Below are 225,445 nucleotides of genomic sequence, written 5' to 3'. Positions count from 1 at the left end.
TTCAGAATCGAGGTCGAGAACTTGTATTCTTGCTTCGGTATACCCGAGATGCAAAACATTTTAACCACCGTTCATCACTTCAATTCAATGTTTTATAACTAGCCGAGTCCCTTGACACGTAAGTGTAAATATTAATAGAGTTCTACTTCGGCATTATGTTCCTACGTTCATCATTAATCATAGGAAGAAAGTATTAATTTTATTCTCCAGCAGATGCCGCTAGCCCAGAGACCTCTTTCCAATGAACGCTTTTATATTGGTTTAACGCAGGCGCAAAGCAAGCTGTTTGTCCAGTTCCTCTGGTCGAGTTACCTGTGAGAGTCACAATCGGTTTCGGTGGAGAGAGAGAGGGGAAAAAGAGGAAGGGAGAGAGAGCGAGGTTAAGTGACTGAGGCTGCGGAGTTCCCAGTGGCTTGGGCTTTCTCACTGTGAGGAGAGGCGGTCGGGGTAACTAGGTCCGCCACTCTGGAACTATCAATCACTGCAGCAGCAGCAGTAGCAGCAGGTGACGAGAACTTGCGACAAGTAGCTGCTAAGGAAAATATAAACGGGTTACACATTTTTGGGGGCATTGTTTTCCAGGTCAAGCAGGAGGAATATAAATTAACAGGAGACTGATTTGTTACGTCGTTGTACGTTTGGATTGCATTATTATTTACATCTGCATGGGAGTATCGCAACTATTGCATTCGGTTTAGGAAGTATCCGGATTTAAAAGAAGTAGTACTACCAACAGTCTTTTTTTTTCTTACTGTCGGTGGTGTACTTACAGTACGTTGTATTTGGAATTAAGCCATTGTACGTGTTTAAAATATACTAGTCTGGGGTTGGTTTGGTTGTCACAGTAACGCGGACCTTGGTCCTTGGAGAAGGAAAGGAAAGAAACGAAGATGATGGGTTTTCTGCGTCGGACCTTCGGCAGACGGTCATTGAGAAGGTACCAAACGCCGGATGAGCGAGACGGAAGGAGCAGAGTGGCCGGTGGAGGAGGAGGTGGTGGTATCGCCGCACTTCAAGCTCATCAACAGCAATTCATTCACACCCCGGTTGTGGTGAGCGGGGGAGCAGTCGTTCATATCCCCGCTGCGGGAAACAGCAAGTCGGTGATAACGTGCAGAGTCCTGCTTCTGGATGGGACAGATGTGAACGTGGATCTGCCGGTGAGTTCCCTGTGGCTAACTATGAGTAGTACCATGCTGCATTCAGGAAGGTTGATGCAGAGTTTGAGTATTGATACGGTCCCCTGCCCCACCTCCAAAAACTTTGTAATATGTATTTCATTAACTGCATGATCTCACACTTTTATGATTAACCCATACAGTACTTATGCATGCATGGTTTTATAGACCTTATCTCTACGGGCAAATCCAAGCTTAATAACGAATTTCTGAACACATCTCGCATTTTTTTTAATCTGTTTTTGTGTACCAAGAAGCCATGAGCTTATTTGAGACACTTAAGATAAATGCACACAGGTGGCAATAAGATTAAGTAAATGTTCATTTTGTTTTCTTTCGGATTATATTTTAACTTTAAAATGTTCATTTTTCGACGGCTGAGGAGAAGCGGCCAAGATCGAGTGTTGCTTTGAGCGACGTAGTCAACCGTGTGGTAATTCTTTAAAAGCAGGTTTAGTAATGACGTTTTATTGAGGAAGACGTGAGAGACAAATAAAAGCTATTGTATTGCTGTCATTTATCTATTCGTACACATTGCATTATGCTGCAACAGTGTAACTTCTCGAAAACACGTTGCTTGTTACGTCGTGCTTAGACTCGAGTCCAGCATAGATCGTTCTCATAGAAAGGCTTTTCTGGTTGCAGTTGAATCATTGTTACAAAGGACTGTGGGGGCAGCATAAGGTGTTTGAGCTATGTAACTTCTGGTTCGATTATTGGACTTTGGAGTTTCAGTATTATGAACAAATATGTGTATTACTTCTGTCTTAAATAATAAGGATTCTTCTTTTGTATAGAATGCATATGTCAATCGTTACCCCAAGAGTGAAAAGAATGCGATTTAACCTTGTGGTGTATACTGTATATGTATTGTACGCCCTGTGAGTTTACTGTCTCTATACGCCTTGCAAAGAATCTGCACTTGTTCGCGTTGCTGCTCATGTATGGGTCTCCCAAATGTATAGCAGTTAATATACAAATAGCTGTATGATGGTATTCTGCAGTGCCACAGCTGTTGGAAACAACTTCATTTCTGTATGTATTCTAAATGATCGTAATTATTAAATGACCCAAGATTTTAAAGCAACTGCGGAGCCCAGTAATGGAAGGATCGTGTAAGAAACTATCAACACTAGCTGGCATTATACAGACGTCTCGGTTTGAGCAACATAACGTTTCAGTTTTATTAATGTATTAGCTGACTGAATCACTAATTGAAAATGGTAAATGACAGTATAGACTGCGTTGTTCATGTAAATACATTCCGCAACTTTCTGGGGGTAGGTCTGGACAGTAAATTGCTTTCTGCAGGTTGTCAGTGTCTCATTTGTGCTAGAATAACATTGACAAGTAGAGGTTTTTAATTTTGATTTACATATATTCATAATTCCACCCTGACTGGCATTACTTCATTTCTGGTGCTGTTTGAATGCAACTGAAACTGTCAGGAGTAATTCAAGAAGATACGAAAGTTCGAGTTTAATTTCTTCTTACGCTGAAGGCCAGTGTCGTTTTGCCGTTTACTGTTTACAAATGTCAGTGTGACACAAAAACTTCTATCGCGGAGTCCTTGAACAGATATTGGGTCATTCCTTACCAGTAAGATACTGTTTAAAGGCATGCGTAATGTGTAGAAACTATAAAGATTCATTCCTTAGGGAAGTTACAATCAGTAATTCCAACTTTTTAAAGAAATCAGCCTTTTTTTAAAAGAAATTTACTTACAAGCCAGTGGTAGTCAATTCCTAGACAATAGAGTTTGAACATAAGAGATTAAGTGTACAAGTTGCTTAGTTAAGAAGTCAAATCAGTCAACATGTACGTGTTAATCAGTCACTTATATAAAGTACTTCTAAAATCTACTAGACTCCAGACATTCAGGACTACAATTGGTTGCCCCTGATCCTGATACAGTTTAAAGATCTGTGCGTCCTTGTTAGCAAGAAACTGGAGGAAAATTCCCTCAGCTTTAACCTTCAGTATAGCTCTTTATTGTGTTTGGAAAAGCAGTTTTGAAATTCTGAAGCTTTCTGAAGGTAGCGCAACTGGCAAAATCCTTTATAGCTACCATCAGACATCCCAAAGGGTTTTCATTTTCTGAACTTGCAAAAGATTCTGTTTCAATTTGTAGTTTCTAACAGTCTCATTAGTTTCCATGCGTAATGCTTCAACCGTGTTGTCTGTAGCTTTGTTTTGAAGGCTTGATGTCATTGGTGTGTGTTGCCGACATGGCAGATTAAGACTCTCGGTATGATGTACAGAACCATCGCGACCAATGGCAAGCGCTGCCATCAGTTAGCATGAGCTGTCTGATACAGTCACATCGCATTATCTATCAAGTTGCTTTTCACTGCGAAACCAGTTGCACTCTTCTCTTGGTGTATTTTGACGAAAGTGGGGAATGAACGATGAGTCCACAGTGACGTGTGCTTGAGCAGGGCCTTCTGTAGGGTGCACTATGAGCTTTTTCCATCTTCTCACTGGGTGTAGCTGTGGTGGTACTTATGCATAGGATGAGGCAAGAGAATAGCATGGAAGCTATTGGTGTGGAATTATCTCATATAATAATAATAATTGCTTACACTTATATAGCGCTTTTCTGGACACTCCACTCAAAGCGCTTTACAGGTAATGGGGTCTCCCCTCCACCACCACCAATGTGCAGCATCCACCTGGATGATGCGACGGCAGCCATAGTGCGCCAGAACGCTCACCACACATCAGCTATCAGTGGGGAGGAGAGCAGAGTAATGAAGCCAATTCATAGATGGGGATTATTAAGAGGCCATGATTGGTAAGGACCAATGGGAAATTTGGCCAGGACACCGGGGTTACACCCCTACTCTTTTCGAGAAACGCCCTGGGATTTTTAATGACCACAGAGAGTCAGGACCTCGGTTTTACGTCTCATCCGAAGGACGGCACCTGTTTACAGTATAGTGTCCCCATCACTATACTGGGGCATTAGGACCCACATGGACCGCAGGGTGAGCGCCCCCTGCTGGCCCCACTAACACCTCTTCCAGCAGCAACCTTAGTTTTTCCCAGGAGGTCTCCCATCCAGGTACTGACCAGGCTCATATGAACCCCTAATGCATTGCAATTAAACCCACGAGAGAAAACAGAAGTGTCTCACAACTAACTTAAAGCGTAAAAGATGCTGATTTGAATGTTTCTTGTTTACAGCGTGTCCTTACTGTAAACAGAAATGAAGGAGTACAAGGCTTGCTTTTGAAAACAAAATACTGTACCATAAGGAATGAGGGTGGAATTATAAAAATCAGCAGTAAGCTATCCAAGTCTCATGTTTCATGTGTCTCTTGTCATTTTGTTCCTTATGTATTTTAAGGACATGCACCAATAAACTTGGAATCTCTCTCTCAATCCAGTGTGTGTGGGTGTAAATGCTATATGGAGCCATGGCCATTGTTAAATACAACGTTTTCCTTGAAATATGCAGTATTACCCAGAAAATACTCCATCCTTCATTTGTATCTAGATGTTTAAAAAAACAAATAGAGCTTGTGTGTGTTGTGTGCTTTGTAATCATGAGAAAACGATATTGAAGACCTGGAGGAAAAATATTGTGGCTTCCGAAAAATGTTTTACTTCTGCCATTTAAGAATACGCTGACTTTGAGACGCTACAGACATGAAGCACAGACGTGCAGGCAGTTGTTATAAGACAGATTGTTATTCAAGTTGCATTTAGGAAATTGACTGTGTCTTGGAATGTAAAATCTTTGGTTGACCCTGTCTCTGTGTGCTGAACTGTATGTATAAACATGTCACAAAGTGGATTAGAGTCAGATCATAATGCTGAATACAGCGTGACTGAGGTTGGGGAGAGCATTGATTCTTCAGATCATTTACATTCTGGCAAGCGCTCTTCTCTCACTGTTGGACTTGATTCAGCAGTCTGGGATTGTGCTGTGGGTAGGTTTGGATTGTAGATCAGGAATAGAAATGAGAGTTGCAAGCATAAGCATTTAAGACACTGCAGGTTTCATTACAGAGCTTCAAAAAACATCAGAATATCAGAAAATGATTATGGCGTACTAGATTTTCTACACAATAAAAAACCCTGAGAATGTAAGAGAGCTGTTTCTCACAAGCCGTGTCACATGGCCTTACTTGGTTTGTTCTACATGTGTATTGTTTAGGGGATCGCGTTATTTTTAAGGGGAGTTTAATTCATGCATGTTTATTGAATTGTTCAGCTAGGCGTTTTAGTGATTGCAGATGGCATACGGTTTTATTAAGGACTAAATTAAAGCAAATCTTCAGTCTTCTTGCCAATCTGTTGAAAATACAAAGAGTACTGGTAGTTGTAGTTTTATTGGTAAAAAGTGTTGACATTAATGCATAAACAGATTCTGATGTGGTCATGAAAATCCAGGAACAAGTAATAGGTTTATTCCATGCTGAAAAGAGAAGAAAGAAAAGACAACGTTTCGGCCATGGAGCCTTCTTTGGGGTGTGGACACCTGAAGCACCTGACACCTGAGGAAGGCTCTACGGCCGAAATGTTGTTTTCTTTTTTCTCTTTCAGCATGGAATAAACCTATTACTTGTTCCATTGCAGCCTAGGCATGCTGACACAGCTACCCACCTGAACTATTAAAATCCAGGTACTATTGTTGTACTGTCTTTGTACAATGTGTTTTTAAGGTTTTCATGTACATTTTCCAATGATGCAATGTGGTTCATCAAATAATTGCAAATACTGCATGTGTAAGTGACATTAAAAAAAAGAAAAAACAACAGTTTTAAATATTACTTGAGGGAATATGACCAACTAACATACACTTAATTTTCCCTTTTATCAGCTGTGCAAAATGTGTCATCCTTATTGCATCATCAGTATTGTTCATACTTAAATTTATATGACTGAAATTCATTCATGCAGAATTTTTTTTAAACGAAAATAAAAGCCTAAGTATTTTCCTTCTAGTTTCACAATTAAGTGGATAGCTCAGAAGAATCCGAGAAGAAGGATGGATTTTGATAGCTTGAACAGATACCATCAACCAATAGTTGGTTTTGAAAGGAATCTTATATAAAGAGGGTGTGTAATGTTTATCTTTGAAAAGAAAGTATAGTATATACATTTGTCATTTGTACAATGTCTGACTATGAGATTGCTGTAATAAGTGCTTCTGCTTCCACTGTGTACTGGAATACTCATAAAAAAGAGGTTTTGCATTTTTTAATATTATAAGAGTCAATTTTAAAACCCACCAGTCAATAAATCATCTCTCCAGTTTTTAGTTTTATGTTAGGCCCAGTGTATCAAAAGAGAACAATAACGGAAAAAGACTAATAGAATTGCACTTGACTGTTTACATGCACAGAATGAACCTTGTTCTGCTGTACACTGCGTTCAATTCATTGCCCTACTCCCCTTGCAGCTTGTAAATTCTGTTAGAAAAATCTTAATGGTGAAAATTGGTTAGTAGCAATTGTTGACAGCAGCAATTACATATGAAAGTTGTCTCCTCACATGGCCTAGGACTTGAGGAGAGAAGGAGGCATAGTGGTAGGGGGGACCTGTTCGCTGTTAGAAAATGGACTGCTTGCGTCATGCAGCATGAATACAATTGCTTTTTACAGCAACAGCTTTCGTCCTTTGAGGCTTTAAAGGGCAACCATACTTATATTATTTCACCTGTATTTGAAGAGGCACGGATTGTTGCCAGCATTGTTCAGTAATTTGTTTTCATCTTTCAAATCGACCTCCAAGATGGAACGTGTGTTTTAATGAAAATCGCTGTGCGTTTTCAAAACTTAAGCTGTATTTAGTAAGTGACACATGCACGTTTCACATGCGCCCAGTCTTGTTATCAGGCTTCTTTAAAGGAAGTGACTCATAATAAGTATATGAAATAATATTAACACTTGGCCATTTTAAGTCCTTTTGAGAAGGGTTTTTGATACAATAGTTCTACGTTATTTGTTCTTCTGCTGCAATCTGCTGCATTTGTACAATGAATTAATCCACAGCAGCATGATGGAGTATACTGTGTTATGTCTCCTAAATTCTGAACCAGGTCAGGTCTCAAGTGACTTGTATCTCAGGCACAATTATGACATGTTCCTGAGAGAACAATGCTCTGTGTCATCTTGAAAATCATGTGGTCTTTTAACACATTGGTCAGTCGTAAAAGGATTTATTTTCAGTGCTTGCCTGGTTCTTATTCAGGCATATAAGAGCAAAGTAGTGTCAGACCAGATGACAACTTCCTGGTTTTTAAACTGTCACCTCTCAGGTTGTCTCCTACTAACAAGTCAAATGACCAAGGATGACAGGTCAGTCCCCACAGCTTTCTGGGAAGTGTAGTTCAGACAAGAACATTTATTGTTTAAAATGAAATACTAAATATAGTACTAAAATACTACAATTATTTTGTCTGAAATGCAGTCAGCGCATTAGCAGGAATAATCTAAAATGTGTTTGCAATGGGATAGAACTGCTACAGGTCAGAAGTAGTGGCCAGGGTGTCAGTAGCTGGGAAGGGTGAAATGACAAGGAACTGCATTCTGTACACAGACTATGGGGTCATGGCTTTAATAGTTCTTTGGAGCACCTTCCCCAGTCTTTCATTTCCTGAAGTCTGAACTTCAGTCCAAAACAGGTCAGGAGTAAAATAGATTCTCCAATCTAGATTGAAACCTTTTGTTCCTGGCAGGGACTACTAGAAACTCATTGAAGATTTCTGCATGCTGAAGTTTAGCCTAGTTCTACAGCCTGTCCCGATTACTCTTTTGGAAGAAGGTTCAGCGGTCAGGGCTGTGGTAATAATTTGTGAGTTACAACTAAAAAATGTGGTCTTATTGTGCTAGCTTGTGCTGTGGTTTGTATTGCTGTCCTTCCCTTTTTCCAACAACGTAGTTCATACTGTACACGGGTTCTAAAAGGAAGGGGAAACAAGCAGGGTCATTTTAAGGCCTCTCTGATGCTGACAATTAAGAAGGCTTTTGTTTGCTGTAATATGGTATGTTGGTGTCTGGATTGATTATTACATAAAGGCAACAAACGTTTCTTTTTTTTTAGGCTACGAGTTTGACCGTTGCCTGAGTTAGTAATGAAGACTGACTGTACTGTTGAACTTCGTTGAGATCATGGTGTTAGGCTCATTAAGGCATTGAGCCTGTTACAACACATGGGTAGCTGTTCCTGTGTTAAAATGAAGTTCCAGACACATGAGGTCTTCATATACAGCAGGAGTCTCAAACTCAATTTCTGGAGGACCTGGTGACTTCTGGTTTTTATCTACCCTACAGTCTCAGTTATAATTGGTCTAATTGTTTAATTATCTGCATAATTGTCATACATTTGACCAGGCACTGTGGTGATTTATAGGTTACTGAACCATTAATGAAGTGAATATATTAGATAATCAACTGTAAAAGACCTTAAGAAAATTTGTGTATATATTTAATTTAGAAAATAATTAGATTAATTGTTTAAATGCCTAATTAGCTTGGAACAATATACATGAGAACCTAAAGGAACAGAGTTTGAGCTCACTGATATACAGTATACTTTGCGCTTCTAAAATCTTAGCAACATATAGATTTAAAGGCATGGTGTACAGTGTAGCATTTTTATCTAGGCTTTGTATCTTGACAGCATTATTTCACACCCTTACATATGTTTCTGATATATATATATATTTACTCACATCAGTATATGTCATGCTGTTTACTTTCTGTTTCATGGGAGAGATGCAAATTGTTTATATTTGTGCTTGTTAACTTTGTCAAAATTGCATTTATGAATAACTTGAGCCCTGATTTCCCAAAATCACTAAGGACTAAACTAAATGACTAACTAATGAGTCATTGATCATCAATCTTTAAAAATCAGATCTTTGAGGTATAAAAAAAGATGTATTCTTAAATATAGATTAAAATATTGAATAATGTAAAAGTAAACTACAAATATGGTTTTATCTTGTTTTGGAATATAGTAGGGGGAATATAGTGTAGGGGAATTTGCTCAAAACTGATTTTAATTTTTCAAACAAATAGCTTACTGGCCTGTGTACAGTATATTGTACTGGGTACTAAAATTAATTAAATCATTTATCTCAGTTAGTCTTACTATTGTATGTTTTATAAAGTTTATTTATATTTAGATATAAAGGAATTAGATTCACTTTTTACCATGCTTAGTTTTAGCTTGAACCTGAAAGCTTTATATTTTTGTAACATTGTGTAAGCAACATTCGATCATTTCAAGTTTTTGACTGCTATGCTAATTTTTCAAAAATGTGATTTTCAAAAAAGGATTTTTTCCTAGCCTGCTTTGTAAGTACAACCCCTTCCTAAACTACAACTTCTACATTGCATAGTTTTAAAATCTGTTTTTGTGCTTTTTGAAGCCATCCCTAAGAAAGTAGGAAAGTACAAAAAAAGCATACTGTACACGAAAAAGCAAAAACAGAGAAAAGCAAACATTTCAATGTATTGAATATACGTGTACATATTGATTTATATTCCAGCCTTTGTATTTGAAAGTTACTTTATATTGATTAAATATGTACTAAGTGTTTATGATTTTATAATGCAATAGTAACTCTCAAAGCTTGGTCACTTCTCAGCTATTTAACATTACATACCAGTTTCCTTAAGGGATGTGATTTAATTGTTATGCACTTGCTAATAAAACGCTCTACAGGCTTATTGAACCTAGTTTCCCAGAGGAGCCAGGATGCACCTCACAAGAAAATGTGCAGTGGATTTCCAACACCATCTGAGATTTTATTATTCTAGAGAGGAGGAATCGGCAGAATACCGCTGAATATGATTATGGCTCCCTTTAATCTCCCTGTCAGCAGGGGTGAAGGAAAGAAGTTGCAGGACTTCTTGTGTCAAAGACCTGGAGTGAAGACTGGCAGCAACATGGTAATATCCCACTGTTATTTGACACTCAGTCTTTCTGCGAGAATATTAAATGAGGCAGTTGCTGGCTTTGCCCAGGCTTTATCCACTTACAGTTCATCAGTTACAATGATAAAACTCTTACCAATTATATTAAAAGGTCTGATTCTACTTACAAGCTGTACTCCTCACCACAACTCTTAAATGTGTGCCCAGGTTCTAAATTGACCCAGTGACCATAGATGTGGTCAGACAGCTCTGGATTTCTCTCTCACATTGTCGCGGCATTCCCCCTGACAGGCTGCTTTCAGACTGGGAGACTGTGGAAGCACACACACACACATCTGTGAAAGAAAGTGCAACGCTTCTTTAAGCAATGAACTCTGATAAAAAGTGGCTTCCTCCAGATTCTCTTTGTTCCCCACTTTGGGTGCTCTGTGGAGGGATGTCTGTAGTGAGACCCTTCCTTTGAAGACCACAAGGTGTGGCAAACGAGGCTCCTGGTTTTCATCCTGAAACTTTAGCGAGTGAGCTGACTATTATGAGTGGCTGTGTAAGGAATCCTTCCTCTTGGAGTAAGCTTGGAGCTTTGAAGTAACGAGATCAAGTAAAAAGCACAGACTCTGTACCAACACTGCAACCCAAACCTTCTGTGTAACTTCATTCCAAGCTACATTGTGAATAGAGTTTGACAGTCTGTCTTCCAGTCGATTAGCCAGTTGTTTATAATTTTCTGTACATTTCCTGTGTTGTGCAGTCACCCTGATTAGACAGCTGCTGTGTGTGTGGACTTGCTGTGTGTGTGTGTGAACTTGCTGAAAACTTCGCTCCCAAAACAGGTGTATAAGGAAAGAACTCCTGAAAGCTTACAGTGACAGTTTACACAGCCAGTGGCACTAAAAAAGACAGTATCCAAATCTCTATCCACATGTTATAATAAGAAATGAGCTCTGTGGAGAACTGCAGAACCTCGCGGTGATTATAATGCTGCATTCTGGGAACTGCCATTGTTACAATTGTGATCCAGTCTGTCAGCACCTACTGTACATTTCAGGTGTTATGTAATTGATCCTGCGAATGAAAGTAATGTATGTAGTTAGCATTTAAAGTAAATTTAAAAACAGATTTTGACATTTGCAATAATCACCCATTTTATTCACTTCTGCTCTTAATGGCCTATAGAGCAGATCAGTTATTTAACTGGGTTAATTTAATGGTTTGCAAAGTTGTTCAGCTGTTAGTTGATCTAGAAAATCTGCCTGTTCCTGACCTTTGAGGATTGGAGTTGCACCCATGGTTTAATATTACACTCAGCTGCACTACTGCATAGGGACTCCTGGTCACAGTCCACCAGTCAGGAATGGCCAGCTGTGACTCTTGAGAGTGACAGGGATGGTATTTTAATTCTAATTTAGAATGATCTCTCACCTATGTAAGTGATAAACACTTGCATCAATCTAGTTTTTTTTTTAAAAAAGTGATGATTTAAGGATGACCCATAAAAGACTTTTGGATTGTAGGTTTTCAGGACCAGGGTTGGCCACGCCTGGACTAAAGATATGAGCCAGTCCTAATCCTGAAATATCTGCATCAAGGAGTTCAACCTGTGACGTTAACCCTTAGGACACTTGAGAGCTCATTCATTATTCATGAATGATTGTAACACAACTACAGGAGGTCTGCAAACCGCAACAAAAATCTTTGAAATCTGTTTTTACTCTTGCAATCCATCAAGTTATTAATTGATGGCTATAGTGTATTTTGTTTTAAAAAATTCAAAGCATACTTAATTACTTAAATACTTAAAGTCTGTCAGGTTCAGATGATGTTACTATGGCTAATATAATATCTGATAATTCCTTACTGTTCTAAGTAATAAACAAGTCCTTTAAATTCTCCAATAAGATGCCCATCGTTTTAAAGAGGCTAACCATTTCCTAATAGAATAAATCAGACATACTCAACAAATATAGTTATTGGCCATGTGGAGTCTTTTATAAAGACTACAAGAAAAGTATCAAGTCCTTTTTATCATTGAGCCCATTAGGTGGTAAAATCTTTTTTAAAAATCCATAATGATTCTCTATGGATAAGCTTCAGTTGTTAAGACACCACTTATTTCCTCTTATTGCTATTTTATTTATATTGCCACATTTTATTATAACATTGTTATTCTAAGTTGAAACCTAGTGATATCCATCTGAAAAAAATGCCTTACAGCTGGTGAAGTTAATTAACCTGACTAGAGCTTCTGTGTTTACTTATTCTAGCCTTTACTTGGTGGATGGTTTTACCCACAATGCTCCACATGGAGAAATAAATTACATGACTAGTGTCGCATGATATAGAGGAAAGGAATTTATATTTGTTTCTGGGGGATAGAACAAGCAAAGCAGTTTGATTTGGCAAGATGTTTATAAGAAGCAAGCTGTTTTATTATGTTAGCAAATTCATATTATGTGTTGATCTTTTACATACAGCATAACAGCGTTGTAGTCATTTTGAGGTTAATGAGTTTGGTGGAGTGTATAAAAATGTTTCAGTTGTCTTCTCCTTATAATCAGGACTTTCACCTTTTTGCAGCTGTTAGAATCATTTATGCATAAAAAAGTTATTTAAATAAACTTGATTTACGACACTGCTAATTTAACAGACTCCTGCAATTTGAAATGTCCTAGATGTTGATTGATTAGTGTAATTTCAGGAATCTTAATGTCATTTAAGGCAGAACATTTTTGTATTTAAGTTGTAGATGTGACCTGAGCTAAACTGCTCTGACGAAGGCATGAAATATGTCTGTTACTGCTAGAAAAGTTTAATCATCAAAGAAAGCAAATAACAAACAGCAGTTATTAGAAAAAGTTATTGTGTAGACTAATCTGATTGTGTGTGTTGGGGAGGGGAGGGTGGGTTATTGCACCAAGATGCTTGAAGGGACTAAAACTGAGCATGATTGTAAACACTAAGTCTATGTATCACATCATAACATTGAAGAAAAGTCAGACAGTTTATCGTTCTCTGACTTCTTTTAGTTTAGTGTGCATGACTTTAAATATAGCATGGTAAACATACAGTGCTATCCAAAAGTATTGGGACAGAAAAGTTTGAATTTATGGCTGTCTGTGAACTGGCTCACTTGTCTTTATTAATGGTGTAATGAATGATGGCAGCATTTGAATGAATTCTGACGTTAATGGAAAAATCCATTCATCCATTTCCTAACGGTTTCTTCAAATTTAGGGTTGCAGTGGAGCAGGAACCTATTTTGGTAAGCACTAGGTGCAAAGCAGGGTACACCCTAGATGGGACACCAGTTCATTATAATTCAAACAAAGATACGCAAACACAGAGACGCACACACTCACACTAAGATGAATTTTCCCAGAGGCCAATTAACCTACCGGTATGTTATTGGACTATGGGAGGAAACCAGAGCTGGAGGAAACCCATGGGAACATACAAACTCCACACAGGTAGCACCCCAGGTCTGGAGTTGAACCCAGGACCCCAGCACTGCGAGGCCGCAAGGCTAACCACTTTGCCTCCATGCTGTCCTTACAGCAATAAGTCTGAATATGTAGAAGACAAAAAGGTTTTCAGGCATTTATCAGGCAGTGCCTCACCATGCAACATGCCAGTGACCTAAAAACATACATCCAAAGAAAGCAAGGAGTTCATTAACAGGAGAAAAAAGTGGAAGTTCTTATACTTGTCAAATCAATGTCCAGATTTGAATGCAGGTGATCATGCATTTTGCATACTGAAGAAAGAATTAAGATGGAACGCCCCACGAAGGCAAGAAGGCGGAGTGGCTTCATGATTTCCAAACAGTTTATGATTTCAAGTGGTTGCAGATCAAAGGGATTTGCAAGCAAATACTTACTCTGACACATTCACTTTCCATTAATGTCTTTTGAAATAAATTAATTCTAATATGATCAAAGATATGCATGGAATTAACCAAAATAAAGCATATGTTAGGTGCTTATTCATATTCATCTCATGATCACAAAGAGAAATACTTTTTGTTTAGAAGTTTTGTGTAGATTCTTTGCAGTCCCAGTACTTTTAGAGGGTATTGTAACATGTAGCCCCGACTAAACATAGCTTATGTTTTTTTTTCTTTTACTTTTTGGTCTGTTTTGTATTAGCCATTTGGTGCAATTGTAAAGTGTTTTCATTTTTTGGGGGAAAGTGTTGATAAGATTCTAAAATTTTAATAATAATAATCTAGATTGGGAATTTGCAGGTTCCAGTCAATAGCCAACAATCACTTGTACTCAGAGCAGTAATCCATAACTGAATCAGTGTGATAAGCGTTGGAAGGGCTTGGGCTGTCCTGGGTATCCAATACTTTAATACAGCCGAAATCCTTGTGGCTTTCCAGGCACCCCTGATAATGGTGTCACTTACTCCTGTATCACTCTATGCTTAGGAGTTTAGCAGATTACTTTGATGATGCATTTTGGAGGAAAGAGTGCATGGTCCTCATATCTCCTGTGTTGGTGAAGGGTTAGGATTCCCTTAGTGGTAAGGCTGCGATTGTAAGCGATTCCAGGTTGAACGGGGAGGGTGTGGGGCAGTACTTTTAAAAATAAGAACAGGAGGCATGATTTCACCAAAAGAGTCACAGGAGTTTGTAACAAGCTGCCTGGCCATGTTGTAGTAGCTGATACCCTGGCTTCTTTATGCTTTTTGAGATTCTCCAAACTATCAGTAGCTAGCAATCAAAGAAGCTGTATGGGTCAAATTACCTCCTCGGGTTTGTAACCTTTCTTATATGTTGCCCAAAAGTAATTGGTGATTAAAAGTGTCTGAAAAGATGAGCAAAAAAAAACATCTACTTGGGCTCTAAAGCTTTTCAAAAGCTTACAGCCCTCTTTGTTGTACTGAATCAAATACTTCTAAAGGTTCTGATCAAACAATATTGAACTTGCATATTAGATAAGTCTATTTGGACTTACTGTATGGTGCTTGTCTGATGTCTGGTAGCTAAATGAACTCTTCAGGCAGACTTGTAATAACAGCTGCTTTGCAGTGAATCAAGCCGATGGCAGTCATTTGTTGTAAGAGTAAGCTGTAAGTATTATTTCAGAATTTGTTTTGCACTTGTATTATTCAGAACCGATGCCAGGGCAGTGCTGTACGCTTAATGTCTTCGGCACTTTTCTGTCACAGAAGCCCTTCTTTCCGTGACAAATATTATTTTGGTTGTTCATTTAATCTGGCCTATAAAAGCTGGTTTCAGGATCATTTGAGCAAATAATAGACACAAAGCTTTCAAATAAAGATGTGGGTCCTAAGTGATTTCTTCAGTCCAAATCAAGGGCTCTTGTATATTACTGTATTAAGTAGCAAGAAGAATGAATAAATGTTAAAGATGAAGAGATCTGAGAGGGGGAAAAGCAGTGAGGCCCAGGTGGAGTTTGTGTAATGTGGTCCAAAGAAGCTCCCTGTGCACAGCTGGTCTGCACATTGAGGCCACAGTGGGATGAGAGGAAGCTTTAAGGCCTCACATGAGTGGTCTCTCCCTGGATACCTCCAGTTAAATAAACAGCTGTCATCCAGGGACAGTCTTTGTCGCCATGCTTTCCCTGGAGGAAAGGTTTATATTATTATACAATTAATATTTTAAAATCTTGTATGAGAAGTCGGCAGCTGGAAGAGGGAAATTCCAGCCTTTATTTCTGAGAGTAAAGCTCTGCATTATTGCGTTGTTACTTTTGCTTTGAGTTCTGCAGAGTTTATGTACCATTCTTTAAGACTGGTTTTATTGTGGTTTTACTGGGATTGCAGAAAGTGGCACAAAATCTGCGCAGAGATTGAGTGTTTTGAGATTGAGACTGATTTCTCTCGGCACTGCAGAAGTTGCATGTGGTTTTGTTTTTCTAACAGCCTTGCTTTCAAATTGACCTCCTGTTCCATATAATTCAGAATTATGTCCAAATTGTGCTCTTCTTGGGACTAAACTCAAAAGGCAAACACCAGAGTTTTTTTATAATGTGAAGTACTTAGTAAAACAGTACAGAAAGTAATCAAGATTGTTAGCTATTTACTCTCAAAATGGAAACAATAGAGTCTACCAGAGTGTGTGACCCACAGTTTTACTGAGATGTCATTGCCAGTGGACAGCATCATTATTAAGCAGGGGAGGGTACATTCAGTCTTCCTGAGTTCACTAGATTACTTTTCCCATCATGCTTTCACTGTCGAGCTTACAATATGTTCTATTTGTTTGTTGTGGCTTGTAGTCTGTAGTGCATAAAGATTGGCCTACTGGCTAGCATGATCATTGGTTTTGAGTTTTATTGCTGAATTTGTGTGAATACAAATATATTCACTGCAAATGTGTGTTCTATAACAAGTGTATATATGAGCAGTGAAAAGAGAAGATGTTTTATTTTCTACAGTGTTCGCTCCTCTGTACCAGTGGAGTCCAAGAGCCATAAACGTATTATTTCATTTAACTAAATTATTATCCGTCTTTACTCATGACTGAGCTGAACAAATTGCTTTCACCTTTGCAGGCTGTTGTAGTCTGTCATTGCCATCTGCAGATTGTGGTTTCATGTGCTTTTTAGATTGGTGAAAATAGAGCATCTACAACTAATAATGTAGAATGTGTTTGACAACACCTCATATTGAAAATACTGCCCTCCGTCCTGCTCAAGACTTATTTTGAGGTCAGAACATTTTCTTTTTAAGTTCTTACCCATTTGAGTTGTACTGCTATCTTTCAGGGTTAACAGAACAGAGGAGGATGAATGCATGTGACTTTCACAATGTGTGCAACAAAATCCAGCTTTTGCTGTCTAATGGTCGAATTCTTATTCTTAATGGGTCCTTTGGGTTGACTTTGTCATTGTCTTTAACAATTTTGAATGCTTTGAATCAGGTTCCCTTGTAATCTTGTAAAAGTGCGCAATATTCTAAAGTCATTAAAGTTGTCTTTATTAAAACTGCATTATGCATTATTAACACATAATATCCCTAGATATTATCCCTACACTTTTAAATTAATATTTTAACACTCTCTGATCTTTTTTTATTTTTTCCACAATGCGTATAAGATGTCAACATAATCACTTAAGCCTTTTACATAACCAGTTTCTTCAAGCTCAGTGTTTCCCATTTTTTAATCTTTGCATTTGTGTTTTACTACCTGCACGTACTACTCTGCACTCATCTACATTTAAGTCATTTGTCAGGTGTTTTCCCAGTCTTGAATTTTATCTGAATTGTTTTGAGTTTAAGTATCTTCTACAAGTGAATAAGTGGAAAACTTAACTAATTTACTAATTATACCAGTTTAAAATTATACCATAATTTTAACCATGTTCTTGTGTATGAACATCTTTGTTAGCTTCATGTAACAAGGTCACAGCTGGCCATCCATGCTAAATGGAGGATCCACTGAGATACAGTGTCTGTGGTCATACTGTAGACGTAGTACTTGGCACAGCTAAGTATGTTTGTCAACCAGCTAACCTAGAAAGATAGGGAAGCTCTAAAACCTTTGGGACTGGGTCTTTAAAGACCCCACTTCACCTTTAGCAAAGCTGAGTATTATATTAGGGGAAAGAGAATGAGAGAGATAAGGACTGTTGTGTAATTATGAGATATTGAAAATGTCCTCTTGATTTATGAGTTTGTCTTTTGCACATGCCATTGCATTTTCATGAAATATTAATTTAAAAGACCTTAAAAGCTCTTCAGCAAATTCAAAAGTTTTATTATTATAAAGGAAAAAACAACATTGAGCTTAAGACAAATTAGCCCAAATATCTTTTTAATGACTTTCATTGAGTTTTGCACATTCAGCTCTTCGATTATTTTCCACTTGGACCAGTCTGACTGTTATTATCCTGCCAGAACAAGAACAAAAGTGATGCATTGAAATTCTGCATCTACTTTCCTGTGACTTTTCCATTTAAGAGTGTTGAAAGGATGGTTTTCAGAGCTACTCTGATTAAATAATCTTCAAGCACAGTTTAAAAATTGCAGTACTCTGTTGTTCCAGTCCATGCTGCAGTGAAACCTGCAAGGAGCATTATTAACTAGTGAATTATTTTCCCTATGCAAATAAGAACCAAATATCTAGGTGGTGGTACGGTCTATAAACTCATTGCAGTGGTTGAGATGTTTTGGGAATTCAGATTACAAAAAATCATGTGTTCAGAAATCTGTCCCTTCAGTTCTTGAACCTGCTAGCAATTTGAGAGGGTGGGCCTGTATCAAATTATTGTGTCTTTAGTTGACAGACTTTGCTTCAGACAAAGTTATTGGAACCCAGTGGCTGAGACAAGATTGCTCACTAGTTTATTAAGAAAAATATCATCAGGGTGAGCTGAGCCTGTTCGTTGGTAATCCTTTGAATAATTTTTCATCTGTGTAAATAGCAGTCAAGATATTTTAGAGAAGTCAGGTGATTACTTACCTCTGATTATCAGCAGTAATCAACAAAACGAAAACATTGGAAAGGCCTTGCATTGTGTTTATATCCTGAAAGTGAAGAATGATTATGAAGCATTCAGCTTTTTCATGCTTTTGAAGAAATTTGTTCCCTGCCTGTTTTGAGTTTTATGTGTTGACTTCCTGTTGAAGGAAATATAAAACTGTTTTTCTCTCACAGTGCTCTGTGCACATCTACCCTGTGCATGGGTTACAGGCCCATGTAACCTAGCCTTCTGTTAGTTAAGCTGCTGCACATACTGATTTCTGACAGTTCTCTGGAGGAAAATCAGCTATAACTTTAGTACTATATGAATGTACTGTATAGTTCATTTGTGTAAATGCATAAAAAGTTCTGCTTTTTATCATTTTTATTTTCTGGATGAAGAGCATAGTAAGAGACAGGTCACAGGTCTTAGTATAACATTAAAGGATGTGAGGATAATCATCAAGATGTTCCTATAGAACAGCATAAACACTGACTTCACTAGGTAAGGTCTTTGGTTTTAATATTCTTCCAGAGTCCTGTGCAAACAGCCTCATGGGTCCTAATGCATGTTCTTTTCAAATTAGCCAAGTAACACATGTTTCATGAAAACTTTTGTTTCTTTTTATGATGGGAATCTGATTTCAGAAAGCAAACTGAAAGTTATTCGGACAATATATTAATGCTGTCTTTTTGCTCTTTGTGATGTTCATTTGTGGGTTTTACCTGCTTCTAGCCAGCTCGCACATGTTTTTTCATTAACACTCTTCTGCCCTGTCTCAGCCTTGGGATTCAACTGTGAGAGATGTTTCATTTCAGAATGTCACAGTGCGCTCCAGGTGAATGTATTTGATAAACCTGCAGTTTAAGCACAGGATAGTCTGTATTGACACTTTTAAAGAAAGACACCCTTGTGGGCTGTTGTTCATTAAAGATTACATTTTGTTAGCATTTTAACTGAATTTATTCCCAAATTTATAGTTAGGTGTTTTAGCAAAAAACATATTTGCAGTCTGGTAGACTGTTTTGTTTGAGATGTTGTGTGGGTTTCTGTTCCAAGTTATGGCATTTTGCAATAACTGAGATTTCCTGGGCAAAAGCATCATGAGAGTGTGTTTTACTGAACAGCTTGCTGAAAGAGAGGTTAAACTGGTTTTGTAAGTTTTAGTTCTGTATTAGTGTTAAAGCTGCACACACTGACAAGATTATTTATAAAGACTTAAGCATTCATGTATACATATAATGAATAATTAACATGATAATTATCTTTTGCAAGTATTGCTTTACCGAATTACCTACTGAAATATATTTAATAAATCTAAACATATGAAATGTAATTAGCTACTGAAAGTGTTTGCTCTACATAATAACAATTCTGTATTGGTTGGCCAAAGCCTTGATCACTTCACCAGAATGGTCATTGTCTGTAATTAGGGCCTTTTGTGACCATTTCTCGTAATACCATGTTGCCCTTGAGTGTATTATGCTTAACTGTTTAAGAGAGCTGTGACAATACAGACTTGCTCTGTCACCACCATGTTGAATATCAATTTGTGTTGTGGACTCTGGTGTCGCATTTTTGCCTACGTTATTAATGAACAGCTTTAACTTCATCATCCCGCATTAGCTGGGCATTTGCTTTTCATTATTCACTTTGTGCTGCGGAACACTCTCTTCGCATTATGAAAACAGTCTGACTTCAGGAATGAAAAAGTATTTCCACGATACACCAGGGTAGGAAGTAAGTTCAGAACAATTTAAACCAGGTCAGGTTCTCATTACATTCCACTGATTAAATGCTGAAATAGTACAAATTGGATATTTTAATTTAAATTTTAATTTGTACTGTGTATTTGTAAGAAATACAAAATTAGAAAGCTAAAACAACATCTTGCTAAGCTTTCTTGAAAGAAGCCAAGGTATTGGCTTCAGCAACACAACTGAATAGCTTGTTCTACTGCTAAAAAACATAGAAGAGAATATACTGAGATGCAGTAAGATAAGATCACTTTATTGGCCATATACAATTTCTTGTATTAGGTATTTGTCTTTTCACATACCCCAGCTTACTCTCCATGAGACACACAGACAGGGAGAGAAGCTGGGGGTCAGAGCGCAGGGTCAGCCATTTATATGGCGCCCGTGAAGCGGTTGGGGTTAAGGGCCTAACAGTTAAGGGTTAAGAGTAGGATTCCTCTGCCAGCCACAGGATTCGAACCAGTAACCTTCCAGCCACAGGCACAAGATCCTTAGGCACAGAGCCACCGCACCGACTTTGTTTATGGTATTGTGAAATCAGGCTTATCTAAGTAAAATAGAGGCTTTATGTTTGTGATGATAATTTTGTGATTCCATAATTTTAGTAGGGGGTTTGGGAACTTGGGTATACCTGACCAGAATACCCTGGTAATAAATTAAATAATAAAAAATGGTCACAGGTTGTACTACATTGTTGAGGGATGATAGAATGATGTTATAGAGCTGCTGTCTCACAGCTCTTGGGTCCTGAGTTGAGCTCTAGATGGGGACATGGTCACTTGGCGTTCATGTGGGCTTTCTGTGGGTCCCCCGATTTCCTCCCATTTCCAAAGACGTGCTAACTCAGCTAATAGATCTCTGGATTGTCCGGCCTTGTCCTGGCTTGTTTCAAAGCCAGGCATAAGCATCTTTCTGATAATCAATGGGCAGATTACTGAGGAGCAGTGTCCTGTTCCACAGTATCAAGGACTACTGTGTGTTTCTTTAGATTTCATTATAGGGTTCACTGTGAATTATTTGACTCCAGAATATCACACTTAAATTCCTGTTATTAGTGAGTGTTATCTACAAATCATTTTTTTAAATACACTTAAGTATCCAAGTTAGTACTCAGGCAGAATGCAGCCTTGTGTTCTTAAACAATGTGTCCTTTATACCTGGCTCCTGTGAGCCCACATGTAACAGTTAACACACTTTGCAACACAGGTGCTGAACAGCATTAACCTTTGAACTACACTGTATAGGACCACAGAGAGAGAGCCAGCTCTTGATCTGGGCTTCCTCTACTGGGATAATAAAAAAAAATATCATAAAAATAATCCAGATATATTTAAGTGTTTCATTAATCATTCTAAGATGTTTAGGCACATGAACTGATGTGTTGGAAGAGTGTAATAAAAGACAAAGAGGCAGGAGATGTCAAACAGAAGACAGACCCTATACAGTTGTGTACATTATACCATGATCATACGTTGCTTGCCGTTGGAGATTCTGAGGTCAAATAAAAAGCTGTATCTCTGCGGTCTGCAAACTGTGTTCATGATCTGAGTTTGTAAACATGTACTTTGACTTTATTTGCACTCTGAAGATATTGCCACATACAGTATACAAAGAAATCTAAATGACACTCCAGTTTACAGCGCATAAAAAAGACATTTGATATCAGTAAAGCATATAAGGAAGTCTATAATTTAATTCATGCAACACCAAGAAAGACCTTGAAAAGAAAGAATGCTTTGGAAGGTAAAGTCAGAGATGTAACAAGAATGATCAAGTGACGTCAATCATTTACTGTACTAAATTCTGTGTTTAACAGCAGCCGTGCAAAGTACTGAAAATTGGTATACTAAGGTTATCTTGATAGTAGATTAGAAAAAGTGAAAGTTATGCTTATAGGCGTGGGGAATGAACACGAAAGCTAAACCTGGTGCAGTTCTCTGTATGGTGCACAATATTCATGGCAATTAACATTGACAATAATATTAAGTCTTTTATAATAACTAATGAACAGTGTCTGATGTTTATAAGAAAAAAACTCAGATTTGTTGCTCCAAGAATAAGAGTTTTTGTGGTTTCAGCTCTAGAGAATTAGGATCTGAGCTAGTAGGCATTCGAAATCTGTCCTATTCCTGTACTGAAAAAATGTGGCACCTTGAATTATGTAAGATATTTGTCCGATTGTAATTTCATCTTGTAACCCCCCTGTGTGAGTCAAAAGGACAGAACATGGATAGGTGTCCTGATTTCCACCATCTGAACACTTCGTTCACTGTATTGTCAGATGTTGCTGTGCTAAAGAGCCCAGAAGGATGGAGCCCAGCCCAGGCGATCTCCACCTGATCTCACTGGGTATCTGCATAGGTATGTGTCGCTTTAGCTTAATGAGGCAATTCTCAGTAAAGCAATCAATATTAGTTCCCCTGAGCCCTTGGCATAAGGAGAAACCCCCTAATTTGTTTCGATTCAGATATTGCCTGGCACATCACACAATTTGTGACATGCCATATGGAACTCGCGTTACAAGTGCACGTGCTGTAGGAATTGTAGAATATGAAGTAATGAGCAGGAACACATTTCCTCTTTTTTCCTTTCACTGTACTCTGATACTCTCTGGAAATAGTGCTGTTACAGGTATAATCAAATATGATGATCTTCTTTGTTTGAAATGCTTAACTGCAGGCTCATAACTGTGTGCCGGGAGCAATTTTCAAATGTATAGTGACTTGGCACCTTTGCTGTGTTTGTGTGACTTTTCCTGTGAATCAGCACACTTACTCGAAATGTTTTATTATGTACAGCAGCTCTTTATCCATCTGTTTTCTAGCTTCTTCCAATTTAGGGTCATGGTAGAGCCAGAGCTTATCCTGGCAAAGCAGGGGACACGCCGTCCATCACAGGGCAGATGCACAGACATGCTCACACTCTCACCTAAGGCCAGACTTCACATAAGCCAGTTAACCTGCCAGTATGTTTTTGGACTGTGGGAAGAAACTAGAGCACCTGGAGGAAACCCGTGAAAACACAGAGAGAACATACTGCACGAGCTCCAAGCAGTTAGCACCCCAGGCCTGGAATTGAACTCTGTGCCCCAGCACTGCGAGGCAACAATGCAAACCACTGTGCCACCATGCTGGGCAAGTACAGAAATCATTTCAGATTTAACGCATAATTCAGGCTACAAAAGAAAGAAGGCCATTTGATCCATTTGAGCTTGTTTTCCTTGAAAGAGTCCAGAGCATCTTTGATATCATGGCTGGGCCCCTTTCATTCTCAGTTCAAGCTTCTTTATAACCTGAAACTGTAATCATTAGTGTCACTTTAATAATACCTAGCTTGAGCAATGACCAAAAACTATGAAATTTCTCATAAATGTGCATAAAGGCTTGTGCGATGTTCTCGTAGAAGCATCCTGCTACAAGATTAAGGTATTTAGTTATGCTTTCATTATGCATTAGGTTTAAATGCCTTGCTTCAGTTCTCTACTTTTATTTTTTTTTAATCTTGAATTGCAAGATGCCATGGCTCATTTGGAAAGCCCCAGTATTCTGGTTAAATCCAACTCTAGGCTAGTATAGTCCTCCCAACTTTTACCTTCATTAAGTTTGTGAAGCGATTTTTCACTTTATCTGATCTGCTGTTTAGTGGGGCTACAGGCACACAATGGCCACCATATGTGACCAGTGTGGGTGCTGCACTTCACTGAGGGATGAAGTGGGTCATCTCCTCTATGTAAAGTGCTTTGAGATTTTTTAGAATCCTGTTTCCTGCACTCACCTCAGATCTCTGATGAGAAACGAGTTGACAGTCCCTGGCCTCAGCCAAAGCACACTGCTGAGTGATTTTTGCCTTGTGGCCCAATGTACTTGGGGCCTCCAGATTAGGCCACTCAGCCTAAATCATTTAGAAGTAGTGTCTTGGTAAACTGAACCCTTTGTAACCTTGAAATTGATGGATAGTTAATTTTTAAAAGAAAGATTGCATAGTCTGTAATAATAATTAACGACAAATGACAAGATTTATAGCGTACTCCATTTAATTTTCTCTCTAGCCTGTCTGTTGTCTTTGAGTGGATCCTAATTGATTTGGAATCACAAATAGGAATCTTTTGTCTTGGAAGAGAATCTCTTTTTAAGAATATTGGTTTTTTTTTCCCACTGATGAAATGATTATTACTGTTAACTAGAATTGTCACCCAGCTTTTAAATATAGGACTGCCTTTTTGAAATGTGTCAGTGTGAAGGAAGTGTCTGGAAATGTAATTGTTGTTCTAGAAACATTAATGCCATTCTTATTCTTTCTTTTCTTTGTTGTTTTTTTTCCTGTTGAGTTCCACTGGTCTTTAGTGCAACACTAATTCAATTCCTCTGTCTGCTGCACGGCATCTGACTTTAATATGTGTTTTCTAACAGAAGAGTTAGTATGATAAAGAACCCTGACCACACAGGAAAGGCCCCAAGAATCTGTCAAAACCAGAATGACAGGACGCCTTTAACTGTAGGGCATGAAGAAAGAGTTAGAGCAGGTGTGTCAAGCATATGGCCCATGGGTCAGTTATCAGTTGCAGGTCAGAGCCACTGAATTATATTTTGCTCTGTCTGTATATCTTATACATGATTAAGACACACGTAGGTAATGTCACTGTATCAGTCATGCAAACGCACTCCCTGTGGTTCTCTACCTTTGTCCAATCACAGTGCTGATCAAGTCTAGAGGGGTGTGTCTTTGCCGATAAAGGGCAAGACCTGTGCACTCACTTGCTCCACATTCTGGAGCCAGTCCAGCAATGGATCCGTCATTAGTCTCAGTGTTTTAATTAAGATCTCAAAAGGAGATTATTGACCACTGCAGTAAGAGCTTTGTAAATATCGAAGAAAAGAAGAATAAACAATGAGATGTGGCTCATGAGAAGTGGAGACATTTATTTTTTGTTTGTAAAAGTGAATGCAAATCTGATATTCTTGATTTGCACACATCACCTACTTTCCATAGCATAATAGCAGTAAGGAGTGAAGTTTTTTCTGTTTTATATCACTAAAGATATATATCTCTTATCCCATGTGAGCCTGTATAACTCACATTTCCTGCAGTCATCAACTGATAAAAATGTGTCTTAGTTTATGAAGGTAATTCATTCTTCAAAAAACTGACCTTAATGCTTAGGTTTGCATAAGAAAAATTCAATTCTCGTTACATCACACATAAAAGCTTCAAACTTGATCCGAAGGTCTAAAAATCCCCAGTTACTTCTTGAGAGCACTGAAATGTCTAAATGAGAACGCTATGACGTTTATTATAACGATCACATTTTACTTTTTACCGTGGTTATAAATAAAAAACAGTAAACTCTAAAACAAACCGGTAGCCAAAAACTGAAAACACCCGGGTAAATAAGGGACTCCCCGTGTATTAAAAGCAAGGGTTTCAATCCAGGTCCAAAGGCGGCCTCAGTGATGGTAGAACAGGGAGATTGTTGGGGTTCATGTGGCAGGAACTTCAGTGACTCAAGACCACTCGAGCTGCTGATGTTTCATGAACAACAGTGTTCAAAGTGATGTCTGCGTGGAGCACCAAGGGAAACACATTATCAGCAAAGGGCAACAATGGGCAGAAGCGAGTCCTCCAGGGTCATGATATCCATGCATTAAATTGAAATGGGAGACAAAATAAGTGAGCAACTGCAGAGATAATTTAATAAAAGATTACACACTTTGTTGTAGCAGAAATGTGTAAATAGCGCGTTTACAGTAAGGAATAGGTATACTGTACTGTATATAATTTCACATTTTATTTCACCTGTTGTGGAGTGAGATGTCCCAATGATATTTTTGTTAAACGGAACTGAGGTTTACTTGGTGTACAGTAATGACAGCTATAATATTTTATATAATGATGGCTAATAATACAAAAACAAATCTTCCATATCCAGAGAGTAATCATTGCGTTTTGCTAAATTGGTATCCAGTGAAGAAGCGATGACTGATTATTGCAGTTGTCAAAAAATGTGGAGCACTAGAAAGAATACAGTATGTAATGAATTTCTCTAGTATGTTGCTAATTTATTGTATGACAGGCCCACCTGAAGTACATTTAAATCAAATCTGGCTCACCCTACCAAGTCAGTCTGATAGCCCAGGGTTAGAGAATGTCATGGGTTACAGAAAAATAAACTTTGCAGCTGCTTGATTAGAATTTAGTGGTGTGAACAGGTATCTCAACTTGTGCAACACCACAATCCCCAGTCCCTCCTACAGCCTCACTCTCCAACATGAAAATCCTCCTGATCGAACACTTGTGTATTATCACTCACATTCAACTTTTTCCTTTTGGTTTGTAGTCTTGGCTCCATTTCAATTTAATTCTCATAAATTCTGGTACACCAACAATATGTATCCATTTGATTTATATACATTGTATATTTATACCATTGTATTCTCACAGGTTTTAAGTTAACATGAAATCTGGAGTTTGAGTCTAGAAAGGGAATACAGTTCCTTCAATTGACGTTTCCAAGACTAATTAGTATGGGACTGGGATAATACTGTGCAGTGTGGAGAATAATACAGCCTTTCTAGGCAGTCATGCATTTGACCAGCTTACTAGTCCTTATTAGTGTTCTCAGTGCAGCAGTGTAGCTTTAGAAATGAAATGGGCAGGTGGAGTTAACAAAAGAGAGCGCTTTAGAGCAGAGGATACTGAATGAGTTTTTATTGAATTACAGCAATGTTAACTTGTCTCATCAAGTCCTAAAAGAATCTGCGTATTGCAAGCTGACCTAGTTGGAATAATGACATCGTTCAGAAGGCAAGCTTGTGACAACCCCAGCTCATTTCAGTCAGTGTTTCTCAAAGGAATACCTGTGGTAGAAATCAATAGCTGAGGTCTTGTCTTGGTAATTGTGAGCACAGCTTAAACTCCAGATCCTGTTTGCCCTAGTCTACATCTGTAGCCTGTGAAAGACAAATTGTGAGAAATATCTTTTGATTTTTAATTTATATAGAATCAATTTGTTCATTATCATTGTCAGCATCCATATCACCCTGCAACTCACAACTGAAGCTCAGCAGGCGTGAGCCCTGGCCTTTACCTGGATGGGAGACCTCCTGGGAAAGCTAAGGTTGCTGCTGGAAGAGGTGTTAGTGGGGCCTGTAGGGGGCTCTCCCCTTGTGGTCTATGCGGGTCCTAATTAGGGCTGGGCGATATGGCCAAAAACAAATTTTCATATCAGTCGATATCGATAATTATCACGATAAATGTCAAATCATTATTTCTTTCAAGTTTAAAGGCAGACTTTTTCTCCTGAGTGAAAGTTGAAGAAACCAGACAGTTAATTGGTAAATTAAACAACTCTTTATTTTAAGAACACAACAAACACTTGCCAAACAGCAGAAACATTAAACAAATCCGAGGTAGAGAGTCTTTTTTATGTCAAAATATGCATGAGTTAAATTGACAAAATAAATATCTTAATAGAAAAATTAAATACTGCAGTGTGATAAAACATACATAGAAGATGGCTCAGACAGACTGAAAAGTTTAAAGTGCTCTGTTTTATGTCTGATCGTAAAAAGCCAAAATATCTCCAAATTACCGAAATTGAATGACCTTTTCTGTCGACGATGTCATCGTCCTTCGAGCTGGTCGTTGGCAGCACTACATTTCAGTGTCACTCATTTCTCCACTCTAACTACAATCCTGTCAGCCACCACCGTGTGGGTAAACAACACCACGTTACCTAACCGGTCTGCAACTCACACGCGCACTCGCGGAGTATTTTGTGCGCATGCGCATATCATGCGCAAAGCATAAACATACATCGAACATTTATTGAACTTTAGTGAAAATTATATCGAGGAAAATTATATCGCGATAATTATCCTTATCGAATTATAGCCCAGCACTAGTACTAATGCCCCAGTATAGTGACAGAGACACTATACTGTAAAAAGGTGCTGTCCTTGAGACAGAGACAGAGGTCCTGACTCTCTGTGGTCATTAAAAATCCCAGGGTGTTTCTCAAAAAGAGTAAGGGTGTTACTCCAGCATCCTGGCCAATTTTCCCAGTGGTCTTTACCAATCATGGCCTAATAATCCTCTTCTATGAACTGGCTTCATTACTCTCCTCTCCTCCCCACTGATAGCTGGTGTGTGGTAAGTGTACTAGTGCACTACTGGTGCCGCCGCATCATCCAGGTGGGGGCTGTACATTGGTGTGGTGGGGGAGAGTCGCCATAAGGCAGCAGCGCTATCTTCCATATCACCATACTCATCTGGCTATATATGATTCACAGGAGTTCATCTGCCTGTACATGAGCATTTTAAACTGAATTTATTTATATGGAGTGATTTTGGTATTTAACCACTCTTGATTTTTTATTTTATATTCGAACATTGTAAAGACCTTGAAAACTCGCCCTTTGCGTTGAATAAGCGCAATCAAAACACTTTCAGTATTCACATGTTCCGCCCTCTTCAGGATAATGTAATATCAAAGGTATGATTAGCAAAAATCCAAAAAATGAAACCTGAGTCTTCTACTTATTCCATTTATTTTAGAATTTTTTGTTTGCATTCCTCATGCTGTGCACTGTATACAAATGGTGTCAATGTGCAGAAATTCAGTCCCTTGCCAGGTCCCCGTGCTGGACACCATTTGAACCAGCGCAGTCCTAGGTGTAGCTTGCTCTTTGACGTCTCAATTCCTTAAGACAGTGGTTCTCAAACTGTGGTACGCGTACCGGCAGTGGTACGTGGAGTGCCTCCAGGTGGTACTCCAAATGACCCTGGAACTGTGTGGTGTGCGCTGAAAAATCGGGACGGGTTTTCATATTTTGTATTTTAATACGTGTCGAATACGCAGCCTACGTACTACGATACAGTGCGCGCTAATACTTCAGTGGACACAAGAGATACTCTGTAATTCTATACCACTCTATAGGAATGCGTGCTACGGATGCAAGTGACCAATTGTATTTAAAAAAAGCTACTGTATCTCCAGCAAATAGGGAGAAAGGAGAATGTGCGTGATTTTGGAACAATGCCACCGTTGTAAACACAGGAATGCATAGAAATACGTGCTACGAACGCAGGTAATCTTGTGAGCACACGAAAGCGTGATAACAGAAAAATATTTAAGAACTGTTCTAATTTGAGAAAAATACACCGAGCGTCTCTGTTTCGCTCCCATGCGCATGAAATAAAAACTTTAAATAAATACGGAAATAAAAACGGAAACACGGAAAAATGCAGGCTTGCGGATTGCTAAAGCAGGTAAGCTACACTATTTTTGAAGAACCTTATTTACCATTGGCAAAAGAGCTGACACGTATTATGTGTGGAGAAAAAGCTGCTAAACAGCTCGACCTGCTGCCCCCCTCCCCGTGAAAGACACAGTCATTCATAGAATTATTGAAATGAAGGGTTATATCAAAAGTACACTCATAGAGCGCGTTAAGATGAGCAGATGTTTTTCACTGCAATTAGATGAGTCTGTAGTCCATTTGGTCAATTTGCTAGTTTACGTTAGATATGAGTTTGAGGGTATGTCCCATGAAGACTTTCTGTTCTGTAAACCGCTACCAACAGGAACCACAGGAGAGCACGTATTTCATCTTCTGAATGAATTTATTGGAGAGAATGGCCTCGACTGGATAAAATGCGTCTGAGTTTGTACTGACGGTGCTAGAGCAATGACAAGCCGACATAACGGTGTAGCTGCACGAATTAGAGAGGTTGCTCCAGAAATTAATGTACGCATTACAACATCCACCGCGAGACCTTTGCCGTCAAGAAAATGCCTGACGATTTAATTTCTGTTAGACTCTGTTGTGAATTGTATCAAGGCTCGAAAAATTAATTCACCTATGCTTTGCTCAACTAAACAGGCTCACCCCTCTCACTGAAATGGTGCTTTTTTATTAGTTGTTGTTAATGTTTTTTTTTTCTGTAAAACACTTTGAGAAGCCACCTTTAAAGGCGCTATATCAAATAAAGTTTATTATTATAATATTTATTATATGTATGTGTGAGTGTGTGTGCACGCGCGCTCATGTTGGTCATTGAGACTTTCTGGGGTTCCTATGAGATGATGACTTGTAGGTGGTACTTGGATGCTTTGGTTGGATTAGGGATGGTACTTGGTCCGAAAAGTTTGAGAACCACTGCCTTAAGAGATCAAAGCCATTGTAGTTGTAAGTAGAGTGTCAGACGCACTGTCGATAAGTGCACTCATTTTCAAAACAGTGAGACACACTAGATCTGAAGTGATAACCGATATAAAAAAAGCTTAATCAAACACAAATTGTAAGTTCAGTGGCTGAGACTATAACCCTTGCAAGTTTTGAAAAGTAGAGTACTGCCTGTGCTGTAGTCTTAGTCTGAACCCGTTTCCCTGCTTTTACAACTTCAGTACAGTATTTTCCCTGGGTGCTCTATATACTATATGTTCTATTATCTATTTTCAGAAGACTACTCATAGTCACATATTGCAAGTGTTTTGTGGTGCTTCAGTAAATATTACAATTAGTATTATTGTAACAGACTGACAATCTAGTTTTTATTAAAAAAACTAACTGGAAAATAGGGACCTATTTGAAAATTGTTTTTTTGTATTGCTTTAAGACTGCATTGTATGCCCAATTTTTTTTATAATGCAGATATACAGCAGTTGTGAGAGAAAAGCTTGTGTTACTTGAGCTGAAATGGCAATTCTGTTCCACAAACCATGCATTTGATGATTAAAAGCTGTATAATGTGAGTTTTTTATTGTAAATGTTGGGTGATAAAGACAATTCAGCTGCCTTTTGGTCATTCAAGATTGATATGCTTATGAAAATACCTAGCCAACAGCAAAAGTGTAATTTAATTTTTTTATCAAATTCCATTTTGAAGACTCCAGCCTTCGTGCATTATCTTCAACACATTTACAGTAACAAAAGAGATGAGCTCTTTAAGACACTAATGTATTAGCTCCTACAGTACATACCATAATATGAGAATTAGCCTTCCTTCACAGAAGTAACATTATGTTACTTTTTAGTGTCACTTTAACAGCTTCCCTCAGGGTAGAACATACAATGTGTCCTAATGTGATTTTGCTTCAGTCTTGGAAGGGTGTCTTGATTACCCCCTTCAGTCCTTTCTGGATTGGAGAATATTGTAAGCTAGAACAAGTGTGGTTAAAGTGTCTGCTGAGATGTTTCATCACGATTTAATTTTAAAAAAGCAAATTCCTGCTGGGATTGCATTGTTTCAGGTGTGTGGACAGCCAAAAAGCAGTGAGAATGTCATAACAATCGGGCACAAAGTAAAATCCGTTTTGCGGTACCCAGGCTTTTAAGAATTCATTTTGACCTCATCATGTTTTTATGGCTTTAGCCTTAACAAGGCCATCAGATAAAGTTATTAATTTTGGAGAAGAAAGATATCGTTTCTTTGATTGTTTCAAGACAAATTTCAAACCTTACTGTTGCTGTTTCTCTAATCAGTAATCCTGAGCAATAGACAAGACTTCACCATGGAAACTATAGATTTTTTTTTGTTCTTCAGTTTCCTTATAATTCTTACAGCTTAAAAATAGAAATAATGCATCTGTTTTAGAATTATTCATGCTAGTGTCTTTTCAAACATTCAGTTCTGTTTAATGAACCTGATCATTTTTTGAGCTATGTAATTAATATAGCAATTAGTTGTTTTAGCGATTTTAACTATTACTTAAGAATTGTACCTTCGTTATATGGCAGTACTAATATCCTTGAAGGTACTTAAAACTCCCTCTTTACAGTATCACTGCTGGTTCAAGTAAGAAAAGTTGAGTCATTAATAATTTTAAAGAATAATTTAAAAGTTTTGTAATAACACTACAGTAGTTTTGTAACTAGTGGAGAACAGGGAATTAATTAATTTGTCTAAGGTGAGGCATTCAAGGTTTCAGGTTATTTGAATTTGGTTCTCTGTGGTTAATACTAATTTTTAAAGAAAAACCATGGTGATATACAGTAGTTAAGAAAATAGGTAACAACTTGTGGCCTTTTATCTCTCCATGTTTAATCTGTTTCCCATTTCTTTTTTTACCAATGTTAAAGCTAATAATCATTAAGAAAAAACATTTTTTGAGATGTGATGGTGGTTTGTTATGTTCAACTGACTTATTTTTTGACCTGATGGTTATAGAACGTAACATGAGTTGTTGTGCTGCAACACAAGTCAGTGTTTTTAGGTGCAGCACCCCTAGAAAGAGCTGTATACAACTTGGTGAGTTGGTGACTCAATGGGGAAATGAAACTGGGTGAAAATTAGTACTGTAGAGTACAAAAGGTCCTAAATCCCTCTGTGAGCATGATGCTGAATGTGTTCATTATAAGATCACTTTATTGGTTAAGGATCTGCGCCTGTGGCTGGAAGGTTGCCGGTTCAAATCCCGTGGCTGGTGGAGGAATCCTACTCCGTTAGGCTCCTGAGCAAGGCCCTTAACCCCAACTGCTCCAGGGGCGCTGTACAATGGCTGACCCTGCGCTCTGACCCCCAGATTCTCTCCCTGTCTGTGTGTCTCATGGAGAGCAAGCTGGGGTATGCAATAAAGACAAATTCCTAATGCAAGAAATTGTATATGGCTAATAAAGTGATTTTATCTTATATACAATTTATTGTATTAGGAATTTGTCTTTTTTCGCATACCCCAGCTTGCAGCGCAGGGTCAGACATTTATACAGCACTCCTGGAGCTATTGGAGTTAAGGGCCTTGCTCAGGGGCCCAACGGAGTAGGATTCCTCTGCCGGCCACGGTATACGAGCCGTCAACTTTTCAGCCACAAAGCCACCGCACCACCCCAAGAACTCTAACTTCCGATAATGTTTGATGTTTAAAGGGTTACAACCTTTTGAGCTTTTATCTACTTTATGTAAAGTATCAGGAAGCCCTGTAAGGTGTGGTAGTACAGCAAGAACATTCTGAACTGAGGGATGACGCCTCAACAGCTCCTGCTGTTGCACCATTTCAACAGCTGAAACTGAAACAATCTAAATTCTACTTCACAAACATTTCTCAATGCAGTGGAACTCCAGGGTGTTTTCTGCAGGAGCTGGCCTTGTCTGTGGAATAAGTTCTTGAATTCCTATTATACAGTGTGTGAGCTTCTAGTCTTTGATCAGATTTCTATTATTGAAAATGAATTATGCTACACAGAACGGTGGATTTGATCCCTATAAAAAAATGCCAGGATGCTGTTTTGGCTCTGTGCATTTCATCTGCTTGTTTTAAATATATATGCTATCTTATTCAGTGTCAGAGATTTCACCTTGATATTTCTGACACAAGTCAGTGTTTCATCACAGACCCATCCAGTTTACTGTAGATAATCTTATCAGTAAACCGCTTTTATTGTCATACGCTCTTGTCCTGTTTTTTTTTTATTAATTCCCTTTTTCCCCATCAAACAAAAACTTTGATAAAACAGCTGGAGGGGTCTGTTTTTGTATGCCCTCTGATCTAGTTCCAGCTCGGTAGCAGTGGTGAAGTCAGAAGATGCCTTGTGATCAAGGGTCTCAGAAGCCCTTTGCAGGCATGGAGAATGAAAGCACAGTAATACTAACTCTCCTGCCTGTGCTCCGGGATCACTAACCTCAATAACAGTAAAGAGATCAGCTCAGGGATGGGAAGTGTGTTTCTTTTCCTATGTGAATATGACTGTGCCAAATAGTTTTATTATAGTGAATCTGAAGCACAGCAGCTACTCTTTTTAGTTCGCATTTAGGGGGATGTTTGAATGTAGAATTTAAATGTTGAAATGAGGGCTGTGATTTGCTGTACTCCTAATGTTGAGTTATAAAAGAAACAGTGGGATTTGTTCTCTGTTAAATTGTCTAGAATAATGTTCAGGAAGATCTCTGGGGTAAGACAGTTAAAATTATTTTGTACTGACCAAATGTAATAACATGCTGCCCACCTCTGAAGGTAGTGAAAATTCAGTACTATGTAATGCTTTAACAGAACAGCTTATAATTATCTCAAGCCTATTTGGAAAATAAAATATGCCCCTGATGGAGAAGGGACTTGATTTCATTAGTTCTCACAAGAATGAGAGATAATGGTAATGAATTTTGTGCTTATGAAAACACACACGAACAATGTGTGTGATAATAGTGCAGAATTGCTTTACAAGTGAATTAAGTGCCTAATAATACTGATAACAAACAAACATGATGTAGCAAAAAGTTGTTTAAAGCCTTCAATTTGTTGATTTGGAATACAGCCAAATAATTCTTAGGCTAACACATTGGAAAGAACAACAGGAACACTGGCTAGTGAACAGCAAGTTTGTAATCAGATTATCCTGCCACCACACCACTGCAACAAGAGCATTAACACCAAAAGCAAAACTAATGACCTACAGACCGTTGATGGACAGGAATGAAGCAGTGTGCTAGTGCAGGGTGCTTTATCCAAACAGTATCAGGCCTGTGCTCATGTGTTTATATGATGTGCTACTCTAGTGGACTATCTCACTGGCATTTTGGCCTTAACTGCAGAACCAGTTGCAACCACGTTCTACACAGCTGAGCATCACCTGCAATGTTCTGCAATATTACGGACTCTTCAGATACTAGAAGCTCTTCTTACCCAAGAGTCAAACATGATATTTCTCTTATTAGTTGCTACATCATGTATGTCACCCAGATTACTGTATGTATCTATAACTAATGTCATATGCCATTGCACTGAAATGTTAACTTTGGTATTGCAAAAAATGGTAAAGCACAATTAATGGTGGTCAGTATAAATTTATTTGGCATATTTGGCAGTTTAAAGGCATTTATTTGTGCTTACAGGTGATCAGCTGTGAGCTGTTCTTGGCAAACACTGCTGAAAATCAGAAGCATTTCAGTACCACAGCAACAGGGGCAGCATGACTTCATGAGCCCACAAGCCACTTTCACTCAGTCGCTCTGCAGCAGTGCATGTGGAAATGGTTACAAGAGAGAAGTCGTCAAGTGACTACATTCCCCCCCCCCCCCCATTATCTAATAGCAAAATCTGTGCTTTCTGGTCCAAGACTGAATTACAAGAACGATATGTCAAAAGTTTTAAAACAATTAGAGAAAAAAATGTGCATCTAGATTCTCTGGCAACTGCATTACAAAGATAAGGAAATTCTCTCACTAGGGAGGAATTACTGATGTGCTTGTATGCAGGACTGTCATATCTGTGGTGTATGTACAGGAAGAAATAAGTTGTCCACAGGGGTCCTTCTGACTTCCATATGTTCTTTATCAGGGAGCTGATATTAATCCTTCTCTATGAGGCCTCTTCTCTGTCACTTATTGTAAGCACAGCGAAGTCAGACGACAGAGGAGAAATCAGGAGGAGTGTTCTTATTAAATTGTACAGCATTCACTGTGAGCGCTTCCTGATAAAACACAAAAACCTCATGCTGTAGATCTTCCTCATGCACTCGACTTCATTTTCTGAGGAGTAGTTAGATGACTTCACTATGGCAACCAGGCGTGTTTGTCCTTTGTTGGTTTCTATCAATGTTTTTGGTTTTGAAACCACGGTCACTTCAGCGTCTCTGTGTTCTTCTCTCCTGTGGACTCTGAATCATACAACATTGTATATGTAATATTGCATATAATATGAAATATTGAATAATTTAATTATATAGAATAATATTATAATTATATATATACAGTATGTGTATGTATATTACTGTGCAGTTTCATTCATTTCCTTCAGTACTTCAGTACCTTCAGTACTTGTCTTTGTTAACTGTAATAATACAAAACTGACAGTAGTGGAATCCTTTCTGCAGGACATGTTCCTGGATCTCTGAATTGCCATGATTTCAACATCTACCCTTTCGCCTTTACCAACCATTGGTTGTCGTTTCAGTGTCATGGTTTCTATACACATTGTCCTGTCCTTGTAGTCTGCTTGCAAGAGTGAGGTTTTGCCTCCTCTGTTCTTTTAGCTGTTATCAGATCTCCAAGCAGCTTTCACATTGCCAGATTGAGCTTCAGTCTGCATCACATGAGCACTACAGAACAGGGTACAAAGCACCTACCAGTGGATTAATCCTAGCATGAAACCATGTTTCATATCCTAGGATATTGATGCATGCCTGAAAGAATGTTTCAAGTTGTTTTTTACTTTAAATCCTTTTGGGATTAAATGAAGAGGCTCTTTGCAATAAGATGTTGGACTAGATTTCATATTGAAAGTCAAAGTACGGTATATGAATTGTACTCCTGTAATGACAAAGTAACAACAGCTTTCACTGTTCTGTAAGAATACTCCTATTTAGAAAACTTGTAATTTCATGCAAATTACATTTTCCATCTGGTCGTCATAATTTGTACTGTAAATATTCATCTGTAATTTTGCTTCTTAAGTAAATTGAATTTAATGATAACTTGTAAACTCCTTTTTTTCCCTGATTATAACCAAGCCAATCCTGATTTCACTTAAACCAAGAAAGCTTCTGAGGAACAATCTGTTAGTAATTAAAGTAATGCTATGTTTTACATACAGTTTCAGCCCCTTGTTTAACTATAGTTGTGAACAATTTGTGACTAACCTAAGGTACAGTATATTCATAGTAGGATGCAAAAGAAAATACCTGAGAAAAACAGGTATTTGTCTTTTGTGTTGACGTTGAAAAAGCCGAAACTGAAACATTTATCATCTGCCTGTAGACGTATTTTAAAAATATGTATAGTATGTTTCCAGAAGTATGTACTGAGAGAGGCCCAGACCTGCCTGGCTGTTTGATCTAGTCTATACTCAATAAATCACTCCTGGCCACGTTTCTGTCCCAACTCTGAGATGCTTTCCGAGTCTGTCTTTCCTAAACGGGCTGTCAGGATGCAGTTGACAAAAGATATTCCAAAATGATGCTTCCGCCATAACACAAGCAAACTTTACAAGAACAAAAACACACCAAAAACAAAACTGGTGTTTGAGTTTAGCCATTTGAATTTTGTCTGAGCTGCTTTACCAGCTCAAAGTTCAGGTTTGTGCAATTGAAATCAATGGGTAAGGAAGTTATTTGAGATGGCTGTTTTTCATGTTGATCATACTGGTTCGGCAGAGTTGAATGCAAAGTCAGGTGTCCAGTTCCTTCCTTACGGACCTTCCTCAGAACTTCTTTCACCCAGTATTGTTACTACTCATGATTCCATTTTTTTACTATTCAAACTTAAAATTTTTAATAAGATTTTTAAATAAGCATGACCTCTTTTTAAATGCCTTTTCTTGGAGTATCTTGGATGATTACACGCTTCATTTGAGTGCAATCCAATTTGGTGTTTGCTGGCTATAATCAGTTTTGTCATGAAGGCCTTTTAAAAATGTTTTATTTATTCAACTGTTGAGTGAGTTGAACCTCAAACCAGTTATTATTTCCAGTAACTTGCTGGAATGCTCAGACAGTATGATTGGATTACTAATGACTTTTACTCCTTTACTTGAAGACTGTAAACTTGCTGATGAAAAAAAAATGCTGGAGTATATACCGATAGAGCTGTCTCAAAAGGCTTCAAATCCACTTTTTAAACTCCCATGCATTTTCTAAATATAGTCTTAAAGCTGGATTCCCCATATCTTAGCTGATTTTGCTGACTGGTTTGGCAACACATTTCTGTAGAGAGGGCAGATCTTTCCTGCCAGAACTAGACTGAGTGTGCATAGTACTTGTTTTTGTGTGGACGTGTCTTTTATTTCTGATTCCGAAACCCTTAGGGGTGTGCATGTTTGAAGTGTTTTGTTTGACAGGGCCATAAACTGTCACTTCAGTAAAAAAGCAATTGCTTGTTCACACTCCTTCTGCTTTCATAATTGTGTGGTTAATATCAACACATGCACATAGAACATGAAAAAGGTTATAAAGGAGAGGAGGCTTTTCATGTCATCTTGCTTGTTTTTGCTTAGTTGCTTAGCTACTAGATTACCAATGTTTCTTGAAAGATCCCAGATCTTTCCAGTTTCACCTCAGCCACCTGGCTGAGAATTCTGTTCCAAATATCCACAACATTTTTTTTTAGAAAGCTCATTTCCTATTCTCCGTCCTAAATAAATACCCTTTTAGTTTTCCTCTCTGCCCTTTTGTCCTAGTTTCACTGTTGAGTGCGACATAGTTTCCTGGGTTAACCGTGTATATATAGTCTTGTATACTTGAATCAAATCTATTTTCAATCTCCTTTGCTCTGTACCTGGGAGCTTAACTCCTGTAACCTGAACATTGGCCTCGTAAACAATCGCCTAAGACCAGGAATCGTTCCCGTTCCTGTTCCTCCTCTTTTTTTTAAGGCTGTCATATACTTTCTGTTGGATGGTGACACTGAACACAATATTGAACACAACACAAGTGAGAACTTACTGCTGTGTGGTTAAGTTTAAGAATAACTTCCCTAGATTTAAATTTAGTTTTTTGCTGTACCCCCAGGTATTCAGTTTATTTCCTTCCCCACATTATCTAGCTGAGGACACTGAAGGATTTGCATAAATCCAGATCCCTTTTGTGTGTATTTTCCTGCAGCTCAGAATCACCCATGCAACATGTATGATATACTGTAAGTATCACGTTTTATTTGCTGTGTGATTTTGTGTCTTTTGTGCTGTGTCTTTTTGCCTGCTACCCCCACCCCCATTTCTGTATCCTCTTCAGATGTACAGTAACTAGTCTTTTGACTATATCAGTCCAAATCATTGATATAGGAGGAGCAACAGACCTTATAATGTATCTGTGCAGCACATCACTGCTTCCTCCTCCCCCATTAGAGGCCCTGCCCCTTAAAATAACACTATTGGTTCATTTGTTCTGTTTATTAGTTATAAATCAAGTGCATGTATCACCTTGGATTTAATCAACCTTTTAATAATAACCTCATCAAATATTTTCCAGAAACTCAATATATGATGCCACAAATTCTTGTGTTATCCATTATGGCCGTCTTTTAAAATGCCACTGTTTGGTTGTAAGCATTCTTCCGATTGAGCTCTAACTTTCATTTACCACAAACAGACCCAGTGGGGCTATACTTTTTCCATTTGTTTATTTATACATCTCAAATCAAAAAGTTTGAAATATCTTGTGGCTCTCAGAGTAAGAGTCATTGTGTGTTTGAATGTGAAATAGCTATGAATGGGAAAATCCCATCAACTCTTGGGTTAGTTTTTAGGTGTAGTAGTTCTGTAGAATCTCACTGTCAGTAATGTAAAATTACCTAATTTTTCTGCAGCTCATTCTGCACCAAGGTGCGTTGTTGACATTCTGTTGTAAAAACTTGCATGAAATATTAATTTATCACATTTACTATTTATTTTGGTGTTAACTCCCTGTTATCACAGGCCACTTTCAGTTGTAGTATGGAAGGGGAAAAAAAGCTTTGTATTTGTATTGCAAGGAGATATTTGTGTTGATTCAGCTTTATGGAGAAAGCCACATATTTCTACAGCATTCAGGCAGCTGGCATACTGTTCCCTTCTCCACAGTAGCAGTAGCTTCTTGCATTTTTTACTTAAAACCTGCTTGACCGATGTGTGCAATTTTTCAGAGTCTTGTATGTGCCACTGGGACTGGTAAATAGTTATTGTCTTACCTGTGGAGCAAAGGCAGCTTTATGACAGATTTTTTTGTTTTGCTAACAGTTTAAATCTAGCTGGATGGTCATTTGTTTGGCAATGCTTATTACTAGAGTTTGGAGAAAAAAAACAAAACTGTTTCTAGCAACAATGCAATTTTGAAATGTGCTAGTTTGGATAGGCCATAAACCAAGAAATAATTACAGAGCCTTTAGTCATTGAAAGTGCCTCATATTCAGTGTAAAACTAATTTGTTAAGATGATGTGAATAGAATTTGTACTCCAAAACTACTACAGTCAGGATCATTAATATAACATGACTGCTAATATGGTTGCTTAAGGTGAGAAGCCAATCTAACATTTACCTGCTGAGTCTGGCCTCCAGAGACAAAATTGTTCCTGACAATGGGAAATACAAGTTGTTATAACAACATTATTTAGCCATATGTCTGTGTTACAGTCTGTGTTGTGCTTGCGTGCAGTTTTCAGAGAAATGGAAAAGCTCCCTTTTACATAGTAGCATCCAGGCTTTTTTTATATTTGGCTGCTGTCTAACAGTCAGCGAGACTTACCTGAGCTAAGTGTATCTGGAGTATGCAAATGTACAGAGGTGTGATGATTACCTCCAAGGGAACTACTCTTTATTTCTTGACTGTATTTGTTACCATCACACACTCATTATCAAAAAACTTGTCCTGGTGAGGGTCACTGCAAAACCTGAGCACATGCTGGAAGCCTGATGCACTAGGTAGCGACTGAGAAAACATGACCCCACTTGATCCCATCTAATTGTAGTGGTAGCTCCGATAAGTGGCAGAGCGATGGCTCTGTGGCTAAGGATCTGTGCCTGTGGCTGGAAGGTTGCCAGTTCAAATCCCGCAGCCGGCAGAGGAATCCTACTCTATTGGGCCCCTGAGCAAGGCCCTTAACCCCAACTGCTCCAGGGGCGCTGTACAATGGCTGACCCTGCGCTCTGACCTCAAGCTTCTCTCCCTGTCTGTGTCTCATGGAGAGCAAGCTGGGGTATGCGAAAAGACAAATTCCTAATGCAAGAAATTGTATAGGGCTAATAAATGATGTTATGATGTTATGTTATCGCAGGGTCACGGATCCCAGTCCATGATCAGTCTCTGATCCCAGTCACTTGTGATGGTGATGGATCCATCACACATCCCAGTGCATTGCAGGGCCATGGAGAAATTTAGAATAGGCAATAAAAGCTGTCTGAAGGAATATGAGTTCTCTGCACAGGAAAGAATTTGCTCTCCAAGCAGGAAACAGACCCAGGACCCAAAAGTGCTTTGAGGGTGCCAACGCTTACCACACCCCCATCCTGCCCTTGGTGCAGTCAGTTTGCGGAACATACATGTTCGCAATAGATGAGCCAGGGAGCTGTTAAATATCACTAGCTGTCCATCTGGCAGATCGCCTGTGAAATGTAAGTGAAGTTCTGTAGGCTGTGTGCAGTGTCCTCTTCGATCAAAGAACCTTTAATTCTCTGTGACAATATACTATATAGCAGTAAAAGAAAGTTTGAAGAGTGAAGCATCTGGCTGCCTTTTGGGGGTCATTTCATCTTCTGCCAGAAGGGATTCAGGAGCAGGCTCTCTCCCTTGGCTTGATTTAAAGACAAAAAGTCATATCTGGGGTTCTTATAACAGTAGAAAAAAGACTACAGGGAACCAGAGTCATAGATAAAAAGTGCAATCCTTGGGATTACATGATGTTTGTATGAGTGACTGTACTGTTAACTGATGAAAAGAGGAGAGGAAACACAACGTTTCAGCTCCCTTCTTCGGGTGTGGGAAGAAACCGAAGTGAAGTGTGGGTCACACCAGAAAAAGGCTCCCCAGCCGATACGTTGTTTCCTCTTTTCTCTTTTCAGCATGGAATAAACCTTTTCTTGTTCCTTTGCAGCCTATGCATGCTAACACAGCTACCTACTTCAACTTATTAGATGTGGACTTGTAGTAATGATTCCTTTTTTTTGTTCATGCTAGGATAATAAACCTGAACATTTTGGAAGCCTGTTCTGTTCATCTTGCATGTTTCTTCTTGTTGGTTTGTAGAAATAGTTTTGAAAATAAAGAGCAAATTTGTGGGCAGCATGGTGTCCCAATCAGCAGCAATGCCACTTCACAGCTCTGACTCCCTGGATTCGAATCTGTCTCTGGCTGTGCAGAGATCGCATGTACTCATTGTTTGCATAGGTTTTCATCAGGTGTTCTGGTTTCCTCACACAATTCAAAGACATACTGGCACCCTGCAGGTGTGTTTAACACATGTGTGTAGATGGCTGGGGAGAACTGCCTGCTGGGTTACTCTCCAACTTACTGTCATCGTCTAAGGATAAAGCAGTTGCTTAAAATACATGGAAGTACTGTAGTCAGTTCCTGCAGAGTGAAGTGCTGTTTTTGCTGCAAGAGTACAGACATATTTATTTTTGTGTTTGAGTGTTAGAGGATTAGTGATTAGAGCTAAATCTCAAGATTTGACCATAATACTATCTTGGAAATAATACAAGCCTTGTGTCAAAAATATTTTCAGTCTGAAGTGAAAACCAAGTTTTCCTCTCATTTTGGATGCAAAACCAATGCCAAGCACAGACAAAAAATGGAAGCTTACACTACAACTGTTTTATGGTAATGTTTTATTATACATTAGCTATGCTATTTTGGCTCTTGAAATTCGTGTTGTAGTGTTGACTCTTCTTGTCGTGGGACTTTTTTGTGCAGTTTGATGTGGTGCTGGACTTCTGTCTTTTCTGTCAGATCTTTGTTTGACAAGCTAAAGTAAATGTTTATTTTATCCTACCTTTCAGTGTTCTTTAATGTAGAATTAGTTGGTAAACAGAATCCAATTCATTTTTCCCCCAGCTGCTTGTGGACAAAAAAATGTTGTGAATTTGTGAATCAATATCCCTGTGTTTATAACACCGGCAAGCACAGCTTCCTAACAGTCTGTACAAATCCAGAGGAAAACAAAAGAAGAGCAAACGAGATAATATGGGCATTGTTTTTGGTGACAGATGCATTGCTTTTCTATTACTGAACTTTACTCCCTTACCAGCTCCCACGCAGTAGGTGTGGTTATGTTACAGAATGATTCTTAATTGAACAGTCTAAGAAGTAAAATGGGTTGTCAAACAGGCAAGAACAGATTCTTTTTACCAAGTTGCTTGTAGATGACATTTTTACATTGGCAAAATGAAAAAGAAACTATTAATGTTTAAAATGTGCGACTGAGGGGATTTTGTTTATTATGGCTCTAATTTGTGCTTTACAGGGAAAACCAGTGCTTAAATGTTAGCTGCCTGAATTAAATTGGATTAGGAAATAACAATCCTTTGCTCAATTGAAAAAATGAGGTCCTCTACTCAGACTCCTGCAGAGTCACTTGTCCTGCTCTTTGCCAGTTAATTTTTTCTGAGAGTTTTTCACAAGAATGGTATCTTCCTTTTACAGTCAGAAAGAATGGTTTATAACTATGGGAGTGAATATGAGAGTTGAGAGTAAACTTAAGAGTTGTTTTGATCCGTTGAATACATTTTACAGTTGAATATCAATTTTTCTAAATATCGGTAGTATATAGAGGCAGAACACTTGAGACAGATAAATTACGATTGTGCATGCTATAGAAAACTAATGTTTGCATTAGTTTAGTTCAGTGGATCCAAGGTCTAATTGATTTAATTTTCGGAGGGGTTAGCGCAATCAACAAGGCCATCCGCTGTAAGTGTTTAGTGTATGCATTGTTGAAAAGTAAAATGACCTCCTTACTCTTCCTAGTCAACCTTTACTGTTGTTCAGCTGGTTCATTGGCTGAGGTGAGTCGTACTGGAGTGCTTGGAGGCTGCACCACTGAAAACTAGGGCACAAGTCCTTCTTGAGCAGATAGAACTTTGCACATGAGAAAGCCCCCATTTTAATCATGGTGATAGTACAGCTGTAGACATAACACTATCCATCTGCAATGGCTTTAATATTTTGAATATGTTATTTCAGTTCTTCTTCTATCTTGAACATCCTTTAGGCAAATGGCTTACTATGGAGTATGTACTACAGGACACACATTTTGCTGCTCCTAAGGCTTTCCTGTGTCTTAAACTGCACATATTTCTCTAGAAATTAACATTTTGAAATTCACTTGGTAGTGTTCAGGTGTTCAAGTCGTGCAACATAAGTTGTCACATACCTGAAGAAGGCTCCACGGCCGACACGTTGTGTTTTCTTTCTTCTCTTTTCAGCATGGAATAAACATATTGTTCCTTTGCAGCCTATGCATGCTGAAGCAGCTACCCACCTGAACTACATACGTTGTCAAAGTATAGTTTGACAAATGTATACATAGTTATGCCAACATACAACAACATACATACATACAACATACATATGCCAACATACAACGTACATATGTGTAGTTTAAGAAAGTTTCATTTAGAATAGTTGAAGAAATATTGTTAAACCTAAAAAATTAGAGATTTATGTTGTTGGAGATGGACAATAGCAATACATGTCTGTGACTGTAGGGGGTAAGAGTGTGACAGCAATAACTCAGAAGTGCATGTAAAGAAAATTGTATCATCCTTAACTAGCCCTCATCTTAGTTCCTCTTAAATGAGTCCCTTTTTGTCACAGCACTTTCAATTTATTGGCCACCAACCAAACAATAGTTTCCTACAGTATGTATTGCCTAATACAAAACCGCTGCAGCCGGACCCAGTCTTTCAGTACAGATATGGGTAGAATGCAGAAACTCTCTCCACACCCTCTAGGCCAATTCTGAATAGTCGTACTGCTATACACAAAAGCCTCAAGAAATTTACTGCGTCTTTCAGGGACCTTTTTTAGTAGCTTACTTTCTATCTGACTGACTGGGATTGCCTTCTGGGGCTGGTGAGTTTATGGGCCTGTGAGATTATTCATTAGCAGGGACAGAAATGTTCAACAAGTGCTTATAGCGTGCAAAGTCACCTGACAAGTGCAGTACAGCGCTGAATTTTTCAGAGGGATTTTTTCACTGCAGCTTTTGATTTCTTTTAGGTCAGAGAAAGCCTGTGAAAGAGATGTAGCGCAGTGAAAATTGATTCCTTTCTACAGAAACAACGAAGAATAAAATTTGGTTAAGAGCAATAAATAATTATTGGACTCGTAGAATGACTAACGCATCCCCAGACACCTACTCTGAAATTCTACTCCTTTCTGAAGCCCAAGCAACACGTCTGTGTATTTATATCAGATAGATCCCTGGGTCTCACTGTAGCTCATTGAAGTATTCCCCGTGGTGCTGAATGGAGGATTACAGAGAGAGATGCATGTATGAACTTGAGCGAGAGCTGCTGAAATTAGCACGAAGACGGCGTGTGGAGACGCATGTGATGCAGAAGCCAATTGCTGTGGGGTGCAAGCGTAGCACAGTGCCAGCCAGCAGGGCAGCACTCGGGGAGGAGCAGATGGGCTCAGTGTACCGAGTGAACAACCACACCACACCTCCCACCACGGGGAGAGAGAGAGAGCAGGAGCCCATTAAGAATGAAAAGGGGGGAAATTAGAAAAAAAAAACTGGCAGGAGAGAGAAAGAACCTTTCACCACAATCTCTCTGAACACCACTCTGCACACTCTGTTGCTGCTCACATTTATATTCTTTTCACACCTCGCTATATGTTTAATGAATAACAAACTCTAAGGGCTGGCTGTTGCAATATTGAAAGCTCAGCTTGCCATCATAATTTGGTGTTGCTTTGTATGCACTCACTGTCTCTGGGATCGTGTGGTGCAGTAAGAAGTGTCACAGAGTCTCTTTGAGCCCCTGAGCTGGACATCGCTGGAAGGGAGAGATTCTGTGTTACCACCTGTTGTAACCCGAAGAGCAAATGGAGCAGAATGTGGACGACTCCGGACCTGCAGTTTCGGGATGGGAAGATTGTGTTTTCAAATGAGGCAGACGTGAACGAGTTGTGTGCTGTATCTGCATGAAGGTGGGACGCTTGGGGCACAGTCATAAAAACTATAAGAAGGGGAAAAAAGAATCAATCTTTGGATCTTTTTGTCAAGAAATAAAAGGCAAGGATAGAAATGAATGAAAGTGATGAAAAGCGGAGTAGACAGTTGAAAAGAAAGCAGATAAAAGACAGAGAGCAGCTACTGTGGAAAGATGAAAGCCAAAGAACAAAGAGAAAGTAACTTAGCAACATGGCCCTGGGACCCACCCAGCTACGAGTCTTTGACTAGAGAATGATTGTACTTCCATAAGATTCTGACCAAATTAGTTTGGTTGATTAGTCAGGCAAATAGATAGGAGAGTCCGTTTAGTGCCAGCAGCAGCAGTATAATGTAGTCTCTAGACTCCTGACTGGAAGGTTGTGGGTTCAGATCCTGTGTTTGACATTCCTGTTTCACCCTAAAGCAAGGTACGTCACTCTGGATGGTCCGGTAAAAAGCCCAGCTATGTAAACATGTACAGATACAAACTCTTTTCAGTAAAAGCACAAGCCAAATAAATCGGTGTAAAACTTAGCTTGAACTGATGCTGATGAAGGGTACCTGCCTCATCCCTGTGTTCTTTTGCTTTATATTCTAAATAATAGTGTTAGTCATGAGCCAGAGCAAAAATAAATGTTTGTAATAGCTAGCAGAAAACCCGCATTTATGAAAAGTGAAGTTTCCAATGCTTTTATATAATGCTTTTTACACAGTAGTTTATTTTCAGTGCGTCATTTAGATTATCATAATTCCAGTTGCCTTGAATATATTGATTAATGATCATCTAATTATGCTTTCTATTTAGTTTTTTCTGATTTACCTTACAAACTCTTGATGTCTTTATTGGTGCATAGTCAAATGAGTCCCTTGAAAACATACTTGGTCTTTTTCAACCTGGGCCTCAGGCAGAAACCCCTGTAGTTCTTAAGGAATGAGAATAGACATGCTTGTCAGACACACCACATGCAGAGCTGATTAGGAGAGCTGGTGCATCTCTACACTGTATTACTGCAGACGGGCAGGCACCTGGCAAGTGGTAAGAGTTGGCAGTCTCTGAAAGAGCTAAGAAACCCTGTGCTCGATCCCATCTTTACCTCCACAGAGTTTAGATGATGATATGCCATCACTACTTGGGAGTCGCAGTCGATTACTGAAAAGAGCTGGGTTCAAACTTTCAGTGTCAGGATCACGGAGTTCCACCTGTTCTTCACCTTGCCCGAGCACTCCAAAATCCAGAGGTGTGAATAAAATCTGAAAAGGGCTCTGTGCTTTCCTGTGACTGCGTCTAGCTGTGGTCTCAAACTGGATGTGGTAGACCAGTAGTGTGAGCCCATGTTAATGCTCTTTAATGGTCTAGATGCAGTCAGACAGTGTAGGTTCTGGCAGCCCTCTCTGCTTTCAGACAAGATGCTGCTCCACCGCCTGTTCAGGCACAGAGCAGCCAGGCACTGTCCCTGCAGCGATCAGCGACACACTGCTCATACTGAGCAGATAATTAAAAAAGACTCTGGCCAGCTCAGGGCTGGCCCGCCACACATAAGAAGCCCAACCTGTGTTTCACTGTTACAAATGTGTGTAACTAAGATGGAGTCCCAGTCACCAGAGCGAGATCTGAACTTCAGTAGTTTTCATGTTTTAAGGATGGGTATGATGGAACAGATTACTGACTGTATTTGTAATAAAGCACATTTTTGTGTTATACTACTGCAATCTCAACATCTGATCTTGACCAACCCATTAATAACAACTTTGTTTGCTCACAAGGTTTATTCCTCCTTGTATAGTTCTATCCCCTGGTTATGCCCTACTTATTGGAATCTCATTTTGTCTCTATTTTTATTTCATTCTATATATTGAGGTCATGGGATCTGTATGCATTTTTTTCCAGCTGAAAATATGTCATTTAAAATGTGCCAGAAGACAGACGGTTGGAGTAAGACACTATCTGTGAATGGTGATTCTGTTTCACCTTGCCCTTTTAATTCTACATCTGAAGTCTGTCAAGATGTAACTGTACACACATCTGCTTTAGTTCAATTCATCGAATGATCCTCGACTAATATGAGAAGCTAGTATTTATTCTGCATATACCCAGCTTCTTGCTATACATCAATTGCAAAAGGTATTTTCTCTCTTAAATGTTGATTTTCTATGTGGAAGCAGATTTAAAACTGAGAACGGGAGGCATGTCTTTACACATAGAGCTGTGAGAGCGTGAAACAAAGTTCCCATGTTGTGAAAGCTGAACCCTGGCTTCTCTCAAGAAACAATTGGATGAAATCCGCAAATCAATTAACCATGTGGGCTAGATGGGCCAAACGGTTCCCTCGTGTTTATAACCTTCTGTATGCCCTTATTTTATTTAGAATGTCCAATGAAGAATCCCATGAGGATCACCAAAGAAGGTTTTTCAAGTACACGCAGACATACTTTAAGTCGGGAGACAGAACTGTCAGTTGGATTCTTCAATATTTTACTGCTTACCTTTTTTATTATGAGCACCATCTCAAAGTGTATTCCAATGAGTCACCAGTCAATCAAGTTTCATTTATTAGAGTGCTTTTCCTGACAAGTTGCTTTGTGGAAAAGGGAATGCTTTACGTGGAATGTTCAGTCTAGCGATCCGCAAGTTGGGAACATGTGAACAGAAGTCTGAAGGTCTTTAAAGTTCAAACATTTAAAGGAAGCTTAAAAATCATAAGGGAGCTATACATATTTATAAAATATAATATAAAAACACAGCAAAGTTAACAGTATTTAATTATTTTATTTTTTAAAGTTAAAAGTATTCTATTAAAACCTGGAATGCATCACCAGATTTCGGAGAAAATGTTGGTTGGAGGGAACCCGATAGAAGTGCTGGACAGCCCATGTGGGGTGTGGAGGATTCAATGGTGCTTTCTCAGGGCTTTTCCTACAGTAAGAGTCTTCAGAATCCCATCCAGGTTTCTTCTTACGCCGCCTGCTGAGAAAGGATCACTCCCTGTCGACCTGTGTGGCTGGTTCTTATCTGATATCGGGAGCAGGGCAAAGGCACAGGAATGCCTGAATACGTCCAGGAGGCATGCTGTTCAGCTGGTTCTCCTGTCCCGTCCGCAGTTCTGCTGCATTTTTCGGCTTTGATTGTCAAAAAGCCCTTCGGTACTTCCTACTGAATGGTACTTACAGCAAAAGAGCAGGGTGGCGAGACCTCTCTTGAGAGGAAATTAAAAATACAGTAATGCCCTTAAGCAACAGAAGTACAATGTGGTACAGTAGTTGCAAGTGTTATTTAATTGCATCTAACATGGTTAAACAAATGGTGGGGCAGATTCTAAAGTTGGTTTACGCTTGTAAGACTTTATAGAGACTCACAACTGGTATTGATGAGAGTAACTAATTTTTCACTCACGGCTATCGCACAGCTTGCAGAAGTGCATTTTACTGCGTACATCTGGATTCAGGTTTTTTTTATAAGAAAGCTGTTGTGGAGACCTTGTTGGAACTTAAATAAATTCAGAGTCACTGGTCATTTACAATTCAGACTTATCTAGGACATTTTCAGTTTTCATTTTAACCAAGTAAGATAAGATCACTTTATTAGCCCTATACAACTTCTTGCATAAGGAATTTGTCTTTTCGCATACCCCAGCTTGCTCTCCATGAGACACACAGACACACAGACAGGGAGAGAAGCTTGGGGTTAGAGCGCAGGGTCAGCCATTGTACAGTGCACCTGGAGTGGTTAAGGTTAAGGGCCTTGCTCAGTTGCCCAACAGAGTAGGATTCCTCTGCTGGCCGTGGGTTTGGAACCGGCAACCTTCCAGCCACAGATCCTTAGCCACAGAGCCACTGCTCCGCCCCAAGTACTGGCAGTATGTCAAGATGAAGTTCTCATGTGTTCTTGACTTTGCTGGCAGATCTAGGCTAAGTATTGATAGGATAAGCCTCCATTCATACATCCCACACAAATTTCATTTAAACATTTCGGAGGAGGAGAATGAGAGACAACAGAATTTTCCTGTCAGTTTCATTCAAAATGACGTTTATCAAAGAACCTGCTCTTGTTACATATCTGCCAGTTGCAAAATTCTCATTTCTTTTTCTTTTCTTAATCTCATATATTAACCTGGGGTCTCTTCCATCAGTGAACTCCTAGTATCTGTTTTTAATAGCATGTTAATGAGAAGTTGTGGTAGTTTTTATATAGATATTACCATGAATACAACATTTACTGTACTTTTACTGTTAACCGGATTTGTATACTTTCAATCAGTTATATTTTGCCTTTTTCAAAACTGGTTTTGAACATATTGTATATCTTATGTTGTGCTTTTGGCTTTTACCAGGACATAAACTGAGAACCTTGTAGAACAGAGGTTAAAAGATAACCTTTAAGAATCCAGGGAAAACCTGCTGTTTGGTTTTTAGTCAGATCCTTTATTGAGTCACTATTCTCTAATAAATCCCTCCATTTTTCTCCTGTTTGATTCTCTGGATTTCCACGGATTAGGCTTCTATATGCTAGGAAGGAACACCTCCCGCAATGTGAGAAAAGTCTGTCAGGAGTCCCTATGAAAACTGAGTAACTAAGAGCTTAACGAAAATGACGCAATAGAGACATGTGACAGCATAATCATTTTAGAACAGTTATAAACGAGAGGAGGCCATTCAGCTCATCTCGTCCATTTGGTAGATTGTAACTAATTGATCCAAGGATCTCATCCAGCCATTTTTTTTAAGGAGCCACAGTATCAGCTTTAACAATATGCCAGGGAACATTGTTCCAAACTTCTACAACCCTTTGGAGCTGCCATCTGTCCTCATCCTGCTGTTTCTTCACAATACCTACTTGAATATGTTATGAGCTCTAGCCACTTGGGTCTTAACAGAGATTATGAAAATTTTGTGGAACAACATGCACAAAGCTCACCGACGCTAATGAGACCGATCAGCTATTATTTAATATTAAAGATGGGGAATGAAGAATAAAGAGAAAAATGTTTCTCAGCACAGTACTCTCAGTCCCGGACACCACACTCTTACTACATGTGTTCTAGCTGTCCTGCGATTTTGTTTTAAAACAGACGCTTGTCCACATTCCAGTAGATATCAACCTCAATGTCTAGTTAAGACTGCTCAGCAACAGTACTTTTGCAGCATTATGCTCCTTATGTTTAATAAAAGCAGCCACACTGTTAATTGGCAGGGAGGCAAGCAGCAGTACGAGGGAAATGAAAGTGATGGAGCAGGTCACATTCTAGCCAAGCCGACGGGCTGGCTGCATCTGTGTGCGAATCGCATGCTGTCCTCACTGCTCTGGGTGTTTATTACGTCCCACAGATATCAATACAGGGTGTTTTTTTTTGGCAGGAGCATTTTGTGTGAACTGCCTGTCTTTATATAATCATATGCGCCTGCTAAGTGGAGGCAATTAAGAATCTAACAGTTATTTGAGATAAACAGCAGAGGGGATTGCAGGCATTTGCAGAACAAAAAGAAAATAGAGACAAATCCCTGGGCGCTTGTTTTCTCAAGGATGTATGCTGTTATGTATTTATTGGTTTTTAATTCCCACGCTCCTCAAGCAGATGTTATTTAGACCTCCAAAAGAGAAAGACACCTTTTTTATTGCTGGTCATGGATCAATGAGATAATATATGCATCTTTAATCTCTGTCTTTGCATGCTGTATTGTAATTTGTTGTTGTTTGTAGTTAATGTGTCTTTGGTGTGTGTGATGAAACCATTTTCTACACGGTAACTGCGCTATTTCCCCAAACTGAGGAGACCAACGTTTGGACCTGCTGGAAACTGATGTGAGTCGTACCGGAGAAGTGACTAGCACAGAAATAATTTTTTTTTAAAATTTATTTATTGTAGTTTTGTTAAGACATTTGACATGATGTTATCTCCCTTTTCCATACAAAAAGATGCCCAAAAATAAAACAATGAGAATCTGCATTAAACTCTGCAGTAACAGACAAAAGCAGTGCAAATTGATGCACAGAAATTGTACACGCAATTCAGAACACAGAAACAGACGCGCAAAATACAGAAAAGAAATGAGGTCATATAGAAAATCAAAATAACGCTTTTTACTTGTTATGCAAGTTCTAACTCTCGACTGCATCCTATTTCCCAGAGAGAAATTCTGTATTGCTTGTTTCTGTGAGGTGTTACACGGTGGCACAGTGTTTTGGATTGCTGCCTCGCAGTGCTGGGGCCTTGGTTTCAAATTTGGTCTTGGGTTGTATCTGTGTGGAATTTGTACTTTCTCCCCCAGTTTGTATTAGTTGCTGCTAGATGTTCTGGTTTCATCCTACTGTCCAAAGACATCCTGGTAGGTTAATAGGCTTCTGGGAAAATTAGCCCTGGTGTGAGTCTGGGTGTAACTGTCTGTGTGTGCCTTGCAGTGGACGGTGTGGTCCAGGGTGTACCCTGACTTGTGCCCGTTGCCTGCGGAGACAGGCTCCTGCTTCCCCTGCGACCATAAATTTGGATGCAGCATTCGAAAGTGGATGCATGAAGGGGTGTTCATACATGTGCAATACTAAAATTCAAACAAGTCGTTTTGTTCGTTGGATCAGAAAATGCTGAATGTACACCTGGATTTTAGGTAGCTTACATAAATCACCTAATAAATCACCATAGTTCCCCTCTTTTCAGTTCAGTCTGTCCAGTTCTGCAGTGGCACAGGATGTGTTCGGATATAGAGGGATGCTGGGTTACTGCTTTGCTTTCACAGGAGTGATTTGGGGGCAGGGGGGTTGGTAGCCTACACACGCTCGATGTGGCTTTTTTTTCTAATGACTGACAGGCCGTGGCAGAGCTGTAATTTATGCATTACAGGAAGATATCCGGTGGTAATCCCAAGTGTAGAATTCAAAAAGCTCTTATTTGCAGTTTGTTTCCTGATTATTAGGTGCATTCCCTTTTACAGGTGAACTCGGATACTGTTGCTGGTTTTATGGTACAGACATTTTAAAGTGTCAAAGAAAAAAGTTCACATTCATGCTATGGTGGTATGTGCAAGAGTCCGATCATAAGGATCTGCATTAGTCTGATCCTATGCTTTAGAACTGCAATGCAAACCAGACGGTTCATTTCTGTGGATGCAATACAATTGTGTGCCATGTTGTCTTGACACCATCTCAGGATAAGAATATTGTTGGCATGCTAGACAGACCAATATTTTATCTGAAGATGGCACAAATGTCACCACATGTTGTGACAGTGAATTTTTCAAAACTAGCAAGTCTGTTTCTTTTAGGCCTTTAGTGTATCTGTGTACACAGTACTGACAGTACATGGACAGTCAGGGGAGTTTCTTTCCTTTTTACCCAAAATTTATGGGATGTGATTAAACTTCCAGAGTGCATTATGGGATGTGATTAAGATTCTAGTGTATTTTTAAAGACTACATGGACATGCCAGTGATCTCTTTATTGTAGTCAGAAAGCTGTGGGTTCCGAATACTGTAGAGCAGTTATTCTATATGTTTAAAACTAGTAATAAGTAAGAAAAGGAACTATGTCAGTGTAAGAGATTAAACAGGGCAAATACTTTCAGAAGAGTAAAAAAAACATATAACAATGTTTCAATGGTGGAAGACTTGTTGATTCAGGGATTCATGTGACATCAGTGAGGGTCATAACTTCTCCAATCCCATAGCTCTCCATTTTACCTGGCCATTTTTTATCTGTTCATAGGGGTTATTCAGACACAACTTCTTCAGAAGATAAAATTGTTCTTAAACTAGGTTCACACTTGCTCAAAGCTCTCAAGTAATTGCTTTCTGAATCTCTCAATTCATTCCTACCTCCCAGACTTAACCAGGAAAATGTCTGCCAGATTTCAGTTGTTCATTTTTATTAATTCTCTTTTGTTCTCTCTTCTTCTCACCCTCATATTACCACCTTTTCCCAGGTTGACTCAATTAAAATCTATTATATGCTTTTCCATCATGAATTTTTTCAAAAAGGTCTTTTTTAAAAAACAAATCTGGTAAATAACCTACTATATATTGTATAGGACAGAGCTGCTAAGGTGACAGTGTGTTTTTTTTTACAATTGTTTGATAACTCAAAGTTAAGCCAGTGTTATGTGTCCTAAACTGCTTTCTGAAGTATCCAAATGTACATTTCTTGTTCTTCCAGTGGCTGTATTACTGATGTTTCTTTTCATTTTTCAGATGACACTTTCTTTCTTTTATATGCAGACAATTCCTGCTGAAGGTGATTTCAATTTTAATTTCTTTCAGAAAACTGCTAAGGGCCAAGATCTCTTTGACCAGATTCTTTATCACCTGGACCTTATAGAATCAGATTATTTTGGTTTACAATTCATGGACCCAGATCAAGTTTCAGTAAGTATATTTTCATTAATCATTGATTTGTTCTTATTTATGTGTGAGAATCTTCAGATTCTATTAAGAGTCATGGTTGTGGTTTGTTAAGTTGATTGTGGCTGAAATTAAAAATAAAGATACAAAATTACTGTTTCCTGTGAAACATTCAAAATGCTTCCAAACATTTTTTTATTTATGTGTCCTCTAAGAATCAAGCAGTCTGCACAGAGTTCCTTCAATAGGTTGTACACCATTACGAAATGCCAGTCACCTGCACTGCAATCACTTGTGTGTAATTACAAACAATTTCAATTAGCACATTTCAGCACTAATCTTGTGAGTTGTATAGAATGAGAAAAACCCCTCTAGCCTGTCCCATTTTCAATTTATAAAAACATCAGGTTGGGAATTGAGGACACAAATTAGTTTTCTCTAGTCTTTTGTTCTGTTTTTTAACTAAAGGATTTCAGCACAATGTTTTAACTTTGTTCGTAGCTTCACACACCCAAAGAATCTGAATTAAAATTGTTAATTGTTTTCCCATTGACATTATAGAATGACAATGTAATTTCAAAGTAGACTGGTTTGTTTTAATTTGTTTGTGGCTAGATTCTCTTGTGAACGTGAGCAATGCTTCCAGCCTGGGAAATGCACTGTTAAATTCCAACTAAGATCAAGATCAGCCAGGCATTGATGTGTTTGGGATGTCTTTGAAAAATCAAAAATCTTTGTCTTATAGGTTGTACTGCATAAACTATGTTCCATTAGTATTTTTTGTTAATCCTATTAAAGAAACTTCACTTTAAACAAAGGGGCTATTTCTATTAAAGGGGAACTGCAACACTGTTTTTATTTTAGGCTTCGAAACAATCGACATTGACAAATGCATTTTGAACCAGAAATAAAATGTACACAGTTACATGTAAAACTTCCCGCTTACAAAACAGACTAAATTTAGTGCAGCCTCATATTCTGTGAAAATGTAATGTGAAAAGGCCCTGTTAAATTGTAAACAATCAGGCTTGTGAATCTCTTCAATTCAATAGAAATACTGCTCTCAGTTTCAAGACTGTTTTGCCAACAGATACTTCTTTCTTGTTAGCACTGCACGCAGATCACGTTGGAACGTTTCTGGAGTGAAATGTCTGCCGCTCAACTTGTGTTTATTCGCTCGTTCATCACGTTACATTAGTCATTACAGTGACTTGTGAGCAGGAATTGCAGCTTCACATCGTAATTCATACAGACTCTCGCTCTTACCTGTGGCGAGACTAGTGGTTTGTGATAAAATGGAGACCATACACTACTTTCATGAAGTTCAGGATTGTGTGCTTGATTCGGAATTAGTCAAATTTGGCAAAACTGTCAATTTGTTTTGTTACCAAGATTGACGAGAATTAATAAACTATCTGAGACATTGGGACTATAGTTCCCATTTAAGTGGGAATATCAATGACAATTACTGATTTTAACGTTTACTTGAAAAAATGGCTGTTCTGTGTCATTCAAGCAAAAACAATTGTGCATGATTTTCTTTTTTTTAATGTGAATGATGTGACCTCAATTAATTATTTACACTGCCTTGCAAAAGTATGCAGCCTATCCCTAAGGTGTCCAATTCAGTGAAATGACAAAATAATGCATACAGTTTATTAAGCTTCATATTTTAAGCAAAACCTGAATGCTCAAACTGATTTCCAAGGGTCTCGGGGAAAAAAACTAAAAACCGAAAATTGAAGAATGTTGATTGCAAAAGTATTCAGACCCAGTCAGTCAATACTTGGTGGTAGCAGTCTTTTTAGGCAAGTTTCTGTCAGCTTTGGATACAATACCAGCTTGGTGTAATTTTTGCCCTTGAGTTATTGGCAGATTTGCTCAAGATTTCTCAGGTTGCTAGAGGATCACATATGGACAGCAGCTGTCAACTTCCACATGTTCTCAATAGGATTCAAATCAGAAATTTGACTGCACCACTAAAGAATTTACACTTTCTCATTCTTAAATAATAGCCTTGAACTCTGCAGCTCTTTCAAAGTTGTCCTTGCCCTCACACTGGCACCCCTCAGTAATTTCCTTCTTGCTCAGTTGAGGCAGTGTCAGGGTGGTACACTAAAACCTTTTCATTTCTTGATGATTGAGTAGACTGTACTTACAGGGATATTCAGATACTTCATTATTTTATCCTTTCTCCTGTTCTGTGATTTTCAATGACTCTATCCCCAACTTGCTTAGAAAGCTCCTTAGTCTTTGTGGTTGCATCTTTGTTTGAAATTTACTACCTGAACATGGAACCTCACAGAGATGGGCGTTACACACAGAGGCCACTCTACTAATTGTTTGACTGACAAAGGTAATTTTATGCACCTACATTATAGTAATTTAAGATTACCATAGCATTATGTTTTGAATAGTTATGCATTTGTGACTTTTCCATTTTACTTTTTTCATAATTATCTCTTTACTTTTTTATTTTGAATGTGTGGAGAAGGTGTGTCCATAACTTTTACTTACTACTTTAGAGTCATGACTGCAAGGTTTAAAATCAACAAAATTAGAAACTGGAGAAGTCTGAAAATGTTTTCAAAGCACTAGACATTAGTACAGAGTAAAGTTTATACATTACATATTATACTTTTCACTTTCCAGCAAAAAATAGTCTTTCATAACCTAGTCCTATTTTGGTTTTATAGCTATTGAAATTGCATCTGTCTTCCAATGTGTTGGTGGTAATTGAAAACAAGAACAACATACTGTAGAACTGCCTGTACCTTCACTTAGAGAGCAGACATAATACACATTCTACACATAGAGCTTGAATTGGTTATACGCCTCTGTATATAATTTGTATCTTTATTTTCATGTTGTTTTTAAAGCTAAACCCTATCATGGTCATAAGTGACGTATTGTTGTTTGGTTTCTGGTCTTGCTTGGCCTTGATTTTGACTTTACTCTTTCCAAGAATGTGAAATGAAAGTGTGGCTGTTTTGCTAATAAATTATCTTACAATTAGTATTACCTACGTACTTTTTATGTACAGTATGTACCTTGCCCGTTGAAACCAAGCTATTTTCCTGAAACGGCAGGATGTAATCTTCAGTCTAATTGCCTACTAGCAAATAAACGTCAAGAAGGGACGAAAGGCCTCATCTTGTTTGCAACCTTTTCTGTGTTAAAACGTTTGAACGAAAGTGACATATTAATTTTCCAGACTGCATGTCCAGTTCAGTCTGCTCCCTTCAGAAATTCTTACATCTTGCTGCAGCTCATTGCTGATTTATGGGTCTGAAAGGTATTGTTCCACGACGCGATTCTCAGGATATGAAAAAAAAGATTACAAAGACTTCTGTGTAATTCAGTAGCCTTTGTTTAGAAATCACCCCCAGTCTTTTTTTTTTACACCAAATAGGTGTTTTGAAGTTTTATGAAACAAAGTGGAGAGTGAATAATGCAAGGTGTTTTAAGTCTTTGAAAACAAAAGGATCACAGTTGTTCTTTTTGTCGTCTCTAGATCCCTTTGCAGCCTCTGTGACTAATGCAGTGCTGCTTGTTTTCTCTCTGAAGCCGTGTGATGACACAAGATAGTGGAGATACACTTATTGTGCTGGTAAAGGGGGGAAAACTGTAAGAATAAAAGAAATACTCTTGTTCTTGTTTAAGTGTGTGGACTGACTTTTTTTAAAAGTGTGTGTGTACAAATAAGCGTGCATTCCACCATGTTTTGATTTGTTTCTCCGGTATTGTAATATCTGTACGCTGGGAAGTAAACACAGCTGATTGTTTAAACAGAAATCGCAGCGTAACACAGCCGTGAGCACTTTCAAATATTTATTAAATGTGAAGAACCTCATATTCACGGCCCATTTACCTTGGCGGTCCCTGCTGGAAGACCTCAAATGACTTTCTGTCGTGCTGGGAGTTCCTTGGCAATGCATGGTAATCTGCGATAGTTGGTACATTTATCGCTCTTCATCTCACCACATCAGTTCTGACACAGTCGTTTTTTTTAAATGATTGGTTCTGTTGTTTTCTTTTTACACTTTACTATGAGATGCTTGGATTTCCCTTTACCCAAGACTGCAACCTGTGTCAATGTCTGTGATTGCCACTGTGAGGCTTAAAAGTAAGCGCAAAATGACTGTGTTTGAGTAGAAGGAGTGTTTCTATTGCTCTTGTCAGTCTGAAAATGGATGACTGTTAATGTTGGTATAAAATGAGGGGGCAAAGTTTTCCTTGGCTTCTCTATAATCTGGGAATTCGATAATTATTCTTTTTCTGTAATCAGTTGGATAAGAAATCCTGCCTCTCACATGGTCTTAAAAATGTGTTAAGTTATTGGTCATTCAATCAAATTTAACTTTAAAGCCAGCAGCTACAAACATATGCAATTCATGTGTGATGACACCTTTCTTTGTCTGTCACTCAGTCACACCCAGAAGTAAGGCACAGGGGAAGAAAGAATAGTAACTCCTCTGGTCAAAGCAATGTGTTTCTACTCTGGGGCTATTATCATTGGCTTAAATGATATCATTGGCTGCAATTTCCCTCACGGGATCAATAAAGTATCTATCTATCTTAAAAAAGACAGCAGTTTTATAATAGCATTGGGTGTAGCAGGGTACTGTGTTGTGGCCAGGAGTGCCCTGTGAAAAGCCCCAGGCTAAACGTCTTCCCCAGTACAGAACGTGCTTGACTTGTAAAACACTCATGCAGCCCCATCTAACAGCTTATCACCTTAATTGTGGGTGGTTACATTCTTAGACTGTTCCTGAATTTTGCTCAAGCAGAAAAAAAACAGCCTTTCCACCACTTGCCTTATCTTGCACTACTACAGCCAGAAACCTGTTAGATCTCAAGTTGGGAGTCTGTACATGTTTTTGATTTTGTTCCCAAGATGAGAGAAAGAGCTGGAAATAAAACTGCAGTTATTCCTGCACAGTGGTCTCTGGTCAGTAGGTGATTGAGTGTTTTAATCCCTTTTCAAAAAGCCCTTAGTTTATGCTGAGAAATACAATGTGATTCAATTTTCTCTAATGCTGTACACTGTAGCATTCCACATGCCTGGGCATCATAGTGTACTGTTCTGTTAAAACCCCACTCAATTCTCATGGCAATAGTCCAAATAAAGCTATAAATAGGCTGTTTTCAATGTTTTAGTGCAATAGTGCAGGCATTTTTCTTACTAAGCAGAGGTGAATACAGTGGTCAGGTATACAAGCTCAGCTGTGTGTGTTGTTTTATGTAGTAGAGTTCCTTCCGTTTTAAATATTGTCCTTTGAAATGTAATTAGTTAATTTCCCTATGTTTTTTTTTCCAAAAAAATGCTATTTTATCTGTCTCTTTGATCAGACTGCCATCAAACTACGTCTATGAATTTCAATGGGAGCTGTCTGTTATGAAGGCTGAACAAAAGCAAAAGGAAAAAAGTGTATTCAAAGGCCACACACATCACGTTATGAGCATCTGCTGTAGAATCTGTGCAAAAAGGACTCCACAGCTGATTCGTTCAGACACAGGGACTCAGCACCAATATGGTTGAAAAGGAACAAGTAATAGGTTTATTCCATGCTGGAAAAAAAAGAAGAAAGAAAACAATGTTTTGGCCGTGGAGCCTTCTTCAGGTGTGACCATCACTATACTGGGCCATTAGGACCCACACAGACCGTGGGGTGAGTGCTCCATACTGGCACCTTTTCCAGCAGCAACCTTAGCTTTTCTCAGGAGATCTCCCATCCAGGTACTGGCCCGGCTCACACCTGCTGAGCTTTAGAGGGCTGCCAGTTTGGCTGCTGGCTAAATTATACAATCAATATCATAAGAAGTTTCTGAACAGTTGAAGAAATTAGTGCTTACACTTCAGTATATAGTACCAATTGTTTCTCACAATTGGAGTCTTCTCACACCTGAAGAAGGCTCCACGGCCGAAACGTTGTGTTTTCTTTCTTTCTTTTTTTCAGCATGGAATAAACCTATTACTTGTTCCTTTGCAGCCTACCCATGCTGACGCAGCTCCCCACCTGAACCAATATGGCTTATCAGGTGTACAGAAGGTCCGATCTGCCCGGAGGGCATCCATTGACAGTCAACTCTTGCTTGTGCTTGGGTTTATAATGGGAAGGTGGAAAGTGAACTTCATCTCTCTAATTGTGGATAGAAAAAAGAGGATGGAAGCTACAAAAATATAAACTGAAAAATGTAACTTCAAAAACAGTCAGGAAAATGGCTTCCCCTCAGGAAAATAATTGGTACTGTATATTGAAGTGCTAGCACAAATTTTTTCAACTGTTCAGACACTTCTTTTGATATTGGTTGTATGATTTAGCCAGCAGCCATATCGCCCTGCAACTCACAACTGGCAGCCCACTAAAGCTCAGCAGGTGTGAGCCGGGCCAGTACCTGGATGGGAGACCTCCTGAGAAAAGCTAAGGTTGCTGCTGGAAAAGGGGCCAGTATGGAGCACTCACCCCACGGTCTGTGTGGGTCCTAATGGCCCAGTATAGTGACGGGGACACTGTACTGTAAAAAGGCGCCGTCCTTCAAATGAGATGTAAAACCAAGGTCCTGACTCTCTGTGATCATTAAAAATCCCAGGGCGTTTCTCGAAAAGAGTAGGGGTGTAATGATTTTCTATGAACTGGCTTCATCACTATGTTCTCCTCCCCACTGATAGCTGGTGTGTGGTGAGCATACTGATCCACTATGGCTGCTGTCGGATCATCCAGGTGGGGCTGCACATTGGTGGTGGTGGAGGGGAGTCCCCATTACCTGTAAATCACATTTGGTTGGGGTGTCCAGAAAAGCACTATATAAGTGTAAGACATTATTATTATTTTTAAGTTCAGAAAAAGGAATGGAGTCCTTTGCAAAATGTTTCTTTTCCTTCTGTGGTAGCCATTTTGGTGAGGTCATGAGAGGGTCAGATTGGATAGGCTGCTTGGACAGCCCTGTGCTGACTTCCTCCTCTTCAGCTGTGAACTCTGTCATGAGAACAGCTGCATTTCCACGACTTCAAGTCTGTAAAAAGTAGTCAAACTAAGGACACAGAATTATTTATTTTTCCACATTATAACTAATGACCTACAACAGTAAAACCTTCTGGTGACATCCTTAAGTATCAAAGTGATGGTGGAAACACAATTGAGCATGATAATGAGAACATTACCATGAAAGACATGATAAAACTTGACAGCTTGAGAAAAAAATGCAAAACATTCACACAGTTATTTGGTCGTTTTTTTATCCACTTAATAATCTCTCGTATGTATCTAACTTCTTTCTTGAAAAAAATCAAACAGCAACTCACAGCCTTAGATTCTGTTTGCTTAGATAAATATATGGATTAATTTTGATTTTTTTTTTAAATTGTCATTTTTAATGAATACTTTTCTGCATCCACATAGCTATTTCTACTTCATATGAAAATGTTTGTGTTTTACTTTGCTTATTTGAAACATGGCTTGAACTGTATCATGCAATTCTGAGTTTTCACAGAGGATCAGTTCCTTCTTCAGCTTCACAGCTTCCCTCGCCACTGTATCCTAGAGCTGACCTCCATGAAAGATATCACTCCTTCAGGTCACAGCTTTTAGTGGCTGTCTTGATGAGGTCCTTTCACAACATGGTGCAATCAGACTGTTCTGCTCTGGGTCATTGACCACTTCTGTCTGCTATTCCTATCCAGTCATTTAATTCTTTGTGTAAAATCTGTGTCCATTATCTTGGCATTGTTGAGTTCATCCAAGATGGGTGTTGTTCTCTGGCGAAAGTGTGTCTTGCCTCCACTCCTAATAGTGATTTTCCTGGACAGCATCTTAGTCTGTAGTACAGGATGAAAACCTCAGTTGTGCGGGTGGGCCTCTGGAGTGGAGTCAATATTCTATCTGGGATGCTCACCTATATTCTTCTGTTGGAGCTGTTCAGGGTACATCCTCCTGAGCAACAGTCTTGAGTTTGACCCAGGGTAAACTGGAAAGATTCTTTCTCTTAGCTGGCCTGTGAGCACTTGAAATCTGAGTAGTACTTTATGGTAAAAAACTTTCAGTCACATGCACTAAAATCTCTATAAACCATCTGGGATGCAAACTCAGCGGTAGGAATTCATAACACGTTTATATCTTGAAACAGACCTACAGTATTCTTCTTTACTGTTCCTTTACAGTTCCTTTTCTGTTTTGACTTTATCTGACATTTTCCTGTGGTGTGCAGATCCATTTTATGGGATTCATGATTTAATGAATAAGTATTCCTTGCTCAACCTAGGGAGAAAGACACTGATATGTAAAGAGGAAATGGAGCTCTTTACATCATTAAAAATACAGCACAGTTCCATTTAATTTTTTTAACCATGGAACTAATGGCATAAAGTTTCATTATGTTGCGCATAGCTCTAGGATGAGATGTGCAGTAACATTCAGAATTGCTATGAAATAGAGCCCTAATTCCAGCAATTGCAAGTCAAATCCTGAATTGTATTTCCTGGCCATGCTGTTGCAATACTAACTAATCATACAAAATCCTCCCTGGCATTCAGTGTTAAATGTCAGACAGGGGTATTTGAAAAAAGGAAAATTACCATTGAAGAAAAATCTCTGTTTCCATTAGCATTGATCCTATTGAGAGAGGAAGGTTTCATAGGGGCATTCACATTACTGGATGTGCATGAATTACATATGGAGTACAGTGGTCTTATTGCTGTAATAAGAGGTGCATTTCTCTAAGTGCCTGCTGTTTTCCAAGAAATCAATTTTTGTAATCAGGCTGTGCTCACACTCAAATTTTGGATCACAGAGTGAGGATTTGACATCAGCAGGTTGTACAGAGCCTTTATTTTTTTGCTTCCAAATATAAGTTAATTACCCTGTCTTGATTTTGCTTTCTTTCCTTTTCTTTTCAGCACTGGTTAGACGTCACCAAGCTGATTAAGAAGCAAGTAAAGAGTAAGTTGAATCACTGTTCTTTATGTTGAGTGCCGGATGATGTTTCCTTTTCAAGTATCCCTGAAATCTTATACATAACTTTATTGTCTTTTGCAGTAAGATCTGAAATTTACTTAAGATTTGTTTTGGGTTTTTTTTGTTAAACTTTGATTTTTCTGCTGTGTTGGGTCACGCCAGTGTTTTCCCACTATCTGTCCAGTGAACAACACCATGTTGACCTGGGTTTAGTCAGTACTGCTACAGGATCCCAGTATCATCTGTGTATAAATGTTTTTTTTCAGCAGCTGAATTCTGAAAATGTTGAGCACATGAAATACAAATGGAGATGTATGGAGATATAAGGGTGTATATCACTGAACCACTGAAAGCAAGGGAAATATAGGTCTTATTCCTTTTATAACATTGCTTGAGTAATCTGGAAGATCTATTTTCTCAAAGGTCAAAATAAAATTACAGCAAACGTTATTTTATCACATTAAGAATAATTCACACTGTATTGTATTGAGTGTTTTCGTGTGTAGGTTCTCTAAACTTGTTCATTACTGACAATTCAAATGTGGCCAGGTAAAAGACTGCCTTGAATGGCTGAATTTTGCATTCATGTCCAAAAGCTGTATTCCGTGCAAAAAAAAATGAAAAACAGTTTTCCATTAACCAGATCTCCTCAAGTTCCTCAAATTGAGAATGTGCTCTATTTTCTGCCACTCCTGAAAGGACAGAAAGTCAAAACATAGTTACAGTTGAATGGTTAACTGTTGTATATGGTGGTAAAAGCAGCAAAAATTGCAATAAAGTAAATGAATTAAATCTGAGAGATACAGTAAACCATGACACTATGTGAAATCAAAATTGTTAGTGTTAGTCCAGTGAGAATCCAGGGAAACCTGCATAGTGGATACAGTTATGTGGTATAAGGTGATCTTATATAATGATATTTAAACTTGCTGTCTCCATTTGGCATGTTTACAGTTTAGCACTTGTGAAGATGTTTAGGTAAGGGAATAACAAAATACAATTAGCACACCATTCTGAAAGCAGTAAAATGCAGGTAGTCGGCATTTTATATTCCTGAGCTGCACTCATTAAATGTTCACACTTCAAAACACAAACAATGGTATTTTCTCTTGAGAATTCTTGGTATAGCCTTGATCTTGGTTTCTGTTGTGTAATCCAGTTCCACAATACTGGGCTACTCCTGGTGCGTGTTGAGGAGGGTTCAGGTGCACTGTCTATGACTTCACTTTGGGAGAGTTGTATGAGACTTTTGTGTGCATTCTTTGAGTTGAACTGCTGGAATCATCTACATTCCAGACTTTGCTTCTCGTGTTGCAAAGATCAAAAAAATATTTGGTCCATTAATGCGTTGTGAAGGTTTGAAAGATTTTGACAATTTAAAGAGGGGCTTGTTGGGATAGGCTCTGGCTCTCCCATGACCCTGTATTGGATAAAGCGGTAAGAAAATGGATGGATGGAATTTTAAGAGGGACCATGACTGCATTAAAATAATTTCTTCTTTCCTTATGACCTTTTACGTCTGCTGTAGTGAAAACAGTTCTCTGTCACTGCAGCCTTACTGACCTTTCATGTCACCCCAGTGATGAAGGGCTGTTGTCTACGTTTGTCATATGACATTTTCTGAGATCTTTTCTGTTTGTTATTCACTGACCTATTCACCTTTATCCCAGATCACATTTAATAGAAAGGACATGTGTCTAACATACTCATTTTTATTTATTATTATTAGTATTGTTATTCTCTTTTTTTTGTGTGTTAGATGTTGTTTTTTTTACATATATTTTTCTATTACCTGTTTCTGTACCCCTACTTTTCGATCGTCCTCTGTCTGTCCTGCATTTTTGCTGTGTTGGGTTACAGACCCTGAGTCACCTCTGGTTTAAGTGGATTGTTATCAAGAGGAGCCGAGAGCATAACAGAGGGCAGATCTTAGGGTATTCTTCCTGTAGCAGCCTTTGTCTAGTCTGTGTACTTTTGTCTGTTTGTTAACACAGCTGGGTTTGTTTAACACAGTTAAATGTAAAAACCTAGATTCCCTGGAAAAATATAGTTGGATTTATTTTTCCATTTGCCAGTGTTGCCTTTGTCATTGTAAACAAATCTGTTGCATTAAGTACACTTCAGTAAATGGACACTGGTCTTGCACTTTTTGTTTCATGATTATTTTTGGTGACTTCTTTAACTGCCCATGGATTTACTGATGTGATGGATAGAATTTAAAGAGGGACCATGACTGCATGAAATCGTGTTTCTTTCTTCCTATTGTATGAATTTCTGACTTCTGCAGTAGTTAGTCACTATTCCCATGAACCCCCTGGATACTGGAGTATATTGATGATAGAGGTAATGTGGGAGCAGAACTGAGGTTGACTGACTCAGTATGATATTAGGGGATGAAATTATAGACTCATATTTTTTAGTTTAACATTTAAGAAGATATTAATAGTTCAATATTAAAGTTGTGTATGGCATTTAAAAAAAATTCAAGTGGACACAACACTAATTTTAAGAATATATCAAGGGGACTGTGACTAGAGACTATGTTAAATGAAATAAAAAAAACGATTAACTAATATATATTAATATATAATATTAATATTAATGTTAATATTAGCATTTAGAGTGAGTGTGACTTGTACAGATCACCAATTGTCAGTGGTGTCTCTGTCATCAGGACTACTCTCAGCCAAAAGCCACACGGCTCTCTTCAGCAGCAGGGAATTCTGCTGCTCCCAAAGACCAGCCTCCTGCTGTAGGAGAATTTGGTGCTGTTGGGATTTTTAAGGGGTTATGTTGCTGTAACACATTTATCTCCCAATGCTAAGTTGAGCCAAGTTACATGAGAGATTTTACATAAGAGTCTCATAAGCCACAAGATTCTAGGCCAAAGAGACATTTTTGAAATGTAAAATGTAAATTTCTGCTTCTTATAAGGGTCCAGAATTAACAGTTAATCAGATTTCCCAAATTTTTTTTTCCTTTTACATTTACAGTTTAAAAGGTGACAGAATTCAGATGAGCTCAATTTATTTTATTTTTTTCTTTCAGTTGGTCCTCCATACACGTTGCACTTCAGGATAAAGTTCTACTCCTCAGAGCCCAACAACCTGCATGAGGAGTTCACAAGGTCAGCAGCAATGCCCAAGTTCTTAGATGAGTAGATGAGTGCTTCAGGTTTTCTAATGCATTTTGAATGCTGTTTAAAATACAACATATTTCTATTTTTTTTTCATTCAGTCTTGAATAACTAGCTGTTAATAAAAATGGTAAATTAACATCAAATGTAACCAAACAAGTTGGATTGGGATAACCCCAAGTTTGGTATTTGTCAAAAAGTATCCTGAAATCAGCAGTTTTGTTGACAACAAAAACATAATTAAAGGAGCATTTGACTGTTATGTTGTAAATACAGGCAAATTATCATTTCTGTATTAATTAATCTTCAAATGTTTTGAATTCTTCAACATAGAATGCCTTTTCATATTTTTGTTCACAACCTAGGGTCTAACTGCATTGTCTGACATTTTAGCAATGGTCATGTGTTGAAGAATGAGTATGCCACATTTCTTGAACTCACATCCTGTAACGCCTGTGTACAATCATTTACTTTTATTACAGGGTATACTGTTCTAATGGGCATTTTGCCTTTTAAACTAGCTCTTACATTTGACATTAAGTTAAAACAGGTGTACACAGGAGAAGCTGGTGGTATTTTAAGGTAGAGTAACTCACTTTATAAGCCTTTCACCTTATAGGGAATGGATTCAATTCTATCTCCATTTACAGCTATTTTGTTTAGGTGTTAGAAGAAACACTCTTCCAGGATGGGGTGGGAGATAAGAGTCGCACTGACAATTTTCTCTCCTGTAGGTTTGTGAATGGATTAATATGTATACCCATTCATTGCATACATCTCAATGTTTTTAGTCCCCTTGCCTACCAGCTTTGTGTCGTAAATGTCTCCCAAAAGCATTGATGGAAGGATTCTCTCATGTTTTTTTCACTGGGGGTGTCATTCTGGGAACAGAGCTTCCCACAGAGTCACATGGTTTACATACTGCAGTGAAGGCAAGAATATTAATGATACATTATTTAAAGAATTGCTGAAGGCTCAAAAGCCTTTCAATACGTTAGCTGATGAGAGTAAAACTCACCATTGATTGAATACAGATTGTATACCATAGAGGGGTCAAATCCAGCCAGGCGTTTTGGATGACCAGTTTATGGTTTATTCAAAGTCTGTAAATGGTCCCCAGATCTCAGACTGAAATCCACAAATGTGTAAGATTTTCTCTCACCTGTTGCACTGGGGGACTTTTTGCTGTGTGATGTTACAAAAAACGGACAATAAATTTAGCCCTGGTTAGTTGCTGGCAGTAATGCTGTCAAATCCTTCAATAAAAGCAATATGACACAGGTTTCTGACGCACATTTTGGCCGGAGGGTGAAAGGGTTTTTTTTCATGTGAATGCCGATGCATACAGTGACATGGTCATTGAGCTGATAATACCTCAGGTTCTGTTGACTTTAGGTACAATGTGTGTGTTTGTGGCTAATACTTAAATAAGCTTGACGTGATTTCAGTTTGACTTTATAGAAAGTCTTTCAGTACTAAATGGAATGAGAAATTGAATGCAAAGCTGCAGGCAAACAATATAGTACATAGCAGCTTTAGTAAAGTAAATATGCAATAAGGATATCATCTGTTTAAAACTGCTGCACTGATACTCTAATTGCTGGTACTGTCATTATAAGATTGGTGGCTTATGTAGGAGGTGCACCTCCCTTGTTAAATCAGTGCTGTTGTCTTTTTAATTTTTCCGCCTTATCAGGTGCTCTTATCCGCACTGTTTAATGGCCTGTGATATTGCTTTTCAGGTACCTCTTTGTACTGCAACTCAGACAAGACATTCTTTCTGGCAGGTAAGTATTTTACATGAACTGCTGCACAAAAGTAAAAAGGGAAACTAAAAAGAGAAAGGATTGTGGCAGTTTTGCAGAGACTCCATTCCTGAGCAAGAAATTGTGTGTGTGCTCGTTTGATTTTCAACAAGACAAGACAAGTTCCATTTAAGAAACCTTTCCTTCTACAACTACTGTATGTCTCGTTATGTGTCGTTGTCACACATAACATCAGTGAATGAATAATTAAGAAATTGATTATTCCCTGCTATAACCTGCCAAGATCATTCACTATGTTACAAAAGTAGACTACAGTGTGCTCAAAAATTATCGGTCACTAATTTACCAATTTGTGGCAACGACTCTAGAACAGCGGTAGTTACAAGCTCGCTTAGTAGCGGAAAAGCTGTATGAATAATTTTAATATGGGGTCAGATCAATGCATAGTACAAACATAGCTCTTGTTAGGGTTACTAGTAATTTATACCCAGTTGTGTGCTGCTACTTGGGGAATCCCAATCGCAGGTGGATAGTGACATGATCTGTGCTCGAACTTAAAGGACAAAGCTCTCCTCCAGGGGCCTCATCCAGTAGAGAAGTGTGGATGAGTGTCAGGAGGCCTGCTTGGCATTAAGGACCTGAACAGTTTAGTTCCTGACTAAACTTGTGAACTATTAGCTCCCTATACGCTTACATGGGAATTTCAGTTCCTAGGAGAAGGATTTGAACACTGGGTGACTGGGATTTTCCAACCCTTGTTAGATCTTGGAAATAAGTTTCATATCCTGCCTTAAATCTCACTTTTCTGCATTAGGGCATACATTATTGTATTCATACTGTATGTATGCAGGTCTGTTTCTGCTTTGTTTTATTGTTTAACGCCCAATGAGTCATGAAGGATGCTATATAACATTATCATTCAGGTGCTGTACTCTAATAAATCCTCATCTGAGTCATATAATTTGAAATACAGTATGTCTCCATTGCCATAATCAAATAATGTGGGCAAAGAAAATTTAAAAATCCCTCCAAAGGAATAAGTATTTGGCTCCATAAGTTCTACTTTATTAAATGAGTTATAGCCTCTAGTTTTCTTGTATTCCTGTTTAATATATTATGCATGTACTTAATGTCTGTTGCTCTTACTGGTTAGACTGCTATTTGGTATTCCAACTAATTATTGGAGGGAAAATTACTTCTGAGACCATGTCAAGGCCGAATAGCTTGTGATTTGTTTTCCTGTCATGGTTTCTTGCAGTAAGCTTTAGGAAATTTTATGTTCTATTGGCTGAAGTAATTAGCATGGAAAGGGATTTTAGCAGGAGCTTTTACAGAAAATGGCTTAACACAAATGCAGAACATTCGTTTAGAACCATGTAGACTGACAGTAATGTAAGAGTATGTACTAATCATGCCATTTTTCCTATGTTATGCTGGAGACAGGAATGTTTGCTCAGTCATTTTCACCTGTTACACGTGGAAAATAAAATGCCCACGTTAACAAAATTATTTTGTAATGGTGTTGAATAAGGATGGTTGAAATAAAAGGAAAAAACAAAGTTATTTTTTCTGACTCTACTGCCGGTTTTGCCCAGAATGTTTTCTGTGCTCATGATGTACCTTGAGGTAAAAACTATTATTTTTGATAAATCCAGATTAAGGTAAAGAAAACAAAATATTTTAAGGTTTAAGAATGGACTCCACAAGCACATTTTGAAGAACATTTAAGGTGTGTCAGATATAAATAACCCAGACATTTTAATTTCATCACTTTTTCTTTCCATACGTTTAATAGATTAAAGTGTCCTTATGATGTTGCTGTAGAGCTGGCGGCCTTCTGTCTACAATGTAAGTTAATCTGCATTTCATGTAATCTTGTTGGAACTGGCTGTATGTTTTTGTACTATACTGTACCTGTGCTAGTTCTGTAGTATGTTGCTTTTTCAAAATGCTGTGAAGACCTACTGCACATGTGAAAAACTAAAATATTTAGATCAATAAAAAGTCGATGCTTATAAAATGCCCGATTGCTTGAATGCTGCTGGTAAATATCAGAATATACCTCAGGATTCTGTGGAATGATAATGGGAAATGTGTACACCATGTGTCGAAAGCAGTATAGCATTTGTTTTCCTGTGCCATGAGCTGGTGGGCCTGACTAAAATAATCAATTAAATGTGATGGAAGTTTTGTGTACATGCTTGTGTCTTTGCAATTTAAGACATTCTTGGTAGTATTTGTGTCATCCTATTCTAACATTTTTAAAATCTGAACTCTGAACAATCTGATAACCTTCCCAAAGCACTGTTGAACACAAAGTTTTTTTTAGTTCAGTGTTCTTTATTTTCTGTCAGCGTTTCTCATAACTCTTTGAACCTTTCATTTCTAATTGAATCAACTTTAGTTGATCTGTAATAGAAGGGTGCTGAAGGCAGATGGCTGATCTCTGATGTCATTGACTAATTGCAACCACTCCTCTTCCAGCAGAGAGTTCAATCTGAGTGACTCCTGCCTGGTTTTGCTGGGCACCAGCTCAGGAAGTGTTGCCATGGTGAATGTTCTAAGTAATGTTTTTTTTTTCTTTGAGTGCCTGGGTGGCAGTTTGGCACTTTGGTCCCCTGCCAGACTGGCACCTCTTCTCAGATGGGTTTCAGTCCAGTGATTTCATGACAGGGGTCTCCCGAAATACACGTTTTTTTGCCTCAGGGAATTCCTTTCTGGACTGTGTTTTTGTATTTTTTTTTCTCCTTTTAGAAACACTTAAACCCCCAAAAACTTTTCTCCCTCTCCCTTATTCCTTGACTTTGTAATACCAGTTGCTAATGAAGACTGAAGATGTAAGGCTGTCTACAGAACTGAAGATCTAATGTGGAAGATCAATGGAGATTGTGTTCAGACATCCATGTCAGCTGGTTTTATTTTAATTGAATCTTATACTGGTTGTCTTAACAAATGTGAAACATTCGTTTCTCCCTTTCTTTATTACTCCTATTTCTATATAAAATAGAAACTTGAATTTCTGAAAGTGAGCTGTGTAACTGTAATTTTCAGTACCTTTCTCTATTGAGACTGGTATAAACTTTAACACAGACCCAAATGAAGTGGTTGCACATGAGTAGTTATTTTTCAGTCTCTTTAAAGCCTTCATGTTTTTGAAACCATGTGTGTCAGCCTATAGACCAATGGATAGCAACCTGCTTTCACTGTTTTCATGTTTTTGTCTCTCTGCTCTAATCACACAAGCAGCTCCCTCCCAACAGTAATTATCTTTCCTCTGGATTTGACTAAGAAGGATATTATAGATACCTCAGTTCTTTTCCTGCTTTATTGCCCTACCTTTCTGGAAAGACTGAATATTCAACTAGCCAAACAGCTTGCTGTTTCCTGGCAAAGACATAATACATTAACCAATGATAGATGTGTTTATCACTGTGATTATATATTTTCATTTCTTCTTTGTTTCAATGTAGAGACCATTCAGAGAGGTCATGTCTTAATGCTTAATATGTTCTTTATAATCTCCCATATGTCTGCTCCAACACTGTGTCTGTTTCTATGAGGCTGGCACGTTCTGTTAAAGTAAAGACAACCATTGTCAGCATTGATGATTATGACCTTGTGATTAACATTACAGCAAGACTCTCTCGCTGACATTTCTTCTTCAATTCCAAGTGTTAATCTTAACGATTCTTAAAAAAATATTTTTCCCATACAGCCCAGAAGCACTGAAAAAGGAATGCCAGAAATTATTCAGCTATTAAATAATACAATGCAGAATAAAATTATCCAACAATATTGGAATGCTAACATAAACATTGGGCTCAGGCACAAACATACAAGGACAAAGTGGTTAGACACAGATCTTTTTCCTCAGAAAACACTTTCTTTCCCCAGATAGAAAGCAGATCCTGAAACATTCTTGATACATTTTCTTCTTTCAACTGTTGTGAAGCTGTGATAATGTCATTTCTTGTGTGGTTCTGAATAGGGATCAAAAGGAATGAAGAATGAAATGACAGGACATCAATTGTCTCCCTCTCTGTCTCTCTCCCTTGTTGCTTCTGTTCCCGCCAGCGGAGCTAGGTGATTGTGACCCCTCAGAGCACTCCCCTGAGCTGGTGTCAGAGTTCAGGTTCACACCCAAACAGACCGAGGCAATGGAGGTGGACATCTTCCAGAAGTGGGCAGAGTGCAGGTACAGTGTGGACTATTCCCTGGTCTACTACAGCTGCATGTGCTATAAAGGAGTTTTCAACTCTTGTATCATCTGGCTAAATCTGTGACTACTTCTTTCCTTTTCTCTTCATTTTACTGCATTTGCTGTAATGGTGCAGTTCCAGGAAGACTACAAAAAAAAGAGGTCCCATGAATTACAATGTATTATAATACGATAATACTTTGATGTCGCAGACATTTGTTTTGCATCCAGGCAGATGTTTTACACATGCAGGGACTTACAAAAAAAAGTTACAAACAGTACATGCAGTTGTTAGTCCTTTGGAATCATCTGTCTTCTAGCATTAATTCTTCCAAAATCATGATCTGATCTTCATCTAAATCATAATAATAGATAAACACAATGTGATTAAACAAATAACACACATACAATTGACATTTTTCTTGTCTTTATTGAACACAATTCCTCACTTTGTTATGTTTGCATCAAGGGATTCTAAAACATCTATTTGTAGGCACAAGTAGGTATTCTTCATGTAGTATCGGTAATATTGACCTGAACATTAGGAATGCAGTCACATTAGCAGTCACATCTATTAGGAACCTACTTTGTCATATTAAACTATTTATTTAGTCTTGTTTTTTTAATAAGCTCTTTGTGTATTATTTTTTTCTAATTCTCCTCCCAAATTGATTAATTTCAAACTGTGCTTTGCAGTGAAATAGTAAATTCATCCCAAAAGTTACTTGGTGTGGATTTCTTTAAGGAGTTTTAATGATCCAGAACTGTCAGCAGAACCAAGAGGTCTAGACTGCACACTCCATTCCCAGAATCCTCTTGATTATTTAGTCCAGATCATGATCAAAGATCTTTGACTGCTTTGTACATTGACAGTATGTAGCTTTACTTCTTGAAAACTTCAATTTCTTTTGTGCTGAGAGAAGTGGTGTGGTTCTGTATTTTCTGAATCATTACGCCTCCCACCTTAGACTCACTCGTGCAAACACATCTAACACTAACAGAAGCAAATTTTTGCTGTTGACCCCTCTGACACACTACATAAAGTTACTGAAGGCTGCTGACTGCAAACTGACATCTGCCATATTCGGTCTCTGCCTTGGTCTTTTTGTATGTGTATTTATGGCTATGAGTGCACTTTTAGTTCTTCTGCCAGAATGTAGGCAGTGTTGTACAGTATTTATTAGCACCTAGAAGTGTAGCTGGAAATGCTAGCTTCCCACAAGAATAGTGTTGGGTTTTCATCAGCCGAGGGTAGAAAGACAGATCTCATTGAGAATGATAGGCGACAGATTGAAATAAAATTTAATATTTTCCACCACACAAGGTCACGAGGAACACGGTCAGTAGGGAAACAAATAAGGGCTCTCAGTCTGTCACTTCTTGCTGGTCACTGCTTTTTTAGCAAAAGGAATGATATTGATAAGCTCCAAGGCAGATCTCAGGAGCATCAGATGTTTTTCTGCACTAACAGTGTGGTACAGTTCCATTTAGGGGTGTGGAGTTCTAGCGCAGTTTGCTGAAATAAGCTGTCATTTGCTTTATTCAATTAAGTATACAGTATTATCTTAAAGATATTCATGAAAGCACTGAATATGAATAACACTGTAGGTGCATGTTAATTGGTACAATGCTGCAATGAGTCTTAAAAGAAAAAAAAACTTTCAACCAACAACTTTCTTTTTCTAGGCAGCTTTTGAAAGATACAGTTCTGCACATGTACTGTAAGTAGAGCTCAGAGGATACTGGTAGGAGGGAGAGGTCTGGGAGATTATCAGAAGCATGAGCTGCAGAGTCAAAGCTTGGCGAGAATTGCCAGTTTCATGAAACCCAGACATTTCTCCAAGCTGAAAGAGTTTTCTTGATCCCGGCATCTCAGTGAATCAGAATCTGTTTATTTTTTAATATGATGATGTATCATTAATCATCTTTTTTAGGGTGTAGCTGACACTTTAAATTTCTGAATGAGGCTAGTTTTCATGCATGGGCACTGTTAGTTTACTTTATTCCATATATGATATCTCCCAAACAGTTGTGAATATTAATTCTTTAGTATTGCTTTAATTATACACTGAAACATTACCCTACACTGCTTTTCATGCGTAAACACTGTGGCCTCTGGCACTCATCATGTTTATCTTAGGAGATCTAAGATATTTTTCCCAGTGAGAGAGAGGAATACATAGAAAATAAGATACTGTATACATCGTCATATCAAGGGGAGTGAACACTCTCTCCTGAATCTTTTTTTATTAAATGTCTTTTGGAAATAAAAAATGGTTACCGTTTTTTTTAAAAAAACACTGTTGACATTGATAAAAGCAAGGTGAAATAAACAATGTAACAATTTCTTAAATATGCATGGTAGATAAAGCCCTGAATTAACTTCTTCAAAAACAGGTACTGTACATTAGGGGATTCTTTTAGTTGGTTAGTATGTTTAACAGCTGTTACCATTGTGCGTTACACTAATTAACAAAGGTTAGAAAGATGGTACTGTATAACATTCAGAAATACTTAATTTCTCCAGTATGTTGGCCATATTTTCATACAATGCCTCATGAAAAATCAGTACCATGTATCATTAATGCATTGATTCATACAACGGATTGTCATACTGTGACACATGTAGTGTGGTACTGTTTTTATAACAAAGTTTAAAAGACCCCTCCGGACACACATCTCATTTCACTCACTCAGATTATCTCTAAGGATTATCCCAGGATAAGCCCAGATGGATGGTTGGTGCAATCAAAGGGGATTCCCTTGTACTGTAATAAATTCCACTAGTGGTTCCTTGCGATATATAAGTGTGTGTAAGTGTGTGTCTGATCAAGCAGGCCAGCCTCAGACACAAAAATGAGCACGATAGATCTTCTACAGGTCAAACCCACCTTGTCAGATCAAAAGGAAAATATAAAGCAGACTAGGCACCAGAGACGTTTTTAAATTTAATATTATTTGTATTGTATTATAATTAAGATGATAAAAAGTGTATTGCACTGAAAATATGAATTTGTGGTATGCAGAATATCCATATTTGACAGACATTTCACTGAATTGAATTTTATCCAAATACTTATGTATTTGATGTCCCAACAATTGTTCACCCATGTATTTGAACTAAGGAGACCTTTTTTTCATTAAACAGGGCCTTTAAGTATTGTATTTAGTGCAGGACATGACTTAAACCTACCTATAATCTGCACTTTGTGTGGAAACATACTGCTGTGTTGAACTTAATGTGTGACAGTGCTGGGCCACAATACTCATCATATTATGCCTTTTGCCATTTTAAGTCTAAAATACAATAATAAACATATAACAGGCAATTAGGATTAGGATACGTCAGGATCAGAAACCAGAAAGTCGCTACATATAGCAAAACAACTTATCTACTTATGTACTGTAGGGTAATATATAAGAATAATGTAAACAGGTAAAGTTTGGGACCATTAGAGTGTAAACTTTACTCTTTTGACTTGTATCTGTTACACTTGTAGCTACCAATAAATTGAGGGTTCCATTATAAGCACAAGTTATGTTACTAAATAATGTCATTTATAGTGAAATGACTTAAAAAGGAGAGTTAATATCCTTAAGGAATAATGTAATTAGATTTAGATACTTATCAACTTACAGTTCAGGCAGGGTATATATATGTAATGTACCTATTACCGATGAAAATGAATAATTATAAATTGCATCACCAGCACCTTTCAAATTGTGGTCTCATCGAAACCAAGTCATTCACTTCTTCAGGGCAGATTTTTTTCTACGCACTTTTCATGCATTTAAAGTTAGCATTCAAACCTTAATTCACTGGTTGTATCAGTGACGTAGTTTGTGTTGGCAAGACTTCAACTTTAATGCTGGGGTATACCAATTCATAATCTAAGTCAAATGTAACAGCATTGCTTACCAGAAGAACAATTTTTAAGGTATGATTTTGCTCTTCACAATATTTTTTCTTTTCCGGAACAAAGCAATCCATAAGCCACTTACTGTACATTGCTATCTTGTAGTGCCTTGAAAAATGATGTAAGTGTGGAAAATGTTTACTTTTAGTTAATCATTTCATTAACAACACAAGTGCGAAACGATGTACGGTATAGGATGAAACTTTTCACAGTGATCGCCTGTGTCATCTTTTTTCAGTTGTATATTTGTGTGTTTTATATATATATACACTACATACAGTATATATTGTACATATAGATATATTTCCAAGTTTCAACTGACTAAAAACTAAGAGGGTGATATCATGTTTTGTACTGACTGAACTGAATTTAGCAGTCTGTGCCTGTAACGTGTACTCCAGTCCTCTGTAACTTGCACTGGCCCCAAGTTAACTTTAGAATAGACTTGAAGGTATTTCTGCATGTGTGAGGCACTGAATGGATAGACTTCAGATTATCCAGATTACGGTCTTAAAGTCCTGTCTTTTTTTGCTTAGCCATGCATAATGGATCATTTATTCTTGCTCTTGATTTGCTGTACTTTCTTCTTTCGCTTTGTTTTTGGTTCTGTTGTTTATTGAATTGTGACTGGGTGCTATGGGATTCTTCAACAGTGTTCATAGAACTTTGTGTTTTCATTTGAAACCTACCTCAAGCTCCCTGCAATATTGTGGCTGAATTTGTCAAGTCTGGAGTACAGCAACAGGTTTTGGCAAAGTATGTCCCCAGCTTTCACAGGCCTGTGAACAGACATTCCTGAGGAAATTTCCCCTCTTTTGTGATTGTCATTGTTTTCATTTACAGAGGGAAGAGTCCAGCTCAAGCAGAACTGTCTTTTCTTAATAAATGTAAATGGTTGGAAATGTATGGAGTAGATATGCACTTTGTAAAGGTATGTATGATAAAATAATTTTCCCCTTTTCAATTAGAGCATGTTCATGCAGTCTGCTTCCCATGAATGTAATGTAGAATCTGGTGTGAACTTTTAGTTTTAGTACTATTTAAAAGTCAATTGTTTGTTTAGTGGACAGTGATTTTTTAAAGAGAATTCGCAGTTAGAACATTTAACCAATTTAGGATAGCGGGAAAGAAAAAAAACATCAGAATTGGCCCGCTATGGTTTCATACACCAAAGGACTCTAGTTGTTATTCTTAGTTTGTTTTGTTGTGCATTTGCTGGAACTGTCCTGATCCCAGCTCGGACATGACATGTAATGGAGATCCTCAGTGAAATTGATTTTTTTCCGGACAAATTGCTTAAATAAACCGAATAGTAAGGCTGTATAATTCACGTCTCCCTGTAAATTTGGATCATTGGATGGTGCGCATACAGTAAGTCAGATCTTTTAAAGCTCTGATCTTACTGTATTTACACTAACAACAAAAAACGTTCCGCATATCTTTCAGGTTGGTGAACTATGAGGAATTTTTCCTTTTGCTTCCCTCTGAATTGTTTTTTGACACCTGCAAAATCCTCATACTAACCAGACACCACAAATATGATAACAGATAGATGCTTTGCAGTTCATGATTCTGATCATACTGCTGTTTTATTGTTTGCAGTGTCAAAATTCATAACTTCAATAAACTGGTTTGCTCATTCATTCCTGTTGGTCATGTATTTGTGATTCTGTGACCTTTTATTCAGTATGAATTGCTTGATTGTTTCATCTTTAAACACAAATTGTTTTGACACTTGAACAACGATATGATTGTGTTACATATACACAGATCAACACAAGGTGGCATCTTCCTTTGAAATGTTGTCATTCACAAATATGTTAACTTCAATAAATATTATTCAGCTGTTTTTTATCAGTCACTTTTGTTTTTGAAGTTTGATACTGGCTAACAAATGGCTAGGTGAAATAACTGAGGTAAGATAGAGAACACACTTTTTGAATCCTCATACAGTGCACTTAAAATATGTAAGGTTGAACATTGGTAGGAGGTACATTACAATCTTGATTCTTTTTTCCTGTTTGGTAAATTTACAGGGGTTGCTGTGTCTGTGTTGTAAGAGCTGCATCACCTCTAGCATAATTAGCTTCATCATATCTATTCAGACTTTTCTAGACTGAGTACCATTCAGAGCTGGAGTATTTATTTTTTCTGAATTGTTAACATATGAGCTTTGGCTGGTGATGAGCAGATGTCTGCTCTGTGGATCTTAAAGCACAACTTTAATTAGCTTATTCGTTCAAACCAGCGATCTGAATTAAAAAATTGAATTAACTTACAGTGCAGCTCTGCTAAATTAGATATGTCAAGGTTTTTTTTTAAAATATCAACTCTGACAGGCCAGAGAAAAGTGGAGTGGACTGGTGAATGGTTTTGAAAATGTCTCCTTCGATCAGTGTTTTGTATTGTCTTTTTTCATCAAATTACAAGTGAAGTCAGGGTATGGTGTTGATGTTTTCTCTTCATATTGCCATGGTGATAACAGCATGTCCCTGTTTTTTGTGGTCCACGTGTTAGATGCTTTGCACTGATGGTGGATCATATATTATTGCCTGTGTGTATAAAAGTGATGAGCAGACTGCTAGCACCTACTTCTACAAGATAGATATTCAGAACATTATAGCTATCATTAAGCATTAAATCATCTAAATGTCCACAAAGGTCTGTAATTGATAGAGTTCTCTAATGTATTATCTGTGGTCTTGTAGAACTTTTAGGTATTATATAGAGAAATCACAGCAAGATGTTTCTGTCTGGTGCTTCAAAGGCTAATTGAAACAATTCCATTTCCAGCTCCACAGTACACTGCCTAGCACTAATGTTGACCTTGCTCAAATTGAGATGATGTACAGTTAAAGGTGCTACAGTATATACAGTAATGGTTGTGATTATCATTATCGTTAGAAACTCTTTGCACTTCTGATTTCAGCAGACATTCTTACAGGCAGCAGTCCTCTCCTCTCTGGAAGTCCTGCCCAGATGATTACTAACATACCTCCTTAGATCAGCATTCTCCGATGCTATACAGCTTAGGAAAGCTTAGCGAGACTATCTTTAATGGATATATAGTATAATTACTTCATAAAATGGGTGTCTTCTTCATTTATTGTAACTTCACATTAATAGAAATATTGCGCACGTGTAAAGTGTTTTTGTGTTAATTTTACTGTTAGATATCCATGTTAGGTCAGATTTCATGTATTATCCATTAGACTTTTCAGAGTTGCAGGACTTAACGGCAACAGCTTCTGATTTCCACACGGACACAACTAAACTGTTAGACAAAGCTTGAAGTGAACCTAAAAGTTCTTAGCAAATGTATCTGATTGAAGACTACTTAATAGCCTGTGCCGTATATTAAGCTTCATGGAGGGTGTCTTGATACTTTAAATTGCTCTCAGTTGTATACATTATTATTTACCCATTTATTTATTGACATTGTGTATTTAATGTTTTGAAAACACATATCTGTGTACATTTTGCTGGGAAGCATATTTACAATGGCTCCACTTGGTATTTGTACACCTGATTTAGGCAAATATACAGCAGGGAGGGTCACAGCAGTATAAACAGACTTGATGCACAGCCCTGAATGATGACTGTTGAATATTGCACAGTGCTTGCCAAAGCAGCTGCTACCATGACCTCCAGATGTCTGTGACTTTTCCCAGGGCAGAGACGGCTGTGAATATGCGCTGGGACTGACTCCAACTGGAATCCTTGTTTTCGAAGGGTCCAACAAGATAGGCCTGTTCTTCTGGTAACTGTTATTTTTGTCCATTGTTATACAGCAGTAGTGGGAGTGGCGATAAAAAATAAATAATCTAATTTTAGATGTTGCAACTGGTAGGAGTCTTGCAGTGAACAAAGGCGCATTGCTCTGAATTACTAGAACCCTGTGTGTAACGCACACCATCGTACTTGTACAAAGATCCTGAAAACGTTTGCATTGCTCCCTATGCATATGTATGACCCATGTTTCTGTTTGTTTTGGTTTTTATTTGCCATTGGGCAGGTCTGGAGGCAAAGAAAATAATGCTGTTTGATCTCAATAGGAGAGAGATAAGCAGTCACAGATCACTGAATGCTTGTTGACAGTAGGTTTTGCAGGGCTGTCTTTACAGTCATTAGGCTGGGTTCTGCATTTGTAGACACTTAGCACATCACCCCAGGAAGTGTACGTTTTTAATTAATCTTTCGGGGGTGCTTAGGTCCGAAATTTCTGTTGCTTCCCTTCATTTAACTATTGTTGTGTACAATATGTTTCCATATTTATTTTCTTCTGATAAATAGTCTGGAGCTGCCTAGTTAGTACTTGTCTTTTTTCATCTAGAGAAAAAAAATTATACACACCTTTGACCTATGTAATTATGTACACTTAGGTCTGACCTTCAGTTTGTGGCAGCATAGCCATATACTCATAATGAAAGGAGCGATTCCAGTCTGGGGTGTCTGTATGGAGTTTGCATGTTCTTCCTGTGTTTGTGTATATTTCCTCCTGTCTCCCAAAGTCGTACTAATGGCTTTTCTAAATTATCCTTTTCTAAGAGGGTGGATGTGAAAGGGATTAATAGTTGGATGGGTTTTTTATTAATATTCCCTGGGTTATTCTTAGTCAGCACTGTCTGTGTGCTTATAGAGAAACAGAACCACATGAACTGAATGTCCTCTAATTTCTGAGGTTCTGATAGTTTTTAAGATGATTAAGGTCAGGGCAATTTCATATAAGATGATGTAAAATACATAAGCATGATGTATGCACTTAGAAGATAATATCACTTTTTATATTTTGAATTGTAAATATCTTCATAAAAATTATATTTTGGGGTTTACCCGAAAACAGGTAGTATAATGAACTTCCGACCATCCATTTTATAACTGCAGGGGAGCTGGAACCCATCCTGGCAAGCAACGGGCACAAGGCAGGGTACACCCTGGATGGGACGCTAGTCAATCACAGAGTCCACTCAGACACAAACCACTCACACCAGGGCCATTTGTCCCAGAAACCAATTAACCTACCAGCATGTCTCTGGATTGTGGGAGGAAACCGGATCACTTGGAGGAAACCCACATGAACATAGGGAGAACATACAAACTCCACACAGATAGCACTCCAGTAATTCAACCCAGGGCCCCAGAGATGTGGCAGCAATGCTAATTAATGATTGTACAAAAGTAGAGCAAAACGTATCTCAACTTGAAGGGTGCTTCTTTCCACTTAGACACAGTTCAGATCCATAAACTGAGTTCATATTTAATTAATCTTTTAAAAATATCAATCGATCTAGAGAAGGAATCACATAATTGTTGAAATGTGTTGGTGTCTGGTAACTTCAGACAATAACTACTTTTTTATTCCATGTTTTGTGGTTTTAGGCCGAAAATCACCAGGATGGATTTCAAGAAAAGCAAACTAACTCTAGTTGTTGTAGAAGATGATGATAAGGTGAGAGATGTTTCATGATTAGAAGTAGTTGTAAATTGTCCGGTGTCCATTTTTCAGAAATGTGGTATGCAAAAGGTTGAAACATGATGATGTCTTAGAACAATGCAAAGTGGTTTTCTATGAGTAGAGGTGCCATTGGTACATGTACATTGGAATTCTTATTCCCGCTGATCTCTCGGGACATACGCAGTACAGCAGACAACACCACACATTGTAGACCGTACATTACAAACATAATAATAACAACAGGAAAAATAAATATGCAGAAGTGAGGAAAAAAATATGGTGGACCATACAAAAAGTGTATAGTGCAGATGTGTATTGAATCTGAGGAATTGCAGTTAGCTGTTGAGGATGCATACTACTGTAGGGTAGACGCAGTATGTTGAAAGCAAACATGCATTTAAGATTTCTCCCTTACACCATTTGCTTGTAGGAAATCAGAGTAAAGTCAAATTGTCTGTGGTTATCACAGTAGATGATAAATGTAAAGTAACAATGAGCAAGATAGATTTACCTAGTGGCACACTGAGATTCACACTAGTGTACTGTAAGTGTATTCAATGGTTTCACTCTCTGACGGTCAGCACATTTAGCTGGTTTCAGTATTGTCTCTTTGTATCAGGGTCGGGAACAGGAGCACACTTTCGTGTTTCGGCTGGACAGCGCCAAGGCCTGCAAGCACTTGTGGAAGTGTGCAGTGGAGCATCACGCCTTCTTCAGGCTGCGGCAGCCAGCACATGGCAAGAGTGGCAGAAATGACTTTGTCCGTCTGGGCTCCCGGTTCAGGTTCAGGTGAGGGGCAGGCAGTCGGGTAGTTTTTTCTGTGCCATATTGGAATCTTCCATTATTTGTCATTCTTTTGTCCAGTTTTGGAAATGATTAATTCTTGATCAGCTGAATAATACCTTGACCCTTGTACCAAGGAGGGAGTGTGAGGACCATATGTACTTTTTTGTTCGAGCTTCCTGCCAGTTTGTAAAGGGAAGAGTTTGCATTGATTGGAAGAGCGATACGTCTTAGAAATAATAAAAATGGACTGTAGGCTAACAACAGGATAGCAGAAAAAGGGTTTGTTTGCTAAACTGCTTTTGTGAAATATAGAAAATGTTATACAAAAATAATCAACAGTAACTTCTCCTAGAAACCCAGGAAAACCGTACTAGAAGTTGTCAAAAATAGGCTGCCACTTTAGCTAAGAACACACAGAGGGTTACAGTACAAAGATCAAGATCAAGACAACACTGTGGATCCATAAAAGGGTTTGACAAATACATACAGCCAGTAGACTAATTTAATTAACTATATTTAAACTTGTATCCACAAATCCAAATTATTAAACTATAATGGCCTTTGTTCCAAGATGACAAAGTTGACTGATAAATAAATAAAAAGTCTGAGAGTCTCTTGATAGAGATCAGTGGACAAGGGTGGGAAATAGCCCAAATCGTATATATTTGAAATAACAAATCGTGTGCCACAGCTTGGGGAAATTAAGTCAGGGGCAGAACATGGCATAGTCCACGATGCCTGTGATGACTTGACTGTACAGTTCGGGCTGCATGCCACGTGTTTGCCTTTACTGGCTCTGCCATTCAGGAGCCTCTTGTTTGTCTTTTGGATGTGCGGCATTTATTAACGGAAAGAACCAGGTCATGCTCAAATGTTAGGACATTTTGCAAATTGATTGAAAATCGTATCGTCAAATTAAAATCAACAAAAGCATTTGCATATGATGCTGAAATCATGATAGACAACTTTGCAAAAAGTTTGTTTTGCCCACAGCAAAACATTACAATAAATACCAATATTGTATGGTGTGATTTGTTAAAAAGGCAAGCTATACAGTTCAAGTATAATAAAATAATTTATTCACTGTTAAAACCATAGACTTTGTGCAGATAATGATCATTGTCCTCTAGTTTTTTTTAAGAATCTGTTCTCTTCCACAAGAGCATGTCATTTGGTCCAACTTTTTGTTGTCCAAAAATGTCATGCATCAGCTCACACAACATGGCTTATTTTTTGTATCCTTTTAGGTGTGTGTGGCAAAGTGCTTATCTTTTATTCAGCCCTGATAGCAACATCTTAATTCACTCTGTCATGTGGGTTTGCTCTCTGTGCTGAGTGTGAAGTGGAAGGTTGGTTTAACCTGACTGGTCCTGTTAGACTGTAACAGTAATATTTACTGGGTACGTGTGTTGCATGTTACAGTGGAAGAACGGAGTACCAGGCAACTCACGGCGGCAGACTGAGACGCAGAAGTACCTTCGAGAGAAGGCCTAGCAAACGTTATCCCTCACGGAGGCAGTCCATGGTGAAAGGTACTTTGAATGCAAACGCCTCCCTTTTTGGTATTAATGACCACTGTCAGATATAAGGTGTTGTCCTGGTGCTGCCCTGGGTGCTGTTGAAGGGTATTATAGACAGTGTTGGCGTTTGTAGAATCATAATGGATGTACATCTTCTGATGTACAAAGCTAAGGCACTGAGCAGCATAGTGATTAGCTGGAATATGATCATTGCAGTTCAAGGCTGCAAACCCTTATAACTTAAAATGACATAAACGTTAATGGAGTTACACTTATTGGAATCTCAGAAGATATGAAGTCATATTTCTTTCACCTCACAAATGTCAAATACTTTTATTTCGTTAACAGGACTTTTTGCTTTTTTTAATATATTCCCTCCTTAGTTTCAGAAAGTGTGATTTTGTATCAGATTGGTTAAAAACCTATCCTTCCTTTTTTAGGGCTCAACCCTGTGAAAACTGTACACCTAAGGTAAGATGTACACAGAAATGCTTTGTTGGAGAAAACAGAACTTGTTTTAGACCATTAAGAGGGAGAAAACAAATGGAAAAGGTTACATTTTGCCCAGAGTGTCTTTATGTAAAACATGTAATTACATAAAACACTACTAAATCAAACAAGGAAGCAAGGAGATGTACTGAATGTTAAAATAACAGAGCTGTGATGAAAGCATATATGTGCATTTGTTGTTCATTACTGGTAATTTAGGATGTCCAGTGCAACTGTCAGATTTATTCCTTTTGTTCAGATTGTTTTAGATAAGCACAGTGCATTGCTAAAGTAAACCTAAAATGAATGCTATCAGAGATTAACTGTGTAAACACATCTTGACCACTACACAGTGCAGTTTCTGTAATCCCTATTGGTTTCACAGTCTTTTCTTAATCATACTTCTGTATCTCATCCTTATTAAAACAATGCCCTACTGCACCTAACCAGTTATTAATTTATTATAGGTCATTGTGATGACTACAATTACATAATTTCCAGAGCCTTTAGCTAGTTCATTTCCCCTTATGTACGCTATTTGTTGTGCATATTTGCAAGTTGTTCTTTAAGAATCCACATTGAATTTCTAGAGCATTCCTAATTTTTTTTTCCCTTTTCATCGCTTGTTTTTCTTTAATCCCCAGTCCTTCCAAATTACAGCATCTCCAAATCAATGCAACATTAAGGAGATTAATAGTTGTGGAAAATTACACTCGTGTCAGGCGTTACGATTATTAATGAGCTGGATTAATGGGCACTTTTAACACATTGTTCTGCCACTGATAAGTCTTACTCAGTGAGACATATTCTTTTCTAATGCAGGGTAGTCAGTGTTTCCAGGCGTGATGATACACTGCATTCAGGGTAGTATTATCTAAATTAGTGGGTGCTACATTCTGCTAAACATATAAAAAGCTGGGCTCCTAATGGTAAAGACAGGGGCTTTTTAAATATATGCATAATTTTAACCCTTCAAGGAAGAAACAGTAATTTACTAATAAAACCTATAGTAACCTTATAAGAAACGCACACAAAACATTCTTGTTGCAGTGGAAACATATCAGCTGGATTATATTAGAAAGTACTGTATTTGCTTAGAAACTTCAAATGTAATAGAAATGAGTGTATTTCTGTTGTAGTGCCCATCCGTGTAAAGGGGTAATAAAATTATTATCAGTCTGACGTCTATTGCATGTAAGGTTAGAGAATCACTTATATCAGATAAGGATCCTAGAGGAAGCATGGATTTTGAAAAGATACAGTAGTTCTTGCATAACCATAACTGTAGTGGATATATACCGAGCATATGATATGGTTTATTTAAATTTTCAGAGGGCTTTTGATAAAGTTCTCCATAAGAGACCACTATATTTGGTAGTCATTTTGGGAAATATGCGTCCTTAGATTGAGAATTGGTTAATGGATTGAAAATGCTGAGAATAGATGAGGGGTGAATGCTCAGATGGAGCAATGTAATTAGCAATTGTAATTAAATTACCAATGGGATCTGTATGAACATCACTTCTACTCTTAATTTGTATCAGTAATCTAGATTCTTGTATAGTTACTAAATTAATGAGTCAAGTTTGGCACATTATACCAAATTAGGAGAATTATTAAACTGACAACGCACATAAAGTTCAGCAACATTTAGATAAAAATTCAAAACTGGACAGACACCCGTCAGATGCAGGTAGCAAAAGAGCATAAACTATGTGTACAAGATAAAAAAAGTTGAGCTAGAACAAGCAACTTAAGGAAAAGACTTTCTTGTTTATGTGGATGCATCATTTACATATGTTTAGACTTTTTTTTGTCTGTGCAAAGAATTAAGCACTTTTAATGGTTACTGGAAATGTGTAATAAAAGTTAAATTAAAGGTTATACTCAGATCTAACAAGAAAAATTAGGTTTGCATGTACAGTACCATGAGACTAGTGCTTCTTCCTACCAGAACATGTCTTCACACACATTACAACTCAATTTGCAATACGGTTTTAACTTTATCAGATTTAGGGGTATATACGTTCAATAAGACAAATCTGTTTGTCTCTTTTATTTTTGTGATGAAGAGGGATTGTGTATGCCACACTGGTGCACAAGTGCACGATCAGTAGAGCCATCCACTCACAGATCCAGGGTGTCAAGTTTGAATCTGGCCTTGGGCATCTGTGAAATTTGCATGTTCTCTCCTAGAGACATGCTGGCTAGGTTTGATTAGCCGTTGATAATTGGAATTTCCTCCCTGATTCTGCCAGGGCCTGGTGTTTTTTCTAGGGGAAGAGCGGTCCTGCTTTGTGCCTTTTGCTTCTTGGATAAGTGGTATGGGGATGCAGTTCACCATGAACTTTAACTGCAGTACCATAGAAATTTTCCTCACTAGTGGCATCACTGTGTGGTACAGCAATACTACAATGCATGACAGAGATGCATTTCAAAGGGTTGTGGCAACAGCACAGGGGATTATAAAATGTGATTTACCATCAATTTGCGAGATTTACACCATCCACTGTCGCAATAAAGCCCAATCCATCATTCAGGATCCCTACCATCCCAGTCACAAATGATTCTCCTCCCTGCACTCTGGCAAGCGGTACCACACTATTAAAGCAAGGACCACTAGACTCAAGAACAGTTTCTGTCCCACTGCAGTACACATCCTCAACAGCTAACTGCAGTGCCTCAGACTCAATACACATCTGCACTAGGCATTTTTTGCATGGTCTACCATGGTTTTTTTCTCACTACTACATATTTAGTATCCCACACAATATTTATTGTTCCTTTTGTTATTATTTATTACATTTGTAAGGTACTGTCACCATTGTGTGGTGTTGTCTGTTGTGCTGTGTATGTCCCTAGAGATTAACATGATTAAGAATTCCAGTGTACTGTACATATGGCAATAAACTACTCTACTACTCTCTTTACTCTGCTCTACCTTGGCATAACCATAAGATAAACAGCTTTCTGATAATGGAAAGATGGATGATTAAATTGAATGGTTTTCAAAGTTAGGAATTCTATTTTTAATCTGCATTGTTTCTTTAAAAAACTCTCAAAAACGTATCCAGTGAACAGAAGCTCGGTTTATCTGTATGCTGTACAGGGCATTTTTCAATGACCTGGAATCAGCAGCCCGAGTGTAATCTGAATTATATAGCTCTGAAGAGTATTTAAAAATATAATGGGTCTGACTTCAAATGTGTAAATTGTCAAAAGGTGGATCTCTTGAAATACGTATTTGAATGGTCATTCTTCTAAACACTACTGTATGCTTTTATGCTAATTATAGAAGAATAGTACTATATAAATATTGTTTTATATAAGTGGGCAAAATAATGGGAACACCAGGCAATATAAGAATTTTTATTAACTAATAAGAAGTTGGGCTACCCTTTGCCAACAATTTAAGTCTTTCTTGGAATGTTATAGATGTTTTGATCTTTTTCTGGTGGGATATTGGACCACACTTTTTGAGTTGTTTGAGTTGTGAAGGCATGGAAATGTACTCCTGCACTCCTATATTCCAGAATGTCCAGTTTAGATCTGGTGATTAGGGAGGTCACGAATGTGTTTTACTTCATGCAGGTGTTCATGAAACTTTCTTGATTCGTTTAGCAGTGTGTTTAGGGATGTTATTATCTTGGAATTTGGGAATATCTTGAGGAAACAATGTTTGCACCATAGAGTGCACCTGGTCACCTAAAATGGCTTCCTTCTAGGCAAGTCTACCATACAGAGTAAAAATTGGACCCGCTGACTCACACAAGATGGCTGCCCACAGCATAACGGATCCAACACCGTGTTTAAAAGTAGGGAACATTGTGGGTTGAAGGAATCTTTAGCTTTCTCCAACCATGAACCCATCCAGATGTAGGAAAATGAGTGAAAGACAGCCCATTAAGCCATAATAATTTCTTCCTCTGTTCAAAAGTCAAGCTTTTGTGCTCATTACACCAGATTATGCATTGCTGTACATTTTTTTCCAAATGGCAGCCCTACCATTAATATCAGCTTTGTTAAGTTCAAGATGTAAAGTTTTTGTTGTGTGTAGGTCCAGTTCTGTGGTTATTTTTGAGGCCATTGTTTTGTTGTCTTTAGCAACTATCCTGTCTGTGAACTTCAACTTACAACCACTGTTTCTTTATCTTGATGCTGTTTTCCCTTCTTTGGCATATGCCATCATGATTTTTGACACTGTTCCCCTGACACATTAAATCATTTTGCCATTTCTGTGACTGATGCACCGGCAATTTGGGCACAGACTACTTGACCTCTTTCTAAGTCTGTTATCATCTCTCATGTTGCCTTAGAAACTCGCATATTAAAGTGTTGATATTAAGTTGACTTTTTTAGCAGAAACATCTGGGTAATTAGTATTGAAATTAATATGGAACGTGTAGAATCCTTTTTAAGTGCGATTTAGTTACTTCAAACTATGAGTTCTGTTTCGTTAGGAGTTTCCATTGTTTTGTCTACCCATTGTGTGTATATTCAGGTACAAGCTGGAGGAGCATTTTCTTCACTCTAGCTGTTTGTTATCTTCTGTTTAAATTTTCCTCTGAAGTTATTTCCTTTCACTCAGTTTAATTCTGTGTACTGTCCCCTTTTTTGAGCCGAATTCAGTGTTTCGTTACTTCTGTTGAGGCGATTTGCTACTCTCTCTGAAAGAAACAGCTTGAGCCCTCCTCTCCATTCACTTCCATGTGGTGTTTTTCTTTTCTCCTTCTGTTCGTTTACAGACAGGCCCACAGTGCTCAGTGTAAACTCATCCCCGCGGGAACGTAGCATAATTATTCTAGAATGAGTACTGGTAGACATTAGATATCAGTCTTGTTATTGTTTACGAAAGACACGCCCAACAGCCCACATTCTCTCCACTTTTGCGATTTGTAGGCTAAAAAAGTCATTTGCTTTTTGCTTTCTGCAGTTTACTGAAATAACCTTAAAAAGATTAAAACCAATTAAATGACACTTAAAACCATTTTTTCTTTTTTTTCCAGTGCTCAGACAAGTCCCGACCCCACCCTTTATCCGGTGAGAACTTTGACCCAGATTTTATTGTTGGTGGCAAATGATTTACCTCTTGTGCTTGTTGTCGTGTTTTCTTTTCTAATTTTAATTTTCTGAGTCATGAAAGCTAAATAGAGGTGTCATAACAAATTCACATTGTTCTGAGGAATCTGAGCTTCAGAATTAGTCTTTGATAAAATTATTATATAACTGTGTTCTTCATTGTTTAGATGAAAACCCTAAATATGAGGTTTGTTCAGTCTTTTAAGGGAGGAAGAACGCTTTGCTTTCTTTTCTGTGTGACGCTCAGGCAAACACTGTGCATAAGCATCTGTAGTTCTCAACGTGTTCTTCTTTTTCCTTCAGTACAAACAGAACATCCCCACAAGCCATGAGCAGTGGCACCCAACTCACACCCCTTTACCAACACACCTGCAGCATCCTGGGCACACAGGCAGCATGAGGTAAGGCCCCTGAAACTGGGCAACAGGGCAGATATCCCAGTCCAGCCCCCAGGTACCTCTTTTTCTTTATTTAAAGGTCTTGGTCGCTTCTGAGACCTTTTGCTATAAGACATACTTTAGCTCAGGGTTCTCCAGCCCTTTTCCTGGAGAGCCCCATCCAGCAAGTGTTATAGGTCATCATAAAACCTCCAACTTTCCGAGACTTTGTGCAGTTTAATTCTGACCAGTTAAGCAGATAATTTAAGTAATTTTGAGATCATTAGCCCTAACGACCATAAGCCCTAAAGGACCAGTTCTTTTAATGTAAACACATTTCATGTTTGATTGATAATTTACAAGTCTTCCTAAATTTTAGGAAAAGGTGGCCTATAAGACAAACTGTGCTGGAGCTTTCTAGGATCAGGGTTGGTGGTCCCTGCTTTATATTGACTCCACGCTTTCTGGTGCCAGACCTGCTCAGTACATGTGCTTCTAATCAGTAGAGGGTGGTGGGTGCTTTAAAGGGCTGCTGTTTAAACAGTTTTTGTACTGTGCAATCAAGCTCACTGTATTCCTTGAGTGGGGTAGTATTTTGGTTATTCGATCACCATGATAGCGGGTCTGCCAGGCTAAAGGGAAACCATAAAGGCGACTCACTGGTTTTTCAATTAATCCCATTCTCATCATGACTTAGCAAAGCGAAGCTGTGCAAAATATAAACAGAAATGTTTTAAAATTCTGAAAAGGCAAATGAGCCAGCGGCTGTATTGCATGTGTGGAATTTACGCCTTGTAAAGATAATGTATAATGTGAAAATAGTGCAAAGTGGAACTATGGGACTTTAGGTCTTGTGAATACATACCTTATTATAAAGGGCACAGATGAAGTCACTGGGGGTGTTAAGTTACACTTTGCTACAAATGAAAGCAGATATGTAGAGAGCAGGGGACTCAGTACTTTTACCTCAGACAACACAGGAAATATAAACAATTTATTTGCTTTCTATTTTTCCAGAACAATCCATCCAGCTAACAATCCATCTGGCGAGACACTTCTTATCACAAAGGCAGTCTCTTATAGAGTTACAATACAGAATGAGTGAATTCAGTCATTCTCATAGATAATAAACCACATGGTGCACACATGTGGGTGCCATGAGGCATGAGACTATTTTCTGTCCTATATTTTCTGGAGGAGTACCTATTATATTAATGACAGGTCTGTACATGGGAATTTCATTGACTGAGGCTGCTGGTTGTGCTGAACCTAAGGACTTTGGTGATATGGCTTTTACCCACATAGGAATCCAACCTGCTAATATCTTACCAGCAGAAAACCGTAAAACCACCAAAGTCTTGTCTCGTCTAAAAGGATTGAGAGCTCGTTACTGAATAGAACGATGTGTTTACAGTAATTTGGTCTATAAATGAGGATCCCTGAAATGTCTGCTTATGGACTGAGGTGAATAGTGCAGACTGATAGTGCTACGCTGTGAGGACTGATGTACAGTTAAAAAATAGAACGGGTGTTCTGGGAAGCTGGTCTCTTATTTGGTGAAGCATAGTAGTTGCCTTTCTCTGTTCAATAAAATCCCAGTGATGGTGCTTGTTTAGGTGTTGGTGTTGTTGGTGGTTGGGTACCTCTTCAAATAAAATGGTCTAAATTTGTTGGCTTCAGACACTGGGCATTGGAGTGGGTAAAGGTAGTTGTTCAGGTTTGTGTATCAGTGATCGTTTGGTTTGAATGTGCTCTTCTTGGTGATGTCTTTCCTAATGTCTTGCCAACACCCTGGAGTTTTGCAAAAAATACCTGTTTCCTCTCACATCAGCTGAGACCTACTGTATTTGCCCCGACATCCTACCTCTGCCATACAGTGGCCTGTTGACATGGAAAACTGCACTGTAACTGCCAAGGAGTAAAATGTAACAATATGTAGTAAATAGGTGTTTTTATATTCTGGTCATATAAAGATAGTCAGAATTCACAGACATATGGTGCTGAAAATAGATGAGCTTACTGCTCATAAACATTAGATATCGGGCCTTTGGGGAGAAATCTCCTTTGTTTCATCTCATTGCACAATTTCGTTCCTCCAACACCTCTTCTTTCACTGGGGCTCAGCAGGTGCAGCTTTTTGTTCTTCTTAAAATATGATTTCTGCATGATCTCCCCATCTTTGCCTATGTGCCTTTTGGTTCTTGGTGCATAAATGCATCCTCAGCAAATTTCAAAAGCATAACAGAAGGAATCGGCTTGCCTTGGTCCTCACCTTCTCTGCTTCTTTTTGCTCTTTCATTGCATTCTTTTCACTGCATGGCCAACGTGATCACAGCCGTCCTCGGACCTTGCTTGCCTAAGACTTTCGCAGCCTTTGTTAATCTAATACTAACTGCTGACTGTGCGTACGGTACAGGCAGCCCCAACCGGATGAGCAGAGAGCATGCATGTCCCCCAGCAAAAGTGAGCAGGACCACAGATACATCCTGGAGCAGAACCGCAAGAACTCTGGAGGGGCGACCAGCGTGATTTTCCACGACAACGTCATGACAACACTGTGATCGCCTGCGTGCTTGAAGGGTTGCAAGCACAGTCGGCCACTCCAAACTATAAAGCTGCTCTGCGCATGCGTCTCATCACACACCATGCCATGCCACACCAAGTCCTGTTACAGCCACTCATACCTGCTAGAAAATAGAAGAAATAACAGGACGGGGACATTACAAGAACAGGAAACGCCTCTGAGTGCTCAGTGTTTGCAGATATGTTTTTATAGTTCTTATCAGTATTTTTATGAAAACTACAAACATGAATGTTTTAATAAGAGATTTTACTGTTTTCTAATGCTATGTGGGTTCTAGAGGAGGTTATTTGGAAATGTCTAGGTGTTTTACTGATTGTATGCTTGAACTTTAATGTGATGGTCTGGTGTTTTCTACTGAATACATTTTAAATTTAAATAAGGTGTGTTGTGTTCCTAAATAGGGTTTGTTGTTTTACTTGTTTTTGATTTTTGATCAAAATGTTGCATTTTCTTGAAAATGTTACCCCTATTTAGCGCAAGATGCCTTTTACAAATAGAAACTTCGTATATTTCCTGAAAAAAAGGCTCCATGATCAAACTGATTTAACATTTATATATGGTTTTATAACAACAAACACTAGTTTACAAACTGCTGTATGAAGCAGGTACACAATGTATTGTCCTTCTTGACGGGTTCAGATTGTCATTCTCATTGAACTTTTTAAATGTTAAGGAAGATTTTTAGAAACAAATTGCAGTGTTGTAAGAAAAAATCACTTCACAGGAAACATGGTGAAAGCAGAAATGTATTTTGTTTGCAGAATCTAATAATTGTTTAGGTACTATTTAAGCTCAGTACAGTTTTGACAGGTTTGATGGTTATGGGCACATAGATGGTTTTCCGCTGGTGGCTGTTTTCTGTTCTGTTAAGTGAATTTTATTATTTTTGTTTCCTATTTAATGTACTGTAGCTCTTACTTGTGCATTGCTTTATATAATACAAAAAATAATGTCATGTTCAAAATTAATGTTACCAGTTAATGGTTGCATATAAATTAGAATCTTTAACTGCACTAATAATAATTCATATTACTATAAAGTCATATAGTGTTGTTTGTCAGAATACACCCCCCAATGTTTTTTTTGTAGGAGGGGCCCCAATTCATCCACCACTGAAAGCCCATCTATCTGGGAGACTCTTGGTACAGTAGTTACTTATGCGCCAGCTGTTCCACTACACAGCAGATCAGGTAGGGAAGTGTGAAAGAGGGAAGTTTAGGTATGCCTAGGTTTGTCTTTGAAGACCAAGTAGTAAGGACTCTGGTTTAACATCTCATCTAGTAGGTGGTATCATCTACAGTACATCACCAGGATTGGTATCCCCAATCACCAGTCACTGGGCCACTGGTTTCTGAAACTTCTGAGGTCTAGAGGAAGAGTGCCATCTGCTGGGTAACTTCGCCACAATGTAGTTCTCCTTGGAAGTCTCCCAGCCTAGCTCTGGCCAGACTCAGCCTTGCTCAACTTTATCAGATAGATCAGGCTACAAGATGGCAACCCTGCTGTTGTAAGAAACTAAGCTCTGATAAGTATAGAGCACCTTTTTCTTATACAGCAAATTTAGTCTGAATTTTAATTAATGCCTTCATCCTGGATTGAGGGGCACAACAGAATGTTTATTGCTGCTCAGATGTCTACGTGGTGTTCAGAACTAGCTATTGAAAGACACAGGCTTTGTTGATTGTATAGCCAGGTACATCTTCAATGTTTTTGCTTTTATACAGTAGTACAAATAAGTCTGTGTGAAACAGAAATATCAATTGTTTGTATAAAGTCTTTGTGTCTTTAATTGTTTAAGAATCTTTAGAATTTTAAATATTTTTCAATAAAGTGAATAGCTGCTACAGTCCGTAATTGCCTATATAATAAAGAAATGTTTAAAATGATTTCTTGCATGTGAACAGAATATACAAAGATCATTGGCTTCACTGTTAAGCAGCTCAAGCTGTTTTTATTTTTTTTTGATAAAAAAAAGTTGTAAAAAAGTTTACAAGTTAAATATATGTAGAATGTTCAGCTTATTTTCCTTAATCTTTTTAGTTTACTATTGCATTTTTTAAATTATTAACATCGTGTCAGCAAAGATGTGGAGTTAAATTCAGAAATATATCTGTATTTGTTTGGTTATTACAAAAAATGAAGTAACAGTGCTTAAGCTCGATATTTTTATCAAGATTTGGGGGTGTGTACAGCTGTCTTCATTCAGTTCCTTCCATACAGTGTGGTGCATTGAGATTTTATGGTTTACTGGATTCACACATATTTGACCTTCATCTAGTCCTCACCGTGAGCTTCATACAGCCAGGTCTTGAAGAGAGTTTCTTACGGTAGCCACTCCTGGGTAGATTGACATTGGTCTTGTATTTTGGAGATTATCTGTCTTACCAAGGAATGATGGAATGTGTATTTTTGAAAATGGCTTTGTAGCACTTCCCAGACTGATAAATCAGCAGCAATGATTTCTCTGAGATTTCCTTTGATCTGGACATGATGTGTTACTACCAGACTGCTGTGGACCAAACTGACAAACTTTCTGATTTGACAGATGGAATCACTTCCTGATGATCAACTAATCATTTGCACATGTTTTATTGCACCTGATTCTACACTACTTTCTTAACTGAGATGGTGAATCTAAGGATGCACTTACCTTTTCACAAAAGATATTGAATGCTAGCTGATTTTTTTTTAAATAATGATAAAATATAATTTTTGTGTATTATTTGTCAAATGATGTTACTTTTTATCTGCTATTAGGTCTTGGTGAGGATAGGGTGAAGTAAAATACTGTCAACTTGCAACTTAGCAAGGGTTAGGGATTTTGAATAATGCATAAAGCCAAATTTACGTGTTACACTTTTACCCTATAACCCTAATAAAAGCATCCTACTAACCTCTTACGGTAATTCAGGATATTAAATATAACTATAAAAACATTAATAAAACTAAATACAAAAAAACAGCTTCACAAATTTGACTCTTGCGCTTTTTGTCGCACAAATTTCAGGATTGATTTTGGACATATTTCTGAGTGAAGCTGGCCACTGATATGCCACCTCTGACCCTTTCTAATATTTCAATTTTTGCAATTCAAGTCACTAATCATTGTTTCTTCTTTTCACCACTTGATGCACTACTTGACTTTCCCTATAGTTTAGGTTTCACATTTAGGAGCCATAGTTTAGGGTTCACATCAGAGTTTTCTCACAAAAAGAAGAAAAATGCAGACACTGATCACCACAATTCTATTCTATGACAGAACACAAAAGTACTGGTGCTGGGTCACTGAGTCACTGAGTGGGAGAGACAGGGAGAGAAGACTCACTTCATGGGAGACGACTATATAGGCTCCCTAACCAGCTCTCTTGGTAAATGTTTCAGAGAATAAAGCATTTTTACGATCATTTTTATTTTCTGGAGCAGACTGCATAAATCTGCGAGCACATAAGTTGTGAGTCGACTGTATGCATCATACTGTATGTTTAATCATAAAATATTATTTACTTATCCACCGCTAAATTTAGTCGGTGCCTTGCAAAGGTGTTCAAAACCTGAATGCTCAACCAGAAGACTTCTAAAATAGGTTACAATAAAAGTCAGCAAAAAAACTGAAATATGCTGATTGCATAGGTATTCAGTCCCATGAACAATGGTGGAAGCACTTTTGGGAGCATTAAATGCCACAGATCTCTTTGGGTAAGTCTTCCGACTTGGCACACCGGCTTGGTGCAATTTTCTGCCAGTTCTTCTTTGCAGGCTCTCATGTTTCTTGGGGATCACTTTAGTCTTTCCACAACATCTCAATATGATTCAACCCAAACCTTTGAGTGGCTACTCAAGGACATTCAGCTTTGTGTCATTGTCCTGCTGAAAGGGGATTTTTTTCCTCAGTTTTTGGTCTGAACAGGTACATTTCTCTATGGTCCCATTAGTGTTGACAAGCTTCTCAGTCCCTGCTGATGAGAAGCAGAACTATAACACAGTGCTGCAACCACCATGCTTGACAGTAGGGATGCTTTTCATTGAGTAATGCACTCTGTTGGGTTTGTCAGATGTTGACCTTCGGCTTTCAATTTTGTTTTGTCTGAGCACAAAACCATGTGTGCATCATCACTTGACTACAATGTGGGATTTAAGAAACTTTTTGTCGGTGCCATACAAGCCCTCTTTATGGATTGACCAGGATATCAATGACCCTTGTACATTTTCTCCCATCTCATCCACTGATCTCTGTAGCTCTTTCAAAGTTGCTACTGGCCTCACAGTGGCATCCTTAAACATCCTTCTTGCCCAGCTGCCCAGTTTGGAGTGACAGCCTTAATTGAAACAGTGTCTGGGTGCTGACAGCTTCTTAATTATCAGCAGCACCGTGCACAAAGATATAATAAGCATCTTTTAAATGTTTTTATAGCCTTCTACTGATCTGTGCCGTTATACAGCTTTATGCTTAAGTTGTTCTCGGGGCTTTTCCAGGTTGTCTTCATGGTTAAATCTTTCCTTGAAAATCACTGTCTGTCTGAGGGACCTTACAGCTTATTCTGAAACCATGTGATCAACTATTAGTGCACAAAGAAAGGGGCCATTTAACTAATTTTGTGGCACATTTAAGGAAATGCACCTTAATTAATTTAGATTTTCCACAGTGAAGGGTTTGAATATTTATGCTATCATAGCTTTTCACTTTTTCTTTCATATTAATTTCACCTAATATCCTTTTTTTGCTCTGAATGTGTGGAGTAGGTTGTTACATTAATATTGGTACTTTAGAGTGTTATGGCTGAAAAACTTAAAGCAACAAAATATAAGAACAGTGCAAATGTCTGAATAGAAATATAGTTTTCAAGGCAGTATATAAGCAGTATACATAATTTTTTGCAAGTTACTATTAAAGGAAACCAACAGAAGCACATCTTTGCCTTTGGTGGTACACTAGAAGTTGTCACATTGGTTTGGTTTCTGACATGACACCTTCAGTGTAAATGGAACAGGTAAAGGTTTATTAGATGGCTGTGGAGATTTAACCTATTCCTTTGTAGCCTATGATTGCTGACACAGCTACCTACTTGAACTTCAGTGTAAATTACTCTTCAAATTTAGTTTGGATATAGGGTTTCTTCAGTTTGTAAGTGTATTTCACTCAGACCTTTCAGTTCAGATTGTTACTGGAAAAATGCTAGTTTCAGCAGATATTTCTCTAAAGTCTGAAGTTGTTGACCACTGGAATCAGATATAGTCGAGAAAATTGGTAATCTAATAGAAAAACATCCCCTAGAAAGATAAGGAACATCTGACATCCCTTGTTTCAGCATTTTTTAAGACATTTTAGAAAATGTCTTCTGTTGCCCAGAAACCGAGACACACTAGACACACCCTTGAACTGAAAGCTTTTATAATGCTTAAATTTGAAAAAAAATCTCAGGTGATCTTTTTTTGTACATTTTCAGGACAGAATATTTTTCTGTGCTTGAGAAAGTAAGGAAGAAATAAGATACATACAGGTTTATTTAGGAATTAATTAGTAATGAATATCTGGGAGTTTGTTAGTGTAATAAAATGTCATTGTGTGACTCCATCAATATATTAGTATGATTTACAAATTGGGAAAAAAAAGAATGTATGTCACTAACTCCACACTGACAAAGACTCTGATAATGTATCTTAATGATTTTAAAGAACACACGGCCAGAAGCTCACGAAGAATTCACTCCCTCTATGTCTCAAGAACTTGCTGAGTTTCATTGCTTCACATTTGTTTGTGTGAAAGTGGTATTGCTTTTTCATCCGTCCTTCGGATGAGACGTAAAACCGAGGTCCTGACTCTCTGTGGTCATTAAAAATCCCAGGGTGTTTCTCGAAAAGAGTAGGGGTGTAACCCCGGCGTCCTGGCCAAATTTCCCATTGGCCCTTACCAATTATGGCCTCCTTATAATCCCCATCTATGAATTGGCTTCATTACTCTGCTCTCCTCCCCACTAATAGCTGATGTGTGGTGAGTGTTCTGGCACACTATGGCTGCCGTCGCATCATCCAGGTGGATGCTGCACATTGGTGGTGGTGGAGGGGAGTCCCCATTACCTGTAAAGCGCTTTGAGTGGAGTGTCCAGAAAAGCGTTATATAAGTGTAAGCAATTATTATTATTATTATTATTATTATTATTATTATTATTATTATTATTATTATTATTATTATTATTATTAACTAAAACCAATACATAGGATAAAATATGACAAAGAAAATTGTCACTCTGAACATGAGGTCTGTGTTGATCTCCATCACCACTTGAGAATTATCTGAAGGCTTCCAGACTTCCTGACAAGATTTTGTCTTGTGCTTTGTCAGAAAATTCTAAATCAGTAGCTGCTGTCATCTGCCCATCCCGGAGGTTAATTAGTGTGCTTGTTATTTCTTGATTATCTTGACAGATAACACTGGCATTCTGTCTTCTTTTTTTTTTGTGTGTGTGAATTTAGTCACACGCCTGAAATATCGCACTCTACAAACTGTTCAAGGATTAAACCCAGAATGGCAAACAAATAACACCGATGTTTAAAAAAGGCTGAATTCTAGCAATGAGATGCTTTGATCTGGTAAGATATGGAGTGAAATGTAAGGTTATCTGAAGTAAATCATTCCTTAAAATCATTTGAGGGGGAAAATACATTTTCTAAATTTTCTACGGTTGTGGCAGTGTGTTTAGATTTTTCTCTCACATCATGAAACCGATTCAGCTGTCTGTCTCTTCCCTCCATGCCTTCTTCCTGGCATGGTTGTAAGCTGGTGTAGAACAAACTCAGCCTCCGCCTGTTACCTTCTGAACATGCCAATATTCCCTCAGAGACAGACCTCCGCCCCCTCAGAAACCCACATGCCCGAAACGTTTTCTGCAGTAAGGAGGATTTGCACCTGTTATGTGTTTTGCGGCAAAATTAGTTTCCGTAAGAGGTTAAGAGATACTATACTTACAATCAAATGGTCTTAAATATGTGAAAGTGTTTTAAAATCTTAAAATGGTAGTTTTTTTTATAATTACAGATGCCTCAATTGCTGTGAAGGCTTTCAAATGTGAATTCTGCCACTCAAAAATAAAATCAAGTGTTCTTGGGCTTCATCTATATAATATACTGCATATAGGGTAGTAATTCATGGTATAATGACTGTGATAAAGAAGTTTGTTTATATCTGATGCAGTTGAGTGCAGTGCCATTTAATCCCTGTAATTCTAACTTCACTTTCTTTTCTGGAAACAATTTTATGTAAAACTGTAAGATACTTAAGTAAAATGCCAAGGGTCAAAGGTTAGCCTTTAAGGAATCAAATTGGACACTGATGATTCATCTCAAGGTTATGAGTTTTACTCTGATTGCTAAGAGCAGAAGCAGTAGTAGTAACAGCACGGCAATTATGCATAATAGAACTAGTTTTTTTTTACTGTATGTTGTGTTATCAGAAACAGTCATACACCTTTTATTTAAACAGTACTTCAGATAAGTAGTATATGCAGTTTATACATTTTTAAAGGGAGTGTTTTTAAGTATCGTTGTTAAAGTCTGGATTTAAAAAGCTGGCCCTGTAGGAAGATTTCTTGTCCTTGGGCTGTGTTGTTATCATTGTATTTCCTGAAATAAACTGTCAGCGCAAAAGGTCCACAGGTGCACCTCCGGGAAGCAGAATGAAAGAACTTTAAATGCCTAAAGGCCTTTTTATTTGTTTATATATTTTTCATTCACTATGAAGACACCCACAGTGCTCTATGTTCTCCTTCAGTAAATGTATACTTTAAACTTTAAATGCTGCTAAAAGATGTTTAAAAATACAGTGTTTAGGCTGGTATCCTGCAAGCACTGGTTGTATTAAAGTAGTTCAAAAATTATTGAGGGACACAGATTACAAACAAAATGTGTTTAATCTTAGACTTATTAATGTAAGAATATATATTTTAATAGAAAATTTTAATAAACATTTTTAAATAGTAGTAAAACATCTAGAATTTTAAAAAAATGTTTACAAATGAGAGGAGGTAGTTCAGCCCAACTAGCCCATTTGGTAGTTAGTAACTAATTAATCCAAAGATGAATTTCTTGTTTCTTGAAGGAAACCACAGTAATGGGTTCAACATCGCCGGGTAGCCTATTTCCCACTCCAACAACCCTAAAGCTGAAGAGTGCTCCCTGTTCTCAGTTTTAAATACACTTCCACATCGTTTCCACTTATGTACTTTGGTTCATGTCTTCTTACTCATTCTAAAGAACTCTATTGGGTTGACTTTGTTGGTGCCTTTGAGGAATTTTAATATTTGGTGCAGTTCCCATGTTATTAATTATTAAATATATTGTTATTTTTATTAACCCTGTTTTTCCTCATTTTAAGTCAGAGCCTTTTGTGTCGTGTTATTGTATATGCTTTGAAAATGTTTCCCAGAAGAGAGCACAACTTGTTAATATTTCTGAATATAGAGGTGACAGTTCGAAGCCTCCTATGCTAGGATTTTCATTCAGATCAGCCAGACAATAATACGGCTTATTTAGGAGCTGCCTTAAATGTTTGCCCATAATGTGGGTTCTCAAGGAAAGGTCTACACATGCCCTAATAATCACTACTCCGAGACAACTTAATATAATTTAAGTAAGTCAAGGGCTGTTATTAGTTAGGGTACTTACTATCCCATCAGTATCACAGTATTTAAGTGTCTGATGTTGGTGAGCTCTCTCAGAAAAGTGCCAGTGCGAAGACCTGTCATGTGTAGTTAATGCTTTCCTAGATTAATTTTGATTCCCAAACAGTCCAGTATTATTTAGTGACGTCAAAATACAAAGCATCCCTAATTCAAAGGGCATTTGTCATTAGCGTATGGAGCGCAGTGAGATCTACATCTTTGGTGTATGGAAAATTTACAAGGTATAGATGACTGGTGAATATGGCTCCGTTTGAAAATAATTTGTAGCCTCGGCAGAATGTAAATGCTGTCCTGTAAAAACTACAGTAAGGTAATAAAGTTATTTCCCTAAAGAGAAAAGGCCGTGGACTATGCAAAAGATATTGTTGGACATGGATTCTGAGAAGGCTGTCAATGGTGCAATAGGCGAATGGAAGCAGTACAGGACAGTCTGATATAGTATTGATTGAGCTCTGTTATAGAGAGGGTAACGAGGGGGGTTCTATATTGCATTGTCAGAAATGAATAAATTAATTGGGACATCCCATTATGTGGTGATAAACAAAGGGCAGGAGATGGCAGCACAGAAGCAGCTTCAGTGACAGCTCACTAATACCACATGCCAAAGCGTGAAGACATCCTTAGTGTCTGAACATAATGTGTTCTAATAGCCTTGAAGGGGGCAGAGATTACAGTGGCTGACAGGCAATTTTACTACTCATAGCCCTTAGAGAGTTTCATTAGAGTTGAATCCATGGAAGGAGTGTGGGGAGAGTATTCAACAGGAGAATGTGCTTAACGGGTGTTCGGTAAATTGTGTTCTCAAGGTTAAATATAATGTTAATTAAATAGTTAATGAAGCTTCTTTATGTAAAAAATATAAACTAAGGAGTCTATTCTGTTGATTGATTGCAATGAGATTTACACAGAATTAAAAAGAGGAACTGGAAACTGGCTGTTGAAGGAAGCTCACAGAGAAAGTGAAAGGCCGTAGACTTGAACAGTGATTGTCATACTGCCATTCTCATATTGTCTTCCTCATATTCCTTGTACTGCAAAATATTAGAGCATAAGAGCAGACACGTTTAGGACTGATGAGACATTTAACCTTTTTTAACTGAAGGGGAAAAGAGAAAAACGTGAAACTATTGGGACTCTGTTCTGATTTAACATCTTACAGTAGTTTAGCCTGTTTTGCTTTAGAATTATGGACATCAGTGGCTACAAACAGTGTTGGTTTGTAAAAGTGAAAAAAGTTTTCTTTTTTTTCCCAATTTGCTTTCCTCCTACGATTTGTCTATTTCCACCTTTAATTTCTGTGAGGATTCTGGCAAGCACTTGTGTGACTGGCAGTGTAACTGCTTCGTTTGCAGCTACCCTTTGACAGCAGTGTCCCCGCTGAACAACACAGAGCTGCAGCAGTACAGCATAGAGGAGAACGGTGGGACGCCCTACAGTGGGAAGGTGAGCGGGCGATGTCACCACCACCACCATCACCACCATCACCATGGATACGGGATGGTCACCACGGACAGCAAAGAGGCACTGGCAGCTGTACAGTGTGGAAGCAGTGAGTCTCTCCCGGTTTTTATCAGCCTTTCTTATAACTCCAAAGCAAACTTCACCCCATCCTAGTATCCTTCAAAGCAGTGATGCATACCACAGGTAGCTAAATGTGCTACCTCCCATCTTTGCATCCAGTCAACTCCTTTCCTCCTCATAACTTTATTGGTGGGTGGTGCCCAGCTAGAGAATCCTAGAGACGTCTCCTGGTCTATATCTGCTGTGCAATGACCTTTTACTCTCTTAGCAAATGTTGTCTCTCTGGGTCTCTAGCCATGTTATGGAATGCATGCTGTTGCACATATACAGGGTCCTATTAATGTGCAGCATACTCACTTCTTACCATTTGTTGATTATGGGAACTCCCATTATGAATTAAAATCATCCATTCTTAGGACGATACTTGTTCCTGGTAAGGGTTGTAGCAACCTATAGTTTATCAGGAAGCACAGGGTACAAGAAAAGACAGAACACACACAGCCGTGAACATACTGTAGGTGTGACTTCGAGATGGCAGTTAACCCAGCTTTAATGTCTTTGAAAGGTGGTAAGAAAACAGAGCGTCTGGTAAAAGGTCATGCAATTGTATGTAGAACATGCAAACTCCTGACAGAAGGGTATTCAGGCTGGAATCAAACCCAGGACCCTAGAGTTGTGAGACAGCAATGCTAACCTCACTGTAGAAACCTTGTGTTAATGCAAACCAGTGAAATTCAGAAATAGTAGTCAGAACCTAAAAATTGCCTTGGGTTCACATCTTGTAAAGAGCATTTCTTTGGTATTTTAAGCCACTTTCTTTGTTTATGTGCTTCAGTATGAAAATTACAGTGCTTTGCTCCTGTAAGAACATTTGAATTGCTTGTGTCTGATGCTTTGTGGTTATGTGGATTTTAACCAGGAACTCTTCATTCAATTCCTGTAGCCTTTGACTATGCAACATCAATTAGACAATTAATTAATTTTTTTTGCACCCGTAATGCCCTGAGAAAAGAGCAGAAAGGCTTCTTGTCAGCAAATTGAGACACAACAGAGCTAGCAGTCACAACCTGAATGAAAAATGACCACCTCTACAGAGAAATTACTCTTTAATATTAGGAGAACTTGTACTGAGTGAGTTGGTGTAGCATAACATACCCCAATAGGTTGTGGATTAAATTCCTTGAATGAGGTACTTTACCCCAGTTGCTACAGTCCACCCAGAAAATGAGAAAAAAAAGTTTTTTATTGGCACATTGTCCACATTTTCTAGATAATATGGGAAAGCAAGACAAAGGGCAACAGTAAGTTAGGGCCCATATTGTAGTTTAAATTGTGTAATTTAAGAATTTAAGCCAAGAGAGGTTGTGTTACAAATTGTACAATGCAATAATGTGAATGTTGCATTGTACAATGTTTAACCTCTCTTGATTTAAATTCTCGTTATATTAATTTATCTCATGATCAGCTATATCGTTAATAATTTCTTTAGATACGCGATTCCATATTATATTCCCTTTTAATCAAATTCTAAAATTATGCTTGTTGACTCAGGTATCACGTTAGTTAAAGACTTCGATGCTTAAAATGTTTAGGGAGAAATGGAATACTGGTGTGTATGTTTTCTTTAAAGTACCGAGACCAGCCATATACTGTATGTTTATGTTCCAAAATTAATATCATTTATGGCCTTCACATGCGTTACAGTATGCTCCTATTCTTTTTATGCTCAGTGGAAAATTCCATATAAATAGTCAATACTAAAACAGGCACAGTAAAGACATTAAATATTTCTACGACCGACCAACGAGTGCCCCTGTTGGTCAACCAATCACGTACCGCAGTATTTTGCGTCATGATACGTGAGGCCGTAGCCAATTACCCGCGGTACGTGTCTGTGCCTCGTACTTTGAATGGCTGCATCTGTAGCAACTAACTTTTAAAGAATTTAGATGATTTAAAGTTTGTAACCTTTCTTACGTTCTAAAACAAACTGAACGTTGTCATTGTGTTAGTGTTTTTTTCTTTGTGTACACAAATGGAGTCTTAAATACATTTTTATTTCAAGGAAAAATGGTGATTATATTTCCTTAAAAAAAAGCATTATTTGTACCACACAACAAGAACAAATGGGAATCTGTAATACTGTAGCATTGTATAAACATTTTCAGACCTTACTCCGAAATTATTTAACCGTGTTAAAAAGAGATGTGGATTGCACAGAAAAGAGTGAAAGCAAAATACATTGTACAGTATGTGATTCAGCTTGTGATTAAATACAAATTAATGGCAAATACAGAGTGTAGTTGCGGGTATTGGTGTTGAGCTGAAATTTGGCTATTGGGTCCAAACAGTAGTGTTGCTATAGTACATTGCTCGTTTAACTTTCTGTCAGATTCACCAGCTTTTTTCAATGTGAATTTCTAAAGAAGCTAAAGAACTATATACTGAATAACTGAGTGGGAGTAAGCACAGGTCAATATAGATTCATCACACAGTATTTTAAAACATCAGATATTTTGTCTTCCACATAAAGCATAATCCCACTATTCATGTGTCTTTTCTTTTAGATATTGTAACTGCTAAAAACTTTTTAATTTCTAAATTTAAATGAAACATCATATCAGTAAAATTTAATATTAGGATTTTAAATTAAACATGGCACATACCTCAATGCTGTAACAGGGAATGATCTTTTAAAATCTTATTGAAGGATAAGTCATATTGTTTCTGAAATTTACATCAGTGTGTTTCAGGGATGGCACAGAAGTTGAAATTAACCAATGCTAATGTGTCATTTAAGCTTCTTAGCTCAAATTCCAAATTAAATGAGATCGTCTTGCTGTTGTGCTCGAGGTTTGTCTTCTGACATAAATTGTTTAACTAACTTTGGGTAAACTGGAGTGGGGTCAGAATACAAACAACACAATTATGCCGATTGAACAGCAGAATTCTGGTTCCATGAAAAGAAATAAAGTCATTATTTCTAAGGAAGGGGCTTCTGTCAGTGTCTCTTTGCTGAGTAAATAATTACAAAGGTAGCCATTCAGTCCCTGTCACATTACCCAGTACCCTTTTTTTTTTTCGAGGGAGGATGAGCTCCTGAAAAGTATCCAAGCTGTCATACTATAAATCAGGAGAGCAAGATGCCAGGGGTCAAAATGATGTAGGGTAACTAAGGGACTCAGAGGCAGACTTCAGGACCCTAGATTCAACAGAAGATAGTAGCATTAACATTGCCGGACAAACCTTGAGGAAATTAAATGAATTATATGGAAGGAGATTCCCATGTTGCCACCAGACAGTGGTCTGCAATGAATGCCCTATCTTAGAAGACCTTGCAGGCCATTGGAAGATGAAGGCAGAGGCTCTTGTGGGCCACACAGGCAGTCTCTGTGAACCACCCAAACAACTGCTGCTAAGAGAGGTTGATATGCTTCACTCTGTGAAACCTGGGTTTAAACGTCACGTGGATGAAACGGAGCTGGGCAGATTTCAGACAAAAGAAAGAGAAAAAGAAAGAACGTTGCCTGGTGTTGCCTAAAAGCTTGCGTTGGCCTCAGGCAGCTCTGCCAAGTCCTCTTGTTGACTTTGGTCTATGTACCATGTGTCACCTTGAGGTCCAGCCTTTAAGTAGGCAAGGGAACTCAGTTTGTTCTGGCAATAGCTTTTCAGAATATGCTGGGATTTTCTGGATGTCGACAAAAAAAAAAGAATCCAACTGTCTAATTTCTTTAATCAGACAAAAATAACAGCGGATTTGCAAACACAAGATTTCTTCTGTTTCAGAGTGAATATCTTGATTAGAATTCTATACTTTACTGACTCACTCTCTTGGTCTGGCTTCTTAGAGAGGTTTAAGGCCTAACCTGCTCTGCTTGCAGACCTTTACAACAACTAGTTGTTGTAAAAGTCAGTTTGTCAGTTTAGATGGAAAGAGATTTCAAGTCAGTGGGTTAACGGACAAAAGTTTGTTTGTTAGGTTACAGGTTATATTGGGCAACATCACCGGTTGGTGATTGGCTGAAAGGCCATCCGGTATAGTTCTGGTACCCACCCTACAGATCACTCATTGGTGGATCTTACTTTGGGTGATTGACCATACTCTGTGACTTTTAAGATCATATCTAGATGTGCCTATGGCTCTCTGCTACACATCCAGGCACCAGCTGTACATCATCATGGGAGTTTAGACCGTTACTGTACCAGGGAAGACCATTATCCCAAAGTCAGACTCATCTCCTTTAATTTCCCACCTGCAAAGACTACTAGGTCATTCTGTGGCTGAGATCACACAGAGTGGATATCTTTAGCTGCATTCCTGTGCTTTCACACAGACAGGCACCAGGCTGCTTGTCTTAGAAATACTTAATAACCTTCATTCTAAGTTAAATAATAGGCCTTGTGCTACAGTACAGTATACTGTACATACCCTACTACATGCACTACATACCCTAATGGAGCACGTTTGATGGAAAAGCTGCTGGAACTCTGGCTGCTGGCCTACAGTATCACCAATTGGCAGATGTGAAAGACAGCTGGGATCTGAGACGCAAAGTTTCCGAAGAGCTATCAGGGTTTATGAAGACTAAGTACTGACTCTCAGGGCCTTGAATTTTCCCACTATGAGACCTATGAAAAGGCCAGGTAGAAGGCCTGTATTCATTGGGAAGGAACACAAACCATAGGCTCAAAGTAGACCATAAGAATACTGGGAGATCCCACCCGAGGTGAATGTGGTTTCACGGACTTATGATCCTGCAGTAGGATTGTGAAGCCAAGTAGTGTAAAATTACTGACTCATGTTCATTTTGTCATGGCAACCTGATTTGGTTTCCAGGTATAATGAGCTGGCAAGAAAAAGGGTCCCAGCTATTTTAGCTATGGCTCCCACCTTTTAGTTCTATGTGACATAGAAATACGTTTGACCAGTCCTTGAGGGCTGGACTGCATTGCAAAATCTAGGAACCTTAGCAAACCCTCAGAGTACAGGTGCCACATTTAATGATCCTAAAGACCCTCTACCACAACAGACATGATAATATCTACACCTCAAGGAATAGATAACTAAAGTTGTGTTCAAACCCTTACCATACCTTCAGTATTTACTGTAGTCTTATCTTTTTCTCTAAACCAGTATTTGACATGAAGTAGATATGTATCAACACTAAGGTTCGAGTTCGAGACCCAGAGTCTCAGTAATTTATGAAGAAATTTAAGATGTTTTTAACACCTCATTAGGTGAGGTCTTGCCATTTTAGGGCACTGTGGAGATCCTGAAGAAAACCTACTTTCCAAGTGGGTGCCCTTAATCCAGGAATTCAAGAATTCTAACGTTTGTACCTGAAACATTCAGACATTCAGCTAGAGTGAAAGAAAAGGGGAAACAGAGGACAGGAATAAAAAAGGAGATCAAGCTGGTTCTCCATAGAAACATTCTTCATTGGGACTAACAAAAGTATTAATTATTTTGACACAAGCTGAATATTTGAATGTTTTGTACATTACCTGTTACCTGTTGTTGTTTTGCACATTGCCTGTTGTCTCTGTCTTTCTTTTCTTATACAATCGTATTGTTGTTGTTTTTTGTACTACTTACTGTCTGAGAGCTAGCTAAATAGCATTTTCTTATACCATATACTGTACCTGTATATGAGTATAATGACAATAAACTTGAACTTGAATAAAGCTAGAGAGGTTGTGTCTGGCCATCAGTGAGGCAAATAAATAGTTATGAGCTATCATGTTGGCCCAGTCTCATAAAAGGGCAGGGATGGGTAACATGGTAGGGTTTGGTCACTTGAGTGTGATATATACTGTACCTACTCAGCAGCATGACAATGATGAAGACACTTCCCAAGAAGGAACTACATTGATCATTGCATGCCTCCCTGTACTTACCAACTGTATATTGCATCACGTTGAAGGTTTTGATCGTAATAGTCAGAAGTTGAAGATTGGACCTGGAGTGTTCAGCAGGTACAAATGGCCTATGACAGATTCTCATCAAGTCGCACCAATTTCTGCCGGTAGCAATATCTACTAGAGGAGGGACACTGAAATTTCTTTTGCTCATGTGGGTTTGAACAGGGATGCGCCACTTGAGAGAACGAACATATAGAAAAAATACAAATAAAAATGTGTCTTTCCAAAATAGCCATTGCTGTCTATCACTTCAATTGCACCCTTTTTCTTATTCTTGTTAGACTTTTATCTTGCTCTAAATTAACTTTGAGAAGGAGAATTGTCTCGTCTGACCTTTTTTTTAAGCAAACCCCTGTCAGCTCTGTAGTAAGTGCTGCATTCTGTGCTAATTGTTATTAAGTGATTTGTTGAGAATCCTGTTAATTGCATAATCAGGTTTAATTTTACTGCCTCTCACTGATGGAGAAAGCCAGGTGCTCTAAAGAAGAAAAATTCTGATCACTTCTAAGGAAAGGCAATCTGCTCTTCCATCTCTAATTTTTATGGCTTCAGCATTTGGATGAAATCACACCTCCTTCAATCTCTGCAAAAAGAACCGCATTTTGGAAATCCTGACACGGCACACTTATTGTTTGGCTTTGAGCAGTTGCAGCACAATCAGTGAAGGTTCTGAAAAGTGAGCAAAAGCCGTGAAAAGTTATTAAAGTTTTATGAGGATGCTCTTCAATTTCAAAATGCAGACTGCTGATGTGTTCACTTCAGACCTCTTCAGAATCGTCCATGACTCCCTCAATCACCCTCTGATTTCTAAAAGTATTTTTCTTTTATAAAAACCCTTCAGCATGTTGTTACCCAAAGACATAAGTAAGCTTAAGTCAGTATGCTCATGCAGATGTTCGCTTCAGATCCTTTAAGGGCTTCCGGTTATAAATATAAAACACCACCTGCTCTCAAAAGTATTGCAATTAGAACAGATCTGAAAGACATTGACACTGCAGGAAAATGTTAGAACCCGAGGCTGTTGGATTGGAGAGTAGTTACAATGTCGAAATGAAGGATCAGCATTTTGCTTGCTGTTGAATGTATGAGACAAAGTGAAGTAATCTTGCCTTTAAATTTCTTTGTTCCCTTTAAGGAACCAGGTGGAAACAGGCAGTCATAGTGAAATCGGACCCCGGGATCTCAGGGATGCTTTTATCCACAATTAGAATTCTATATATAGTGTTTGAAATCTACAAATCTGACACTTTTAAAACCCACGTGGTTGGCTTGGTGGAACCCGACAGGCAGGTTGAGACTTCATGACAGCCGGTCAGGCCTTGTCGTTTCGGATATCCAAGTGGCATCAGATGTTTTAACATAGGTAGCAGTGCTTGGGGCAGAGATGAACTTACAGGGTGCACTCTGTTTATTAAATCACAAATAAGCTCTTTATTTTTTCAGTATTATTTTTGTCTTTTTTCCCTGTTAATGGTGAACATCACGTAATCATAAAGGGAACCAAGTCAGAAAATACGCATCTGTTTTCATACACATGCCTTGAAGTACAAACCCTGCTCCCTTATCAGTATTGCAGTTGAACTACAGAACAAAGTGACAGAAGAAGGCTCCACAGCCGAAATGTTGTGTTTTCTTTCTTCTCTTTTCTGCTTTAAATAATCCTATTACTTGCTTCAAAGTGACAGCATGTTGCTTGGTCATTACAGAAATGATTAAGACCTTCACTAACCATCTATGAATTACAGTAGTTTGTAGCATAAACTAGAAATTATCTAACTTTGATTACAAGCATTGGCTTACAATCAAAGCATTGGCTAGGGTGCTACCTGCATGGAGTTTGTATGTTCTCCTCATGTTTGTGTGGATTTCCTCTGGGCGCTCCTGTTTCCTCCCACAGTCCAAAGATACTTTATACTGTACTAATTAACTTTAGGTACTGTAAATTGGCTGCTGGGTTAATTGGACCTGGTGTGAGTGAGTGTGTGTTTGTACTGTATATGCGCTGTGATGGACTAGTGTTTCGTTGACAGTGTACCTTGTGCGCATTGCTTGCTGTTATAGGCTTTGGCTCCCAGGTGACCCTGATTTGGATGAAGGGTTAGAATATGAATAGTTGGATTGGTGACAAAGTTTATAATTTTTTTAGTCTTGCATGGAAAAGTTCTTACTCTCTTCCAATTCCATTGTATACCAGTGATGTAACATTAACATTCTTATTAAGGTAAAACTTTGAAGATATTTGTTTTTACTTATTTTGTGTTGTCCTTCCTGTGATTTTTTAAACAGAAAATCTCAAGACCATTACCATTTAGAGTTTTCTTTTTATGTTATTAGTCACAGATATACCCATAATGCACTCTTGTAAAGGTTAATAGATACTAAAGGACCCATTAAAAGCTGCTTTCAGAGTGCTGCAAATGTGGTTTTTAATGAAGAAATACTGAATGCTCTCTAGGTGCTTGGAAGGAACATTTGTATTCTGTTTTATTGGATGTCAGTTTACCCTTGAATGTAGGCCTTAACTAAAAGATGTAGTATACAAGGCTGATTCTTTGTACTAATTGACTTTTTCCTCTTGAGTATCTTGAAGTTCATTTGCAAGCAATTAGATCATATGCAAGCTAATTGTATTTTAATACCTTCTCCCAATTATGAGCTCTCAGCCTATAACTCTGCGCTATCAGGAGTTTAAAGATCATGGGAATTATTTATAAAATCTGCTCTGTTTTAACATGGGGATAAAGGCTGTTACTGTCTCATTGGTATATTTTTACAATTCCTAAATAGGGTTTTCAGATATGGTAGTTGCATTACCTTGACTGAAGGCAATAATGTCAAAACACCTCTTCTTCCTCATTCTCATATAATGAAAGTGATTCAGCGTGAATTTTGATGGTCATCAGAGCCTTTAACTGACACAAAATATGTCACACAGTCAGTTGCAGACAGTAACAATGTAGGCTTGCATATTGGAATAGTTTATTGTTATTTTATTCCATTTCAAAACATGTCACATGATACTGATACGTGGGTGTTTCACACAATCAATGTTAATTTATTGTACATATGTGTTGTTGCATCAGCCAAGCACTGTGGTGAAATCTGCTAGCAGTTTTCATTTCTGATCTGAAAAGGGACTTCCAACTAGGTTTTGTCAGCCTTTGAGCTACAAAATAATTATGTCTTCTTCAGAACTTGCCACAAGCCGTTGAACAGAAGAAAACAAAGAATTTAAAGCAACAAAGAACGCATCATAGCATACCTGTGTGTCCTGTGCTTGCAAAACGACCATGTACAGTATTTTCTTGCATTTAGATTATAATGGTAGATTATGATTACAGATTATATTCTGCTGGTAAATCGTTGGTCTTTATACAAGTTTTCAATTGCTATGGTCTATCCATTTGTTATTGATTTTACAGTCCATTTAATCTATTTTCCATTTTTTTAAAAAAATGTTATAGCACTGTCTATAACCGAAATTACTGTATGAATGGTGCTATTCATTACATTTTAGCACAAAAGGCACGTGTTGCCTTTCAAAGCATTTAACTAAATATTTTTAATTTATTACCCGTTGAATTGGTTAGTTTCCACCACAGCGTCCCTTTTAGTTCCACAGGCAGCGCCTGACGATTATGAATCTGCTCCCCGTCCCCCTTCAGCATCATCAGATATTGCCCTTATGTGGTGTTGGAAAGATTCCTGATAGAGGGCAGCTGTATGTCTGTGTTGCTCTATCAGTAATTTTTTTTCTTATTTGCGAAATAGAAAAAAATACAAATGGTATATTTAATTTTTCCATTCGTGTTCTGACATCTACTCGGCCAGCTGGATGAGACCCTTGGATCAATTGCTGTAGCTACTAGCACCTGATGTAAGCTAGATGGCCTCTGCTCACTTGTGACCTTGTTTATGTTTTTACTTGCTAATTGAAATATGCAATTGTTGGGGAAAAAATGCACTTGGCTTCTTATTGACCAAACTAAAATTTGAGTGTATGGTTAAAAAATTGGCTTACAATCAAAGCCCCCAATGCCATTTTTTAACACAATGAGAGTATAGTGGAACAAGGAAAGCACCTCTCCTCCTGTTTTAGAAACATATAATGTACAATACTACTGCATTACTATAATGTGCTGTTAAATTAATGGGATTTCTTTCACACTAACAATTTTGACATAATCAAGATGTGATGGTATTGCCCCATATGCCACTACAGTGATCCCTGGTATAAACACCAAGTTCACTCAGATTTTTCAGGTCAAGTGAAGATGGGTAGCAATGACCATCTCAGTACTTATCATGCCAAATGTATTCTCTCTTTTATTAATGTTCCAGATAATGTATCTGTATTTTCCTTCTCCCTTAGTATAATGAGAGCATAGCAAGTGATTGAGTGGAGAATTTAGGTTTTCTTAACCTTTCTGCCATTATTGTCATATTAATTTGAATTCCACAAGGTGTTACCACATTCAAGTGCACTTTACCTTCAGATCAACAGTCTGACTTGGATGCTTCGTTGATTACTGACCTCTGGTGGTTCCTAATACTTTGCTAGGTGCATTTGTAACACTTTTAGCTTCCCAGTAAGCTGGCCATCATTTATCTTCAGGGTTTTAAGAATGAGATATAAAAGATGTCAGTGTATAATAAACACTCCTCATCTAGAGACAGTGTGTTTGCCCTGCAGCAGTCAAATGTCTTTCAATAGGCAGGTCTCCATAGAACAGGTGCCTGATAAAGCAGACAGAAATGCAGCGAGAAGGTAAAATATAGTGGTCTTTATTTTACATTGTAAGAACACCTTACAGGTTTTAACTGCACTTCTGTTACACTCTCTGTAAGTATCCATGCAGCCCCATTGCTTACCAGCATAAAATTATATTCCTTGTGAAACTCACAATGATATCCATAGGTCCATCCCAAGAAAAAAGCACATCTGAGCACTCATCGGTCAGTTCCCTTTCAGTCCCATCTCCCTTTGGTGCAGTACAGAGCACAGGCCCTGCTAGTTAATTAGCTAGCAGCTTCAGCCTCCTGGTTTTAAGAGTTACTCAACCAGTTGTCTTCCTCCAACTGGTCAGGTGGCAAAGGACAACTCAGCATTTCCCATTGCTTCCTGGGGTATGTGGTTCAGGCTTATATTGTCTTCAACTGTCGCCCTCTTACACATTGCACTGTTGTAAATGTATCAACATTTTAATAAAGGAAACAAAACTTATTTCTGTCATTTGTAACACCACTTGTTATGATTACAAAAATAATTTCTTTAAGGGCATTTTGATCACAAAATAGAAGCAGACTGTAGTCTCATACCAACAACATTTCCCTTGAAGAGAAAACAGGTTGACAGCCTTGTTCATCTCTATCTGCCTCTAATTCATATTTCTGTCTCTGTGATAAATCTGGCAAAAGACAATTCCTATGAGAAACACTTACGTTTAAGATTTCCACATCACTATGCTTCTTGTCATTAAAAAATAATTTGTGTTTCCTTCATCCCCTCGCAGTGCTTAACATTGGCCTTATCTGTTAATCACTTTAATGGATGGTACAAAAAGTGAATTGATCTGTGGGACTAAAAGTATTGTGTTTTCTCAATTACTCCAAACAAATTGCTGTGTGATGTCTTGAATGATTTATGATAAAAGAGCATACTTCCCTTTATAGTAGACCACATTTATTAATTTTAACTCGCACAGGCCTAATTTTTATTTTGTAATCAATTCCAACTACAGAAATACTTTATACGCACATCCCACATCTGCTTTTAAGACCTGTTCTTGTTTGTTGATTAATTATATGTTAAGTCCCGCATCCAGTGATAATACCAATTATCTGGTTTCCTCCTGGAGTGTAACACTTGCCATGGACAACTGTAGGTTTTTTATAATAATAAATTTCTAAAAGGCATTTCCCCTTTCTCGCTTTCACATTGGAGTGACAATTCACAATGCAACACATTTTTAATTAGAATGTTCTTTGCTTGTTCTATAATTCTATAGTTCTGTGTGCATTCTGATATGCATGTCTTTCGCCTCCAGGGACAGGGGACAGGGGACAGGGGGGCGAATTCCTCTGGGCAATATTGTCTATACACCCAATGAATGATCCATTTGACCTCTTAAAATCCTTTCTATCTGGTGGAGACCCTGATTACTTTTGTACATGAGGCCATTTCCTGGGACAGTATTTGGGAAAATAAAAATTCAGCCATTAAATGCTGCACCTTTGGCAATTTTTTGCAGGTTTATGGACCCTCTAAAGGTGCTTCAGTTCTAGAAACAAGTCTATCCCCATTTGTCCATTATTCTAAATAGAGATATTCCCGGTTCACACTAAAAACCCTTCCTAGATGGCTGTAATTTGGGCCTTTCACAGCAGCAGAACTGCTGACACATTAAAAGTGTGGTTGCAGTGGGGATCTTCTGTAGCTGTTTGTCCACATTTATGGGGTCTCTAGTTAGAAACATGGAAAGGTGTATCACGGAGGGGGATGGATATTTGCTATTTGTTGGATTATGTTTATTTGGATAATGTTGGAAAATGTTGTTTGTTGGATTATGAAAAAAACAAAATTAAAAAATAAAAAGCAAGTTAGTTCAATGTTGAAGAGTGTAAAGGAAGTAAAATATACATTTCTTTTACAGTGCCATTCCACAATATAACAAAATTGTCGGCACATTTGGTTGCACACTTTGTGATATAATTTGCATCTGTGTCCTGTGTAAGTTGTAGGGACAGAATAATTCCAATGGAGAAATAGTTGGAGCGTAAAGGAAGGCAGAGGTAAATAGCATAAATATAGTTTGTTTTCACCATATTTTGAGGCTTTTCATGATACTTCCTGTTGTATTTCCTTTTTACTGTTTCACTATCATCGTGACACTGTTGGACTAGCTTAATTAGTATTTAGCTATTAATTGTAGACGAGCTGCTCATGGCAGCTTATGGAAACGTAAGAAAAATGCACTGTGATATCAGGTACTTATTTAAAAACTGTAAAGCTATGAAGAAAGCTGTCATGAGAAGTTGAGACAAAATGTTTTTTTCTTCCCAAAGGTAAAGAGGATTAGTGATCATTTCTGGAAGAAACACTACCAAAAAAAGACACTTTCCTATTAAAACACAGAGGCCTAAGAGAAGACACTGTGACTTAGTGTATATTGTGGGTTTCATGTCAGAGCTCTGCATTGTCTTTGGATCATCAGTCCATAAGCACACCCTGTGTACAGCCAGCGTTGGCTGCTGAAAAAACAGCAAGCAAATGGGACTACTGCCCACTCCTACTTTGAAAGGAAAAACAATGTGCAGTAAATAGAAGACTAAAGCAAAAAAAAAAAAGACTAGAGGAAAAAAGTGCCAAACTCAAAACTTTTCCAGATGGGCTACCCACAGAAAAATGAATTCTTAAGCCCTTGCCTTTGATTTTGCTTAAGAGAAGCTGTTCACACTTGAACCCCTGCCACGGACACACAGCTCACATGTGCTTGTCTGTTGTTCACAGAGCTGAGCACTGGTATTCCCTGCCAGTACGAGGAGACGGCTGTACATCTGAAACAGGTGGAAGGGAGCAAAGTTTCTGGGCCCTGGCCAGCACTGCACATCAATATCAACAACAAGGTAATTCATTACAGCAGTACACACAGCCACTATTGTTTGTGCAACTTTTGTTACGTTAATGCTGTTGCCTAATGTATAACACTGCTGTAATGCAGTGATGTGAAAAAGAAAGTATGCCCTGTTAAGATTCAATGGTTTTTACATATTACGACATATCTGACCTTCATCTGAAGTCCTAACAGTAGGTAAATCTAACCTTGTGTGACAGATAACATACACAAATTGTACTTTGTCATTATTTATGAAACAAAATACTTAGCCAACATTCAATAGCCTTATGTGACGTCTCGGTATCTAAAACCATAGAAACATAAGGGGTTGTGCTTTCTTTTTAACATCACTGTATATGGCAGTTATTGCTTCAATTGATGTTAAAGCAACAGCTCTCAACAATAGATTTCCGGCCCTCTAACTACACTCTGCTGTAGTTTGTTTAAGCAACTCATTCTGTTTCCTGTTTCTTTTGCTAGGCTTGTCTTACAGGGAGGGTTTTTATGTCAAGCACATTTCATTGTGTTTTAATTGCTAACTGATTGCTGTTCCCATTGTGATTGTCACTCAGTGTTCCAGCCAAAACACATTTTAAAAGACGTCCAAAAAGTCAATGTGTGGTACCTCTGTAGGGAGCATTATAAGCGTTCAAGTAGCAAGACTACAGGAGTGGGCTTCACTAACCCTCTTCCACAGAAAACAACCTATTACAGTCTGACTTGTCAACTCTTCAGAAGAAGTGCCAGCTTTCTATAGTCACATGTTCTGTGATTTTGAATCTGTGGTGAAGACCTGCTCTTCAGCAGATTTTATTTCATAATCTGTCAGGACTTGTGAGCCATTGGTGTTAAAACATTAAATTAGTCCAATTAAGCAAGTAATTAATTCAATTAAGTAATCTATAGCAAAGAAAAGCTTAAAATCCTTGGCAGTACTGCAGCACTTAGAAGTAAATTAGGCCTGTTTTTTGTGAGCACAGATTCTCAGTGCTTGCTGAATGCTAATGAGCGCTTTGGTTTTTTAAAACCAGGTATATGTCAGGGATTATTAATTGGACTTTAGGGGGTTGTTATTTAATTTTTTTCTTCCTTGTGTTGTATACAGATATTTTGTTGCTACTTCATCTATAATTGCCAAGTGTGCATGCTGCCTGGTGTGATTGCTGTGGGAATATGCAATGAAATTTCAGGGATTTCATCTTACTGACTGTGAAAGCCTTTGCTGTAGGGCTGGCTCGAAACTGATTCATTTTCCCATGTGCTTTTGAGAAGATTTTTGACAGTGTTTTGGATTTTCTGAAATGTTTGAGCAGCAAATTGTTAATGTGATAAAAAAAAGCTAACAAAAAACTAGTCATTTAAAACTGGCAATAAGATAACCAAAACTTAAAAATGCATGTGGCAAACAGGGTACTGGGTCAGTGATGTCAGGAAGTCGGTTTGGGTGGACAAAGTTGTCCTTTGTTCATGTGAGATGTGCGGTTCATTGTTAACTAACCACATATTAGTTGGGGCTCCCATGACTGACCTGTTTTCACTGAAAGGAATAATTATGCCAGTGTTTTGTTATCTGTGTTAACTGTTTCCTTTTGTGCCTGTTGAAGTTCAGATGTGTCTGCTATTGTCTTTAAGAACAAACAGTTTTATAGTGCAAATTAAAGGAAAAAGATTAGATTTCAATAAAAATGAAATTCATATACAGTTTATCCAAAGATCTGAAGAGATGGTCTGTCTCCGTTATCCAACCACCCATCCATTTTCTTACCACTTTATCCATTTAAGGGTCACAGTGGTGCCAGAGCCTATCCTGGCAAGCAACTAGTGCAAGGCTGGATACGCCCTGAATAGGATCCCAATCTATTGCAGACACAAACATGCTCACACTCACATCAGGCCTTTTTTTTTTCAAAAAATTTTATGTACCAGTACGTCTTAGGAAACCGGAGCACCCAGAGGAAACCCACATGAACATGGGAAGAACATTCAAACTCCACACAGATAGCCCCACAGTAATTAAGCTCATGGCTCCAGGGTTGTGAGGTTATGCCTTCCTAACTCCATAATTTCATGTCAAAATGTGTTTGACTGATATTTACAAGTTATATTTGTTATATAGACTGTGGTGTTGAGTTATTGTTAGGCCAATGAAAACTGTGGTCCATTGAAACAATCCTGTACATGTTAACTGAGAGAATGTCACAGTGAGCTGGGGTGGAGAAGTTGCACAATCAGGATCTCTGTGTGACAATATGAACTGTCCTCAGCAGTCAGGGTAGCAGACCACTTCAATACAAGATTCAAGACACAGGATTTTCCATATCGTTGCTTAAAAACAGAGCATTACTACAATACTGTACTGTTATTATTTCATATTTAATTCTGATTAAGTCTAGGATAAATCAACCAAATGAGATAGATAATAATTATACTGTATTTTATTTATAATGCAATTGTCATCAATCTTAAAGTGCAGTGTGATACAATTAAATATGTGCAACACATTTAATAAACCAAATAAAATACAGAATAAAATAAGGCAACATCATCTCCAAAACAATACAGCAGCTAATATCAAATACCACCAAAAGCTTTCTGATTAAAATAAAACCTGCCAATAGCTGCCCTGATATAATGGGCTAGGTCATTCCATAGATGGGGAGCAATGAAACAAAGAGTACTGCTTAGTCCTTGGGACACAAACTTTAAGCTGTGAAGTAGACCTTGAGCTCTAGGAGGAAGTCTTGGAAAGAAGCAGTCCTTTAAAATAAGACAGTTCCATGAACACATTTAAAGGTCAACAGCAAAATCTTAAACTCACAGGCAGCCGTTGCAGAGATGCCAACACAGGTGTAATTTGTTGTTGCTTTGTTGAATGTACTTAGCTGGAACTCCTACAAAAAGTGCATTACAATAGCCCAGCCTCGAGGAAACAAAAGCATGGACAAAGCAAAAGTATCAGGTTGAGAGATCTTGGCAATATTTCGGCGATATAAAAAGCCAATGATGAATCCATTCTAACACTAAGATTAGTGGCAGAAGCTGTTACTGGAATATTATGCCAATAGTGAGACAGGAAATATTGGTATGCTGGACCTGATGAGGATGCCTTCCAACAATGCTTCCATTTTGCTACTGTTTAATTTTAAGAAATTACAAATTATCTGTGCCCCAACACCCTCAAGACAGATACTAAAACACTGTGCGTATATAAATCTGGGTGTCATCAGTATAGCAATGAAAACTAATACCATACTTTCTGATAACTTGACCTAATGATCAATGCAGAATTGCAAAGAGGAAACTAAGCAGGCCGTAAATAACTCTGAATTATTTGCAAGACTTATATGCAAGATGGTGTTGGAGCTGAATAACAACCATCCTTTCTAGGACTTTAGAATGCAAAGTGAGATTAAATATAGTGAGATTTATAGTTATCCAACACATAATTGACTAAGTTCCTTAAGAAGAGGCTTGATAAATACTATATTTAACACTGAAGGAACAAATCAGACAAATGGGAAGCATTTGCTACCTGTGTGATGAGGGAATAGAGAGCAAAGAAACATTTTGAGTAATCTCAGCTCTTATGTTATTAAACTTTGCTCTGAAAGTCCTGGCAAAATTATTACTCTGTTCCATAGTAGCCTTGATAGTTAACTGAGTTTGGGGCTGAAGGAGGTGATTAATAGTGAACAGATACCTTGAATTACCAATGTCATTATTGATGAGACTGGGATAAAAAAATAGACTTTGCTTCTTTCAGTGCTTAAGAATATGAATCATGTTTTTTTTCTGCCACTCCCAGATCTTCAATTCCTACATTACTTACCAAGGGCTGATTAGTTAGTACAGTACACGATCAAGTGTATGTCCCTGTGAAGGGGTAGGACGCTCTGCTTTAGATCGTAGCAGTAAATAACATTAAGAAACTCAGGAACACACGGTGAAGCAGGGGAATCAACATGTATATTAAAATCTCTCAAAATAACAGTATTATCAGAAACAGAGGACAGATACGTGACCAGCTGTAAAAACTGAGACAAAACGTGTATTGAGCTTGGGATATTGCCAAGTTTCAGTAATACACAAAATATTACGTTTTGTATGAACAATACAATCATACAGGAGCATGGATTTATTACTCAGGGACTGAGCATTAAAAAGTTCCAGCTTGATACCAGAAGACAATTGACATGTATTCCAGATAGACTCACATTTCTGCAGCGTTACTTTCAGTGTTACTTTCAATCTTATACCATAGAATCTCGCATTATTAGCAACAATAACAGGAAGAGTCGATTTGATGCTGCAATGCAGTTTAAAACAGAATTACAATCCCTTCCAAAGAATCGGCAGCTCACAACAAAGTTCAGTAACTTCTTTACGCACCCAGAATGCATGGTTTTGAATCTTCAAGAGTTTGGTAATTGTATATAAAACCGTTATAACACCAAATAAAACCACAGCTGAGAACGTAGTAAGAACAACTACATCGTCTTTCAGTTCACCAAAACCCAGCAGGGGTTCACTTCAGGTACACTGCAAGCGATTGTACTCTTTCACAGAGCACACTGCCAGCAACCAGTCCTTCCTGACAGAGACTGCTGAAGTACCAATGCCAAAAGACAGGTACGGAAACAAGGTCAAAGAGGCAGTATCAACCACAGCAGCCAGTAAGCGTGGTTGGATCCAATAGTCCAGTTGTTCAAAATAATCCACAATCACAAAATAATAAGATGAGGCTCATTACATCCTCTTTTGCTTAAAATAAGGAGAATAATTGTGTTTGTGTCGTGTTTTTCAACATGAAGGATCCCGAAATAGCTTTATGTATGAGGAAGAACCCACTTCCTTCACTCTGAAGTGCACTCACCACAGTGAGGTATGGTAGCCATCAGGCAGCCAGCCGATCAGGTGGGGAAGTAAGAAATTGCTTCACCTGTGCAATGAGTGCAATGTACAGTATTGGAACTGTATGAGAAGTATGAGTATGAGAAAGAAGTGTGAGAAAAGAAGCATGATGTAACTGCATGCTTCATCCTGCTAACAGGAAATTGAGATTAACTTAGAAGAGGGTAAATCTTAAACCCCAAGCATCAATTAATAATCATTTCCACTGGACATGGCTGAATTTAAGGCACTGATTGGGCCTGCATGTACCATTTGTACAAGTCCACAAAGTGGAGGGAAGAGGGGTGGGGAGTGTTCACTGGGGGCTTGAGGAGTTGTCAAGAGCCTGAGAAAGAGATGAACACTGATTACACCCCTGCGCTTGTGCGCATATGGACGACTTCATTTGCATCAAATACAACACTGAAGCTTCAGCACAGTATCATCAACACTGCACTCAGAATCATTATCTGTAGCAAATAATAAGACAAAAAAGAATAATCAAAATGGAAAAGCAGAACAATCACAGTGTGCAGCTTGCACAAGAACTCTCTCTAATATTTAAGCATCATGAAATGTCGGCATGGGAGCATCTGGCATGTGGACTTTAATGCAGTACATTAACTGAAGTGCTCTACAAGAGGGGGTAGGAACAATGAAACACAGATGAATGTTTCACTGAAGAAATCTGGAATTTGAATAGGACTGCAATACCCACAGGGGCAAGCTCAACTGCATCGCTCCAGCTTTTATGTGGAGTATAAATAACTTAAGTTTGAATATCTTGTCCTTCATTCATCCTCTATTTTGTTATGTAAATCATAATTGAAAATAAAACCAATTACAGGGTAGTATGTTTAAAAATCAGATACTTCTTTTCATGTATATAATCTCTTAATAGTACATAGAACCATGTTGTTCTGATTTCTAGATACCAAGATACAGAAGGATGGATCACTGACAGAGACATCTACTGTGAAGTGCTATATTTAAGTGTTGTAATTTGTAGTGAACACATCTTCAATTATGCAATATCTGATTTTTTGCAGCATTTTTTTTTAAGTTTCATGTTTTTAGACTTTGCTAAACCACCAACCACTCTATTATTCACAAACCATTCTATCCCAGCTGGTTGATTCCAATAAAATTATAATCGCCTGCTAATTTTGTAGTTCCTGATTTAATTTGCTTATGATACTCTAATCATTTACCGCATCTAATTACCTGATCATTCTTGTTTTCCCTTTGGTTGTCCGTTGTTCTTTGTCCTCCATGTAACTTTCTTTTTGAAGGAAATCTTTGCTTCTTTCACCTTCTATTCTAGTTTAAATGATTGTGGGTTGTTTTTTTTGTGGATTCTTATGCTACATATTCTGAAACTTTCTACACCTCGCACTCAAAACTTCATGAAGTGACAACAAGAGACTCCCTTCACATATTGCATTATCTTACATAATCCTGTTTCATAGTGGCCTAAAAACAGGAGACTGACAGCACTGGTAACTCTACAGTAGCGCAAAGCCAATAGAAAATAAGCTGAATGTTTCTGGCAACATATATTTTTTAAATTTGATTTGAAAATATATTCAAAGGTTGTACCTACTGTAGTATTTAATTAATTTGCAGTTTATTCTGGCCTCCATCTCAGCTATATGGGCAGTATATTACAGTGTAATTAAGAGTGGTTGATGAGTGAAAATATTTTATGCAGGTTTTCATTTGAAGATTTTAAGATACAGCCCTACCAGTGTATTTTAGAATTTGTATTACTTATCATTCTCATAAAAGATGTTTAAACAGTTTAAAAAAAAAAGGTTCTCGTCCATCTGAAATAGAGCTCCATCCCTACAGATGTGCCTCAATCAGGAGAGGTGAGAAAGTGTAGAAAAGACATTGTGTGAGGAAGGTGAAGAAAGATATGAGATGTGAAAAAAGGGTTAACTGCTGCACAAAGACTTCTTTTGGTACAAAACATTCCATGCTTCAGCACTTTGGAGTTATAGCAAGGTAAGAGATTGATAAGAGATTCCAAGTGTGAGCTACAGACTCCCTTACTATGGGAAGATGAGACCAGCCATTCAAAGTGTTCAAGGTCTTGAGAATGTTCAAACACAGGTGACCTCCCCCCATTACCATGGTAACAGTTAGTGGCAGAAACGGCTGAAGTTTGTTATATAAACTGGACATCTGCACCAATAATCTTTGAACAATTTCTGATTGTATTGTTCATTGCATCCAATAAAACTTACTTGTTCAGCTTCATCTCGGGGTCCAGAACTTATTTGTTTGTTACAACAAAGGGCATGGACTGGGAGTGTAAAATGTGTTCACTCCTAAGTGAAAGCAATTCCCTGTTCTTTACACTACAGGCTGAGGAGAAACATCTGTCGGAGAAGAGCCTCCACTCTCCGTCCTCTCCATCTGTCATTCCAGACCATCTCAAGTGCAACATCCTCAAGGCTCAGATGGACGCTGCCTTCAGAGTGGGGACTCAGGTAGAAATCTGCAAACACAAGATGGTAGACGATTGAGGTTACTCAAGTATTTTTACAATTAACCAGGAGATTCCTCAATGTGTTAACTGCCCAATTTTGCATTTTGTCCAGGTGGTGGCATTAACCTTATGCTGATCTTTTCTAACAGTTTTACCTTCATCATCAGAGTTTTAAACAGAGAAAAAACAGTCCAATACAATATAAGACTAATTTTTGGAATGTGATGGTTGCAAGTTAGTAGACATTGCCCGTAAGGAATTGAAATAAAATGGAAAAATGCTAGTGTTTTATTAAGACGACTTTATAGTTTCATCTGTCAGATTATGCAAAAAAACCTTATATGCAGCTATTCAATGCATTCAACAGGATTTTCTGCCCAAAGTGTATAATCACACTAGGCAAAGTCTAATTTTCATCATCTCTGTGTCACTAGGAGATCTCAGCAGTAAACACTTAGAATGCACTTGAGTCAAGACGTTGCTTCTGTTCATTTTATAAGCCTCTTGTACCATAACTCCTTTTTGTGTCTTAATTACAAAATTATTTTTCTGTTTCTCTGAGCACAATCTGAAAGTAAAGAGCTGTATTTCTTGATCAAACACATTGTGTCATTCTGGCGCACAATCTGCAGGAGTATAGATACACAACGAAGGGATTTTGTTAATCAAGGCAAAAGTTAGTCTTTCTCAGTGAGTGAATTTGTTGAATCATTTACGCAACATACAGCATGATACAGCATGGCTGACACCTAACACACAAAATTGGTGTATTCCTCATAATGTAGTGCTCCTTACAAGTACAGACCAGGATTCTAAGCCAATAAGTGGAGCAAGAAGTGGGCTCGGTTCTCTTTATTAAGTGCATAATGTGTTAAGTAGTAGTTTTCAGGCAGCCTGCCAGGAAAAATCAGCTTTAGGTATTCCCATATACTGTACCTGTCACTACACTCAAGCTGCTTTTACAGTGCACCCCGCTGATAAAAAACAGACTGGTGCTATTCTAGGCTCAAATGCGATTTTTCCACATCCTAGGAGGAGAATGATCCTTGAAACAGTATTGATTCTGAATTACTACCACCTGGCTCTAATTTGTTAACTCCATTGCACAAACCCTGAAAGCCAGAGTAATGAATTAAATGCACTGCACTGCTGCAGAGGATAATCTGTGATTTGTATTGTCAAGGCATTGATGTAGACAGCTCTTTTGTGCATTTTAAATAATTGAAATGTCACGTAAGGCTCCAGGTTTTTTTTTTGTCACACAGTAGATGCTACATTACATTGTGACCTGTCCAGCTGATAACATTCCTATACTCAGCACATCTCTCACATCCAGCACTCATACCCGAGACACCTGTCGGGGAGAAACTGGCATACACATCCTGGTGCTCAGAACGTGCTTTTCTGTTGTTTTACTTCAAATGTCTATCTTGAACCTTTGTCTTCATCATTTTTAATGTTGTAAAACTGCAGTTACATACCACACTCATCATTTAACTCAGTAGTCATCACTTATTGTTGCAATCCTTGCATGTGTTATGTGTTAGTTTCGTTAGTGTTATGGCCTTTGAGAGCTCAATTAAATTAGCAGTTTGCATTTTAACCCAAGTCTTGAACTATATTGAATAGAAACAAAAAGCCACTTTACCCCTCCATAATTATCCCTTAGTCTCTGTAGGTTTCTACAATTCTCTGTAACTTTGCATTGAGACACCTAAAGAGCAAAGTAGTGAAGATCAGTTTATTTCTTTTCTTTTTCTGAATGCATTTGGAGTGGAGAGGAAGGATTGATAGGATTGCATAATAGTTTCTTCTTAGTTTTCTGCTTATTGTAGTGGCAAGGGGCACAATGAGCCTTTTCCCCAGAGATGGGTCTCTCCACACTCTGTCCAAATTAAGATAAAAGCTCACTGGCCTTCTTTTTCCTTTTTAGGCTCTGAAAGAAGAGGGAAGCCCAGACCCCTGGAGAAACTCTGCAGGACAGGAGCACAACGGCAGGTCAGTATAAGAGTTCACCACGGTTACACTCCATTGACATATTTGAGAAAGCAGCTAACATTTTCTTACATTGTCCTTACATTTCTACAAGTAATGCACTACACCACAATGTTTCTATTTATCTGGTGAAAACAGTTCCAGGGATACACTCCCCTAAAGAAAACATGCATTACGTTTTCTATCACTGAGCTATACTTTGTAATTTTCTAAGAACATGAATGATAGTCCCTGTTTGGGTGACAATCGAATTCATCCTGCCCTCACCACTTAAGCTCCACAAAGCTTTTATTAAGTGTGATAATAGCCGTTTTTAGAAAATGCTACTTTGAAAACCTAGTGGTATAGTTATAATTTTAAATTGGTCTTATTGTTTGGATGAATGAGGGTGAAAATAATCTTGTTAAAAATTATTATAGATAATTTTATACAGTATATACACTAAATATGTATTGATCAGTTTCACCAAATTGATCAAGCATTCATGAAGATCTAAAGACATTTGCAGACAATCCCTTTGCATTCTTCCAGCAGGGTGAACTCCAGTTATGATTATGACAGAATGTGCGATTGAACCATTCCATGAATTCCTGTAGGTTTGTTACAATTGAGTGTTTAGTAGATTTGTGTAGATTAAATAAGATAAATTTTAAATGGGTATATACTGTACTGTATAAAAAAATTCACCAGCTTTTTCTTTTGTTATGATTTTGTATTGACTGATAAGTACAATTCCTGTGTATTTTGCTTTTATCTATTTTTTTGGTCATTTAAACAAGTGTTAAGTGGTAGTGTTTTATCTCTTTATTTCAAAAGAGAAGTAGTACTGAGGCAATTGTATGACAGATGTCTCTTGCAGATACAGTATTTGTTCTTGGTAAATAGGTTAATAAAAGAGTTGTCCCACTTTGACTTTAGTTTTTGGAGTCCATAGTCAAAAGTCAAAATAAAAATAAAACATTCTGTTAAAAAAGCAGGGAAAATTTAAACTAAAAGAAAAACTCGGTGTCAGAATCAACTATGTGGAATATACTGAAGAAGAAGGAAACCACAGATATAATTGCCAATTAGCCAAGACGAAGTTGACCATGAAAAACTCCTGCATTTGATGATACAAATATCAGAGCTGTCAAGGAATATCTTAAAATAACAGTCCAGCAACCTCCAGAGTGCAGGGGTGAAGGTATCAAAATGCACAGTTCACAGAAGATTGGGTATTAAAATACACAGTTCAGAAGATTGAGACAGCAGAATTAGATGGCTGCATTGCAAGATGTAAAACTCTCATCAGCACCTAGAACAAAAAAGCCAAGAATCTGCTACAAAACATGAACCACGAGGAAGTTGGAAGAAAGTTTTATGGAGAGATAAAAAGGTAAAATAAAAATACCTAAGATGCTTCAAAGAAAGTCACCTCTTCTGTGAAGCCAGGTGGAGGTCATGTCACGGCTTGTCACTGACTCACATGTCAAAAGGGGAACTGTAGTCCCAATTTCTCAGACCAGTTATTAAATCTTGGTAACAAAATTAATTTATGGTATTGCAAAATTTTACAAATTTAGAATTATCACAATTATCACAAAATCGCGACTTTTTTGAAAATGCTGTACAGTCCTCATTTTGTCACAAATCCCTGCTCTCACCACAGGTGAGAGCAAAATTTTGAGCAAATTGTAGCATGAAATGGCCCTTCCTGCTCACTAATCACCGTAATGCCTAATGTAATGTGATGTACGAGCAAATTAAGTTCAGGTTGTACAGCAGACATTTCACCACAGGAATTTCGTTGTGGTTTTCAGTGCACATTGTAAATCTGAAATACTGTATAAAAATAGCATTGCAGTTTCCTTTTAATTAGTGATGTAAATGATTATAACATCAACTGAATGAATTTGGACATTTACTGAAACATTTTGTTTACAAAAAATACATGAAAATGCTTCTATACCTATTGGGCAACACTTCACCAAGCAACATGACAGTAAAGCAAAATATACAGCCAATGCAGTCCAGGATTTTATCAGACTGGCCAAGTCAGTATCTAGATATAAATCCAATTGGCAAAAAAATCTCAGATGATTAAGGGGTTTTCTTTTAAGTCATTGAGTCATAGACGTCAGTTTTATTACTGTACTTCAAAGGCATACAACCAAATGCTTTATTTTGCACTTCTGACATTACTTAGAGTGATTGTTCCCCAATATTTAAGATCACTTCAAATTAAACATTTTGACGGCTTTGCTGTCTCAACACTTTTGGAGGGCGCTGTACAGCTTAAAAACAGCCCAGGTGTTATTGGGTTTTTAACAACCTATGAATTTTCTCAGTATCTTTGCCTTTATATACAGTACACAAAAAGCATACAGTAAATAGACTTGTTTAGATGCTTCTACTTCTCAGCATTATGAAATAGAGTTCATTTATATTGTCATTGTCATAAATATTTGCAAACCCTTGACCTCCCTCCCATTGCTATAGGAATATTACTACAGCACTCTGCATGGGGCACATACTTTAGATTGCAGAGTGTCTCTTGGCAGAGTCCCAGGCCTGTACAACCGAGGTTCAGGTCAGAGCTAAGGATCTGTATGTTTAAAGGACTCTGAGAGAAAGCTGAGCACAGCACTAAACTGACAGTGGAATCTAAAACACTTTCTTTTGATGATTAAAAGCATGTCATCCCAAGACTTTCCTGGTTAGTTTCCAGTAACAGTCATATTGTTTTGGATCTAATAAAGACGTTACATCTTTTGCTGGATACACTATAATGATTTGTGTCATTTCTTGCTAGCAATACCTCTGAAGAACAGAGTTGTTAAACCTTTATTGGCATTTCACTATGCAGGAATATTTTTGAAGCACCAGCCTTGTTTTTTAAAACTCTGACAGGTCATTTACATTATTCACTTATTTCATGGTTTGTACAGTAGACTGTTTGTAGCCTAGATGAGATACTTTTTGTGGCCTGTTATCCCTGTTATCCCTAAACAGCAAAAGGTCTAAGTAAGTTCTAACACTGGCAATGTCAAGTTGAAAATCAAACTTAAAGCTTTAAGTTCCTTGTAGCATAATTAATTGTAGGGATGACTTGAGCAGTGAAGGTTTTTAGTATATTTTGTCTTGTATCTACCTACTATCAAAATTCACTGGAGGAATTCAATGGAGGATGGCATGAAAACAAGAGATTTCATTTTTTAAGTTAAAAAGCAGAAAAAAACACACTGAAATGACTGCTGCTGTCTGTGGCTCTGTACTGTATGTAGAGGGAGGGTTTTCTTATTTCACTTTTTTTTATTTTGAGCTCTGGTAACAGCCGAGACTGCTGTGTATTGTGTATTTTAAAACAAAGTATCCCCTCTGGTTTAAATGATTTGGAACATGGTGAAAAAAGCCTTCTTTAAAATATTGATCACACAACCTTTTGTTAGGCCCTGTCTTAGTGTTTTAGAGTGTCAAGGTGGTGATTAAAAATTTACTTTTAACTGTGTGAAGAATGAAGAACTATGTGTGTTATTTGTTGTCATGGAAACTGTAAGAAAGAATTCTGTTGAAGTTGGATTAGGCCTTTTAAAGGCTTCAGCTGCCTCTGACACCCATGCACTCAAAAGATGGAGTATGTTCATGTACAGTATAAAAACTATTAATTGAAAATATGATTACATTAAATGTTATGAAATTAAGGAGCATAAACAGAAATGTGGTGATATACTTTTTTCTCATCCAGTCCTATTTCACTTATAAATATAATAAACCCAGCTTATTAATTTATGCTTTACAATATATTAAGAATAAATAAGTCATTTCTTAACAACTTGATATTCAAATACTGTGTTTACATCCAGAAAGCTATTATTAAAGAGGAATCAGGAGATACATATTTGCACAAAGAGCTGTAGGAGTATGGAACAGCCTATCCAGGGATGTTGTTGATGCAGGTTTCCTGGAATCCTTCAGTAAATTTATGCATGAGATCCTTCGATCAAAAAGTACTAGAAACCCAAAAATAGAATACTGCTCAAATAGTTTTCTATCCCTTTTTAACTTTTTTATGTTCTTCTGTTGTCAGTTATGTCATGTTTGCATTGAGAAACATTTTCTATTTTATGTTTTGATCCCATCAGACTGTGTTCTAAATTTCACATTTTAATTAAAAAAATTGTTAAATATAATCAGAGCAGAGAAATTTAATGAAATTTGAATACAATGTCTGAAGGACTTAAATTGTAAAAAAAATGTATTATCTTGGAAAAGCTTGGAAAATGTACATAAATCTGGAAGATTAGAATAAGAACAACAGGTCAGGAGAGTCTTACATTACTGTATAAAATGAGTACATTTAGAGACAAGAGGAGAGGAAAGATGTGGGGGGAATTGGTAGGATAGTCTGGAGATTCAAATATGGAAAAAATTAATCATTAAAACACTTTACAATTAAAAAGAGAAACCCTTCTTTGAAAAAAGTTAAGAAATGTGTGCGCATGTATCAATGCTTTCAGTGGTGTGTCTGATTAATTATGCCAAAGATCACACAATCAGATGGAATAAAATTGTCATGCTTATTAATAAAATTGCCTTTGAATCAGCCCCCTAGATGCGCAATTGGTAACTTTTTGTTACCTGCAGAGTTTGTGCCAGATCCCTTAATTACAGAAGATTCCTGGACATGTCACTGCTCAGCCTGAGCCTGTGCTAAATTGATTGTAATCAGCTTCTAAAGAGGACTGTAAGGACTTTGCTAAATTAACTTAATTATTTAATTGCCATGGAAATGCAGTTCTGCAACCATTCTAACATAATTAATTAAGACGGTGATGATGGTATGCCTGCTTGTTTCTGTGTGCTTGTGCATCTGTCTGTATGTAATGTTCCATTTATAAACAATGCAGTTATTGACTTAAGGCAACCATTTCAGTCTCAGTAGTCTGTTCTTATTTGTTTAAAACCTAATCTTTCATTCTCCATTTCCTTATTTTTTAATGTATAAAGTTATCCTTATGAGTGTCTTGTGTAACTTCACTTCCATGTCATTGAAAGTGAAATTTCAAATGAACGAAATGTTCTAATTTATTCTGTTTGTCATTGTTTCTGCTAATACAATTGACTTAAAGTGTGATTTTTTTTACATTTGCATAGCTCCTGTTGTATTGGATAGCCTCTGACATTTTGAGTGACTCCTATTGCCATTTCTGCTGCTGTGGTTTGCCTTCATAGTTATAATAGAAGCTGCTTGGAAGAGCCTCAAAGGTACTAACCTCAGGTGTCCACAGACTTGAGAGAAATAAACAGAGAAACCCTATATCACCCTGCAACTCACAACTTGCAACCCACTAAGCAGGTGTGAGCCTGGTCAGTACCTGGGTTGGAGACCTACTGGGAAAGCTAAGGTTGCTGCTGGAAGAGGTGTTGGTGGGGCCAGCAAGGGGCGCTCACCCTGCAGTCTGTGTGGGTCCTAATGCCACAGTACAGTATATTGATGAGGATGCTATACTGTAAAAAAGGCGCCGTCCTTTGGATGAAACGTAAAACGAAGTTCCTGACTCTCTGAGGTCATTAAAAATTCCAGGATGTTTTTCAAAAAGAGTAGGGGTGTCCTGTCCAAATTTCCCCCTTGCCTTTACCAATCATGGCCTCCTAATGATCCGCATCTCTTTGAACTGGCTTCATCACTCTGTTCTCCTCTCCACTAATAGCAGGTGTGTGTTGTGCGTTCTGGTGCACTAAGGATGCTGTCAGATCATCCAGGTGGGTGATCCAGTCAAGATCTGTTACACCGTTGAACCCTTGACTTAATAGTGGGATTAATGTAAAACTTTTGACTGTTCTTAAACATGTTGGAAGTTACCTTTTAACTATTACTTGAGTAACATAAAATACCTTCAGTTAGGTTATTAACCTCAGCTGGAAATAAAGCCTGCAGGTGTTTGCCCTCCAGGACCAGGATTTGGAACACCTGCTGTCAAGGTCTCCATTAAAAATAATGCTACAATATTTGCCTCATTACTTTTCACAAATCTCATCTTTGTAAAAGAACTCAGTCTGAAATCATATCTTTTCTAAAGTATGTGCACCAGCTCACTCTTTCTGATGATACCACACTGGAAATTAGGCTTTGTTTAAAAAGAATTAAAGCTGCTGTTTTTATATTGTAATATTTTCGGGTTCCGCGAGGACTGACACAGTGATTCAGACTCTCGTTTGAATGAGAAACGGCGCTTTTATTTTTCAGATAAGAGTCCGGCACAGCAAGCACAACCACCACTCCCGCGCACGCACAGAGGAAGAGAACACGAGAGAGCCAGAGCGAGAGAGCACAACACACTAGGGTCTATTCGGGTACAGTTACACAGGGATAGGGTGGCTATTGGGTACAAGTATAAAAAAGGGATGCGAAACCAGGGAACTATTTACATGAATCCAGGCGATCTCACCACTCTGTACACCCGTTTTGCAATGGGTCAGCTGCACTGGTCAACGGCCTTCCTAGTCCCCATCCTGGCCTCTACTACTCCCACCCTGCCCCTCGCCGCGTACCCCAGCCGGGCGCACTTCGGCCGCAGCGCCAGTTGAAGGCGCTACACTATTTATATTTTATATTTATTGCCAAGTATGTTGTATGTAGATCAGGACAGAATCATCACTCAACCTAGCCATTTACCAGCTTTTAATGCTTTGAGATAGTAAATATTCCTGCTTTTAAATATTCACATTTTAGCTGATACTGTCTCCCATGAAGACTAGCAAAATATTTTGCCTTATTTGTTCTAACTTATATAAATAGGGAACGTTTTTCCAGTATTCTCATTTATCTAGTCTTTCTTCTACAGAGGCAGCTGCACGTGAGGCATCTTTATCCCGTCTGAGCAAAAAGAGACAATTCAGAACATGACAACCTAAATGTCCTGGCATTGATGGCATCCTCCATGAAATTGTTCTGACTTTCTTTGACCCTTGTTATGCCCCCTTCTGATTGAAGATATAGATACTGTCATTTAAAAGGATTAGTTTTTGAGGAGTGTTTTGTTTTTTGTTTTTCATTTAACTGCTGTTATACCTTCTGTATGAGCCCCCGCCTCGCTCTGTTGGTAGAGCATGAGACTCATAATCTCAGAGCAGTGGGTTTGTGTCCCACGTCGTGCACCAGGTCCTCCATATTGGAGGCTGGGCACAAGGCTAACAACCCTGTCCCATAAAAAACGAATGTTACAGAAACAGCAACAGCATGTTGCTGCCCCTAAGTGCCGGAAGTCATAAGGGGCAAACATCCATCCATACCTTCTGTATATGACTGAAAAAACAAAGATTCTGTGGTACTATCCTGGATGTTGTTGCACTATCTCTCTGACGAATGTTGTAGTTTTTGACAGTTCAAATTTATTGTGGGAAATGAGTTGCTGTACTCAGTCACCTGACCAGTTACTGTAAGATGTAATATATGCAGCTTGCACTAGAGGGTAGCCCTTAATGCACATCCTACTGTATGTAGTGTATGGCCACAATATACAAGATAACATTTATGAAGAAGAGCAAAGGGCAAAGAGGAGATGCATTTGGGAACAGGAGAGCTTCACTTTGTGAATGAGGTTCTGATGAAGGTAATGCCTGAGTTCCAGGAAGTTGCTGAAAAAGGTAAGAAACACAAGAAAAAGCAAAAGTAAACATAATCTGTGCTTAACGAAGAGAAGAATTTGGGTTCCAGTTTAGAGAATAAGAACAAGGAGGACAAGAAGTCCTTTCCTCTAAGAAGAGAATGGGGGAAGGAGCCATTTTTGTGAGAGCTACAGGAGGGAAAGACAATTGGAATTGAGCTGCTGTGTTCACGAGTACTGAGAGGAGAAGAGAGACAGCGTGATTCCCACACTGTTGATTGGGCCATCAGCCAGTCTGAGAGCAAGCAGAAGGCTAATTTGAAGAAACTGCTCTGGGAGTACAGTACATGGAGTAATGAATTGAAGGAGAAGAGGGAGGCCCTGCAGTCAGAACTGCAGCAGATGGAAAGCCGGTAAGGCATAGCAGTATGAGGATGAAGGCACGCTAAAAAGGCATCTGAACAAAGGGAGTGAAGAGCTGAGGAAACCCAATAGCAACACCAGCAACCTCCAGACTGATCAGGAGAAGGCCAGGCAGGAGATGAGACTGCCCCCACTGTATAGAATGTTAAGGAGCAGCCGCTGAAATGGTGGAAGATGGAAACGATGGAGGCATCTCGGATATGTATATGATATAAACTCATAGATATGTTATTATTGTATAATATATTAGTAAGACCTCATTTTGAATGTTTTGTACAGTTTTACTCAACATGTTACAAAAAAGATATTGCTGCTCTGGAATCTAGAGACGACTACGAAAGGGATGTCCTACATTGACCTGATGAGGAACTGAACCTTTTTAATCTTGAAAAGAGGAGACTATGAGGCGACCTGATAGAAGTTTGCAAAATCTGAGCCATTAACAATGTCAGCCCAGTGGATGTCTTCTGAATGAACAGTGAAAACACAAACCAGAAAACACAAGATGAAACTATGTGGAAGTACATTTAGAACTGAGAACAGAAGTTTAACTTGGCAAATGTTTGTGTAAATACTGTATGGAACACACTGCCTAGCCATGTTATACGCTGGCTTCTCTCAGGAAACAGCTAGAAGTATCAATTCACTGCTGAAATGAGCTAAATGGTCTAAATGGTCTTTTCTCATTTTAAACTTTCCTATGTTTGCATGCTTCATTCAGTGGCTCCAGTAAGTTTTGATGTATATTTTCCAATATACAGAAACCAGAATTAATTATATTAATGCTTATGGCTGAAAGCTAGGTTATCTAAAACCAGAAGTAAGGTATATGGCGAGACACTTGCAGAGAGTATTGAAATTGTGTGAAGGCATTTGGTTTCATTATGTCATTATGTTCATTGAGATGGGAGTTACTGATCTCTACAATACTTTGTGAGGGTACTATGCTCTGCACTGTGTGAGAGGGTCTGCTCTCACCTGTTTCCAAAACTCAAATAATAATAATCTCTTTATATGGGCCAGGATTCTGAACTCAGTTATATCGCCTTCTGTAATTTGCATATCTTTAAATGTTAAGTATGTAATTAGCAGTTTCCCTGACTGTCGGGGCACATTTTGATACAACTGAGGGAAGGAACTGAATTAGTGTACATTAAATGTTTTGCATTATTAGTCTTTTTATAATACGAGGAACAAACTAATGGGAAACCTGATGAGAAACTGGAAATAGAATAGTAAATAAAAAATAGAAGTGTACATTGCCCTCCAGATGTGTTAATGCCCCCAATTCACTAAGAATAAAAAACACTATAGAATAATGAGTTACAGTATGATTAAGTAATGTTTCTTGATTAAAACATTTCTATAAATGTTATACTGTAATCGCTTTATGTTGCACAAAGTCAAATCTGCCAAAATTAAAGAAAAATAAGAAGAATTAAGAATCCCTTGTAAGCCATCTCGTTTGCTGCTTAAACTTTTTCTTTTCTCAATGTGGTTTTACCTTGAAGCTGCAAGAATGGCTTTCAGGAGAAACACACTTGAAGTGTCTGGAATGCTTCATTACACAGTCTCAGCATCATTAATCAGGCTGGTAGATGGTTTCACTTGGCTGAGCTCTGATCCCACAAGAACACCAGCAGCAATCAGCTTCCTCAGTTCCTGCCAGTCTACACAGAAATTGTACTCTCTAGAAGGATCAGATGTGAACTAAAGGTTACAGTCCAGTTATTGAGATGCTTTTTCAAAGTTTTGTGTCAGAGCAGATGGATATTTTGGAGCACCAAAGGCTCAGTCGGACTCACGTTTTCTTGTACAAGAGCGCTTGGCTCTTCTTCTTGAAGATCAAACAGGTTAAAAAAATTTGACCACAATTTGTAACAAAAACAGCAAAACTGCTTTTTCTTCCACATCTTCCAACGTGTGCTATTTTATTATAGTGTAATTACAACTTGTGATGTAAAGTTCCTGTTTTCACATTAATATTCTTCCACCTGATCCTGGTCCCCTGACACGTCTTCTAACTTAAGGCTACTGTACCCCTGATTGGATTTCTGAGAAAAAACTTACTTCAGAAAGCAACTTTGAGACAGTTGCCTACCTCAGCTTTTGCACTGGTTGACTCTACCCTGGTTGTTTGTTTACTAAATCCCTCTTCATTTTTGTGCTTGATTTTCAAAACAGGTGTCCAGTGTCGCCACAGGAGACAGCCCCATCGAGTACAGCAACGGAGAAGCAGGGCGTTCGTCCAGCTCGCACAAAGAAACTGATAAGGCAGTACAGCTTGTGAGTGATTCTGTTCAACCAGGACTTCACTCACTGCTCACAATAATAATAATAATAATAATAATAATAATAAACTTTATTTTATATAGTGCCTTTAAAGGTGGCTTCTCAAAGCGCTTTACAAAATGACAACAACAATAAATAAAAAGAATACACAAGATAAAACACAATTACAATACACAGAGGAGACCGTGGATGGTGGTACTACAGTAAGTATAGTAGGACTAGAGGGGTAAAGAATCAAGTTCAAGTTTATTGTCAATAATCTCATAAACATGGTATATGGTATAACAAAATGCTATTTAGCTAGCTCTCGGACATAAGTAGTGCAAAGAAAACAAACAACAACAACAATACAATTGTGTAACAAAAGAAAGACAGAGATAACAGGCAGTGTGCAAAACAACCAAAAGTTAACAGGTTATGTTAAAAAATATGCATCAACAGAATGAAATAAAGGGATAGAAATTATGGGGAGTGAGCTTTTGACATGTATGGTAGAGGTAGATTTTCAATGTGTGTTTGGGTTTTTGGTAAGAAAGAAAGAAAGAAGGCACTGTGAGGTTCAGATCATAGGTGAGAGTGAGAGTGAGAGAGGCTGGGAGTTTAATAGTTTGATAGTGCGGGGGTAAAAACTGTCTCTGAGTCTGGTAGTCCGTGCTCGAATGCTCCGGGACTGTTTTCCAGATGGTAGCAGATCATAAAGTCTGTAGCTGGGGTGTGTGGGGTCTTTGATGATGCTTAGAGCTTTCCTCAAGCACCGTCTGTCATAAATGTCCTGGATAGATGGGAGGGTAACCCGCTTTGCGGTCAGCAGCACTGCAGTTGCCATACCACACTGTGATCCAGCCTGTCAGTGTGCTTTCTGTAGTGCATCTGTAAAAGTTAGTGAGGATCTGGGGACATATCTTAGCCTTCTTCAACCGTCTTAGGAAGTACAGGCGCTGTTGCGCTTTCTTGATCAGACAGGTGGTGTTGAGAGACCATGTGAGGTCCTCGGTGATATGGACGCCAAGGAATTTAAAGTTACTGACCCTTTCCACTTCAGTCCCGTTGATGTGGATAGGGGCATGTCCGGTTTGCAGTTTCCTGAAATCAACGATCAGCTCCTTGGTTTTGCTGACGTTGAGGGTGAGGTTGTTGTCATCAACGATCAGCTCCTTGGATACCAAGGATACCAGAGAGTCACCTTCTCTAAACTCCTTCAAATCCAGACTCAAAAGCTTCTTCTTAAGAAGAGCCTTTACTTAATGTAACCAGTTAAGTAAAGGCTCTTCTTAAGAAGAAGCTTTTGAGTCTGGATTTGAAGGAGTTTAGAGAAGGTGACTCTCTGGTATCCTTGGGCAGAGAGTTCCAGAGCTTGGGGGCATAACAGGAGAAGGCCCCGTCACCCATAGAATGAAGACGGGCTTTTGGGGACAGATAGGAGACCAGAATTAGAAGAGCGAAGGAAGTGGACCTTACAATAGAAACACACAGGGGGGCTAGAGAACCACATTCATTTTCCCACCTTCACTGAGCTCGGTGAAATTGGTACAGTGCTAGCCAGTTACCTTATATGCCATCTGACACTTGAAAAAGTCAGCATATAAAGAGGTCATTAATAAATGAGGAGAAAACTGAAGAAAAAGGTGAAAAGTAATATGTTGAGGAATTTGCCTGGAAGTAATCACTTTTAATGCGGCTTAATTATTTGTGCTTCTGCAGACTTGTGGCATGCCTGCTCCTGGAAGCTATGCCACTCACAATAAGAAAAGACCACAGTGCCCCCTAGTGTGTGGTGATGGAAATGACACCTAAGTTTGTACCATTTTGAAGGATTGGAAATGGTTTAGAAATCATAGCTGTTTATCAGTATATAGTCTGACTCCTTGCTATTTTTCTTACTTTTTTCACATTTCAATATTTTCTGCTTACTGAATATGCAGATCTGTCTCCAGAAGCACGTTTGTGACTTTTTGGTCAAGTATGGATAGTCATTGTGGTCATGTTTAGTCACTTCCATAACACACACTTCAGAAAATTACAGGGGTAAAAACTCTTTGACAGTTATTGTTGGAAAGCGTTATGTGAGCCATGCACTTACCATACATATTTAGCTATGTCCATCTTTTTACAACTTAATGGATTTCCCTTTGTGAACATTTTTTCAGTGTCTTAATTTTACTAAAATAAGTGTTGGGATGAAAGTCGCAAATGTTTTTTCACATAAATCTATAGAAAACTAAAACATTAGAGTCTCAAACACATTTCAGATCCTCATAAAAATGGACAACATCATAACGTGCCCTGTTCGATGCTTTCCGTTTTATGACCTGTACAGTAGATTGTGCGGCTCCAATGACAGCACCATGTTTTCTGTCCCCTAGCAACCATGAGGACGAGGATGACCTACCGGCTGCCCTAGCAGCGATTTCCTCCCAGAGCAGCACAGGCAAAACAGCCTCTGAGAGCTCCTTCGAGGTGCAGGTCCAGCCACCCATCTGTGTCAAGGTATCCATTTCCTCCCCAGTGTTGGCTCCACTATTGTCTTACCTACCAAGGTTTGCTGTGAAGACTTTCAGAGTTGTTTCCAAGAACAAAAGAAGTTTGTAAAGTAGCTGTCACAGAAGACAGTGAGCACCAAATGCACTGCTTCTTGTGTTCACACTGCTGCTTACCCATATCCTACTCTCGGCTCTCGGGTCCAGTGTCATGGAGTCTGCCTTTTGGCTCAGATGAGTCCATATGGTGTCCTCCTTGGGAAGCCTGCCAGGGTCAATCAGAATGAGCTTTGTATTTAGGGAACGTAGAGTCCATCACATCCTGTATTGGAAAGCTGATGAATTGACAGGTTTTTAATTATTGTTGCGTTGCCCTGCTCTATCAGACAAAAATAAGTCTATAAAATGCAGGTACATAAAATGAGTCCATGAATAAAAAAAAACTATTTTTGATACGCTTTATCAAGATAATAAAATGTTGACCTTATATTGTAGCCATTTACAAGTGTATGACAAACATTAACTTGCAACAGGTGAGGTATTGTTTTATTCAATACGGGACAGTGCGGTGGCTCTGTGGCTAAGGATCTGCGCCTATGGCTGGAAGGTTGCCGGTTCGTATCCCATGGCCCGCAGAGGAATCCTACTCCGTTGGGCCCCTGATCAAGGCCCTTAACCCCAATTGCTCCAGGGGTGCTGTATAAATGGCTGACCCTGCGCTCTGACCCAAAGCTTCTCTCTCTGTCTGTGTGTCTCTTGAAGAGCAAGTTGGGGTATGCAAAAAGACAAATCCCTAATACAAGAAATTGTGTATGGCCAATAAAGTGATCTTATCTTATCTTCAATGCCTAAGCCCTCTGTTCCAGCTATTCAATCCTTTAGCAATCCATAATAATTTCAATCACCCAGAAGTATGTGACCACATTTTTTTTCCTATGAAATCATCTTGGGTGGCACAGTGATGCAGTAGTTAGTATTGCTGCCGCACAAGGCTGGGGCTTAGAGTTCAGTCCTGGACCTGAGGTGCTGTCTGCATGAAGCTTGTATACGTTCTCCTCATATTTGTATGGGTTTCCTCCCATAGTCCAAAGACAACGGGTTGTCATTGCCTTCTGGGATAGCTGGTCCAGTATTTGAGTCTGTGTGTGCCCTGCAATGCAATGGACTGGCTTCCCATCCAGGGTGTATACTGCCTTGTGCCCATTGCTTGCTGGGATAGGGGCTCTGGCTCCCTCACAACCCTACATTGGAGGATGGTTAGAAAATGGGTGGATGGGTTCACATCTCTCCTTTTTTTAAATGTGCACCTGCATATTGTGAAACAACAGATTCTAGAGAAAAAACTAGTGGAAGGGCAAACTGAAGAGGTTAATTAGCTGTAGATTATACATGAAAGATTAAATAATACATACAGTATATTTTGCTGGCAACATTTTACATGACTAACAGCTGAACAAGTTATAGACCTGACTGTGCTCTCTGAAAAGTGTATGAAAATGCATTCTTGTAGTAAAAAGGTGCAAGAAAATCCTAAACAAGTTAAAAACCATAATCTTGATTAAAGTGCTATCTGGAGACTATTTTCTAATTTTATCTTCATCTAATTCCATATGAATCATTTGGAAATTAAAAATATTTTTTAGATGCTCTTAAACATTATAAGTCTAGGGAGTAACATTCCTAAGAAGAGTTGCATTAACGAATACTTAATTTGTTCAGTAAATAAGAATTTTAATCAACCTAGCAGACATCAAACTAATTTTTTTGTTCTTAATGCAAATCGTGGATGCAAGCGCTTATGGTCTAAGAAAAACTTGACTTAAAAGGAGCATCTAATTTCATCATTTTACATCACCAAAACCACAAAACCTTTATAGAAAGCTTTTATCAATCAAAAAAGGTTCAACTAGAGCTTCACAAAACCATTTTCAGAAAAAACGTTTATTTAATCAAACCAAGCCCGTGTGTGGCCTAGTTGCAAGCGACCGTGGTGTAAATCAATATTTACTTTTGATTCCTGTGTCATATTTAATCGTTTTTTACCAACAAAACCACAAAACCTTTACAAAACCTGTTATGAAAAAGGACAACAGGAGCTTTAAAAAAACCTTTGTTTGTTTGTTTTTAAAAACCAAGACAATCAATCACAAAGACACTTTTTATCTGATGATGCACTTCCAAACTTCCAAAGTGCATTGATAAGGTAATCAATAAGCCAGCAAAACAAGACCGAAAAAGCAAAACCCAGCAAAATATATATATCCCATGTTTTTACCTTATTCTGAAGCACGATATATATCCACAAAAGGCTGGACTAACCCACCTCCAGACCTGGAGGAAACTTAACGTTATTGTCTTTGGAATAGATATTTGAAGCAGGACCGCCAGAAATAAGGAGATCTGATTGGTATAAAACGCTGTCATTCATTGTATTCTCAGCCATTCAGAGCCCTAAGGGGGTGAGACTTCCTCTACAAGCCTCAGGCTGCATTCCGCATGTCTTCTAGCTATCAGTCATTGACTCAGAAGGGAATAATCAATCAGTTTCTTATCAGTGCTCCTTTTTTCACACCAGAAGGCAACTCTGAGGTTTTTTTCAATGTCTAACAGCAGAAAAAGACTCTCTAGCAGTGTCTAAAGGTTTTTATAGCAATTGCAATGGTTTTTATTGCTATTGCTTTCAATATTTTTTATGATTTATTTATTATATGCAAGAAATTTCATTCCAGATCCAGTCTTCATAAAACATTATGTCGATTATTTTTCAAATTGATCAATTTGTCCCAGATTGTTATCCAAGCTAGTAGACACCTATGACAAGGCCTAAAAAGCATTTCCAGCTACCAGAATTGGAAATTCTTACCTCTGAAGACCAAAACAAAATTTCTGCCTGCTGTTTTTTGGGTTTTTTTTTCATATGTTTGTCTGCTGAGTGGACACATTAAGAAATAAAATAAATTTGACTGTTCACACTCAAAGCCAAGAGGGTTAGCTTCAATTTAAGACCTGAACCATGGTCCTGCTATGTTCTGCTGCAGAGATATAACAATGTTTAAGGGGAGGAAATTCCAGGCGGACATTGGCTAAAAGGGTCTTCGACAGTAATAGTTAAAGAAGAGGATGTTTGTTCGTTCAATTCATGCATGTAGAGATGGATTTTAAAAATACTGTTCCTACAAATATTCATAATGTCATTTTTTTTTTACTGTAGTTATTCTCTTACCCAGCAGTTGGTGCGCCTCGCCTTTCATTCAAGTTAAGATGCTGTTCTTGTCTGTAGCACCTGCTGAAATGTATGATACCTGGGTTATGAGTTCGAGGCTTGGTCGTGAGACCAGCCAATTAAGACTATGGTTCCCCAAGCAGTGGCGCTCTAGATTAGTCAGCCAGAGCTTTCCCAGCTTTCCGGCAAACATAGATTCCTGTGAATTGCCATTTGGCTGTGGTTCTCCTGTAATGCCATTTGGCACTACATCTTGCCAGCAGCCGTATCACCCTGCAACTCACAACTGGCAGCCCACTGAAGCTCAGCAGGTGTGAGCCTGGTCACTAATGCCCCAGTATAGTGATGGGGACAGTATACTGTAAAAAGGTGCCGTCCTTCGGATGAGGCATAAAACCGAGGTCCTGACTCTCTGTGGTCATTAAAAATCCTAAGGCATTTCTCGAAAAGAGTAGGGGTGTTACCCTGGAGTCCTGGCCAATTTTCCCATTGGCCAGTTTTCATCATGGCCAGATCCCCATGGGGAAATAATCCCCATCTATGAATTGGCTTCATTATCTCCTCCCCACTAATGTGGTGTGTGGTGAGTGTACTGGTGCACTATGGCTGCCATCTCATCATCCAGGTGGAGGCTGAACATGATGGTGGTGGAGGGGAGTCCCCATTACCTGTAAAGCGCTTTGAATGGAGTGCCCAGAAAAGCGCTATATAAGTGCAAGCAATTATTATTAATTATTAATCTTCTGTCACCCATGTCAAATGAAAAATGGTCCAACAGGTTCCAGGGTCGAATCCCGGCAGGGCTGGGAAATCCGCACTTGTGCTGTAACTCGTGTTTCACAGGCTGAAGTCTGTCAGTGGCGGAGGTTGCTGCTAAGGAGAGAAGGAGGAAAAAATGTAACAGGACTCATGCATGAGCCAGTTACAGAAGGAAAACCCCTCTGAAAGCTAAAAAGCTCTGTTGGGTCAGAGGACCGGGCTTCGGCTTAGCGGAGATATCCGCTGTCAGGAAGTGGCGCTGTGTGTGTTCGGCGCCCACGCTCAGCCGGGATCAAATTCCTGAAGGGGCAGTGCAAGCCCACAGATCGCTGCATCTTTCCCAAATGGAGAGTCAAGCATTGAAACAGCTGGTGATCTGCAATAAGTCTGGCGTACCTTAGTCAGTCTGACTGGCATCCCGTCCAGGTCGTTCCTGTCCTGCTCCCCTTGTTTGCTGGGTTAGTCCCCCAGGACCCTGTATCGGGGTTAGAAAAAAGATGGATGATTCTTCCCTGTCAGAAATCGTGTTGGTATATGTCACGCTGGGGCTGACTGCGGAGGATTGGGATCCAATGCAGTGCTCTAGGAAGGGTAGGCGCAAGACGTAGGCGTATCAGAGTAAACAAGCAGGGGTCCGAGTCTGGGAAGGCGTAGAAGAGGAGTTGACGTAGAATCGGAAGGCATAGGTGTAATCAAGGAAACAGGCAGGGGTCGAAGTCCGGGAAGGTGTTGAAGAGGCGTCGGCGTGAAATCAGAAGGCGAAGGCGGAATCGAGGAAACAGGCTGTGGTCAGGATCCAAGAGAGCGTTGTAGAGGCGTAGGTACAAAATTGAGTGGCAAAAGCGTAGTCGAAAAAAGCAGGGTCAAGGTCCAGAAGAGAAACAGTTGTATCGCGAAGTAGTTGGTCGAAAGTAAGCTCAGGGAGAGAATCTCAATTGTGAACACTGACAGGGGGACTAATGAGGGTTTAAATAGAGGACTGATTGACGCGTGCATGTTTGGTACGGGGAGAGCTCGTGGGAATGTAGGAGCGCTTGCCTGCGTGAGGGAGATTCGTGACAGTACCCCCCTTTGGGGGCGGCTCTGGACACCGTAGATAGAGGAGGAGCATGGGAGTGAAGAAAGTCCGAGATAAGGGTCTTGTCCAGGATATCCCGTGCAGAGACCCAGGTTCTCTCCTCAGGACCATAGCCGAGCCAGTCGACCATTGACCAAAAATTGTCTCAAACCCCTATACCGACATTTGAGGATCTTATTGACTGTATAGGTGGAGGATCCGGCGATGGAACATGGTGGAGGCGGACGAGGTTGTGGCCTGGAGGGGTGACCTGTGGTAAGGCTTGAGAAGGGAGACATGAAAGGTGGGGTGAATGCGAAGAGTGGGGGGGAGAGCCAAATGGTAAGTGACAGGAGTGATCTGGGAAATGACCCGGAAGGGACCAATAAATCGAGGGCCCAACTTGCGAGAGGGTTGATGGAGAGAGATGTTGCGTGTGGAGAGCCAGACAAATTGCTTTCTGCGAAGTCTAGGAAAAGGGTGTCTGTGCCGATCCATGAAAGTCTTATAATGGTGTGAGGCCTTTAGGAGGGCGCGCCGGGCCGTCTTCCAGAGTTTCCTTAAGGCAGAGATATATATTTGAATAGAAGGGAGGTCCGAGTCAAAAGGCGGTTTCCGGAGGAGAGAAGGTTGATAACCCAGGGAGCATTGAAAGGGAGACATGCCAGTAGCCGAAGAGTATAGGGCGTTGTGAGCGTACTCAGCCCAAGGGAGTAAGGAGGTCCAGTCGTCCTGAGTGGCTGAGATGTAAGCCCGCAGGTAAGTAAGGAGGTCCTGGTTAAGCCTTTCGGTCTGGCCATTGGATTCTGGATGATAGCCAGAGGTTTGAGAAACGTTGGAGCCCAAAGCACAACAGAAGGCCTTCTAGAAGCACGAGATAAACGGCGGCCCACGATCAGACACGATGACCTCCGAGATCCCGTGGAGACGAAAAACGTGCTGTACAAAGAGATTGGCCATTTGTTGAGCGGAGGGCAGGGAGGAGCAGGAATCGAAATGAGCTGCCTTGGAGAACCTGTCAACGACGACCATAATCACCGTTTTTGCCTTGACTCCTGGGAAGGTCCGTGAGGAAGTCCACAGCAATATGGGACCGAGGCCGTGCGGGTACTGGGAGAGGTTGGAGTAAGCCAGCTTTCCGGTGACGGGGTGTCTTAATCTGAGCGCAGGTGGGACAGGCTCTAACGTAATCAGAAACATCAGCCCATAAGGAGGGCCACCAGAAGTCCTCGGAGACAAGTTCCAAAGTCCAGTGGGCACCAGGATTACCCGCAAAACGAGAGTCATGAGCCCAGTGGAGAACCTCGGAGCAGACCCGATCAGTCACAAACAGCTTATCCGAAGGGCATGAGTGAGGTACGGGCTGGTCCTTGAGGGCGTTTCGGATGATGTGCTCGATGTTGGGACGGATCGCCGCGATGATCTGATGAGGGGGTATGATGGGTTCGGGAGGGACTTCGAGCTCCAGTGGATCAAACAGACGGGAGAGGGCATCCGCCTTGATATTCTTAGAGCCGGGGGTGTATGTGATGAAAAAGGCAAAGGGCAAAAAATAGGGACCATCCAGCCTGGCGAGAATTGAGGCGCCGAGCAGACTGGAATTAGGAGAGGTTCTTATGGTCTGTGAGAATGGTTAACGGATGTTGAGCTCCCTCCAGCCAGTGCCTCCATTCTTCCAGGGCGAGCTTGATGGCCAAGAGCTCTCTGTCTCCCACAGCGTAGTTAACCTTGGCTGGGGAGAGACGCCTGGAGAAGAAGGCACAGGGATGGAGAGATGTGTTGTCCCCAGATCGCTGCGACAGGATTGCTCCAACGCCATGGGCAGACGCCAGAACAAAGGGCAGCGAGGGATCAGGGTGACGAAGGAGGGGAGCTGAAGTGAAGAGGTGTTTCAGGCATAGAAAGGCACGATCAGCCTCATCGGTCCATTTGCCCAGAGTCAGACCCTTACAAGTGAGGGCAGAGATGGGAGCGGCAACGGAGCTGAAAACACGAATGAAACGACGATAGAAGTTAGAGAATCCAAGAAAGCATTGAACCTGCTTCAAGTTCTGGGGGGTTGGCCAGTCCCTAATGGCCGCCGTCTTGGAGGGGTCCATCTCGATGCCCAGAGGAGAGATGACGTAACCTTGAAATTGGACAAGATCAATAGCGGAATCATAAGGGCTATGAGGAGGAAGAGAAAGAGCTCTTAGTTTGCTAAAAGCAACGTGAAGGTCGGCATAATCGGGGGGAATAAGATGGGAGGTGACGTAAGAGATCTGAATAACATGAGGTTTCGTGGGGAGTTGACTGCAGTGAGTTAGGCAGTAATCACTCCAGGCAGTGAGTTCCTTGTCGGACGAGGAAATGCGGGGATTGTGTAACTGTAGCCTAGGGAAACCGAGAATAAGTGGGAGAGAAGGAGAACGGAGGAGGAGAAGCTGAGTACGTTCCAGGTGGGTGGCACCAATACGCAGGGAGAGGAGAATGGTCTGCCACTCCACCAATCCTGGAGAGAGGGAGGAGCCATCGATGGACTGGATGCAGATGGGAGGGGAGACGGGCAGTAAGGGAATCTTCAATGAGGCAGCGAGTCCGGAATCTAAGAAGTTTCCTGCTGCACCTGAGTCAATGAAAGCAAAGAGGGATTTGTGAGAGACCCCAGGAGAGCGCGGCAGGGAGGGAGAGTCCAGAGGCAGAAGGGTTGAGGGAAAGGATACTGACCTTTGGAGGCGGATGGACGGAACGAAGGGGTCACACCGGACAGGAGGCTCGGATGTGGTCGGAAGCACCACAATAGAGACAGCGCCCCTCTGACAGTCGGCGGTTGCGTTCCTCCGGAGTAAGAGTAGACGAGGAGGGCGTGGGAGGTGCGGCAAGAGTGGAACCGGGAGCGTTCCGGCTGGCAGCAGAACGGAGCATGAGACGTTCAGTCCTTCGTTGCTGTAGGCGGACATCGATCTCTGTGGCCAAGGAAACAAGACTCTCCAGGGTCAGCGTACGGTAAGGGAATTGGGCCAGACGATCCTTAAGTTCCTCGGAAAGACCAGCACGGAACTGATGGATGAGGCCTTCTTGATTCCAAGCGAGCTGAGAGGCCAAAGTCCGTCACATATTCCTGGAGGGGGCGGGTACCCTGCGACAATGCCGATAGACGCGAGGCGGCGAAGTAGGAAGATTGCACCTGTCTGAAGGTGGCCATCAGCGCTGCCTGGAACTGTGCTACTTCCGAGGTCTCGGGGACATTCCTGGCGAGAAGACCTGCAGCCCACTGCATCGCCCAGCCAGAGAGGTAAGCGACCATAAATGCAATACATTCGCGGTCAGTTCGAAAACAATCCGGACGAAGGCTGAAAGCCATCCAGCATTGTGTCAGATAAGCCTGACACATATTTGGGGAGCCATCAAATCGGTCCGGTGTGAGAGGAGGCAGGGGAGAAGAGGAGGCAAGAGAAACTGGAGGCAGAGTGGGATTAACGGAAGGGTGGGAAACGAGAGGCTGAGGAGGGGAGCTGGAGACCAGGCATTGAGCTGGTCAAGAGCCTGAGAGTGCTGGGACAGCAACGCCATGGGATTAAATGAGCCCGCGGGATCCATATTTTGGCTCACGATTCTGTCATGCTGGGGCTGACTGCGGAGGATTGGGATCCAATGCGGTGCTCTAGGAAGGGTAGGCGCAAGACGTAGGCGTATCAGAGTAAACAAGCAGGGGTCCGAGTCTGGGAAGGCGTAGAAGAGGAGTTGACGTAGAATCGGAAGGCATAGGTGTAATCAAGGAAACAGGCTGGGGTCGAAGTCCGGGAAGGTGTTGAAGAGGCGTCAGAGTGCATTCAGAAGGCGGAGGCGTAATCAAGGAGACTGGCAGGGGTCGGAGTCCGGGAAGGCGTTGAAGAGGTGTCGGCGTGGAATCAGAAGGCGAAGGCGGAATCAAGGAAACAGGCTGGGGTCAGGATCCAAGAGAGTGTTGTAGAGGCGTAGGTACGAAATCGAGTGGCTAAGGCGAAGTCGAAAAAAGCAGGGTCAAGGTCCAGGAGAGAAACAGTTGTATCGCGAAGGAGTTGGTCGAAAGTAAGCTCAGGGAGAGAATCTCAATCGTGAGCACTGACAGGGGGACTAATGAGGGTTTAAATAGAGGACTGATTGACGCGTGCACGTTTGGTACGGGGAGAGCTCGTGGGAATGCGGGAGCGCTTGCCTGCGTGAGGGAAATTCATGACAGTATAATAGATTTTTTTTTTTTAGTTTTTTATTTAGCGATGAAAAGATTTATTAACAGAACATGTCCAAAACAGCAAAATAAACATTTGCCTTTATCTGTCATTTTTGTTACAATATGTTCATACATACTTACCAGGAGGTATGGAGGGTTATACAAGAAAATACAATTGTCTGATGAGAAACACAACAAACAAAAATAGTCCACACAGAAATATTACTGTATATTCTCTCATAAGATGAAATCAGGTCTCAGTGGGGAGATTAATTAACCTGTAACCTGAGAGAAAAAATATTTTCCATTATATAGATTTAATTCACAACATTAACCCATTGTTCACGTGTTGGAGATTCTTTTATAAGTCATTTTCTTGTGATTGCTTTTTTACTGGCTACTAGAAGAATCCCTCATATGTACCTTATCTGTCCTTTACTTCAATTTGATCAAAGTCAAAATTGCGCAAATACATAACAGAAAATTCAAATGGTATGTTCACATTTACTAATTTTGTTAAGGGTTATATATAAAGATTTCCAGTATTGTTGTATTTTTGGGCATGACCAGAATATGTGTGAGAGAGTCGCACCTTGCTCTCCGCATGACCTCCAACACTGTCAGCTGCTGCCTTTTTGTTTGTCTTGAATTTTAGGGCTGATAAAAAAACGGGTCAGATTCCTCCAACAGAAGTTTCTCCCAAGTCCGTGTACTTGATCTACAGAAATTATTGTATTGATTTCTTTTTCCCATTTTATTTTAATATATTCTGTTGAGAATTTTTTAAAATGTATTCATTACTATTGTACAGCTTTGATATTATTTTTCTCAGGTTACCCTGCTGATAAGCAGCTATAAAATTATCAGGCAGTTTATTGCCTTCCGTTATATGTGGTTGCGATCTCCAGCTGTTTAGATAATGTCTGATTTGAAGATACTGTATCTGTAAAAATCTTTTTTTTTCAGATTGTATTGTTGTGATAGATCTTCAGAGTTTTTCAAATGATCCAGTTTCACTAAAGTACATATTGCTGTAATCCCTTTCATTGCCCAAATCCTAAATCGTGTGTCAGATCTCCCAGAAGGGAAATCTGAATCGAAAACTATCCACCTTAATATTTTAACCTCTCTCTCTAAGTCATAGGCTTTTATTATCTTAAACCAAATTTTAATTGGTAAAGTTATCCTGGGTATAGCTGTTTTACATATAGTTTCTGCCAATGATCGATCTCCCAGGACCGTCTGTATTGGAAATTCAGCTATAATCAAAGACTCCATCTCCTTCCATTTTGCACTTTAATATCTATCGCACCAGCAAATTACTGTAGTGTTCTAAGCTGAGCTGCTTGGTAGTATGACTTTAGGCAAGGCAGGGATAAACCACCTTTCTCTTTGGTCAGTGTTTTTAATTTAATTCTTGGCTTCCTTCCATTCCAAATGAATCTTGAAATCATTTTATCCCATTCATTAAATTGTTCTGATGAGATTTCCACTGGAAGAGACTAAAAAAGATATAGTAATCATGGCACAATATTAATTTTAATAACTTCCACTCTAGATCCCAGTGAGAGAGGCAATAAACTCCAGCCAGCCAGGGCATCTTTTATTTTACATATTAAAGGGCTGAAATTTAAATTAAATAATTTTGATAAATCTTTTGGTAAACATACTCCCAAATATGTAATAGATGGTGATAGTCAATTTAACTTAAATTTTTCTTTTACTTGATCTGTGGGATTATAATTAAAACATAAAACATCTGTTTTTTCTATATTTAATTTGTACCCTGATACCTGACCATATTTTTCCAAAAGATCCATAACTCTGATAAACGATTCATTGGGGTCATCCAAATATACTGTAGCAGGGCATCATCTGCATACAATGCAATCTTATGTTCTTGTCCTTTAATTTCTATCCCTTTAATTTCTGAGTCTTGTCTAATCCATTCTGCTAAAGGTTCTATATACAGAGAAAACAGAAGAGGTGACAGGGGACACCCCTGTCTTGTACCTCTTTTCAAACACAATCTCTTAGAGAGATGTCCATTGATCTAAATTTGTGCTGTAGGATTTAAATTGTTTTTATTATATAGATAAATTCATCAGAAAATCCAAATCTCTCTAATGTCCAATATAAAAATTCCCAATTGACCCGGTCAAAGGCTTTTTCTGCATCTAGACTAACTAATATGAAGGGTGCTTCTAATATTGTCTTGTGTTTGTTCTGAATAAAACCGGTTTGATCTAAATTTATTATCTGAGGTAATATTTTCTCTGATGTTTTGGCCATTATTGAAGCATAAATCTTGTCATCTACATTAAGTACAGAGATTGGGCGAAAAGACCCACATCTAGTTTGATCTTTTACTTCTTTTGGGATACGCCTCGGTTTGCTCAATTCGTTCCTCCACTTCGTTTACCCTTTTATTTGTTCTGTTTATTTCTTCAGTAAAGTCCATTACTTTTTTGTTAATATCCCTTCTAAAATCCTTCAGTTTGTTAAAGATTTTCTCGAGGCTCACAGTGGATTCGCGGTCTCCAGATTCTACAGGCTGGCTCCTTATGCCCCGCTAGGCAGGGGAGGACTATTTCGATCTCCCTGTTCCTCTTCAAAATCCTTTGTTGGGTAGTTTTGAGTGTTTTTACGTCCTCTTCCTCATTTTTCCAATGTCACCCAACACTGTATTTGTTTTAAATTATTTAAATTACTAATTTGACAAGATTGTTGAGGTTTTTTTTAAACAGCCAAGAAAGCGAAAGAACTAAGCAGCCATTGCTAACATGGCGTCACTGGAGACCCCCCCAGTAGTTCAATTTTTATAAACTAAATAAATATACATTTCAGTGTTTATTCGCTATGTGTGTATAGTGTCCTGAGCACTAATTCAGAAAATGAGTTCTAAGAAGAATGCAGAGACACAAAAACCAAACACAAAGCTATTGTTGTGTAGTAAATATATTTAGATATCTTTTCAGCCAAAGCAAAGATATACTACCATCAAGAGTTATCTATCGTGATATCTTCAGTCTCTTTCCTGTAAATAACATGTAAGGAACAGCAACATGTGGAAAGGTTGTGGTAGTAGATCTCCAGAACTGGTACTTCAGCTTTGTTTCCTCTGCAAAATAATTTTGCTCACACCTGGCCTGCTTTTACCTTCTTTTTCTTCTTTAACATCTACTGTATTTTATTCTCCTAGAGTCCCACCGAGGGGTCTGGTAAGATGCCTTTGGAGCCAGGGGATCTGTTAATGGACTTCACTGAAGCCACGCCTCTGGTAAAAGCAGCTTTAATGACAACAGAGAGATTTTTTACACTGCCGTTTAGCTGCCTGGCATCAGGAAAATGCCATGCTTGAGTTGTTATGGTGGGGTTTATTGAAGGCACTTTCAGCAGTTGAAGCACTTCCCCTGAATTCCCGACCCCTTCTGATGCAAGCGATCCAGGTTCACATCAAGATGTGATTACCCCTCGTCAGAGTAGGATGCACTATGCACAATACATCACTCACACTGCGTGGCCGTTGTCTGTGAGGTGCTGTGCTGTGTTTTGTGTCTGCTGGGGTTTTTGTGCACTCTTGATCCTTGTCCTTTACAGGTTGATGTAAGAAAAAACCTATACATTACCAACAATTACCACAACAGAGATTTACTGGCTAAAACTCATGATAAAGTCACAGCAGTGGTAAAAGATTGGTTATCCCTTCATGTCTACTGTATATACTGTTGTATGTACATACGTGATATGTTTATACATACGTGTACAGTCAGAGTAACACACACATTAATGTTCTTTCTACACATAAATGTTTCTTTTTGTTGTGTTTGTGTGTGTTGATTTTATGTGCACATTATTTTACTCTTGCATGTATGTTCTGCACATTTGTGCAAAAAAAGTAGTGTTGAAGGTTGAAAATGCCGTCGATGTGTTTTAACAACTGTGGGTGTAATGAAATAACAATCATCCATTTAAAATATAGCTGCCTCTTCTGTGCTAGCCAGTACTGCCAGGTAGATCTTTAATAGGCCAGGAAAATAACTAGATGCTTTTAACAATGATGCAGCACTGCTGTGCTTTTCAAGTCATTATGAAATTAAGTTTCACACTAAAACAACTACTCCACAGGCCTGCAAAATCCTCTAGGTCAGTTCAGTGTTAGGGCTTAACAATTACAAATAATTGAGCATAGTTTTTCACTTTTCACTAAATAATAATGAAGTGTTGTATAGTAAAATACTACTTATACTATTGTTTATTGTATATAAAAGTATCATAATATGTTATTATTTAATATAGCTAATGATATTATTGCTAGAAAAATTGTAATTGTATTGTAGAAACTCAAAGCACTGTTTAATAGCACACAATCACACAATGAACGACAGAACAGAAGTAAAACAAAATTGAAAGACTGTTAAACTAAGAGTAAGACTAAATCGCCTTTTCAAAGCTTTACTAAAAACAGGTTTTTAAGTGAATATTGGAATTGTCTAATACAAATGCCTAAAATAATTATTTCAGTCTGCATGAATAAAAGCTGTAACAAAAGTTGCTGCACCTAAACATTTTCTGCTGTGTTCCCTGTGTTTTTTTTTTTAAATAAGCTCAGCAGACAGCAGAAATCTCAAGTTTGTTGACATCAACGGTATTTTCAAGTATTTCAACACTTACTGATCTGTTTGGAATTCAAGAAGCTTTGTAAGCTTGAGAGAAGAAAAAGGAAAAGGATAATTTCAAACACTGTTGGCCTTGAGTTCTGCACTGATTTGTCTCAGATGCATTAATTCAGTGTAATCTCTGAAGCAAAGTCCTGTGTTAAACTGTGTACCAGTCAAGAGACAGTGGTGTTTACTGCTTTTTAAAACAAGAAAAGAAAAAAGAAACTCCCAATGTGATTTAATCAAGAAGACGCATTTAAACAGCCTATAGTCAGCAATTAAATTGGGTCTAGGGAAGCTTTAAATGACAGCTTTCAAGTTTATTGCTTTATGTTCTTGTGAGAACAAACGGGCAAACGTAACATACAGTACAAGCGTTTTGTTAATATGGCCCTGTTGGTCTTTCAGTGTAGTTTTTTTTATTTTGAAAATGTTATTTATACTGTAAATGATTTTGTGCTATGTTTTTTGGGAGGGTTTCTCTATAATTTGGAGCACAGTTTCAAGAGAAAGTCGTTCCCAAATGCCACATGTGCACAGGGAACAGAGGAGTAATGGGTGTCTTTGTTCCCTGCCCATTCTTGTGCCCAGGTAATGTGCGAGACTGAGGGCCAGGACTCTGCTCGGCTGCTTGCTTGTTGGCCTTCTGTCAGCCTGCCTGGCGGACCACACTGTGCTCTGCCCACAGTGGGCTGTTAGCGGTTCAGTTTGAAGTACTGAACCAAACGGTGTGGTAGCTTCTTGAGAATCTCTCTATGTAGAACATACAATAACTTCATTACAGCAGGCACTGAGGTAGCACAGACTGCAATATGTTTTTGGAACAGTGGCATCAGAATGAATAGCCATGATAATTATAATTGTGATCACCAGTCAGTGCGGAGAGAGAAATAATGTGATTCTTAAGGTGTAACATTTCCGTAATTTCAAATCTCAATAAGGCAGGCAGAGATCTGCGCAGAGACCCAGAGAATTAATATGTTCTTTGCTGGGAGCTAAATACACACTGAAATCTCAAGGCAAACTGTTTGGGGATTTAGTTTTTTTTTCTCTTTTCTTCTTCAAACTTACAAGTGATGTTTTCTGTTTGCCGTTGTCAAATGCAATATAGAGGCATTTGCACTGCGGAGAAGCCAGAAGGTTACTGAGTTACTATTCTCTTCTTCAATCCCTTTAGATAAAAACAGTACCTTCTGACCCAGCAGACACCTTTTATGATCCATTTTCACCTGTGCCACAATTCTCATTCAGCCAGGTAATGAGTCCACACACCTGCACTTCTCTGTTGAGGTATCAGTACCAACAAACTAACTTCAACCCTCAGTTGACAATATTCACAACACTTTACTTCTGCCTGCTAGGTAATTAGCATTATGGAGCATAATGTTTTAATAGTTGTATAGTACACTGTATATTGTTATTAAAAATATAACAAGAAAAGTTATACATAGTTCTAAATGCAAAACTACTGCACATCTGTCTGTGAGTGGAAGAATAGATCTCTCCTCCTGATTATTAAACATCTTAACTCTAAATAATCTTGGTTTCTTCCATATTAAGCCCCATTTCATTGGTCAAGGTGCAGCTATATCATGCCCTAATAAGGAAGATACAGATATCCATGGCTGCTGATCTTGACTTCTTGAAGTCTGTCTGGATTGTTCTTCTTTCTATCATTATGATCAGGTCATGGATAATGATTATACACGTATCCAGTAGACAGATGAAGTGTGTACACCTCATATAGACATGATCAACAGGTGGTATTTGCCTATGGAAATCAAGCCCTGGGTCATTGAACATTATGTAATGAGGGTGGAGTCTGCTGCAATACCTAAAAACATAAAAAAACAGGAAATGCTGAGCAGGGTGTGATGTGGCTGTGTACAGTTTTCCTTAGATTTCAAGATGAAAAAGTAAGCAATAAAGAGAGAGAACATCTATTCATCTAACTTGATTTCATTTAATCTAAATTGAACTAATTAATTAAGCTTGCTGTGTTTTGCAGTGCCATGTAATCGCTCTGTGGAACACGGCAGTGGGACATGTAGTATATCCAGAAGTAAGGAGTTCAGAGTGACTTGTAACAATGGCCAATTTGCTGCTACTTCGGATGAAGAAAAACAAGATGAGAAAAAGAAAATAACAGTACCGACAGGGGGGAAAATGCAAATATTATTCCATAACAATAATGAGAGCTGTGTTGTGGCATTTGTTTGCAGGCAGAGCTGCCAGTTCTAGATGTGCGGCCGCAGTGCTGTGACCACCCTCTGTCACCGGCCAAGCCTCTGCAGGGGCCTCATGGCCACGCCGGTCGCTCTGTGATGGAGCTGGGCCCAGGCCTGCGGCCTCTCCACCGAAACACAGTCCTGATGGGCAGGTAACCACCAGCGAGCTTCCTCTCCACCGGCAGATCTTCCCAACGCAGAGTCGCCTCAGTCCTTCTTCACGCGCCTGGACAAATGTCCTCGGGGCTCTCCCTCCAGAGCGGGGGTGTCTGATAGTCCGAATGTTGCTGATGCTCTATTTCGCGCTAGCTGCACAGCTTAGTCTGAGGATTGGCTGGGATTCTCGAGTACCGGCGCATGGGTAGCTAGATTCAGCACAAACCAGCAGGGTGATTTCCAAAGAGCTCTGCTCCAGCAAATTCTGCCACAGGACCAAAAACCTTTGAGAGATATCCTATTAAACAAATGTCTTGAAGCATTTCCTGGCTGACTGAAAAAAGTAAACATTTTTGTGATGCACACAGTGGGGGATGCATCATGCTTCACTTTACTGAGATGGGGAACTGAAACAACTCCAGACTTCACAGTCCTCGTGCAGTGTGGATTTGATTCTCTTGTAAAATTCCTGGATATCTGACCGGAGAAGACAATTTGGAATAGTGGGAGAAGGATCAAAACAGAAAAGGGGAATTAAAAAAATCTTAGTGTGATTCAAAATGGGAAAAATCATATCATAGTAAAATACAGGTATCAAGTAATCAGTATTCTCAGATTGATACTAACAAGATCAGGTCTAATAAGTTCAAATAAGTAGCTGCGTCAGCAAGCATAGGCTCCAAAGAACAAGTAACGGTTTATTCCATGCTGAAAAGAATAGATAAGAAGCACAACGTTTAGACTGTGGAGCGTTCTTTTAGTGTCACTCGGAGAAGGCTCCACAACCACAACATTGTTGTTCTTTTCTTCTATATATATGGAATACATATGGAATAAACCTTAATTTTTTCATTTACAGATAAGGTTTACTTTAACTTAATTAAATAACATAAAAATAATATTTTTCATTTCAAAATTATGCTTCTAACATATTACACATCAGCCTGGAATGTGTTAGTGGCTACCTACAGGATGTTGCAAGCCTTTTAAACAGTCTGCATTTGTTGCTGTTGTGAGCATTTATAAAATTTTCTCCTTTTATAACCATCTATCATTTAAAAATGTCTGCAATTTGATATTATATTAACACTTCTATTAATATAACAGAGACTACAGTACAGTAGAACGATACCTCTTTTAATGACTATAAACACGTTACTACCCATATTGTGAATGTTGTAGTCTGTGGTTCATCAGATCACACCACTGGGTAAACCTTTTAAAAGTAAAACAAAAAACTAACTATATATAAAGTATATAGATAGTATACTATTATACTATTAGATTAATAGTACAAAACTGGCACTGTTTATGGTGTTCTTCAGCTAAAGTGACACTCAACCATTTTGTTTTTAAGAGAGTAGCTGCCATTCCTAATGAAGGACACAGTACCAACACTATCCCTGTCAAAATGTGTTTATGTTTTATACCCTCGGTGCTTTCAGTACCTTGTACTGATGAGCCCCTGTCAGGGCAAGACTAGAGTGCAGTCACTAAATTATTTGAATTCTTGTTAATTGTGATGCTACTGAAAAAGACAGTGGAGTTCCATTTTGTGATTTGATTTAGTATAATGTATACAGTGGCTTTCATCACTATTCAGAGCTTTGCTATGGTGACCCATTTCTGCTTATGCATTCTTCATAAGTATTCAGACCTGTGAAATCAATGTTCAATTGAAGCCCCTTTGGCAACAGTTACAGGTGTAAGTCTCCTTTGGTTAAGTCTCCACCAGCTTTATACAAAGTTATGGTGAATATTTTGTCTATTTTTGTCCAGTTTTCAAGCCTTTCTACTGATTCTCAATAGGATTTAAGTCAGGACTCAATGACATTTACTTTGTTATTCTAATCCCCTCCTTGTAACTCTGACCTGAAACTTTGTCCTTTTTTATGTCTGAAGTATGTTTCGCCAGGACTTTTTTCCATCTATGTTCCCACATAAAACACAATGCTGCCCTAACCATACTTGACAGTAGTAAAGGTCTGAGTAATGCATTATGCTGGGTTTGTGTCAAATGTAATAATTTGCATTTAGACTAAAAAGTTCCCATTTTGTCTTGTCTTACCACAAAACCTTTTGCCCTATTTTTGCAGTGTCACTTAGGTGCTTTCTCGCAAACCCCATGTAGGATTTGCGTCTTTCTTTCAGTCCCATACAAATGCTTTTTAGTGGAGTAACGGGGATATTGTTGAGTGACTTTTCTTTTTCCTTCCCAGTCAGTGAACTCTTTGAAAGTTCCCATTGACTTGCCTGGCTACTCATTTTGGGGGAACAGGCTTTTTTTCATCTTTATCCCCGAGTTGTTTTGAAGGCCCATTGTTCATGATGGTTGAGTCTTTGCTTGAAATTCACTTCCTGACTGAGTGACCTTACAGGTCACCAGACAGGTGTATTTAATGTGAAGTGATGTGAACCACTACCGTTGTGCACAGACAGGAGCCACTGAACTAACTGTCTCAATCATCTTTTCCATTTTTCTTTCAAATTAATTTTCTGTTTACTTCTTTCTTTTTGCTTTGAATGTGTAGAGTAGGTTAAATACACAACCAATATTCATTGCTGCTTCCACTTGTCATGCCTGCCAGCTTTTAAAGGAAACGGAAAGTATGCAGGGGTCTGCATACTTTTGCAGGGTGCTGTGCCTATCTGCATGTCAGGAGGAAGGTGGGGGGGGGCTCTTGCATCCTGTACTAAGTGTCATTTTCTGGCCCCCCTTGCAGTTCCGAAGCTCTGAGGCGGGAGCTGGACCGAGAGAAGCTGCTGAAGAGGCTCCTGATGACTGAACTGTGACCCTGAATCAGAGAGGAGAGTGCCCTCCTGTGTGCCTTCAGAGCGTTTACATTCCTAAGCCCCCTTCTCAAAGAGCTGCGCCCATAATGGAGCTCCTGTTTACATCCTCCGTGCATTACATCTGTTTTTCCTAAGCCCACATATGCTCATGCATATACATACACACACGTAACATGTATTGTCACACAGAGATGTGCACATGCAAATATACTGTACAGTATACAGTATAACACATGCACATACACATTGCAAATGGTTAACATTTGCTGGGCATTTGTGCCAATGCTGAAGGTGTATTCACCCAGCACAGGCACCAAAAACAGAAGTGACAAGAGCCTATATAAGAAGCTGTACTTAATTCCTAGAAACTCTAGGAGCCTCTCCTGTACATAGTGTAACATCACAGCACCCTACTTTAATGGTAGAGATGGTTGCTAAGCAGGAGATTTAGGGGGCAAACAACAGTTGGATACACAAAGTGACTTTTGATGAATAATTCGATTTGTTCATGTTTTTATGCAGAATTCCACATATGTATATATTTCCAGCAGAATCTTGATTTTCTTATCTTTACAGTGTTTGCAGAAAGCTTTAATGTAAAGAAAAGCAGTGCAATGATGTTAAATTAAAAGGCTTGTTCCTGTGAATCAGTTTAAAATGTCAGAAAACTGGCTTTAACTTTTGTGGGGTCCCTTTTTTTCATTTTGCTTTTTCTTGTCTGTGCTTTCTATTTGAAATGGTAAAAGTAATAGTAACAGTAAGCCTTACGATTTCATTAATATAGCTGCATTTTGACTTCTGCCTTCTATGCAAGGTTTAGGATAATGCTTTTTTGCAGATTAATTAATGTTCTAAATGAAAGCATCTCTGTTGCCTTGTGTAGTTTGGATTTCACTTTATGACTTCTCTCTCGGTTCCTAAGGTTAACTAAGGACCTGCTGATGAATTCACAGTGAAAGGGCTGATCAGACCCACTACTGTAGTGACTCTTTCACACTGACTGCCCTTGTTTGCCGGTGTGGTCCATATTTTCTGGATTTTCCATTCATGATTAGTCTGATAGTTTTGCTTATCAAAACCTAGTAAGAAGGGATACAGTCTCAAGCAGAGTAATTTAGAGACTGAGTTCAATTTGTTTAGGGGCCATAACATCAAAGATGTTTTTAGCTTCATGCCAAATTATTTAAAACTTGTATTTAGTGGTTGTGTGTTGTGCTTAATTTTCCCTGTACAACAAGTCATACTTGCAGATGAAGACCAGACTTCAGCTGAAAGGTTACTATATTCTTAAAACTGAAGAACAGTTATAAATGAGAAGAGGCCATTTAGCCCATGCAGCTTGTTGGGTAATTGACTCAAGAATCTCATCCAGCCGTCTCTCGAAACAAACCAGGGTATCGCTTTCAACGACATGGATGAGAAGCTTGTTCCACTCTCCCACAACTCTGTGAGTAAGGAAATGCCTCCTGTTTCCAGTCTTAAATGCTCTTCCACATTGTTTGCACACATGTGTGTCTTAACACACAGCAGGCTACATTCGTAGATGTGCAAAAATACTGGGGCCCCTGGACAGAGGATTTGAAGAGGGTGAACCCTAAAATAGTGATGCAGGGTATAAACCAAAGTCCTCTGAATAAACACAGGGAAAAACCAATAGAGAAGTGGAAATGACATAGTGCTTCTTCAGTGGAGAACACAGAATTCACACATGGCCTCCGTCATAATTACAGCTGGAGCATAAAGTGTTTATTATACCGACTGCATTTCTTCAGACACTAAGTTTCTACACACGTTTCTCTTTATTTCTGCAAGCACTCGTCTGGTTGTACTTACGTTCTCAACATTAGACCGACATTACTTAAACTTTTCACAGTACTCGTGAAACTTTCTGATGGTCTTGATCTTTCCTAATGTTGATTATACAGTTACCTGAAGATTTGGACAGCACTTTTGGTTCAAAAATAGAAAACGCACAATTGATGTGTAGAAATGAAATAAATGGGAATCAAAAACTTTTTTGGGTTTAGTGCCGGTATAATTGTCAAAATGATTATCTCCTTCATCAGGAAAAAAATGATTCAGTTTAAAGGTGGAGAATAAAAATGGTGAATTGTTCTGCAGCCTTGGAGAACACCTGACTGGCACACATCCCACAGCTCAAAAACTGCTAGTTAAGACTATGTAGGGGAAGAAGCTGGAATGAGGGAGAAGGCCTCAGTCTAAGGAATGGGGCCTCAGAAAAGGGTTCATAGCATAATCAATGAGAATCTTGACGAGCCTTTTTATAGCTCTGAACATAGGAATTGAAATATATGTATTTATCATCATGTAAAATTTACAAAACACAGTATTGGTTACCATGTGCATTTGTACCACAAAGTCTGGTAAACGAAAAGTATTTATAATATATAATATTTAAAAGTACTGTATTTACTTTTACAAAATGTAGTGTTGGATACTATTGTGAGCTCGGACAAGGCTGCGATGCTGAATTGGATGAAATGATTAGAAAATAGAAGGATGAATGGATAAAGTGTAGCATCATCAGAGGGTGATTCCCTCTTTGTCATTGTTTTACTTGGGTTTTTTTTTTTAAGCATAAAGCTGTATTTCTAAATGGCATTAGAACAGGGTTGCTTTCAGACAGAAGTTCAAATTTGCTGGTCCATGTATTTTTTTAGAAAAAAGAGAAAATCTTTAATATTGTATTTTCCCTGTATAAAGAAACATGAGGTGCAAAAGCATGCTTTTTATATGACACTGTTCTTTAATCTTTTTAGGCTTTTTTTCCAAAAATCCTTTCATCAATTATTTAATCTGATTTTTAAAGTATCTACATTTGATATCAACATAGTGTCCATTTCACCTATTTACTATACACTGTTCTAAAATGAATGTAAATAGTTTGTAAATATTTAAAGTAGTACCACTCAAATACAGCTTTCTTTCACACAACACATTTTCCTAATTGAATTGTATATGTAATTGAGATGCGATTTTAATACGCAAAATGTATTCTGTGCATTTTCATGACAGAGTGCATGGTACACTGAACAAAGTATTTTCTATTGCTGACGTTTATGAATTTCTACTAAAGAAACGTCAACTTTTATGAATAAAGTGGCATTTATGTGTCTACTTGTGGTAATTATTTGGAATGTTAATTTCTGCATGAGCAGATTGTCCTGTAAATGATGAATCTGTCTTGTCCTAAGTTGGAGCTTCTCTGTTTCTTTTAACAACCTAAAAAAAGGATGAGAAGAAGACACATGTGTGTCTGGATTATATCAAAACTTTAGCCCCATCAGCTGAATGGAAATGATGAACCCGGTACCTGCTAGGTTCTACCTTGAAACCTGGATTCTTTAAGGGGTGTGTTTTTTGTGACAGTAAGGTAGAAGCTTAAGCTTAAGCCAAATAAAAGGTAAAGATGCTTTTAGTTTTCCAATTTTTATTACTAAAATAGGCTTAGTCTCTTTACCCAAAATAAATGCAACAAAATTCCTTTTTGCTTTAATGGACAAGATGCTGCATTTAAACAGCAGTGTTAAGGGCTCTGAACCAGAAGGGTGTTGGTTCAGGTCCGGGGCCGAACACTACTATTGTACAGTAAATGGCCTATATAAGTGGATCTCTGGATCATAATTAGAAATGAGAACTTTTTCTCGGTTGACTAACCTGATAACTGGAACCTGGAATTATTAAAACATGATGTCTTTGTATTAAATGCCAAAATGAAAATGCTGCAAACAAAAATAAAACAGAGAAACTGAAGCATGCAGTTGTACGAAGTCTGCATACAGTATTGTGATAGAAAAACTGAAAAAAATGCTTTGAAGCCAAGGTTAGTTTTGCTGTTATGCTTGTCCAGCAATGTTGTGGCCTATATTCTTTATGCATTGTCTCTTCTTATTGTAAAACCTGTGGCAAAGTAAAATCATGTTACAGTAAAGTAAAAAGCACCCTGTGATAAAGAAGAGCTTTTAAAGTGGGATTCGGGAGATATTGATCCTTCCCAATCACGCTCGGCCTGTTAGCTTTTGTGCTACAATTTGGAATAAACATTTTTTTCCTGTGTTCAAAACACAATTTCTCAGGAGATGTGCAAAGAAATTGGCATTGGATCTCTGCCATAAAACTCCCCACAGAAGCTGACCTTCAATATAACAAAAGGTCTGAATTTCATAAACTGTGAGTATCATTAAATGAATATTTAGAAACATCTAATGTCTCTTTTAAAGTGTTTCATATATACAGGTATGTGTGTATGCATTCACACATAAACTCTGTATTAATGTACTATATATGTAAACATGCAAACTGCCTTATTAGTACAGTATTTTGTTACTCATCAAGAGTGTAAATATACAGTATGATGCACATTTAACCAAACATACACATGTATGTTTCATGCGATTTAAAGGAAAAAGTACATGATGGTAATTGTAAATAATTTTGTGTTCCTTTTTTGCATTTTTTTCAGTTTTCCTCAGTTTAACACATTTCATGTTGTCTTTGTTTTTTTTTGCTTTTAAAGATGTATATACCTGGGAAGATGTATAGAATTCATATTTATATATTTTAGCTGGGTGGAAAATTGTCATCCACTGTATCAGTATTATTCAAAAATACAGCATGAGTTTTGTTGAGTCCTGAAAAATAATAAACAGTTTTGAAGATTAAATTTTGATTGTCTTTTTTCATTTTGTTTCACATTCTTCACATTATAAAGCATGCCCAAAAGCAATTTAAATCAGAAATGTGAAGATTATTAATTAATAAGAGTATTAATATCTGTTCCATACTTAATATTTTAAAAGACAGCAACACTAAAATGTTATAACATGGTTTGAAATGGTATTTGGATGGAAATGTTAATAGACTAAATCTAAAATTATTATTATTAATTCATGTAATGTTCTCAACTTGAAAACTAGGATGTGCATCGTATACAACATAATACAAAATGTGTTACAGAACTATGATGTATCATTTTCCAGCCAAATTTCATTTCAAATGCTAATCATCTTAAACAAAATACTACAATGTTTTACACTGCAGTGCTGTAGTATCAGAGCAATCCCAAATAAGTGCAGGAGCAATCCTGACTTTTAATCCTCCCAGCAAATCGGTCTACAAGTATAAGGTTTGGTGACATAGCAAAAGTGATTAAAACATTGAATTATCAACAGGAGAGTCCGTACATTGAAAGTGACTGTAAGATGCTGAAATTATGGTTCACTGTAGGCTGCTGCAATTTAAAAAAAAAAAAAACATATTATCTGTTTAATACAAAAACCCTGATGAGAGGAATGCTTAGATTATAGGTTTCCTTACCAGTTATACGATCTGGGGGTGAAAAAGAACAGAGCTACTATAATCTTGTATTTGTCATTGACACTCAACCACATTTACCAGCTGAGAGTTTCTTCATCAATGATCAAAATATAGCGTGTCCACTATGCAATATTCAGGAATCACTTCACTCATCAGGTTACATCCAATACTTGCCAGTAAGTATTCTAAAGTTTCTGCAAAATGTTATATACTATACATATTCTAGTATAAACCAAAAGTAAAAACAAGCAATCTGTAAATTTGAACAAATGCATTACTAAGATGCACTTTTGTTACAGTTACAGTACTGAAAACACCAGAGCATCTATTCCAGTATCATGACTGGACTATCCTCTTGTGGCTGAATGGTGCAATGCAGCTTTGCTTTCATAATTATCCTTTTCTTACCCCTTTTCCCAGTAAAGGTTTGTTGGGGAGCCAAAGCCTATCCCAGCAAGCAACAGATGAAAGGTGGGATACTCCCTAGATGGGACACCAGTCCACTCCAGGGTACACAGAAACACAAACTCCCACACTTGCCCAAGGATCAGTTTTCCAAGGAACAATTAACCTAACAATTTTAGAACTGTGGAAGGAACCTGAAGCACCCAGAGGAAACCCACCTAAACATGGGAGGACTATACAGACTCCACATAAATAGCAGCTCTGTGAGGCAGCAATGCTATCCACTACAACACTGTGCTGCCCTTGCATTAAGATATTCATCCTAATTCTCTAGTTTTCCACTACACCCTGCTAAGATCAAAGTTTCAAGATTTATAAATCACCACGAAATATCATGTCATTTGCCAAACCGCTTTATATTGTACGGTGTCACGGGAAGCTGGAGCCTACCCAGCAAGCAACGAGCGCAAGGCAGGGTACACCCTGGACCAGGTACCAGTCCATCGTAGGGTAAGTGCAAGCCAATCATACATGGGTACAATTTGGAGGCCACGGTAAAGGCCGAGGGGGGAAATTTGGCCCGGACAACAAGATAACTCCATACTTTTATTGAGAAATGCTCGGGGATCTTTAATGACCACTGAGAGTCAGGACCTCGGTTTAACGTCTCATCTGAAAGATGGCGCCCACTACGGTATAGTGTCCCCGCCACTATAGCAGGGCATTAGGACCCACACATAGCCACAGCCGCTGGTCCCACTAACACCACGTCTAGCAGCAACCATAGCTTCCCAGGTCTCCTATCCCAGTACTGACCAGGCTCAACCCTGCTTTGCTTTAGTGGGCTGCCAGTTAAGAGATGCAGGGTGATGTGGCTGAACATGAAATTAATAACTGAAATATGTCACTGCATTATCTAAAAGATGCAAAAGCTTGAAGACTACTTGTAACATTTGCTTCTAAGCTGTAATTTAATATCCACCTGGTTAGTTCAGAATAGTCAAAGAAAAATTCAAAACATCAGTAGCAGTTTTTAAATCAAGTGTTATACTTTGCCCTGAAACTTAGCTACATAAAAATGTAAATATTCACATACTTGAACAAATATAAAAAAGCAAAAACCTTTAAGGAGATAACATTTTGAATGTTTCATAAAGTACATTTTTGTTCTTTGTAATTACCTGTTGCATCTGTAACAGCTGTTTATCTACTTAAAAGAAAAGCCTCAGCAGAAACAGAAAGATGGAAAATGTGTTTATTTTGAAGCGTACAGTAACTTTTTAAAGCAACAGAAAAAAAAACAATAAATGATGATGCACTACTTAAGAATAATATTGGTAGAGATACCTGTAATGTTGTGCAAATCTAATTTAATGATACTGGCTATATTACCCATTGTTTTTCCTATCAAAATTATCATTTTCCATGGTTAATATTGATTGGCAATAAAACACCAGTAGGATAAAAAAGATTATGATTAAGAAAAACAGCATGCCTCCTAGACATTTTTTCTTTATACTCTTTTTGTTTTCATCCCTTTCATTCAGATTCTTTCCACAGAGTGACTGCTGGACAATGTTGAGTTCAGTCTCACCGACACTGTTTGAATACTGGATGCTCTGGCTAGGCTCTCCACTGTGAATTCTAATGGGGGTGTTCCAACATTCTTCATGGTGATGGGCATTCTCTCCAGTTAAATCTTTATAGAAATGCTGAAATTCAGAATATGCAGGCGCAACAGAATTACTACTCTCTAATAGTGCAGAGCCTGTGCGATCAGGAAACTGGGGTCTATATTTTAATGGAGTTGGTGACTGCTTTCTCCATTTCTCTGGGATCTCTTCCGGATATGTCCTTTGAGAATTGGGGTAGAATTCATTGTTTTGCACCAGATTGTCTAGAAAGAAGATGGAAAGATTTGACATGGAATGAGTGGAAGAAACTTTGAATCTCTGTACATACAGATAATGAATTATAATGGGTGTTAACTGATGCATGTATCTTTTAATACTGAACTTAAGCATGCACCTCTTATACTTACAGGTATATCAATTGATCTACTCTGAATGCCTGAACTATATACTGTATGTTAAATTAATAACTACTGTATAATATAATTAGTAAGTAATGACTGTTTAAGGGTCACAAATGATGATTACACTGGGATTGACCAAACCTTAATGTGAGTTTTTATACAGTAGCTACAAGAGCTAAGTAACTGTGAGACAGATGATAAATCTTGCTTGCAGTAAGGTTTACAAACCCTAACCCCTGTGTAAGGAGATAATCAGACTATCAGCTTTAAATAGACATTGTAATTTGTAAAAATGTATGCTTATTCATTAAGTTCATTAATAGGATAAAGTCATGTAGATCATTGTGTTTACCATGTTGGTAGTAATTGATACAAATATCAAAGGTGCTTTTAGATTGGTGATTAAGTAATGAACCTAAAATAATAGGACTGTGTAAATAATAGTCAAACATTTAGAAGATAGCAATATTCAATCTCTTGAACTTCTCTGTTAATGGTGCATCTTAGTTCTGGGATTTTTCTTCATTGGCTTTCATAAAGAGAAGTTATTAACTGAAGGGGAGGAGGGATAACACTTCAATCTCTCACAGCTGTATTTAATCACCATCATTACAAAATGAGCTATATACGGTATATCAAACACAAACTCCCTTCACATTTGTCCTAAGCATCCTTCCTAACCCCCATCTGCGACTGGCAGCCACCCCATTTCATCTCTTCCTCATCCTGTGGCCAGGAGGCTACCAGTTAACCAAGTGGGTTAAGCCAAACCTAGCCCAAGAAATATTCCAAGCATTCACAAAGCAGTTCTTTCATGTTGTCATCCCTAGGGAATCTTTCCTGATAATGTACTTTTAATGTAGTGACCTTAGGTGTACACAATGTTTTAATGGAGCAATTAAAACAGGATTTTGAGAATCTGTATTGTCTTCCTTGATTTTAACATATCCAAATGACATAGTATACTATTAAAATATTTGAGAGTTTATTGCCATCTCAGATTGCAATCATGGCACCTTCAAACAGGACTTTAATGTAACAATCGACTCAATCTGTTCCAAAATGATAAAACCAAAAACTAATGATCGTATAAGGACAGCTGTTATTGCAGTTAAGGGTGTTTAGGGTTGTTTGGATGAGAATTGCCTTGATGGGTCAATGACATCTTAGCTATGATTGCATTGGAGGCTCCAAAGATCATTGGAGCCTCCTTCCCTTCCATTTCTGTCACCTATCACAAACGCTGCTTAAACAGGGCCTCCAGTATAGTAGATGACCCCTCCCACCCCTCCCATAAACTCTTTGCCCTCCTACCATCTGGGAAAAAATATCACAGTGTATGGGCTAGCTCCACCAGACTCTGTAACAGCTTCTTCCCACAGACTGTCAGGCTCCTCAACATCCTGGAATCTACTCGCACCCACTCCAATTCCAGAAACAGGGTTTAAATCCTCCCAGTGTGTTGTGTATATTGTATTATGTATTGCTTTGTAATTTGCACTTTGCACTATGTGTATCCTGTCTATAATGTCTGTCAGTGTCCTGTCCGTCCTGTCTGTACTTGCACCGTGGACCAGGAGGAACGATATTTCGTTCCACTGTATACTTGTATATGACTGGAATGACAAATAAACGTGACCTTCAACTTGAACTTGATTTCCTGCCCTGATCAATGTCACTCTTAACATACAGTAAGCACCATTCATTGCCACACCATTCAGGGATAATGTGTGGGGCTGCAAGCAAGTTTGACTGGACCCGTGATTGAAAGGGGGCCTGACAGCCCGGGATAGTTGACTCTGCCCCTGCACAAAGCTTCTGCCCGTGGGGGAGAGTCAGGAGCCTTTGTCAAGAAGGCTTAAAAGACCCCAGTGAAGACTGAACTGGGACGTTTGGAAAAAGGAGCTCTTGCGGGACAGACTACAGCAGTTTGGACCCAGGAGAGGATGCTTCTTGGCTTTTTGGTAAAGATCAGATGTAGTTGTACACAGGAGAGGACACACACAGCACTGTCTCCCAGAGTCTGGGAGCAGTGGAGGAAGACCCCATTATCGTGTTTCTCCCCCCTCTATCCCAAACTGGACTCTGGGACAAACAGGGTAGAGGGAGGGAACACTGGAGACACATTGTTTGGGACAGCCAGGACCAGAGAAGATACCTAAGGAAGTTCATAGAGGACAGAACTGAAGGACTAAATAATTTTAGGACATTTGTTGAGGGTCCAATGGGGTACTTGCAGCCAGTCTGAAATGGATGTGTTTTAGAGTTGGTTTTGTATTATAATGAACTACAATTAATGTGTGTTGAGTGGACACCGTCAAACGCTGTTAACCACTAGAAAATAAAAAGGGCACTTTAGGCTGTCTGTTGCTGGTGCATGCACTGGTAATTCTGGGAGATGAACAGATCCTGTGGCAAATAAGGGGTCTAGCACCCTTTATAATTCCTAGGTGGCGGTGTTGTGTACAAAGCAGGAATAATTCTTGTTTGAAGGGACAAGTACTGACTTAGGGGAGCTGAATAATTATAAGACGTAAAATTTATATATTGTCTTTGCAGAAGTTTCTGCCACTCAACCTCCTTTTCTATATTATTAGTATATATATATTTTTAAGTGCTGAGTTTGATCATTACAGTTATAATTAAAGCCACTTCATTTGAATATGTACACCTTACTTTTAATTAATCAAAGTATGACAATATTGGCATGAGGTGAATACTTTCAAAAAGAACTACATATACTGTACATACTGTAATTTCTGATACATGGTTACTGTTCCATTGCATGGCCTTAAGTGCAGAGTTAATATAAACACCTAGGCTATTTTCATTGCATGTCTGCTTCACTTTAGCAATAATTATATTCCTGTGATATGGAGTTTTGTTTCCCATATGCAGTATTTTGCACTTACACTCACCTAGGTAGTCATTATTTAACCACTTTTTCTCCATGTTGTCCGAAACCTTTCTTCTCAAATTGTAACTCGTTCTTCTGCGTGGTCTCAAGATACGATCGGGCAGTGTATCTTTAAAAAAAAATTAAAGTCAAGTGTTACATTGTCTGGGTAAAGCTCTTACAGATTTTATGGTCATGTAATAAACTGAAAGACTAAAGGGAATAAAAGGAGAACATCACAAGGTTCATTCCGTAAAACTTTTGTTCTTTCAACTATATTGTACCTTGTTTAAAGTCAGCAAGATTATTTTTGCCAGTCTTCAGAATTTTGGATCCTCTGTGTTCCTGACATTGGCTTTCTCCCTCATGCTTAAGAACTTTCAAAACCTGTTGTTGAAAATCTTCAAAAGTTTCAACTGTATCATCACAGACGTGACTGGAAGCACAAGAGCCCTCTTTGCACTGAGCAGCATGAGAAACACTGCATTCTGGAACTTCACCGAGTTTCTTGCAAGCCTAAGCGTATGAAAATATTTTATTCAAATACATATTGTGCACACTATTGCATGTTAATACAGTAAAGTATATTACATATTTCTTTTGAGAAACTGCTGAATGTTTTCTTCTTTGCTTTGTGTTAATGGCAGGAAATCAGAGCAAATTGCAATTGTCGAACTCTGACCAACAAGACTGGCTTCTTTGCATTTCCCAAGCTTTTGCTCAACTAATATATAATTAACTAATGATAGAATATCCTCATCAATGCATTAAACTTCAAGTGTTTAATGCATTTAACTTAAATGTCTTTAATTTCTACAATTATATTCCTGTGTATTTATTCCGTGTATTTAACTTTAAGAAAACCGTATAGCTGAGAAGGTCATATAAGGGGTAGGTGAATATTGGAAAAATTAGTTTTTTTTTTCTCTCCATGTGAGGATATCATCAATCTCTGCATAAAACATAAGAAGTCTAAAAACTAATTTAACATATACTGTTATACAAAATACAATGGAAGATAAAACAAATAAAAAATTATTAGTACACAAACCACACAACATTTGTGATGCTATGCGTATAAACTATTACCTGAATGGCAGTCCCTGTTCTAGAGGAAGCTATCCTGGTAACTGGCCTTTTAACAGGTGCCTTACAGATTTTCTTTGCTATACAAGAAGAAGAAAAAAAATAACTGCAAAGCAATTCTGCTTTTTTCTAAGGATTGACTTATTTGAATCAGTATTCACTGCTTTCTACAGGAGCATTACCCAGTCTATTTTTTTTCCACTTAAAATAGAGAAAGAAAAACGATGCATTTTCCCCAATACATCCTCGATAAAGCCCTCTGCTGGCTCAATGAGATTACAGTTTTTCAGAATAGGTCTGTTTTTTAGATCCCACCGATATACAACTTCAAGTAGGCATGGAGAAATTATAAATGAATTCTGATGCAATTTGAATATTTTCAAAAACTGTCACCCTTTTTGGGGACAGGCAAACTGTAGGTAAAAAAAAACTAATCTTATTCTCGAGTTTTCAAGGTTTGAGGAAGAAATTATAAAATATAAGTTTGTGATTGTTCGAATTGTTCGTTGTTTCTCTATAATTCAGTATTCCTGGTTTATCATTCCATTGAAAAGAACAGACATTCTTTGGCCTTACACTTTTATTTTGTAAAATAGGAAATTTACGAGAAACAGAATGTTTGGTTTTAAGACTTGAATGAGGGATCATAATCTTTGAGCTGCTTTTCTTTCTGTTCAATTATACTCTACAGGCATTCCATTTTGTCATTGGTTTTAGTCTGTCCCCATGTTCTTTCTTACCAGGTTTGCTGTCATGTGTGTCCCGAGTCCAGCCGGACAAGCTGACAGTGGAATGCCTTCTCTGAGTGCGACAATGAGTGACAGACAGTCTAGGGGAACTCAGCCCTGTCACGTTGTGGCAATTAAAAAAAAACATGGATTATTGCAAACTATTCTTGTGACCACTGTAAAAAACAAAACTAAAATAAAACAAGCATTAACCTCAAATTAATCGAGTTTTCAGACTGCTATAATACACACTGATATAATTCACGTGCTGAAAGTAAGCTGTGGCTTTAAATTAAATTAAAAAATAACTAACCATACCATTGATTATGAATTACAGGTATACAACAGTCTAAAGCTTTTAGCAAGAGCAGGCTGATGTACAGTACATTACTACATTTCTGTGTATTGTTACTGTGTATAGAGTTACTTGGGAATTGTAAAATCAAGAATAATAAAAATTCCAAAATAATTCAACACAAGATAAATGACAACATTTGTACTGAAAATACTGTACAACAGCACTTTACAACTGTAAAGACTTTTCTGAATTAAAATCAAACAGATTTCAGCAATGTTAAGATAAAGAAAATTACCTGTTGTAGTCGAGTCAAAACGCGGTTTCGCCTTGGGACGCACTTTCTCGGTTTTTGACAGCGTTTCCCCTACTTTATTGGGAATTTGAAGTTTAAGGTTGTCGTAGTTTTCCTAAAACCACACGATTAATAAGTACCTTGCATATTTAAAAATTAAAAATCCCCTTTAAAAACAGAGAGGTTTCAGACACAATAGACAATACAACACAACTGTATTTAAAAATGCGAATTATGATCAAATCCACGACCACTATACATGTACAGTACCTTTGTGGATTTCATTTCTTGGCAGTTAACTTCAGAGTCACCTTCAGGGTTATCTTCCAAGTGCAGCAGCCCCTACACTGAATTGAACAGACAAGAACGTAATCAATAAGAAATCGCGTTTTTTAAGACAACAATTGCTAGATTAGCTAAAACCAAACATATACCCGGTCGTATATAATAAACTTTTATTTATTCCTTTAATTTTATTTTATTTCAAATTAAAATGTAAATTACTACCAGTAATTAGAATTCCGTTCCTCAGAAGCCTATATTTTTCCTCGGTTCCGTTCGCATCCACGGTATTGCATTCCGCTTAAAAAAAAGTTATTTAAACCTGTTTTTTTGTAAAGTCGAAAATTACAAACAGACATTAAATCAATCACCTCTTCTCGAGCACACCGCTTGCTTTTGAAAATAAACAGCCTGTGTGTGCCGCGAGGTGCGGGTAAAATGACATCACTGGGACTGTTCATGAAATGGAGAAAGAAATCTAAACTGATTTCAACACTGCGTTGAAATTCCTACAGTTAAACAATCATCAGACCTCCACTGGACTGCGCTGGCCTACCCATTCTAGCACCGCAGACAATTTGATAATGTCACCCAATATAGCAGGAGTGGGGAACCTTTTTTCTGCCAAGGGCCATTTGGATATTTATAACATAATTCGCGGGCCATACAAAATTGTCGATTTAAAAATTAGCCTGCTATATTTGGTCAAACATTTAATTAACTCACCCCCAATGCGATGGCTGGAACTGCTTCTCTTTGGTGAGGCGTGTGGTGTTAGCTGGTATTGATGATATTGCTACTCGCAAGTGCTTTTCCAGGTTTGCGTCGGTCATTCTGGAGCGCAGTCAACTCTTGGTGATGGTAAGTTTTGAAAATAACTGCTCGCACCAGTAAGTTGTTCCGAACACAGATGCATATTTCAATGCATGTCTCCTCAAACTGGGAAATTCATCATTGCTTATGTAACGTTTATAGAACTCAAGCAGTGGGAGGTTGTGGTACCTAGCTTTCAGCTCATCATCGCTTTGCACCCGAATGATTTCGTGTTGTAGGTCATCAGGCACATCAGCTGGTTCCACATTAAACGGTGTAGCAAAGATGTTCAATTCCATTTGTTTACTTTTCACATCCTTGAATCTTTCATTAAATGCCTCAATTAGTTTCGCACATTCACCAGCATATTCAAGTGTCGTAGAAGGCTTTTGTCCTTCCAGAGTGGGGAAATGCACCGTGTTATTCCTTTCGATTGGCTTTTTTCATTACTGCTAACGCATCGCCACAAACTAGGCACACAGGTTTGCCTTTGACTTCCACAAAAAAATAATTTGTCCATTTCTCTTGGAAAGATCGACACTCTGCATCAACTTTTCTTTTCTTTGTAGTCGCCATTTGTAGGATGTCACACCACTTAAGTTTTAATAACTATCCAGTGTGTGTGTCGCCAGCGACGCGATTATTTTGCTTTGATCGCTGTTTTAATCCTGCATCTTGGATTTGGAACATATCCAACGTTTGTATCATCGACTCTTGAGGTCTTCTCTGTGTGCTGTAATTTCCTTAATCTTAATCTGAGATTCAGTTTTTGCGAGGATTGTTGATCGTGGACGTGTGGATAAAAATTGGATTGGAGTTATCATCTGTGTCGACAAAGAAGTCGACAACATCGTTGTCAATCAGCGGAGGCAAGGTCATCAACGTCGCGAGGAATCATCTCATCGCATCTCGTCTCATCATCACCGGATCGCCGTAGTTTCGCCACAGTGTGTTAACACTTTCGCAACGTGTACACTCCCAGCCTGCCTGGCACTGACTGTCCTCTGAGTCACCGCAATACAGGCTGACGGGCCTTGGCAGCCGACGAGAAGCATGCGTGTCTGTCCCATCATGTACTCGTATGTGTCCTGTCTATCCCATAATGGACGTTCCTTGCTTGTCCCTCAAAATGAACGTTATTATTATGATTCACTTAATATAAATTTACGTTACTATGAAAAAAGCTCCTAGATTTATTGAATTTCGAGTCCCGCCTGCAGTTGCCTTGGCAGGGCCAGACCAAATGATAAGGCCCGTGGGCCGGACGTTCCCCACCCCTGCAATATAGCAAAGAATTAAAGAATTATAAAGCACACCATTCCTTGATAATTATATAAATCTGAATGCTAAAACACATTTTAAGACATGTTTTATAATATTCATGTACCATGGGTGAAAGAATCTCTCCAATCATTTCTCTTTGGTGTATTGTTTGTAACAAATCTTGCATCTTGTTTGTGACCATGTATGTCACTGGAGCCGGTCCTGACTCCTGTTTAGTATTTAGGACCCTGTGCAGACAGTATAATCTGGTAGTGACTGGAAAAGGGCTACGGGAAAAACATGGTTTGGAATGGAAGGGATGGCGAACAGGGGGAGGTGCCGATGGTGATCAGGTGCAATGGGGGAGCACAGGCAAACAAGTCCAAAAACATAGGAAATCTGGGAAGCAGTCCAAAATCCAAAACCAGGTGATCCATTCAAGACAAGACAATTAAAAAAAACAGGAGCGAGGCCAAGGAAGTAGGAAATTAAAAATGGAGTGACGAGGCCACTGGACCCTGGACTCAGTCCAAGCCCTGGACTCAGCTGGTCAGGATGCTGTTCAGAAGCCTATGCCTTAAGGGTGACTTGAAGCTAGGCGGGCCTCCAGGCGTCCGTCTTCCAATGCAGAGCCCCAAGCTTCCGGAGCACCGGGTTTAAATAATAGTAGTGAATTCAGGGACAGGTGTACGTGATGATGAACCAAAAACACAGAAGGGTCAGAGCGCCCTCTAGATGAGGGATGACAATAGTGACAAAAAGATGCAGGTACTGTAGGTTAATTGACCTCTGGAAAAACTGGCCCTGGTTTGAGTGAGTGTGTTCGTATCTGTGTGTGCCCTGCAATTGACTGGCATCCTATCTAGGGATGTATCACACTTTGTGCCCATTGCTGGCCATGTTAGGCTCTTACCCTGCATTGAATAAAGCGGTTAGAAAATGGAAGGACAGAATCTCATGCTAATCTGTGAAGTTAATCATAAGAGTAGCTGTTATGTTATGACCATGACTGCTTATTTTAAATACATTCCCAAAAATCAAGTCACAATGATTTAATTACAGTACCATTACAATGCTTAATGTCATCACTGATTAGGGGATCAGATTGAAAATGTTTGTATCATGTTATCTGGGCACATAGAATAATGTTGGAGTATATCTTCATATGTATATATGTTCATAAACTAAACTAATGTGTAGACTTAACAAGGGAGACTTATTTAGTACTTTAGTAATACTGTAATAGTACATTTTTATTTTTGAGGATAATTTAAACTTTTTGACTTCTATAAAAGCTTTGTGACAAATATTTGTGTTAAATATCAGCAACAACCTAATGGTACACATATTCTTACATATGGAAGGCAATGAATACCATAAAATAAATAAAATATTGCATAAATAAAGCCTTATAAAAAGTAGACCTTATATTTGGGATCGAGGGGAGAAACTGGTACTGTATATAAGCAAAATCCAAAGAAAAACACATCAGAAATATGTCGTGTCGTTTGGAAAAATGGGTTCGTACCTCTGTGGTATCAGAGTCTGGTCTTTATACAGAACAATTTTATAAATGTGATGTACTACATTGTACTTAGCCCAATTATTGTTGATTCTGAACTTATAAAAACGGTCAAATAACCCATACCTGAAAATGTCTGATATGGTTTTACGGTAACATTGCTACAACATTTCGTTTCAGTGCTCAATGCCACTGCATACTGTAGCTATTATTTATCACACTAGCCTCCAATAACACTGCACTATTGCTATGTAATATTAAGATTTTACTTAATCAATCACAAAGAATAGTTTATTATAAATATCACCTTGGTTTTCTAAAGGTTTTGGCGGAATTTATACTGTAGTTACTTTTTTATAGATCATATAATCATAACACTTGCATTATTTCCAACTACGGCTTTATTTCAAATACACTGCGTACAGTGGGTTGTAATGTACAGTATACAGTACCAGATGTACAAAATCTACCCAACATACACGATATAATTACTGTTTACATCACTTTGGGGTACAAAGAAGCGACATCTTCTTTGTACAGTATGTTAATTTTTTAAAAAAATATTCGTTTTAATATAGCGTTTTAATGTTAGCACTTATTACGTAGATTACCTGAGGGAGGAATCGTACTTTGTCATATTTTCCCAATTTTTGTTATTGCAGTACCACATCGCTGCTTTCTCTGATGTGTTTAATTTTGGATATTGTCCAGAAATCTGGGAGCTGTATCTCAGTCTGTAGTCGTTCTAAATCCAATATTATTGAAATGCAGAATAAATCGGTTAAATAAAGACAATCTGTAGGTTACTGTTTTCTGGACACACTAGACTACCGAAGTACCACAGAAATTTAAGCAGACATGATTTACTTGCCGGCTGAGCCCCTTTTAGTTCATAAAGGTACAAATCTGTATTTTTGAGAGGGGGGTGGGATGATGAAAGGGATGAAAAAATACCCCTTTGCTTTCTAATGATACCTAACACATTTCAAATTGTACCGAAGGCTGTATTCAACTGAACCAATAAATGGTCTTTTTTTCTCACGGCTCTTAAGCGCTTTATTAAACCAGACTGTTTCTATATCTAATCCCCCTAATTCTGCATTGGTTTTGACTCATTTATTCCTGCGTACACTGTGCCCCTTACCCTTACGCAGAATCGGAGTGGCTTATTGTACAGGCAATTACTGGTTGACTAAATCACTCAAAATGAAATTCGTTGTCTTGTGGGGTTGCCATGTAAGAAAGACCTGATGCACTTTTTTTAACAAAACATCCCTTAAATGAATTTTTGAGCTTTCGTTCTACCTAGTATTTTTTAATTAGAATCGGTTCCATTTGTGTCATGTTTGCCCTGTGGATGCTGCTGCAACTGCTTCTCCTCCTGTACCCGAGCTGCCGGCGGGGCGTGATTTCTAGCCCCACCGATGATAGCGCAGCTCGGAGCGGCCGCGGAGACCACGGGGAGCCGGGCCACGAAGAAACGCACCAGGATTCCTACAGCACCTTTGCGTCCGAGTTTTTCGAGTCCAGATACTTGACGGATGAAGGTATTCGTTTTCTGTTGCTCCGCGAAGTACTCCTTTCATTCAACAAATATTTGTCGAGCGCATTCATCGGTTTATTATGAGCAGAACAGTTTTGATGAATATCTTAAGTATCATTAAGATGTTTTAATTAAGAGCCAGTGGTGTTCAATAAGGTCAACTTGTTTATCATAAATTATCTCTGTGCAAAAAAAACGTCGCATATTTGTTTGTTGTTTTTTTTATGTTGAAGCAGTGTTCATTTTAAATCAGAACCGCGGTTGGATAAGCTTCATCTTGTTCAAATCACGGCCTGCTCGGTAATTGTAGATTTATTGACAGTTATCACATTTATTTGAAGGAATACATATACAGAACATAAGGTCTAGCATGAGACATTTATACTTTAACTGCCCACTGCTGATTTATCAGCACCCTGGTCAGCAACTCGCATAGCTTTCCACTCTCCATAGCCAATTGTGAGCTCTGCGAAGTTGGCCTCCCCAGAAACAGCATTATTAGTCTAGTATCTCCTTTCTGTTGCTCTTCAGCAGATATATTAATGTATTAATGCAGGTGTACTTAATTTACAAATTGCGTTTCGTTTCGGTCTAACGGTACAAAGCCAAGGTACAGTAACACAACCCGTGCCTCTTTGATTTGCTATTGTGCTTTTAGGTTATAAAAATATGAAGGTGTTCATAGGACTTCTTATCCACATCCTGCGTGTTATATACTATACATATACACTATGTAAATAAAAAATATCTTGGGGTATAAATAGTATGGGATGTTTGTTTCTATCAAATAGAATAAGTTAAAAAACATAACACCTTTTATACTTGTATGATTTCATAAATACAACTACAGTAATAATTTTATCTTTTCAATTGTGCTCTGTATTATAAACGTTAGTTTCTATGCATAATATCATGTTACTACAGTCCTGAAATAAGCAGGGAAACACAGCAATAGTAAATAAACATTTTGCCGTCGTATTGAATTTGTGTAGTATTGTACTCCATTCTTATTAGATTTAAACAGATTTGTTTTCATTCCAGATTAAACACTTTAAATATTTAATAATTACACTGTGATATGCTGATCAAGTACACATACGTGTCTGCCATGTGAATCCTAGGTGTACAATAAAATAATTTTTAAAGATCCGTTTCTTCTTCTGTATCCCAGGGATAAGCCATACTAAATCTTTCCATTGTTTCTGTGAAACCATGTACTTTCTTTTGGTCTCTCTGTTTTTCTGGTGGCTGGTGACCCTGTAAGAAGAGCCTGTTTTTAAATTCTGTGCTCTAAACTCATTTGGACAGAGAATTCTCTCCAGATTGCATGGATGCAGGGGGTCGTGTTCCCAGAGGACTGCTGATCTGGCGGTCCAAGAGAGTCTGTTAACAATTGTGGCACAGTGTAATGTATTTTTCTTTCCGGCTTTGTGGGATTAACTGTTTTTTGGGGGATGAGAGAGATGAATAGTGTTACCAAAGGGTGTTTTTGTAAAAAACATTACAGATTTCTGCAGGTGGCTGATGTAGGGGTATCACTGACAAAATCAGTTAATTTTTTGCTTTGTTTTGCAGTTGGACTCCATATTTTGTTAGTATATATGCTAATAGAAAACAAAAGTAAACAGTAGATGTTACCATAAATGGAAAAATATTCCACTTTTCAGCTCCCTGTGTCTGAGAGGAACTTATTGATCCAAGAACCTCATCCAGTCCTTTTTCTGAAGGATCCTTCGGGAGTCATCTTCAAATCACACATGCTTTAGTGGTAATGAGAAGCTTTATTCATTGTGAAAATAAGGCCTTGTCAGCAATGGTGTACACTTCCCACCAACACTCATCCATCCAATTCATTTTCTAACCACTTCATCCAATTCAGGGTTGGGGGGGAGCTGGAGCCTATCCCAGCACACAATGAGCACAAGATAAGGTACACCCTGAATGGGATCCCAGTCCACCACAGGGTGCACACTCACACCAGGTTCAGGTTTCCCAGAACCTTCCCAGTCTTTGGACTGTGGGAGAAAACTGGTGCACCCAGAGGAAACCCACAAATTCCACAAAGATAGATAGATCCCAGGCGTGGAACTGAACCCAGGACTCCAGCACTGCAAGGCAGTTATGCTAACCACTGCGCCACCATGCCACCTATAAATAATATTGATCATATTTGAATTAATTACTGTTAACTAGAATAAATGCCACTGTGGTGCTTGAAATGTTACGAGAGACTAAAACCATCTATCCACTTCAGAGTTCTGTTGTTTTTTTCTGGAATTGCTGAGGAAATTACTGTTTGTCTGCTGTAACAGATTTGCCTTTTTGTCAGTTTTCACTGAATCAGTTTCCGTTTCCTCTCAAAGAACGTCTGTCTTGTTAAAGTGTTAATGTTCAAACATTTGGGGACACAGCGGCTGTTACAGAATAATGATATCTTACAAGTTGATGCTTTTTGTTTTTGTAGGTTACCCCTTTCCTACTGCCCCACCAGTAGATCCATTTGCCAAAATCAAAGTGAGTGACTGTGGGATAACTAAAGGATGCTTCAGGTAGGACTTTTAAGCTTTTAAATGACCTTTTCCATTTGATAACATTTGTGCAAGTGAAATATATTTGTATGCATTCTGTTGGAATTACACGTGCTAGTTTTCAAATGCAATCTTTATATAATCTTGTACAAAAAACTCAGAAAGTAATATAACGCAAAATCTCTGTAGATTTAAAACCATTTACTGTATATAACATCACTTTATTAACCCTTTATAATTCCTTGTATTAGGAATTTGTTTTCTCACATACCCCAGCTTGCTCTCCATGAGACACACAGACAGGGAGAGAGCCTGGGGTCAGAGCGCAGGGTCTGCCATTGTACAGAGCCCCTGGAGGAGTTGGGGTTAAGAGCCTTGCTCAGGGGCCCAACAGAGTAAGATTCCTGTGCCAGCTACAGGATTTGAACCAGTAACTTTCCAGCCACAGGTGTAGATCCTTAGCTACAGAGCCACTAGTCAGACAAGCAGGATTGTAGTAGAAGTATTGCATATTGTTACAAACAGGGGTTTTACTAAAGTAGTGAAAAGCAGAAAATAACCAAGCAGATTAATTGATAATTAAATTAAATAATTTTAATCCCCAATTTATTTTGGGGGGATTTTGACATGATTTTGTCAAAAATGTACCCAAGCAGGTGCTATAATCGGAGGCACCTGAGTTTATTGTTCTCTAGCTTAGCTTTGCTGACAGGAGTAAAAATTCAGGCACACTGGGTTAAACAACTACTTATTAATACTGACAAAACAAACATTGATTAATACTGACAATAAACACACTAAACAACACACAACATAAACATAACAATACACAGGTTATACTATGGTATGTACAAATTTATTAACAAGGAGTTTCAAAGGCCTATGTCCTAACCGCCCAGAAGAAACAGAAAAACTCTTACAAAGTATTCAACTCTTATATAACGCCTACAAAGGATCAAGATCAAGCTACCCTCTAAGCTAAACAGAACACAACCTACAGTTAACCTACAGTTAAATCTCTCTCTGTATACCTGGATGCTACAAAACAAATAGGAACCTATCCCCTTATTCTGAACCTATCCCCTCATTCTAAAAATCAGCTAATCAGGGGAGGCTGTTTTTAACTGAGAAATAAATTAAAGTTTAGTAAAAAACAACAGAATGCAAAGCTTTATTAACAAGGTTCAAATACTGAACTCAATCTATTTTTCTGGGTGATCGGGACAGGGAGCTCTTGTATTCCGTCTTTCTGTCCCATATCATTCCACCTGTCTCTTACTGTTGGCCCTCTCCCTGCTTCTCTGTGCCTGCTTGTATTATGAAGTGTTCCTTGACTGTTGATGACACTGTTATTCATTTACCACAAACTTAATTAAGGTAATCCAAAGACATTTTTACGATTGCTTAGATCATGGAACTGGAAATGTTAATAATTATAATAATAATTGCTCAAACTTATATAGCGCTTTTCTGGACACTCCACTCAAAGCACTTTACAGGTAATGGGGACTCCCCTCTACCACCACCAATGTGCAGCCCCACCTGGATGATGCGACGGCAGCCATAGTGCACCAGAACGCTCACCACACATCAGCTATTAGCGGGGAGGAGAGCAGAGTAATGAAGCCAATTCATAGATGGGGATTATTAGGAGGCCATGATTGGTAAGGGCCAATGGGAACTTTTTTTGGCCAGGACGCCAGGGTTACACCCCTACTCTTTTCGAGAAATGCCCTGGGATTTTTAATGACCACAGAGAGTCAGGACCTCAGTTTTACGTGTCATCTGAAGGACGGCACCCATTTACAGTATAGTATCCCCGTCACTATACTGGGGCATTAGGACCCACATGGTCTGCAGAGTGCCCCCTGCTGGCCCCACTAACACCTCTTCCAAATGTTGACACTCGGTAGGTGTTACCTGTTGTATTTAGATTCTGAAAGACATTTTAACAGTCACAAGAGCTGTAACAGTACTGTATGTTCATGGAATGTTTTCTAATATATACTTATGTCATATGAAGGAATAATGTGCACAAAATAAGCACTCCAAGAATGACTGAAACTTGTGATGCCTGTAATAATGTGTGAGACTCTTAAATTGTGACATGATAATTGTGTCCATTATTTTTTTACATGATTTTACATAACTTGGTTACGTTTTCAGAAGAAAACCATGACTTTTAATACTTTTCTAATAGGAACTGCTCTTTTTTTCATGCAGCCTTTCTATATTGCTAAAGTAAGAAAAGCTTGCAGGAGAAAAGGTGCTAAATGTTACATGCGGTGATAAAAAGGAGAAGTATTTATATCCATTCACATTCACTAGCAGCAGCACAGGAATTCCCTTTACTCAATAAAACTGAAAAAAAGAGAAAATTACTGGTGTTTTCCCCTCTTCAAAGTGTTACTACTGGGAAAAACCCAAGTGCATTGCCCTGTGTGGCATTATTGTGAATCCTGGGACCATGGTGGGACAAAATAGTAAAATTCTGGGACCTTAATCATTATCATAATCGCTCTTGTTATTTTACTCTAAAGGTATGGCAAACCAGGTTGCGATGCAGAGACCTGTGATTACTTCCTCAGCTACCGCAGAATTGGAGCAGACGTGGAATTTGAGCTGAGTGCTGACACTGATGGCTGGGTAGCAGTGGGGTTTTCGTCAGACAAGAAGATGGTAAGCATCTAAAAACTTGGATGAGCATGCTTTTTCTGTGATGGGTGTCTTCATTAAAAAGCTATTGGCACACCCTAGCTAAAAAAACAAGCCGAGCTGCAGCAGTTTCGAGGCTTGCATAGCAAGGAGTGGCATGCTGTTTCTCCTGCAGGGTGGGGATGATGTCATGGCCTGCGTCCATGACGACAACGGGCGGGTTCGCATCCACCACTTCTACAACGTGGGCCAGTGGGCCAAGGAGATCAAGAGGAACCCAGCGCGGGATGAGGAGGGCATCTTCGAGAACAACAGGGTGACGTGCCGCTTCAAGAGGCCAGTTTACGTCCCTCGTGAGGAGACTCTCGTTGACCTGCACCTGAGCTGGTACTATCTGTTTGCCTGGGGCCCAGCGATTCAAGGTGAGCTGGGGGCTTTCCTCCATCTGTTCCCCCACTGCTCAGTACAGGCTCAGCATGCACTCAGCACACAGAGACTTCACAGAGACTCGGCGTAGAGTCATGTCCTCAGACCCTCCACACACATCCACATCAGCCTCCCTAATAACCCTTCCGAATTTCATTTTCAAGAAACCGTCTCATTTGAGGATTTGGGATTTACGTTCCAGTGATTTCGCATTTGCTCTATGTCACCCCCCTTCCTTTCGCCCCCTTTTTCCTGACACAGGGTCCATTACGAGGCACGACATTGACTCTCCGCCCGTGTCGGATCACATGATCAGCATTTACAACTACGAGGACGTCTTCATGCCCTCGGCTGCGTACCAGACGTTCTCCTCCCCCTTCTGTCTGCTGCTCATCGTTGCGCTCACGTTCTATCTGCTGATGGGGACGCCGTAGCCTGGCCGCTACGAAAGTGGAGGGGCCAAGCAATAATACGCAGGACTGAGAACAACTGTGCGCCAATGCCCAGGGGTGGCTCTGGGAAGGCGCCATGTAATAATAAGCTGGAGAAGAGGAAGGGCACTGCTTAGGAAGCAAATGATTGTAGTTTCACCATCATCTAACTAAACCATTAACTGATAATGCACAATGAACTCTTCGTTCTCTGGGCCATTCTCTGAGGCAGGCGATACGTTTACATTGGTGTTGGATTTAGTGACCTTGGCCTTACTTCATGGTACGCTGCAGCACTGGCTTTTGTATTTATTATTTATATTGATGCTATGATTGCCAGTTCCATCCTTTTCACGTTTCTCCTTTGTTCTACGATGGGTCCAGACAGGGTGCGACCGCAGCTGAGAAAATCTGATGAACGACAGCAGTGAATCTGGGTGGTTTCAGCAGGTACAGGAACATGGTGTGAAACCGTTTTCAGCCTTGCTCATATTTGTAATCTGTTTTGTTTTTTTCTTTGCACTATTTCTGACGATAAACTAGTCTATAAACCTGTGCAGAGTCAATTGGTTTGTTTCTAATAGGTTCATTTGTGATATCTGTGCCCACATTCTTAGGCACAAATGGTCCTTGGTTTCATGTTGTGAAGACAAATCTACTCTAGCATTATATATTACCACAGAGTAAACTGCCAAAGGCGTGGGATGAAGGACAGCCAGAATAACATTCCATTTCAAGATATAGAAATCCAACATTTAAAATGAAATATATATATATTACCATGGCTTCACTGTTCAGTTCATTGTTGACCTTCGTTGATGGGCTGGATCCTGAGAAGAGTCTCAGTTCTGATGTTGGAAGATATAAGGAGCATGCAAAGCGTTTGATGTTATTATGACCGCTGCTGCTCTCTATCCAGGCCTAAACAACCCAGGGGGCTGCCTTAAGTCCCCGACCTGACCTGCAGGGACACTGAACACCCTAAACAAGCAGCTGACAAGATGAATGGTTAATGTTCTTAAAAACGTTTGATGGCTAAAATATTTGAAAACCATATTAGAAAAATTACTTTTTGGCATTTCATGTTACCCCGTCATTGTCCCCATGCCTGCTTTGCAAATTACTTTAACAAATAACAGAAAAATGAGATGCAGAATGTATCAGGAATACTTAAATATTGAAAATAAAGTCAAATAACTACTTTTTACTTTAATAAATAACTTATTATACTGTACCTTTATCATACTTCACATGAATAGTAGCTTCCTTGTGGCGTCTGTATATACAGCAAAGCTGATGAACGACTCCTTACATGTGTTGTTTTAAAGGGAAAATATAAGTTATTTACAATGTTTATTTTGCCCATCATGGTTCTCTTGAATATGCCTCTCTAGTCAGTGAACTAAGGTGCATTGTCAGACCATTGGTCTTCAGGAATATTGCACTTTTGTCATAACTGTACAATCTAGGATCCATAAGAAAAATAACATGGTAATGTTGAGATAGCAGTGAGCATGTCATTAGTGTTAATAACGCCCATCATTAAGGTTTTTACTGAGTGACAAGACAGGGTTTTGTTTTCTTCCTGACAAAATATTCATTTTATCTGGGTTACTGCTTTGTTTACTGCATTTGTATGGCAGTTGATTTGCTGAAAATCAAGTCAAACGAAAAGATTAGTTTTGCATAATAAAATCCCTTGTACGTTGCTGGTAATGGTACCAAGCATGGGTACAGCTGTTGCAGAATTGAAGAATTCTGTCTTAAAAAGATAATCAGTTCACTGTCTCCCCTTTATATTCTGTGACATAGAAAGTGAATTTTTGTGATTTTTTTTATCAGTTCAGGAATATGAATCAGAACATTCTGTCCGTTGAAACAGTCTATAGTACAGTTGGATTCAGAAAAGTAATTGCTTCACAGGAAGAAGCTTACTTGGCTCTTACAGAATGTGTAGACTATTGATCTGATAATTAAGATTTGTACTGTATTACTGAATCATGTGTGCCGTCTATTTTTCCTTTCGGGTGAAACTTAAATAGGTTTTGCTGTCCCATTATTGAGATATATGTACAGTTACAGTATGTCTTGAGTCCAAATGTGCCTGGAGAAAATGGGAGAGATTATATATGTGCGTATTAGTTTCTCTGTGAATTCAGTATTAAAAACAAAAGGTTATGCAATACTGCTTTCAGACAGAGCTCAAATACGTAAAACCTTGAAGTGTAAAAGTACATTGAGGAGAGTCAGAAAATAATAGGATATCAAATAATTCTAGGAAATTGCAGTACAGATGAAGAGGATTTACTTTTTTGTGCCCATGTCTGTGGGAGTTCTGGTCATTTAATGTACATCAACATGAAATTGTTTAATCCATTCAATAATAGGGAGTAAAAGTGCTTCACTGTAGCTCTAGAACTATCAGGTACATTGTGGCTACAGCTCTCAACATATGGAGAGTGGGCGGCCAGTGACACTGAGGTTTTGTTAAGAGTAAGCCTGCCAGTTTGGTTGTGCTGTAAGGCTTGACTGATACTGCATCCATGTATTAATGTTTTTATTTTCACTTGCAGCATTTCTTCCTAATAAACTCCATGTTAAAAAAAAGCTACAACATTTTTGCTTTTGTTGTTATTTTTTGTCCATGCTCGCTATTTTGCTCCTTTAATTTCTTGTCTTATTTTTAAATTATATGTAATTTCCAACACTTTCAAGATGATTTCAGACTGTATTGTGGGTCTTCATCAATAAAAGTCTTCATTGTTGTTCAGTAATTTGGTTAAAACCTATTAAAAATGGAGTACAGCCAGGATTGAATTTACTTGGCATTACTGGTTTACAGTAGCTACCCTGGCTGAGAGATCGACAAGTCGGAAACTCCCATTTTTATGAGAAATGAGCTAGGAAGCTGCCGCAAAGGCGAAGATGGGATGAAGATGGGACGAAGATGGGACGGAGAGAGCAATAAGAAACAAAATGCGCATGTCTGAAACATGATATTTACAGGTATGTGCTCAACCTTCACCTAAACCTTTGTTTAAAGATGCACTTCACAGAGTTCTTATGTGAAACTCCACCTTAACAGATTTTGTTTATTTTCTTAAGCTTTGGCTCATTGGGTACATTTCACTTGAGGCCTTCTCACAGCTGCTACTATGCTCTAGCCCTGGGGTTCTTAACCAGGAGGTCACAACGTAGCCCGAGGGCAGTTGCGCAATAAGCAATGAGACAAAAAGTACCTAAAGTACGGATTTACACAGACAAGTGATGGAGAGAATGCACGACAGCTATGTGTGGTTTGTGGCGAAGTGTTGGCTAAGGAAACCCTCAAGCCCCCTAAACTGCTACGCCTGAGTTTTTTGAATGAAAAAACTACAGGAGCTAAGAGGCCAACAATCTACCCTCCAAAAAGCCACCACTGTGAACCAGAAGGCACTTAAGTTGTCTTTTATCATAACTAACTGGATTGCCAAAACATGGAAGCCACACACGTAAGGTGAGACTTTTTTCTTACCTTGCGCTAAGGAAATGGTTTCAATCGTGTGGGAAAAGCGCCGCAGAGCAGCTAGCATTGATACCAGTGTCAAATGATACCGTGTCTAACCACAGTGGGCGTATGACAAGAGACGTGGAAGAGGAAGTGATTGCTTAGATAAAATCTAGTGTGCAGTTTTCTTTACAACTTGACCAGACCACTGATGTCTGCGGAAATGCTTGTTTACGCCAGATTTGGTGAAGAGGGAGTAATTATTGAGGCTTTTGTGTTCTGTCGTCTACTTCCTGAGCATGTCACTGGCGATCAACATTTTGTTTTGCTGGACACATATGTACGTGACCATGAAATTGATTGGAAAAAGTGTGTGAGAATCTGCTCAGACGGTACATGAGCTATGACTGGCAAACACAGTGGGCTAGTCACGAAAGTACAGGCCGTTGCTCCGTTTGCTTTGTGGAGGCGTCGTATGATTCATCAATAAGGTCTCGTGGCTAAGAAAATGCCCCCCGAACTCAAACAAGTAATGGATGAAGCTGTTCATACTCTGAATTCCATCAAGGCCAGTGCACCAAGCACACGACTTGTAAAGGGAATTCCAAGCATTAAGCATATGATGACTGGAGAGGCAGCCTTTTGCTACTATGCACCCAAAACTGTGGAATAGTAATATTAGAGGCTGGCCCTCTGTTTTTTTTTTTAAACGGCAGCTTAAAATATTTTTTACTCTGGATTTTTAAAATATAATTTCAGTGCTATTTGTATTGTTTGTGCATGGTTCTTTTAAATTATTGTTGCTTATTTTAAGTTACTTAAAGTGTTTTTAACTTGTTTCTAACAAGCACTTTGAGTTACAAAACATCGTATGAAAGGTGCTTTATAAATAAAAATTAAGTGAGTAGGCTTACAATTAATACAGGGTGACGATTTTTAAATCTGTGTGAAGGGGGCGGGTAGCGAAATATTTTTAACCCCCAAAAAGGGTCATACTCTCAAAAAGATTAAGAACCTCTGTCCTATCTCACGAAAGGACAGTGAGATCTGCAGAAGTCTACCAGCTTTAAGTAGTAAAGACTGTTTTCCGTGACATCTCTCCTCACTGAGGTCAACGGAAAAATAGCTATAAAAAAGCAGGAAAAATACATTATTGTTTACAAATAAGCACCAAAGAGACACTGGTGTTAAGAGATTACACTGCTTTTATTAACAGCATATTGAAGTGCCCCCTTTTATCGCGTAGCGTGGCCAGGGAGTTTTCACATGACCTGTAACCGTCTCACACCAGATAGCAGTGGCAAATAACCTCTCTCGGTCGATTCCGGTTGGCCAGGTGCGCTTAACTTTCTTCCTCCCGGCGTGCCAACGCGGAAACCGACCGAGATTGCTATCAATGTTATCCCACTATACTCAATGCTTCCTAAAACCTCAAGGATTTGTGGAAAGTCCATCTTACTTGCCTCAAGAACCGCTTACATAGGGAGCTAAAGTCACCAGGTGCAGCCAATTCCGTGATTTCCCTGTGAGAATCCGAGGAATGTGGCTCTCCTGATGAAAATGTCTCCGTCCCATAATGACTCACCTGTGCTCCCAACCACATCTTCGCTACGCGGCAGTATCAGTTATGAAGATTCATGGATTGTGTCAGTATTCTACTGATAAATAACTGCATCTAACTATTGTTTTTTCAGCTGGTTTTGCTATTACATGACTATCCAGTACACGTTACATGGCAGTAACTTTACTTTTAGCTTGACTTCTGTTACAAATTAAGAAGCTTCTTATAGATAACTATATATTGTAACGCTTACGGCCGACAGGCGCTGTGTAAGAGCCGGCGTACCAGAGCGGGTGACGTCACCGCCCTTCCCTGTGATAGCAGGACCACAGCTACTGGGCTGCGGAGAGATCTCTCTTTAGCTCACGGGGCTAGGTCGCTGCAGAGAGACGCGGAAGTCCCGGGTTCGAGCCCCGGACGGTGCAGGGGCCGACCAGATGCGGCAAGGGCGCCCGCCTGAGCCCCCGTTGCGTTACATTGGTGTCAGAAGTGGGGTGGGATAGCCCTTCGCCGGGGACGGCGATTTAAGCGGGGGAGAGTGTAACGCTTACGGCCGACAGGCACTGTGTAAGAGCCGGCGTACCAGAGCGGGTGACGTCACCGCCCTTCCCTGTGATAGCAGGACCACAGCTACTGGGCTGCGGAGAGATCTCTCTTTAGCTCACGGGGCTAGGTCGCTGCAGAGAGACGCGGAAGTCCCGGGTTCGAGCCTCCAGTCGGGATGGGGCCGACCAGATGCGGCAAGGGCGCCCGCCTGAGCCCCGTTGCGTTACATTGGTGTCAGAAGCGGGGCGGGATAGCCCTTGCCGGGGACGGCGATTTAAGCGGGGGAGAGTGTAACGCTTACGGCCGACAGGCGCTGTGTAAGAGCCGGCGTACCAGAGCGGGTGACGTCACCGCCCTTCCCTGTGATAGCAGGACCACAGCTACTGGGCTGCGGAGAGATCTCTCTTTAGCTCACGGGGCTAGGTCGCTGCAGAGAGACGCGGAAGTCCCGGGTTCGAGCCCCGGACGGTGCAGGGGCCGACCTAATGCGGCAAGGGCGCCCGCCGGAGCCCCCGTTGCGTTACAATATTAATGTTTGTGCAAACCAGTAAAATAGTGTAATGGGGCATAGATATCTCCTTGTAATGACTATCACATAATTTAATGTGTTTCGGGTAGCTGTGTCAGCATGCAAAGAGCTGCAAAGGAACAAGTAAAGGTTTATTCCGTGTTGGAAAGAAACACGGAATAGGAGTCTTCTTTGGCTCTGCCAGTGTGACACCCGAAGAAGGCTCCACAGCCGAAATATTGTGTTTCTTTTTATCAGCATAGAACAAACCTTTACTTGTTCCTAATTTAATGTATTTTAGCGCACGCAAGGCGGGCTGGGAATAGCGCCTGAGGGGCGGGACGGAGAGCCGCGAGACAGCTTCTTCCTTTCCGTGTCTGTTAGCGTATCGCTGTCTCCCCTGTCCTTGTACACCTTTCCCCGGTTCCAGTTAATAAATGTGTTGTTTAACCCCTTTTCCTGAGACCTATGCCTGCTCCATTCCGTGCCGAAACCCGCGGTCGTTACAGTATTATTTCTGCTTGTAGAATTTTAGTTCAAACTAAATGCCAACAGAACTTTAGTGTATGGTTTCAAAGAATATGAGTAATAGGGTTTCTTCTGACAATAACACTACGATTTTGAAGAACTGCACTGGTATTTGGCCACTAGGTGGGACTATAGACTTGAGGTACTCCAACAATGTATTTCTGAAGGTAGTCTGTCGAGATGTTCCAGAATCCTTCTGTGCACCCATTTTAAAAGAGAATTACATGTTACACATTTTGAATGGTACCAGCGTGGTGCCTTGCTAGGGCCAGGGCCATGGGTTCAATTCCTGTGGTGCTACTGGTGTGGATTTGAAATGCTCTCCCTGTGTTTGTGTGGATTTCCTGCAGACGTTCAAAGACAAACTGGTAGGTAAATTGGCTTCTGGGGAAATTGGCCCTGGTGTGAAAGTGTGCATGTCTGTGTGAGCTCTGCAATGGGCTGGAGTGGTTAGCAAATTAATGAAGGATACAAATTTCATCTCAGACATGTGTCTTCCAACAGATGCTTGAAACTAGTTTTTTGGGGGCACTGATGTAGTTCAATAATTTTATTAGTCTCACTGTAAGTGCAATATACTGAACTACTTATCGCTTCAAAAAATGCATAAAGTGTACATTAAATCATAGTCATTTTGGTAGTAGGTGCACAGACGGGGAAATTCATTATGCTGATGAATATTTTTCGGCAGTGCAGGTGATAAATTGGCTAGTCACAAGCTAGCATGTGGTGTGATGATTATTGTTGGAAGCATTACAAGTGGTACATTTGACGTGCATGACTTGCACCAGGTTGTAGATTCTGTCTTGAGTGCAAAAAATCAATAATACAGATTTGGTCTAAAGTGTCCCGCTTTAATCCTTTTAATTATGTCCCATGTGTCAATACATGTGTCCCGCATTTCGGGCAAAGAAAAAAAACACTACACTTCCCATCCTGCTTTGTGCCAACTACATCCTGTTACAACCGCCTGAAGGTGTTGGTATCCACGGATACCACAGCAGTTGGGAAAATGGCAGAAAAGGAAGAGCCGGGGCCGGGCTGTGAGGCGCCCGCAGCCCAGGAGCCAGAGCCCGAGAGCTCGCACGGTCTTCGCTCCCCTTCCGTGACCTTCAGCGAGACGGTGCAGCCGGCGGTGACAGGAATGGTGTCACAGCTGTTCATGCAGCCGCCGCAGCTGAAATTTGACAAAAATATCAAGCAGGCCTTCTATAACACCGGGGCAATGATCTTCGTAGCGATCTGCTGCGGGGCTGCCGTGTTGGTGTACTTTATACTGGAGGCCTTCCTACGACCACTGCTGTGGGCTGTCCTCTGCGGCACTTTCCTGCACCCTTTTAAGTACTCGCTCGCCCGAATCGGCCGGTCGTGGCTGTCCAGTTTGCAGGACACCGGCACGCCGATCGTGCTGGGCACTTTGCTCCTGCCGGTGTGGTTCTTTAACTACGTGGTGGAGATGCTGGGGGCTTTGGTGCTGGAAAAGCTCAAGATCCTGCTGGTGATCGGGGCTGGTCTCCCCCTAGTTTGCTTCTTTTACTACTTTGGGAGCGTGATTGGGATACAGGTTATAATCGGACACACCTGCGACATCATCTGCGGCGCTCTGGATTATTTCAAGGCGACCTGGGTAGGTACAGCGAGCGCCACACCCCCGTCCGTGGTAAACACGCAATTCCTTTCAGGCAGGCGAAGGGGGCGTACTTATTTTCCCAAACACTTCCAGCCACGTGGAAAGAATTGGCCGTCTTCGTTAAAGCAACAAATTCCATATTTAGTGTGGTTCGCATCTTTTACTCAAAATCGTTCTTTGAGTCTATTAAAATAATTTATTTTTGCGTTCTCTGGACTGGCCTCTTGTTTTATTCCTTTGCATGAGGTTCGTGTGACTGTGCCGCTCCAGCATTTTACAATCTGTTGGTTTTTACATATGGTTTTTAAGATAGGCTGTATATCTTGCTGATTCTACTTAGTGCGATTGTGGTCTGAAATAAAATCACGTTTTCCAAGTGCCGTTTGGCATGTTGGAAATTAAACTTTTGCAGTGTTAATGGAGCTACCGAGAGCAGCACAGGATTTGTATTTTAAAAGCTCGGCCTTTTCTAATTATAGCATACCAGTTTTTCTGCAAGTCTCGGAAACGCTTAAATAAGGGGGGGAAAAAACTTCTATACGCTAAGGGTCTGTTTGACTCTTGCAGACTTCAAGTATAAATAGATCAGACCGTCAGTGGGTTTGCTATACTTGTATTGTATCTACAAGGATGAGTTTACATTGTGAAGAATTTGTCTGCTACTGTCACTCCAAAGGGATTAGTCCAAGGGCAGTCGATCCTGCTCTCTAAAAGCCACGATCCTCAAGGCTTTACAGATCACCCTTAAATCGCCACTTTGTAAAGCCTTGGAATACTTGACTTTTGATTAATTAAGTCTGTTAATTAGTTCAATTAGTTAAGAATCTTCCATGTTCTGGATAAACTGAAAGCGTTTGTATTTTATCATTTCAAATGATCGCAAACGTACGTATTTAAATAAGTCGCCCACATACAGTAAGTAGTCAAAACGAAGATGTTCCCAGGGTTTACAAATGAACGCTTTAAGGGTGACAGAGGGTTAACCTTACCTACACTTGCATATAAAGTGTCCCTCTTTCCCCTGCAAGCATTTTTTGTGAGGTGGCATTGAGGTTGACTTTAGTCCTTTTGTCTGAAAAATGGTTTGCAATTGCAATTAATAATTATTATATTACCACAGTTCTGCCAGTTCAGCTGCATGTGTACCATCATGCCTAAATGGCTTCAGACACGTTAACTAGCCATAGACGTTCAGGTAGGTAGCTGCGTCCGCATGTGTAGACTGCAAGGAACAGGTAGAAAGAAAAGAGAAATAAAAAGAAAAGGGACAACGTTTTGGCTGTAGAGCCTTTTTCAGGTGTTCCCTCAGAGATGATGTCGCCTCACCTCAAAGGAAGGCTCTATAGCTGAAAGGTTGTGTCTCTTTTCTTTTCCTTTCAGCATGGATTAAACCTCTATCTGTTCCTTTACTAGACATGTAATTTTGTTGGTGACATCTGTGTGAAAACTGTAATAACATTCTTAACCTTTTTTTTTCCATTTAACACACAGTATTGAAAAGACCAGTTGCCTCGCATTTCCCTCTTTTGCAGCTTGAAAACACGAATGGCTTATTTCAGAAAATGATTGGAATGCTTTGTTCTGAGTTTAAAAAAAAAAACAACTCCTTACTTGAACAAGCAGTTTTCAGGTTGCGTGACTTCGGCTCTCCCCATAATTGGGGTCGGATGTCATTGACAAAACTTCACATTAGCATTTGTCTCGGTGCCCGGAGAGCACGTTTCCAACCCTGCACAGCGGCAGGTGGAAATGTGAGCGGTCTGGCCAGTTCACAATGTGTGACCCACGTGGAGATGTAGCATTTCTCCTGATTCAGTTCGTCGTGGTGAAATGTGAATGTTTCCACCCTGCTGAGGAGTCCCTGTACAGTGGGCTCATGTCTGTGCTCCCCCAGGTGTGCACGTTGGTGGCCGGGTATGTGCTGGCTGTGATTTTTAAATGGAGCCCCAGCACAGAGCGGTATCTGAGGGCCATCTCAGTGCCTGTGTGGACCGTGCTGCTCTTCTACCTGGGTGAGTTAACATCATCTCCTATCGCAGCTTCTCCAAGTTAGGTTTTTAAAAATGTATTTTGGCCGAACCTTGTATGTTCCTCTTCCAACTGCCGGCGGCGTTTTCCGTGTTTTTACTGCCCACTGTCGTGCATTCACAGCATTTTTGTAGTAGTTTTACAATGTTTTCATTGTGCATTTGATTTGCCATGGTTTTCCATGGTATGCATGATGCTTTATAATAACTCGTAGTGTGCTACCTGTTATGCTTTTATGGATTATCTCATGGTGCTAAATACAGTATGGTGTAATAGAGAAAAATGACGTAATTTTATTATATGAGTAATGTACACTGATACTTTAAATTTTTCCAGATAAATAGGCAAGCACCATATTTATTATTTTCTTATCTGTGATATTTTGAATATTGGGTTTTTGGGACTAGTTTTGATTATTCTTGGCAGACTTCAAATTAGTAGTTGTGGCCTAGTAGTATATGTCTGAATGGCCCCTTCTTTTTTGCAGACTGCTCTGAGGTTTCAGAGGTGGATATGGCAGAGTGGTGGTCTCTCTTAGTAAGGGTGTAAAAGCTGTTATGTAGTGGTGGAGCTGTCATCGAGACCCTCAGGGTGGTAGTTGCGATAGTTGTGTCTCACGAGGCTCCTCTCTGTCTCTCCAGCTTCTGCAACTGGCTCCTGGAGAATCCCTGTGTTTGTCATTGTCTTGTCTCTCCTCCTTGTGGGCAGCCTGCATGAGAAACAGCAGGTCCAGGGCAAGTGTAAGTGCATCCCTTTTGCACTGAATAGGTCTTCCTGTATTTATTGTGTACCAGCTAAAAATCTCATTGAGAAGATTGAATGTTTGAATATTCAGTTGCCATGTTTCAGAGCGGGCTGGAATGTGAGCTTTGGCATTGAAATTCCTTTGTTTTTTTGCACTCTCTGAGCCAGCACCATCACAGTTTGTATAAAAGTGAGCATGCAAGCGAAGTTCCAAGATTTAAAATTAGTGTAGTTTTACATTACTAGTGGTAGTGGAGAATTAATGAAACAATACACTCAGCACAACTTGTTTTCCAGCTCTATTATTTTAATTACACAGACTACATCACAAGGTTAATGATGTTTTAATGATCACCTCTCATGAATCACGTTGTTTGTCTTGAAATCTTTGAGAAGCCACAGGGTGCATATAAAAGTGGAAATGATTGAATGCAGTCTGGAGAGCAATGTGTGTGTTGGGCAAACAATTGGAGATTTTACAGGGACACCTTAACCCTCTTGTTTGTGTTTATCCAGCTGGGGAGCTGTCAGGCAAAGTCCTGTCCATTGCTGCTAACACCATCTTCATGGCCATCTCCTGTACTGGCTTCACAGAGCAGGAGCCGGAGGAGGAGGCCTCCAGTTCACAGCCTGAGGGTGAGTGGGGGCCTTGTTGAGGAAAACTGGGTGTGACAGAGCAGATAGGAAAAGAGCAACAGGCGTAATAAGTTTTAATAAACCATTCAGAACCAAGAGTTGTTATGTGAGTAGGACCTTGTGTTTTCACAAGCGATTTGTTACTCTTCCTTTTAAAAAACGAGTAGTAAAAACCAAGAAATGGTATTGTTGTCTTCACACTCTAGAGAATATTGTTAAGTACATTATACAATGTTTAAAAACCAGTTTTCTTATTTTAGTGTTTTAAGTGGTCTGTCCTGGTCTACGTAATTCTCCTCTAGGAAAGGAATGCACAGTCTCCTTCCTTGTAGACCTCTCCTCACTTGGTTTTACTCACACACATGTCCTCTAAACTTATTAGACCTTCTCACCAGCTCATCACTTTGTCTGAGTTAATCACCAGGCACTGGGGTATTCCGCTTGATTAACTCTGTGTTGCCCAATTCTCAGTCTTCACTTTCACTCATGAATTGGATCTTTACTAATCTTTACTAACCACCACCAACTTTTTCCATCTGATCCTATTTGGCCAGGGGCACTTCTGTATAACCAACACTTTTGCCCCTACCAAAGCAGCAGTTGGTTTGCTCTCATTTCACCCTCTACAAGACTGCCCCACCAGACTGCCTATCTGTCTGTGGATTTTAAGGCACAGGGAGAACTTGTGGCTCAAGCTGTGCCGTCTAGACTCCTCTCTCTGCACCGATATGCTGCTGTCTTGATAAAGGATGCTCTACTCCTCCAGTTAACAACATGATCAGTCAGCCCCAGTTTAGCTGGCCAGCCCTTTCCTTGGCAGCACTCTTCAATACCAATGCGACTGGCAAACATACTACTGTGGGTGCTGCCTGGGCAGCACCTGTGACACCCTTCAGTACAGCCTAAGCTGTATTTACTATTGTTACAAGCCTATTATTTAATTCAGAGGACTGGATCATACTACACAAACCCTATGCTAACAGCTCCTTTTCCCCTACGTGGAATTTCACTCCCTCTGTGTGCCAGTTACTCATTCAGACCAACTGTGATTCATTCTGCAGGTCTCCTTTTAAACAGGTGGGCATTTGATTTCGGGTGTATTTTCATTAGTATAGTTCTTAAATCATTTATTTGGGACTCAATGCTGAATTTACAGCAGACTTTAAAGTACATTTTAAATGTGCTTCCTAGTGACACCGCATTGAGACAAAATACTGCAATGGATTCACCCCCTGAAATTGCTGTCTTATTTAGTTTTTTAAAGTGAATATATTTAAATGGGTAAAAGAAATATCAGCTTAAAGTGCACAGAGAGATCAAAAGTTAGATTTCACAGATTTATCCTCTATGACCCAATGAGATCACAGGCTTCATTTTGTTATTTCTTATTCATATAATCTGTCTGCTGAGGGGTCGCTCATTAATTCCTACAGCTTCATTGCTAAGCAGACTTTACTATGTTTTCATAGGACAGTGAAAGCAGTGGCATTGCAGAATTGGAGGTTGTACTTAGAAACAGATGTAATCTAAGCTTTCTGTCTTTTGCTGTACGGTGATTAATTTTTTGTTTTCTGACTAGATAATGGCGTCCGACTTCTGGCTTGTCTCCTGCAGATTCCTCCAGTAGTGGGAGCCCCGGCTCGGGCTCTGCTTCCCCCAGCCGGGCGGCTAGGCGACCACGCCCAGAACTGCGCTCGCTGCTGAAGCGGAAGAAGGCCAGCGACATCTACTTCGTGCTGCTGGTGTGGGCAATCATCATGGTGCAGATCTGGCTCAACCTGTGGATCCTGCAGCTGCTGCCCGTCCCCGTGGCTGGTAAACCTGTCCGCTCCCTCACGCTGTTTCCTGCTGATCCGGCATCTCATCTGGCTTTATATTTAAACAATGCACTGTTGATGAAAAAGTCCCTCATTGTACCGTAGCTTTGGGTGCATTCGTTGTACTGTAGCTTTGTTTGAGTGATTGTCTCAAGATCCTCAAATTTAAATTATATTACTGAAAATGACAGCTGTGAAGAATATGGTTGACTGCAAACACAACTTGCCAGGTCAGCAGTGTTAATGATTTCATTGCCTGCAGGTCCAGTTAAGATGCAGAGGTTTAAGGCAGGTTAGGTTTTTGTCAGCCTACTAGTAGGAGATCAGCTTCACTCTTGGAATTTTTGATTAACTATTAAGTATTTTCATCAAGTAACCGATTTCTTACAGTTCTGTACAGTATTGAAATGTGAATGCATGCATGGACTCAGGATGGGTGCTTATCGACGTTAATCCCGATTTGTATGCTCTTCACAGTGTGGGTGCTGAAAAAGTTGGTGGTGCACTTTGGCCTGATGGACTTTGCAGAGAGGAGCTTGGCATCTTGGTGGGCAGTGATAGCGAAGTTTATGCAGGAGCGCCAGGATGCCTTGGCTCCAGGACCCATTAAGGGCCTGGCACACTTCCTCCTAAAGGTGGACACAAAGGTAATGTCACACACCCTCTGTACTGTCTGTGCCGAGAGTTCAGGACTGTACAACAGTGTACCTGCTGAGAACACCCAAAAGTGCAGAGCAACACAGCCAGGAACCACAGCAGCCATGGCAGCACTGTTCAGCTGCTTTTCATTGTGCAAGTATCAAAATCAAAATAATAAGCCTGTATATCACAAGTTTCACTGAAAGTATTTCACCATTATCACTAATTTTCAGAGATACTTGACATCTTCTATTGCTTATTAATTCCAAATGCAGCATGAGTCTGTGTGCAAGTCAGAGTCTGACTCTCCAAGAGAATTCTACACATGTGCCACCCAGTGTTCCACCAAGGCTGTCTGAGCATGTGAGTCTGACAGGCTTGTAAGCACTGAGGTGGACTCATCTGTGACTTATGTTGAAAGCAGAGTAGAAAATATTTCATCCATCAAACATTATAACTATGATAAACACCAGTGGCAATCAAGTGTTTGACTCAATTGTTGACAAAAAATGCACTTTTAACGAAAAAAATCAGCATTACCCTTAACATGGATTCATAAGAAAGATCGATAATCAGGCATTTCTTCATGCTTGTTTCCTATGGTCAGTTTCTCAGGTTTCTATAAACTTGAGAACTCTTTTGTTATGCGCGTAAATGAAGTACACTGGAGATGGCCGGTGCTGACTCATTAGAAAACCAGAACGTGCTGGGGTAAACATAGAACTGTATAACAAAATATCGTAGTGAGCGTTCACTTCTAAATTCCAGTAATCTAAACGCTTTTAGAGCTCGGATTCTTTTCCTTGAATCTCTCCACGCCAGAGGACTTTTTCTTGGCTCCTCGTTTTCACTCCTCCTGCGGTCAAAGCCCCCTCTCCCGATGCGCTGAAATTATGTGATGCATGCCTGTCACCTGTGCCCATGTCTGATCTCTCCAATAATCCCCCCATGTCTTCTTGTCTTCTTCCTGAAAGCTGTGGCATTGGCTTAACAAGCAGGTAATAATCTGATGGTTGTAATCTGCAGTACGAGAGAGAGAGAAAGTGAGTGAGAGTGTGATTTTGCGCACCCATTAGAAGCCTGGACCTAAGCTTTGTTCCATTCACCCTGTCAGCCTTTGCATTCCTCCTGATTTGCTGCTTAAGTCATGGGCTTTCAGTTTTTTTAGTCGTGTTGCTATCTAATGCAGCAAGCTATGGAAGGTTGATATTTTTTCTCTGAAGCATACCCTAGAGTTCCAGCTGTGTAGCTGACATTTATGAATGCAAATTAGGTTTTTGAATAAGGTACAGGAAGGATCAATTCTAAATGAAGCTCTTCTAGTTATTAAGAGAATGCTGTTTTTTAATCAAGATGATGAAACAACTGTTTTTTTTGCCTAAATGTGGCCCGGTTCACTTTCATCCTCACAGATATGACATGACAACTTTAGAAAACAAATTAATGCTCAAAATGTAGACTTGCTGGTATCATGAGGAATTTTAGGGTATGATTTTTGTCCCTCACGTCAATATCATTTTGAAAAAAGCATGCCTGTGATATGTAAGAGAAGTACAACATCATCTTTTTTGACAATTCAGATTTATCTTTGATAAGTGTCATTTTTGTATCTTGTCTGGAGGACATGACTGCTTATTAGTAGAGACATCAATAAAATTTGTGATCCTGTGTTGCCTAGAATAAAACTACAAAATAAATTATTTTCAAGAAAATAGATTCTCATCAGATAATTGTTATGGTTACACAAGCAATCTGAAGACCTGTAGAATGGTTACAAATGAGAGGAGGCCTTTCATATAGTTTATTTTTTCGGAAGCTAATTGATCTAAGGAACATTTTTTTAATCTTTAGAACAAGCAGCAAACATGAATTAAATTAGTACATGGTTTATATACATAATAACAAGTACTTGTTCCCTGGAGTATCCTCTCATACCTCCCTTGAGCTGCTGAAATAAGCAATGAGTTTTGTAGCTTTATTTGCTGAGATGTGTAGTTCAGTTTTAGCTGTGTTTGGCAATATAATTTCCTTAGGTGGGCCAGAAGTGAGCTTTCTTGTTATTTAGGCTCCAGCCTACAGAAAATGAAACCTTCCATAGCTTATGCTTCTGTTAAACTGGTTGGCTTGAGTGGTTCTGATGCATGAAGAGCAAACACACCCTTTTAGACTGTTGTGGGCTTAATCTCAGGTCTCTGGCCACAACTAGGGTTGGTTCTTGGTGTCATTTCATAATGCTGAAAGTGTGCTGTTTTCCTGTATAAAACCATTTAAGGCTGTGGTCCTGACATCTGTAAGTTCCTGTTCTGAGCTCCTGTGGCTCAAGAGTCAGTGTGTCAGAACATCAGATTAAAGGGAAGCTGTTCTTCCGAGGAATCCATCTAAGAAAGGTCTGCTGAGAGCCGCCTTCTCGGGTATTTGATCTTATCTGACACAGGCTGGAAGATGTCTAGCTCTTTGTTAGTAATGCAGCACACATGAAAATGCTCTTTCTTTGCTGGGTCTCTTTGTTAGTACTGCCCCAGGAGGACTTCAGTTCAGAGCTTGGTTTTGGCATTTATTTTACTGTCCAGTAACAGATTGCTTAACTTGGAAGTCAGTTAACATTCTATTACATTTTCCCATGCTAGGAGGCCCAAGGAGAGTTGTCCTACAAATTCAAGGTATTAGCTGTTTGCATATTTTTATCGCCGCGCCTATGAGCAATGAACTCTATAACAATGAACAAAAGCTTGAAAATAATGAGGACATCTCACACAAATGCAAAATAGTAATCTCGTTCATAAAAATGATCACTTGTGAGACTGCAATGAAATATCAACTTAAAATAAAAGTATTGTTAAACAAATAGGGAGTCATATGAAGAGCATGTGCTGTTGTTGAAGGCAAGATGTTGTACTTGTGTTTATTTGCACTTGGAACAGGAAGTGGAGCTTGCATAAAATATTCCTGTGCTCTGTTGCTTTGGCTGCAGTATTCTGTTTGCATACTTAGGGCCTCTTAAACAGAAGATCATGCTCACCAAACTGTACTGTCATTCTGGGGTAATTACTATGACAGTGAGTCACACAGATGTTTGTTTGTTGATCTCAAGCAGTGAATGTATTAGTTCTTTAATACCAGTTATTTAATTCCTCATTTATTGCCAACATCCTTGCATGTTTTCATTTTTGATCTCTTTGACTATTTGCGGCGTCAACAAAGTATTCCACAAATACTCATTTGAAACATGATTCATTGGAAAGAATTATGCTTGGCAGGATTGGAAGGCAACAACATTCTGAAGTCTCTCTGTTCAGCATGGAGGCACTGAGTTAACAGTACCTCCTCACTGTCTACTGTTTCTGGAATAGTTAATATGGCATAAAGATGCTAAACTGGTAATAATAAATAATCACGTGTGACAAAATATTAAAGGACAAGTCAAAACATATAATAGGATTCCTTTCCCAGTCATTAAGTCCGATTATCAAGAGACTGGGTGTTTCTTTTTAGTGAAAATGACCTATAATGCTTTGTTTTTCAAGGAAAATGTGCGCTTGTTCCGAGTTTAATCTGTGTCCTCTAAGTTAACTCAACATAAAATTTAAATTCCCAGGGCGTGCTATTCCGTTTAATAGATCAGTGTAGCATGAGAAAGCGACATTCATGTCTTTAATCATCACAGGACAGCAGGGTATGTGTGACCTAAGGAGGGGTGCAGTACAGAACTCTCCTCTCAGTCTCCATTAACTTCACAGTAGGGGGTTAGGTTATTGTGCACATTAACATAGAGAATCGATGGAATAGACACTTTGAAAGTAATGTGATTTAAACAACAAAAAACATTTAACAAAGTGTGTTGGAGACAATGATTCAGAATGCAGTAAGTATTGAAACAGGCAGGGGGGGTCTGTCCACTGACAGGGGCATCAGATATATGGCAGTTCCGTAGCACGTGTTTTTGCAAATGTTTCTGAAAGGGATACATACAGGAAAACAACATGAATTTAAAACTATGACTAACACCTGTGGCATCCTTACAAAAAATAAGACAGTAATCCACTTACACAGTCCAAAATGGTCTTTTGGTGACTTCTCCTGATTTAATGTGTAAGTGTGACAGGATAATATAGCTAGAGAAACCTGGGACTCATAGCTTTCAAGTTTTGACTAGTGTCTGTGTATTTATTTTTCAGAGCACCTTTTACTGGCTGAACTGCTGAAATGTTTTAGAGCCAAACGAGGAAAGACCGCTCACTGCTCACTGGATGCCATTTTGGAATAGCCCAGAGGGCAGAATGGGAGCGTGAAAAAGAGATGAGAATCGGCGGCACTCATTCCCGTTTTAAATCATCTTATGTCATTTATTGTTCATTGCGAAAACTATCACTAGCTGAGAGTTAATCAGACTTTATTAACTCGTCTGTTTAGACTTCTGATTTCTGTGGGTGGTGGGGTCTATCTGATAGAGCTATGTTGATCTTCAGAAAACATGGATGCTGGTCACACTTTTTGAGCAGACAGAATTGGTCCATGCCACTAGCACTAGAGAACTATAGACACAGGTTTCTCCCGGTATCCAGTCACTCTTGCCTATCAGAGCCCTATTCCCCTGAGAGAAAGCCCCTGACGACCCCTTTTTCTCTTTCTTTATCTCTCTCTTCAGATGATTGTGTGGCTTGAACGCTCCCTGGACAAGCTCATCAGCATTTTCATCATCTTCCTCCTGGTCATGGGCACCTTGTTACTGGCTCTGCTGCTTACTGCCAAGGTATTGAGTGTGCAATTTAGGGGGTCCATGAGAGTAGAGGTGCATTCAGGCATGGGCTAAAATTTGATCTCTGAAATAGAGGAGAATGCTATAGAAATCAAACTGTAGGGGCAGTGTCAGATCAATCCTAAAGATTTACATCAAAATTTGTCCAAAATTCATCATGATTTTTCAAGTTAGAAAGAAACTCCTAATAGGTTGATGTGAGTGAATGGAGCAGCACTTGTGGCTGCATTTTAAATATTATTTGAATCTGCCTGGAAAATTTTGCATAGTCAAATGCCACCTCTCTATCTATCCATTTTCTAACCCCTTTATCCAATACAGAGCAGAAACGTATCCTATCACGCGACAGGTGCAAGGCAGGAGCATAGTTAATGGACTAACTGAATTAATGTTTAAAAGATGGTACCTTTTAATTTTATTGAGACATATTTGGGTATCAAAAGTTTCCATTTCCATTTATGTACACTAAAGTTTATATTACAGTAATATATAGTATAGTAAATATGATAGTCATAATGGTAATTTAGTTTATGGTAATGGTAGACCCTGACCCTAGCCCAGGGTGTAAACAGGAGTAGGGATTGGCAGGGAGGCGGTGCGATTAGAGCCAAATGTTTCAGTGCAGCGTTCCAGGAAGGTATCGGGATACCTGTAATCTTCTCCCTTTCTGCAGGTTCATCATGAGAGTGTGCACATCATTGAAGTCACCAGCAACCTCATCAACGAGACCGTGTCCAATCATCCAGAGTGGGCCAAGTAAGAAACACACTCTCCAGCTGTCTTGCTGCCGAGAGAACAGCTGGTATCCAGTATACAGGCACTCTGTCGGGTACCACACCTGTCACAACTGATGTCTCTAGATTGAAAATATGAAGTGATATTAATTGGGTACAAATTTCTACTGCAAATGGCAGAATGCAGTGGCAGCTTGTATCTCATGTCCTCCTATGATAAATGAACACATGACAGCGTGGTGGCTGGTTGTGTTTGTTGATTGCAGTGCTGACATGAGGTGAATTATGGAGCAGGCTGAAATCACTTTGTGTTTAGGCTGCCTGGCTCATGTAAACCAGATCTCGGTGGGTTTCACAAGCTTATGCATGAACCATAAGTCACTGAATACCAACCCTTTAAATCAGAGGAGAAGCCCTGAATCTGTATAATGCTGTAAAAACTTTCCCTATACTGAGTTATAGCCCACACAAAGCAAAAATATGTATGATTTGTGGTCAGTGTTTTCACTTTCTTTGTTGATTAGGTGCTGTCAAACACTGGACCTTTCAAAGCACATTACTTGGAATTTGGCACAATCAGAGCAATGATTCTCATGATGAGTTTGATTTGATTATCCCTTACAAAATGAAGGAGATTATTGTAACAAGACAGGCAGTTGTGTAGTTAGTGTGGTGTTGTGTTTAGACTCCCACTGATCTTGATTATATTTATGCTGGATTAAATCAGGGTTTGTTCAGAGAACAAATGAGCTGGCTGAGGTTGGTGTGGTCCAGTTCGGAGGATTACCCCAGTGGGTTCTTCTGTGGGAAAGACAAATCAGTACTTTTTCCTGTTTCCTGTCTAAGAATTGAATTCACAACACCGCGGAAAGTAACTTGTGTTTTAATTGTTTTAGGTGCGCCTGAAAAATAAAGAACAACCTCCTTCGTCAGACGTTATTCTCACATTCATTTCCCAGAGAGCCTGGTGTCTTCTGGTTTTAGTTCTAACCTGAGTGACTATTGTCTCAATTGTGAAGCTCTTTTACACTTGCCATCTCAAAACATTTCTGTCATTAAAGGAACATTCATGGATGAGGCACCTTGAAAGTAAAGTGATCTGTAAAACTAACCAGATTAACCCTCTCCAGGACTAGGAGCTGTAAAATGATAAACGGGAGCATTGATGTGTCTGGCTGGCTCTCGACCTTTTTTTAACACAGTCATTCAACAGTAATTCTGCATCTATGGTGGCAGTCTACACATTAACTGCCACTGGAGCCTGTAAGCTGGGATGGTTCAGCTAAAGGGTTAACAAGTTCTCTTAAGTGCATTAGATCCGTCCTTGATTTCCATATTAACCTCATAAAATTAAGTGATTATCTGGCATGCGCTGTAGTTCTGTCACAAGATTCTCTGAACCCTGCTTTGTAGATCTTGCTCGCTTTACAAAAAGAAATGCTGTTTCAACTTGTTTATGCTCAAAATAATTCCCTCTGGTGCATGACGATCTGTCCTGAAATACCTCCGGTGCTGGGACATAGGAGTGTAATTTAGTCAATTATTTTTCAGATAAATTCCAGTATGTGCTTAGAGGCTAACATAGGCATACCCTATACCATAGGTCCTTAATAGGGACTTATGGATTGTAAATTATGAGCATAATTTTTATAAATCAACATTAATGGAAACCTTGTAAGAACTAACCCCTGGTTAGCACTGGTTTGTGTCTGGTATCTCGATGTCCTGACTGATTGTACTATTATTTTTTTGAACTGGGTTTCTTGAATCAGAAAATATTTTGTCTCTTTGATCCACAGCTGGCTCCCAGAGGCTCAGGTGGTGCAGAAGGCTCTAAATTCTGCTGCTACTAATGTGTACCAGTATGGCAGAGAGTGGATAACCCAGAAGGTATGAAGATACTATTCCAGTCCGGTATTCCTCTAAGCCACACTAGGTCTGTTGCAATTCTGATCAGGTTAAACAACAAGAACAATCAGAGAAAAAGTGATACAGTATTAAACAAGTTACGGCTGAGATGTGGGTGACCTGTGAGAAACGGACAACAGCAGTGAAAACGGGGTTTAGATTTGGCGCTGAAACCCTTGACCTTTTCTTTTGTGTGTCTCCTAGCTTCACAAGATGCTGGGTGAGAAGGTGAACAACACAGCTGTGATTGAGAAGCAGGTGCTGGAGCTGTGGGACAGACTGTATCACTCCTGGTTTGTGAAGGTATAATCAGCATAAGCAATGATCACCTGCTATCAAAATAATTTTTAAACAAAGGGGCTTAAAACATGGTGCCTGAAAGTAGAAAACATTTACAATACTATTTCTACCCTCCCCACACACAATAATTGCTGACCGCAAAGCCCTACCGCGGGTGGTGAAAACTGCCCAGTCCATCACTGGGGTTGCCCTCCCATCTATACAGGACATTTATGACAGACGGTGCTTGAGGAAAGCTCTAAGCATCATCAAAGACCCCACACATCCCAGCTACAGACTGTATGACCCTCTACCATCTGGAAAACGGTACCGGAGCATTCGGGCCCGGACTACCTGACTCAGAGACAGTTTTTACCCCCGCACTATCAAACTATTAAACTCCCAGGCTCTCTCACTCTCACCTCAGCTCTCACCTATGATCTGAACCTCACAGTGCCTTCTTTCTTTCTTACCAAAAACTCACACATTGAAATCTACCTCTACCTTACATGTCAAAAAGCTCACTCCCCATAGTTTCTATCCTTTTATTTCATTCTGTTGATGCATGTTTTTGCACATCTGATGTTTTTGCACATTACCTGTTACCTTTTTGTTGTTTTGCACATTGCCTGTTGTTGTTTTTTGCACACTGCCTGTTGTCTCTGTCTTTCTTTTATTATACAATTGTATTGTTTTTTTGTACTACGTATCGTCTGAGAGCTAGCTAAATAGCATTTCGTTATACCATATACCTGTATATGAGTATAATGACAATAAACTTGAACTTAAACTTGATAATAAATTGACATTTGAAGGTGTTACTTTTAGGTGCAATTGTATATTTTTTCCTATTTTTACGGTACTTAATGAGCATGTCCCTGACATTTTATATTTTGTGCTTTCTGCATAGCAAGTCTCTCTCACTTGGCAGCCCCTGGTTTCTAAACAGTCACAGCTGCAGCTGAACAAAACAAGAATGGGATGTGGCATTATGCTTGTGGCAGTATGTTTATGCATGTTAGACTACTTTGTGTTTTGCTGTAATGGTACACCAGAGAAGTTTTATTACAAGCCATGATCACTAACCTTACTATCGTTTCCTCACTGAAAGTGTAATTGCAACAGAATTGGAAGAAAAGGCAGATTCTCTGATTTACCAAGTAGTAAGTTTATTAGTGATAAATTTTGAGATCTGTTTGGAGCCAGGTGTCCTCCTTAAGCTCCACATTTCAGTTTCCGTTTGTTTTGACATGGTTCTTTGACGAAAAAAGGAGAGTTCCATTGGACGCTGTCCTTGTCTTATGCTTTTTTGTCTTTTAGAATGTTACCCACTCAGGACGACACCGAGGCACCAAGATGCACATTCACCGTCAGCACAGCTGGTTGGGTGATATCCTGGACTGGCAGGACATTGCGTCCTTTGTGCAAGAGAACATCGAGACCTTGCTCTCTGTGAGTGTTTGAGGGATGCAGAACACAGCACAGGCACTTTGCATTGTTCAAAAACCAGTAGGTCTGTAGCCTGTGTAGCCCTGATTTGGTTTGGGTACATTTTTAGAATATGCCAATTCACTTCATGTCAGAATTGAATAAAAAAAATATGTATCTAGAGGGTCCAAGTGGGTTAGTTTCCAATAGAATCTAGGGTATATATTAGACAAAATTAAATACCTTTTATACTGCAGGATTTTGGCCCTGACCTCTTGTAAATCATTTACTTAGGTGGGAAATCAGCTTCATGATTTTACAGTTGTTATTTTGTCATTGTATTGTTCAAATACTTTGTTTAATGTGCATTTTTATGTTTTTATAAATTTTAAATGTGCAACTTTCAGCTAGTATTATATGAGGTTCACAGTATGCTCATGGTTTTATGAAGATGCTGATTAAATCAACCAGCAGTTCTATGTCTGCCGATTTGCTTTCCGATTACATGTTATATATTCTGTGTGGGTTATACAAGGACTGTAAGCTATGACAGACATCTAACAATCTATTTTCCAACTGCTCCATCTAGTACAGGGTTATGGGAGAGTCAGAGCCCATCCTGGCAAGCAGTGGGCACAAGGCAGGATACGCTAGCGCATCACAGGGAACACGCACACACATGCTCACACCAGGGCCAGTTTTCCTAGAAGCCAATCAACCTACCAGTTCTGTCAATTGTGGGAGGAAACTGGAACACCTGGAGGTAACCTGTGCAAACACAGGGAGAACATCAAAATTCCACACAGATAGCTCCCCTGTGCTTCCCACTGACATTTAATAAAATTACTCAGCCACACATGCCGTGGTATGAGTTTGCATAAAACACAGAAAATCTTAAATGTGGGGTTATAATGGAATAGTTTGGACTGTTAGATAACCATGGCTTGAAGCACCAATGCTAGAGATAAGTTATTTCCTACTCTGATCCCAGAGAGCCCTTATTCTTGATCTTTTATAGGTGTCTTTAAACAGTGGCTTTAAAAGGGTAGCTACTGCTGTATTGTCAGTCATAGAGAGCTTGGCAGGCAAGAGCACTGGGAAGACCCGTAGTTCTCCAGGCCAGGTGAAGGCCTCTGTATTAGATCACTGGGTTCCATTGGCTATATCTGTAAGCTGTGAGAAGGAGCGGAGTTTGTGCTTTTCAGTAAATCATGGTGCTGTTTGCATTTGCCTCTTCTGCTCAGATGCTTGCACAGTGGTGACTTCTGATGACAAGAAATGAATAGACACACAGAATCACTGTACATGCTGTTGAGAATGGTATGTATGATGACCCGGGTCCCTCTGTGACTGCAGATCCTGGAGTCCCTGTGGATTGTGATGAGCCGCAACGTCAGCCTGCTCTTCTCCACTGCCACCACCCTCTTCACCATCCTGTTCCACAGCGGCACAGCACTGCTCAACTTCGTACTGTCCCTGGTAGGAGCCATTTGTGCCACCTCTCTTCAGCTTGCTATCCTGAAAAAAATCTCGCATGAAGATTACTTCTTCATTTTCCAATCTTGTCCTTACTTTCCTCCCTGCCGAAAAATGACCAACCCTGTTCACGCCAAGTGTGTCACACCAGTTGTTCTATCAGGGAGACCCCTTGTGATTGAGATGGGCAGTGAACATTATCCTCAGAGCTGCACTATGCCCCTTTGAGTGATCATGTTTTTGAACTCCTCTGTCCTTCAAATCTCTGTGTGAAGTGCCATGTTAAAATATAGCAGACATGATAACTTTAACATGTTAGCTGTTAAATAGGATTTAGGTTTTTAATGTGTCTATATTACTAACGCTATACTACTACTAATGCTATAAAGTCTTTGCCTTTATACTTTTCCTTCAAAAGAATATCACTGGGCTTTATATACAGGCGGGGCCCCACTTAATCCGTCACTGACGTGCAACCCCTGCCTGGTTTTCTGCTGTCGCGTGGCATGATGCTGTAACCAGCAGCTCTCCGTGTGTCGCACTTCCTGTCCTGTTCCAGGTGATCTTCCTGACCACGCTGTTCTACCTGCTGAGCTCCAGTGGAGAGTACTACAAGCCTGTCAAGTGGGTGATCAGTCTGACTCCCCTCTCTCAGCCTGGACCCTCTTCCAACATCGTGGGCCAGTCTGTGGAGGAAGCCATCCGGTCAGTGTCCATTCTGGAACTCACGCACGCATAAGCCAATTTCAGGGCCTCCCTTGTATGACATTCTTTTTTAGAAGTTCAAGTAGGGAGCTGCGTCAGCATGCGTAGGCTGCAAAGGAACAAGTAAAGGTTTATTCCAAGCTGAAAAGAGAAGAAAGGAAACACAATGTTTCGGCTGTGGAGCCTTCTCCAAACACCCAGTTAAGGCTCCACAGCATTGTTTCTCCTTTCTTCTCTTTTCAACAATTTTATTTTTTGTTCAGCTTACCTAGTTTCTCCCAAAAAAATTGAAATAATATGTTAGCCACCCACGCAGCTTGTGCAATGTGAGATTTTATAAAGATGTATACTGGGGTGTTATACTGGCTGAGACCCTCCTGGGGGTGTTCTTTGATTTTTGGTTACAGCCCCTTTCCTATGCAGGCTCGCCACAGGAGAGATATTTCTTGTGCTGTTTCCAGTTCACTGGGAGCATCCCCTGGGCTTCGTTCCTCAGTGTGTCTCATCAGCACTGATTACAATCAACAGGATCAAGTCGGGAATCATTAGCTTAAAGTTCACCTTTAATAGGAGAAGCTTTTAATCAAGGCTAGAGCAACCGAGCACAAGTTTAATTAAAACGTTCTCCACATGATCAGCTTGCGATGTGCTTAGAGGGGAACTGCAACAGTCTTGTTGAATAATATTTTGTGTGCATGCTTCTAATGCCTATTCAGCTTTTTTCCAAGTTAATTAAATTTTTACGTATTTATTCTGAAGGATCAGCATACAATAAAAGTATGAGGCACTTGACTGCACCCTTGAGAAATTTATTGAAGAGAGTTTATTAAATGTTGTCAAGGAGCAGGGCTGAGTTGGTAGAAGAATAGGATTGTTCTTTCAGCTAGCCGCCTAGCCGCCTGACAGTCCTGATTAAGGCTGTGCTACAGGTCAGAGTGGGCTGTGATTTTTCTGTGCTGGCAAAGTTTCTCATGGGGCTGGGCTTACTTGTGTAAGATTGAGCTGTATTTATAAGAGAGGAGGCAATTTCTCTTCATAACAAAGTCCTCTTCCTTGGAATCTTAGCTACCAGTGTGGAAAGAAATCCTGTTTATTTGTAATGCTTAAAACATTTAGGACATTTGAGTTGTCATTTCTGCCAGTGGGGGATGGGTTGAATTGATAGTTTCTTTCTCCAAAAGAAGGTACGTAAATAGGGAATATATTTAGTAATTGCAGGTTTACAAACTGGATATCGCTAAGCTGTTTCCTTACTTGTGGAAGTGCACAGTAGATCTGACTTCTCACAGATCTGGCTGTTTTTGAGGTGTTTTTGTGAGGAAAACAGTTTTATATGTCTTCTGAGGATATCAACAATGGAGAGATCACGTTGATTCTAGTTCATATACTGAGGCTTTAGTCCACTCCTTACTTGAAATGCAAATTGACTTATTATTACTGAGTGTACGAAGAGGGAGAGCTCGAGACTTCTTCAGAAGAATTATTCCCAGGGCGTTGCAGTGCCGTTTCCATTACCCTGCTGTTCGTCTTGGCCAAGCTCAATCTAATTGTTGTTCAGAGAAACATGTTTAATGTATAACGAATTCAGCTGGGATCCACATTTCATGCTGGATATGAGAACCACAGAAGAGCTGTGAGGCAGCGATAAAGTCTAAGCAGATTAGGATGAGCAGCTAAGAAACAGACTGCTCTTAAAGCATGCAGATCTTTTGCAGAAACACAAATGGCAATTTGTTCTGACTTGTGATTGACATTCCACAGTTATGCACTGCAGTGAAAGAAGAGAAGGACCTCTTACAACCATTAATAATGAGAATAAACATGCTTGAGCAGTTTTCATTGTCTTTGAATTGCTCTCAAATGAACATTTCACATGTTTTTTTAGTAGAAATAGGTACAATTATGCAATTATTAATTGCTTTTTACAGCAGTGTAGAGCAGAGGTCAATTTCACTTTCTGTCGGCACAGTGTGGAGCAGTGGATACAGTTCTGGACTCGTTCCAAATCCTAGCTGTGGTTGTCTTGACAAGGTTCAGGGTGTTCACCTGGATTGGTCCAGTAAAATATGCGGCTGTATAAATGGGTGCAAATGTAAGAATTTATCAGCCAAATAAATTAATTAATATGGACTATAGGGCTTAAGAGGCGAGTGATAACAATCACGAACTTGTAAATAAAATAAAATGTGAGAAATGAATTCACCAATTTCGAATTCTGATTCGCAGGAACATACAGGGGGTGGACAAAGTAATACAAACACCAAGCAATATAAGAATATTCATTAATAAGGAGTTGGGCCACCCTTTGCCTTCAGAACTGCTTCATTCCTTCTTGGAGTACTGTTGTTCAAATTCTGAACTGTTTCTAGTGGGATATTAGACCATTCGTCTTTGAGTGATAAAGGAGGTGGAAATCTCTGTACTCTGTGTTCCAATATTTCCCATTAAGTCACAGAAAACATTGTGGGTTGAGGGCTTCATTTGGCTTTCTCCAGCCATTAACCTGTCCAGATGTTTAGGAAAAAGAGTGAAAGATGACTCATCAGGCGTTATTACTTTCTTTCACATTACACCAGGTTATGCATTCCTGGGCATTGACCTTAGTTACAGGTGGTTTCAGAATGGCTGCCCCACCTTAAATAACAGCTTTGTGAAGCTCACGATGTAGTTATAGTTGTGACTATGTGAGTTGTCTGGTCATTTCTGAGGCCTTTGTTTTGTGGGTAATGGCAACTTACTTATTAAATGTTCATCTATCCCTGTAAATGAACTTCAACATGTGATCACAGCTCCTCTTTCCTGACGCTCTTTTCCCTTGTTTGCCTTGTTTGCCTTATTTCTTCATTATTTTTGACACTGTTCTCCTTGACATTAAATAATTTTGCTGTTTCTGTGACTGACTCACCTGCCATTCGGGCACCACCCATATGACCTTTTTTAAAATCTTGCAATCTTGTCTTGCTTTAGAAACTCCTATATCAATGTGTTGATTTTAATTTGTCTTTTTGTAACAGAAACATATTGGTAATTAGTATTGAAATGAATGTGAAATACATGTATTTTTCCTTTTTTCATTGTGATTTAGTAACTTCTGAAGCCTTTTTTGTTAGGTTTTTCCATTATTTTGTCCACCCTCTGTAAATGTACACTAGGCATCCTTTATCCTTCTGAATCAAGAATTATACTGTAGTCTGATGTGATGCCATGTTCCCTGTGACATTAAAATAAACTCTTTGTGAGCTGCGTGGAATGACCTGTGCTATCAGAAGGGATTTGCCTTGTGGCATGATAAGTGACCAAAGAAATGAGAAACAACTGTGTGTGACATTCCCAAGTGCCAGGAATGTGGAATGGGAAACAGTAGATAACAATAGGAGTCTGTGCTGACAGCTTATTTTTCGGAAAATTCATTTTGATAAATTGGGACTCGCAGAAAATGTGCCACACAATATACACTGGATAAAGAGTATAAAGAGTCAGTCTGTTCTAGTTGTTTAAATTAGGAACACAAACATGCTCTGAAGCAAAAATAATAAAATACAGTTCACGCATTGCTCCAGATGGAGTCTTGTTTAGGTTGACAGCCAGTTTTGCGCAGTGATCACATTATGTGTGCACTTCAGGCAGGGTCCCTTGGTAGCGGACTGTGTAATAAAAATGGCGAAGAAGACAGGGGCCAGTGGGTTAACAGACAGGAGTGTAATTAAGCAGTTTTGATTTGCAGCATCTTGTTAATGAGATGGTCCCAGTGGGAGCTGGCATCAGTCATGCTCAGGCCAAATCAAGTCAGCTATTTGTTTCAAAGAAAATTGGGTGATTGTGAGGTACAAGTCATTTGCAATTGAAAAGTCAAAGTTAATGACACACATTTAAAAAATTAAAGCAGCAACCTTAAACTCCTCGTCTCTTTGCTTGTTTTTTAATCAACCCCTGCATAATCGCAGATATAACAAGAAACAAGGATAGCCTTAAATAAGCCAATTTAGAAGTGCTCAACATTTCTATTATCAGCTCCTTTTTTTCATTGCACCTAGGACTTCTCTCAAACTTCTTCTTCAGCTAGTTTGCATTATCCAGTTTTGTGTGATTCTAAAATGACTCGCCATCCCTGAGAAGATAGTTGCCCAGTCTCTTCACACCCTCGACCAATGTACTGGAAATACAGGAAACACTGATGATGTCGTTGCTCACTGCCTCTGTGTTTTTCTCCACTCAGAGGTGTGTTTGATGCTTCCCTGAAGATGGCAGGATTCTATGGACTCTACACGTGGCTCACACACACCATCTTTGGAATCAACATAGTCTTCATTCCCGCAGGTGAGCAACTATCAACCCAAGGTTAGCGACTTAATGTACATTTCAAGTTCGGCCATCTTTCTTGATCACAGCTCAGGTGTCAGTTTGCAGGGCATGGTCCTTGTCTAGAGTCACGCCTTTTCCTTCCACTCTTTGAACTTCAGGCAGAAGCTACATTCTGTCATGGTAGACCTGGAGCCTATCCTGGAGAGCAATGAGCGAAAGGCCGAATACAGACAGAGACAGGCACACATTCAGGGCCAGTTTTCTCAGAATCCAGTCAACTTCCACTATGTCTTTGGACAGTGGGAGGAAACCACAGCATCTATTGGAACATGGAGAGGACGTACAAACGCCACACAGATAACACCCCAGCTCCTGAACTGAACCAAGCGACTCAGCGCTGTGAGGCAGCAATTCTAATCACTGCCTGCCACCCTTAAAAGTGCCCAATCATAAGAAATACAGTATACATTTTTTAAACTCATTACATAATGGACTAAAAAGAAACTTGGGAAGCTTGTTCAAGCTTGTATTTTATCAAGAATTGATTACTGTTATTCTATACTTGCTGGTGCATCAGCTAATGCCTTTGACCGCAAAACTTTGATCCCAGGGTATTATTATATCTGCCTCTGGCAAGCATGTAACACCTGTCTTGGCATCTTTGCATTGGCTGCCAATCAAACACAGAATTTATGACAGGGCTCTACTGCTGACGTAAAAGGTGCTGAATGCTTTAGTTCCTAATTATTTGAGAGAATTTCTGATCTTCTACATTTCTCCAGTCAACTTGAGGTTCACACAGATTCTCATTTGTCTTGCTCTCCAAGGATTAAATTGAAATCAGTGGGTAATCGGGCCTCTGGCATCATGTCTCCATAGTCAAAGACTGATACAATATATGAGTTTTTAGTCTTGTTGAAAAAAATTCTTTTTGATCTTGGCATTTTTATGTTTGTTCACATTAATTTTATCTTTGTTCCTATTGCATTATGAAGAGTGCTCTATAAACAAAATGAATTATTGAAAGAAGTTTGAGACATTTATTTTAGCAACAGAGGATGCAGTCTAGTTTCCCCTTCAAATTATTAAGGAAAACATTGACTGATTTAAGGTGTTTTTTTTTTGCCCTGAGTTGTTGTTTTTTTATTTTCTTCTGTATATTTGCTGAAGACTGCATATGCTGATGGGGTTTTGTGTTGATTTATTCTCTTTTCCTTTCTGATTCTGTCTGGTGTTTTATACTACCTTACCTCCTGTTACATTGTTTCTGTACTAGATTTTCTCTTCCAGTTTCTGCTCAGAGCTGTTTATTCAGTTGCAACATGTTCTTTCTCAGAAGCTATATTCTGCTAATGAGACATTTTTTTGCCGACAGAGGCAGTGACAGATAACGGGGGAGATAAACACTTATAAAGCACAGGACAGGATGAGTGCTACTGAGCACCAGTGGGATGAGAAAGAGAACTGAAAGGAAGGTTATCTGATGAGGAGTGTGTGAATTATTCAGCCAGCTCTCTCAGTTTGTGAAAAATGTCTGTGCTTATTCGTGTGACCCTCTACAGTACAGAATACATCATATTCAAACCAGAAGAGAAGGATAGTAAATGTTCTGTAGAGCCATTTCATTACAAACAAGAAAAGGTGGTATATAAAATATTTTTTGTTGAGTAGAACTGCAGAAAGAAGAACTCTAGCAAGATAAAATCTCTAGTTTTTTTAAAGAAGACAAGATTGGCAATGTGATGAATTATAGGGATTTAAACTGAAATGATTGGAATTTCAACTGGATAAAAGTAAGTGATTCCAGGCTGGTTACAGGTTTTCTGGGGGTTCTTGGGGATTGACTTTAAACTCCCCAGTTCTGAGGAAATATATACAATGGTTAATAGTTCCTCCTCTGGGATTGAAAAGACATGTATTAGGAAGGGTGTTAAAATTTTTCCACATCTATCAACCTGGTCTAAATATTTAAAATACAGTGGCTACACCATTCTATCATGATCGCTTTCTTTCAGAAATTCTGAGTACAAGTGCAAGAAGAAAGATCTTTATCATACAAATTATGTGGCCTTTCTTTCTCATAAGAGAAATGTCCTGTTTTCATGTCTCAGGATATATTTTAAGTACTCCTATGTATGCCTCTCAGGCTATAGTAGAGTTTTACTCATGTAAGATAGAAAAATAAAAGATTTCCAAGGTACAAAATCTGGTAATAACATTAATCCAGTAAATTAACTAGTTATACAACTTGCACTTTATATCCCTGCAATGTAGAAGCATAGACTTTTAATGTAACTGAATAACTCCGTATTCCTGAGGTTTAAAGCTCTATTGAGCAGTTTGCACTTGCCTGGAGCTACAAATTAATTTCACATTCCTGCAGGGGATTTTGGAAGCCTGCTAACACCTGAGTCAATCTGATTTTGACTACAATCCCATTATAGACTTATGAGCATGAAACAAATAGAAACTTATTTTATGGTGAAACATATTTCAACATTCCTTTGAAATAAAGCAACCCATGAAATGAAAGAAAAATATAACACTTATTAATGCCCCTCTGTGCTCACTTGTAATTAGGCATAGTCTTTTTCAGAGCATTTTCCTTGCATAAACTTTGATTTATAGTGCAAATTTCTGCTTGACCAAAACTAAGGAATAAAACAAAAAATATCAATCAGAAGAGAAGATTCAGCATAACCATTGCCATCTTATTCCTGATAACAGAAAATCAAATGTTCAAATTTAGCAAAAATCAATTACCTTGCAGCTACAGGATGACCTCGCAATGCCTTCTTTACCACAGCTGGCTTTTTTCTGTGCCAATTCTTTTTTCAGGTGGTTTCCAAAATGCACATTCTGTATCTTGGCTTATACTCAATTTGGAAACATTTCCATGATGAGTATAGTGAAGGACATGTAAGGTCTGAAAGACCCCGCTTTGATTTTCAGTGATATTCTGATTTAGATATCGGTGACACAGATGGATGTGCAAGGGCTTTACCTGAGTTTTCTGGATTTCAGTGCTGTCCTGCCCCTGGCCTTGGAAGTGTGTGATTTGTATTGTAGCCCTCTTGGCAGAGACATTTATGCTCAGATGGTGGCGCATTAGGTGGCATATGAATCTTTAAGCTGCAAGGACATCAGCTTTGTATGTTTGAGGGCTTTCCTGGGGCATCTCCCTCTGTTGGCCATTATTTCCTCCAATATATTTCTTCTACTTTAAAGCACAGAGAGTGGTTTGAGGCTTAATAGGGCAGATTTTCGTTCAAAATATGGTAGTCTTCAGATGTATCCTCAAATCCACAGTCTGTGCTTTGGATTGGGGAAATCTGGATCTTTACACTTTGTCCTGCTGAAGATACAACCATCTGGCATCCCCAGGAGGAGTTGTGCTGCAGAGTAACAGTCTTTTTGGTTAGGCCTGTGGCCATGAGGTGCCAGCTGCTCCGGGGACTGTGTATACCCATAGGGGCTGCAGAAGAAGAGACGATGTCCAGACCGAAGTGCCAGTCTCTGCTGGATACTAGGTATCCTGTCCGCAGGTCACAGGGAAAAGCCTCTGTAAGTGAAAGGCCCAGTAATGACAGCTTGCATTCTGTGTGCCCTGACTGCCTCCCATCGTGTGTCTTGACATGTGTTCATGGTCTTCAGGAGGCTGACACTTTGATGTAATGGAAGCTTAAAAGTCCTTGAGTTCGAGAAAATTGTTTAGTGAATTTTTTTCCATTTTCACTAGAGGACCGACAGTCTTTTTCCTCATGGAAAGTATTCATTTGATGTAAATACACTTTTTTTTATATGTATGGAATTAACAGTAGCTAAATAGGCAGCCAACTGGCCTGTGTCCTCTGTGAACACTGATGAATATTATTTACCAAGCCTTAGCAAGGGGTGTCTAGTCCTAGCAGGATATACTGATGCCCGCTCCCTGTGGTGTGTGTCCTGCAGCTCTTGCTGCCATCCTGGGGGCTGTTCCCTTCCTGGGCACGTACTGGGCGGCTCTGCCTGCAGTCCTGGACCTGTGGCTGGCACAGGGTGAGAGTGTCAAAGCTCTGCTGCTGCTCATCTGCCACCTCCTGCCAACCTACTTTGTGGACACGGCCATCTACTCTGACATCTCTGGGTAAGAGGCTCAGACTGGCGATAGGCTGACACTGGCCACTCTTATCTTACTGTGTGCATCTCTGTGTGTCCTTGTGTGCTGCTGTCTACTGTATATACAGTATATGAGGCTATCTGAGAGTGTGTAGGGCTTTTTTGGAGGGCATGTCTGAGCACGGGTGAGTCCCTGTTCTCTACCAAAGTTACAACTGGGTTTAGGGATTAGCTGTGTGTTTTGGAGGTGTATGTGAAGAAGAAGGATGTTCTGCCTGTCTATTTAAATACATTTTGTTAATAGACCTAATGCACATTAAAAGACGTGAAAGAAGGGAATGGAAAGACACACATGAATTCTTATTAAGTGCACTAAGGTAAATAGCCAAAGGATATTATAAATTAAATATCGTCTATAAAGATCCTTCTAATGCAAAGTCGCTTTCCTGCATTATGCACCTCTTAGGTCTCTTAAAATCAAAGCTGTACTTGGGGAATCCGTGTCATAGTCCGCTAGTGACATCACTCAGGCTTGAATTCAGGATCTCTGCACCCTAGAGCTCAACCTGTTGTAGGCATGCAGGAAGTCACAGTGTAGCTCAGTGAAGATCTGAAATGAATTGAATTAGGAAGGGTCCTTTTCAGAGAGCAAAAAATCAGCAATGCAAAAAATGTCTTACTGCTGAGCTCTGAACACGAGCATTTCCAAGCAGTTTTTATTCCTCAGAAGTCAGAGCATCCTTAGGCTCACCCTAATGATTACCATCAATGGTACATAATAAATGAGTATTTTTGACACATTCCACATAACAGGTGTTGGCCTCTCTTGTTAAGCATGCATATAACATAACCAAACATCAGATGGATCCTTTCACACATGCAGATCAAACCCTGCACTGTGCTTGGAGTGAGCATCATTACCAGGAGCCCCCGGTTAAATAAGCTTTGGAAGCCTGCGAAGATGGTTTGATTGTGTGTTTCCTGACAGAGGTGGACACCCCTACCTGACAGGCCTGGCAGTCGCAGGAGGCGCATACTACCTGGGCCTAGAGGGGGCGATCATTGGGCCGATTCTGCTGTGCATCCTGGTGGTGGCCTCTAACATCTACAGTGCCATGCTAATGAGCCCCAGCAGTGCCCAGCCCACTCCTCTGCAGCCCCACTGGCCCTCACACATGACCAGGTGAGCGAAACTTTTAAATTAGCACTCTGAACCATGAGAGTCCTTTCAAGTGAACGATGAAGATAAAAATGTCCTACCTGCAGGGTTTAACAATTGCCATGTACCTGTTTATTATAATAATAATAATAATAATAATTCCTTAGACTTGTATAGCGCTTTTCTGGACACTCCACTCAAAGCGCTTTACAGGTAATGGGGACTCCCCTCCACTTCCACCAATGTGCAGCCCCACCTGGATGATGCGACGGCAGCCATAGTGCGCCAGAACGCTCACCACACATCAGCTATCAGTGGGGAGGAGAACAGAGTGATGAAGCCAGTTCATAGATGGGGATTATTAGGAGGCCATGATTGGTAAAGAAAATTGGAAATTTGGCCAGGGTACACTAGGTAACACCTCGACTCTTCAAGAAACACCCTGGGATTTTTAATGACCACAGAGAGTCACAACCTAGATTTTACATCTCATCCAAAGGACGGCGCCTGTTTACAGTATAGTGTCCCTGTGACATTAGGACCCAAGCAGACCACGGGGTGAGCGCCCCCTGCTGGCCCCACTAACACCTCTTCCAGCAGCAACCTTAGTTTTTCCCAGGAGGTCTCCCATCCAGGTACTGACCAGGCTCACACCTGCTGAGCTTCAGTGGGCTGCCAGTTGTTAGCTTCTGGCTTTGTTTTACACTGGATCTCTCTTATTTACCACATTTATATTCTCTTGTAATGTGTTCCTGCTGCGCTGCTAGTTATTTAGCTTAGAAAGATTGTGCAAGTGTAACAACAGAAAATTAAGATCAGCTATAAAAGAATACACCCGGAGCAGGGTTGTCAGATAAAAGCCTCCAGGGTAGCCTTGCATCTTGGTGACTGGCAGTTTGAAATCCATGACTGTGGCATGGGGTCCGAAGACAGCACTGCTGGAGTCCACGGGATGCTAGAATTTTGTGTTGTGTTGAACAGCAGGTCCCTTATCTGTGACTGGCGAGGTGCTTATCAGACTGGACAGTGCTGGTGTGAGCAGTGCCTATCTTCCAGTTGACAGTTTTTTTTCCTGGCCGCCTGATCGGGTTTACAGGATGAAATAAGGCAAATCAGCCGTATAATGGCCTCTCCATTCAGTTTTTTTAAAATCCTTTGGTGAATTTAGAGGACAGGCTAAAAAACAATTGGTTTTGCTGAATTGTAGCCTAAATCCAGACAAACATTCAACTAGATATAATCATTTGGTTAATCTACTTAGGCAATTTAAAGAGAGTGGGCAATACCCAGTGTATTATGTAGGTTTTTAAATGGCACTTGAGTGAATTATTATATTCTTTTGAGAACATGAGCTTCCTGTTTGCAACACCACCACACACCATCAAGTCCCACTCTGCATCTTACCCCACCTGTTTCAATTTTATTTCAAGGCAGACATGGTTTTGTTGTTAAGAAAAGGGAGCCCTAGCGCAAGTGTTAGGGATATTATAATTATACATAACCTTATATAACATGAGTCCAAGGGATAATTAAACCTTGGAAATCATTTTATAACCATCTCCTTTCCACAGCTTTATCCTGGAGGTCTTTTGATAGTTCTTTGTTGCCATAGTTGACTCTTTAATTTAAAATGCATCTGGCAGTGGAGGCCTCCAGGAACATGTGACTCTGTTCTGAAATGATCAGAATCGCTACAGTTGATCACAGGAGGAGGCTAATTAGCTTGTTGTGTGATGTGGAAGGCAATTGGTTATCCAGAGCTAATTTACAATGGCTGTTATTAAAGGGGAACTCCAATGCTCTTGTCATATTTTGGGATCAGAAAGAACCAGCATTGATGAGTGCATTTCAAACCACAATAAAAGTAAAATGTACACAGTAACTTGTAAAACCTCCAATTTATACCAAGGTAGACAAAATTTCCATGTATGCGCTGTGCCAAGTTCTCCAATTCAGAACGAGGCAACAAAACGTCCAGTGAATACTACTTGCTAACTCTGCATGCAGATCACATTGGGACATTTCTGCGGTGAAAAGCCTGCTGCACAACCTGTTTGTATTCGCTCATACATCACATGACATTAGTCATGATAGAGACTAGTGAGGCGGAAGGGCCGAATCATGCCGTAATTCGTGGGAACGTGAATGCATTTTTGCGACAACATGGCGACTTACAGAACTTTCACAAAGTTCACGATTTTGTGCTTAATTTGAAATTTGTTAATTTTTTCAGTAACGTCAATTAATTTATTTTGTTACTGAGATGTAAGAATACCGTTCTGAGAAATTGGGCCTGCAGTGCCCCTTTAAGGGGGTGTGTACACATATCTCATCCATTTTTCTAGGTTTTCATTTGTAATTTCCTTTGAATGTTTGAGCATTTGTTTCTCACTTGGAGGTTACAGTATGTGTTACAGTGTACAAATGAAGGTAAAACCAGTTCTGATTAATTGTGTCTTGATTTTAGGCTGTTACACCACAAAATGTGTACTTTGGAAAGAGTGTCTAGACTTTTTGTAGGCACTATATATATATTGTATATATATATGTATATATTTCATCTTATGTGAGACCTTAAAAAGTTTATCTGAAATTCCTGAAACCATTTAACAATTTCCTTATCTAGGAAATAATAGAAAATGTTTTGAACATTTTCGACAACCTTCAGCAAGTTATTCAACATGTATTAGTGGCTCTGAATATGGTATTTTTAAAATTTGAGTTCTGTTTATGTATTTGTTAATGAAACTGTTGAATGTGTTTAATGTTATGAATCTGTGTCAAATATGCCAGAGAGATCAATTTAAACTAAACCCTCACTCAAATGCAGAAGCCCTTCTAGGTGTTAAATGCTGAGTCTGCTTTGAAGTGCACTGAAGAGACAATTAATTAATAAGAATGCAGTGACGAACTTGTCTTGGGTGGGCTCTCAGTTGGAGGAGTGACATAAGAGGCAGGAATAAGAGAATGCGATGTCCACAGACAATTACTTGATAAAGGCAGAAGAGGAGATTGTGCCTAGAAACAGTTGGAAGGCTTCGTGTGCAGTCCTCTTTTATTGTTTTGGATTTCAGAGCATCAGTGAAAAATGACTTAAGTCCGTTAATAAACGCTGCCCAATGCACATATTTCCAGAGTCTCTAAGCTGAGAGGTCATGCGGTAGTAGTGCATACAGGGAGCTCCTATGACCTGGCTTTTTATCACACTTACTGTAGGACTCACAACAGTGTAAATGTTGTGACATTTACACTTTTTACATTGTACCGAATACTCTACTACCTCTGAAGGGCTAATGCCACACTCAAAACACTTTTTCACTTTTGCAATTCTTTTTCTTCCTGTTTCAGATCCTTCATGGACAGTCCCAGCCTGCTGAAGAGGGAGACAGAGTGAGGGCAGAGTCGGTGTGACACTGGGCAAGAAATGGCTGCTCCTGATGTACTGGTTATCGTGAGCTGCCTGCTAAGGCCTCATGTGGCCTGCGTGCCAAAGGGAGGCTAGCAGCCAAACACTGTTCTCTTAATTTCCTTACAGCTGCTGGCCTTTCACCGGTGTTCTGTGTGACTTGGGTGGGTGACTGCTGCCCACCTTGCACAAAAACCCTTGTCCCTTCTCCCAGGGTGTGAGGGCTAGGGGAACACGCTGTTTTTTAGCACTTTAACTGCCATCTCAGCTGCAGGCAGTCATACTGTACAGTAGGTCTCAAAAAGAAACGTATTGTACTTGTTTTGCTATGAAACGCCATACGTTGGACGGTTTGTAAGACCGAATGAATCTAGCCTTCTAATGCCTTTTATCTATTATTTGCAGAGCTTAGGAACTATGTAAATATGTGCTTTTGGCATCCACGACTGGGAATGTGACTGCTGGCAAATGTTGTGATTCCTGTCTTCTTTCAAGAAGACAGGGCTGGAAACATCTGCCATCAGACCTAGTTTGTTTTTAAACTTGTGTGCAATGTCATGATTGAGTGAGGAGTGAATAATGCCATAGAATCCCCTGGTACTACATCGTTAAATACTCACACACTCTCTCTCAAGCACACAGTGCTTGTGTTTTATAACTTAATTAAGAGCAGACCTGTGAAGAGAAGCTGTGTTGTGTGATAGCGGGTCTGTGCTCTCTGTACATTCCATATAGAGTGCACTTCAGATTCTGAAAGTTTAAACCTCTACTTTTCTTCTTTCTGAATGGTTAAAATTATTTGATTGGAAAGTGACATGATCTGTTACTCCCTACTCGGTGAATGGTCATGACGGGGTCATTTTTAGTGTGCCTTCTGTTCAGGTTTTAGGGAATAGTTCCTCTTTGGTTTGTATGGATGTGTAAAGTGTGCATTGCTGCCTGGGTTGTACATTACTGTACCCCTGAAAGAATGTTTGAGTTAATTCTTAGTGTGTACTGTCCCAAGGATCTTCATTTTTTTACACATTTAGCAGGTCTGGTTCTGTTCCATTCTGAAAATCTTTATTTTGACACTCGAAAGCTCTCTTTTTCTTAAAATTGTGTTCTGTGTTTTTCTAATTCCAGTTCATGGGGAAGAACTTTGCCTTGTAATAAGCAGTGCTGTCAAAGGCATTTTTCCTTTTTAAAGTATTTATTGGCACTACAGATCTGTGTTATGGGATTTAGTTTCACATGTTCGCGACATTTCACATTTTTTCACCAGTTTAAGAAGTACAAATTCACTGGTAAGAGTTTCTGATGTGCACTGTTGAAGTAAGAAATAGTACGTTTTCTTAAGGGTGTGTGACTTTGGTAGAGAATATTATTGTGATAGGAGAGACTTTTGTTTTCACATTTATGTTGCACACTGTTCAGTATTATTAACCATTGTTTGTAAATTCTAGTTAATTTTGGGATGCATATTGAAAGTGCATGTATCAAAGCCTTGAACAGAGAGCGTTTAAGAGGCATTCAGATCAAAACATGTTTATTCTACTAGCTAAACCCCTGCAGCCCTTGCATGTTTCACAGACTTAAGATAAGTGGTATTCCCAGACTTGTTCATGTGAAATAAGATTGTGTAGTCTAAGATTAGTGCTAATCGGGTTCTGTGAAACACCCCTTTCCTTCTGTTCTGTATTAAGTCTAAATGTACTTGCCATACACTGAAGATGACACAGACATGTTCACAGGAGGCTTTCTAAAAGACATTCTGAAATCCATGAGATTGCAATAACATAACAATGAATTCTTATGTAGCATACAACCCAGTTATGCTTTTAGGATTTTCACACAGAATATATACAATTAATAGGAGGAACCACTGTAAATATATCGTGATGACAACCACTATGGCTGACCCTTTTCAATATAATAGCCATCTGCTTCTTGTGATCTTAAAAGATAATCACTGTCTCTGATGGTAGGACCCATGTCCAAATGCTGAAAAATCAGTTATATTACCTGAAAAATATTCTTTGGACGTGAATAAAGAATTCTTCAAAAGCAATAAACCTTTCATTGCACATAATTTCCCCCCCCTGAATTACAGAAACCTGTGGCACTCATAAGTAATAGCTGATGTTCAGCCATACTGTTGTGTTCACTTTAACAGATAGCAGTATGAACAATGATCTTTGGAGTTCAGTGTACTGATTTGTGTGTTAAAAGAAGCTTTTGTCTTACTTCTATACTTTGCAATATAGAGCACCTGCATTGTAAACTCTGAAATGCAGGAGAAGACCATTGTTTTGGGGATTTCCCACTGCTCAGTTTTCTCATACAGTCCCAGCCATGTCAGGTTAGACATGTAGCTGCATTTCTGCCAGCATGACTGTGAGCAGACTGAACTCAACCAAGTTGCCAGAAAGGGCAAAATGGTGTAATTTGAAACTGAAACCCTAGCTCAATATATTCTGCATTGGCAGACATTGGATTCCCCTTTGAATACTGTGTAAAAGAAAGACCAGCTGTGTTCAGTCAAGGGAAAATGTCAAAGCCTTCCTCGGCAGTGCATCACAGTACAGCACTGTAGAGCTGTGTTATGTGTATGTGTGCAGCCTGGAATAAATCACTAGAGGCTCACAAATTAACAACAGCATCTGGCTGTGAACGTTTAAGGTGTAAGCTAGCAGTACAGATAGGCACTAGTGTAAATGAATGATTTTCTTCAGGCATCATAAATTCTTATTTCACCTTAAGGTGTAATGATGGTATTCATGCATGCCATTTTGTAGTTTTGTTGTCATGTGGAGAAAGATGTATAGATTTTGTTTTCATCTAGCTTGTGCAAAGATTAAGGGTTGCTTCATGTTGCGAGATACACAGATGGATCTACTTCCTGAGCAGTCTTCTGTGGCCAGAGTGGAAGTAGTGGCCATTATGGTACCCTATAATGATAGGCACTGCTGAAGTATGCTGACAGCATTTACATTTTAAGAATTAACATTTTAGAATTCCCCTGTGCTGGAGGGAACTTGTGCCTTTCCTTTGTTCTAGAGTAGCTGCCACGAAAATACAACTAAGATAAATACCGCAAAGTCTAAAGTACAGCCCACTTTTGGTGACAGTCCTAATGAATATCATGACTTTATTTGATATGTGGTATGTATGTTGCATATACTGTAGGAAACAAGTCGAGACTCCTTCGGGCATGTGTGCAGGAGAGAGGAGAAGTATGAGACATGGAGGCGGGGTGGAGAAAACACATGAAGAGTGGCAGTAAAAAGAGGAAAATTGGGGAAGAAGAGTCAAAGTCATGAGGGAGATACGTAAGGCAGCAGTTTGTACATCAAAAGATTTCTGTTAAAAGAGATTAATTAGTCATTTATGATGTATTTCATTTTTTTGATTAAGGAATGAATCTCTTATTTGCTCCTTTTTCAGCCTGCACTCTGGCTCAACTCCACGCTGTAATGTTTAAATATGTAATTTCTGTTTCCTGGTTGAAGGAAATATCCTGATAGTGAAAAAACAAGAGTACATCGATGGCAGAGCTCGATGACTGTTACCATATACCATACAAAATGGTTACCAGAGTGCAGCAAGATTCGTTGGAGGGGCTGAGGGCAGCTTCAACCTCTAACAACATGAATATACAAGTATTTCATTGTTCCCTGCCATGTTCATTGTGTCATATCTGTAGCGTAGATGTTAGAGTTCTGGGTATCTGCAACAGTAGGAGAGAGTTGGGTAGATTACTTCCATCATTCAATTTGTTCCATTATTCAACTGGAGAATGCTGCACGGTCTTTTAAGAGCTAGTTTAATTTGTTTTCTTCCAGTTCTAATTTTGCACAATTTCATTTTATGGCTGAGGCTGTGGAATAGCTGGGGAATCAGGATCTTGTGTTTGCTGCACTAATTCACAATGACCAACGGGTCTATTCTGATCATCTGAACTCGGTTGCTTCCACGGAATTATTAATTCCTGTATGGTAGATTAGTCCAGTGAAAATATCATTGAGTGGTTCAAGGAAGTACTTGAGGATAACATTCTCCTGCTTAGCCAGGCAAACTTTGCCCCAGGGTAGCATATGGAATTTCTGAGCGGCATAAATAGGAAAGCTGCTTTTGTTTTGCAAACTATAATTTCGTGAAAATCTAAAAGTGCAACAATTTATACCACAGTTTAGATCATTGAAGTGGCATAATGTGATGACACTGAATTGTGTCAGGCATTGCAAACGCACAAACACAAACACACAACCAGAAATAGATTCAACAGGTGACCTGGAAGCCTCTATTCCTATTCTTTCTGGCTTTGAAAACGCACTCCAAGCATAACCATGCTATCAGCACTTTTTACAGTAGTCATTCTTAAAAGAAACATGCATGTCAGTGGCAGAGGAGGCCATTGGAGAAAGGAAGTGAAGATGAGTTGTTGCTTCTGGTACAGTTGGCCTCCTTGGTTTTCTGTACTCATTGCAAAGCTCAGATATTAAATGGAAAGACAGTTTATTGCCAAGAGAATGGTTTGGCTACGCTGTAGCATCAATTTAAAAAGTAAATTTAGGCAGGTGATTCTGTATCGTATTTATTGCTGTTTTACTACACGTAAGAACTGAAAGGTGACTGCGTTATACTTTCCAGTTAAAATATATATGCTTTGAAGTCCACCTTCTAAAATGTAAAGTGTTAAAGTATGTGAAAGTGAGACAGAACTTATATCCATAAAATACATCGTTTTTGTTGCTTACGTTTTATGTACTCTATATTAACACAAACTTCTGGTGCATTGGTAGTCTTGTTTAATTTCGTGCAAAGGTACCAGCTGAAATGGTGGTATATCCATGCTGAAATGGTAAAGCATTAGAATGGGGCTGTGATCACCAAAAAAGTGTTATGTCTTTTTTACTGACAACGTGCTGAACAAATAAAACTTTGCAATTAAAATGTGGTCTCCTGTTTTAATAACAGCCTTTACATGAATTGTGTAAAGTGCATTCCTGGGGATTTTGGAATGTGCTGTAGGATCTAAACTGGGTGTTGGAAACCTGGAGGGGCTGCAAGTTTGCAGTTCCAGTTCATTTCTTCCATTTACATTTATCCATTTGGCAGACACTTTTATCTAAACCGATTTGCAGTCTCAAGCAGTCAAACTGCAAAGAGAGCAGATAACAGCAATTTTAAAC

At 39.1% G+C, this 225,445-nt stretch overlaps 3 protein-coding genes and 1 long non-coding RNA gene across 11 annotated transcripts; 3 read left to right on the top strand and 1 right to left on the bottom strand.

Annotated features, from left to right (window-relative positions):
* Window positions 1-302: 302 nt before the first annotated feature.
* epb41l4b (erythrocyte membrane protein band 4.1 like 4B) lies at window positions 303-162,040 on the top strand. 4 transcript variants are annotated; one of them, XM_088601443.1, is made up of 26 exons: window positions 1,026-1,160; window positions 22,540-22,619; window positions 54,055-54,159; window positions 63,032-63,074; window positions 66,138-66,216; window positions 67,968-68,012; window positions 69,787-69,839; window positions 72,066-72,186; window positions 76,950-77,037; window positions 79,778-79,866; window positions 81,486-81,555; window positions 82,181-82,350; window positions 83,770-83,879; window positions 84,308-84,338; window positions 89,363-89,396; window positions 89,739-89,836; window positions 102,424-102,620; window positions 116,025-116,140; window positions 123,390-123,515; window positions 125,448-125,512; window positions 135,703-135,804; window positions 138,174-138,297; window positions 150,721-150,798; window positions 153,357-153,434; window positions 154,402-154,559; window positions 157,287-162,040. In XM_088601443.1, exons 3-26 carry the CDS (start codon window positions 54,139-54,141, stop codon window positions 157,354-157,356), a joined length of 2,166 nt encoding a protein of 721 aa, XP_088457569.1. In that variant the 5' UTR covers window positions 1,026-1,160; window positions 22,540-22,619; window positions 54,055-54,138; the 3' UTR covers window positions 157,357-162,040. The 4 variants fall into 4 exon arrangements, with proteins under 4 accessions (XP_088457567.1, XP_088457568.1, XP_088457569.1 ...); XM_088601445.1 differs by lacking the exon at window positions 1,026-1,160 and adding an exon at window positions 21,983-22,001; XM_088601441.1 differs by lacking the exon at window positions 22,540-22,619 and having other exon boundaries at window positions 303-1,160.
* Window positions 162,041-164,339: 2,299 nt separating this feature from the next.
* LOC148651323 (uncharacterized) lies at window positions 164,340-172,252 on the bottom strand. 4 transcript variants are annotated; one of them, XR_015925719.1, is made up of 8 exons: window positions 171,442-172,252; window positions 170,704-170,780; window positions 170,437-170,548; window positions 169,856-169,960; window positions 169,119-169,195; window positions 168,314-168,545; window positions 168,052-168,159; window positions 164,340-164,995 (listed from the first exon to the last, which is right to left on the bottom strand). It is a non-coding gene; the product is annotated as an uncharacterized LOC148651323 (long non-coding RNA). The 4 variants fall into 4 exon arrangements; XR_015925722.1 differs by having other exon boundaries at window positions 170,704-170,775; XR_015925721.1 differs by lacking the exon at window positions 171,442-172,252 and adding an exon at window positions 171,087-171,387.
* A 3,195-nt stretch (window positions 172,253-175,447) lies between these two features.
* On the top strand, window positions 175,448-184,510 carry frrs1l (ferric-chelate reductase 1-like). The gene is made up of 5 exons (XM_088601440.1): window positions 175,448-175,860; window positions 178,321-178,405; window positions 180,925-181,063; window positions 181,215-181,461; window positions 181,727-184,510. Exons 1-5 carry the CDS (start codon window positions 175,656-175,658, stop codon window positions 181,897-181,899), a joined length of 849 nt encoding a protein of 282 aa, XP_088457566.1. The 5' UTR covers window positions 175,448-175,655; the 3' UTR covers window positions 181,900-184,510.
* A 4,974-nt stretch (window positions 184,511-189,484) lies between these two features.
* tmem245 (transmembrane protein 245) lies at window positions 189,485-225,206 on the top strand. Of its 2 annotated transcripts, XM_088601438.1 has the most exons (18): window positions 189,485-190,153; window positions 192,051-192,168; window positions 192,826-192,924; window positions 193,445-193,564; window positions 195,179-195,379; window positions 195,859-196,028; window positions 196,995-197,018; window positions 200,666-200,770; window positions 201,450-201,532; window positions 203,310-203,400; window positions 203,623-203,721; window positions 205,018-205,149; window positions 206,482-206,604; window positions 207,161-207,306; window positions 211,523-211,623; window positions 215,560-215,734; window positions 216,695-216,889; window positions 220,214-225,206. In XM_088601438.1, the coding sequence occupies exons 1-18, from the start codon at window positions 189,539-189,541 to the stop codon at window positions 220,257-220,259; spliced, it is 2,643 nt and encodes an 880-aa protein (XP_088457564.1). In that variant the 5' UTR covers window positions 189,485-189,538; the 3' UTR covers window positions 220,260-225,206. The 2 variants fall into 2 exon arrangements, with proteins under 2 accessions (XP_088457564.1, XP_088457565.1); XM_088601439.1 differs by lacking the exon at window positions 196,995-197,018 and having other exon boundaries at window positions 189,487-190,153.
* Window positions 225,207-225,445: the final 239 nt, after the last annotated feature.

This window comes from Lepisosteus platostomus, chromosome 12, assembly GCF_059453375.1.
Source record: "Lepisosteus platostomus isolate fLepPlt1 chromosome 12, fLepPlt1.hap1, whole genome shotgun sequence".
NCBI classification, from domain to species: Eukaryota; Metazoa; Chordata; class Actinopteri; order Semionotiformes; family Lepisosteidae; genus Lepisosteus; species Lepisosteus platostomus.
Note: the sequence above shows the minus strand (reverse complement) of the source record. Positions and strands in the feature narration are given on the sequence as shown.

Excerpts from the sequence above, each read along its gene's own strand:
- epb41l4b (XM_088601441.1), top strand. The coding sequence starts at position 891 with ATGATGGGTTTTCTGCGTCGGACCTTCGGCAGACGGTCATTGAGAAGG. Across the intron at positions 77,038-79,777 it reads TAGATATGCACTTTGTAAAG|GGCAGAGACGGCTGTGAATA; the intron begins GTATGTATGATA and ends GACTTTTCCCAG. Across the intron at positions 116,141-123,389 it reads ACATCAATATCAACAACAAG|GCTGAGGAGAAACATCTGTC; the intron begins GTAATTCATTAC and ends TTTACACTACAG.
- frrs1l (XM_088601440.1), top strand. The coding sequence starts at position 175,656 with ATGTTTGCCCTGTGGATGCTGCTGCAACTGCTTCTCCTCCTGTACCCG. Across the intron at positions 175,861-178,320 it reads CAGATACTTGACGGATGAAG|GTTACCCCTTTCCTACTGCC; the intron begins GTATTCGTTTTC and ends TTGTTTTTGTAG. Across the intron at positions 181,064-181,214 it reads TTTCGTCAGACAAGAAGATG|GGTGGGGATGATGTCATGGC; the intron begins GTAAGCATCTAA and ends TTTCTCCTGCAG.
- tmem245 (XM_088601438.1), top strand. The coding sequence starts at position 189,539 with ATGGCAGAAAAGGAAGAGCCGGGGCCGGGCTGTGAGGCGCCCGCAGCC. Across the intron at positions 190,154-192,050 it reads ATTATTTCAAGGCGACCTGG|GTGTGCACGTTGGTGGCCGG; the intron begins GTAGGTACAGCG and ends GTGCTCCCCCAG. Across the intron at positions 196,029-196,994 it reads TCCTAAAGGTGGACACAAAG|CTGTGGCATTGGCTTAACAA; the intron begins GTAATGTCACAC and ends TCTTCCTGAAAG.